At 41.1% G+C, this 281006-nt stretch overlaps 3 protein-coding genes across 4 annotated transcripts; 1 reads left to right on the top strand and 2 right to left on the bottom strand.

Annotated features, from left to right (window-relative positions):
* Positions 1-14315: 14315 nt before the first annotated feature.
* On the top strand, positions 14316-38874 carry LOC110470697 (MARVEL domain-containing protein 3). Its single transcript, XM_021530551.3, is given in 7 exon segments — positions 14316-14325; positions 14374-14424; positions 20249-20354; positions 21218-21373; positions 22059-22067; positions 24724-24884; positions 38174-38874. Coding segments are annotated over 7 exon segments (1194 nt in total).
* A 12661-nt stretch (positions 38875-51535) lies between these two features.
* PHLPP1 (PH domain and leucine rich repeat protein phosphatase 1) lies at positions 51536-186935 on the bottom strand. The gene is made up of 17 exons (XM_021530550.2): positions 185591-186935; positions 114331-114527; positions 112213-112338; positions 97121-97287; positions 87147-87293; positions 86397-86627; positions 84216-84418; positions 82550-82610; positions 80605-80700; positions 76643-76798; positions 68287-68487; positions 67105-67267; positions 62712-62842; positions 58972-59076; positions 57863-58057; positions 55517-55745; positions 51536-53610 (listed from the first exon to the last, which is right to left on the bottom strand). Exons 1-17 carry the CDS (start codon positions 186933-186935, stop codon positions 52483-52485), a joined length of 4881 nt encoding a protein of 1626 aa, XP_021386225.2. The 3' UTR covers positions 51536-52482.
* Positions 186936-223850: 36915 nt separating this feature from the next.
* Positions 223851-266075, bottom strand: ZCCHC2 (zinc finger CCHC-type containing 2). 2 transcript variants are annotated; one of them, XM_021530549.3, is made up of 15 exons: positions 265116-266075; positions 252462-252573; positions 249108-249184; positions 246903-246974; positions 243526-243638; positions 241423-241517; positions 237995-238078; positions 236035-236092; positions 234430-234568; positions 232899-232963; positions 231973-232067; positions 229033-229161; positions 226831-228339; positions 225775-225847; positions 223851-224582 (listed from the first exon to the last, which is right to left on the bottom strand). In XM_021530549.3, exons 1-14 carry the CDS (start codon positions 266052-266054, stop codon positions 225780-225782), a joined length of 3555 nt encoding a protein of 1184 aa, XP_021386224.2. In that variant the 5' UTR covers positions 266055-266075; the 3' UTR covers positions 223851-224582; positions 225775-225779. The 2 variants fall into 2 exon arrangements, with proteins under 2 accessions (XP_021386224.2, XP_077642203.1); XM_077786077.1 differs by having other exon boundaries at positions 234430-234565; positions 265116-265784.
* Positions 266076-281006: the final 14931 nt, after the last annotated feature.

The following is a 281006-nucleotide window of genomic DNA, read 5'->3' on the forward strand; positions in this document are numbered from 1 at the left end:
GGTGAAGGAAGTCAGCCTGAAACTGAAAGAAGAAGCAACACAACAGAATGCAATGCTGGGCTCTGGGATTTAACTGTCCAGCAGCAAGAGAGCAAGGTTACTAAACCTTTGCAAGGCAAAAGATAAACCATATTGCAGTAAGGCATTTCTCTCTGCCATTAGTTTGTGAAATAAAAAGACAAGGTCTTGGAGGACAGCAGCCCCAGAACTGCATTTTTTCTAGCTAAAACCTAATGAAGAGGGGATTAAGTTTCCACAGGGAGTTCAGCAAAACCAGGTAAATTAGTTCAGGAATTCTTCTCTTTCTGCCCAGTCAGATAACTCCATTTTTTCTTAAAAGCTAACAGATCAGCACCTGGGATTAAATGCTTGCCTTACCACTCGGACCAAGCAAGTGAGCAGATGAGGAGAACAGAAGAGGTCAAGATAAAGACAAAATGAACCCTTAGACCTGAAAACTAACGTGGGTTTTGGCTGTCTGAAAATTAAGGAGCAGCACCCTAAAAAAAAAGTTTGGCAGGGCCAAAACCAGAAAGCTCCCTCCTCAAAACATTCCTGAGTGGTTTCAGGCACCGTAGGTTTCCACTGAAGCTGCACAAGCAGCAGTGTACAGTTGTCTCTCTGCAGCAGTAGGCTCTCCATCCCATAATACCTATAGCTTCTGCTTTTGTCCTCCTCAATTATTAAATATTTAATTGGTGTCTACAAGTGGTAGAATGAATGGCTGGGTACCAGCTGCATGGCATTTAAGTTTTATGTAACAACAGACCCTAGGAGGAGCTAGCCTTCTGCTTGGAACTAACTTTTTGGTATCCAGAACTGCCTCTAAGAACATGTTACCCTGGGCAAAAGACAATGGAGTCAGGATTTGTGCACTGCAAGAAACTGATTTGCACAGGTGGGTAAACAACAAAGCAGCTCTTGAAGCATCCCATCATAGGCTGTAGTTCACTGTTCCCCACGACAACTGAGCACAAGTACTAATAATGTTCAGAATGGATCTCTAAAATCTTATGGGGATAAATACACATCAGTAATAAACATATATATCTAATTTTTTTAAAGACTTCTAAAGATGCCGACACACTCCTTGCTATTCTGCAATGAACTGAGGAGTGTTTCTGGATTAGTTCACCTGGAAGATGCCTCTTCCTCTCCAATGGGAGTACCTATTCTGGTACTGACCTATGCAACTCGTATTAACTGTACTGAGTTGCCTCTTGAATATCCTGGAGAAACACATCAGCTTGTCCTCTTCTGCGTGTACAAGTACAACCACAATAATGAGAATGCAATGCCTTGATTGTGGTGAAAATTTGGACTCAGAAAAGGTCCTGGTCATACAGCTGAAAGTGTTCATTTGGAACAGACAGTGCTGATGCAAAATTTTATAAAGCCACAGGTGACAAAGACAGAAGCCAGCCAATCAGTTTATTTGGGAATGAGATGGGAAAAGAGCCTCCTTCCCTTTCTTTATCCACATTATAAGCTACAGGCACTTCTCTTCCTATGTGATCAGAGATGCTGTTCAATGCCCTAGTTAATCATATCCTTGAGGTTTGTGCCTTTTTAAATTTCTCCCTATCTGTACACTCCCACTTGAAAAAATCTGCTGATCCTTAATATATTTGGTAAGTAAACTTTTCCCTTTTCTACCTGTGACTTCTAGATCATTACTCTTCTTATTCCTCTGGTAACACAAAAGACCCTTTGGGAGGTAAGGTGCAATATATGTGGATGACACTGCTCACGGATTATTAACAGTAACATCCAAAGTGCGTGTTCCAAGCTGTGCTACTGTGAGGACAAGCACCATGGAGGTCTCTGCATTGGCAGACCACCAGGATGGAGAGACACATTTCTGTCAAAGAGCCACGGACCATGCCACGGGGCTGTGGGAGGATGAATGACACCTGATCCAGCACCATCTAGTTAGAATAGCACAGCTGTATCCCATTGTATCATGTTTGCATGGTAAGGTTTTGGTAGCTGTGGGGATACAGGGGTGCCAGAAGCTTCCCCCATGTCCATTACAGCCAATGTCACTGGCTCCAGGATGGACCCACTGCTGGCCAAGGCTGAGCCCATCAGCAACGATGGCACCACCTTTGGGATAACTTATTTAAGAAGGAGAGGGAGGACAACCACACAATTGCAGCTGGAGAGAGGAGTGAGAATATGTGAGAAAAACACCAAGGTCTACAAAGAAGGAAGGGAAGGAGGTGCTCCAGGCACCCCTGCAGCCCCTGGTGCAGACCATGGTGAAGCAGCTATGCTCCTGTAGACCCTGGAGGTTCATGGTGGAACAGAGATTCACCAGCAAACCATGGAGAATTCACCCACAGACCATCAGAGCAGATGGAAGCACAAAGGAGTCTGTGACCCCATGGGAATTCCATGCTGGGGCAGGCTCCTGACAGAACCTGCAGACCCATGGAGAGAGAAGCCTGTTCCTGAAGGACTGCACCCTATGGAAGGGACCCACACTGGAGCAGTTTGTGAAGAACTGCAGCCCTTGGGAAGGACACACATTGGAGAAGTTTCTGGAGGAGTCTCCTGTTGGAGGAACTTCACACTGCAACAGGGGAAGAGTGTGAGAAGTCTTCCACCTGAAGAGGAACAAGTGAAAGAGACGTGATGAACTGACTACAATTCTTAACAGCAGTTCCTTTACACTGCTAAGGGTAAAGAAGGTAGAGAAAATCAGGAGTGAAGTTGAGCCCAGGAAGAAGGGAGGGACTGGGGGGAAAATGTTTTTAAGGTTTAGTTTTATTATTCATTATCCTAACCTGATTTGATTGGCGATAAATTAAGCTAATTTCCCCAAGTCAGGTCTGTTTTGCATGACGGTAATCGGTAAGTGATCTCTACCTGCCCTTAATCTCAAGCCAAGAACCTTTCATGATACTTTCTTTTTGCTGCCTAGCTGAGGAGAGTGGTAGAGCAGCTTTGGTGGGCACCTGGCATCCAGCCAGGGTCAATCCACCATATCCATTCACCAAAAAACCCCGTTGCAGGAAGTTTTCTTGCAGTAGTGGAGAAAACATTTGGTCAACTTGACCCAGCAGGGGAAAGCTTACACAGGAGAAGCACTTTGTGTAATGAAATTACATAAATGCATGCCATAGAACTAGTTCATAATCTTTCAAAAAACACTCTTTTAGTCAATTATCATTAATCCCAAAATTGGATTTATTATTCCACTGACCCACAATAATCAGTCTTATGAACTGATGAGCATATCTGATACAAACACATAAAATGTCAATGCATGCAGTCTACATGCTAGTGTGGCAACAACTTTGATAGACCCTTTGTTGGGGCAACTACATCAGAAACTGTGAAAGGAGAAAATGCTTTGTTAAGGAAAAAAAAACAGACAAAAAACTAGACCTTAGATTACTGCTGCAGTGGAAGTAATCACCCCTGATTTACTAGAAGTTTACTCAAAAAAACCCTGAAAACAAATCACTTGACAAAAGGTCTCTTGCTCTCTTCAGGGTTCAACCCTCCAAGTCACTAGAGTGACAACACACACCTCCAGTTGCCAAAGCATGAATGCTTAGCATTCAAACTGTACAGCCTTTCACAAAATCATTGAATTATTTGGATAGGGAGGAGCCTTCAAAGATAATCTAGTCCACCACCCTGCCACAGGCAAGGACACCCTTCACTAGATGAGATTCCACATAGACTTTGGCCTCAAACACTTCCAGGGATGGTATATCCACATATGACCAGATAGTTTGAAAAGAAAGCAAAAGAAAACAGCAAAAGATTGGAAAGTGAATCCATGAGTCACATAAAACACCCTAACAAGCATAAAGGCACTTTGGAAATGCACTCCTTTAAAGACAGGATTGCTGGAAAAAGCTGAGAGGCATCACACCTCCCTACCTCTCCCTGTGTCATCCCACAGCACTGCCAATGGCAAACCAAAAAGATTTTGGCTAAACAGCTCCTCTTTCTGGTCTGCACCGCCTCCACTGCCCTCCTCCCAGCAAACAACCAAGGAACCCACTGGCAGGGCCCAGCGGTGCCAAATACATCAGCCAGCCTCAGACATAATTTTTGGCAAGCCCGCTTCCACAGCATAAAGATGCCAGCACGCTGTAAGGCAGCAGAGGCACGGAGCTGCTGCAGGGTAATGAATGCTGCCTGTCAGCGGGGAGCTGGGCACTGTCGTGCCCTGCAGCGCTTGCATCGGAGCCCGGCCAGCAGCCCGGGCTGGCTGCTCCAGTGCCCAGATGCCGCGGCCTGAAAGGGACCGCTGCCTGCACTGCTCTGTCCTCTGCTTGAAGTCAAAACTGGCAGCAAGCCAAAGTGCTCTCTCACGAGACTGTAAATTAATGTTGCTGAAGGAAGCTGGCTAGTAGTTCATGTAGCACTGGGTTTGCTTTACATCTGGTGTCAAACTTTGAATTCCCTCTGCAGCTAGGAATAAAACAGGTGAGGTGCCTGGGCAACTCAGCACTCCCTACACATTACTAATTTCCTTTCATCCAAACCTTTAAAAAAAATTCCCTGATCATGCTACAGTTTTGAAATGTTGTAGTGTTGGGGTGGGTTTTTTTTGGTGGTTTCTTTTTTTTTTTTTTTTTTTTACTCAAAAAAGCAGCTGTTGTTTCTTTCCAGGCTTCACAAACATTCTTCCCATTAAGTAACTCATTTACTGCTAGTGGCGGGCACAGCTTCCGCCAACTCACAACTCTAAAATAAGCTGATATACCTTTTATACTTGAAAAATGTGGCCATGGAAAAGAAATATACTTATTTTAAACAAAGATGCTAATTTTCAGCTCCTCCCCACTCCTTCACCTCACAGACTAGCTACCTAATTGTGGGAACTCAAAATGTCTCTCAGACATTTTTAGAGGTTCCAGGCCTTGGTCAGAAGTATTCTAGACCCTGGCAGACAGCTGAAAAACAACTGTGATTTTGAGTTTGAGCCATGGAATGAATTACCAACTTTGGAGATGGAACAAGCAATCACAAAAGGTTAGATAGTATAGTATAAGTAGTTATGAAGTAGAAGAGAAATTTTTTCAATACTATACAGGGGGGTTTTAACACATGTAGAGGGGGGTTTTCACTTTGTACATAGGGGTCAGAAGTTCTAAAATAAAAGAAAGTGGGCTGAACCCATCCTTCTTCCTTCTTCTTCCTTACCTCCATGTTCTTGGTGATGTTAGCACTCACAGATTGGTTTAGAGTAAAAAAACACTTGACAACGTAGGTAGTAGGTATTGGGGAATAATTGTAAACATGTTATACGTAATATATCTTATAAAAGATAACAACAACCCTGGGCGGGGAGAGAGACAAAAAAAACAGCAGATAGAGAGGATGTCAGGGTGTGTGTGTGCCTCTACCCAGGCCACTGATCAAATAGCTGCAGTCCAAGAACATAATCTATTAAATAACTAGCAATAAACTGCCTTGAGACCAAACAGCTAAGCCTGCGGAGTTTTTCTTTAGAAGCACGGGTTAGAAGAAGAATTTCACCACCACATGTGGCCCCAAAACAAAGCTAGAGTTCTCACACCTAATATGCCCTTCACTCCAGCTGCCTACCACCTAAATAAGCATGATTCCTTATCCCTATGTTTTCATTAGGGACACAGAATCAATCTTTAACCAAGGACAAATAGCACTGCTTCCACTTACATCCAAATAACAAATTCCAGTTCTGGAATTAGATGTCAGTGCTGTTACTTTATAGCTGCTTTCTTGCTTTCTGCCAAGATGGAGGGGGAAAGGCAGGGCGGTCCAGAGGTCATAAAATATATTTAAGAAGTATAAAAAGAAAAATTTATAAAATCAGCTACCTCCAACAAGAGATGAGACAGCATCCAAGGTTCAGATAGGCCTAAACTCCTCGTCACAGCACATGCTTTTCAAAGCATGCTACCCACTTGAGAACTACTCCAACCATCACCTACTGGGAAACTCCCATCAATATTAACTGGAGCTAGGAAGAGAAATTTTGTTCTTGCACTGAAAATGGAGTCACTGATAGCTGCAGAACAGCTTTAACTGATACACAAGGCTATTCAACTCCCTGAGAAAAGCCTGTATCCTTCCTCGAATACCTTTACTTTTCTTAAGTTCAGGTTGATTGCAATAGGAATCTTTATGACAGGGGAAAAATCAGCCAGCCACCCCAAATATTGCTCATCCCTTATGAGGAGAAACCCCAGCTGTCCCTTTCAAGCTTCTTTGAAAGCAACATCAGAATCCATAGTACAGTGAGAAAGGTATTAGGAAAATGGACCATGACACACAGCTACAACATGTGTTACAAGTGAGCATGGCACAGGCAAGCAGAGATGTGCCCTGGACTAAGCACTATACTTTGCTTTGCTTATTTTGAATGCTTGACAAGTGGTGTTTTACCTCATGCTTTCCCAAGTCTTTCTGGAAGTAATTTCTCTATCTCCAGAATGCCACCAACAAAGATATGTCCAAAAAGTCTCTATTTGCTTGCCTTAAAATGTTCATGTTGTCTCCTCCTGCAAAAACTGTATTTAAAAATAAAAAAAAAATTAAGACAAATAATATTTTGTTTTAGGAGATACTTGGAAAGAATTAGCTAGTAAAAAAGATATGTCTCTTTTGGCAAACAAAAGTTTACACACCCACATAAAAAATAATCATTCTGTCCTTCATTTTCAACTGTATGTCCACTGCTGAATCATCCTTTAATTACAGCTGACAATTGCACAGATGTCTCCAATGCAGTTTGCTTATAAAGACACATTCATTGCAATGAAATACATGACAGACTTCACACTTAGCAGTTGTCAACATAACTTCATTAATGTGTCTTGATTATCCACTTACCCACCCCCACCCACTTCAAAACCAAAATTAAAACCCGCTTTTCTTCTGTCATCACATCTTCCAACAACTATCACCACTCACTCAAGTGTTAGGAAAATAAGTCACCGCTTTTTCCATAATCCCCATCAAAAATTGCTACTTCCAACAAAAGCAATGTACAAACAAACTCAGTCACAAATGAAAGAAGCCATTTTCATTTCCCAAAGACCACATCTATTTATCTTCTTGACCCATCCAATTAAGTGGTATGATTCACCGATGACTAGTAGCACAAACATACATTCATGTGTTAAGTTCTGTCAAAACATTACAAAATTAGCAGAGAGCAACTACTGTTGTAAATTTAATGGTGTACCTACGATGACTGTAGCTGGCAAAACAAATGTTCCAGCATTATAAGAGCCCTTTTAATACATAAATATTTCCTCTAAAAATAAGCTTACACACTTAGAAGACATCGTCTTTATTGGGTAGAAAAGACCTAAACGTTCTCACTCACGAATGTCAGACAAGCTTATCTTAGGTATGTGTAGGGCAGCAGGCCCAGTGGAGACAACAAATGGGATTCTAAACAAGAATGCCCATGTTTTGTATTTGTCTACACAGGAATTGAGACCAGGATGGAACATGTCTACAGATGGAGCCAATTATCTGAAAACAAGAGATGTTCACAGATTTCAGTTTTTGATTAGAGACATTTATCAGTCAAAAAACTGCTCGTGACTGATGCTAAGATTAGTCTTATATTATAACAATTATTATATTTATTATAGAATAATATTATATAATATAATTATATTATATTACTGAGAAGATTGATATTCAACCTGCACTCCTGAATTTTGCCAACTTTGCCATGAAGATCTTTTGACTAGGACTTGGTTACAACACTACTCAGTTTTCATACACTCACAGGAATAGAAACAAAATGTTCAACTCTGGTATCTCTTTATGAGGACTTGAACTGAGGGAAGACTCTAAGGTAGAGGAAATAGGGTTCAGTAGGTCCTCCCTATTCATACTGGCCTTTGGATTTTGCCAGATGTTTGCATCTTTAAATGCTAGACAGAGCTAAGGGTGTTGTGAACCTTGTAAGGGTCAAGCCTTTGGTGACCTTCAGAGCCAGGAGAGCACTACACCTGAAGGGAGTATCAATGCTAGGAGCTGGAGCACCAGCAGAGGGAAATTTCCCTTCTTATTCCATTTAGGCTTAGTTTGAATCCCTCCACTGATGTCTCACTGTACTTCTTTGCTGTTTCCCCTCTTTTGCCCTGCAGACATGTGTACATACACAGCTGTAACTTCAGACCCCAAAGAATGTCCTCCTCATTGTCACCCATGTCTCCATATCATCAGCTATCTGAGCAAGAGCAATTATCATCACACATGTCCTCATGAAGCAATCAGTGCTGTGAGAAAACTTCTCTGAGTTTCCCTCTCTCCTACAGCCTTTGTTTGGTGAGAAAATGGAACACAGTAAGGAAAGGAAATTATGCAGCTGGAAGTTCCCAAGTAAACCTTGGAATAGTTCTTCAGTGGAAAAAAAAAAATCCATAGAAGTCATAAAATCCCTCTAATAGTAGATATACTAATGACATATTTGTATTGCTGGAAGTGTGTGGTAAACATTTCTTTGTAAATGTGATTTGAATGTATGTAGGCAGTACTGTAAGACAAATTTGAATTCTGGTGAATGAAGACTTTCTATTACACTGTATACTCGGCTAAGTAGAAATTCAAAATTACACAGAGCAACATGCAAAAAAAACCCGACTGACAAAAGGGGGGGTGGTTTAAAATGTATTTATTTTGCCAAAAATTCCACCTAATGAAAAACCTTAATATGTTAACTATGTTGCTGCTATTCTATCTGTATAATCAGTTTAATGTCCCTGAAGATTTAAAGAATAGTTTAGTGATTGTGTGATTTCATCTTAATGCCAGCTTCAAAATGAAGGGGGAAAATCCCTTCTGTATGCCTTACAGAAACATATAACTACTGTAAATCCATTTTCCTTGAAAGCAAGCTGTAAACTCTCTGGTTTCAAAACAGACAGGTCAATCTTATGCAATTTGTCTGGTTTCTAATTATTAATATAATTCATAATAAAAAGCCAGAGGGGGTAGAATTAGGTGCTAGGAAAAGATGTTTGGGCACACATCAACCACCAAAATGGATTAAGATCAGATGAAAAAGAGAGAACAGAACAGCTATTAAACTTCTGCCTTGTATTCACTGGGACTGTTGTTAGAAACTTGGAGTACAGCTGCACTTAATGAGTTTGTGTAAAAGCAGACATTATGGGAGAAAGTAGGAACTTCATCCAATTAGATAAGAGAATTGGCCAGCAGCCTCCAATGAACTGAAAAGCTCTTCCAACTTTAGGGATGAGAGCTAATTATAACTCTTTTTGTGTGTGTACAATGCTACTAAATTATTAAGAAATATTGTTCTGTCAAAAAACTATGACATATATACTGACTTGATTATTACAGATAGAGGATTTGCCAGAGACAGGGCTGGAAAGTGATTAGTCTTGATAAAAAGAGAAGTCATTTTGCTGTCAGACTTCGGGGTGCAAACAGCTTCTTTTCTTGAGGTTCTCCCAAAATTTGGGCAATGGGGTGGAATGGCAAGAACTTCTATTTCTTCTTCTTGGTACTTAGGATGCAAAGAAGAGAGATTGACATAGGTAATTACGTGCCTGTAAGGAAATGTAGCCCAAGAGATGTTCACTGTTGAAGCTAACACCCAACTTGGGGTATTGTTTCCTTTTTTTCCTTTTTCTTTCAAACACACAATAAGATGAAGAATCAGAAATAAGCTAGATATGAGTGGGCACAAAGGTTCTCACATTTTCTTGATAACAAATACCTTGTTCAGAGAGTAGAGTGAGGTACAGAGAAAACAAAGAAATTACGTTCCATCTCCTCCTCCTTCATCACTCCCAAACATACCTCCTTAACACACGATATAACAACTACTAAGGGTGTGCAACTCCCAGTAGCCATGGCCCAAACACCGTTTTGGGCTTCATGGCCAAGTAAGTCCTGCAGCCAGCTGCAGTGTCCATCAAGTTGGGCAATTTTCAGGAAAGAAATTACATTTAATATAAGGGGGAAAATGTGTGAGAGGGCATGTGCTCACTCCTCCCTGCATGTTGAGGGCAGCAGGGAGGGGAAGTGAAATTAGAGAATTTATTAACTCAGAAAACAGGTTCAAACTCTGGACCCCATTATTTCACTTCACTCATGTGTCCTTTGAAATAAGGACTAAAAACAACTGCCAAACAATGTCACTACTTATAGCCAAACACCCAAGTTCTGTGCTTACTGACAATCTATGCACACTGTCCTTATGAGCATGAAATGTAGTTTGGTTTCTTTTCAGGACAAGGTAGAGCCACTGGCACTCCTTGAAAGAAGCCAGAAAAACAAGACAGAAAAATCCCAGAGCAGACAGAGAGCACCGGAAGGGCTGAGTCTGCTAATGGGACAGCTGTAAACAAGGATGAAAGACTCAAATTCAGGATTAAAAAGGGGATTGGGAAGAGTCCAGAAGAGCACTGTGTTTAAATTTAGCCAAGCCATACTTCCAAACTAATATATTTTACTTCAATCATCCTAGAAGCAAATAAATAAATTAACTTAGATTTAAATTATCAGTAAGACAACCTCTCAGGAGCCTTTCCACAATATTTCGAACTTCGGAGGAAGACTACCAGTGCTGGTCCTAAAACTAACAGATGCAAGAGAGAGGTTTAAGGCTCCTAAACATAGAGTCAGCATGTCAATTCTGAAATGCTAAATAAAAGCATTGATGTCTTATTAAACTAAAAACAAATCACCAAGAAATCAGCTTTCAGGGATCTACTAAACCACCACATTGTACTTGCTCAGAAAATTACCCAGCATTTTTTTTCTGAATGAAGAAATACAAATCAGTTTTGCTTAGCAAATGCAGGAGCCAAATTGTTCTATTGTGAGGGTTTCAATAGACACTCAAATAACTTTGACAGCAGCATGGAGGGGGAAGGGTGTCTCTGACCCAGTTTCTGTATTACAGCATCACTTGGGTGATGGTGGTACAAGTGTTCACAGCAGAACCGCTTTTCTTCCATTTTCCCCTCCTCCTTGCCCACCATCACTTTGTTTAAATAATCTACAGATGCATCATGGGCACAAGAATACGGTTAATTGAGCTTAATGATTACTAGCAGCTTCTTATATGCATTCAGCTGGTGACTGTTCAGCAGAGAGCCCTTTACACAGTGTGAGAGGAAAATTTGTTTTTTAATTTGTCTTTCTCATTCTATGGCCATTTTGAAAGCAGAGTTTTCATTTTTTCCTGAGATTTTTAACCAAATCCTCTTAACATGCTGTGGGAAATTTTGAAGGTCAGGCCTTCTTCACCCAGTGGAACCTAAAAGATTTTTTCCTAGGCTCTTCATCAAGAAGTTTCTTTCTACTTCTCACACCACTGATCCAGGAGAAGTTTCAACTGCTCCTTTTTGTAGAGCAACAAAAGCCTAGAGAGGCAGGGAAGTGAACTACTGAACAAGTGCATAAATGCATGAAAGAAAGGTTTCACATACCCAGGCAGCAGGGAAATGGGGACTCCAGTTGTGCAGACACCTAAAGGCAGTATCCCTGCCAGAAAGCCAGGTAAGAGATGTGACAGATGAACTGGGATGAAAAGACTGAAAATCTGAGCAAGAGAGGCAAAATCCAAAGGATGCCCATAAAGCTAAAGTCACAAGCTTTTTCCCACAGTAGGGGGTGAAATACACTTCTGAGTCTGAATATGCATCTGTCTCATTACATGGTTATGACAATGGGAAGATGCCAGCAGCTCACATCCCAGGCAGTAGACAAAGAACTTAATGTTACAACTTGCTTTAGAAGCTTTTTGACCACTCACATAAAGCAAAAGCATATTGATAGTAGTTCTATCTAACCACTAGTAAGAACACGTACCTTTGGTTAAAACAATGCTCACTTATTTCAAATACAATACCTGCTTGTAAGCCTTAAGATACAATGCACAAAGCTCTATTATTAAGTTTAGAACTTCTTAATATTTTGCTAGATATACTTTTTTGTAACTTAGAGAGTTATTTTCTGATTTTAAGGATTCCCATATCTTCCCAGCTCTCTCCCTCTCATTTTCCTTGGCTAATGAGTGCTGCTCAAAGTGCTAGTGCATGTTTATTAGGGTTAAGGAGATTGGTCACATTTGCAATAGTCAGTTAAAGGACAAAAAGAAAATACTAAGAATCAAGAGAGAAAAGCCTGAAAAAATATGTAGTTTTATTTTTCCACATAGCATTCTCATTTCATTGGAGAAACCAGGTCACTTTTTTGCTTTCTTTCCAGCTTTTGTTTGTTTGTTTGTTCTTGTTTTGGATTTTTGTTGGGTTTTGTTGTTGTTGTTAGTTTGGGGTTTTTGGGTTTTTTGTTTCATTTACACTAGGGAAAAAGACCAATTGGAACATTTACATTATAAACTTTATAAACCTAACTCATTTTTGTTCAAGGCCAATAAATTTTACTTCACTTTCTCAAAATAAGTACATTTTCTGCAAACATCTTGTATCATTTGAAAACTCATATTTGTTAAGAAAATAGTGGTGATAAAAACTTTTGAGCATTTCTAGTGATTCCTTGTTTATGAGAATTGTGGCACTTCCCTGGAAAACATTAGCAAGGACATTAATTTCAGTACTGTTAAGTTCCCTCAGGTGATACAACCATAATTTCCTCTGCTGCCAGGGATTTCCCTCTTGACTGGACTTTGCACTTTGCCTTTGTGTTTCTCAAATCCAGCTATAAAATGGTTATAAAACTTGCACTCTACAGAAGCACCATGGGCATGAAACCACTCATTATTTTAAGCTTTTGCATACTGTGGGGGAAGAAGATATAGAATACATAAAAACCCACTTGAATTAGGCTTTAGAAAGATGCTGGGAGGATGATGGACCTGACTGAATTACTATGCTCAACTGAGCAAAGAAGTGTTGCTTCCTGAATGACTAAAGCCTTAAGATGCTCTTAAGCTTGCAAACAGCACTACAAAATCTCTAATGGGTTACAGATAGGCAGGACTGCTGTTTCATATCTCAGCCAGAAGACAAGAATTCTTCTGCTGCTCAAAAGGCTACAAACATGCAGCAGCTGAAGCAGACCAATAGGAAAAGCAGCCAGTACCACAGAGTAAAAACTGACGAAATAAACACCATCATTCCCACAGCACTTTAATTTTATCTCCAGTGGAAAAGCCAGGCACTGCTTTGCTTTGCCAATAGTATATGAAGAATTTGCTGCCTGATTCAGTGTCTGTGATGTCATTTCAACACTGCACATTGTAGCTCTACTCCTGCAACTTAAAACATGTTTTCTGAGCATAGCCTTAGCTAAAAAACCCTTTTCTGGCTAGAATTGGTCCCCTTTACTTGCTGGTCTTTGACATCCCTCATTTAGGTTCAGAGTGGTCTGTTTGCCTTTCTCTGAAGCTAGAAACACAGGCCAGAGCTGAGCTCCATATGGCAAGGTCGTAGCATCCCATACAGACACACGTTAACAGGGAACAGCAGAGAGCCCGGTGCCCTCCTCCTCTGCCAATTATCAGCAGTACCTGGTATCAGAGCTAGCTGTGCAGGGGGAAAAGGGGAAAAACTGAGAAAAAGCGAAGCCGATGATTAAGGAGTAAAGAATGGCAGATGAAACTAAAAATAGTCCCCTCGGCAGTTGTAAAGGAAATTCGTTTGACAGGAGGCTGCTTCTTTTGTCGAGAGCGGTTTGTTATGCAAGAGACGATACCAACACCGGCTCCTCTTATCTGGCTTGTCAGTTTAACTGACAAAAGGAGCAGGGTTAACATCTCTGGAGCCACTGCCAGGCTCAACATTTGTTTGTTTTCATGCACGTCCGTGTTTTAAGAGGCAGCCCAGGGATTAATACCGTCCAGAAAGTGTGGTGCAAGCTCAGTTAGGCAATTCCACAAAAATCTTCAGAGTACTTACTCGTCATTAAAGGCAACAATTGAGCCCCTGCCTGCTGCTGGTTTTGTTCCCTTGCCTCCTGCTTCAGCCATCACATGGTGACTTTCCTGCAGAACAGAAAACTGAATGCCCACAGGTTTTTCTATGCACAGGCAGCAGAGGAGAACTGCCCCTAATCTGCTTTTCCAGTTCTCAAGATAGATGACTCAAAACGTGCAGAGCCTCCTGGATACAAGAAAATGAAAAACTAAACCAAAGAAAGTTGTTTCATTTTCCCCCCACTCCTTCCTGATGTTGAGCTTTCAACAGCACTTACACTTCTATATGCAAAGGTAAGAAGTAGGAAGGAAGAGGCTTTAAAATAAACCACCTTAACGCCTCCTTTCTTACAGAAGAGAAGCCACCATAAAGCCAGGGGGAGAAGAAGTAAAAGTGAGGCTATCAGCAGCTTGCTGGCCAATTGCCCACATGACTGCAGGTGAGTCTGTATATTTCTTGTTAAGGTGACTTCTGGCATGCCTGACAGCTTTTGGAAAGAGCCTGGTGGTCACAGGTGCCAATATCTGCTGGCGAGAAGGTAAGCAAATCACAGCCTGTCCAAGTTAAACAGGTTAAAGGACTTCCAAAAACTCAAGTTGAGTTTCAAGTGAGCAGTTGGGTATGATATAGGTGCAAGGGAAAACAACTCTTATTTGTCTTCTTTTCATTGGACATCCCTGAAGCATTCATTTTTAGACCCAGTATGCTGCACTAAACCGTGGGTTAATTAGAAACAGGAGTCTCTCCTCTATTCCTATTTTTGGAGGAAATGTTCATCAGCACAAAGACAGCAGTGCAGAAGTCCTGTCTCCTTGGTGAGTAACTGAGATCATGGTCTCTGTCCCAAACATCAAGGTGTTTGGTATAAAAATAAGCAGAATAAGATAAAGCGGTGGGAAGTCCTGGTTGAAAAGTATATAGCAGCTTTTTACTTCAGCTTTTAAATGTGCACTGTGTTGAACTATTGTGGGCTTCTTCTGAAAACTAACTTGGAAACAATTCAATCCATTTCCAACTCAGTGAAGGAAGACCTTAGTGGCAGATTCTGCCCTAAACCAAACCCACCTGCCATGAGCTGCTCGGGCCACAGGATGCCACTGTTGCATTTCTTTTTCATGAGGTCGAAAAAAGAATGACAAATTGTTTGCATGAACAGGACACCTAAATTTAATACCTCTTTTCCTTCTTAAACATACAATTGCTGATGTTTAGAGCCCCAGACAGACTATCCAGATGTAAACAGCTCAGAGCTGCAAAGGAATATGTGTTTTCTTCAGGAACAAAATGTTTGAAAATACCTTTTAAGGCTCGATTACTGAACCCAGCACCTCTGTACCTTCATAAATTTTCTATGCACGAGAAATCTTTCCAATGAATGCCTCAAGTGTTGACTCAAACTCTGATCATTTTGTCCACAAGATAAATACCCTGTTATTGGATTTTATCTGTGTCCAGATGAGAAAATAAAAACATTAGATGGGAGAGTAGATTAAATCAGAGAGAAGGCAGGCTGCTTATAATTGCTACCTCTTGTGAAAGAGCAAGAGCCCCTACCATGTTAATAAAACTTCATAAATATTTTACTAATGCAAAATGGAATGCAATGTATTCATGCCAAGAGACAGGGAAGTGCCTGTGCTCCCAGATACCTGCTCTTGCTGCGATTTTGTGCAATTTGCAAACTGGCACACAGAATCAGAAGCCCAGGACTGCTGAGATCTCTGGGATGGTCAAGACAAAAGCACTGCACAAATGTTCACCAGTTGGTGAATTTTAGAGCAGTCCAGATTGCATAGATCTACACAGGGTCTACAAATCCTCTGAAAGCAAATTTCAGTCCTGACACATTTTCATATTGAAGTGGCAAATTATTACAGAAAACTAAGTATGAGGTTGCAGACAGTCTCCAAGATCTACACAGACAAGGGTTCCCCCAAGTTCAGCACAACACAGATGGAATTTGTGAGAATGGGTTGTTAAGAAACGAGGGAGAAATTTTAATGCTAACAGTTTCTCAGATTTCAAAAGCCATTTTCTTTTTGCTCAACATTTTGGAAGGGAAAAAAACAGCTTTAGCCTACTACATCTCCATTTAGGAACAGGGAAAAAGAAAATTAATGATAAGGGTTCAGATACATCTTGGGTGGCCAGCAACAGAAGAACTTGAGGAAAGCCAGCATGAAACTGACAACTGTGGTGATGCAGAGCACTACCAAGGCTGGTGTTACAGCTCTGTACTTCAAGCTGATGTAAATATGGAGGGGCCCACAGATAACAGCATTTTAGGATTCAAGGCTTCAAAAGAAACATCCTCACTACCTCCAGCCTGTTTTGGATGTGTCCCAGAAACTGGCTATTCCCCAGTCAAGGTCTAGATTCAGTGAAATAAAATCCCTCTCTTCAAAAAGCCATGTTGTAAGATCTCTAAATCAGAACTAGACAATTACTCAGAAGATGCTGGGAAGTACTCAGCCTTGTAAGAGAAACAGCTACCGACCAAACAATTCACACATTTCCAAAGACAAAAATAAAGAAGACAAAAATAAAAGAAGCCCATGGTTCCAGTGCTTTTAAAATTAAGTGTTTGCAGCAGCACACACCAAGGATATACTATTAATATTAAGTCAGTCATGACTGTTTACATTTCTTTTGCTGAAAAAATTTTAGTGCTGTGATTTTTTTTTTTACATTAGCACAGAAAAAATTTGACCACACATAACCAATTACTTAGTTCGCAAACTGAATTTACATCCCATTCCAAAGACCAGGGATTTCAAAATCTCCTTAAGAAAGGGGGGGGGGGGGGGGGGGAAAGCCTTCAATCCAAAATCTTTATTGTTGCTTATAACAATAAACAACAGATTTCATATAAAAGCAGCAGCATAAGGGTAGACAATAGTGTTCCAAAGCTAATTTTAGTCCTGCTGATCTCAGGAGCTTAGTGTTCCTGTCAGACTGAACAGACTCCAGTGGTGCCCTGCCTGCCTGGCTGGAGAAATCTGTCCCTGGAGATCTATTTATAGCACCTTGTACCCTGTACATAGATTAGGTTTTAGGTTTTTTGTTTTGTTTCATTGTGTTTTGTTTTGTTTTGTTAGGTGGGAGCATGTATCCAGGACTACATAGGTCCAAGACACAGATGTGACCTACTCGAGTAAATTACCGGGGGGGGGGGGGGGGAGAATCAAAACAGTTCACACTTCATTTTCTGCACATCAGTCCTTCTGGACTTCATCAGCTAGCCAAAATTCAGTCTCAAACATTATTTCTATTACAAAGAGAAATTGATGACAGAATCGAGTGCATATTTGATATAAACCTATCTGCTTACATACAACACAGCATCCTTTCACCTGCAATAATGTAAGAACAAATGATCTGATCATTTTCCTTGGTGGTTGTCATTTAAATTTAGCCAGTACAATATCTAATCCCTTCATGATTTTCTCCTTAGAAACACACTCCTACTCCTACATTTGGATGTTTCTCCCTAGTCAGCATGATTTTCTGTGGCTTGCTTCACTGGTTCTTATGTCATATATAGGAAACTCCAGCAGTTGCTATCTTGTATTTTCTTTATTAGTTCACTGGGAAAAACCCTTATGTCATAGAGTTAAGGGTTTTTTTAATGTAGATCTCACCTTGTAATTCTGTGTTGGTTGTGACCCTCATTTCAACTACCTGGTTCCATAATCACTTTAAACTCTTCTAAATGCTTATTTTGCCCACCGGCTTCACTGAATTTTACCCAGGCCATAATAGCATCCCTTCAGTTCTACCCAGTCTTCCAGACCAAGATGGCCACACCTGAACCCTTTCAGTCCAGAATGAGAAATGCTTTAACAAAACTACTAGTTATACTGCAAACAGTGGCTGTCAAGGACACTCTTATATTTCAGCCCCTCCAAAAAAGTATATTTCCAGCCATGACTCCTTGTGATTTTTCAACTGTTTGTATGAAACCTGCCCACCAGAAGGGAGATGCAATTCCTCATGCCCTCCATCAGGAGTAGATATCTTCTGCTGGATGCAAATGATTAACTGATTTCCCAAATATTTGTTGTCTAGATAAGAGAAGGGAGTTCATGCATGCACCCTAATCTTTGGGGTAAAATCTGCCAAACTAGCTTAAACAACCTTTAAATAGAAACATGAATTAGAAACACCCTTTAAATAGAAACAGGAATTAGAAACAAACAAAGCTACAAAACGCTCCTGTGTTAGGCTGCCTTTGCTAGCCAGATGACAGCCCCAAACTGAGAAGGCATAGCAACTGATGGGTTGTGGTGTCTTAAACTGCAACTTCTCATCAGGGCTTCAGTTACAGTCACCACTGACTGCTGCCAAGAGAGGTAGCCCTCTTCCCCCATCCCTCCCCCAGTTTCTTCCCTGTGGGACATGTGCTTTTGCCAAGTCCTTGCTCCAGTGCACATTTGATTGCAGCACAAAGCCAATTCAACTCACTAAAACAGCAGAAAGTAAATTGGTTTTGGCTGGAAAGCAAGCAGAACTGGATTATGTGATCAAGCAAGCACTAGAGTTGGTGCAAGACAGTGAGAAGAAGATGAAGTGTACAGCTGAAGGCAGGAACTGCAGAAGAGGTCTAGGCAAGGTGAGAATGGTAAACAGCAAAAAAAGCTGTTAACACAGCTCAACCAGAGCAGGGAATCACACTCCTACCACACTTCAAAACATGTGCTTTGAGCATTCAGTTCCTGTAGCTATCTCCTCATTTCAGGGACAGCAGCTCCTCTGTTACCTGCATGTTACTTAAAGGGGATTTTGGATTTACCTCTGCCATGGGACTGCACTAACAGCTACTTATCTTAGCCCAAACTCACAAAGCTCTGGTACCCCAAGCAGGCTGCTGTGAAAGCCCTGGGAAGGAAAGGGATTTCCTGCTCCCAGCTTTTGTGCAGGACAGTGCCACAGCATAGGAAAGCTTTCCAAAGCTCAATATTAGCTGGGCACGGTGTCATATTAACACCATCACACTGTTTCCCAGGCACAGACTGCTTTTGTGTACAGGACTGCACAACCAACAAGCCATTTGCTACAATTCCAGTTCAAGAGCCTGTCCAGACCCGCTCCAAAAAGAGATCATAAACGCCAACAGAAGGCATCCTGAGGAGACCAGCACATTGTTCACCGTAAGAGAAACATCACGGGTTGGCAGCGTGGTGACAAAGCCCCTGCAGATACACCACAGGGAGGGCTTTCAGCAGAGCACCACGGAAGGAGACTGCATGCATTCAAATGGCTGTTTATCCAAAACATGGCTCTGCAGCAGAGGAGAATCTATCTGCTTACCTCCCTGTGCAACCTGTCTAGTGTTACACTGGCCATTCCTACACACCTGCTCCTGGACACAAGGCCAACCATGATCTTTTACCTCCTTCCCTTCACCCTGCCCGCACCCCCCATTCTGTGAGGCTTCCTGCCCTGAACTCTGCCAATCAATGGAGGTGGCTTTAGAAAAACAGTAAGGCAGCCTGTGAGGACTTTGAATTTCAACTTCATTAACCTTCAGGTTTTATATCCTCTCACGGTTACCAAGTTCTTCCTCAGCACTGTAGGGCACAGAGGCATCATTTTATTAAATTAAACAAAGCCCGTGTTGTCCTGTGCTCCCTGACGCCAGCCCATTCTCACAGTCCTCATTTCTCTTCACTGAGGCAGAGGAAAGGGCAAGGAAGCTGGTGAAGGGTCTGGGGTGCACATCCCATAAGGAGTGGCTGAAGGAGCTGGGGGCGTTTAGCCTGGAGAAAGGAGGCTCAGGGGTGACCTTATCACTCTCTACAGCTGCCTGGAATGGGGCTGTAGCCAGGTGTGGGACGGCCCCTTCTCCCAGGGAACCAGCGGCAGAACAAAAGGACACAGCCTCAGGCTGTGCCAGGTGCGGCTCGGGCTGGACATCAGGAGGAGTTTCTTCATATGAACAGTGATCAGACATTGGAATGAGGTGCCGGTCCCACCATCCGTGGCGGTATTAAAGGGAAGCCTGGAGGCGGCACTCAGTGCCATGGTGTGGTTGACACGGCGGTGTTGGATCACAGCCTGGACTCGATGATCCCAGAGATCCTTAGCTCATTTCCAGCCGAACTGGCGCTGTGCTTCCGAGCCTCCGCGCACCTTTCCCGCGCGCCGAGGCGGGCGCGGCCGGGGCCGGGGCCGGGCGGGCGGCGGCCGCGCCGGGAGGGCGGCGCCGGGAGCTGCTGCGGCCGGACGGAGCTCGGCGGCCCGCAGGTGAGGGCCGGGGCCCCGGGGAGCCGGCGGCGGGGGAAGCCGAGGGGCCGGCCGGCAGCGCCCGCCGGCAGCGCCCGGGTGTCCCGGGGCAGCGCCCGCCGGGTGTCCCGGGGCAGCGCCCTCGGCAGAGCGACCCGCGGCGTGCCACGGGGGCCTCGGGTCGCTGCGGCGGCACCAGGAACCTTCCCTGCGGAATGGCTCCTGCCCTCGGGACAAGGCGATGTAAACAAACATTAGTTCATTCCTTTATATTACATTTTAATGTTTATATTGAAGTACTTTATAACACCCAAAGGAGATGGAGGAAGGTTACCAGGCCTTGATCAGTGCAAATTAAACCGACTGTAGACACTTCTGCAGGGATGTTGAAGGGCTGCGATGAAGGCATATGAGTCTAAAGATTGCTCAGGTGTTTGAAGTCTGTTTCCTCATTTTACAGGTTTGGGCTTAATCGTATTGCACTTGAAAAGATAGACACTTTCAGCAAACAACAAACTGGTAGTATTTAATACGGAATTATCAGGGTGTAGCTTCTTGCCATCTTACTTTCAGCCCAGCACAGTTTTGCCTGTACCTAATGCTTATGTAAACCATAGGCAATGTTTGGTAGTGATTGTTTACACCCACGGGTGCCCTCCTCTTAGAAACTCCCAGGACAAAGGTCACAGCCTGCTCTTCCAGACTTCCCTGTCCCAGTGGCAGCTGTGTGCATACTCATGCAGTGCACTGGCACTTGCTGGGCTTAATCCTTTACCTGAGACACAGCATTGCAAAACACAAGATTTAGTTGTTGGTGGACACGATCCTTTGCCTGAAAGCAAAGACAGGAGAATCAGAGCAGACCTAGTAAATAACATAAATGCAATAAATGTCAGGTACAGAAATATTGCATTTACTTGATGAAAAAGAAAGGAAAAAATTCCTGCCTTAATGAAGTTACCTAGTAGTTTAAAGGGTTTTACTTCCTTCACTTCTTAAAGAATCTGTGCTTATTTTGAATCAGCATTTAATGGAAGTGAGTGCTGGTCAATGAATAACTTTTAAGTGGAGCAATAAAATGAACTGGTTTTGTTTCTCTGGCTCAGGAAGTTGTTTTAGAAGGAGAGAATACATCTGAGAAACAAGATGTCTCATGCTGGGAGTCGATACCAAGATAAGCAATACCGGCACCATGAGAACCATAGATCTGATAGATACAAGGAAGACAGAAGAGCAAGAAAAGCATACCCATACAATGGAAGGTATGTCTTTATCTCCTCAGAGAAATAGATCACAGCAGGTCTATAATGTCTGCCTCTCTCTGCTCTTAAATAGGCTTAATTTACAATAGTAAAGAAAGCTTTTACTCAGCTGTGAAAGCATGAGCATACTGCATTTGGAAGAGAGCTATTTTACACTTAGAAATTTAACCTTTTTTCTTTGTTTTGAGCTGGAGACAGGACAGAAAGATAGGCTGTGTAACACAGGCAGAGTTACACAGGCAGAGATGTGAATTTCCTGGGATGATCTGAATCAGGTTGGGTGACAAGTAGGTGAAATGTGGCTATGAGTCTTAGTACAGTTCCTGAAGACACTGGTCAGTAGGTGATGGCAAGCTGCGGCTTGCCAAATATGCATTGCTTAAAGAAAAATGTTACATGACTGAGACCAGCATGGGGACTTTGTGAGCTCTCAAGTTGCTGTGAACATGTTCCTGTTAATCTGAAATAAAATTACTTCCAGTAGTCGCTGTCAATAGACGAGTGCTTGTTGAAGTGTCTAAGGCTGTTGGCAGCACTTGAGAGTGGGTCAACCCCTACCACCACAATGAGCAGATCAACTAATGAGTTTCCAGTGCCAAATAAACTCTTAGGATATTGCTCTTCTCCTTCCAGCCTGGCCTGGCTGCAGCACGCTAGATGTGAGCTTAGGCTGTTTTCCTTTTAGGTCATGCCAGTGCATGGCTGCACTGTAGGAGAGAGGTCTGTAGATCTAAACATGGGCAAATTTGCCATGGCAGCAGAGTGTTCATCTCTGCCATTCAGTCTCTGGAATTGTAGGGGAATTTAAGAATAAAGGCAAATGGGGAGAGGAGATAAATATAATAGAAAAGCTGAAATACTGAAGTACTCTTTGATAATATGCATTTTAGTAAGGGAAACCGGATAACAATAAAAGGAGCAGAGAAGAGCACTGCGTGGATTACAAGTAATACTTATGGCTAAGTATAAAACACTGGGATAGTACTAAAACTATTGCATTGTGAAAATAGCTAATGATTTTTTTTTTTTTTAGTGTCTCTCCTAAATTATGAAAAACTGAAGAAAAATGGGAACAAAGACCAGCCTAAGAATCACCCTCAGAGGCTGAATGCCTGTCTTTAACAAAAGCAGAGATTGGCAGGCAATATAGTTAAATTATCTTGAACATATTAGAAGTGAGAGCAGCTAATGCCAGTAAACACATTAATAGCACAGTGGAGAGAAAAATAAAAAAACAAAAGGGTTGGAGGTTTGATGTGGGCTTTTTTTTCTTTCATAATATAAGCAATATGTGAAAGGCTAGCAATAAATTAAGCCACTACTTTTTAATAAAGCACTTTCCTGGATTTCTTGGTTTTTCTGTTAGTTTTATGTTGAAAACTACATGGATGGACTGTAAAGGTTGGAAATTGATGGATGGACTGTAAAGGTTCACAGACATCCCTGTATCCACCAGGGATTTGAGGAAGGGAAGCTGCAGTTGCAGATTTGTAAAAGCCATGAAGATAATTCTTAAGAGTCAAATCAAGCATTTGGGGGCCATCAGACCCCCACCAAAACTGATTGAAAAACTTTTCTGTCAGTTGTTTTGGAGGAGTTTGGCTTAACCTTACAGCATTTCCTCTGTTTGGTTCTCATGGAGTCCTCATGGGTTTTGGTGAAAACTTTGTCTGATTGCCCAGAAGACCACCAGACCCTGTAATGAAATACATGAGAAGAATTTTGTGGAAGCTGTACTTTGGGTGCCTAATACTTTCATCCCCGATGAACTAGACTTTCTAGACCGTGTATTTCTTTTTCCAAATGCATTTCTGTCTGAAACTCCTACAGCAACCTTCCTCCCAGTGCTGAGGAGAATTACGTAGAATGGTAAAATCCTCAAGGTAAACAGCAGCAAAGGTGGCCAGAACAGGCCATAGTGAGAAAAAAAGGCATCTAAAAAAAGGATATTTTTTTTCCTAAATGTACTCTGCTGCAGAACACTGGGGGGATTTGGTTTGATTTTTTGTCTTGTTTGTTTTCTGGCAAGTAACAGGAAACAATAGAGAGAAGCAGCTGCATCAGAAGTACCAAAGGGATTGCTTTCAAGTTACTGGAAGTCTTATAAATCACACAGCTTATTTAATTTATGTGACACAGCTGCACAGGATGCTTTGGTAGTTGCACAAGACACAGGACAGAGGTCAGAAAAATCAGAAATGTTTTAGCCAAATAGAGCTGTTGGCAGCTAAACACGGAGAAGTTAGCATTGGTCTTGTTATTGAATGTCTTAATTAAAATGTAAGAACTACAAAGAACATGATTTAATGTGGATGAACGAGATAATATTGAGTCTGGAATTGGATGAAGATAAACCTTAGTGAAGTGCAGTGATATAGGAAACAAAACTACATTTGAAAATGCTGATCTGTGGATACAAAATTCAAGATAAAAAAGGAATACAAAGACGACTTTTAAAAATAATAATGCTGAATGAGACTTAAAATACCCTTTAATAACAAACTCATCCAGCTGTACCTTGAAAAAGGCAAGGTCTAATTCTTCTTCAAACCAGGGAGAAAATTTCTATTAAACCAAACACAAAAAATTTGCTGCCAGTGTTTCTTTTAACTTGAGTGTTAGCTCATTTTAAAGGGAAAGTTGCACTTTTCCTATAAAATAACTGAAATCTCACAAACTTTAAAAATCAGCAGGTTTAAGATTTGTATGTCGTTGCAGAAAACTGGACCATTGTATCAATGAAGAGACTAGTTGGAGACAGGAAAAACTGATCTTTTAGGGGAGGAGGTTTGATTTTAGATTCCTCTTCAAATATCTTTGAGGACTTCAAAAATATGAATAGGCTGTTTTTCCCTAGTTTAAAATCTTTATCTGTTTATTTTAATAGCTATTATTCTTTTAAAAGACATCTTTGTAAGAGACACTAGTTGGAAGTACAAACACCTATTAAATAGTTGTGCTACTCTGCACATTTATTATGCCAAAATCTCTCTCATTTCTTTTATCCAGCGTGCTGTGGACTAGCTAAATTGTTTAGTTTTCATGAAAAAGCTGTTATTTCTTCTTTCTACCTTTTGCCAGTAAGCTAAACAGTTCAGCCAGCCTACCCTGTGATATGCTATTTTCCAAAAAAAGGACAATTGAATGCAAATATCCTTGTGAGCATGGATTTATGCAAGTTTTTGGATTATTTGCTTTCAAAACAGGCAAGCAAAAAAGGTCAAGCAAGCTAATTTGTGAAGCAAGCTAATTGCTTCCACTAAGAGGAGCATCTGATAATTTCTCATGTTCTAGTGTTCAGGAGACAGTATGACCTAATGATTAACCATCAGTCGTTTACTCCATTGTAGAGACATCCGAGGTGGCCAGCACTCAAGGACTTCTCCTGTTTGCTCAGGCCCTTACTCTAAAACCTCAGGAGCAGCACAGGAATATTTTGGCCCACCACCAGAGTTTTATCCTCCCAAGGAAAGCTTCTCAATGAAGTGTTCAAAGGTATGCACAACAAGAGGTATGTGATGCTCTTATTGCCTGCCATCCACCCTTCTCCTTCCAAGGACTTTTCTTGGATTTGGTTTCTGTGTTTAGAAGCACAACAAAGTAAAGCTAGAGGAATATTTTTAAAAAATGAAAAAAAGAAACCCTACCAAAAAAAAAAAAAAAAGACTACAAGGGCTGAGAGAGTTAATGAATGAATTTTAGACATCTAAAGGCAATACTTATACAGATATTTAGATACTTGAAAGTACATCTCTGGAATATGCATCCAGAGCATCAGAGTGGGTCATGTGTGTAGTCAGTCACTCTATGCAAGAAGAGTTAGTCTTTAGGATTTAGGAATAAAATAGACATTTCCATCTGTGAGCAATTTAGAGATGGCTGTTGAAGGTTTGATGCTAGTTTATTTCCCAATCATTCTTCTCACACTTTTTATCAATTCTGGATTTACTCCAGTTATCACTCATACATGTTTATAAAGCATCACTGCGGGAGACAAAATTTTTTTCTGGCATGAATCCAATAAAACAGTTTTAAAGAAATAACTTGGGTTTTTCTTAGGTAGAAAGCAACTGCAACAAGGACAGAAATGAGCCTTAATGTGGGAGGAAAACAGCCTTAGTAAACTCATCCCTGTAAACTGAAAAAAAGAAGTAATTAAAATATTCATTACCCTTGAAAGTTTTCCTTCTTTCAGGGCACTGATCATTCTCACCTTGTCTGTAGGAAGGCTTCACTGCAGTCTGAGTTGAACTTGCAGACAGGTGCAAAGTCTTTGGCTGATGTCTATAAATAGACTTTCAGTGGCCTCCAGTAGAGAGAAAAGTGAAGAGATTAGCTGTTGGAAGCAAATTAAAGCACATAATGTTAGATTATTTCTTCACTGCATGTAGGAAATTAAGTAGCACAATCAATTTGCTCTTAGTATTTCTCTATGTGAATATGTGAACAATTTTAGTAGTGCGATGAACTATTATGTCTTAAAAATATGTTCTGTGTATTAGTATGTGGTTTGTTTTTCCATCTTCAGGTGTAACTGCAACCATTAGTAAAGGTTTAATGACATGGAGCCATATGATACTTTATCCATTATAAAACTGTATCATCAGTTTCTTCTTTAAGTATATTGAATTATTTTAACTTGTCTGAAAAGGTGCAGAAAACTCCATACCCTATTTTATCAGAGCTTTAGAAAAATGGAGTGGGATGTTAGTTTTAGTTTCCAGTTTCACTGGTTGCTTAGACTTGTGGATAGCTTAATGTGAATATCTGGGTTTTTTTCCCCCTGCATTAGCTTTTCATTATTTCAGTGCATTAAATATTATTAAGATCTTTAAAATGTCCTAGTTTTGGATACATCAGTTGACAATGATGATTTTACTCCCACCCCTCCCCCAGATATTGCTCAGTGTTGTCCAGAAATTTCATGTCTGAGCTTGCAGTGGAAGAGGGGAAAAAAGAGATCATGCAGAAAATAAACCCTTTTATTAGCAACCTTATTTCAAAAATGAAAATATATTGGAGGTTGATAAGATTATGAGAAAGTTAGCATCCTGTTTAGTTTTTGGAAGTACCAAGATGTAGCAGACATTACTAGAATTGACTTGTGGAATTCTGTATTCCCTGCAGTTATGGTAGATGTAAATAAACTACATCAATTGTGTACTAAGAAGTCAGTACATGGGAGCTGCAACACTTTAGAGCATGAAAAGTTCCTGAAAATACTGATTAACCATCTCCTTCTTTTGCCAATGATTTATCAGTACTCTGGTGAAATTCCCCCTTCCTAATCATTATAATTTTAAAATAAACTAGACTCAAACAAGGTTGGGAAATCAAGTGATGAAAAGTCTTTTCCAAAGCAGCAACTGAAATGTGAACCTTAGTTTCTGATGGTCCACTAAGTAGTTGAGCTTTGGGGATTTTATCTTTTGCCTAGCACACCTAGGTTATGTTCTTTACACACCTTGAGCAGTTTAGCAAACTGCTAAAGCAGTTTAGCAAACTAGAGAGGAATTCTATAAAACCAGAGCTCTGAATAGTATTTGCTTCACCCAAATAGTTCCCCTTCATCCATGTTTTTTGTCATCTATATCCCAAAAAACTGAAGCTGAATTTGAGAAATAAGCAGCTGGATTTTTTAGGGATCCTTCAAATAGCTTAGGGCCTCATTTTCCTGTCTTTGTTATTCCCCCCATACCTCCTTATTCCCTGCCTGTTTTTTTTTCCTCCTACTACCACATTAGGACAATAAACCCAGCCCAAGTATAGTGGAAGAAAAACCTGATACTGACCCGTTTTGCTGATAGGAACATTTGATACCATCTAAGAAACTTCAAAACATTCTGCTCTTTTTTAATCCTTTCATCTTGAAAACAGAAGGGAAAAAAAGTCCATTAAAACATTATATGAGGGATACCTATTCAAAGCCATTCAGGTGGGATCATATGGATAGCAGTGCTGGATCATATGAGGCACTTCATCACTCTTCCTCCCAAAATTGGACTAAATTGGACAAACTTAAGAGGACCATCAAAGTTTGGACCAGTAGAGAGTAAGCTGTCTTCTGGAATAGACTCCAGACTTCGGATTGGTGGAATTTCCTGAATTGGAAGACTGCACTCACATCTGTTGTGTTTAATACCTCTTTACAGACCTGTGAAGTTTGTTTAATTCTCTGCTGAATCACTTTTTTAAATGTTTGACCTTCACATTACCTTAAGATAAGGAGTTCCAGAATTTCACTTGAAGTACTACTGTTTCATTCTTTAAAATGTTTTAAAGAAAGTGTTTCTGATTCTGATGGTATTCTAAATATATAGTGATAATCTCATATATTCAGCTTCTCTATGAGATTTATGGTTTTAGAGTGAAGTCTTCCCTTTTTCCCTGTGCCCCTATTGCTTCTTCACAGATTGAACAATAGCCAGTTTTGGTCAGTTTTCCAGTCTTTTACCTTTTCCAGGTCTACCACACTTTTTTGAGATAGGCTGACCAGAAATGCAGTAAAAATTCCAGATAAATTCCCAAAAGAATCAAACATCTGCCTAAAGGCTCTGGTTCTGTAACCCTATTCTAATGCTTCCTACCTGTTGTGTGGTGTTTGACTATCAGTGAACACGGAGCTGACGTCTTCAAAGAACACTACCTGAAATGGGAATGTTTGGCTTAGAAACCATCTGTGTGCTCTGTCCACAGGGGCATCAGTGTTTGTGGGTTTTTCTGTACAGCCATGAGGTGGAGTTGCTTATTGAACACTGATTTAATTAATTTCTCATTCAAAGCTTGAGCTCTTAGCAGCCTACCAATTTTACTGTTGGCAAGCATGAAGAAATTCCTATGTTTATTATTATTAAAGCAGACTTCACCATCTCAGTTTTCAATCTTTTCAGTTGATTAGTCTGTGCATCTACCATAGTATTTTGGTATGTAGTTTTGAGCAGAATATGCTTGGAACCTCCGCTTACAGGTTTTTGGGCCATATTGCAGAGCAGACCCAGGGTGCACAAACTATATTTTCTTTGGATAAAATGAAATGAAAGGGTGAGCTGTAACTACTAGCAGGCACTCTGTCCTCTGGACCAAATTAGAGCCAAAATGAAGTACTTCTCTCTCCCCAGAAAATGCCTGTCCTGTAGCCCTGTGTCTTCAATTTCACCTAACTCTGCAAATCCCTTATTACTCCCTTGACTCTAGTTGCCTGAAAACTGGCTGTTTCCTTTTTATAATCCTTTAACCACTGCTAACCAGTAAAATGATCATTTATCTCACAAGAGCTTGTGTCATTTAAGAGCACTACCTTGCTTCATATATCTGTTGATTCTTTTAAGTGACTTCCCCATAACAAACTCTTGGCTATTCCCTGCCATGCTGTCTTTATGTCTAGTTTCTATATGTTAGGTAATTTTACATAGGAAAGCTATACTTGTGGGCCTGCAGATTACAGATCAAAAAGCAGTAGAAACAGAAGTGTGCTACCTTCTGTCTCTACACTAGTGAAGGAGATTTGAGGGAACAGTTTATAGACTGGTATCAAACTGCCTAGATGCACTATATAATTTTTGGGAATTTGAAATAAATTATTCTTGGTAAAGGCAAACCTTTCATTAACTAAGGACCTGCTGCTTGCAATAGCCATTTCTTACCATTTACACACAATATATTACACATGCCATGTAAAGCAGCACATGTTGAAAACAAGTGTTTTTTGGCCTCAGGATTCTCAAGGCTGAAATTCTGTCAGAAGGAAGCATTCAATTTGCTTTTCACAGTGCAGGTAAAATTTTTGTAGTTCTCTCCTCTATGTAGAAAACCTAAATTAGTAATAATTTTGCCTTTCAAATAACCCCCCTAGATATATTTAAAATAAACCAGATTAAATGCTTTTGTTTAGCAGATAGAATGAGAAAAGTGTTCAAGGCTGGCTGCCATCCTTCACCTCAGTGGGAGGAAAATCTGAGTTGAACCCAAGAGTGAATTGCTGATCATAAATTGGTCACAGATATTTGGTCACTTGACCTTCAAAACTTTTAATTTTCTTTTTATTATGTATATTGGTGTGAAAGAGGTGCAATTCTTGCATAATGCCTCCTGTAGTTTTGCTTAAATAGTGAAGGTAAACTTAAGTTTCTGCAATCATTGGTCAGTATATGACTCAGAAAATTATTAGTGCTTTTGCCTTCTGTAGAATTGCTCATGATTCCTGAGCAAATAATCTTTTTTTTTTTTAATTTTTCTACCCATTTGGCCTTTAAGGGAGACAACACTGAAAAGGTTATGAAACAGTTTGTGAGGGAGCAAGTATAATTGAATCGCTGTTCTTTGCTGCTATGAATACAGCTTTGCTCCTTGAATAGTGTTAGATTTCTTAAGCATATTGTAGGCACTTCCAAACAATCATGGCTTTAGCCTACATTCTAACATCCACAATTGTTAAAACCTTCAGACCAATTTCCTCTCATAAAAGACAGCATTACGGTTTGTAACAACATGAAAAGTCTCCAATTTCAAGCGTAGCCAGGAGGAAATATCAAACTGAATTTATTTGGAGGAGGAAGTAGAATTAGGGAGTAACAATGACTTTCTCCAGGATACATTCATGCTCTAAAAAGCCAGCATTAATTTGAATGTAAACATCTGTAAGCTTTTGTTTTTACAAAACACAGTCATATTTTCCCCCTATATCTATGCATGCTGGGAAATACTCCTGGAGTAGAAAAAAAACACTGAGATGAAAAGTTAGCCAAGACACAGAGTTCATACTAATAGAAACTTGCTTTGAGTTCTGCCATTGTTCTCAGCCATAATGCTGCTGTTGTTTCTTTGCTGTGTTATGTTGTGATACTGTTCCTCTTGGAGTCAGACATGGGAGCAGGAGGGAAAATACATTTTGCAGAGGACCTGTATCCATTTCAGTGCTGCAGAGATGCTGGGGGAGAACAGCGGTCTGCAAGAGGCACTGGACTGAAGTAAAAAAAAATCTCCTGTAGCTTCAGGTATGCACATTCAAAAACACTGAAGGGTAATCAAATGTGCATAGTGCATACAAGCATTCAACAAGTACATTCAGCAGCACGTTGCATCTTTTTGGCAGTGCAGGACGCCTGCATTCTGTGGGGGCACCCAACAGGATTAGATGAGAAACTGTTGTGTTTTGTCACATTTTGCCCCCACAGCGTGCCGTGCTTAGTTCTTTTAGATTGTCCCCAAAGCTGCTGTACACTGTTCCTGTGGCAGTTAATTTCCATGTATTTCTGCCAAAGAAGGGAGCACTAGGTTCCCTATAGTCTCATTGTAATTAGACAGCTTCCCCTTCTATCTGTTACAAACTATATTTTAACTATAGTGTGACTAACATTGCTAAACATTGCAATCAAGTTTTTTAATCTTGTAATTGTGAAGACAGATGATATTAATAATGGGAATTGGATGGAGCTATGCAGATTAAAATAATCCCAGTTATTCTAAATGCTTAATTAAAGTAGCAGAGTAACTAGATAGAGCAGCAGAGCTGCAGGTAACCTTCCTTCCTATTCTGATGTTAAAGTATTTCATTTGGAGCTCAGTCCTCTTTACTGTGAAATACAAACAGCCTTGAGCAGTTGGCTCTATAAAAACACTCAGGGGAGCCACACTACTTGCAGATGCCAAATCCTACCTTTAGCAAACTGTTGCCTTGCCAACACACGGGACTTCACTCTGCCCACGTTTTCATATTAAATTATTTTCATCCACCTTTTTGGCATTGTGCTAACACATACACAATTGTTTTTAGAGAAGGGAGAACTGTAATAAGACTCACTGAAGTTGGCAGGGGAAGATACTGGCAAAGTTGCAGTTAGCTGTGTGTTGGACTCCAGTCCATGTTTCTCATACTGGCAAATCTTAGTTAGGTTTGCACACTGCCATTACAGAAGAAGAGTTACACCATCTTTCTTTTAAGATAACCAGGTTTGTCTTCCCTACATCTGACCCAAATTAAGGGAACAAAGCGAAACTCTTCTCTTTTAAAAGTGTCTCTCAAAGCCAATTGATACAGCAGACAGATTATCTATTCAATGTAGCTCTATTTCTTGAGCAAGTGATCCTAGCTCTCTTAAAGGAGAAAAATCCACCCAGACAGGAATGTTGTTCACCAAGTGTGACAACGTACAATTAGTAAAGTGAATGAGAAGCTCGAGTTCACAGGTGTCTCCAACCTGATCCACCTTTAGCCACACTATGATTACTTAAAAAGCAGTAACACCCCAATCTTTGTACTTTCTAAAGGTAGCCCAGTTTCAGTTCAAACAGAGGGAGTGGCCATGGAAAGTTGGCTTACGGAACAACAGCATTTCATTGTTTCCTGAACTCCTTTTAAAAAAAAACCTGAGAGCTGGTTTCAATACCAAGACACTTGTTTACTACTTGAAAGAACTATTGGTACATTAAGAAAAAGAGGATAAAAAAGGCCATTTCCTGAAATGTAGAATGCAAGGCGACCATACAGAGACCTACCAGTGCTACAAATAGAATACAGCTTTTTATAGTTGTTATATTTAAGCAGTACTGTTAAATGCTACAGTTTAATGCAAGGTCTTTTGTTTCCCACCCTCTCCAAAATTAGGAAAGATGACTCATGCTCAATTAGCAAGAGAGAAATCAAGAACATTCTGGAAGTGAGACTTTAAAGAACTACTGGGTACAAGTAAACCATGGCTGTTTTTCCCAGACAAGGGCTGGGTTGTATTGAAACTGTCTTACAGTGGTGGGAAAACATGGGGATAGAGGATGATGCAGTAATCCTACAATTTAAATCCACCCTTTCCTGTGAAAATTGGACAGCACTTTTTAGAGGATGGGAAGTTATTAAGCAGAAAGAATAGAGCAGGTGGGATAGTTGTTCTTTAAGTGAGGAGGATACACAGGAAAAACAGGATAATACATTTGGATCTGAGCACGCTGTGAATGCAAGACTTCTCTGAGTCATTAAAACCAAGGCTGGTCATCCTTTGAGATTTCCTAACAGAGTGATTATCTTGACTAAAGAGACACAGCTTATTAAAAGGTAATAATAAAGTTGTTGTTGTTGTTTTTTTTTTTTTTCCTAGAGAACATAAATAATTTAATTTTCCCAGTTTTAAACTATTTTTTCAGTGATTTCCAGTAAGATGGATATCTCAAATGAGCATAAGTGTGTTGGGCACATCCGTGCAATTTAAATGCAGTTGGCTCTGAGTATGTGCATCTCTTGGGTCCTCTGAAAAGCCAAGATTTTGTTGGTGTTACATTGCCTAATTCTTGTGTTTTAGGGTTGGGTTGTATTTTTTTTCCTGCCTCTGATTTTAGCATGACTAAGTGAAAGCTAAATCCCAACACTGGCTGAAGAACACAGAGACCTGCAAAAATAATAGTGGTGTGGGGGCTTGGGGGGCATTTCTTTATTTATGAAAAAGCTGTGTATTGCCCTTATTCTGCTTTAGTGGAGCTGGTTGAATTCTTGTTCCTGGTTTCAGTTAGATCTTTCTCTCTACATAAAGGGAATAATACTGTTAGAAAGGTATTAAAACATCTTTGCATGCAGATTTTATATTTTTGATCTCTTGCAACTATTGTCTTCATTTCTTTTACCTTGTTCAGTTCTCCTCTGTTTGGTTTCTCCCCATTTCTGTTATATTTTGTCACCTTCCAAAAGCAGAGTCAAACCCTGCTTTACCTTGAAATTTTTTTCCCTTCTCCTTATCTTTTTCCTCTTGTTACCGACTAAGTTTAGCAGAGAGGTGACCAAAGCTGCATTGAGCTGTGCCTTCAGTCTCTGGAGAATGTCAAACCTGCACTGGCAAGAAATGTTCTCCATTAGAGATCCTTTTCAGGACTGACTGCTGCTTTTATAAGTCACTATGTATGTTCAAAATACTTGTCTTCTCCTTTTTGATGGGTAAAAAAAAATACAGGAAAGATTACCTCTGAAAAGCAGAAAGCTACCCAAATGGGGGTGGGAGATAAGAAACAAAAAACAATTGCAGTGAAAAAGGCTTTGAGAAAGACTTTTCTTGTGTGTTGTAGCTTCTAAGTTCTCTTTTCCCTTCTCCTGGAGTGACCCCTAATGGGATGTGACATGGCTGGTGACACACATGACCTGTGTGTCACCAGCCCTGCCACTGGGATCCAGGTATCCAAGGGTGGCAGCCACATACCCCCAGGGTTGCCCCTGGGTCCTGCTGGTCCCAGTGGTACGTGGTCTGCAAAGGAAGCAGAGGAAGAAGGCAAGCCAAAATGGAGAGTGGTAGGCATAGAATATTCTGGAAGTATGCAGTGGTGTTCACTGAAGAGGAAGGACTGATGCAAAAAGAGACAGAAGGAGGAGTCCTTGTGCATTCAGCAGAGGAAGAAGGTGACTCCTGTCCCAGATACAGTGGACGGAGACACTATGAAAGCCTTTTCCATTAGTATGGCCCTCATGGGATCAGGGGAGTTCAGTTGAAAGAGCCAGAACTGTCTGTCCTGCAAATTCATTTACGGCAGCTGCAGAAACAAAGGAACAAACAGGAATTGACCATTCTGCTTTATGCACACATGTATCCACACACCAGGGCCCCTACACCTGAACATCAGAGCTGTCCTGCCACAGTGCCTGGGGGGACATTCCTCTTTAGGGCTTCTGACGCGAGACTTGAGTGCACAGCTGAGTTGCTGGGTACCACACATTCAGCCACAGTGGGTCTTATGAGACAGAGCACGTGGATTTAACAGCTCACCTCATCTGAGAAGGAGTTTCTGGTCCTTTTCTGGTCCTGGCTGTTACTGCCCTTGCTAAATTGATGCCAACATAATTGCTCATCAGATCTGCTATGAGTCACCTCAAGATGCTAAAGTTGCAGAACAAAACCAGCAGCACAAAAGAAAAGAGTTTAATAGTTTCCTGGTATTTTAATTTATTTGAACAACTCTTAGAGGTAAGGGAGAAAAGTAGTGACTGCCCAGCCAAGGGTGGGAGCTGTTAAAGTCAGCTGCCTGTGTGTGTGTACCCTTAACCAGCCTACCTGTCAGCTTTGCTGGATGGACAAGCCTACCATTTGACAGAAGATAAAACCATTGTTCAGTGAGTTGGTGCCATGGAAATATCCCAGCAAGGAAAAGAAAGGGAAAGAAAAAGTGAACAGTACATAAATAGTGTAAATTGGAAGGCTGTAATATTGTATATAACAGGAAGTGTACTCCCAGCAAAAGACAACTGCATTCAAGCAAAACTAACAAGTAGGATACATTGAAGTTACTATCCACTGTAGATTCAGATTTTATGGAACAAATGAAATAATTCTCTGGAAATCTCTGGCAACACCCACTTCTAGATTGCAGCCATTATCCTCACCTTCAGTGCTGAAAAGCAGTGCAGGAAAGAAACACAGGAAATGAAATAGCAATGCAGGACCCCTGACAGGACTCCTGTAATTTACTCAGTAAGGGAGGGTTAGTTCCTAAAGCCAGCTGTTGACTATGCTGATTTTAATACAAATGAGTAACATTTTAGGTAAATCCAAAGATGTTGAACCTAAGAAAGGAATAAAATAACTAAACCAATAGAATTCTGAGCTGTTTAGACCTTTGGTTATTTTACACTTAGAATCTTGCAATGCATTCATTGTTGCATGGGATTAGGGAATTACTGTAGAGATAAGCAACTTCCCTATAGGAGGACCTTTTGGTTTCTGCAGGTATAACTCCAAGGTGACATGGCTAACTGGCCTATGACAGCAGAAATGGCAGCACAGACTCGGAAGCGTGGCTTGTAACTCAATCCTTTCCACCAGGAGCACACTGCTTGACACAGGTCACTGCTAGGATGTGTGTGACCATAACTTGGCAGAGCTAAGATTCAAAACTTACCTATCCTTTTATTCCTTACTTCTGAAATCTGTCTCTACCCTGTTTATACTAGTAGGATTTTGTATCAGCTCGTAACTATCACAGATTAAAGCTGCAAAAGGGTTTTGGGGTTCCTGGGTTGGAACACATGTCAAGGCTTAGTATTTCCATCAAAGCCAGGTCTTAGGCATTTCCACTAATTGTCTGCTACGTTCATAAACCTAGCTGGCTGTCATTATAAACCTGTAATTCATTCTACATACTGCTTATCATTTTAAAATTGTCTTTAATGCAGAAGGCTTTGTTCTTGCACTTCCTTTTAAAAAATCCAAGTTAATCCAAATGATACAAGTGATTGGTGAAGTAGCTGCTGCTGAACCTCTCTCCATTGTTTAGTCACTCTAATCAATTCTGCAACAGGCATGTGTCACAACTGTGCAGGTACATACAAAAAACCTGTCCAACCTGAAAGCCCTGTCTAAGGAAATTTTTCAGGCATGCCTTTAAAGCATCTACTGCTGTGGTTAAAAGAAGTACAGTAGATCTACACTGATCACATTTGTCATCTTATTATCAGTCAGCTCAGCAAAGTTAAGAGGTGGCATACAGAATGTGTGTGAGCACATAGAAAGTTTTGGAGCAGCATCATTGAGGATTGGGGTCAGTTATAAATGTGGGGAGGTTAGCAGCAGGCAGTGACTACTTTGAGAACAGAAAATTGCCTTTTCCAAAGCTCAGCAAGGTGATATAGAGGAAAAGTTGATGCTAGGAAGGTCAGGGGGCCTCAGTACACACAGATGAAAAGGAAATTCTGAAGTCAGCAGCTGACTGATCATGAATTCCCAACTACCAAGTAGCCAAACATACTTAAAATTTATGTTTCCCTTAATCAAATGGTCTTTCCTCCGTGTAGACTTGTAAGAACTGTTTCCTGCTTGAGCATCTATTAAATCAACAGTCAGCCTTTAAAAGGGGAAGTGCCCTTCTGCATCCAACACTGTCACACTGTCTAAGGACCCTGGGGATCTACATTGACTCCCAGTATTTGCAATGTATAATGTACAACTCAACTGAGCAGCCAAAAAATAACCACCTGATTGAGTTCCAGTTAATGTTCTGCACAGCTACTATTCTTTCAAAATACTATAACAGTCCTAGTAAAGTGATGACTCTTTACCTATTAAAAATGATGAGTCTTTTGGCTGCATTATTTGAATTTGGTACAAGTTCCAAATCCTAACTCCAGGGCCAAAAATTAAATTTCTCTCTACGTTTAGCTCCACAAATACCTCCTTTGAAGTATTTGAAGCCTCCTGAAGAGATTTGGTAACTAGCACAGTTATTGCCCTGCTTCACAGAAATGGTTGTGCAGAAGGGTCAAAGAAAAGGCACGCTGTCATGCAGAAATCAGTATCGCCTCTGAAGAACACATACACAGAACTGCTCACTTGGTTCCTCTTGAACAAGGGGAACAATTTTGTCTGCTCTAACACTACCTTCCTATGCAGAGAAAGTGGCAGCAGGAAAGGACTCACTAACTTAGCCCTCTGTAGACAGAATAAGAAGGGGCAGAATGGGAATATCTGATAATCCTTCATTGTGTCTGTCACTAGCTTTCTTTGGTTAGAAGCATCTGGCAGCACAAGAGAGGAATTTGTTTAATTCCCTTGTGTTCCTGCTTCAGCCCTTCCTTTTCAAGCCCATACAGCCTTGACAACAACTGAGCCATTGCTCAAGAGGGAAATGCCATGTGGATCAGTGCTAGCAGCATAAAATGAAAGTCTATGTGCAAATCACAGATCCAGCCCCAGTTTAAAGACAAATATAGGACCACTGTGTCAAGCATCTTACATTTTTGGCTGTCAGACAGCAATGGAATAATAAGATTTACAATTCTGTAATTAACTTCAGAACTCTGGAGCAACACGCCTGACACGCTAAGGGTTTTCATTTCCCCAATAGGCAACTCTAGCTGTGCTATGCTGCAAACATCCGTCATGTTTACCAATCTTAGTCTGACCCCTAGTGAGCTGTCACAGAATAATCAGATTTATCAAACATAAGGCAGCTTCCTGAGAGGCAGCTACCATAAAAACAAAGTAATTTCTCCCCTTTTCGGTTCTGGGTGTTGTTTGTACTGTTTCCCTTAAAAATACTTGGTTACTATTACTAGTAGCATAACATAACAAAAAGTGAAGAGTCAACTCAGAAGTTTAAGGCTGTCTTCTGAAAGTCAGGATGTGAAAGAGTGCATATGACCTAGTATCAAATTCACTTAATTTATTTCTGCATACAAGGTGGGTTTTGCATCCTTCCCCTCCTTTTTTGTTGGGTTTTTTTTTATTATTTTTTGGCAATCAGAAACTCCTTCTTCAGAGTTACAAGGGATTTTTGTTGCTGAAGGAAATAAAGTGCAAGTTGCATCTGGTTAGATGGTAAATTTAAATTAACAAATACCTTCACAGAAAAAAAAAAAAAAGTTGCAAGTTAAAGTAGTAAATGTGTTTTGGAGGACCGAAATAGCTTGCACAATTTTTCAAGCTCTTAGAAGCTTCTAGGTTTTTGTCAGCTTCAACCTCAGCATTTTGTTCATACTGGATATTTCTTGCTCAGTGTGTTTATGCCAAGTAGTTACAGGCCAAAATATAATCAGTGTGCGCTTGCCTTGGCAGTTACACAAGCACTGTAAAATTTTTATGGATTTTTTTCACTGCATGAAGATCCATCTATCAAGTACACTGACAAATTAAAAAAAGTAATTTGCCCAGCCTCCAAAATGTACCCACGAGAGTTCAAGCTTCTCTTTTTTTTTTTTTCCAAGTGTTTTTCTGTAGCTGTAGCCAAGAGGAGTATCTCAGTATTAGTACTCTCTATCTATGGTTTTGGTGTATTTCTGTCACCCACAGTTTGCACAAGATGTGGTTTTGACACCTATTCCCATCTTTCTGCTCCTTCCAGGCATTTTGAAATTTGTGGAAATCATGGTCAACCTCCTGGTGCTGATTTGTGTGGGCGCTTCCCAAGCCTCCGTTGCAGGCTTCACGTCCCTTGGAGGCTTTGGATCCTTTAACCTGAATTCAGCCTACAGCCCCTTTGAGGGCACGGAGCTGCAGGAGGTGAGGGAGCTGGACATGCAGTTCACCCAGATGAGAGCCCCTTGCGTGTACAGCGGAGTGGCCTTCAGCTTAACAGTGGCCACGCTCACCCTCGTCTTCCTCGTCGTGGGGGCAAAGCCCATCCAGCAGCTCCGGACAGGGCTCCTGGTAGGCGAATGTGCCTTCAGCCTGCTGGCTGGCCTGGCGTACCTGGCGGCCGTGGGGCTGTACCTGCACTTGGTCAGGCAGGTGAACGCCACCGAGGTGTGCAGGAGGCGCGAGCGGCTCTACGCGCGCCGCGGCTACACCTCCATGAACTGCGACGTCCAGGGCGGCGACGCGGCCGTCGGCCTCTTCGGGGTCGTCGCTTCCTGCCTGTATTTTGCCAGCTTTGTGCTCTGCATCCTTGCTGTCCGCACCGTGCGGGCCTTCCGGAGCCACGCAGCCAAGGCTCAGCACAGCCCCAAGGGCAGCGCTAGAGACAGAAGTGTCAGAAACCACCACGCCGTGCACAGGCCCTCTGAAAGCTCCCACAACGTCCAGGCTCTCGCCACGTTAGTGTGAAATCAGCTCTGGGACTGGGCCAGAGAGTTGAAGATTCAGCAAAAGATGGACACTTGCAAACAGGCAGCCAGCCCACACTGTATTTTCCTTCAAGTGCTGAAGTGCGTATTGAATCACTGGTTATAACCATACTTCTACATCATGTAATAAAATCGACATTGAGTGACTGTTTTAACAAGGATTTTTGCACCGATCTCTCAAGCTGGACTCCTGCATTTAAAATGTGTTTCATTGTAATGTTTTCATCCTGCAAAGAGCAAATCCAAAGAGCAGTGGGCTTTTAACAGGTTACAACTGCATTGCTGCCAAAATGACAAAGGGAATTGAATACACAGCTAGGATGGGCAAATTTCAACAGATCCTGTGTCTGTCGTGTGCCCTGTTCCTTTATCAACTACAGTGCTTCCAAAGCAAAGAACACCCGAGTGCTTCTCTGAATCCTGTCCGAAGTGACACTTGTAACCTGGGCTAGTGAAGCGTTTTTTTGCCTGGGCTAGTGAAGCGTTTTAGCTTTTGAGTCACGGGGGTTTACACATGCCGATCATGTGCTCCCTGAGGAATGCCGCTGGGGGAACTAGCTGCAATGTCAAAGGCAGCATTCAGGGTCCTTACCCAGTTTCCTACTACATTTTTCCATCTCACTGAGCACAGATCAGAACCTAAGAGGCATCACTGTGGCCAGTTATCAGCTTAGTAAAGATACCATTTGCTTCTGTAAGCATCTACACAAAGTTTGGCTTGATGACTCCACGGCCAGTGGTGGGTAGAACCTGAATCGGGAACATGGGAACATGCTGCCTGTCTTGGGAATGCTGTAACAATGACAAAATGTACATATCTAAACAGGCAAAGCATGAGTGAACAGCAGTAATTGTATGCCCCAGGGTTGAGAAAATAAATTTAAGAGAACATCCTTTAAGAGTCCTTTGTTTGAGTTAGATGAAATAGATCGCTGATCTTCAAAGATGAGGAAAAAGAAAAGGCTGTTCTTCAAGTGCATAAGATTTGTCAGCTTGAGAGGAGGGAAAGCTCTGGCCATTTTCATTCTTTTCAGTTTTGTCTGGCTCACAGTCATTGCCCAGATGAGGCTTTTTTGAACCACAGTAGAGCTTATTTACTATGTACTTCATACATACACATATGTATACACACACATTTAAAGGATTGTGTTTGAGGCCAAACAAGAAAACATTATGATTCTGATTGGAAGTGATTAGGAGCCTTTATATAAGTACTATTTATATAATTCCTTAAACATATCTTTAACACTTTGAACACCAACGAGTTCCATTATTATGCTTATGGAGAGGCAGGAATAGAGTTTTTCCAAACTTGCTATGACTCACAGTCATCACAGAGTTAGGAAATTAGGACTTTGATTTCTAGCTCTTTGCCAAAGCCCAGACCTTCTCTGGTATGCTGTAATTGGCTGCATAGTCTGTTCCAGGGATGTCTGGCATGCAGCTAAAGCTGCAGCTGACCACTTGTTGGGCATCTCTGCCTGCACTCCTGTGCTACCTTGCACAGTTTGAAAGCAGGTTTAGTTACACAATGACATACTGTTATTAACTTATACAAACAACAAAAAAACTGCATGTTGTATTGTTTTTATGTTTCTGTAACTGTTCTGTAATAGTTTACCCCTTCACCCCCCATTTTCTCCCAATGGTTCTACCCCGAGTTTTCCCTCAATGTCAATCTTCCTAAAACTGCTTAGGCATTCCCCTGTCCCCTCCCTGGTACATTGTCCATCACTTGGCTCTCCATCCCACTCATCCAGAATCTTCTACCCCAGGCATCGAGTGATTGGGTGAGGGCCAGGGGTCCCTCCGTTAAGTTTCCCCTATTGGTTTTGTATCCGTCTATCCCTCCACCTTCCACTCCCCCAAATCCCTCCATTGGTTAATGGGCGTCCCCTTCCCCTTGTTACCACCCCAGTATTTAAGATGTTGAGAGAGTCTGGAGAGGGCTCTTGGCTGTTGGATTCTCTGGAGTTGAGAGCTTCTCCTCGGAGCCTGGATTAAACCTAAAACTGTTTCCCCAGCCTTGAGTCAGCCCCTTTATTACCTCCTTGGACACCACCTCTCCTCCAAATGAGGCAGACAGCACAGCGCTCTGCCTTAGCCACTCCCCGACTCTCCTCGAGATCCAGGGGAGTGACCCCCGCAGCTGACCCTCCCCCTGCCAGGCAGGTGAAGCCAGGGGGCTTCAGGGTGGCATGGCAGCAGCAGCACCTTGAAATGTCAAATCCAAAAGCTTAGAAAATGTTGCAAGTAAGAGTTCATAAATTTAAATCAGTCCTTAAATACATGTACAATATGAATTATAATCTCAGGGCTTCTTATTCTGTCCCATTCATTTTTGGATGCTTGTTTGGCATTGCTGTGTAAAAGCAATAATCTTCTTGGGAGCATATTTTTTTTTTTTCTTTTTGCTTATCTCTTTATTTACTGTGTCTGTGGTAAAGGCCTCACTTGCTGGAAGGTATTTCAGTCTTTGGAAGATGGTGCACAGAGCTCCACTGTGGACTGTTGCTGTAGTGTTCCTCTCTTGGACACCTGGGTCCCTCACAGTCCAAACATTTTGGGTCCCTTTCCTGTTAGCAGGAGCAATTTTAATGTGTTTTACATGGAGAGTCAAAAAGTAGGTGCTGAATACAGATTAGTCACAGTCACCTTCTTTCAGCTCCTCACCCAGTTGCTTCCCTCCACTCGTCATCTCCACTAGTTTCTAACTTTTACAGCCTCAGCTTTATTCCTTATATCAAAAGGATATAAAGAATAAAGCTCTTTTACCAAAATGGTTCCCCCTTGTCCTGTCACAACATAATCTCTCTCCACATTTTTCAGCTCTCTTTTATATATTGAAAGACAAAAGGGTCTTCCCAGAGCCTTCTTTTCTTCAGGCTGAACAACCCCAGCTCTCTCAGTCTGTCTTGATAGCCAGCCCTCTGATCATTGTCCTGGCCCTCCTGTGGACTCATCCCAAAAGGTCCATGTCCTTTCTGTGCTGGTGACCCCTAAGAGGATGCAGCAGTGTGGATGGGGTCTCACCAGAGCAGAGCCAAGGGACAGAATGCCCCCCTTCACCCTGCTGGCCATGCTGCTTTTGATGCAGCCCAGGATATGATTTGCTTTCTGGGCTGGAAGAATACACTGCCAGTTCAAATCCATTTTTTATTCCCCCTGTCCTTCTCCACAGGGCTGCTCTCGATCCCTTCAGCACCCAGTCTGTACTGATCCTGCTGATTGTCCCAACTCAAATGCAGGACCTCACCCTTGGCCTTGTGTGAACTTTGTGAGGTTCACATTGGCCCGCTCCTTAGGCCTGGAGACCCTGGCAGGTGGCTGTAGATGGCATCCCTTACCTCAAGCATTCCAGCTGTCAGCTTGGTGTCATCAACAAACATGCCGAGGTCCTGAAACACTGCAAGCAAAGGGACCCCAGAGAAAGCCACGGCCCAGTGAATGACAGTTTCCTGAAAGTTTTGTGTCTTGAATTTGTCTCCTTCCTTGACACTGTGAAGAAAGATTATTAGGAAACAATTGTGAAGAGGTAATAAATAGTGCTGTTTCCTCCATTCACCGTCACAGAAGGAAGTGGAGGAGAGGAGAAAATCCCAGAAATACTTCTCAGAGGACTAAGGCAGGAAAGAAGCAGCTTTCCTACCTGTTTGGGTGAAGGACAAGCCAAATGCCATCAGAACAATCCAAACCACCCTGCTTTCCAACTATAAAATCATACTTAAAGTCCTCTAGAAGTCACGAAAATCTCGACTGTGTGAGCCAGGAAGGTGTAATACAAGAGCAGAAATTTTCTAGCAAACACACATGACTAAGGCCACAACAGGCTGTCTCCAGCTGCCATTGCAGGTGGTCCTTCTTCCAGGGCAGATTAGCCTTCCCCCTTTCTGCTGGAGATGCTGTGCCTGACCATTACCTCTGAGCAGCGACTGCCAGTTAGTATGGGACAGTAATGCACATTTGGACCAGTAAACAAAGGCAGGGCAAATGGCTCCTGTCAGCCCTGCCATTCCTTTGAGCCTTTTCCTGCTGCTTTCCCTGTGCATACACGTGTCTGCATTGCCTGCATGCAGCCTTCAAGGTCAGCACTGAAAACAAGCTCAGCTGTTTCTCTGACACAGCCCCTGACAGCCTAATTCACCTGCAGCCAAAGGATGCACACAGCCATCACCCTCAGTCCCACTTTGGTAAGGGCAATCCTCAGGCTATATCCAGCTTGCCCTCTGTGACCACCACAGCTACTCACCTGCTGTGAAGGAAATAGGGATAGCAAAGGCCAAACCTGCCCTTCTCCAAAAGGCTGTCCTGGGGGTAAACAGCACACAATCTCTCAACCTCAAAGCCTTGGGTACAGCAAGTTCTGAGACACCAAGCCTTTTCTGAACCTTCACAAAGAGGATTTAAATGGCCACCATCCCTGGAGATGTGAGGAAATGGATGGATGCAGGTTGCAGGGTGAACTGGAGCTGCCTGGCAGGAGGAAAGCCCCACTGCAGATGACAGGTCACTAGTGAAAGGAGCTGGGCTGAGTAGCTCATTCATCTCAGAGTTAGCTGTGAGACTCCTGGCCAGCCCCTTTGGATTTAAACTATCAATTTGCACCACTCTGCTTCAGTGTAAGCAAACAGCTTTAGTCAGTCAGAGAGAAAAGCCTCCAGCTGAGACCCCAGCATTAGCTACCCACAGAGGGACCCCCTCCCCACAGAATATTCGCAGAGAAAAATAATCTGTCTTTACAAAAGTGTCTCTATGCCCTAATCTTGAGGAGGAAACAAAGGGCATAAGATATTTACACTGAGAAGGATAGAAAGATAGAAAAAAAGAAAGTAGAGAGGAGGAAGGAGGGGAGGGAATCCTCTCCCCTGATCCTGCATCCTAACACTGAGTATACTGCCATGGAAATTTCATCATGCTGGGCTGTGCACCTTTGAGTACCCATTTTCCTAGAGGTGTCCTTCATTCAAACAAATTGAGAAAATAGATCAGTCTGGGGTAAATCTTGTCCAAAAGAGAGCAAATCAACATCCAAGGACACAGGTCTCTTGTTTCAGTGTGAAAGACAAAACTGGGGGAGGGGGGAGTGGAGGACAAAAAGGAGAGAGGATGTTTACTCTTCCAAATAAGCTTAACATAACCTTTACATTTCCCAAATAACTCATGTATCTGGAACTGGAAATCTGGTGCTGCTAGAAGGTCTGCTTGTATTAGGGCATTGCCATCCTGCTGCAGAGAAGCTGTAAGAGGAAAGGACCTTTGTTCCCATCCACAGAAAGGAAATTCTCAGGTAAGCAGAAACAAGAAGCTCTCCCCATTTTCTTAATGACAAAAGATAATTAAAAGAAAACATTCCCAAACTATAATACATTTTATACCAATTTAAGCTCTCTCCATGAGCCCTCCAGAGAAGAGCTTCAGTGTATCCAATGCAACTAGGAATACTAACCGGTTGTGCAACAGCAGACACTGAATTCAAGGCTTAGCATTAAGAAAAGTCGGGATCTCAGTTTACATGGGAAACTGCTTTAAATTGATGAGAATATATACAGGGATTAGAGCACTAAAGAACAGTTTGAATTGAATTTTCCTTTCATAATCCATGTATTTTACTCTTAGTGCAGACTTGGGTTCATTAAAGTTACTCTTGTGGTAATTTTCCACCACAACTTACATTCACCATAGAGTAATGCAAAGCTAAGATGCACATCAGGCCTTCAGTAGCTCAAATCTCTCAATCACAATTGTGAAACTTGGACGACTCTTTTTCTTTTTTAAGACTCAGGTAAATTACTGAAGGGCACTATGAGTGCAGTATTTGTGACAGCTGTGACATTCATCGTTATTCTTCTCCTTCAAATCATTCATCTCCCAGGAGTGGTGGCGCTCAGGGTATTGCAGCAGCTTAACGCCAACACAGCATAAAAACTGTCACAGATGCTCAATATCACCTGTCATAAATAAAAATGAGACCCCTCATAAGGTCTACCAGTTGTCAAGGCATTTGATGTAATTGGTTCAGGCGTGTGACAGTGCAAAAAAGGCAAGTCACAGGATGCCCTTCATTACTACAAATGGTCTAGTGATTTCCAGGGATGCCTTTCACACACAGAGCTGCACCTGCTACTGCGCTCCCCAAAACTCTCAGGCCTTGTTTTGCTTGAACAAAGGGGCTCAAGTCTGAGAAATGCCTGCACATGTTTTACAGGTAGTTTTTCAGAAGGTTGTAGAAAGGCTCGTAAGACAGATGCACACAGGTGCAAATAGGGTGTTTTCCTTGCTTCAGAGTCCAAAAATAATTCCCCAACAAGATGGCACCATCACAGAGTCATTAAGATTGGAAAAAGACTTCTAAGATTATCAAGTCCAGCTGTTAACCCCGCACTGCTGTGTTCACCACTAAACCATGTCCTCAAGCACCCACAACCACATCTTTTGAACATTTCCAGGGATGGTGATGCCACCACTTCCCTGGGCAGCCTGTTTCAATGCCTGAACACATTTCAATGCCCGAAGAAATTTTTTTAAAATTCCCTCGGTTCAACCCGAGGCCATTACGTCTCATTTTGTTACTTAGGAGGAGAGGCCGACCCTCACCAGGCTACACCCTCCTTTCATGCAGTTGTAGAGAGTGGTAACATCTCCTGAGCCTCCTTTTCTCCTGAACTACCTAAACAAAGCAGCTCCCTCGGCTGCTGCTAGTCACACTTGTGGTACAGACCTTCACCAGCTCCACTGCCTTCCTCTGGACATGCTTCAGCACTTGTGCAACTTAAAGGGGATTCAGATTTTTAGACTGAATCAGCTCTGACAGTGAAGATTTGGCAGTTTATTGGTCCAAATAAGACATGCTGGGATCAAACTCTCATTGCACATAATTTGCTAAGACTACGTGAGATCTTGCTAAGGCCTTGTTTTACCTGGCAGCGCTGCAGGTGCTCTCCTGAGCAGTTAGCAGATGTGGCTTCCCTGGCTGCTTCAGCCCTCACATCCTTGTTCGGACTCACAGCAAATGTGTTACAAACACTCAGGAGGCTTCCGAGAGCCCTCCGTCTGTGCGAAGCAGACGCCTGCTCTGTCTGTGTTGCTGCCTTCCTTGGTGAAGAAAGGCTTTTCCGAGCCTCTGGTGCTCCTGCACGGCTCGCACGATGGGTGGGAGCAGAGGTGCGGGATCGCCGCCGCCACGGGGAAGGTGCAGCAGCGCCGGTCCTGTCCGCGGCAACACGAGGGGGAGCCCTCGCAGCTCCCAGATAACACGGACAGCAGGAATACGCCTCTCCCCGCCCCAAATATAAACGCTCAGCTAGCTCCTCGTCGGAAAAAAACCAAAACAAAACAGGAGGCCTGAAAGCCATCTCTGATCATCTTCACAAGGACACTGCTCCTGGTTCAAACAAGTGCAAGCCACAGACCACTGGGAGTGGGGAGGGTCTCTTGCTATGGATCCCCCTTCCTAGACATTCCTATTTCTGATGGTGCAGGATGGTCTGGGGACATCCTTTCCCATGTTCTTATCTCCAAAGCATTCAAAAAATGCCAGGGAACGACTCTGTTGATATCTGAGCTGATACTGAACAGCAAAGCAACAAATTCAGAAAAAATGTGGTCAAATTTTGCCCAACAGAAATGAGAAAGCAGAAAAATCTCTTTACTCATTGTTAAATGAAACTACCTGGCAAAGCTTGCTTTCAGAGAGATTTGCTCCTTTCAGGGGGACAGCTTTGGCCACTTTAAAAAGATACAACAATTTTTGCTCTTTTTTGCCACCCAATTTTAAAGACATTTGAGCAGAGCACTTCACTATGTATTCTATGCACTATTCTATGCACTGGATGTCACTATATATTCTGTAATTTCAGGACGAAGGTAAGTACTAACTGCAAGGGCACCTACTGGAAGATTTTTTTTTCCCCCACAAAATGCTGGTGTCTCTCTCCTTAAGAGGAATTAAAATGAAAAAGCATCTTACAAGTCACAGACTTCTGCTACACCAGTCTTTCTTCATAGTTCTGCATCCCAATTTCCTTTAAAGCATTCAACAGCATACATTTAATTAGCAAAACAATCCCATCTGTTCCACGAGTCAATACTGACAACTTTATGGTTAAAACACATTTATTTCTCTTGGTGCAGCTGTGCTGAATCTAACAAGGGGAGAAGAGCCTGCTGTGCTCAGAGCATTGTGTCTGGTGCCCAGGCTCTTGTCACAAGGGCTGCTGGCACGGGAGCTCCTGAAGGCCTCCAGAGTCCCATCCCTGCCCACTGATGGCCCCTTGGACACCCCTAAGTTACCTACATGCTCTAAACACAAACCTCCAGAGAGAATTCTATAGAACCATTGGTAAAAGATCCCTTTTCTGTCCGTTTCCTTGATTTTAATGAGACACACAGAAGAACAAGCTCCAACAAAACCACCAAATGCACCAGAGGCTGTGATGAGCAGCAGGACATTGGAGCTGAGACCCTAATGGGCAACAGGGCAAGAGCCAGCTGAACTCCATCCAACAGCAGGAACTACTTCCCCAGCCTTGGGACTGCATACTTCATCCTCTCCCCCAAAGCCAGACGTGCAGGAATCCACACTCTGATTGTAAATCAGGCACCCTCAATCCCTTACAGCAGAAAGCCTCGGGATCACCGGCTCCTGGCTTTCCCTATGAGGGAGCAGACCAGTCCTGCCTGTCCCAGGTCTCTGTCACACTGCACTTATTATGCAACAGCTTCCTCATGCCGTCACGTTTCTGATGAACTCTTGCAGTTTAAGTGTCTCTCTTTAGCTTATAATATTAAAAAAATATGGAAAAGATGAGATAGTGTCTGCCTTGTTCAGATCCTGTCTCAGTCTCAACCTAGAGGGCAAGCTTAGCTCATGGCATGAGATAAAAGGTAGGACGAGGTATCCAAGTCAACCGTAGGTGAATCCAAACTTGTCAGCCGGAGAAAGGATGAGCTAAAGGATGAACTGTTGACCTCAACAGGAATGGAAATACAAATAAAACAGTCTGGATAAAAGCAGGGACCAAGCATTTAAACCAGGGACTTGAAGCAAACAAGGAACATTTTCCACACTGATGTCCTAGATAAGTGGTATACCGACTGTGCCCTGGGGCTGCAGTTAGTCTGTCTAATATCTGGGGGGTTTCCACCCTCACCTTTTGATTGAAATGGCTGCGAGGAGTTACTTGCTCTCAGGCAGGAGACAAATTTTAACTTTCAGCCTTCCACAGAAGCAGGAGTCTTCTTAGGCTTGTTAAGCATTCAAATACTTACAGCATCAGTCTGAGGCACAGCAAAATGCAAGCAACCAAGAGGAAACAGATTGGTTCACGTAGTATGCCATGAAACCCTCAGTGCAAGCACACAAGTAACAGATCTGTAAGACAAAGCAACTACTGCAACAATAGCAGGCATTAGCCCCAGACAAGTCAAGGGAACTAACAAAACAGGGCAGTAAAGCAGGTTAACAGAGAACAGTAAACTTTTAACAGACACCAAGACTGTCCTGGTTCCAGCTGAGCCCTAAAGATATTTTTACCATCTTCTGGTCATGTAGCTCGCCCCTGCAGCCAAAGCTCTGAGGGACCTGACCCAACAGCACTGCTGAGAACTGTCTGGCTTGAGTGCCTTCTCCTCTTCGAAAAAGCACACCTCTCCACTAAGGGGCCGGCAGTGTCCAGGGAAATCAGGCAGATCAAGCTGAAGTTGCTATTCTGTTCACTCCTTTGAATCCTACTGCTCTGCTTAAATTGATTCAAAGCCCTCCTGCCCTCCAGACCAGCAACACCCTTCACAGGGTTATCCCAACCAACCCACTCAAGCACATATTTGCAAGCCCAGACCTGCAAGGCTGCACCCAAGAGGCACCATCCATGACTAGTGCAGGGATGCAGAAATTACTTTCAGAGCCAAGTGTGACATTTCATTAACACCCAGCACTTCCAAAGTAGCAAAGTTATGCTTAAGAAGTAAATATGTACAATTTGCTGGAAAATTACATGCATGAACTGTAAACAAACATGAGGGCTGGTGATGAAGCCGAGCTTTCTACAAAGAGATTACTTGAAGCAAGACTTAAGGGGCACTATAGTAGCAACACATTCTGTAGCCATGAGAGACACAACCCACATGGATGCAGCGGCACACTCCAAGGCCAGTAAGCCATGCCAGTACGGCGATGCCACCATGGTGGTTGCCATCATGGAAATGGTGGTGCCACACACTGAATGCACAGGCAGGATGCCAACAGGCTATTCTGACACAACAAAATGTGTTACATTAGAAGAAGAAAAAAGCTTTTATGCCTTTTAAGAAAAGGCTCACATTTACAAGCACAGAAGTCACTCAGTTACTTCTCAATATTACCACAACTTTGTGTTTAAAATTATGTTCCAGGAAATAATGTAAATATGTTCATTTCTCTGAAATCAGCCATCTACCTCCTCTTATTTATACATTTTTGCTTGTCTCAGATACAACTATCAGCAAATTGCAAAGGACATGCAAGGTTTGATTATAAAAGTAATGGGGTTTTACATTTTTCATGGCTGAAAGGCTTCTTTTTAGCTCCCAACCATCATCCCCGCTACAGCTGTCAAGTTCTGCAAATAAATCCACATCTCTTTGAGTCAGATAGTCCAGTAGGTCAAAACTGTGCAAAATACACTGTGAGCATAATCCAAAAATCATGTGCAGATTAGTGCATGTAGATGCAATCGGTGACCTTAGCTTCATCCCTCATGAGGTGAGAACACACTAACCCCCCATTTTGTGAAAGAGAATTGTAACATCCAGAAAAAATCATGAGTTGCAAACACTGTACGTTGTTTTTCAAGTCCCAGTTTAAAGCCAGGACAAAATACCTTTTACCCCTGTTTAAAACTAAATGCTATTTACAAACATGCAGCAAGCCATCCAACCTAGCAATCTAGCCCAATACGTGACACAAAGCCCAGCAGAGGGATGAAGTCACCCCTATGAATGCATCAAACCTTCACATTATGACTTGCTAAGACAGGCTACTATCACAGCCATCTTTTTCAAAGCAGAGCAAATAATCCAAAGGTACAATTCCTCCACCAAAATCCTGTCACTCTGCTGCCACAGAAGCCATGACCCCAGGATGCTGTTAACTTTACAGAAGGCACTAGGCTAAAAGGGGCAGCCTTCAGTGGGCTGTCAGTTTTTGCCATCTACTTTTCAAAGGGCGTAAGTAGGGAAACCAGTGTTGGCTGTAGGGAGTGAATGCCACAGGGCCTGGCAAGTTCTTGGGAGTCTGTTCTTCAAATGGAGAGAAGGGAAAGTCCTTACAGAGCCTATGTGCATACCCTTCTATTCACATGAGAGAAGGGGAGTATCAGTCGTCAGCACTGAGCCAAAGTTTAGCTCACGTGAAATGGTTCCCCTTCCACTCTTGCTCTGCCCTCTGCTCCTCTCTCTGAATTACCCCATGTACAGCACAGCAGACACCTGAGCCCAGAGACAGCGACAGCAAGGTTATTCCTCCACCAGCAACAGGAAAATAAAGGTAGTGTCCTTGCTAGTTATCACCCTCAGCCTCAAGCAGCATTGGAACAGAAGGAAAAAAAAAAACCAACAAAACGTTTTCCAAAGACAATGAATCAATTCAGCAAAATCTGAAATATACAAACTGTTTACCAAAGAACACCTGAGAGTTACTGACCAATAAACCATAAACCCTGTTTGTTTAAATACATTATTTAATGAGTTTTCTTTAAGAAAGGGATATTTTGAAGCTCAAATTACAATGAAATACAATTTTCTAGATCTACAGTACACAGTGCTATAAACATTTATCAAACCAGGTATTTTAGTGTTTTGCTCCTCTGCTGTTATTGTTATTAAGGAAAAGTAACTAAAAATCTTCTGTTAACAGCAATCCTGTTCTAACTTGGCTATTTCAGCCTAGAACAGAATAAGGACAACAGCCTGTCACCACAGTCCTCTTCCCAATACAAGCCAAATGCCAAGAAGGAACAAGACACTGTCATGACTGCACATTACTTCAGCTTTTAAAGAGTGAGAAGTACAATGGAGCAGTTGGCTGAGAGCAATACTGAGAAAAGACATTTCTTCTTTCCCACAGGAATGACAAAAAGATGCCCCTTTGCTATCAAAGTCTGATTGCCATCAAATTCGTGTTCCTGCAGCACATTGGAGCAAATTTACATAGGTAGTTTTAAATTCATTTTTCTGCTTTCTCCTCATATTTTCTCTCTTCTCTCAGTATCCACAGCTTTCCTTCTACCTTTCATTGTCTCTTCATAATTTCTATCTTCAGTCATTCAGTCCCAGTGGGACAGAGCCAGAGCACACCGCTCTCCTCTTCAGTCTTCTGGCATTGTCAATACTGTGGCAAAGGGCAAATCAATAGTGCTGCATTAGTACCAAGAAGGAAAAAAATGGAAGAGGTCAATTCCTCAGAGAGTTGGTTTGTATCTTTTAAAGGCCACTTTACACAACCTTTGAATTCTGAAAGTACAAGTGAGCTTCTGCAGTTAGTGTAAAAATGTGATCAAGCTGAAAAAGTTTCAACACTTCTTGGTTAACTGAGCAGCATACTGAGGAACCACAGCAAGCTGCTGTTTGAGAGCTGTTGCTCAGCTAGTCAGACATAAAAGCAGACATCAGGTGTAAATTTCGTATTTATTATAACAAAAAATTATGACATGTTCATTTGTGCATTCGGCTTTAATATAACTCTTGGTATGTAAATGTTCTACAGCAAATGAGCTCTATACAATCATGCTGGTTGTGGCAGCAGTAAGGAACACAAACAAAACGTGTCTGTAAAAGTAAGGAAAGAAAGAGACCAGAGGAAAAAGTGAGTTTCTTTGAACAGTCTACACCACCTGGGCTCTAGCTAACTTGTACACAGCCACACAGTCCATTACGTTTAATGACCATGGCCCAAAGAGTCACTTAAGAAAAAAGGTCAGTTTTTCAGGTTGTGTCCTTAATGCCAAGGCTACAAAACATGTAAGCATCACTATACAACACTGAGCTATTTACAGGAATTTCCCAATCAACTGTTCTCTCAGAGAAAATTAGTGAATCTCAGTGACTTAAGTCACCTGAAAGAGTAAAGCAACTCCTAGGAGTTAGTCTCCATATTCTACAAATGTCTATCATTTTCAAGACCAAAAAAAGCCTTTTCTCTCAAAGAAATACAGTATTACAATATTACTTAAATCATTTAGCACTGGCTACTGCCCTGCTTTTCAAACAAAACAAACAAGCCATTTTAAAAAATATTACATCATCATCTGTTTCTCAGCAATATATTAAACCTTTTTATTTTTTTATTATTTTTTGTTTTGTTTTCCTGTTTTTACACTTGATATGTTAAGGGAGGGTTAACTATTTTAAACTTTACCAGTCAAGCGTCTCTAGAAGAAAGTCAATGAATATTAAACCTAACAAACTGAAAAGCTGCAGTTATCTGTAGTGGCAGGATAAGGAAAAGGATAAAGGAAAAGGATAAGGAAAACCCCTGCTGTATTGCAAGCCCACTGGGTCTCACAGTCAAGTCTCCTTTTTTGTTAGTTTATTTTTGAGCAGTAAATAGAGTGGGTCATAGTGGTGTGTCATAATAGTCTGCCAGGTGGTCCATCGGATACTGCTTCTGCTGTTGCTGCTGCTGCTGCTGTTGTTGTTGTTCCTGGTGCTGCTTCATAATCTCCTTGACTTCTTCTTCGAGCTCTGGTGGGATGATGAACTGGTCATCGGGATCAGGTTGTGCTGGAGCAGCAAAGTAGCCCCCGGTTTTTCTGAGTGGCGCATCTGTTGCAACTTCAATTAAGTTATGGCTCCTCTCGTGTGGTGCCACAGAGCCGTTGCCCCGCCGGCGCCCTATTGTGCCTGTGGCAGAATATTCAGCTTTCCTGGGAAGGCCGGGCTCATCTTCATTGGCACTGATGACGATCCCTTCATCACTGGCTTCCACTGGCACTTGGAGAAGCTGTTTCTCCTTCGCTCGGCTGCAGTGGATGTCCACCTCCACCTCCACGCGGCTGCCGTTGGTGAAGACCCCCTCGATGGGCTCCTCGTCGTCGCTGTCAAGGCCGTTGTCGGAGAAGGCGCTGGAGAAGGTGGCACTGGAGAGCTGCCGCTGGAAAGAGTTGGACAGGCAGACGGGGTGCAGCATGCAGCGCTGCTCTCCCGGGTACGCCGGGCTGCTCTCGTTCATGGTCACCTGGGGAGGCTCGTCTGAGGCTGTGGACCCCACCTCGCTGCTCATTTCCGAGGTGGAGATCTCGCTGCTGATTTCGGAAGCCATGCCGCTGCTCGAAGATGGCATCCCGAGCGCGTCTGCGGGCCTGTCCTTGATGACCACGTTGACAGACTGGGGGAAGATGCCGGGGCTGGGGGGCGGGACCCCATTGAGCTCACAGCAGCAGAAACTGTCCTCCGTCACGTTGAGCTGAACCACGACAGCGCTGATGCTGTCGTTGCAGCCGTAACTCTGGGCCAAAGTGCAAAGCTTCTTGGCGGCTGCCAGCGCATCAGGCACGTTTCTGACGGCCTCAACTGCTTCATCCATGGAGAGGCTGTCCCACAGCCCCTTGCTCCCCAAAATGAAGAACTCATCTTGTGGAGTTAAGGTGATGGACTGGACGTGAGGACGCGGCACAACACTTGGGTGAAGGAAGGTGTACCCCAAGATTCTTGTTGAATCTGTCACACCATTCACTTTGCCATCCTGAAATGAGAAAGGACAGGAAATTGGCAACAAGATAGACAAGGATATACAGTACCTGCCTCTCCTTGTATTCGACTGATGGCTGTTTTTGCAGTGCCCCCAACACTGCCATTCACAGACAAGGAGAGTGACAAGCAAAGTGACCTGAAAGGAGGTGACAGAGCTGGGATTAGAGCACAGCAAGGGCTGGTTTGCAATTCTGTGCTGCGCCTCCTACACCCAACTGATTTGTCATCAGCACCACCTATGCACAGACCAACAAAGCAGAAGGCTGCAACAAAGAGCCATCTATTCTGCTCCTGCAGCTGCAACAGCCAACTGGACAAATCTTTTACCAGTGAGTCAGACTTATCCCTCCTCCACCCACGTATCTGGCTTTAGACAGAGCAAAGCAACACACGTTTGATATATGGGCAGCTCATTCGGTTACAAGTCTTCTCTTGCAGCTGTAACAATTGTAGGTTTCATCTTGGCTCATCACTTTATAAAGGTTCATTTTAAAAAACCCTTTAAATTTAGCATGCAAGTCAAATGTAGCGGAGAGCAAGTCTGCATTTCTCAGTCAGCTGAGTTGTAGTGAAATGTTTTACACGCCCCAATTACTTACTACATTTCCACTTAGATATGACATTTGCAAAGGGAGGAGGAGTAGTATCTGAAGGGATAACATCAGTAAAAATGGACGCATTTGAGAAAAGAATCCTATGCACGTCCAAATCCCAGAATCCTGCCCTGGTTAGAATCCAAGCTGCCAGAATAAGCAGAGCAAGTGTCTGAAGCAGCAAGTCTGGCTATCTGTCAGCCTGCTGGGGATAGCTGCACCCTGTTAATTGCGTATTCAAGAAGAATAGCAAAAGTGAGGATTTACACCTTTTGGGTCCAGCTAATAATTGAAGGCATTATTATAAAGCAGATAACCACAAAAAAGTGAACCAAGACTAAAAAAGCTTCCTCTTTAAAATCACTCAGAAAAAAAAAAACCCGCATGTCGGCTTGTTAACTTTCCCATTAGAAGGCTGACAGCAGTGATAAGCCATCAGTGTACATGAAATCAGTGAGTCATCTGAAGATTCAGCCTAGAAATTTCCCCTTTCCTCTACAGAGCCACAGAATGAGCATGCCTTCCTGATGCATACTATGTTGGAGTAATTCCCTTTCAATTTGTCACATTTGAGATGCCAGCCCTCACCTTTCCCAGGCAAGATCAACAGGCACACGACTTACTCCACACACACATGCCCACTCTGCTCTCAGGCACACAGGGAGGTTTCTGCCCTTTCCCCCACCATTAGGAGGATTCAATATTTGTCTATTCCTGCGCATGTGTCACACAAGGCAAAGCAAAACTGACAGCAGTGGCTTCAAGCATCTAAGAAAGGAACAAATAGCTTTCTCCTCTCTCATGGTTTAGCTGAGCACAGGATGAGTTTTCCTCTTGGGCAAGTGCTCTCTTCAAGAGCAGCCTGTCAAAGGGCAGTTCTGGGAACACAACTCAGACAGCAAAGTCAGCCTGCCAGGAGCAAGGAGTCTCCTAAGGGCAGGACGGCATTGTTCCAAGTGCTCTGCCCTCTCATCCTTTTTAATTGGAAAAGCTCTCCATGACAGTTTCAACACAGCAATTCCTCTCCCATTAGAAGGAAGAGAGACTATCTGCTTTCCTGTTTCAATGCAACATGCTCACAGCTGCTCACTCTTGAAAGCTAATTGAAGTCCAGCATGGTAATGGGATGAAAAAGCAGCTTGGCTGCACGGTACGAATCACCTTGAAAGGAGATGTGCAACTGAGGAACCCACACCATGCACACCACCTCCTAGAGGTTACCGATATCATGTCATTTCATGCACTGCTGTGCAAATGCTCTCCAAAGAAGCCGCAAGTTGCAACATTCCCCAGCTGCTCTCTAACCTCTGTGATAATGGCCTTATGTTGCTTAATCCTCTTCAGCTCTTCTTCACAGCTCATCGCATAACACCTGGACAAAGGCAGAGGTTTCCCATTCCGGCAGAGAACAGTTTGGCACTTCCCCACGTTTGCTGAGGTTAGCGTGAAACATCCACCAGGGTCCATGGGATCATGTTTTATGTGGCAAAGGACAGCAGAGCCTCCAAGTTTCTGTCCAGCCGTTCCAAGTTTCCTGGAATTTAAACAAAACAGTGATTGTTCTTTAATTGGAAAACAAGTATTAGAGCACTGCGGAGAAACAGCCACTGTTCCACAACCAAAAGCATTCAGGGCACTGACTCTATTGGATCACTGGGACAGAAACAAAAGTCTTCACTGAAGACTGTGACACTACAGCAGCAGCACTGCAGGGATCCCACGTGCAACTCTCTCAGGCAGGGTGTTATTTTTACATATGCAGATACTCAAATAGGCTCAATTTAAGAAAAAAAAAATCTCTTCACTTCTAAGAGTTTCACAGTTGTCTTTTCCTTTACATCTAATAGATACTTGTTTTAAAGATAGAGCTTTGGCTTCTGAAGCTATGGATGTTATTATAAAAATAATACTTCTGACTGTAAAAACTCTCTACTTTTGAGCAAAAGCAGAAGGCAGAGATTCACTGTTTTGCAGTATCTTCAGGATAATGCTCATAGAAGTTATCAATTATCACCAAAAAATCACAATGGCTGTGAATTCAACTGTAAAAAAGTAAATTTATGCAGTCAGGTACTAACCTGTTAAAAAAGTTCTTAGATATGTTTAAGCCTGCTTTTTCAATAGAAGCCACAGTAGGGAAAAAAAATGTCTATGGATAAAATGGAAGTTTTCAGAATCATGCCATTAAAATGTAAATTAATTTCAATATTAAGACTATGAAAAAACACCCATCCTTCCTAGCAGCTTGTTTATCAGGATCTTATTTCTATAGTAATTAGAAAGCTAATTACTAGTATTTATATGAAGGCTAGGTATAGTTAATAAAAACTTTAGATTCAAAATCTTGGGGACAGAATGGACAACTAAATTTGCAACCAAGCCTAAATGTTCTTTCTTCATTATTGTTTACAAATTTAAACCTCTAAACTCTAGGAGTGCTGCATATCACCTGTAAGCATCAGTGAATGGCTAAATGCAACTGGAATGAATACTATTTCTGGTTCTCCAAAGAATTGGTTAGCTGATTTTAATTTGAGACAAAAACAAAATAAAACAAAAACAAACAAAAACCAAAACAACAAAACAAAACACCAAAAAAACCACCAAAACAAAACAAAAAAAACCCACCAGCCCCCCCCAAACAAAAAGAGCTTTGTAAATTGAATTAGTAGCAAACAAAACCACTTAATAAGTACTCAAATTTGTTATTATTTTTGAATATTTTAAGTATATGGCAACCACCTTCTCAGTTAGCAGTCTGAGGCACTCTTGTAAGCAATTATGGGAAGGAAGTGTTTTCTCCCTTGTGTTTGTAAGATACAATGCCACCCTACTGCTTCCCTATCTTTCCCAATACAACAACTTCAAGTATTTTTCCTTTCCAAGGGTGCAGAAATTCAACTAGAAGCAATGCTACTTTTAATTTGATCCATTTACTCAGTCTCTAAGCTACTGATTTGCTTTCCCCTCTGTTTCCCTGACCTTGTCACTCTCCTCTGTTCAATTCCCTTCATACTCCTTCACCCAGTGTCTCCCTAGCACAATTTCTTTTTCTGTCCAGAACAGCACACATGGTTTCCAAACCACTACACAGAACTACTATTACACTCACAGCTATTGTATCACAAGCTCTACAGATGGGTCCTGCTCAAATAATATTCAAAGGCCAAAGGGATTTCTATAAAGTCAGAGTCTGTCTTTTAAATATTTGCATAACCTTAAATAACCTGAATTGGTATGCAGAAACAGAAAGAATGAGTTCAGGCTTTGCAGGCAATTGTAGCAAGGAAGTTTAAAAAGATGATCAAGACATTGATATCACTGACTTGGTTATGGCCAATTGTAAACCTTAATACTCGTAGATGATACCAAAAAGGAATAAACCCTCACCCACCACTTAGTCATGAGTATTTTAATAACTTCGCAGGTGGGCTGGGATTTTTTTGCTTGGTTGGAGAGGTGTTGGGATTTTTCTCCCCACACCTCAAAGGAACTGAGGCAATATTCACAAAACAAGCAATAAAAGGAAACACTGTAGCCACATACCAAGGCTTTTTCCCCCCCTCTAACATTTCTTCGAAGCAAGAGCAGGTGCCTGACCTGCACTGTAAGCACAGACAAGGTAAAAAAAGCTTCAGATCCAAGACTCACCTCTGCATCACAATGAAAGTGTTGATCATGTATTCCTCCTCATTCTTTGTTTTCTGCAGCTCTTCTGCCAGGATGTCACTCATTGTGCACTGCAGCAGATAGGGCACTTCCACATTGCGGTCCCCATCAAACACACCATAAAGGGCCTCCCGGTTGTCGCAGAAGTTGTTGGCCGAAAGCGCTGCCACACACAGCCTAGGGAAAAAACAAAGCAGGAAAACATCAGGGGTTCTGTGCCACTACTGGTTTCTCAAGTTGTCATTTTGACCGGAGAGATGCAGCCTGCTCTGAGCGCCAGCTTTAACCACCTCTGGTCACAGGAGTTTTAGGACTGCTTTCTGAGCTGTGGGGATGAGTCAGGCTCATCAACAGTGCTAACACATGGAAAGAACTATACTGGAGGTTCAAGCTAAGCCCTAAGGGTTCTGCCTTCTTTTCAGCATGTGAATTTTTTATTATAAAAATGGGAGGGAAAGTATCTCTGAAACAACACCAATTTAAACTGCGCTTGCTTCTCCAGAAGCCATCCTTGGTATTTAGCGTGCTGATAACCAAGTTGTGTGTTAAATCAGTTAAGAGTTAGGAAAGGCTTGCTGGCACTTGCTATGGAAACCTAGGTAGCAAAAGATTTCTAAAAAGGTATTTGAGGAACAAAGAAAGATTCATCACATTGCCAGCAACACAGAGACTAGCAGACTCTTGGTACATTTTTGTCAAGTGCTGCCTTTAGTCCCAGGAACGCCACACACTATGAATATTCAGAGTTTTGGCCATTCTGTCTTGTCTTTAGTATCTCTGATTTTCTTGGTAAACATCCTTTGGTTGAAGATAAAGAAGCTTTGCAAAGAGGAAAATGCTTTTAAACACTCAGATCTTTTGCAAGTAGCAGAGTCTTGCATAGACCAAATGTGTCAGCTACCCTTGTATCTTAGCAACTTCCCTAACAAAGACCCAAAGGGAGAGCCAGGCAGGAGAGCTCGGTACACAAATGGAGAGACGTGGCTTGGCCTCTGCAAACCCCAGAACGTCCCCAAAACTTCCACTGAGGAAAGGATCTCTTTGTCCCGGCACAGAGGCGCTTGCACAACAGAAGCCGTGCCAGGCCGTACTTGTTCTTGACGCCGGACGCCTCCGTGTAGCCGTGACTCCACACCGCCGGCGCTCCCGACGCGTCGCCGGCCGACGGCTGGTCGATCTTGAAGCACCGGATATTGCTGCAAGGAGAAAGGAAAGGAGAGAGATGCAATGGATGGACTTGCTAAGGTGATCCAACTTCAAACGTGAAAAGAACAGCCTTTTTACTCTCCCGGTTTTTAGTAAGACATTTAATAGTAGAAAACTGAGCAGGACATCCAAAGTGGTTATCTTTATGTGTATGTATACAACCAACAGTAACTAAGCATCTATGAGGGTGTCAGCTACACTACTTTGCTTAGCTGGCCTGTGTTTCCCCCTGCCTTCACCCCTGAGCTATTTGGTTCAAACCAGGCCCTGTACAAATACAAAGCTAATTTGCCACTCGTTTGCTGAAAGCTAGTACAGCAAAGTGACTTTTAGAACTTATACATCTCTCCCAGCCATTTAAACAAGTTTCTGTGCTCTTTTCATTGTACTCAAATGAAATCTCCTGTACGACCTGCAGCATCACCTAAATTGGAAAAAAAATATTTAAAATAGTTATTTAGCAACAACAATATGCAGCAACAGCTTTTCATGAAAACACCCACAAAACAGAAATCAGCTCCATCCTGATCCTGCACCAACCTGCGAGAGCCAGCTGTGGTCCTCACAGCAGGCATAGCCCTTCTGCATTCCCCAATTGTGCAGTCCAATTTTCAAGTAAGTCCTTGATCCTCTACCCTCCAATTTACTACCAACATAGCCTTTAGCCTGAATTTCAAGTATCTCCCAGAGCATAGTAAAGACTTAAAAAGGACCCAGCCCTCTCTGTTTATACTCTTCTCCTGACAGCCCTGCATTGCTGGGAGAGATGACCTACCCCCTGCTCCCTACTGCTCTCTTCCAAAGGCAGGAAAAGCAAGCTCCCCACATGCTGCAGGCACTTCAAAGACACCCAAACCTTTCATGAACCAAATGAAACATAAAAGGACACAAGCAGAAAGGTCTAACTGTTCACTCTGAGCATTCATTTTTCCTCTAAATCCCCACCTGACCTGTACACACAGGAAAGTCTTTTCTGCATTGCAAAGCCTTCCTCAAATAACCTAAAGTACTGTCACATCCAGTTTGATTTCTTTTTACATTAATAACCAGGATGTACATCAGTGAGGGCAGACTAATTTAAGTTCTTGGTTTTGCAGCCCTCTGCGTGACAAATAGGAGGCAAATGTCTTGCCTTGACTATTAAAAAAGGTTACCTAACCCCAAATCAAACTGGAAACCTGGATCTCTTCTAAAGTAGAAGAGATTTTAATTCTGTTGCACCTGTAAAGCAAGACACACATCAGCAAACACATCTGCATTGCAGACTTCTCAGACATGGCATTTATCTCTAGGGCAGATGAACCTGGGTCACAAAAGTTTCTTTTTGTCTCTTTTTTAACTGGGTTGAGTGACCTCTGGCTCCTGGGCAGGTCAAGGACCTAGAGCTGTCTCAAGGCTTCCCAGCAGTGGTGGAAAAAAAAAGCTACCTCAACAAACTGGTTCCAGCCTCCTCAGGGTCACCAGTACAAACAGACCATGTGCCCTGAAGGGAATGATACCCAGCAGAACATCCTATGCAGACAATACAGGCTAAAGCTTCTGGACAACCTGGCTTATTTTCCCCTTAATTTAAAATGACTGTTACAATTGAACTAGAGGCTCTCTTAAAAATCACAGTAACAGCATCTTGGTTTTTTTCTTCTTTTTCATTTTAATTGCGAATGAAAATTCTTACATCCAATAAATCACTTGGCAACATTCTACCAAGTTTGTAAGCTTCCTTTAAGATCTCCATACATACTAAAAAAGCAAGCATGCATGACAAGACTCTTCTCACCAGCAATGAGAATACATATTAGCCTACTACCTGCTTGAATTCTGCCAGGGCACAGATGGAGAGCTGCCTTGCACATGCAGAAGGAGGATATAAAAAGTACCAAGTGCACAAGTATTTTTGTGCCTGCCACAAAAATCAAGTGAAAGAAGCACCTCCTCCCTCACAGTCAATTATACTAGTGTACCATAAAAGTAAGGGTAGTGTATCAGACACTGAGAAACCCCTCAGGAGGCCTGAAACACCTCATTGTGCCTAATGAACACAAGTGAACAGAATGGACCTGTGGTTTTAAGAATATTTAATTAAAAAAAAACCCCAAAACTAAAAAAAAAAAATCAAAAACCAACAAGCCCTACAACAACAAAAAACGTAAAAAAATCCCCAAACAAATCACACACATACACTCCCAAAAAATGCAACAAAAAAGCCCCCAACAAACAAACAAAAAACCCCCACCCATACTGCCAGTGCCAAAACAAATAGCAAGGAAAATGCACATGCAAGAGGGAAAAGTTTCCTGTGAATTAAGGACCACACAAAACCCAATGAAAATACGGCATTTAACTGGGCCACACTGCTCTTCAACTACTTAGAATTTAAATTTGTACAAGAATGCTACCATGCACGATGCCTGAATACTAAAGTGGTAAGGGAATGTGTGATCCTCTTGTCTTCTGGGTTATACATAAGAAAAAGCTGTTATTTCACAAAGTTTTGACACCATTCATTAACTCTATAAACATATATAGCTTTTCCCCTATGAACCAGAGCAATATTACACACTGCTTCTTCAGGAAGATCTCCTGTATGCAAAAAGCAACTCTTAAAATAGAGGCATGCCCCCTTTTTGACTGCCTGCTGCAGAATATGGACTCTTATTTTTATCTCTGAGGAATCATCATTACTCAAATTTCCACCTATATTTTGAAAATCGGCGGATTTAAACTAAAAGTAAACTCACACTGTAAATTTCCCTTGCTTGCACAATAGATGAGGGTTACTACTCCAGTGTCTGATCTATCTTAACTATTTAAAAGCAAACAACATGAAGTAACTGCTCAACCCCTAAAAAGTAAATCAATCCTTCTCGTTTAAGAATAAAAGAGATTTAGAAGGAAACTTGGAGCTGGTGCGGTTTCCAACAAGACATAAGAAACAGCTGCATTGCTGTTTTCAAGGCAGCTCCACTGTCCACAGATTATCTGGTTTACTGCAAAGCTCCTCATCACACTGCAGAAGAAGGGCCAAAGCACTTAGGAAATTTCAGTTATGATGACACTTAAATCCCAGAGCAGCAAACAAACAGGTAGACAGGAAGGAAACTGAGGGTCCCAAAGCAAAGGAACCCATCTGTCTGCAAACAGACCAAGTCTTTAGCAGTTTCAATATAAAAAAGCATATAGTTTCTAGCACAGAAGCAGACAGATATGAAGGGGAACAAGAAACAGTATGTGAAGAGGTAAAAAGCAGCACAATGGCAAAGACAGACTCAAGCAGGGTGGATGCAACAAAAAGATATAGCAAGCAGCTACTGGCATCTCGTCTGTGATATAAACTACATCTTTTGGCTGGATCTAGTGTCAGAAAAAAAATGCAATCAAACTGGCACAACAGGGGTTAGACCAGACTAGCAGACCCCTCCAGGAGTTACAGCTGAACACAATTGCACCAAAATGGGTAAAGTCATCCTCTTCAATGAAGCATCAACTTCAGACCTATCCGCACTGTTAGTTTCTGATCCACTGGCAACAGGAAACCATATTCCTTAAATGACACTCCATTTCTGTGTATTGTGGTTTTCACATCTAGAATGGTTCTGCTCCTTCCCCACTCAGTAATGTAACTTACTTCAGAAGCTCTAGGGTTTTGTGATCCAGGGCTAATCTGGGATTTCCAGTCAGGTCCAGCTCCTGCAGTTTTGGAGGCAGATTTTCAGGCAATGTGACTTCACTCAGTTCATTGCAGCTTAGGTCCACACACTGCAAAAGGAAAGCAGCCAAAAATGCATGAGAATTCAGCTGTCATCAAGATCATACAAATTTTGATTAAATGTGGTAATGCACGTTTCATGAACAATAAAAGCTGCAATCAAGACCTAAGACCATTCATTTAAGTAAGTGATTCTTACAAAAGAAATTCTTACATGGCATTTAGCCACCTTGCCAGATGTCTGGGACACCTAGAAATATGTTCCTTCCATTTCCATCTCTAGTCAGGTGTCATCTTGTTATAAAACCGGAAAGTTTGGCTGCTCTTCACAGAGATAGTGGATTTTCAAAGTAATTAAGAAAAAATGCTATTAATGAAAACAGTCTCTTAATAGACAAAGGAAATGGAGGTAAGTACAGCTGGGGCTTCTAAGCCACTGGCATCAGGCTCCCAGGAATTCAGTATTTACTGAGGGATATTAAAATAAGCAGTGTTATTAATGTTTGCAGAAGGGAGGAGTAGAAAGAGGGAAGAAAATATTCGAGTGTCATCTTAGATGGATTTGTATTTAAATATGAAATCAATGAAAAAAAGAGTGAAAAATATAAAGTTTAAATATTTCAAAAATACAAAACAGCAAAGAAACTTGCAGGCTAGATAAGCATAAATTAGCTAGAACAAGTGCACTATAATGATAAAGTCCCCAAACCTTGCTTAAAGCTGCATATTCAAATGAAAGTCAATACACAGGGAAAAATAGGGCATATAATAACAAATCTCCAAAGTACTAGAAGGATGACTAGTGTAGTATGCCCCAAAAACTGATGAAAATAAAAAAAAAGTAATTCTGAGATGACAGAGCAGATTGATATTTAGCAGAAGAACTACCTGCATCTTTCTGAAAGGCCATTTTCTACTTTCAAGTTGCAAAAGTGAAAGACTTCAGAAACTTTAATGAAAGACCTGAAAGGGGCAGAGGGAGACTTTTTCTAGCTGCACATTTTGACCATTATGTAATTTCCATCAATACAAGATAGGCACTTTCATTTTCGTAGGTATATTCAAAGACATCAGCTCCTGAGCTGTAAGCAGATATAAGATAACCTACTAAATCCTAGAAAAGAACAGTGTCCAAACATTTCATTAAATAAGTGCAATGAAAATAAAAATTTCTGACCTAAATCTGGAATCCTGAGATTGTCTAATATGGAAGCTTTATTATCTATGAAGAACAAACTGCTGACGCTATCTAAGCCTGATAAGGAAATCGAAGTTTAAATTGGTCATGCAAACAAAACAGTAGACAGCTTAGCAGCAGTCAATCCAGTGAGTTTTTCCCTCTGCACAACTGCTTGCTGCTTCCAGAGAGTCATAATTACTTTGCAGATTAAGGAAGCTGCCAGCAGGCCTTGCTGTGTTCAACACCTCCATGCTATTATATATTTGATGGAAGAGTATGCTGGAATGAAAAGTACAAATACCAGTAATTTCATTGTGCTCCTTAAATGCCCAGTGTGCCAAAGACAGCAACACTCTACAGCAGATCCCTTGGCTCCTAGGCATTAGTGAAGATGGTTTATTTATCAGGTTGGAATTTCTTAGGTTTTGCTTGTACTTGTTGAAGAATGGGCTAGGAAGGACTTGCTATGTTAAATTTAGTCTTTGTTCTACTCCACAGGCAAGCAGGAAAGTTTATTTCCTAACTTATCCCAATTTCCTCCTGTGTTATTTTAATGCAAGCTGGTTTTGCCCCTCCCATGCAGCACCAGAAGAACAACTGCAACTGCACACAGGATTCTGCACTGGATGGGCCAGCTGGAAGACAGGCTGAACAGGGAGCATCTGCTTAGGCTGCTGCTTTCACAGCTTTGTTACTATTGTGTTCAAGGCTGGAAGAGACTTGGGTTGTTTCTATTTATTGCTGAAGGTGATCACACCATATTATCATTTGACTTTTTTTTTTTTTTTTGTAAAGCAAGGAAATTGAAGTCACACAAAAGATGCAGGGAAGAGTCTGGGGCACTGACTCAGGTGTGAGGGCTTCCAGCTGCTTAGCTGTTTGCAGAAGACATTTCAGCATGCACAGGGCAAACCTAACTCTGACAGTAAAGATACCTGTCATAAAAGAGAATAAAACCTCTAAAAATGTATTCTGCAAGGTACTTCTGAGGTCTCTCTTTACTGCGGTCTGTAAAAGAGAACAATGCACAACTTCTGTAGCCCTGACTGTAGTGTGTAAAAAAGGCTTAGAGACAATTATATCTTTAAAATTACCTTGTGTCTGAAGTCCTGGAGTTATTGCAATTGTAAAAGCATCATTATTTACACTATTCTTTCTTCTGAAATCATTTCAGACAGCATAGTAACTGCTGCTACTAACTGTTCCAGTGACACTGACACCAAAAACATAATACGTCAGCCTCTAAGGCTAATTAAATACAAAAGCAAAACAGCCATTACCTCAAGTAACAGTTTCCCCAGGAGTTTAGAATGAATGTCACTTCAGTTAAGGTTAATCATCAAATATGATACAATCACAGAGGTGACATTAGACTGGATGACTTAGTACTTTGCTACAAACAAGCTTATTTCACCAAGTGACCAAATCCATAGTTAAATAAATAAATTCTGCACGTCAGCATATTTTCAGTTATACCCCGTATCTAAGAAGGAGTTCGGGTAGAGGCAAGAAATGGATACAAGCAGGCAGCACATGCTTAATCTCCAGACTGATAAACACCAACCCTGACCTAGAGAAATCACCAAAGGGCCAGAACTCCTAGGTCTAACAAGGACCTTCCCATCTAGCAACTGTATGAACTCATCTCATCAAGTCAAAACTAGGCTTGAGTACTGACCAGGCATTTTCCTTCCACAAAGGTGGAGTCAAAGAACACTTTGCCCTCTTAGATTAAGCCACACATTATCCCTGCATTCCCAAAACACTTAGTGACGTCCATGTCTCTTTCCTCTGCTGAAGAGAACTAAACCATAGGGACCCAACAGGCAAAAACTGCCAGCTCTTCCAAGAGCACTTTGCTGCTCAACATGGCCAAGCAGCACTTTAAATATGACACTTCTATAAGGCATTCTGTTTTCCCCAAGATGCACAAACAAAAGGAAAAAGGTGACTGTGCCCTATCAGTACTTTTACATTATCTTTTTTTTTTTTTTTTGTTAACACCACCCTCACATTTTTAAAGAAATGTTTACCATGCAAAGCCTCACTTCCCCCACCCCAATTCTTCCTCTGAGAAAAAAGGCTTTACTTCTGATTGATTCTAAATGGCCCTCTGCTTCCTCTGGCCATTGTTCCAAAGAGGGAGGAGTATTCAAACCCACGAGTTTGTTTGAGATTTCCTGGCTGAAACCACAAAGCTCATCTTTACATATACTCGCTTGTCCAACAGAATTATTGCTCCTGCTGCTTTCCATGACCCCAGACACGGAGGCACACACAACAGGCTGAGAACTTAGCCTTTTGACTTCACAAAGCGCCAGAAGGACACTTAAGTTGTTTTGCATCCCTGAATAGGTAATCAGTTCTCAGCCTCAGAGAAGGACAGATTTTTCTGCTGTATCACAAGATTTGTATGCTGCGAGACAACAGTCTCCCAACTCTGTCCAGCAGAAAGGGCACACAGTGCAAACTATTCTGCACCAGAGCCAGGCGAGAAGCAGGAACTCAGTTCACAAAAGGTAAGGAATAGCGTTCATACTGTGGCTAAGTGAAGAACACCTCCTTCAAAAAGAAGTGTCGGGAAAAGTACAGAATTACTTGTGGAAACACAAACAGGAGACAGATTAGCTAATCTTCCTGTTGTGCAAAATACAACAGCAATTAGGAAAATGAAAGTTGATTGCCTAAATACTCAAATCCTGTGCTCCCTGAATTTATCTCTGTCCCTGAGGTCTATCCTGTAGCTTCTGCGGTTTTTAAGACACACTCCAAACAAAGTCCTTTTCTACAGAATCAACCAATTGCAGCAAGAGTTAATTACACACAGCTCTTGCCAAATGTTTAAGCCATATCGAAAAAGACTGTCACAGGAGCCAATTAACACTTATCTGTCAGAAAAGATACAGTGTAACCAAGGTAAGCAAAAAATCAGATTTTGAGGCTCCTCTTCGTTCTACTCTGAGGCTGCACAGAGGCAAATATTTTGCATATGACTTCAGAGGACAAAACAGCTGTCAGATCCCCATACTCTCTGAGAATATACTATCCCATAGCAATGAGAGACCTGAGGGCAAAAAAGAATTGGTAAAATTGCATTACACTTGCTTCTTCCAAAGCACATTCATTCCATACCTTTATTTCAGAAAGCTGCATGACTTCTGGGAAGACTTCAATGCAGTTGGAGTGAGCAATTACAGTATGCATACGTCTGCAGTTCATGATGGTTGTTGGAATGGCTTTCAGTTTGTTCCCACTAATATCAATTTCCTCCAACTCCTCCAGCTTGGCCATTTTGCTATGAAAACAAGAATTTGAGAATTTTTCTTCTAACAGATGCATATTTTATTTTGAAGCAGTGATAAGAGCAATGGTTTTGTTACTTTAAGAGGACAAAATCACAGATTTTGATTCTTGTTCACAGCAGTGTCTGTCATCTCTCCTCATGTCAGATGCTAACACAGTTGTGAAACAAAATGTGTACTTCTTCTGTCAGTGTTTGTTAATGCTACCTTTCAAATTACTTATTTTGCTTACATGCCTGCTACTCACCAGCTCACTTTCACTCTTTCCTCCTTTCTTCCTCCCCTTTCTATCAACCCTAGTTTCTCAAAAAATCTCTCCACCCCAAATTTTCCCCTCCTGCTTCTAGCACCCAACTCAGCCCTTCCCCCTAAATTCATCTCCTTCTCTGTGCTGCTGAAGCCCAGCTGCTCAGAATATCACACAAGGACAGAGATGTCTCTTCCATTATTTATTGGCATCGCCTTTTCAAGGTTGTACCCCATCAGTTTTACAGCACATCTTACACTTGAAAAATTTCTGATTAAAACAGAGTGAACCGAAAGCACAGAAATTGCTGCCAAAGCAGAATCTCCTTCTGGAATTGAGAGGACTTTTCCCTAGTGGAGTTTAGTCCACTTCCAGAGGACATTTCCAGATGGCTGTGCTCTCAAATCTCTTGTGAGGAGAAGCTCACCAGGTGTAAGCAAGGTTACCAAGCCAGGGGAAGAGAGATCTCCTTCCTTGGCTTCCAAAAGCATAGAGTGACCATGCTGAATTAGAATAGCCAGCTAAGAAGAGTTTCAAATACCACGAAAATTCACCAGTAACAAGCATCACTCACTTCTCTGTACTGCAAGAGAGGGTAGCAATGCACAGGAGGGCATAAGCAGGGGAAATCCACCCACTGAGGTACCACTACACCCAAAATGCAGCTTCTGCCACCACATTATTGTGCAATTTGGTTCTTACTGTGAAAACACTTTATGAGGCCCACCCACCCTTGGGCCAGAGGCAGTGAAATTAGCTCCTTACCTTGCAGGGAAGCTCTGCAGGCGATTGTAAGCCATGTGCAAGATTTTCAGGTGTGGGTGGCCTGTTAACAAGGGTACACATTTATCTGTGAGGTTGTTATTGGTCAAATACAACTCCTGCAAGATGCTATGGGTTTCTTCAGAAAGGGTGGCCGGAGGAAGCATTTCCAGTTTGTTGGCAGAGGCATTAAGAAATCTCAGGCTGCAAAGAGAAGTTACATAATGGAGTTCAGTCAAACATCCTGCAGGTTTTGCCTAGAATTATAAATAAAAATCTCTATTTTTAAGAGTTAACTTAAGACATTCATAATGTAAAGGTCAAAAGCAACAAGTTTATGACAGATCAAAATCCTAGCATTACATGAGCAAAACTTCTGATCATGTTTTTAATGACCACATTTTTAAGAACAAAACATCAGCAAAAGGAGTACATCAAAGTGCCTCTATCCTGTTATCAAGAGCTCGGTATCTCCAATATTACTACAGCTGTAGCTACAGGAAAGAGCAATAACAAACCACATAATTTCCATATTCATTACACATAAAAATGAGTTCTGTATTCATCATCAATGAACCATGAGAACTGCCTTTCAAGTGACTAAACAAGTCAATGGTAAAAAAGCCAGCCAATTTTTCAGTTCTGGTCTAAGGTGCAGACAGTATTTTGTTTAAACATGCAGACCTGAGAGCAACTACAAAATATAAAAAGTACTATTAGAATATTTGGATGAAAAAGATACATGAATCACAACAAAAACTAAAACCCGAGACCAAACAGTAATTTATGCTTTCAATTTTAAAGAGAGTTCCCTTTACCTGCTCCCCAACACAGCAGAAGCCCATGTTTTTGCAGTCGACAACAACTAAAGGAACACAGAAATTAAGCCATTTTTTCTCCCCCAAAGGCCTTCAACAGGATGGGACAAGACCTGCTGGGGTATAGGTACTGCCCATTCTTGCCAGCAAAGTTCTGTGGGCAGAGGATTCATGTTTGTTAGGGGAGTATGGTGATCACAGCAGCACTTGTAGGTATCTTGATGGCTAGAACTCACACCAGCAATTCCAAACAAATAGAAATGTAAGACTATTTATCCTTTAGTAACTAACTCTGGCATGACTATGCCTTTTCAACAGATATGGGACCTCTCTTCTTTCCATTTCCAGAAAAGACTGCCTTGGAGCAATGCAGAAGGAAGTGTGGGCTTGCCAGTCTGCAACGACTGCGTTCAGACCAGGCTGTCCTGCTCCTACCAACTAATGGGAACAGGCAGCTGCAGAGAGCAAAGCTGCATTCAGGAAAAAAGACTCATAAGTGTGTTGTCTCAAGCCTGTAAAGCCCACTGACCAGGACACAAAAGGTAGGTACATTCCTGTCATCGACCCTAAGAGAAAGTGATAAAATATTGATGGCTGCTACCATGCACGCAGGAGTCCACACTGACCTTTAAGGTCTATTAATGAATGAAGTGGATTTGCAGGAATAGCAGCTGGTTCAAACTTGTTCAGCAGTAAATAAGGGTCAGGCATGCTACAGGAGTCACATGGAATGCCAAAGGATTAAAGAAAACCCACTATTTCCATCAGAAGCAAAAACCCCCAGCACTGCACAGAACTGAAACCAGGTTAGGTGTTTTACACAGACAGAGGAGTCCACTTCAGAGAAACACAGTTTAAACCTCAGGGTCACTCATTATTCACAAGGGTGATAAAAATCCAGAGGAGGAAGGGAGGAGAGGAAGGATTAGCACAGAGAAGGAAACAAGAAGCTGAAAGGGGTTTTTAATTTATTTATTTATTCTAAAAAGATGCTCACTTTCACCACTTTAGCTACAAACTAAAAATACACTAAGCTCATTCAAGACTGGATCATTAAATCAAAGCATACTGCATCAACAGATCCTGTGCTCAATTAAACAGCAGCAAGTACAGCTATTACTAAAGTACAGACAGTTACTACTTTGGCAACTTCAATCAAATGTACATGGGGTAGTCTTCCCGCTCCACAAGATGAAGGCACTTTGATTAACATTAAAGTCACAGTGTTTTTTGTACCATTCATAGTACAAAATGGTCATCTTCAGCTCAAGCTGGAAAGGCTTAAGGCTGGTGGAAAAAGTGAGTTGCCACAGGAAAAATGGGGATAAGAGGTGACAGCAAAACACACCTTGAGAAAGATCATGCTCTTCTGAAGAAGGACCTGTATCTTATGATTTTTTCTTGCAAGCTGCATGAGAATAACTTGCAGTGTTTCACAGGTACCAGCAGCCAAAGAGGTGATTTAGAGAGCATCACAGCCCATGGCTGTGAAGTCTGATCAAGACCTGCTAGCCCAAAGTACAACTAAAAGCTTCAATTAAGAAAAGGAACATTACTCTGATACAGCTGAAATTCTGATACAGTGTACTATACTGTAGCCATTTTAAATTCAAAAGAAAAAATTAATAATTCTTCTGTTTTTAATAAGCTTTCAGCATTGGTGAAATGTAACAAGATACTTCAATTTGTTCCCTCACTGGTAATAAAACTGAGTGGAATCTGTGTGCTCCTGTCGGAAATAAGTTTTGATGCATGTATTTTCTAATGGGGAAGGGAGAGAGGAAAGTTTATGCTCTGCACACACATACCATTCCCCTCACTCTGATCTTTTGCTAAATCTTCCAGGGAGTGAGTGATACAATGACAATGGAAATAAATCCCCATCATCCTAACCTACAGGTTGTGCACAATGTTTAGGTGACTAGCAAAAGTCTTGCCAACAGCTTAGAACAGGAACCCTGTGGCAGCAGAGTGTCTCACCTTAAACAACTGACAATCTGAGTCAGAACAGATACATACTCATCTCTGTCTCCAGATGACATAATTAGAATTAAATCAGCTTTTGGAAATGAGTGTGTTGCTTGCTTACATGTTTTTGGACCAGCTGTTACATTAAAATGGCAAAAAAAATTCTGACATAATAATTCTCTCAAGATATTGTCTAGATTTAAAAATAAACATGAAATAAAATAGGGACACTGTTCTTTGGGTACAGAACAGAATGAACCATCAGACTGCAAGTACCAAAGATTTGTCAATTCTGTACTATAATTTTATGTTAAAAAGAACCCACAAAAACAAACCACCAACAACTCAAAGAAACCCCAGAACAAAAACCCAACACCAAAAAAAACCCAGCAAAACCTAAAACTGTAGTTGCCCGTCAGGTTTTCCCTCACACTGATTTAACACAGAAGTCCTCCTCCAGGTTATTTCCACTCTCCTATTTCTTCATCCTTGTGCAATGTGCCAGCTGCTACCTTAGAAGGCACATCTTACAAATGCCCTCCAGAGGAGTGGAGATTTACTTGGGCACTACTCTTCCCATCTCTCTTGTGCATGGACTTAAACTGATTCATGTTCCTTGAAGATTTCCCACTCATTCTGCTTATCAGATGGAAACAGAATGGCAAGTATTAAAGCCCAGTCCAAAATTAATTGTTTCCCCTTTCCAATTCCACCCACACACTACACCACAAACTCATGAAAAAAAACTACAGCATCACTACAAAGACATGAATTCAGCAGCCTGTGCACATACCAGAGAACAATACAGCCAGGAAAGCATGAATTAACAAGCACTAAAAGAGCACAGCAGATAAAGAAATTAATGAAGGTGCTGGCAGGGAGATGTCTGAATTCTGCAGCTTAGACAGGGTGAATATTCTCCTCTGGCTGGAATAAGTTACCTTTGGTTTTTTGGGGTATTAAGTCCATTGATGGATTTAACTTCTCCGAAACACAAAAATAAGAAAAAGAACTGTCCCAAAGAATAGGCTAGAAACAAGGGCATGGATTTAATTCAACTAAAATCACCTAATATGCAGTTATATCCATTCCCTCTTCATACCCAGAAGATTCCATCTCAGTTTGAACTTCTAAAAGCAGAAGAAGAATATCTTCAATATAAAGCTGCAAAAAGTTTGAACTTTGCCTACCAATGCCTACATCTAGCATACCCAAAAGCTGAATAGAGACAATTGAGAGAACACAGCACCTCTGAATTCCTCACTATTTTCTGAAGCAGTTTAATAAACTTGCCTTGCTGGGTAAGACACACTGAAAAAATTAAGTTCTCCAAAAGGCTTAGGAATGTTTGACTCTAAAAAGAGGAACAGAGACAACGGCATTCTTTGGTGAAGCAGCAACAAATCAAAACCACTGTGTTTAGCTTGAAAGTACTGATAAGAGTTGGAAAGAACACTGCAGTTGCAAAATGAGAATATGCAGAGAAATCAAGATCTCCAGTTTGGCCTATGCCCCAAGATCTCCATCAGTACAGAGCAATCAAAATACAAAATTTGTTCTTCAGTGCCTTCTGCAGAGACATGCCCTCAATTTCTGATTGCCTAAGACTGAAATAATTTATGAATGTGGTAGCAGGTGTGTGAGGAAGAATCCTGTAAGCTAAGCATGTCTAGGGGGAAAAAGAGAGGAGGGGGGGGAAAATAAAATCTGTTCTGCCAGCCTGTGCAGAAGAGAGTATTTCTTCTTTAAAAAATGAATAAAATAAATTAAAAGACGGAAACATTCAAGCGAATCCTCTTCCTGCTGATGGACTGCCAGAAAAAACACTTAACTGCTGCTCTCTCCTCAGCTCTTACTTTCTAACCTATCTTTAGCTATTTTATAAACTGGGATTTCCCCAGTTTCTAAAGTACCTGCTTGCAATCTTTAACCTAGCAACAAGGAGACAAAGGTGGCAAAACATTTCTGTAACACAAGCATGTGCATCAAACACTCAAACAGCACTTGGCATTCATTTGACTTGGTTTCCTCCCTCACACTTCCCCTGAATCCAGGATAGGACTGAATCCTTGCATCACAAAGATGCAGCCACAGTGGGTGGAAATGGCAAATATCAAACGAGAGAAAATCTAACTGGGTCACCTTCCAAAACTCCAGCAAAAGCCAAACCCGCCAAAACAAATAAAATAAATTCAAAACAAACAGAAAATCAAATGAGGTAAGAACAGCTGAACAAAGCTGAAAACAAAAATCACGCAGAGTCTAGACAAGCTCTGAATAGCTGACATTGGCTTAACCACCACAGCTGGCCACTACCAGACACCACAAAACAAAGCCCAAGGTTTAAGCTGTGCACATCACAGCTACAAATCTTCACCACACAAATGCTTTAAGAAGTCTGATGGCTGTTTTAAGGGTTGACACTGAAAGCATTCCTTCTAACTGGAAAGGATTAGGCAAGAGACAAACCCTTGCCCATCTTACACTGTGCTTCCTCATTTTTATCTCTGCCTGACCACGGTCACTGCTTTTCTACTGTGCCCAGCTAAAGCTCTTGAAGACTCATTCGTCTCATCTGGAGAGCACTTGGTGTAACAGTTTCCATGCCATTAAATGGTAGTTTGCTTGCAAGCTGCTCAAGGAAGGCAGTAAATGTCTGTACAAGAATCCGACAACGGAAAAGGCATCACAACAGATGCAGCAGAGGATAGAAACAAAAGGCTTAAGGAATGTAGGTGCACAAAAAAAGGTTCAGGATTCGGTTTGAGAGTTTTCTCCATCAGCTGCAGCACTTGCAAGAATTCTCTGTTTTTTCAGCATATGGTAATGAGAAATGAAGAGATTATCTGGTTGCCTCTATAGCACTGATCTTGCCAAGAAAATCCCCACCCCACAAGAGAAATCCTTGCTAACATGATCAAGATGTGCATACTTGCAGTGCAATAAACAGAACTAAGTTCTGTCTTGGTCAGAGCGGTGTGTCACAGGCTAGTCCTCAATTTCTCCTTGACTAACAGTTTAAAATAGAAAATTAATTAAAAAGCAGATCAACAAAATATCCCTAATTATACTCTTCAGCAGAAAATTACACCTTTTCATTGTTTTTTTTAAGGAATAAGGCAGAAAGTCAATGTTTATAGATTCTTCTATGAAGAGAACTGAGATTTTTCAGTATTTGGGGCTTGGCTGGCGTTTGTTTTTTTTTTTTTTTAGTGAAAGTGATATTCTCTCTTTGTGCACCAGTGCACTGATTTCCTTTCTTTCCTCAGATTTCTAGATGTCAAAGCCCACCAATGCTTGTGCTGAAGTTTGCCCAAGGCACTTCACACCCACTTTGTCAAATATTCAGGATTGAGAAAGAGAAAGTGTTTATTATTCACAGCATGAAATTTCATATCGAGACAAGATATCATCTGTCAGTTGCACAGACCTGAGTACCTTTCAAAAAAAAACCAAACCAAAACAAACCCAAATCTTTTCAAGGCTGTAAAAGGCAAGTCATTTTATGCAGAGATAAAGGTACTGTAAGGTAAGATGATTTGTCCAATATTGCACGCTGGGTAGAGACCATGGCACACCACTCAGGAGAGCCAGTTCTCTTGGCACGTCTGGCAGCACAGATTGTGCTTCCCAGGGAATGCTTGGAGAAGAGAAGCGTTTTACCTTTTTAAAAGCAAAACAATCTCCTGAATGCCTTTCCAGACACATTTCTGTTGACACTTAGCTGCTGATAGATTCAACCATTTGAAAAGGAAAGAAGTTATATGGAAGAAATTCCAAACTTAAAACTCTGACCTTGTACACTAATATATTAACCTGTACTGCTGTTTTCCTTCAGCGTTCTAACTTCTGCAGCAGTCATAGGAGAACCAGCATGGATAAGCCACACCATATTAAACCAAGTTAAAAGGTAGGGATCAACAGGGAAAACAACTACCCAAACCATCCTGGGCTGGGTATCTACTTCTACTATCATCACAGTAAAGGGAGGCTGCATTGGTGATGAGATGTCAGAATGTGTAAGCTCTGTTTATCTCCTGTGATGGTGCATGACTTTAAGACCTGTAAAAGACTTTGAAAACATCAGCCCTATACTGCTCAAAAGCTGCAGAGGGGAAAAAATTCCCCAAGCCTGTATTAGCCACTTAATACTGTTATTCAAAGTATTCTTTAATTCTATCTCTTCTCAGCATATTCCTAGCAAACTTCTGGAAATCTATCCCCAATCCTGTTTTTAGCCTTGTGTTTTTCATTCTGGCATCATAAAAACCAAACAAACAAAAACAAAAGGCATATACAAAAACAAGCAAACAAACAAAAAAAACACACCCAGAAAAAACCCAACTGCACCTAGAGATGAGCTGTAGTACAAAAAAGGATCTCTCTCTGCCAAAATTGTGGTACACTACATCCCAGACCTAGAACCTGTTTTTAATACAAATTTTGCAAAATTATTTCTCTCATTGCTTTCAAAATACCAGGAGCTCTCTGAAAATTACTTAAAAGGTTTCTTTTCCTTCCAAGTTAACACATTCAATAGTTAAAGAGCTTATTTAGAAAATATCTCAACCACCAGTCTAATTCTCCAAGTCAATTCCAGGAAATTTAACCAGATGCTCAAGACAGAATTAACAACAGTATAAAAGGAGGGGTTTTGCAATACTCTTAATTGGGAAAGGAACTCTGCCAGCGAGATCACCACCTCTTTGCTTCTGCACCTCTCAAGAAAGCCAGGAGCTTTGCATTCCTTTTGTCACAGCTAGGATCAGAAATAAAATCCCACAGCACACAGTCTCACTGTCTGTTAAATTATGCATGCATTGAGCACTCAGAAATCCCATGACTAAATGTGGAAGTGAAGAAGTGCAAGGAATGCTGACACCAAGTGGGGCCAGCCCATCCACCATCCCCAGATGATGCTACCAACCTCCTATATTCTCAATCACAGTCACTTGAAGGATATGTTCATATTCATAAAAAAACCCAAAACCTTGAAGACCCTGATACTAAAGAAATAGCAGCATAAAAATATAAATCCAGAAAGCAGATCAAGTGGTGACACCAGCTAAATTAGTGACAAACATTTAAAAAGCATAGAAAAAAAAAAAAAAAAACTTGGGACAGGGGAATAACTGAATTATTCTGACAGCCTTATGGATAGATTTTGTTCTGTTTGACAGGTATAAATAAGTTCTAGCCTCTGACTGAAGGGGGGGAAAAAAAGCTTTCACACTCCATCAAATAAGCCCGAGAAATATGTATTTAAAGAAACTGCCACTAAACCATTTCAGTATATGTAGTAGAAAATAGCATGTTAATTCTACAGCTAGATTTCAAGCAGTAGGTGTTCAGCAGGAGCTTGGTGGGAAAAAAGAAGCAACCATATAAGGAAACAAAACCAGAATAAAAAGAATGTGCTTTGGTGAGTTGGGCAGACATCTGTTCTTACCACACAAGGCTTGGCAACTTTCAAATAAGGGGAACCTCAGATTACCATTTGAACCCGGAAGTAACAGGCCAAGCGAGGTCCATCACATGCAAGTCAAAAGGATCTAATTCCTCTATAATTTTACCTGTCTGCTTTCAGAAGCAGGTTAGATGGCAGTTCCAGAAGCTGGTTGTGCTGCACGTCCAGGACCTCCACCTGCGTTCGCTCGAGCCGATCTGGGAGCCTTCCTAACATATTATGTCCCGCCAGCAGCTTCCGCAAGCTGCTATTGTAAAACAACCTTAAGAGAAATAAAAAAAAACAAAAATTAGAAAAATTTAAACTGAAAAGTTCCTTTGATTATTTAAATATGGTGTCATGGCTCATTACAAGAAAGTGATTCAGCCAAGTGATTAGCAGACATGGTATTAATTACGCACAGATCCAAAAATGTCTTCCCACGCTACACCAACTTCTTCAAAAGGTTTTCAGAGACAGGGAAGGAGGTTCACAGATGACTCAGGAGTGAAAGTAGTGACAAAGGGTTATTTTATGGCACCGCATAAAACATTAACATAGAAGCACGACAGTGAAGGAGGTAATTGCTAACAAAGGCTGCAGAAATCTGCACATGTGGGATCCCCTTAGCTAATGCAAGCACTTCAGAAGTGGGGGTGAAATCACCAGTCACCCCACAAGCTTTATAGTGCTGTACTCATCATCTGCTGACTCATAATCCAATGCAATTCCCCACCCCCACAATTTTTCTTTTCTGTTAATACCAGACTTACATAAAGCCTCGTTTCCAGTTCTACAGCAAATGAAATTTATCTAATCGGCTTTACTTTCTTGAGTTTTTACAACCAATAGACGACCTGGAGTCCCAACCCCCTGCTCCATTTTTTGTGGGGCTGGGGAGAAGGGGAGGGCAGAAGAGGGCAACATAAAGAGAAAAATAGCTGTTTTGTTCAAACAGTATAGCTTAAATTCATGGAATAAACAAAGGAATGAGGTTATGCACCTAAAGAAATCAAAAATAGAGCAATACTCAATTTTGAACAGAAACCACATTCAGCAAATTAAGAAAAAAAGATTATTCTTCATCTGCCACATGTCTTATATCTGTCTTACATGCCTATTACTGTACTGTTTAATCTGGCGAGCCCATGCAACATGCTGACCTGCTTCAATCACTCTTGAATTATTCAGCATTAAAGCAAAAATCTTCTTCCCTCTGTCACAATGACCCAAATACACATAACGAGCCTCCCAGCCCCTTCCCTACAATGCACCAGGTCATGGGATTATTGCGCCAAAATCATCAATCAAGTATGCCAAGTATTTTCCCCTTGACAGATACCGTCACTCTCAGTATCTGCGTGCCAGTGTTAGCAGTTATCTCATTTGGCCGGATTGTCTGAGTTATGACCAAGCATACAAGTCAACAGCCAGCCCTATCATTCCAGAAGGCTCAACACAGGGTGAAAAGACTTACCAAAGTGATAACCCTATCTATTATGTATTCATTATTTAACCATTTTTGGTTTGCTCTATTTTTACTCGAAAAATCTCTCAGTTATAGATTTGCCTTTGTATTCTATTTTTTGAGACTGGCTAATACTGTAAACACCAAATATCAGGGTAGAAAACAGAACTGATTGACAGAAAAAAATATTCCCTTGGAGTTTTTTTTGGGATGGGTGGGGGCAGCACCATTTTAAAATTAAAAAAAAAAAAAAGTTGAAATTGTGCTAAAATCCTCAGATATTTTCTCTTTCGGTAATTCAGAAGACCTTAGTACATCTTTGGGAGATTTTGGTTGGTTTTTTTTTTTTTTTTTTAATTTGCTTTCCCTTATTTTTCAAGTCACTAAAGCATTGAAGCACTGAAGGATTTGGGGTAGCTGAAAAAAGGTTGAAGAGCATTTAACTAAAAAAGCTCCTGATGAGCCTGGCATGCCTAGCTCTCAAGCTGGGTGGGGAACCAGGATGCTTCCATACAGGAAGCTTCCCACTTGCCCAATTCCCACTGGAAGTTTTGGTGAAATCAATAAATTCCAAGGACAAGCACATCATTCATCATCCACATCTTCTCAGAAAACATGGTTTGATGTAAGCATTCTATCAATTCCTTTACTAAACAACTCTTTGAGAGAACACAATGTTGAATACAGATAGATCTTTAAAAAAAAACAGACAAAAAGGAACAAACATCTATTCACTGATGGCAACAAAATAATTTTGGCAACTCCTAATTGAAGCATTTCCTTTCTCTTTGGCACCATGATTTTTATGAATTTGTCCTGCATAGCTAAGACCCACTACCTTTTTTGTTATTTTTCAGTACTTCTAAAGCTAAAACAGTTGCATTACAGTCCAGGGGATATTTTCCCATTTTCCTTAATTGAGACAAATGCTAGTACAGAAACCTCTATCTCAACTGCTTCAACTCTTTGTCTTCAAGGACTATTTTTCTGTTTCAAGAGGCAAACACACAGCATCAAGTGTAGTTTGTTTAGATCAGATGCAATCTTCATCCTACCAGGAATATGGTGGTCACTCAAGGCTTGAACATTTGTGTTTAGCTTGAACATTTGTGTTTAAGTGTCACAAGCAGCCTCCTAGGAGAGCCCTGCTGATTCACTTCACAGGTTTTCTATATATAAAAAAAAGCACAGAGCAGTGTACCTGAACATACTCATTGAGCTTTTACTTGCATTTACTTGATACTTAGGCATGTTGAGCCATTCGCATTTGAGTCCAGACACAAACTACCCCGAAAATTTAACAGATATTAAAAGCCTGCCTCTTGAATGGAACAGGACCTGAAAACTAAACTGACTTATTAGGAGCTAAGCTATCTAGACATATATTACAAAGAAGAACTTTCAAAGATAAGCTATTTCCTGGGGTTAATGATAAGATGGCAGGAGAGACAAGTGGGATGTTGACTGTACCTAATTTCAGCTAATCATTAATCTCCCAGAGATATCCGGTGTGACTTGAAAGCCCTGGCTGTTATGAAGTGCAAATGAAAGAAAAATGAACTTTTGCACCCCCACCTTCTGAGTAGGCACAGCATCATTTATTTTTCTCTCTCTCTGTGTGTGTGTGTGTGTGCATGAAAAAACAGAGGGATTAATAGTCTGCACATAAACCTGCTAGTTTGCTTGGTAAATCTCCTCACATCCTCTTCGGCCCATATATTTGAAATCTATTATCTTCTCAATTCTGACACTAAAATGGACAAGTTTGCACCATTTTACACATTCACCTGACCCAGAAAAAAAATATCATTCTTGGTTTCTGATGCTTTTCTGTGTTGTACAGCTCCTTAAGGAAAATATTTGTACTTGATGATCCTTGTGAGTCCCTTCCAACTCAGCTTATTATGTGATTTAGTAGCTCATGATACATCATCATCTTTTGCAACATCTCCTTCAAACTGTACAGAACAACTTCCAGTGAAGGCAGGAATTTAAAAATCCCCACGTAATCAGTATAACTCACCTGAAACAGACAGCTCTCTCTAGAACAAATAATAGCAAGACTCATTTATTATTTAAACTCAACTCCTATTTTGCTTCCTTCTCAACTTCTTTTCTATCATTTATATTTATCTATTTTAAGTTTAGACTTCTAGAAAAGAGATCATCTTGGTAGTGAAGGCAACTGGTCTTCTTGCAGGAGTTTACTTGCTTGATGAGGCTTTCCCTTCTTTTAAACCCTTTTTCCCTCAAACAGCGCTGTGAACTGGAGTCCCCAAGCATCACTGAAACTAAATTACAAGTGCTGGATTTCCAAATTGTCATGTAAAATTATGGCTGTAAATATGTAATATTCAGTATTAAAAATGAAGGGCTTTCCTGCCTGAAGAGCCACATGAACAGCTTCAAAGTTCAAAGGCACTACTTTCTCCGCATGAAAGTAAAAGAAGAAAGGCTGGGTGGAAGCTCGAGGCATGACAACACCCCACAAGGTAAAAATAATATCAAACAAAAGATAAAATGGCCCTGACAGTCCCTGGAACAAGCTAAACACTGACTCAGCAATTATTTTTGAATTGTTTAGCCTATTCCCCATTGTGGAACTGGTCTGCATGACTTACCGGGCAGGCAGCTCACGTATCTGATTGTGGCCAACATCCAACACTTCCAGTTTCCTGCTGTCACACACCCACTCAGGCAGGTTCTCCAGGTGATTTCTAAGAATAAAGAACACAAAGAGATGGAACTAAATTATAATTGAGATGTAAAGGCTATTAAGAATACAGCCTCAAGAGAGATACAGATACCTGCAGGAAACAAATCTGCTACATAGCATGATGCCTGTGAGATTGTATCATTCGTCCTTCTGCAAGGGCAAAACCAGTGCAGTCAGATCCTGAGTGAAGGGGCAAGAAAGCTAACAGCATTGTTATCTCCCTACATGTGCACTCACTAAGAAAATAGGAAAAAAAAAAAAAAGCTTCTAAATTACCAGGGGAGTATTAAGAATATCAGAGTACCTAAGATGAAATCTCTCCATGCAGAAAAAATTTCTGAGATGTTCCTTAGAAGATATTCACACCTTACACAGTTGAAATATCTCTTCAATCTCTCAAATACAACGAAATTCACTCTACCAATCTTTGCTATCTCACTGAACAGAGCAAAATTTTTTTTTGTATATCTTTCAAGCCAACCGTTTTGCTTTTTTTTGCATTTATCTTTACAGAAACTAACCCTTCTGGAAACTAATGTCTTGAAGGCAAGATTTTCCAAATACTGCACCAAAAACATGCAAATAGGCACTGTGGGGCACTCCTGTATCCTGTCTTAAAGACAAAAATTAGAAGCACAAGATAGATGGAGGAGATTGTGTGCAAATGCATTCACATAACGACTACTTCTGTCAGAATACATGGATGCAAACTGGGCATCAAAGCACTCGCAGACCTGAAGTTCAGGAATAGGATGCTCATGAAGCATGAATATAAATCAACCATGTACTCGTATCCTTTGGTTTATTCCTGCAATAGTCCTCAATCAAAATATGCAATGGTAACCTAACCCCTCTTCTCAGACAGCTTCCTTTCTGATCTCAAACGGATTTCCCAAAATCCAAAAAGCTAAGGATACCCTACCCATTTAGTTACAAATGCCATCACTGCAATGAAGCACAAAAAGGGCTTTTTGATCAAAATAATGCATTCTGCACCAATTTCATTAACAAAAAAATGGAAGAAACAGCTTTTCAAAGAGTGCTTTTCAATAAATTACTCATTTAGTCACACAAGTGTGTTACATTTAGGACAATGTGAGTAACTGAGGGCTGATGAAACTTCCAAGTTGAAGGCCACTAGCCCAGGTGGCTCACTAATTGTTATGATCACCCTCAACAGCATGAGTGCTTTACACAGGATTTTTAATGAATGAGATTATCACTTTAAATGCAGATGAGTAATTTCTTAAATAAGACAGCCATTAAGCACATGTATAAATGTTTTCCTGAATCATTCCTGGAACTCTAAAACAAACTAAAACACCCCCTTTTCCATTTCTTCCCTTATCCCGCCTCTCTCATTAAGGTGAAATTTATATATACATTCAAATGGCAACTGCAGACATCCATGCAGCAGCCAGGGCTGCAGAGAACTATGAGGAGCTGCCAAACTGATGAGTAAACTATCAAACCATCACCTATGCTGGGCTTACGATGCAGACATATCCAGAAAGTTACTTCTGAACAAGTCTCAGATTGGTGTGCATTTGAATCATCATGTTCTAACTCCGTAAGACAGGAAATCTTCAAATCATGGAAACTCTAACTATAAAGAAATACAAATTTTGATTTGGGCAGTAATTTCAAAAAGAGCAAATCTATTAAAAGGAAACTGGAAAGAAATGACCAGCAGGAAAAAAGCATCCTCTAACTCTGAAAATTTGTCTTTTCTTATCCCAAGGTCCAATTTCTACCCCCATTCCCACTTAGTGAGATGACAGTGAAATTCATTGTTCCATAAGTCTCTTTGATTTATATTTCACAGGTCCAAGAAAAAAACATACTCTTACCTAGAAATATCCATATAAGCCAGGCAATTAGGAACTGGATACACATCAAGGTGAACAAGTTCTAGGGGAAAAAATATATGTAACAAGAAAAGTGATGATAAAGATTTGCATTTAAATGACTGTGCCATAAGAACTATTTTAAGACCTAACACCCAGAGATTTCAGACCACATCAGTAACCTAAAAAAATTTCTGAAGATCTGGACCTTTGTGAACCCCTTGTGAGTCCTGTTTCTTTATTATGTCTTAGTACATTTGCTATGTTACCTTGTACTTGCTATGACTGACACTGTATAATTGAACAGGGACAAGAAACTGGAGAATTTTTAAAGTTTCATGGCAAATTCTCATTTTTAACATTTCTGTCACAAGAGCTGTAATTTCACCTCCACCGTCCTCTGTCACAAAACTGCTCTACTTTTCTCTCACTGGTTACTTGAGATATAAGCATGGGAAGGGAACCTCCCCACTCTGGAACAGCAAGTTACAGAATACCAGAGTCCTTTAGGGAATGGCAAGATCCAGAGTATTTGTCAACACATTACATAAGCCTTGGCATGCATGTGGAGCTCCCAGTTGCAGGCAGCCTTACAGATCTTTCATAACACAACTACAGATAGTAATGTTATTACTGAAGCAATCAAAATATAGTTCATATCCTAAGGTTTCAGGTAGCTAGTGCTTAGTGCTAAGTTTAAAAAAAAACCCATAACCCAAACAGACATTTATTTAAACCTACAGAAAAATCAACTAAAGTGCAACTCTAACAAGTAGTTTCTTTGGAAAATGAGATGAAAACAAGGTGGCCAAGGGTAATAAGAGGACAAGCCAGGAGGAACAGGAAGACCAAATAGGCAGTTGGTTGCAAGACATGGGTTGTCTTGGATTCTCAGCCCACATTGAACAGCACATGCTCAGATTATGTTAACTTTTCTCAGCTACAAAGATCCTGGCATGAATACTTAATGAAGGTGCAAGCTTAGATATTGCCAAGATGACAGCCTTTTAAAGGTAGTTCAGACTGCTCATCAAATGTTCTCCTACTTTGCATTTTCTTTATTCCACAATGAACTACTCCAAATGATAAAAATCATGGTGCAAACTGAGTATTTTAAGTAATACAGTTTCCAGAGACAGATCAAACAGATTCTGTTCATGAAACACAGAGACACAGTTATGCAGCTGAAGAAGGCTGCATTATTTTTATTATCAAATACGAGCAAATGAAGTTACCATTATGAATTTCACAGCCTTCTGGACAGGGTAAGCAGCTAAAGGGAGGAGCAAAAGTTTATAGTTTTGGTTTGTCTCCCAAATGGCTACTTGTTCAAACTTTCTCAGTGCTTGAAAAGTACTAAATTCCTTACTGGCTTTAGAAGAACAACACGTCAATACAACCAAGTGACAAATTCAAGAACTCTCCCTTCCTACTGACATAGAGAAGGAATTTCTAAGATTTTTACAGTCCATAGACCTCCAAATTGTGTTATTATTTGGAAGACAGTTCCAAAGCTCAGAACTGCCAGCAGCATTACACAGCACATGTGAAAGCCTTTTATCTAGGACTGTGTCAAGAACCTCCTGATTATGTGCACTACACTCCATAAGCATCTCACAGAGAACCAGGTACAATGACAATACCACAGCTGCCCTGAAAATGCACTCACCATTGCAGGAAGCATACAGAGCTTTGAGAAAATAGCCACTGATTTTGAGGGTCACCAGCTGATTCCGTTCACAGTGTAACACTTCCACATTGTTAAAAACTGTTGCATCCAGCTCCCCGAGTTTGTTGTCTCGCAGATCCAGTTGGGTCACATGATGCAGAAAATCTATTTCATCAGCCTCCAATCTTCTAATTGAATTCAATCTTGCAAACAAAAAAAGGAGATTAGGTGTAGTTATATGGCAGGCTCCTGCTGGCAAACCATTGCTCACTCTACAATCAATCAGCTGCACTGGATTAAACTAGCATGCTTTCAGATTCTGATCAAGGTTGATTTTTAGTATTTTTCCCTTTGTTCTGTTATGGTTTTAATCCTTTGAAAAGCACGATAGCTATGTTCTGTAGCTTTATCCATCATGACAAAGGAATGATGACACCAAGCTCCTTTCTAAAACTACTTTGAAAGCTACTGATGAAAAGCCCTGCAAGAAGCTAAGTATTATTGTTACTGTGCCTATAGAAATAAAATATGTTATTTGTGCCCAATAGTTTGGAAAAGAACAAAACCTCTACAGTTCTTGCTGGCCTATCATCTGCTGGACAAATCCAGCACACATACAAGTAACCAGCATGTACTGGAGACCCTTGCCTTATTGAAAGGCCAAACTGAGACTTCTGAATTCCCATATATTTGCTTCTCGTCTCTCCATGTTTTACAGCAAGCAAATTCAGAGACCTAAAAACGCGTGTTGAAAGAAAACAAAGCAAAAATCCAAGATGATTGGGTCTGACAGATAAAGAGGACGGGTTTTACACATCTTCACTGCAGTGCATTGATACTGCTAATACTCAGCAACTTCCCCAGAAGTTGTAACTGAATGAGATTATCTATAACCCCATACAGTTTAAGACTGCAGAGCACTCCAAAGAGATCAGTTTCAAATTCCCAGCTCTGAGCAGAACACTAAAATCAGTACAGTAACTTCTGCTGACCCCTAAGCCAGCTGAGCCCTGTCTACAGCAAATGACAATACTTGCAGTTCTCCTGTTGCTCCTGCTATCCAAGCATTGCTCTCTGTGTAACAGTTGTGGTTTTAGAGTAGCCACATCTTCCAGTTAAAAGAATAAGGGTAATATGTCCCTTCCAACACCACTGTACCTTTTCTATTTTCAATTTTCAAGCAGAATGCTTCCTTGTGATTTCACTGAAGCAAAGCACTTCATTGCAAGTACAGTATTTACTATTTCAGTTAGCACCACAAAGAACCACTGTTCACTGCTAGGTGCAGAAAGGATGCAGCAGACAATTAGGGGGCTGGAACTGAACCACTGGAACTCATGGCCAGGTCAGCCATAAGATCCCTTCTCTGAGGCAAATTTATTTGCTTTTAAATACAGACATATTTTAACCCTACCAGAAACACTTCAGAATTCACCTACCTATTTCAGCTAAACTTATGCTGGCCCTTCCTAGACTGACAGCTACATGACAGTACAGTAAAATGAGTTTTATCTTACTTTAGATTTAACTGCATGGTTCCAAAATTCAAAGTTATATGGACCTCATGGTCCAGGCTCTAAATTGAGCCTTGACCAGCTGATTGCAGAATCTGTCTTCCCCAAAGACCATTACAACAGAGAACCACCTCATACCAGAGCCATTTGTAATAAGCATCGTTTTGGACTCCTCTGAGGGTATCAATAAAAATCAATTACTCATGGTGGACAAGGCCTTTTAACACACCAAGAAATAGTAAAATATCTATTTTTGCCCTTTCTTCTTCAATGCCCTTTTCTTCACCTCACAAATCTGTAACATTTCAGATAGAAGGTTTTTGGATCAGGGACAATCATGTCTATTGCATTAACACTACAGCAACACAAATTGCAGGAATCACAAGCATCCCAGGCTCTGTTTTGTTTGATCCTTTGCTGCAAACATTCATTTCCCCAAAAACTAATTTTTCTACCTACTGATCCCCCTAAGTGCTCCGACTTCCTCAAAGAAGAGTCACAGCTAAGTCATGGCAAGTGCTGGCAGTTACATAACACCACCAAAAACATGGTTCAGTGGACAGACACAAGAGATTTATACCCAGAGGCAATTCTGACAGCCAAGGAGCAGCCATTTTAACACAAATAATTTAGACTCACTTATTCTTCCCTTTTTCTGAACACCTACCTTAGATCCACATGCTTAATATGAGGCATCCTTTTTAACACCTGTAGGTTCAGGGTATCTATGCAGTTTCCTGACATACACAGCTTATCCATGGCAGTCAGCTTCTCCAGCACTCCAGGAATGTCAGTGAACTCATTGAAGGACAGACTCACATAGCTGAGTTGATGAATATGCTCCAATTCATCAGGAAGGGACTGGAGAAAGTTGCCATCCAGCAAAAATGTCTGCAAGCTATTAGAAGAGGGGAAGGGAGAGTGAAGAAAGTGAGTGACCTGTTAAATCACATTTCCTTCCTTCAAACACACAAATCTGCAGTTACAGTGACATACAATATACAAAAGGGCAGCAGAAAGAAAAATGTTAATGAATAATGCTGTAACGTGCTACAGAAGATATCCACCAAATAATTAAAAGCTTTGGCAACTATGAAGTGTAGGCTGTTAGACAGCTCTATCTCCAGAACTGCAATTTGTATGACAGCTGAAGAACATAAGCAAGAAGGGTTAAAATATTTTCTTCACCGTGAAGGTGACCTTTGTGTCAAATGCTGGAGACTGGAAGAGCTCTGAGGCACAAAGCATGCTTTCCCCTCCATCCACAATTGCTTCCATATGGATCTACAAGCCAGTCTGCTCTGACAGAACCCAGTAAGTTTAAATTGTTTCTCATAGCACTATGCAGTGTCATGAAACTGCTTGTTCCCTTTGTTATTGTCAGGCTGTGTATGTGAAGTTTTAAGAAAGTACTTACTTGTGCATTTCACCTACAACTGCTGGAATGCTTCTGAGGGCATTGCAGGACACGTTGAGTTCAGTCAGGGTTGGGATACCGCAGACTGCCAGTGGGAAGTCTCCTAAATTATTATTTGAAAGGTTAAGGCTCTTCAATTTGGTGAATCTAAAATGAGATAAGAAAAAAATAAAGTAAATAAAGAAGTAATTCACACTAATTGCAATGATTAATATAAGGCAAGTTTGATTATGTAAATACAAATCACATGCATTTTTATGTATATGATCAGAATAACCTGGGAAACTACCAGACACTCAAATTCAAAACCACTTATAAGAGTTCACTCATGTTAAGCTGACAGAGAGGAACAAACCCTCCTGAACAACATATTAAATGCATTTTCCAATGAGTGTAACAAAGAACAAATCCCTTGTCATCCTTGTTATATATTTCACTTCTGTGGCATCTCACCCTGTACTAAAGCATTGCTATTTTCCCAAACCCACTTTTTGGGAGTAAAACTACTCTTGTGACCCAGGTTACAAGGTGCAGGAAATTCTCAGACTATTTGAACACTAATTTTTTGTGGTGCTGGTGACCTGTGTACTCAGGACCATTCATGTTTGCCTTCCAAACAAAAATTCTCATTAGAATAGACTGTTTGGAATACAAGTGGGAAATGTGTTGAATTAAAACAGAATTTAGCACAGCTTCAGTAGTGACAGAGGCAAAATTTTGTCCTTGACATGTCACAGAACTCTTAAAGCCCCTTGGTTTATGCCATCAGCCAAAAAAAAACCAACTTGCATGTGTTTGCTTTACTAAAAACTACCAAAACTGCTTAAACAGAAAAAACCAAGAAGGGGACAATCCAATTAGCCAGCCTGCATGTTCAGCAACATTATTATGGTTGCCTGACAACCACTGGGAGGTGTGCCTAAAGCCAAGTAAAAGGATGAATGGAAAGATCTGTGTCAGATTCCGATAGATGGGAGGAAGTTTCTTTTCTGGCATGGTTTATACCAGGACATTTTATCTGGACTTAATTTTCCCTTCATTAAGGATCAAGTCCTTTATATCTGTGAGCAGACTTTTATATAACTTGGCAATGTAAGCAAAACTGCACCCATGAGTGCTGCTATTCCACATAAAAGTAATCTTCAGCAGCATGTGCCAGTGTATCCATAGGCTTTGCATCAACCCATTCCTACCTCAGACAACTTTGTCCTTCTACAACCAGGAAACATGGAAAGCAAATGCGTCAAGCATTAAAAGGCTGAAGAGTTTTAATAACAAAATGGAAAAATCCCTAGCAGCTACTGCAATCAACTGGCACACACCTTCAGTATTGCCTAAATCAAACTCATGTCACTGACTAAAATTCAGCTGAAACATAAGCAGTGCCTTTGTGAGAGCTGTGAGTACTTCAGTGAGGGCTGCTGACCTCCAAAGGCAGGTTGCAAACACATATAGCATTTACACTGGCTTGCAGCAAGCAAGGGAATGCTGTACTCTCTAGTGGTATTTTGGTGCTATGATGGCAGGAGAAAAAAAAATAGAAAAATCATTGCCAGAGTTATAACAAATTTTGAATGCCCTGTGCCATCCTGGAGGCAGAAGTTTGGAACAGTTAGGTGAAGACTAAAGGAAATCTTGCAATCAAATTAGTGCTGCAGGGGAAAAAATGCTTCTCTGCAGAAACAATGACTAGTCTTATCTCTAAAGGGAGAACTGTAACTTAAAAAGGAGGCAAGAGTAAGTTAATAAGGGCTGCTAGCCAGAAAAATAAGTATGCACCTTTTAAAACACTATACTGTCATACTCCTCTATTTTGAGAGAAAAGACTTAAAAATACTGAACCTAGAACTGAGACACACTGCATTTATCTTGATGATAACTGTAGATTTAGGGCACAGATATACCTTGAAATTTGGGGTGTTTCTGGGGTGGAACAGCTGTCCCACATAATCCTCACAGTTAGCTGCAAATACAAACAAGAATGCTCCAAGCACTGGACTCTGAGCCTTTAGAATATTTTTTCCCATTTAGGCAAGTACAAAAAAAGTAAAAATGGGAAGATTAGGTCAAAATAACTCAGCTGCTGGAGAAACATCAAAATGTAACCTTTCCAATTTTCAAGTCAACCATGAAAGAAGAATTAACACATTTAACAACCACACCAAGGCTACAGCCTTTACCTGTACCGCTCTGTAGTCTCAAAAGGACAGTCTCAGAGCTTTTGTCCCCTAGACAATCTACTAGAGAATCCCAAACACAATCTTGAGATAAAATTACAGAAGATCAAACCAACAAAGGAAAGAAGACTGGAGCAGCAGGTAGCAAAGGAAGCTAAGAAATACAGTAACTCCAGTGTCATATTCAGCTTCAAGGTTTCTTGCACACATTCTTGTGCATAACTGCCCTAGGTCAAAGAGGAGGAGGGGGGGAAAAAAGCTTCCTCTACCCAACATATCTGGATTACATCTCTACTACTCTAATATATGTTGTAATGGGTGCTAATTAAAGGTCTTTGGTGAGTAATGTAACTATTCAGGACACAAACTGAACTGGTTAACAGATCTATGTAGTGTGTAAGTGAGGATGAATAGTACATCCAGTACTGGACAAACGCATACAAAATGCACATGGAAGTGTACATCAAAAAAACCACAAATGAAAGTTCATTGCTGAATCACATTTACAGAAATGCTGAAGATAGACACCATAGCTTAGTTGAAGTTAAGAGACTAACTTAATACAGCTGGCTAGAAAGGGGTATATTCTTCCCCCATTGCAAACATGTTCATTTAGAAAATGGTAAAGTAATATTTCTTCTCATGGAGCACTGTGAAGTGCAGAACATTACTGAGCCAAACTAGCAGGCATTTGCTCAAAGTTAAGATCTAAGTCTACCTCTCATCTTTGGCTACTCACTTCATACTATCCATATCACAAACATGCCGGTGCACTTCCGTTGTGGACCACTGCCACACTGTACATTTAAAATGCTGAATTGTTCACTGCACTTCTTATATCTACACAGATTTACAGTCAATCACACCAGTATCACTTGTATAACACATCAATATAAATAAGGTAGAAGTATTTTACAGACTCAATTTCTGTTGCGGCTGAGTTTGCAAAGCATCGGGCTTTCCAACAGATTTTACAGAGCAATATCTTTGCTGTTTTCTCACATCCAAATCTTTACTCTTATCAGAAGCAGGCACACACAACAATGCTGCCCACATGGCACAGCTAGAAAGAAAAAAAGGCACAACATTGCTCATTTGATGCATGACAGTATAATAACCTCATATCAAGTCCATACATATGCTTTTCGTCCTTCTTCCACAGTTCCAGACTTTGTTATCTCTTCGTAAAAGTCAACCTGAATGAAGAACAGCATCTCTCAATACACTAAGCTCAGTTAGCTTACTAAGCTTTCTACTGTAATGGCCAATACATAAACACTCACTTTGCTGAACAAAAATAGCCCTACTTTAAGCTAGAGCAAAATGCTGACATGTCAACCCTTGGATTTAAACATGCAATATGACTGAACACTAATTGCCCTAATTGAGCCAAAAACTGCCCACTTATTTAATCCTGAAGCTGCCACTTCAGGAAGGGTTTTAGTTTGACATATGAAAAATAAGGAGAGGGACTAACAAGAAGAGTTTGTATCACAGCAAAGCAATGAACTGACTGACAGGCTAATTTCAAATTCAGATCTACCCAGTGTGAACAGCAGAGGAATTTCCATTAAGCAGTACAGCATTTGTGTTCCACTATAGATGGGGCAAGGGGAATAGTGTATTCCAACTGGTGGTTGTACACCATCACTGAAATCCAGCCATAACAGGGTCATCTGACAAAACTAGTCTTGCCCTACTCTTACGGAAAACAATTAAAAAGCAGTATTTTACTACACCTGCAAGGGAAGGCATGGCTTAATAAAGAACTCAGTTTAAGGAAAGCAGTCACTTTTCCAAACCTATCTCCAGAATCTGGGCTCTCATGACTGCTGTGGTTAAAGCTCTGTATTGTTTTCAAGCATCAATGTAAGTGTTCCTCAGTTTCAGCACCATTTCTGAGCAGAACAATGGTGTTTTGCCTTGCAGTGCTGTGACAAGACTTAGAACCAAACTAAAACTTGCCACACCATCTTGAACACCTGCTACTCTGGCCACAAAATAACAAAGAGAATTTCCCTAAAATTCTGCCATGGCAATTTCCTCCTTGGAAATAAAAGGTTCAATTTACTCCCTTTCTGCAGTTGTGTTGAATTACCCTCCATGGCCTTACTGCCTAAGGGAGCTGCTAGCCTAGTGCCAGAAATATTGTCATAGCGTTCCCTTTCCAGAAAGGTGTCATTGCAAAAGCCTTAAAATAGTAAGACAATTCAAATGGACAAATAATCAGATGTTAAGTCAAATTCAGACTACGTCCAAACTTAACAACAATAAACCTTTTCTTATATTACATGGTAGGTAAGAGTAAAGACAAGAGAACCAAGTGAATGTTTTGTTAGCTGAAATAACTTGAACCTACACTACTACACAATGCAGTTCTCAGTTTCTACACATGCCTGCCACAAACTGCTTCATATGGGGACAAAGACTGGCCTCAGAGGAAGGACAAAATTTTTAGGAAAAAATAGTGAAAATATATTCACTTATTCTCTACAGGAAATTTATAATGGAAATACAAAAGCATTAACTAGGGGTAGACTTCCAAAATGAAACATGTTTAACTACTTCAGAAGAAAACTCTTACTTTGGAAGCCATATCCAAAAAAACTAGACAAGCAAATTGGAGACTGATACACAATAACTGGATTCCATAAATATGTTAACTTATTGAAATATTACTTGGAAGAGAGACTGCTGTACTTAGCTTACAGTTCGCTAAAGTGAATCCAATTAATCCAAGTGCAATTTCTACTTTTAGACTACACTATTTTAACATTTTTATAGCATATATCTTACTGCCATTTATTTTTCTCATACCACTATTAAGTTCACTGTTCCAATTTAAAAAATAAAAAAATTCATTGTGTTTCAGGCATTAAATCACCAATTTTGTAATTGTCCTCATTTAGTTGTTTGCAGAGACCTAATTTTATAATTTAATTTTTCTTTAATTAAATATCACTGATTTTTACTGGGTGTTCACAAGGGGACTTTCTTGAGATCACAAAAATATGCAGGAGTTAAGGAGAACACAGTCATGAAGGTTTGGAAAGATGCACTAACAAAAGCAAACACTTTCTTTAACATCTTTATAAGGTGGATAAAACAAGAGCAGTGAAATTATGTAAACAACAAACTCTTAAGTGCCATCTTTAGCATTACAAATATTTTTAAAAAATCTGAAGCTACAGAGATGAGAAAGTAAGTGTAGCAATAAAATACAGCGAGCACTGCCTGGGGTTTGTTACTAGTAGACCTTTGGTTGTCAATACCATGCCAACCTTTCCTCTTGCCCTGCTGCTTAGATAGCTGCACTTCACTGTTTGACTTCAAGTGAAAGAGAAGAAACTATATAAAAGTAAGGTTTCATCTTCTCCGAGACCAACAGAGTCGTGAGAAGAAACTCCCCACATCTTCACACACCATGGAACAAGCAAAGTTAGCATGCTCCACATATTAGGATTCACTTGAGTATCAAAAAAACCCACCCAAAACCCAAACCACTAACCACCCTCCCAAAAAAAGAAACCAAAATAACCAAGCCCTGTAACAACAATAAGAAAAGAAAGAAAAGAAAAAAATGACCAACTCAAAACCCAAAAATACACCCCCCAAAATAAAGTGGCAGGGGAAAGGAGAAAGTTCAAATATTTTCCTGTGCATCTACTGGCAGTGCCCCTGTGGGGCAGATATATAATTGACATTCATCAAAACATCCAACTTTCTCCACTAACCTCAGTTTCAGACTCTAATAGCAATAATCACACGCAGTACCTCAATGCACTTTGAGGCCAACCAAGTGGCAGGCTGGAAACCTACCTCCGGCTCCTCAATCTCTAGGTACAAGCCAAGATCAAGCTGCATCTCACACTGACTTCCAGCAACCTTGCCTGCTTGGGGTTCATACCAGTTAGGTTGGCAATACTAGGTCCCCCTTGCTTCCAAGTATTTTCTGAACAAAGACTACATTTTAAATTATGTCCTTATTGCACAGTGAATTTGTAAGGGGGGTTTAGCTTGCGGTTGCCTGAAATCCTGGGTTAAAGATTGGAAGTTGCAAGGCATTTCAGAAACACTTGCATCAGTAATTCAGAGTTCTCTGGCCTTCTCATAATCTAGAGATGCATCTTCAAATTTCTGCCAATAGCCCCAAAGAGATTCACCTGAGATTCCACAGAAGGCAGTGCATTTCTATAAGGGCTCTGGGAGAGAAACTATTCCAACTCATCTCAAGATAAAAATCTATATAATCACAGTTAACAATCATGATCAGAATGCTAATTCATTCTTTAGCTAAAACTGGCAAGCATAATTTTATTTCTTTTTAAAACAACTTTGTGTCTTACTACATCTCCCTTTTCTTGTTCTTATTTTTCTTTTAATTCTGCAACAGTCTTATTTTAAAAATCAACATACTCGTAACTTACTTTTCAACATTAACAAAAAAATAATATTCTTGATGCCAACCACTTTTTCCAACAACACCAATTCAAACAATTACTTATAAATATAAAGTGTTCTCAGGCCAGTGAAACAGAGCAACAGTAAATAAAGACTATGATCTATTCTTTTTCTTTTGCCTCAAACTCAGAGCAACAGTACTCTGCAAAATTAGCAGGCCTGAACTCTTCTTAGCATTTCAACCAGGGAATCTCTTCTCCAAAAGAGAAACATTCTTTACTGTAGTTTTAGAAAGGATTCTGTGAGGGAGAACATGTAGCATAATTTGCTACTTTTTTTAGTAGAGATGAATTTTCAGATGGCTTACTTGTAAACAAACCATGAAATATGTATTCCCTGATGAGCAGGAAAAAAAGTAGAGGTTGCTGTTTTTACCTTCCAATATTCAGAGTGTTCATTCATGGAAGTTCACAGCTACAGATCATCTACAGCAACAAAAGGTGGTTGAGTGGACAGTAAAGCAAGTAGAAGTGCAGCTACTGGGAAAAAAGTACATCTACACCTCTTTACACCTTCAGATGCCATGTAGTGATCAGGACTAAACATTTTATTCATAAATAGAACGAATTATATTACTTTAACAACTGAAAGAAGCAACTGCATAAACAAAAATAGAAATTCCTTTTTTCCCCAATACATTCCTGACTGTACCTGCCATGACAGTGCATTAGTCAGCATATCATTACTATGACACAGCTGCTTCTGCTTGCAAGTCTTCTCAGTGGGTGGCTGAAAAGTTGGTATTTTATTGTGTCTTTGACACACTTGTCCTGAAATCCAGCTTTCATTACATTACCACCCAAAGTGATTTATTAAGAGGAACTGCAATACTAAGAGCTGCTTATAGCAATACAAAACTTCCCTGACTGCCTTGCTAATCAGGTTTTACTTTAAAATTATACCAGGAAGGGTAGGTATATAAATGCCAATTTTTTTGTTCGAAACATCCAAGCACATGGCTATTTTAGAGCTTTAAATACCTGTAGGCTTGATTCAGTGGTGCTGTGCCTCATGTGCAGCTCCAATTTAGGAATTGAGAATTTTGTAGAAAAGCCAACAGCACCAAATCAGAAAAGCAGAGATTCTGTACTTGCTTTTCTGTGATTTGAAAGAACACAGTGTACAAAAAAAGACTTTTGGTTTATTCAGTGAAGCTTTACCTTGTGCAGCCCCTATAGATCTGAAAATGGTTTTATGGAATTGTTTTAAAAAGAAAAAAATAAAAAGAAAAAATAAATCAATCAGATGTGTGTTCACAGGAACTATGAGCTTCACCTTACACATGTTTTGATACTGGGCTTCATTAATGATTTCAAAACATACAGTGCTCTCCTCTTTCTAGATATTTGTGCATTTACTCACTCAAGAAAAGCAGCCTTACTAGCAGTCAAGCTGGTTCAAAGCTTTTTGGGAACACAAGTACGCCTCAAGTTTTCCCACCCAAAGGAGAAGCCAGTTCTGTATTTCTTAGGAAGGAGAATGGCCAGGAATACACCCCAGGGTCAGGCTCATGCTTTTGCCGCAGCATGGAGGCAAAAGACAACCAATGGGGCATGGCTTTTCCCAACCCTCAGCAGGAACTACAGCTACTTCACAGAGCCCTTCCCACTGGCACAGCAATGGAAACAGTGGCAAAAGCTTCCTCCAGCTGCTCACTGTCTGGGTGATGGCACCTGTTCTGGGTGAAGATAAGGCTGGAGGACATCAAGCAGACAAAGGGAAACATCAAGGGCAGGAGTTTCTGGATGCACCAACTCAGATACGCCAAAAAAGTGCTGTGTAACCTAATTTTTTTTTCTTTCTGCAGAAGTTCCCAATCTGCCTCGTGCCCTTTTGCCAAGCTCAAACCAATGGATGCAGAGCAGAATATTACTTGCTTACAGAATAGGGCCAGCTCATAGAAGAATGAGAGACAATCAGTTTTACACCACCTCATGTATATGCCACTTCTCTAGATTCTCCTCATCTCAGAAGAATCTCAGAAAACAGGAGAGTTATATTTTGAATTCTTTCACTCTTTTATGTTCAGCCTCATCTTAGTAAGAAAAAAATTTAACGGTTTGTTAACTATCAGGAAGACTCATCGGCTGTTCCTACAACTGCAATACCAAGACAACATTAAACAGAGAATTAACACTGCCCAACACATTAATTATCAATTCTTTCTATTCCCAAACAGAATTAGTTGCAGGTACACGGACAAATCCAAACCTATTCCAAACAGAAATTTGCTGTAGGTACATAGACAAAGCATAACCAAATATCTCCTTTACACTTTCTGATATTTAAAAAGCAAAAGTTAAGAAGTCGTTAAAATAAGAGACATTTGTTATTTGTCCATGTTCATTGCTAGCTTATGCTAAAATTCCACTTGCTATCTGGAGACCTATGCTGACATTCACAGTCCAGTCAGAATTCCTCTCCAGACTGTGCTCATAACGTCTTGCAATAGCTGCCTGCTTTGTTTGTGAAGCAGACTTGCCGGGTTCATTCATTTTTCATTATACCAGATTTTTTGTTTTGCCAAAATGAAATTGGAATGATATAAAAATACAACAGCCTGCATAATCCATCTTGTACTTTTCAGTTGTTTTTCAAAGAGGAATGGATTTAGAAATGTGGTTTAAAACATTTTGTTTGAACAGGACCATCCACAAATACAATCCTGAGGTACTTTGCAATTCACTTACCACTGAAATTAAAATCACAGCTTTATATTCAGTATGGGAACATTCATCTTTGTGAACACAGAAAGGCTGCTGATTCCACAGAACACATATATTAAATCATTCAGAGCACCAATCATGCTGCTGTCTACCATTTGTTACACTCTTGGATGAGCTGCAGTGGGAAGAACTGGAAGTCACAGATACTAAGAAAGAAGAATTAGGATTGAGCAAAGTAGAAGGAGGACAGGAACTAGACTGAATTTATGAAATCAGGGCTTCCTTTGCTTGGGGGGGCTAACAAAAAACTTCTTCACTTGGTCACATCAAGTACTGCTCCTACCTAGGATGGCTGCCTTTGATGGGCAGCTCGCCAACTCACACTCACTCACATGACTCAAAGGCTGAAGAACTACAGTCTGGCCTCAGTAGGCAGATAAAAAACACATTATGGAAATTGCTTTTTGGGCTGAAAATATCCTTCTATTTACAAGAAAAACATGAAATTTCTTGTGAAAGCCAATCTGTTTCTAACATACAAAATTAACAAATTTTTGAAGCATTATAGTGAGGCCGGTGCTCCACAAGAGGAGATAGTAATTTCTAGGGAAGTTCCTGCAGATCACGGCTCCAAGGATAGAGGAAGAGTAGTAGAACCATACTGCTTTACCTTTGTAATTCACTAAGCGCTCTACTTGTGGATGGGCTGGGGTTTAGCCTCAGGAAGTTCTGTTTTAAATTGAGATGAGTGAGGTCTTGGCTATAAAACAGGTTGGCAGGCAGGTGCTCCAGGCTGCAGCATGAAAGATCCACTGAACTGATGCGTTGTGATGCAACCTGAAAGTCAAGTACAACACCAATATATTAATACAGTAATAAAACAAAGAACATGTCCTTCACCCCTACCAGCCCAAGATAAACTGTTTTTTAAGCACAGCAGAAGCCAGCGTTAGCATATATAGCTGATCTAACATCATTTATATAACTGCTGCAAGTTATGCCATGATTTCTTTCTTTGTCTCAGTGCTTAAATCAGGTCCACAGATGACAAGCAGGAAGAAAGAGCAAAGGTTTGTCAAATTAATATGTGATATGAATCTATTTTCATCTATGAAGTTATGTGATACCTTATAACCAGGAAAAAAAATAATATATTTGACATGAGCTTTAGTTGAGTCCTTTGTGTAGCATTGCCTCCTCAAAATGAATGGAAGTGAGGAGTTAGCAGTCATCACCATTGTATTGGTTTCATATGTCCAAGATGGGTATAAAATGACAGAAGAAGACTTATCCCATTTACACCTTACTGAAGAGAAAAAATAACCCAGCAGCAAAGCACCAAGCACTCATACCTTCTCAATGAATTAGAAGACTGTCCAAAAGTGATAACAAATATGACAAAAACAAAACTGAGATTTAACAGGAGGCTTAGCACTGTTTTTTAGAAAGAGGAAAGGTAAAACAAACACAATCCATTGAGGCTACAAAAATCATATAACCTAGCACTATATATATATATATATATATATATATATATGCACACAACTAGCATAATTCAAGAGACCTATATGCAACTACTTCAAGTAACAGCAATACTGCCCCTTTCCATATCTCTAGATACACCTCAGTGAACTACATCTTCCTGTTTTACTTATTTACTAAACTTTACTACAAATAAATAATCACCAGCAAAATCAAAACCAAGGCTGCTTATATTTTTTGTCTTACGCTACTAAAAATGTTCTTTCACAAAGTAGTGCCACAGACCTACTACATGGCAAAGCACCATCACACAGTAATGCAAGGCAGTGGGGACAGTGGGCAAGGAAGAGGAGCCAAATGCTAGAAGAAAGATGCATTTTTGGAGTAAGCATGGCTGAATCAAAGGAAGAGATGGAGACAACTTCACCTCCATTTTAGGTTTCTGAGACCACACTAACAGTGCTCAAATAGTTATGGTGTTCTGTCAGCTGCTTACACCAAAAGCAAGCAGCTATTGTTTCACTGGCCTTTTATGCTGGGATTCTGGTGGTACAACCACCACATCTAAGAGGCAAAAAGAGGAAAAGACCCAACAACTCCTCATCAGTGCCCAGTGACATAAGAGCTTCTCAACTCTGATGAAGGCCACATCCTCAACCTTCTGGGCAGAGATAAGAGTCCCTGCCACAAGGTACTCTGAAACTAAAGGCATCAGGTTTTGAGGAGGTAGCTTGCCACTAAAAGGAAGGGTACAGAATTATTTTTCCTCTCCAACACAGGTCTCAGGATAAGTGGTTGCTATTATAAACACACAGCCATAAGCTTCAAGGGGAACAGACACTGCAGTGTTTTGCTCCAACGCAACCATTAATAATCCAGTCCTCCCACATCTATTAAAATGCGTGAAGTTTTGTTACTCAATTAGTTCAGTCCTTTTGTTACTGTAGCTAGTATTTTTCTTCCCCTTGTAGTATGAGACAAGAATTATTCATAGGCTATACAGAGCAGTCATTGCTGAATGCTGGGTATTCAGTCTGTTTATGCCCAGTACTGTACAGCTCTGATCACACTGCTGACACATGTTAAATTAAAAAGGAGGAATATTTAATTTCAGGTGTAACACTTGTATACACTGTTGCTCCAACTACTTGTTTGGGATGTGATATGAACAGCAATAAGCAATCCAGAAGTGCTTAGTGCTCATTACTCTAAAAATATCTCAAGAACCAGAAATGGTAACTCTGAGGGGGAATCATGATAATGCAGCCAAACAAAGTCAAATATACAAATTCTACTGTTGCCTCAAAAAAGGGTGAAAATCCTTTCTTACAACTGTAAAACCCTGAGAAATAAATCTAGTTAAAAGTAATTTGGTTTTTACAGGTTGTATGTACTGGTTATTTTTTGTTTGACTTTTTTATTTAAAGGAACACTTTCTTATAGAAAGCACTTAATTAATATTTTCATGCAATGGACAAATATTGAATGATGCTTCTACCAGAGAGATAACTGTAGAAGTTAAAACCATTATTTTAAAATGCCACGGTTCTGGAATCAACTGTAATTTTATCAAAGTCTTTCTGTTACTAAACAGTACTCCAAGGATTAACTCCCAAATTGTTACAAAGGAAGGCTCATAAACACACAGTTACTCTCACAGGCAGGGATAAAACTTTGCTCTTTCCATGGCTCAATACTGTTCTATAACAAATCCTAAAGGACGGAACAAGAAGATAAAAAACAAAGAGTAACAAAGGAGAACATCCTTTTAATACTTTCCTTTGTTGACCAGAAATTTTCACCAGTAATATGAAGCTGAATATCAAAATTCTGCAATCACGTTGTCCTGAAATCAATCTTGCAATTGTCTAAAATTGACTTGAACATAGCAAGACTGCACATGCTTGAGTTTACTATTATTTATTAAAAGAAAAGACTTCTTTTTCTAAAAAATGATGCAGTTCTTTATTAAAGTGCTGACTTTCCCTGACTCACTGTGGAGAGTCACTGCAGAGATAAGCTGATAAAAGGTGGGAAAATGCTGAGTAGGATATCCTTCACATTCAAAGAATAAAATGCATCTGGAGAAAAGGAAATTATCTGCAGAAAGTCATGCATCCACTGGAAGAAAACAAAATCCAAACATTCCACTGTAAATAAATATCCCAACAAGTTATTTGGGCTGTGTTCAACACATCCATGTTCCTACAAAAATCGTGAAGAGAACTGGTGTTGTAGTACTGCTGGAGGGAAAGGCTTTCTGGATACACAGGGAATCGGCATTAAGTGCCTGCTATGGTTTGTTTGGTGGTTTCTTGTGGAAAACACTTAAGTACAGCTATTTGATATGCTATATGTACATATATAAAAATAAAACCACAAGCAGCACAGTTCAAAACTCCACAGGCAGAAGCCACCACGGCCCAAACCAATCCCTCTCAAATGTCTTTTCATCATATCCCAAACTGCACAGACCCCTCATATTTGTGTCATATGAAACCACTGCCACATTTCCAGTCCAAATAACACTGAGGAAATGGCTGGGGCAATGACATTCTTGGGAGATGGTACATGACAAGCTCTCAATGACAGGAGCTACAGCAGGAGCTGTAAAGTCAATGCTTGTCTCTGCAATATGTGCAACATTTGACACCCAAGCAGCTCAAAAACAAAGCAAGATCTCACACTTCTTTGAAGTTTGTTTTTCAGTTGGGATATTTAATCATCAAAAAATATAAATAAACAATATGAAATATGCTGCTTTCTCCATTCCCTGGATATGATTTTTAAATACTTTACAGTCTGTCATTGTGTTGCAATGTCCCCCACTGTAATACCAGAGGAGTAATAATGGGATAAGGCCACACTGAATTTTGTACATCAAACCACAAAGTCCAAGAGAATCCAGTTCCTGTTGCAACCTCAGTAATTCATCCTATGTCTACACTGTTCTTTTTTCAGTCTTCAGATGAATATGGCAAACTAACTGTAGTTTTGAAGTGATACAAAATGTAGCACATGTACTACAAAAAGCCCTGAAAACACCAAAAACCTGTAATTGTGCTTTTAATTTTCCCACAGCAGCAACAAAATGCCGATTTAGTCTACAAATACCACCACAAATAATGCTGTTGCAGAGTGCTCTCCCCGCCTTGGGCCGTATGCCTTCTGCTCCTCCCCACCTGAGAGTTACCCACATGCTAAAGAAACAGGAGTCTCCTTAATATGAAAACTCACTTTTACACATGTGTTACTTGTGCCACAATACCCCTACAAATATAAACAACTATTCCAAAAAGCCAGCAGTACTTCTGATGCCTAGATGCCAGGCAACACTTCAAATAAAAGAGAAAAAAGGAAACAGTATTCTAAGACCTGTGAAAATACAGTATAGGTTCACTGTAAATCTTTATCAGCTGGCAACAAAAAACAGAACAACACTTGCATCAACCCATATTCTTGTTGCTTTTTGCTACGCAAAAAAACCCACTTTGCTTTGTCCATCAGTATAATGACACCTCTGTCACTGAGTATGTAACCAGACTGATTATGGTCTTTGTTTTAAATCCTTGGCTCTACTACAAAAATGATCTGTTGCTGAGAATGGATGTCAGCAATGGGCACAGCTGAACCCAGCTGTATGGACAAACACAAGTCTTGTTTATACAAAGACATCTTTTGGTGTGACCTGGGGTGTGAATTTAAGCCAACATAATTATGTCTTTTTCCTGTTTACCCTCATCCCATTACCTATAGTTCTATTCAGATAAGAAATTACTGCTTAGGACTTCAACAGAAGACAAAATGGCAAAACAGCCCACACTATAGAGGCAGCCAAATTCCCAGTCTGTTTGAACTGAGTTGACAGTGTTAAATTATACCTGCTGTAGACATGCAATACAAAGGCAGTTTAATTTTTCTCCTTTAGGATTTGTTTTTAAACAGTTTGATAATTATCACATCCCACCAAGGCCTGCATAAGCCTTAACTAAACAGTGATACATTATCTTGAAACACCTAAACTAATTTTGAGCAAACAGGTTCTCCTCACCTCAGAATTAACCTTGCTTCAAATCCTAACCCTCCTTTCTATTCCAACATCAAAGCCCTGCTCAGCAGAGAGGCCTCCCTCCACTGAGCTGAAGTCCACAGCCAGGAAAGCTCATCGGTGCCCTCGCACACAGCCAAGAGCTGAGGAACTCTTTAGCCTGGTAAACAACCTAATAATGCCAGAGAACTTAATGAAGGGGAGGGAGGAAAAAAACATTTGCTTTTTCTTTAAAGCAATGTATTTTCATTTTTAAATGACAACTGTAAAAATGGGTGCAGCCCAAGGGTAAAAGGGTACTGGCTTTTCTGGCACGTCCTTTTTGTTTTCTTTCAAATGTTAAATTAGATACACGCCAACTCAAGCTAAGGAGGTGAAAATATAAAAACCCAGTAAAGGTTTTTTTGAAAGCCTGTCATTCAGATCCACAAACCCAACAGGCACTACCACAGGTCAGAGCAGTAATTCCCTACTAAGAACAGGGCAGTGTGGCAGCACTCACAGGGCACTCTTGCTCCATCGCTCCCCTGCAGGTGAAGCAGCCAAAACCTCTGGTACAAATACCTAATGCCAGCAAGACTCAGGAGAACAGAAATAATTTAAACTTGTCACTTCTCTGCTCTCCTTATGTACCAAATTTTATAAACAAACAGGTCACTTTTGCTTTTGGCCCTTGTGCAAACCTCTAACAACTGAAAACAGCATTAGAAAATGTGTGTGGGGAGGAGGAAATGTGAAAGGGATTAACCAGCAGTTGAGCTCCCTTACTTTTCATGATAGGAGACCAGAAAAAAATTCACAGATGTGAAAGCCAGCCAGTGTCCCAAGTTTACCACAGAGATCTTGAGACCAAAAATTTGACAAAAAATATGGCATTCATTATCATCTGTCATTTGGAAATGCTGGGTAGTATCTGAAGTCATTACCAGAATATGAGTACTTCTGTTCCTCCTGGAGGAAAAGTAGTCTTCTTTTAGAGATAATGTACTGGTATCGATATTACCCAGGGAATGATATCAATTCTGTACCTTGGTGGTAGTCACACTGGGATACTTACACTAAGATCCCTGCAAGGACAAGGTTTAATATGTAACTTAGAGTTAAGTGACAGTAATTAGCTGTTGCATTAAGCTACTTACAATTCAGACATGTGAATCTCTATTTGGTGGAGCAAAGAATACTAACATCCTTAGAACAGCTTGACTGAAAATAATTCACTTGTAAATACTGCCAAAGAGGTGACAGTCTAATAAAAATTAAGAAAAATGCCTTTTTCTTTTTACTATTCCTGTTAGATTTATTTTTTTTACTAAGACAAGTTGCTGTACACTGCCAAGCACACAGACTTTGCAACGAGCAGCCCTCCAACAAGGACTTTCTTTCAGTATTATTTCATTTCAGCATGGGAAAATCATGCAGCAGATCCTTAAGGAAGCAATACTAAAGCACTAAGTTCAAACCATGCCTGACCAATCTGGTGGCTTTTCTATGACAGAGTGACTGCAGCAGTCAGCTTGGGAAGACCAGCCAATGTCATCCACCTGGACTTCTCTAAGGCCTTTGACACAGTCCCACACAACACCCTTATCTCCAAACCATGAAGACATGGATTTGAAGGGTGGAGACTATTTTGCAGATAAGGAAATGCTGGATGGATGCAGCCAAAGTTGTGGTTAATGGTTCTCTGTGAGATGGAGGGTAATGGCTCTCAGGATCACAGGTCTTGCAACTGATGCTCTTCAATGTCTTTATCAATGACATATTGAGATCAAGTGCACCCTCAGCAAGCTTACAGATGACACAGTAGAAGGAAGAGAAGCCATCCAGAGGGACCTGGACAAACTTGAAAAGTGGGCCTGCAAGAGCTCATGAAGTTTAGGAAGTCCAGGTCCCAGGAGCTGCACCAAGGTTAGAAGGCAAACCCAGATATAAGTACGGACTGGTAGAAATTGTCACTGAGAGCAGCTTGGGGTTCTGGTTGATGAAAACCCAGACATGAGCCAACAATGTGCACTCACAGCCAGGAAGGCAAAGTACAGGCTGAGCTGCATGAAAAGAGATGTGGCCAGGAGGGCAAGGGACATGATTCTCCCCTTCTATTCAGCCCTTGTGAGACCCCACCTGGAGTGCTGCATCCAGGTCTAAGGTCTCAAACACAATAAAGGCATAAACTTTTTAAAGTATGTCCAGAGGACGGCCACAAAGATAATCCAAGGTTGCTCAGAGACACTGTAGATGGCTCATCCCTGGAAGTGTTCAAAGTCAGATTGTATGGGGCTTTGAGTAATGTGGTGTACTGGAAGGCGTCCCTGCCCATGGTGGGAATTTTGGAATTAGATACTCTTGAAGGTCTCTGCCAGCTCAAACTGTTCTATGATATACTGTAGATTTCAGACTCTTGCCAGTAAGACTTCTACTGGAAGGTCGCTTGTCTGAGTCTCCCCAGTCCCACATGGAGAGGGTGGTAGGGTTTTTTTGTTTGTGTTAAGCAAGAGATTATGCTAGGCCCTCAATTGCTGACCTAGGTTCTTTGACACAGATGTATCACGTATTAATTCCACAATGAGATGAACTCTTTTGATGCCATTATGCCACTGTAACTCAAAAGGCCTTCTGACCCAAGTGTTTTGCAATACAAATAATCATGGATATAGCTCTACTGGCATGTGGCCAAAAACTGGTCTCCAGCACTCATTCCCTCTTCTCCTTGGAGACTTTAATCCTTCTCCACTGACTACAGAAGAGGCCTAAGGAGAGTAAATGTCCCTAAAGTTAGGTTTTGCTAAAAACTCTTCTCCTTTCTTCCTTGCTGTTAGATTTTGCTTGGAAATGCTTTCAGTGTTACAGCCATTCAGTTTCAAGACCAACTCCATTATCACACCTTAGACACACCACAACACTGTGCAATATGTCAGTCCCTACAATCCCCTCCTGTCTTACAAGATGTGGTCACTGCAGACACTTGGTTCCCCTGAGCTTCATTAAGAGCAACATTAAAATTCATTCTCCCACTTTTTTCTGCTCTTCCACTTCCAGAGATTACTGAAAACACTTTAGGATCCTTCTGGATTAAAACACACCTTAAAAGATAACATATGCAATACCTCACTGAGCTTCCAGGTGATGCTTTCCTGTATTTATGCAAGAGCTGCACAAATTCAGCTTCAATAATACCAGAACCTGATTTAGAGGCTTCAAAAGACAGTAAGTGAATGCTATTCCAGATGTGCAGGAGATACCTAGTTTTCTGTTCTCACTCTTGGCTGCAATATTTCAATAATCATTATTAACTGAAGGCAGCAAACTCAAAACAAGAACCACAGACTCTGTAAATTCCAGCAAAAGAAGGGAAAAAAAAAAAAAAACAGTGAAACTGTAATTTCTCTAAAACACAAATGAAGAGCCTGAAGTCACCATTACACTTTAAAATCAGCTGAACTGCTTAGACATGCAAAATTAATCAGCTGAGACACAGTATCAGGCTTCCCTTCTGAACCATTAAGAGAGGCTGACTACACTGAAACACACCCAGAAGTTAAATTTCCAAAATGTCAACTAACCTCTAATAACAAAAGGCACAAAAGAATAAGTTTTGCAGGGAAAGAGGAGGAGGAAAACTTTTAAGTGTTATCATCAAAAGAGCAAGAAAACTGGCTTCAAGTTTGCTTTGCCCAATCTTTTGCTTTCACACTTGAGATTATAACAAGCCAACAACAGCAAGAATGACCAGATATGACTTCAGAGCAAAGGTCCCAAACACTGAAGATTTCACACACACTGAGAAAAGGAAGTCGAATTCCACACAGAAAGCAGCGGTTTGTTTATGTTTGAGTACTTGTAATCACCACCAAAAGGAAGCTATGGGTTTATTTTTAGGGATCTATTTTTAGCAAAAGCATTATCTCAGCATTGTCATTTTATGGTATTAAGGGAAAAAATTGTTTCCTTGTACTAAACTTAGAGTCATCGTATTTCCTGTAAGTAAGGATCAGCTCAAAAAAAGACCCACTGAAAAACAAGAAAATCTTTCTGGGTTCTCTTTCCTTGACCAGATGTTGAATCAACTTTTCCAACAGGCTATCAAGTGTGAAGAAATACAAATTGTTATTCACAAAGAAAACAAACTTTGTTTAAAGGCTATTCTCAAAACATGCCCACTGATGCTGGCAGTACACAAAACTAATTTTTAGGTCATAGTAGAATAAAGACTCATTTTTCAGCCTCCAAGCTCAACTGGCATAAGAAACAAACCAAGTACTTCATGGTCACCTTCACATTGACCAACCGGCAGGTTCCTGACTTCCAACCTGTTCCCAACACACACAAAACCAGGTAGCCCCAAATCACAATGGTACATTCAAACACAGACTAAGACTATAAAGCTAAAAGGAAATGTCAGAAACTAACTCCAACACAAATAGTCTGTTTGTTATTCACAATTCCCTGTAGAATGACCACAGGTGATAACCAAGAGCAAGAGGTAGAAGCAAAAATGCTAATCTAGAAATTCAAATTGCATGGAAAGTAAAATTCTCCACAGTATTCCTCCAGAAGAAGGTTATTCATTGCTTAGGGAGCTTAACTGACACTTGGAGAGGAGACAGTGCATCCAGTGACATAAAAGTCGTCAGCACTGTAACAAGTAACACCCCAAATAACTTAAAATAAACTACTTTATCCTTGCATATGATTTTTCTCTACACTCACCATTGGTGCTGATTTGTGATCAAAGCTCTGCAAAAATGTATTCTGAGCCCATTTTGACCAGTAAGCATTAGAAAAGCCTGTCCCTCATGTCTCCAGGAACAACTGAAGCTTGGTAATAAAAATTACTGCAGTGATGAACTCTGTGAAGACAGCTCATTATAGTATCCAGAAATACATATGAAATAGGTCAATCACCTAGAGGGTAAGCCAAGACAAATACAATGTAGGGCTAACTTAACAATGAGACTAGTGCCTTCAAGCCTTCTTTACAGACTCAAAGCTGTATTTTGTATTAAAAAGCTCTGCAAAGTCTGTGTTCCACAATGAAGCTGGTGTGGAAGTTTCTCACAAAACTTTTCCTGGTTGACCATGGCTGACAGAAGACAAATGCTAACATCTGAACTCAAGATGAAGCTATATGCACAAGTGGATATACCTTATACCCCATCACTTCAATTAATTAGCAGAATCTTATGTACTGAAGGAAAAAGCAGTCCCACAGCTGATGATCTATTCCTGTCTCAAAGGTGGAAGAAGCACAGCTGAAAAGCAGGTACATCTTTAGCAGTAATGCTCAATTGTTACTTACTGCATTTCTTCAGCAGTTTCTGTAAAACACACCCAAAATGTTATCATCTTGGTCTCCCATTTTGGAAATATTTTTGCAGAACTGCAGTCAAGGTCAGGAATTATTTTCTAAATTATGTAGAATTTATATATATAAATGTGATCTGTAGCACCAAGTATGAACTCAAACCTTTTCTCCTCATCAGAAATAAATATCATATCACTATAGTTTTAGATCAGCTTTGTCCACTTAACAGGGCTCATACTCCCCTTTTACAACAGCCTCGGTCAAATTTGTACTGAAAAAGCAATCAGAAAACTGAGGCAGATGGTCAGAACTAGATAACTTTGGAGAAAAAAAGCAAAACCATTCATTTTGTACTGCTGCTTCAGGTAGATATCTACGCAAGTTGAGGGAAGATGGAGACTACAACTGTAGAGGCTCCTGCATGACTTACTTGTATAGTATAAGCTAATTTCTAATCTGCTCTTATTTTCTGCTAGCTTCACAGTGCAAATAAACATATGAAGAGAGCATTCTGCACTGACGTGAAAGGAGTAAGGCCAACATGGCAGCACACCCTTCTCAGTTAATTTGCTATTCTTGCTATTTTTGCCATGTTTTAAACATAATGTACACTGACATCATCTCTACTTTTTCACAGGCTATGATTGTTTGGAACACCACACACTTCCACTAGAGACATTAACACAGAGGTGACTGAAACAGGAAAAGGAAAATATAAAAGCACACAAGAGAAAACTCTTAAATTTCATAGGTTTTAAATCTTATTTTTGGACATTCCTTGTATTTTCAACAGCAGGCCTCTTTTATGTGAAGGCATCTAAGCTCCACATGACAACTTATTCCCAGGCACAGCTGTCCAGCTCTGGTTCACTGGTGTGCAGACACCCAAGGCTCTGTGCCCGTACATCTCTCCCTACCTACACAGATATGCACTGTTCACAGCCCTTGTCCCTCACCGCCTCTCTTTCTTCCACCTGTCCCACTGAACCAAGCACTAAAGCAGGAAATAATTGTCACATGAAGCTGTTGACACACTTCCTGCTCTCCTGCAGCCAGGAGGGGAGAGAAGTTTTGTGGGGTCACATAACTCATCCTGGCATGCTCATTAGTAGGGCACACTACTTCCAAGAAGATAAAAATCTGTAATGTATCTGCAATACTGAATTTCCAAGGCAGACCTTGACATCCCATTTTAACTGCATGCCTTGGAACATAGAGGACTGCTAATCCTTTGATATTCCATCCAAACCATCCATGTCATGAACTGTGTCATAGGCAATGCTCAAAACAGAAATTTCACAAATTTAAATTGTTAGGTTTAGCTGTTAGAAGCATCCAATAGCAAACCACATCCCAAAAACAAAGCCTCACAACAGCAAGTCCCACCACTCCCTAACACTGTATGCATAACACCCCTCTCTCTTCTACATTAAGGGTGTAGCTTTTCAGCTTTTGGAAGTGGCAAATGAAGAACACCCTCATCACGTCATCCTCACTGTTAAAACACATGCTCTTTGCCCTGTCCTTCTGCATTTGACATTCAAGTAGCAAGCAGTGGCAGATTTGCTGTGCAAGTAATTGTGCCAGTTCCAGAACCATCATGACAACTTTATGCAGAGAAAATTCTTTAAAGCTGTGAAGATGTTCCTTTCTTTCCCCTCTGCTCCCCCTTCCCAGTTGCATAAGCTTATTTTTCAACATTTGGCAAGAGAACGAATGCATTAGATCACAAAGGACCAAATCTGTTGCTGTTGTTTTCCTTTTAAGCTTCCTTAATTAGCCCTCCAGTTTTTGGAAAGTAAAAGGAAAGAAATGCACTGTGGTATAGAACTATCAATATTAATGAACAAGACATCTCCAGCTTTTAAAAATATTCTGAATCAGGCTAAATCAGTGTATCTAAAGTTGGCCTATTTGGAATAAGTATGTCACCAAGTTCAATATTTAGGTCAGTATTTGTGCAATAATTCTAGTCAGTCCTGAAAACAGAAGTTCTGTTCACCTCAGGACACATCCATATAGGAAAACCAATCCTAACACCTATTCACCTTCCAAGAATTTACAGAGGCAGAGCATGAGAGTGGTCTTGGCTATGCTAGATTTCACCATTAGAATGAATCTGATTATACAGCAGCAATGCTTATTTTTAATTAAATTAAACCCCAGTCTCCACAAACACAAATTCAAATCTTTTCTAGCATACACATATTTATTGTAGGAGTGATGCGATGGGATTTGTCTCATTCTGAAACACCACGAAAAAGTCAACATTGCCAATATTCTGTGGGGAGAAAGACTGCAGAGCAAGCATTCTTTGCAAGTCTCCTTTCAAGATTGAGCTTGTTATTTAAAAGTTAAAACAACATCATCTTCTAGCTCTTCTGAAGTATACCAAAGACAGACATGAAATTTTTTTTCATCATTAAAAACTAAACTGAGCAATTTTAACAAAATATTTTACCAGGGATTTCCTTATGCATTAAAATTTATAATTAAAGCTTTCATTACACTAAGTAAGAATCAGAAGCCTCAGTTTTCAGCAGCATGTATCAGGAGCATAAAGGAGAAGTACTACTCTGAAGAACTACCACTGAATATAAGTTAACACAAATGTCACTTTGAAAACAGATGTCATTAAACAACATCTACATTTAAAATACAGTCAAATATTATTCATAATAACTCACAAAAGTGCAGGTACTATATACAACACCAAATATTAGGGAAGAATCTGTAGGCACTGTGTGACCTAGCCCATAGTGAGCAACTAGAAACTAAGTTTCAGAGCCATAATATCTCCCTTCCTGAATTTGCTTGCTTCTAGAAATACAGTACTTTACACAGTATTTTCTTGGTTAGCATGATTATTTCAGCAGCTTTGAACTTGATTAGTTTCCAAACACCTGAGGCAGAATTCCTCGTATAAATGTTGGGGGTTGTTCCCAGCCTAAGAATGCTAGTTTGCCTGAACTACAGAGCTGAAGATTCAACTTTTGTCATTTCTTTATACATGTAAATCAGGTGTGGTGCACCTCACAATTAAGCACTTTGACACAAACAGCACCAGCTGGAGGAAATCTGATTTACCTTAGCAGGATTACTAGTTTCCCTGTTTCTGTTCTTCAGAAACAATGTTACTGTGCAGCACTTCCCACACGACTGCCTTGCATACAGTCATGCTTGTTTCTGTTTTTCAGTCTCAGGACAGGAACCCCAAACATCAACAAAACAACTTGAAGTGGCACAGTACTGTTTGAAAATCCACGAATGCAGAATGCAAACTTTCAGGTTTGGGGGCTGAGGAGTTGGGGTTTAAAATGCTTTTATTTTTCCTGGAAGCATATTTTACCAACTAAAAGAATAGCATAGAAGTTTCTTCACTTCTGACAGTCTGAAATGACACTTGAAACTATGTATTTTCTTTCTACACTTACATAAGAATGGGAGGTTATCGTGAGTGCACGGGGATATGTTCTCATGCTGGCTATCATCCCAATGCTGTTAGTCATTTGGGTGAACCAGGGAGAGAAGCACAGCATGGCACAGAACAAGCTTATGCTGCCAGTAATTCAGAGGGGCTTTCTGGCCATTTATCTCTAGCTCTGAAGTTCATTGTTTTCCACTGTTTTCCTCACTCATTAGATTTGCCTTTCATTTATCTGATGTCAAACCCTCTGGAGATGAAAGGACACTACTGTCCTAGAGACAGCCCCAAAGCAGCAAGGACTCAAAAACCTGACAGACTGTGTCTCACTATCTCATAAAACATGCCTTGGGGATTTTTACCTTGAGGCTTAACAAACCTAAGCAGATATGCCAGAACAGCTTCTTTAAAAAAAATTTTAAAACTTACTTTAAAAAAAACCCCTAAAATACGTTTTAAATTATGCATGTGCTAGTTACTGTTTGAAGAAAGTTTGACATCCAATCAAGCCTCTTTAAAAAGCCCACAACCTAGGATATATCCTTGGCAATCAGCTGGAAAATTCATTATTGCAATCTAAAGACAAAACAGATCAAGTGCTACATGAGGATCTCTAAGTACTGCTACATAAAACTAAGTTGATTTTACATAGTAAAGAGCATGGAGAGTCCTATCAAGTACAAAAGTAATGAACTAGTTTAGGGCCAGTTAGAAAAGCAAATAGAGCATGCTGACAGCACGGTAAAAAATCTTCAGTTGTAGTAAGTATGAAAAATATAATGGTTCAAGATATATAAAGCTTTAGCAAAAAAGTGGCAAGGATTAAGAGATAAAACAGACAACTGCAAAAATACCTTTCAACAACAGAAAGTGGAACTGAAGAGTTGAATGAAATAATGAAGGTCCTAAATTCCTATAATTAATTGTGTTCTAAGCCTAGTATAAAATTTACTTTATAAAGGTTTTCGTTAGTAACCTTTTTTCACTGACAAAAAATGATTTGCTTATTACAAATAACCCAAAATCAAATAGTTATTTAACTAAAGAGAGGTTCAGCAAAACTTCAAAGCAGGAAAAAAATCCTTTATCCTAGCAATTTAATATTTAGGTTCTATGTGAGGAATTTAAGAAACACTGACATTACTTCAGGTTTTAATAACATTGAAAAAACTGTCAACTGGAATGTTGACAGTTATATTTGTCATCCTTGTTGTTACAATGATCTCAGAACATCCAGCCAGCTGGTAAGAAAATGGAAGAAGTTCAGTACAGCACTTTGTTTAAACAACCTCAGTAGAAAGAAGTGTTGGTATAAATGCAGAAAAATTCACCTTCCTATTGCCTGTTACCAAGAGCTCTCAAATTTAGTATTTCCACACAACACAAACAGCAGCAACAGCAGTTCTTGCCAATCCAGAAGAGGAACAGTATTGCTGCAGGGAGAAATGTGAACTGGAGGAAACTCTCCGAACATCCCATTCACACTAGAGTTAGCAGCATTCTCACCTTTGATGCTTGTCGCAGCCATCGCAGATATTCAGTGAAGTTATCAAAACAAATGTAGTAGGTCTGGCTTTGAGGTCCAGAGGAACTAAATGCTAAACAGTGCTGGTGCTTTTTCACTTCTTCCACCTACGGCAGAGACACAAAAACTGTGAGTCAACAAGAATCAAAACTCTTTGCAGAACTCAACCAAGGCAAAGTTAAAAGTGTGCCCAAGAGCAGATCATCAAGTAGAGCGGGACTAACCATCTCAAACACCCAAGCTGGATCTCAGGTGTCAAATATTCATGAAATCCATACAAGCAGGAATGAGAACAGAAGGAGGACAGAACTAACGGAGAAAACCGCCAAGGACATAAACATTTTAATAGAAAGTGAACACCATAAATGGTTTGCCAATGAAACGCATTTAAGGCTGTTTTTATGCAACCTAAAAAAAAATACAATTTATACTCCCTGGTTATTAAAAACAGGCTTACAAAATGCTTCTCTTACAGCCCAATTAAATTCTTTGGCATTTCTCAACTTGTTAAAAAACACCCAGAGTACATCATTCTGCTACCATACACGAGAAGTCCCACACAACTTATGGTCTCAGTGTCTCAGTACAGCATTTTGGAAAGCCTTTGCAAACCAGGAAGTGCAGAGTATTTATGGGGATGAGGAAGAATATTTTTTGAGCAATAATTTAAAAAACACTTAGTTCTGTGCCAAGCACCCTCCTCCCAAGCTTTGTCAGCAGAAGCCCTCAGTACATTTTTCTGGGCTTAGTTATCCTTTTCTTTTAGAATTTGTTGTCAACTTTCTGCTTAACACAGTCTGAATGTTTTATATCACATAAGGCATTTCTGTGCAAAAGCTGCTTAAAAATACCACGTTAAGCAACTAAAATGGCACATAATCTTTTCTGTTTTAAAATTAAAAGAAATATATTGAAATGAAAAGAATATTCATCTCAAAGAGAAAGCTGATGGGAACCTTAATCCTGTCCTTTCCAGCAACCTACAGCCAGGAATACAATTCATTCTCCAAAGTTCACACACTGTTGCCAAAAGAGAACAATGTTTTTACTTCAAGAAGAGTTGGAGAATCGTGAAGAATCATAGAAGAAGCAGGAAAAATAGAAGGCAGCTCTGCTTTTCACACTGCTAGTATAGAATATTAATGAATCAACTCTAGTCTGCATATATAATATTGTGAAGCTTATTTCTCTCCAAATAACTATTCAGAATTCAATTTACCAGTATGTAAAGTAAAGGAAGATTACTTAAGGTGTAAATTCAACCTCAAGATGATGATTCTCTTCCCATTACCTCAGTTAAAAAGTCAGCAATAGTTTCCTGAAACACTGCTTAGGTTAAAACAGTGATACTGTAATTTTACTGTCTTCACTACAGTTTCACAGAAGAGTTAAGGTTGGAAGGGACCTGTAGAGATCATCTGGTTCAACCCCCTGCTCAAGTAGATCCATCTAAAGCCAGTTGCCCAGGACCATGTACAGATGGTTTTTAAGTATCTCCAGGGGTGATAGATATGCCATCACCCATCTGGGTAACCTATGCCAGTGCTCAGTCACCATTCCAGTGGGAAAAAATAAATTTCCCTATGTTCAGTCTGGAACTCCTGGGTTTTAGATGTAACCTACCAGAAAAAAGTCCATTTTTAGCTTTTCACAAGGAAAAACGTTTGTTGCTGTTAGCTTACAATACTCAAAACTCCCACAATGTTCAGAATAAGCCCATGACCTTATTTGTTAATTTTCAGAACTTAAGAATAACCCAGCATGGATAAAATGTGCATGAGGAGGAACAGCAGAGATCATAACACAATGCACCTGCATGTATCCTTTGGCTGTATGCTACTGCATATATAAACAACTTAACACTGCACACAAGAAAAAGACACAGATTGTGCATCAATTGTTTTTATTTGTAGTATTAATTCAAACATTCTAAATTGTTAAATATGACCAACTATAATCAAAAGTCATTTATATACTTTGAAAATCCCATTTATAGAAACAAGCCTTTGGAGGGTCATAATCACCCTAATTAAATGCAATCTTCTCTTCATAAACAGACACGGGTTAACCAAGAAAATAAATATAATAGAATATCTTACTTTTCCACCAATTAAAGGGAGGACATGCATCTTTCCAGTCTGGCTTTCTTTTACTGATGAGACAATTAGGCATGTTCCACAAAGGATAGCTTGGCGTCTTGTCCATCTGTTGACTGGCAAATGTATTTTCCCTTTTCGAACATTGTACATTCCTGAGAGCTGAATCCGTTCGGAGCTGCCAGTGCTGTGGGGCTTTCCTGAAATAGAAACAAAAGAATCTACTTAATCACAGAAAATCTTTGTTTCTTTCACTCAAGTCATCCTGAGACTTGATCAGGAATTTTCAAGCTATAAACTGCAACATGGCAAATGAAGTACAACTTCAAAACCATGCAAGCGGGAAATTTAATATTAGCTTCAGTACAGCCTTCTTCCAGGTAGAAGGATATGACAGGTTGGTATCAGAAGGAGCAGGTCACATTAAATAACCTGCAATAATCATAGAAGCACCAATTAATGGTATCAGCTTTCTCTCTGGAACCTGGAAACCAAATGTTCATCCGCAAAAATAAGTAATTGGCTCCTGTTGAGTTCACAAGGTGTGTGGTAATTGCAGAAGGGGGTGATGTAGTGCATGCTGACCTGTATCTTTGTATTTCCATGTCTCTTCTGGCTATCCTTCAGGTTGTGGTTCAAACAGCTTTAAAAGTTTCCCAAAGAACACGGGTCCTACTTCCCCCAGCCCACACTGCTTTGTCCAAACCCCACAGCAGAGGCAACACACACAGCCATTATGTTAGAAGGTGCAACCTAGGTGAAATCCCTCAAAGACCCTGCTTTGGTCTGAGTAAAGATTTGGAAAGAGTGAAGTTATTTTGTCTGTATTAGAATTAATTCACTATTTTAAGTAGTTCAGATTATTAGCGTAACTACTAATTAGACCAAATCTGTTAAATGACTTTAAATGTCTCAGATTCTACTAATCTTATCTATTAATAAGATTCTACTCTGCAGAAAATATCAACGCAAAGACAAGCACTTCTCATCTCTGCTCTTTCAGCATGTAAATGAGAGGCACCATTTACTCATTCTAATCTGATTTATCTACACCACGTTACCCTATCAAACCCTAAACAGTCCAGCCCAGATCTGAGTCATCCAAATACATCTAAGTATTTCGCAAACAGAGACAAGAGCTAAGCATGTTCAGGTTAAACCAGATCAAATTTATGTAAGACCAGGGTCGGTGAACCTTGGGAGGGAGCTCCCCTGGATAAACAAACCAAAGAGTATGTTAATTTCAAGTAGCTTCCCCATCACAATAAAAGATAAATCATTCATTTCCCTGCATTAATGTTTACCAAAATTCTTAAAAACAAGGAATTAATAACTTACTAGGACTCTGGAAAAGCAACACTAATATTTCAGAGCTGTGTCTACTGATTTCCAGCAGTGACAAGTGCTGCACACTATTACTTCAACTTGCTATTATTCCTGCTTGCATGACAGCTCATTTGTCTCAATAAATCTACTCTTGCCTTCAAATTACCTACGGAAAGATAGAAGACATCTACCACATGCCCTATCCACTGCCATTCTCTCATCCCACCTAGCCCACACCAATTCTTGTCCTTATCTTTAAAAGCAGCCTTTTTAAATCTTCCTGCCAATTTAATGAGCCAACACTTGGCACAGTTATCCTCAAGCCTTGCTCTGCTCTAATAATCATTAGCATTTAGGCTACCAATGTCTGCCAGTTTGGATCTGCAGGAACATCACTGTTGCTTGAAGCTGAAACACTGAAACTTTAATGCCCACAAGGTATTGGCATCAAATTCAAAAATAGGTGCTCCAGGAAAGCAGTAGTTACACTGCCAAGGAATTTCATATCCAACCAGAGAAGCTGTGGATTAACTCTTTGCCTAACAGAGGGAAATATTAGGCATTTCCCTCTGTTATGTTGATGGGTGCAAAGCCACAAGACAACTGATAGAGAATACAAGTGAGTAAGAGCAACTCAGCCTTAACAAATACAAAAGCTGAACCAAACATTACATTTGGAATATGAAACATTTCGTTCTTAAAAGTAACTGAGAATCTATCTAGCTTGTGCAGAATGCCACAAAGCACTGATTAAAGAATACACACAAACAACCACATCTCTGTAATGGAGTAAAAAGTGCTTGGTAAATACTAGTAACACAACTGTATAAGGAATAGCTGTCAGGGATGTGTGCAGTTGTACCTCTAGAAATTTATTTTATGATCATCTTCTCAGGTCTGTTTACTAACTGTGTGCTCTGTAACTTCCCAGGAAAAGCGGAACATGCTGCTGATAGAAACCCCTTAAGACTTTAAGGCATAAGCTCAATCTCTTGGGAAGACAAGCTCATTTAGCATTTCAACATAACCAAATGCAACTTTCACAAACATTCAGGAACAAAGGGCATAATATGCACTTAATCTGGGCAGACCTTTGTCCTGGAAAACACCAAACCTCAGAAATTTTTCAGGAATATCGTGGATAGCAAAGAGTACAAGTCCTGGCTACAGTGCTGCAGCCAAGAGGCTTGGTAGGAAAACACAGCAGCACTCTGGGACAATCAAGTATCCTGCCTAGTCCAGTGGTAAAAAGACTACCACACTAGGTACTCACTCTTCACAAGGGGTACTGAAAAGCTAATCTTGGAAAAAGGTACAGGTGAAAATAAATGCAAATGCCTGAGAAATCTGCTTTCTAGGACCAGACCCTCTTGGACTAAGTACATTATGTTAGGCACAGCTGGACCTGTAAACTACACAGAAGCCTCTAAAAAGTAGTTCATAAAATTTCATGTAAATTCTCAGAGTTTGTAAGTCACAAGATACAGGAACAATTAGTATCATTAGTAAAGGTTTACTAAAAATCCTGGAAGAGTGCTATCCATAGAGGTGTTCCTGCTAGATATGAACTGTATTTTCTCTCAAAATTCATATTTGACTAAAAAAATTACTGGAATAAGAACCTTCAGTTACACCTACAAATAAAAAAAAAAAACCAAACCAAACCAAAAAAAACCAAAACATAACAACAACCAAAAATCCCCTTTAAACTCAAAGGAACCCTTCAAAGGACTTAAGGTGCTTTTTCCCAGCAAGTACTGTCCTTTGCTAAGTGAAAGCCAGAAGGTTCTTGAAAAGAATATACAGAAATAAACACTGGACCTACTTCATTAAAGCAAATGGCTTCTCTCTTCCATTTCTCGTCTACTTCACTACATAACCAACCATCTGGTTGCACCAGATGATCTTTCAAGGTTCCTTCCAACCTGGGCTCTTCCATGATTCTCTAACTTGAAAAGCTCATGTTTTATATTGGATCACATGTTGTTGCCTGAGATGCAATCTGCTCACATATTCAGTTTTCTTCCTGCTTAAGGACTGTCATCGTTGATATTTGATAAAACACTATGATACTATTATCATGGAAGTGAGGGGGAAAAAAAAAAAGAGTCAAAAGCCACTAGCTTATTTTGATTTTAAATGGAGTTTAATCAAGGACATACCAACTAGTTGTGGAACTAAATTCCTAGATTCGTAAATTTGCCAAAGTATTTTTTGAAGGTAACTGTGAGAAAAAGCTGCTTGAAAAGTTGCAGCCTTGCCTACTAAAAAATAGGCTTGGACAGGCAGAGCTTTAAAGAGCTCTGGTATTAGCTGCCAAGAGAGCATAAAAGCAGGAAAAGTTTAAATGACAGTGAGCTCTGCCACAGCAGAAGTGGGATGGGGTTTAGAAAGACAGTGAAGCTATCTAAGGCTGGCTTAGATTCCTCACTTCAGGGAGGAAAGCAGCAGGTGGCAGAGCCTCCTGCAAGAGGGCTCATCCCTGACAGGCTGGGGAGTGGAGAACCAGGGAAAGGCTCAGAACTGCACCTGCCTTTCCTATGGCCCAGAAAATAATCAAATCAGAAGGCAAATGACATTTTTTCTTTCAAGTGTACAGAAAGATGGGGAGCAATTTGGAGTACACCAGAATACTTTTAGGCCACGAACCAAACATCACAAATTATGGCACAACTACAGCATCACCACCAAAAACCTGTTGGTTTTGAGGTATCCTGCCTCTAACAGTGCCAGTGGAAGCACAGTTTTCAGTAAAAGCATCAGTAGTTCTGAAATTATGTTTCTCAATCTGCCTCACAGACCACCCATCCAAGATTTAGAAGGCTGCATGAGATTCACATACAGATGATTCTTCGGTTTTAACCAACTGTGAAGGAAGCAAATGAGTTTTCACAGGGGCCTGTGATAATATACCAAAGCCAGATAAAATGGTAATGATGATCCTTTGTGACTTGAAACATAAATTTGAATCCTGCCAAAAACTTAAAATATAATTATTGTTGCACTGATCAGAGTGAAGGCAAATAAGCCAGAATATCCAGAAGAGTCACATACCAAAAAAATGTTTTTCAAATGCTAAGCCCAACCAAAGCTCTTTTGAGTGTTTTAGCAAGAAACCATAAAAAGATTATTTTTCATTCCTGTCAAGTCTCCAAGACCACAGCAACTCCTAAGCACCCCCACAACAGGACTTTTGTTCTGTGCAAGGCATTAGAAGAGATGCCTCAAGGAATTATAAGCAGACCACTCATTTGGCTATCTTGATATTCATGGCCAAATTCCTCTCAGTTTTAACTCCTCCAGAGTCCTGGAGGGAACCTATCGAAATTCACAAGGATGAAGAAAAGCAAGGAATTTCACTGAAACAGCAGGACTGTCTTTAGAATCACAGAATCTACCCTGCTTCATATGAAGCAGGATGGAACAGGAGTAATCTTTTCACGATGTTAAAGAACTAAGATCTCACCACAAGCAGCCTGAGGAAGCTCTGGGTACACAACACACTGACATCCTGCTTGGGGCAGACTTCAAACCTTATTAAATAAATACCCACAGCCACTTGCTTTGGATTCTGGAGTAAAGCTCTTTATCCCAGCAATGGAAAGCATATGGAATACATTACCATCAGAAGTTATAAAATACCAGCTCATTATGGGACATAAAAGTACTTGGGGAGAAAAAAAACCCTCTCTTCAGCAGTACGGCTGATTAAGTTGCAAGTACTTAGTATTCCCCCCTGTTTGAAAAGTACAGCCAATAATGTCTGTCTCTAAAGAGCGACTTAAGACATTACCAAAATAAGAGCAGGGAAAAGTGTTGACATAAAAAACACATTCACTTCTGTGCAGCAGGTCTTATTTTTATTACTAATATTGGTTTGATGGAATGAAAACTAAAAATTCCTCGTGACCTGCATGGTGCAGGCAGCCCAGCCAGCTGGAGAGACTGCCCGCCCCAAGCCATCTCGGGTATTTGCCAGTAGTAAGAGAGGCTTAAGTTATTATTCAGTAGGAATAGTGTCAAAGTTTGAGATTTCTCAGAAGTGACTGAATTAACTCTGAGTGCCTAATTTAGGGATGTACTTTTCCTGCTAGAGCTGGCCAGCTACAAAGGTTGTCTTCCTCTGCACAGTGTTGGGCCCCGACCAGAAGCCAGCATTGCATCAGCCCTACCACATCAGCTGCTCCTCGCAAGGTGTCCCCCAGCCCTTTCAGACAAAACAGGCTGCTGCTTTCATTTCATGCTTCTCCTTTTGACTGAGAGGCCTTAGGGACAGCTCATGGTGAGTCGTTCAGCATGGAGAGCAGAGGAATGGCACGTAGGGGCCAGATCTGTGACACAGTGGCTGCTGCTGGAGAGGATATGTAATCAAACCCACCCACGGCTTTCAGCAAGTCATTGCAGAAACAAGATATTACACACACAAATATTCTGTGAATATCAATTCTTGTACTTATTGGAGAAAAAGAACACAAAAAAAAAAAAAAAAACACCATTCAGTTTTGAAGATTTTGATCTGAATCTACCTGGGAAAGGAGGGCTATTCCCTGGCTGGTCAGGGGGAGCCAGCAGGGTGGGTGGCAGCCTCCGAGTTCTCACCTGGAGCACTATCCCCACTGAACCAAAACCAGAACACCTCACCTCACTTTGCCTGCAAACCTGCAAATCAAAGCTCAACGCTGGTCCTGCCTAAATATAAATGCAAAGAGGCTTCAATTAGCTCAAAACACAGAAAGCCCTTTAGTGTCTTTGCCCACGTTTTGGGAAACTACGCCGCAACTGCTGTTGCTGAAACCTTACTGCCAGACCATTCTGCAGATTTCTCCTTTTTCTCAAACCCTTTCATTAAATACAGATGAAGCTGCTGCCTGCAATGTTTTTGAAGCTTTTCAGTCATGTAAGGCTGCTTCCCCTTTCATTCTCATCAAACTAAGGACAGCAGTGATGACTTCAGGCAAGCCCCAGTGCAATGAGATGTATAAAAATAAAGCAGCAAGTTGGATTTAAAAAAGAAAAAAGAGGGTGGTAAAGGAAGGGAGAAAAAAAAGAACCAAGTAAAACCTCAAACTATTGTACTGCCATTTTTTAAATTTGAAACTTACAAAGGAAACCTACATACAGACAAATGCTTATTAGAAGTATTTCTTCTTGTCCACACTGTCATAATTTAGGAACAAAGGCACAGAATTAACAGGTTTTATATTTAACTAAGACCAAGAATTCACCTGACAGTCTCTACCAGCAGGCTGCTTCTGCAAAGGTAACAGACCAAGAATATGTATCAAAGCTTCACCTGTCAAATCATTCCAAGATCAGCAATTGAATTTTTGCCCTCAAATCTACTTAGACTCTTAAAGATTGCTGCAAGATTTAACACAAGGCTGCAGACCAATTCTGTAGTGCTCAAAGAGGGCCTTGGTCCCCATTACACTGTTCTTAAGGGCATGTAACTATCAGCACAGTTCCATAGTTCACTCATTATACTCCTCATTTTGCTGCACTCTGTATTGTATGGGTGCTGGGGGAAACTCTGAATAGTTCGGTTTCCTTTAGGAATTAGCAGTTCAAGCTCTACTACTTGAAGGCTGTTGCCTTTCCACCTGAGCAAGAAAAGCAGACTCCAAATGATGAATTTTACTGAACTGTGTTAAACTCAATTCTTTTCTTTAAGGAAACTTTCTGAGACAAAACTGGCAGACTAGAACACACACAAGAACACAACACTATTTTTTGCAAAACATGTTCCTCCTACTTTACAGGAAGATCACTCTTAAAAGGAAGCATTACCACTGCATGGTATGATACAATAAAACATAATTAATAGCTTTATAGCCATAATCCTGCCTTCCACTTCAGAGTAAATCCTCACTGGAGGGAAGGTTTGTATGTATTTCACAACTCGGAAAATATCGCTCTTTCTCCACTGAGACAAGAGTTCAGTCCTTGTTCACTTGATCATTCCTTTTATCTTGTTCTCAACAAGACTCACCATCTTGACACAGGAGCCCTAAAACCATGATATCAACACTTCAAACGGTATCACAGGCAAAACGTAACAAAAATTACTTCTCTGAAAAGCTTTTCTATCAAGTATCATGTAGATCTATGGAGGCTGGCTGTAATACCTCTAGTGTCAAAAACTAAGTATCAAAGAGTATAAGCAGAAGCTTCTGAAGGGAAATCTAACAGTGATTCAGCAGAATTCATTGAAAAGTCATTGTTAACCAGCACAACTCCTACACTACAATGACTGAATAAAGGCAACAAGCTAAAGCAGGATATGTAGCCATGGACAGGACACTATTTGCAATCAAAAGCACACAAGCACAATGGAAATTCATCTGGATGACTATGTAGAGACAGCAAACACAAAGCCTAGGAATGCAATTGTTCTGATTGTAGCAAGTGAACTCAAGATCTAGCTGCTTCAATGTTATTTTGACAGACTTTGAAGTTCAGTTTGTACAAGGAAACATCCATAAACACAGACTCACCCCCAACAAACTTAAAATCCACCTGGCTCTTAAACTCTTCACCCCATCTATCCCTGCAGACTACTCCTGCAGCTGAAATATGGGGCCTTAACATTCAAACCCTCAGATCTACACACCCCCATTCACTTCATTTGTCTGCAGGAAATCCAGATAAGTTACATGCAGTCAGGGTTGTTTACTTAAGCAAAATAAAGACGCACTTGATGTCCAAACTTCTGCTAGCATTAAAAATACAATGAAGATGCAGGCTCAATTCTGTTGTTTTGTTCAAATACCTCATTCTTTTTAAGAAAGCTTATAAAAGTGAGAGTCACCTGCTTTCCAGTAGCAAAACTCAATACCAACTCTTTTGGGAAAGAGCCATATGCCACCTCTCCAAGGAGAAATAACTGAAATATCCTGAATATATACCATCAAGAAAAAAATGTCATCTTCCTCCTGTGCTTTAACAAAGTTGCAAAAAGCTGCAATATTGGTCCAGAGGCTTCCAGGAAGTCTTATCTAAAACAACTTTCCCATCTTGAACTTGGATTGATTTAAGGAAGCTACTGACTAAATTCTTCAGTGCCATAATCTGCCAAGTATTTTTGGTCAAAGTAAATTTAAAACAGAATGAGTCTTACACTGGGATGACTTGTGCTAAATTCTGGTCAAATTCCTTACATGCATTTCTTTAGAAGAATACTTTAGTAATACACTTCAAGTTGTCCCTTATTGAGATGGCCGCAAAAAACTCCACTTTCAAGTTATACAGTCTACACACTGATATTAAAGAGGTGAAAATTTAATAGATGGGACAAAAAAAAATACTTACGAACTCACCAGTACTTGCCATGACTTTTATGACAGCATGTACAGCTTCTGTAGGTTGGGACCCGATGAATGCTCAACTGACCTTTCCCCTTTCATCCCAATTCAGCCCCTATAAAGCACAGCTGAACAAATTGCTGAAAATGCACTTTTTTTCTGGTGAAGTAATGCAAAAATTGAATTCCACTTGTTATACTCCCAACGCACAATAAAGCCACAAGCACAGTAAAATCCCAGGCTTCCCAAAGGATACTTATCCTGTCGAAAGCAATTGCTGTATTGGCAAAAGCTCTGAGCCAACCAACTGTTCTAGGCAAAGCTTGAGTCTTGATGGAATTGAAGAGCAAAATTACACTGAAGTTAGCAGCAGCTTTCAGGTTTTATCAATGTTAGATGCTCAACATGAGGCATGGCAATGTAAGCTCAAAATAACCACTTGAACGCAAACTCCTCTGAAAAGGAAGAATGACAAGCCCCTGGCAGAAGCTCATCTGTATGCCTTAGTACTACAACAGAAATGTAGGAATCTATGCTCCTCACCAGCAAAAGTTTAACAAATCACCACATGCCCTTGGAACATACCTGCCTTGCCCCAAGGAGGGAATATGTGGGTAATCAAGCATTTTTAAAAAGCTACAGAGGAACACATGTGCATGCTAGGTCAAGAATTGTTTTGTATGAACTTCTTTCATAGCAGAAATGTCATCTTTCAAAGTATTCTAGACGAAAATTCTACCAACTGCAAGATGATTAAGTTATTTTGTGTGTTAAATGTATTCAAGTTCCAAGTACAGTGATTTTTCTCATTGTTCTTTCATCAGAAGAAACAAGTCAGGCATCCTACATATCTAAAACCATGTAGTAATCTAAATCCTTGTTAAGGGAAAACATTTTAAGTATGACACTTCCTACCACTGTACCAGCATTGTTGCAAAGATCAAAATCTAAACTCAAGATTTATCATAGGACCCAACTGATAAACAGCTTACATCAAAACAATTCTGCGGAGTATTGCACAGCTATTACGAGCACATCTCAACTATGTCTAGTTTAAAAAATCACAAATAACTGTGATATGAAATGATACTGAAAAATGTGTAACTTGTCCAGTCAAGTCCCTCCAACATTTAGCCCTGCAAAGAGAAGCCCAGAATTCTAAACTTCGAATTGGCAACATCTACATTCAAAAGCCACAATACCTAATAAATAAAAAGAGAGGAACTAATAGGTAAAGACTGAGTGACTGGTTTAAATTGCACAAGGACAGAGAAATACAAAAGCCAGAAGAAACAGCACAAGCAATTAGTCAGACTTATCCGTCATTGAAAATTCAGCTTCATTAACATGAGATTTCAAGCTATTGCTAGAAGGAATTCTGGCTGACCTTATAATCCAATCTTACTCCATCGTATCAGCTAATGTGCTCACAACATGCTAGATAAGCTTAGTTCATACATGTTATGTTTATACCCTGGCTGCTTTTCCCATGTACTGGTCATCAATATTTATACATGCATGTGATTTTATGTAGTATGCTCATACAAATCTTCTAAGGAGCTAGTCAGAGCAATAATGGTTTTGGTTCTGACTTCAGTAAACAGGCATGGAGTACATAGTCAGCTGAAAGTGAGAGCTGCAACAAGCCACAAGGACATTCTCGGCTGCCTCTTTCTCCCTCTCCTACAACACTGTAGAGACTGTTCCTCACACCACCCTTAACAGCCCTTCTTTTTCACTTCTCTCTTATCAGCAAAAGCAGCTTCAAAGAATCACACAGAAGCCTGGATGATGAAAAGGGAGAGGCCAGGATTTGCAGATACCCTTGGAAAGCTTCACTACCTGGATTTCTGCCTGCTTCTAGCCATCCACCTTGTTTCCTTGCTAAAGAACACAGACCCTTTGATTAGCGCTAACTTGACTTCAATCTTTCAAGTGTTTTTCTTTTTTCAAATTTACATGACAAACGCTGGATTATGCTGATATACATTAAACGTGTGTCAGCAGCAAAATTCTGTACCTCAGACCACATTCCTGAGCAAAAAAAGAAAAAACACATGACAGAAGGAAAGCTGATTTTATAAAGTGCAAAGAAGGAAACTGTGGGGAGAGATAGGCATCATGAAGAAACATGAAAGAGAATGTTTTCTCAATGCTTTTCTACCCCTGGAAACAGGCAGAGAAGATTTATCACATGCCCACAGATATCAGGTTTGACAGAGTTTCTTCTGTTTCCTACCTCAGAGACTAGGAGTAACTGGATAGCATATGGGAATTGTCTAGGAGTGCACATCATACGGTTTTATTACAAAGGAGAGGAAAAAAACAGAAGACTTTGGCTTTTTCCATTCCCTTTACAAATTAAATCAACTATCACACATCTGAGTCATCTCCAAACCCATCAGTTTTCTGTCCAAAGCACTCCATGGCTCTGTGAAAGGATAAACACAAGTACTAGCTCATAAGCCTGACTACAGTCTGAAGTTTCTTCTTGGATGCTATACATCCCTGGAAGAAAAATGTTGAAAATTCCCACACCCATAGCAAGAGCAGGAAAAAGCCTGTACAAAGGTCCAGTTTCCCAAGTACACAGTCTGATTTGGAGCCCCTGAAGCCTCAGGAAGTTATCTAGGAGGAAATCAAAACAAATTCATAAATTTCAGCTTTGACAGGAAAGTGAGTGTGCTAAAAACAACCTCAGGAATTTAAATTCATCAGAGCACCACTGTAACTCTGGTTCCTGATAATTTTAGAAAAGGATCCATAAAAAGGATCCATGAGTCCTTTGTGCCATACTAGTAGGATCAACTGGAAGTTAAGGCTATTTGTCAAAGTTTTCTCCTTTCAGTGGAAATACCGAGATGAGTCTGAAAAGCCCAACTCCATATGGGAAGACCTCATCCTGAAAGTCAAACATCATCTCTACTGGCATTTGAATCCAAGACCTCGCAATACCACAAGAGCAGTCCAGCTGAACAATGTTCAGTGTAATACACAGCACAAGTAAGTCCATTTAAGTATATTGATTGTGGTCAGACTGTAATAATATTTCATTTTTCTGCCCTAGAAATGAATACTTTCTCTACCATTGGAAAAAATATTGTGGCTACATAGAGACACAGTAGTTAAACTGTTTACTTTGAAAAAAGCTGAGCAACTGAAACTGTTCTACCATCCATCCTGGCCCAATGCTAGCATCTAAAAACAAACAAAAATACCCCAACAAAACCAAAGCCACTCCCCTCTAAAGCACACCCTTTCAAAGTTCAGCACATCTTAATCTTATTAAAACTGTATTGAACCCTCCACCCTGTAATCAGGGGTAAAACCCAAAAAATGCAAGATCTCATTTAAGCAGGCTCTCCACTTTGACCCGCCCACTCTCGCTGACCAGTTGTCCTAAGTGCCTGGCTCCTTACAGCGGAAGGGATCACATTACATTTGTCTTTCTGAAAGCCTTTTCACAGATCACTCCATGCAGAGGAATGCAAATGACCAGGACTTTATGAACACATATCCTAATGGCAGAAATCTTCTCCTGAGCCATCTCTCCCGAATAGAGAGGAGGAACAAGAGACATTGGATTAAAACCACCTCATTTGCCTCCCCTTTCCAGAGATCTACTCTGCGGGTGGATACAGACACACATCCACAAAACAAGGAACAGTATTAAAGCTCTTCTCTCTAAAACACACATGAAGCTTCACTGTCAGAAAAACCATAGGAAAGGTCTGTGATCCTCTCATTCACAAACATTTGCAGGATTAAATCTGAAAAGCATTTAGACAGATTTTGAAAAGAATCCTTCCCAAAATACTATCATTTTGATTCCTCTGCCCACTCACCCTCCTTTGAGGGAGAACTGAGACTCCTGAAGACTTTTTTTTTGACACTTTCTATTTATGTTCCAGATATCTTCATCTCCACCTCAGCAAGAAAGGAAAGAAAGAAGTCAAGGATACATTATAGTTGCAGTATTTTAATTTCTAGTATCACAGCAAAAAGAATTTATTCAGTGACATTTATTATTAGGGGCAAAACTAATTTTAATTAAAAGTGTTTACTTTGCACATGGGAAGCATGTTGGGTACAAAATTCCAAGTACTGCCAACCTCCAAAAGAACATTATTCTATTATACTTCAGATCTGTAGAACTCACGTTTTGAATTTTTTTAATGGAAAATTCATATACAGTATTGGTCCATTAACAGATTTAATGAGACACTTTAATTTCTAGGCAGTTTAACTAGTAGATGATTTCTAGATAGACAGATCACGTTCAGCTACATAAGGAACAATGAGACTAAACTGAAACACCATAAAATTATTCACTGTAGTATTTTTAATGAAAAATTATCAAATCACAGAATCACAGAACATGCTGAGTTGGAAGGGACCAATTACAATCCTCGAGTCCAGCTCCTGGTCCTGGTACAAGACCATCCCCAGACCCACACCATGTGCCTGAGAGCACCGTCCAAACACTTCTTGAACTCTGCCAGGCTTGGTGCTCTGACCACTTCCCTGAGGCACCTGTTCCAGTGCCCCAGCTCTCAGGGGAAGAACATTTTCCCAAAATCCAGCCCTGCCCTGAGAGAAGGCTTTCCCTGGCTGGAACACCAAGCAGGGAAACTACCACCAGCAGAAGCACCTTCCCAAAACTTGAGGAATCAACTGCTTGGCAACATAAGAAAAAGGCAGCCAGTAATTGGGATCTGCTTTCAGCTTCAAGGAACATTGGCATCTCTAGTTTAGTTTTTCTGTCAAATCTGGATGAGGAGAAGAAGGCTTGAGAACAGTCTTACACCATGGGAACATCTGCAAAGGTGTAATGGGAAGTAGGAAGGAGAGGGAGAATTGCCCCTCCAGTGCAGGAAAACGTATCCCCTTATTGGCCCAGTTTGTCTTGCTCAACATTCTACTCCGAGTTCTTATAGTGGCCTCCTGCTGGTTTTTGAAGCAAATAAGCCAGTGACCCAGAATGTAATCAAGGGAAAGGAACTGTGTAGTTTACCTCATCCAATTTGCATTTTGCATATTAACTCATAGTATGAAAAGCTGTTTAGACATATTTTCTTTCACTGCTCTACTGAACTATTTGCTATTAGAATTGTTAATATAATGCGAGAACTCACTAGGTGAGTTTAAAAACACTTTTATTCACATTTCCTTTAATTGTCTTTTTCCTAAAAAAGCATACAGTTGTTTAGACTGCTCACAAGCAGAAAGGATTTGAGCAAGCATAGCAACTGTACTCAAACTTTTATACAACTTGGCATTTCAGCAATTCTTGGCCAGTTGTTTTACCCTATAATCCACTTTCTTTCCATCTCCTTGAAATGCTTTTGCTAATCCGTTGCCTCAGGTTTTGCTTCTTCCAGAGCAGAACTCGCCACTGTCTCCACAAGCTGGCTTCCACAGTGGTTCGTGTGCTCCTCCCCAGCAATGACACAAACAGCCCAAAGTTCTGTTAGGAAGGCTTATCCCATAGACCACTACCACAGTTACTTAATATGGCAGAGATCACTTCCCTGAAGCTGCCTTAAAAAATTAATAGTAAAAATTATACAAAGCACATTACCAGACCAATGCCCAACCTGGAACCAAGAGTGCCATATCGCTGACTAATTTCAGAGGCCTGACAAATTTCTACATTTGAAATAAACTATGGGAAGCTTGTCCTAATAATCTGTAGGGAAAAGGCCCTCAAATTTGTAGGACAGCACTAAGGACTGCTGGCCAGCATATTATAGCATGCCATAATATACACAGCAAGCCAACCAAAATTTGCTACAAACAAAAAAGCATAAGGAAACAAAACTGGCCAATTTTCTCCAAAAAATAGGCTTTGCTTGAATTTGAACTTGGGAGAGTTGGAGATTTCAGCTCCAAGGATGCAATGATTTAGCAGCTGTCACAGAGGTCTTGTCTTACTGAATCATGAAGTTCAGTCTGAGGATTTCATGTAGTTTCAAAGTCCTTTGAGGATCTTTGGAAAATAAACTCATCAATCTACCAGAACCTAATCACTATAGGAAACAACATTTTAACAACTTCGCTTTTTAAGTGAGAAACTGGCTGAAAGAGATAGTGGTCTTAACAGCTTAACTTGAAATATTCAAATCTATAAAACTTAGTATTTTTAAACCTAGCATATATATCACCTCTGAAGAAGACTGTACTACTGTACTGGATTTTTAGTTTGGTTTTTGTGGTGGTTTTTTTTGTACTAGAAGCAGTTAATTCATAATGAACATGAAGATGATCCCTTCAAAGACATTTAAAGCTAATGCAAAAAAGACATTCTGAACTCACATGTGGTATTAAGTTTTCACCATATAGAATCCAATGCATGGAAAGAAAATTCTCATGTTCCCTCAGTAAAGTTTGCATGTGGAGAGTGTGGAATTATCTGAGAGCACTGTGCTAGGCCTCAGGATATGGGATTGAAACCCAAACTTCTATACCTTACTTTTCTTGACTTCTAAATTTTATGCATTGTTTACCATTTCAGAGAGGGGGAAAAAAGAGGAAAAGGAAAGAAAGCAAAAAATTACTTCTAAATCTTTCTATGCAAGCTGCAAGAAGAGTAGCTGTGTTCATCCAACACTCATTAGGGGGGAAAAAATTTGGTTTTGGAACAAAGTAAATACAATTCAATACCTGAAGTAAGACTTCAAAATCTACTTGCAAAGTTCACGAGTCTTACCGAGGTACTGTCACAATGATAACCTCAGTACAATAGCTCAGGACTACATTTATATTTCTTGGAAATAGTTGCAACAGTGAATTTCCCTGTGACTAAATATAATCTCCCCAGAGATGCATCAGACAGGCTCATAACTCTTCTGTAAAGGAAACCTGCCGAAAGGTAAAAATGTGACAGCAGCAGTTTTAGAGAGGGATCTGGCCGGAAAGATCACAATAATGGAAAAAGCACCTTCAAGAAATCTGTCCTTTCAAAGCACAGGACTCTTTATCAAGTCACCGTCAGCTTTATCTACACAATCCAAATAAAAAGAGTCTGGTTGAATAAGGACATTATTTGGTCTATTCTTCTAAATTTCTCCTTAAGCTAAAGGACAGCAATGCTCCAAGGCAATGCTAAATCTATTATTTAATGAAAACAAAAGAGGAACAGAACACGGTTCTCTGAAGTATATTACTGAAAGATAAAAGATGCTATCTAAGACTTATCCAGCATGGCATAGATAGTTTCTTCCTGCAGATGTACCTTTGACAAAAACAAAGAACATACCAGGCTGGAAAACAAGGAATGCTGCAAGTTCCAAGGCTGCTGCACGCTTTTCACCTAACCAGAATGTCTGTCTATGGTATATTGTCTCGTTGCGAGGTTCAAAAAACTTACCCAGCTTCTACAGGAGCAGCATAAAGCCACAATACCGCTAGTTCACAAAAGACACCTTCAGTTTATTAAAATTACATAGCTACAACAAACTCACATACTTATATAAGTTGAGTTGCTGTCTCCTCTCCTTGAGAGTTAGCCAGCATTGCAGGGTAGCAGACCAGAAGTAACATTTTAAAGAGGGCAAGCCAACAGGATTACACTGATCCGCAGAAAAAAGTACATTCAGTCTTTATCATGAGAGATTCAATCTTCTGGTAGTGTTTCTCAAGTACAGCACATAACATACAAATACAGAGCCACAAAAGTAAAAGAAACCAGTGCATCTACCAAACACAAAAATACTCTGTGACCAGATCCCTCGACCTGGAACTAATGCAAATTTCTCTAGATTCTGTAAAAATCCAAGCAAGTTGAAACGTAGGGCTTTTTTTGTTATAAATTCCTTAGTTTAGGAGTAAAATACAAAATACTTAAACTATATTCAAGCAAAAGGTGAAAACTTTCCATGGGCAGCCACTAGCAGCTTTAGCTATCCCTCAACAGACATCCTACATCACTATGCATCCACAGTCCCATTCCCCTCTCTCCTCTGTATCCACAGATAATGATCCAAATAACATTTTTCAGTCTGCTATTATAATGCAGTTTGGCTGATTTTCTTCTCTTTTTATTAATGCATTACCCCAAGACTTGTCATCCCACTGCTCTGAAACAAAAATAGTACACTTCTGAAGAGAACTAAGTCACTTGTTCTTACAAAAAGATTATCATGCCAGTACAAAGGTTGTTGTTTCTAACCGAGTTACTCAAGCATCCTGCAATAAGCCATTCAGAAGTTCATCGTTACTTGTCCAAACAGATTAGTCATATTAGTGCTGAAGCAATGGCATTATGTAAAACTCTGATCTGCTTCATTAGCTCCAAATCATATTTACAAAATGCAGCATGCTACTTCAGCATGTCTGTGGCAATCAGCAGTTAAAACACTTTATTTTACCATCACCCATGATATATGCCAAAGCATAGCCCACGGGTGCTGGGCTCACAACTGCCTGCTCACTTAGAGCACAAAAGGTAGAGCCCATGGAGAGCAGGAGCTGTAGCTCTCATCACTTCATCTCAGTTTTAGTGGGTTTGAGCAGAGGGGTAGCCCACAGACAGACAAAGGCAGCAACAATGTGCTGCTCCATTTTCGAGACCTTGTGCACATTTATAGCTGCTGATGAAACTGAGCCATTCTCCAATGGACAGAATTTAGATATTTATTCAACTTGACAGAATCAAGCTATTTAACAATGGGAGGAGAGCAGGGATGAAATAATGGGACTAGGATGTTATGAAGTAGAGCAGAGGTAGAATAAATACTGACATATCCCATTGTAAGTCTCAAGCTTACATTACCAAGTTGGCTTTGGAAACTAGGACAAGTGATCTGAATCATGACAAAAAAGCTTTCAAATATACACTGTCTGCTCTTTGTTTGGATTTGAAGAAAGCAAGCAGCTTCCCTGAACTGGTGGATACATCCTCAGAGCTCTCCTCTTGAGAGTCATTTTCAATTTACCTATTTAAGATGGAAAATTTTCCACAGAAAACAATCAAGCAAGTTAGCCTTTGGATTTGTTCGCTGTGAGAAACCACATAGGTTGTGGATGTGCAGTTAGCAAGGTGCAAAACGTAGACCAGACAGAAATTACTGGAAAAAAATTTGCATTATTGTTTATAGGGCGATAGTATCATATCTGGTACCCTAAACCTGAGTCCCATAGCTCATTACTTGGTGAGGAGCAGTAGAGGGGGGAAGATGTGTGTATCTCCCACAAGAACTAAATGGAAAGTTTTGTGGTTGTTTCACTACCTGATACTGTAAAGAGAAAAATACTTTCCTTCAACTGGTTAAGAAAATTCATGGCTCTGGGCCAGATAACACTGACAAACTTAACCACATCACTAACCTCCCCTTGATACTGGCACAAGCCATTTGACAGCAGCAGAGCTTCGACATCTGCCCCTGCTGCTCTGCATGCCCCACACACCAGTTCAACTCAGTCTCTTCCACCATGAGATTCTCAAAGACTACCAGAGCCCCGAACCTGTCCCTAGCCTGCTTTCTCACATATAAATTTGTGCATATTTAAGTTCAAAGAAGGTGTTGTTACACCACACAAGTTACCACATAAGCAGGAATACATACTCCTTATCTCAAACTCTGAAGTCTACCGCATCAGCTGCACAGGAATTATCCCTACCAAGTCCCTCTATCAAGACCATGATGTTCTTTTTGGCAGATGTAGAGACAGACAAGTCTACGCTGTGAATAAAGACATACTTTCCTCCAAGAATCCTTGATGGCAGTGGAGGAGTTAGTTCCACTCTTCTTCAGTGTTCAAGAAAGTAATTCTTTGCGCTTCAGTTTCTATTGAAGAAAGGAAACGCTGCTCAAGAGACAAGGCTAGCGAATAGCTAATAGTAAAATGGCATTTTTAAAGAAAACAATGCTCTAGTAGAGGGTACCTATCCCTTGAAGCAACAAATGCTGTTTCCACCATCATCTATATACACAAGAGGATTAGTGTGCCTAAATGTGCAAGTCATTGGTCCTCAAATCCTCAAAAAAAAAAAAAAAAAGGAAAAAGAGTCTACCTAAAATTCTGTGATTCCATTTCACATCCCTGAGTTTCTTTTATAAAAAGGACCAAATCCATAAACGGCAAGCCATGAAGTTTCATGAATTCCTACCTGTGATATTAAAACCAGAAATGAGACTCCATATTTGGTGCTTTTTATTTTCATTTAGGATTAAGAATTTGGAGAGAGAAGATTTGCTGGACAGTGGTTCAGTTTTACATGGGCGAGTACTACTATTTAATTTCACAACTTTTCCATCCTTTGATTAAAGTGTAAGAAACCCCAGTTTAAGCACTCGCATATACAAACCCTGATTAATCCAGCAAGATTGCTGTACATAGCAAAAAGTAAACCAACTCTCAAAAACCCCCATTCCAAGCCCAAAACCAAACAAAACTCCATAACACTCCCCACCTTTTAAAAAAAATCATTTCTAAAAGGGACAGACATACACCAGACAGGCATCTTGAATACCATTCTCTGACCAGACTGGCTATTTCCAGATCAGTCTTTCTGGTATGTTCTGTTCTCACAGACACATGAAACTATTTTCCTCATGCCACAGTACACATCCCAGCACCTGAAATACCAATGCTGTGCCAATTCACGTGATAGCAAGGGGGGGAAAAAGTAGTATTACACCAAAACTAATAGTGTCATAGACCCCTCTTCACTATGGTCTCCCACTGTGGCCTTTCTTTTTTTCCATCTTCCCACAAATAACATGTATTTTCAAGGTCAGTCACCTCTGTGCAAAGCACCAGAGGGCTCTCAGGGTTTTATGATGCTCAAGGCAAATCTAATCTAAGAATATTGCTTCAGATTTGCAAGTAGTGTTTTTTGCTTCTTACCCCATCTGCTGTAGAGCACAAATTTTGCCATGCAAGATTATCCTGCAGAGATCACCAGGAGGGCACAAAGCTCTTTCTCAGGAGCAGAGGAGCCAGCATACCTCCACCATGCACAGTGGGGGATGCACACCACAATGAGAAATGGCACTCAGAGACAACAAGTAATGACAGCAAAGCACATACATGAAAGACCCCTCTGCTCTACATGGTGTGCTAAAGTGTTACTCTAGTCTTCGAGTGCAGAAGTCACCTGTTTCAATATAAAGTTCTCTTTGAGACTGACTTACCTTCATCTCTTCCAAAGCCTACAGGAAAAGACAGAATAACACAAAGCTAGAAAGCTTAAAGTGAGTTTGCCCATGTTCATTTCTCAACCAGAAAACAGCTCTTAAGTCTTACTTGCACATGTACTTTTCTACTTGCTCTAGAAATGCCAGTGGCAAACAGAAGCATTAAACAAAACAGCTCCATGCTCAGATGAAAGATATCTTTACTTCAAACAGAGATGAGATTCCACAGCACATGTTGTGGTTTTCAGGAAGAGAAAGCAAATCTGTCACATAGAGACAGATAAGCCCATCTTCTGAAGGGCCTTGATGACAAACTTCTGCAGCTAAAAAGTCCAGCTCAGATAAAGTCTCTTTTCCTGAGCTAAGCTACCTTAAATTTTAGGATGAAGTATGCTTGCAACATAACTTCAAAGCAGCTGTATACAAAATGGAAATAAATCACATTTCCTAAGCAAAAATGCAATGCTAATGAAATGTAAGCACATTTCCTAAGCCTATGTGTAATGCTTAGTTTTTGATGAAAAGGGGGGGATGGCCCATCTCATCCACAAGTTTATCGATTATGGAAGAGCAGAGTCTTAAAGTTTAGAGCACACTATTTTATTAAGAACTAGATAAAGCTATTTTCATTCCAAAATAAAACTAAACTTACTCAGTAAGGCACAAGAGAAAGGAACCACCTGTGAATTTGAAGTGTTCCAAATAAAAATCTTTATCTATGGTTTCCTGGAGACAACATTCTTCTCTAGCATTCATAAACCATCATTTTTTCCCCAAATCCCTGTGCATTCTTAAGCCAGAAAAAGAGTAATGAGTCACAGCCATAACTTAAAACAAGATTCCTAAAACCACACTGGCAACTTCGAAGTGGTAGATCAACTTCACCACCTTAAAAGGAAAAAAAACCCAAAAGCTGAAGGCTGCCGATGTTCAGTATTTTCAGAGCCACCTCAAATGTGGCATCAGCAAACACTGCCCACACAGAAATAGCTGATCCTCTCTGCAGCAGAGGAAGCAGAACTCTCAGCTGAGCAGAAATGACAATATTGCTCTTCAAATATCTCACTTGAGTTAACACCTATTGCAGCCAGAGACTACACAATTTCAAATACATACAATCCCTATTTATGTCACAGCTGAATGGGAAATAGGCTACTCTGAAGCAAATGCAACTAAAATTTTGTTGGTTTGAGCTGGTCCTGCCCATATACCTTTCATTTGAAATCCTTCTTCAGAAACTTGGGTATTTCAAATCAACTTCAGCTTAACTTTACTATTGGTGTTCATGACAAAGAGATTATTATTCCTACAGACTGAAAATACTTAGGTCCTGTTTTTAAACTACATGAAATCCACTCGAGTCCCGTAACTTGTGGTTCCCTTTTTACAGCTTAAATCCAGCAGTGAAACTCCACAATCAGAGGACAGCTGGAAGATGCTTAATCTCTTCGATTTCTCAGGCTTTGTTATTAAAGTAACAAAAGGACATTAAAGTTGACACCCACACCATACAAGGGGTACATGACAACAGGACCAACTTAGCAGGGAGGGGAAAAAGCCACAAGTGCTTCTCAGCTGCAACTCACAACGTTGTCTAAAACTAAAGTGGGGACTAAAACACAAGTCTGCTCTCCTCTCTCAGCCTTCCTACCAAAGACCTGCCATGGGACAAATTATAGATGTCTTTCTTCACTCAACTTCCACAGCTATTAGTGAGGAACGCAGACATAAGTAACCCTACAGAAGCCACATTAACATACCCAGAATCAGTGCCATGACATACAGGAAAAGAGCAGAAACAACAGTACCAATCATAAGGTGAGAAAGTTAGGTATGCTTTGTGAACAACTGTCAAGGCACCAGAAGACTTAACAAGGGTTAGCCTTGTTACATAGGAGGAAGAAAAAAAACAAACAATCAAAAGAAACGAAAAAAAAAAATTGAATTTTTTCATCAGTAGTCTCACAACAATAAAAAGAGAACTGCAACACTACATTTTTTAAAGGAAAAACTTTATCTTGTCAGATAAACAGAAAGCTTAGAAAAAATATAGTAAAACTGACAATAGGATAAATTATTCGGTGTAATAAATGAAAATGTTAAATAACCTTTCAAAATTAATTTTAAAAATTAAATTTTAAAAATTAGTAACATAGAAATTAGACTTCTATTCTCTACTTACCAAACAATAAAAATATCTGGTCAACAGCTAGTGTTTAACAGTTATCCATCCTTTGACACTTGCAACAACTAAACATTTTCAGCCTCTCAAAAAAATACAAATTTACTGCTTCTTGTACTCTGCTATTGAGTTTGCCCATTTAATTTGTAAGGGCTGTCAACTTTCCCAAGTCTCAGTTTTTCTAATTAAAACTGCAATAGATCATGTATGCTTAGGATTATTTCAGCATTTCTCCACATCCATACAAGAGCTTGCAGCATAAATCACAATTCCATTTGCCTTGAACTGAAAGTCACTTTCACTGTGGGGGAAGAAGGATTAAAAACTCCTTGTGTGATAATGACTTCTCAATGTAGCAGCCTGATATTTTTTTTTAATACACAGTAAGTAAACCTTATTAATCTTTTAAAGTAAGGGAAGAAGTTACTTTACAGCTGACATGCTCATAACACTTTTGAAGACAACTTTTGAAGCCATCAACTAATACTTTGAGTAGTTTCACAATAACGCAATATACAGAGAAGCCACTCTTAAAACTTCTAGCACAGATAAGCATTTGGTACATCCAACATCAGCCAGAGCAGAGAAAACAACAGGTATGCTAGTTACTCAGAACAACACACTTTTCACATTGTGGAAGAAACAGCATATATTATTAGGCAGTCTAAGTTGCTCTGCTGCTGCTAGGGGACTGTTTTGTCAGCACTGAATACTATCTTTTAATAGTATTTCAACAGTAAAGCATGTAAGCTAGGTCTCAGTAGAGTACCATCAACATTGTTAACATGGGTTTTGCAAATTGCTGCAGCCACTTGTCTTTACATTCAGGCAAGCAGGGAGGCGACTTATTTCTGGCTCTTTCTCTTAAATACAAGCAGTTCAAATTGCTTCACCACAAGGCTGCTAATTCCCCCTCCCTCTCTCACAACCCAAAGGATTGCTCCCTGAGTTGCTTCCCTTTGCTGACTGAAATCTCCATTAAATGCCCAGCGACCAGCTGCACATTGTTCCTCAACCATCTAATTTTAGCAATACTGTAACAGAACAAACACTGTCCCCCGCCAAAATAATATTTAAAAATCTGTCCATTCACTCCTTATACACCACCTTGCATACTGCCTCTGCACTTGGAATACAAGAGTGCACATTCCCTTAGGGTTCTTCCTCAGACCCTGGTTTCTTAACACCACTTCACCAGTTCAGCAGCAGGACCATTCCAAAGGTATTCTCATCCCTCCTGCCCCCACATATGCAGTTAATTTCCAGTGTTTATTTCTCTTACCACCCACAGCCATGACAGTACACTTGTTTGTGGTAACACCCCATTTGTCAGACCATGAAATTACCCTGCTACAAAACAGCTTTTTCTTTTTAGTTTTTCTAAGCTACTGTTGCTCATTGAGTCCTCTCAGAATCCAATACCTTGCCCATCTCCTTCTCACCTTTTAACTTCCACACCTGCTAAGTGCCAGTGACTTCCCTCACATGCTAAATTCAGAGAGATAACAGTAGGTCAGGTAGCAGGCTCATGAAACAAATACTTTTGACCTTAACTCCCAAACTAACCATAATCACAACAAAAAATTTAATTCCATCCTTCCCACTATATAAAATTATACCACTTCAATCAGTCTTCAGAAGTTATGGCAATGTGTGGTTTTCAGTGGGTACACAGAAGACAAAAAGAACTTTCCACTAACTGAACATGTAGCAGGAAAACACTCGGGCAAGGCGTTCTACAGCTATATGTGATTAGTCAGGTGTTCATTTGCATGTCAACATCCAAATCAGAGACCAACAGCTGAAGTAATCTTTAAGATCTGGGAACAAACTCAGAAAACATAAAGAGTAACAGACAGTTGAATGTAACATATCCAAACCATGTGGGCTAAATCTGAACCTTTCCCATGCCAAAACACCACTTAGGGCATGTACAAAGTGCACACTGGTCTCCAAACTACAGTTAGGGAAACCCCCAAGCACTTACACAAAATCAGTTTAGATTATAAAAGAGGAACACAAAACCTACTTCAGATGGTGTTTCAAAAAGGAAGAAATTGACCACAAGTCTCCCTTATCTTTTAAGTTGTATTTATTTGGGAAAACTTGTTCAACAAGTCGCTTGCCTGTCAAAAAAGGCATCACCAAATGTTGCAGCACTAAAGCTAGCACGTTGCAGACCTTGATGTCAATGCAGGTCTCTTATTCCTTGGCAACAAAAGTCTCAGTATTATTCGTTTCAAACAAACAAGCCTCCCAGCTGATACACCAAAGAAGAGCATGCTGTTTTAAATATGTGTCAAATCTTTCTCTAAAGTAGAAAGGCCACTGTGATGAAATGAACAGTAATGCAGAAAGTTACATTACATGAATGTGCTAAAAGGGGCTCATGTCCTGCTTTTTTGAATGCTCTACAGGCTCCCTGCCCATAGGTTTAGTGCCTTGAAAATGCTATGCCAGAAAAGTGGGCTATTGTATTAACTAACCAGCAGGAAAAACAGCAACAGCCAGGAATGCCACTGAAAAGCAAGGTCATGGAAACTGAGTGTTACAGTCTCCATCAGATAGTCTGACACTTCTCACAGAAGTCTGACACCATTTGTCTCTTTCAAGTAAATATCAGATATTTCAACTTCAGTTTTAAGTGGATTAATAAATGCATAGATTAACAGAGTGAGTTGGTATTGTTCATGTAAGAATTATATAAACTAAGACAAGAGTATCGCATGGCTACTCCTGCCTAGGCAACATGTCCTGGTGGGGTTATTTTTATGCTGCTATAAACAGACACATTCCATTCCACCTGTAAGGTCAGCAGCAGCACCTCTGTGCTCCCTCATCCATTTGTTCTTCTTAAATTTGCTCCAAGTTGGCTTTCCTTTTAAATAACTTGCAAAGAGTTTTAAGCCTTTCAGGAGGAAGGGAAAAAAGCAGCAGTTGGGTTTTACTGTGTAGCAGCCCCCAAAACAATAGATATCTTGCAAGCTAAACAGTCTGCAATTCTGTTCCGCTAACTAACATTGGTTTTGGCCCCAGGTGCAAGAGAAAAAAAAGGAACAAAACAAATTTGCTAGTGTTTTCAGTTTTCACATTCTGGACATCTATTATGCTAGGTGTCTGTGATATTGTGCAATCCTCTCACAAGGGAAAAAGACTAAGAGCAGAAAGAAATACTAAATTTCTTATTTTTCCTGTAACCCCAAAATAGTTTTCTTATTCTCATCAGAGCAGCTGTAGTATTTGCAAGAAATAGTAACAGAAAAGGCAGTAAACTCATGAATTGGAATAATGCTTGCATTCCCTTGTTCGTATGTAACTTTCTGAATTCCAAAAACTTTGGAAACTTACATCTATTAAAAGGTTATATAAATTGATTGACAAAAATGGTGAACACAAAGTAAGGTGAGTATACTAAGAGAGGAATTCCTCAAAGCTTCATTAGTATTTAATTTCCATGACAACATTTACCACCTACTTCTAAATCAATCAGTTTATAAAACCTTCTAAGAGATGCAAGATAAATTTCCAGAGTTACATACAAATAAGTGAATGCAAGCATTACTCCAATTCATCATGTTTGCTGCCTTTTCTGTCACTATTTATTGCAAATTCTTGTTCCAGCATCTGGACAAGTGCTCTTTAGTTCCACAACGCTACAAAACCCATGAACTATGACAAGGTATCCTCAAACTTTCGAAGGTTTGCTCTTTCACTTAAATAAGTACTTTAACCAAATGACTGAGATTATGCAGAAAATTCACCGAATTCAGATAAAAATTTTAATTTGTCTCAAAATCAAGTGACAAGGTGTGACAAAGTTTTAAACAAATCCAACAACACCTTAAAACTACTGTCCACAGAAAAACTAGACTTTCATCCATACTAGCATGCCTTAAGCACATTAATCCCTCACCCCCTACACTCACAAAATTCTTAAAATATGACTTCTTGATTTGCTACTTATTGTTTGAGCCCCCAGGCTGCTTGCTCTCAAACTTCATATATGAGCTCTAGAGTTAATTCAAAGAGTCAGATGGAACAGCCACATCTCCCTGGTGGAATATCCCACTCTTGGTTAAGCTCCCTTTATAATATTTAGCTTAGTGCCAGTAGCGCAACACACCAGAGAGTGCTTTACAGTTGCAGTTAGTCTTGGGCCAATTACACTCCTGGTAGCTTCTGCCAAGGGACATAGGCTTTTTACAGAAAATAGAGTAAAGAAAAGCAAAACTACTGTTACCAGGCTTAGCAGTGTTTTCCCTGCTGGAGGCTCAGGTATCCTCCTACATTGGAGTCCTACAGCATTTACTTCAACACCCTTTCTACCCTGCAGCAATCCTGCTTCAGCAGAGCCACAGCTACACTTCTCTGCTGCAAGAAAGAGGTGAATGCAATTTTGTATTTTCTCCAAAGCCACTATCCATCCACAAAATCCTCCCATGTGATGATGTATTTGTTCACTGTTCATATCTCCTGCCCTCCCAACCTGAAGTATGAGCATGAGAAATAAAAGAAAATCCCAAAACTACCATGGGTCCGAGATTCACAGCTTTGATAGTTAAGACCCCCTCTTCTCAGTGCTAAGATGCTACCTAGAGCATTATTTTGACAACTACAGAGTGTTTGAAAGAGCCTTCTTCCACCACTGAAGAAGGAGAGACAATGCAACAAAAACAGAATTCAAGATACAGGAATCACAGGACTGTGTGGTTACTCATAGCAGCCTGCTCCATCCGCTACACTAAACAAGAAAAGACATTCCTCTCTGAAGCAACAGAGCATGGACCAGGTATTTACTCAGCCATTTCAGAGATGAAAGCATTTAATTACCTCACTGTAATTACCTACACTAAAATCAACCCAGGACCTTTGAAGAAAGCTCCTCTTTGGAGACAAGATAATCACCTTTGCCCTCAAACACCAGGGAAATCTGTCCTCTGAAATTCACACCATCTGCATCTACAGGAAGGGATGCTGTAGACCTAGACATATTGTAAGTAACAGATAATGAATACAAGCATCACTTTTAAAATAAATAACATAAATAAGAAAATTACCTTAAGACATTTCAATAGCGATTAAACAACATTTCAGTGACTCATCTTATTATAGCAGACCACAGGAGACCAGTGTTCCATCATTAGGAAAGCTATAATGATTCACAGGCACCACATGAGGGACAACTGTGATTCAGCTTTAGTAAGCCCCTTAAAAGAGGAGAGACCTCAGGGGAATCTCCGTGTCCTACAGAGCACTAGTACTTCCAGGTTCACTGCTAGCTATGTGGGAGCTAGATGTCAAGAGAGGAGTGACCTAAAATTCAATTTCACAGCCTTCTACATGGCATATTGATCAACTCTTCTCAGTTAAAGCAAGATTTTCAGGTACATCCTTGTCACTAAGCAGCCATTTGTAAAAGAGGCAGGGGAGAAAATATTTGTTTTTCAAATACCAAAGAACAAGGGAACAAAGAAAGGGTGAGGAAGAACCACAAAGATAAACAATTGCTTCTCATCACACCAGGAAGTGCATAAGGACAACTTGTAATTGGTATAATCACTGCCTCTGCTTCTCATAAAGGACTAGTTTTTCTAATTACTGTAAATATTTTTATTGCCACAGTTCACACTGAAGAGTAAACAAAGCTGGGGAAGCAGCTCTCACAGTCCAAAGGACAGAAGGAATGTATCTCCTGGTGCAGTCATTTCAACTGCAAGGAAGCCGCTGGCCTTGTGAACCAGCCTCATCCTCACTCCTCTTCCTCCTCCAGCCCTCCCACTAACAGACTGAGAGGCAACGGTTTGATTCTTAATGCCAGACGTGATTTCTCCCCCACTGCTTCTAAATCCAGCTTCTCCATAGCTGACTGCAACACTACTCCCACCTTTCCCTCCTGCTCCCCTGCAACTCGCCTTCACTTCCTTCCATTAAGTTAATCCACACTTAATCAAGACCAGAAAGCAACACAGCTGCCTAACAAACACACCTGCCCCACTATGCCTGTCACTCTGCTTGTTTACACTTGCTTGTACTGCCTTGTTTTGTCTTGCCTATAGAACAGATCTCAAGGGCAGGAATTAGTACTTTGTACAATGCCTAGCATTGCAGGAACCCAATCCAATTATTCACAAGCGCTCCTGCACAATATGGTATTAAATGTCAGCTTGCCTATGTACCAATTTTATTGTTTTTAACAGGCAAAGCTAAATTCCTAACTCTGGTTATTGAAAAAGTCAGCTTACACTTCGAACTTAAAAAAAGCAACCAAACAAAACATGTAAGGTAAAAAAAAAAAAATCACGACCACCATGTCAACTCCAAAAAGAAAAAATCTTTGCTCTGAAGATTTCTCCACCTCACTCCCATCCTCACTCCCATATTCGTTCTATCAGTGCTACTGAATTAGAAGAAATGAAAAAAAAAATAAAAAAGAAAATAAAAAAACAGCACTGGAGGAACACCATGCCTTTTTCTTAAGTGAACTAGGTACTTAAGGCCTTCTAGGCTGAAAAACAGTCTTTCAACATACTCTTCTATGAGATGGTAAAATAAGTCCATTCATACCAAATCAATTTGTTTTTAACCAAAACAGATGTAAACTAATCCCTCCAGAAACACAGATCTTTTGCAAGCATTTGAAAATGATAATTCTGCTAAAGACTTCTGGCAAGCTTTTGATAGCTTCTTCATACTGTGCAGTGAAATATTATGAACTAAAGTGGTCAGCAGGCCATAAAAGATGCAGAATGCCCAAGGTGAGCCAAGTCTCCTGAGAACCAGTAGGGATGCTTTCAGTGGCAAGTGTAACAGAAATCAGAGGGAGCAGCAAATAACTGAAGGCCTGGTCATCAATACACAGCCAATGAGATGAGCTGCAGAGGATGAAACCATACACCAGTGCATGTGTAAAAAGCCATGAACAAGCATGCAGCTTCAGGTAGCAAAACCAGCTGACACCTCTGACAGGCATCAGAGAAGTGTGTAGCAAGGACAGCTGTAACTGCATCTCGTTAACTCTTAAGTGATTTCTTTTCCCACAACTACTGCCACTACCTTGATTGGTGACTCTCAGTTTTGTGGGTGGTGTTTTAAGTGGAACATCACTGTAAATCCATAAAGAGGTGTAAGGAATGTGATCCTATAAAGAGAATTCAGCCAACTCATTAAGAGAGTTCAGCCAAAGAAAGCCATGTGGTGCCAATGGAATAGCTAATCCAGTGGCAGCTATGAATGGAGGAGAGGAGAAAAAAATTAAAATTACTTCTCACAGGATAAGTTTGCAAGTACTTGAAAAACACAATTCTGCAAAAGTAACAGACTCTGCTTTTCAGAAAACTATTAACAGGCCTAGATGAAATTCAGATCTCTTCGGCCAAGTAGCAATGGCTAGCCATCAGCCAATATGTGAAATATTTTAAAGCCATTTAATTTAGAAAGACCTTTTACTTCTATGCAGCTGGGAAAACAAACAAATAAAAAACCCCTACAACAACTAAAAATACATTCAGCACGTACTTGCAGTTGCTAACCCAAGACACATAATATGGTGGTCTTGACAACAGGTCAGATTTGACATTTCTGTATAGCAATTTTAAACATATGAGTCTAATCTGTTTTCCCACCTGAATCAGAAAAGCTCCATGCTGCTAGGTCAAAAGAATATAGGTCCTTGAGAATATAAATAGACAATAGTAAATAGGATTAATAATGTTGTAGCACTGGTACAACTCCTCTGAAAGTCAGCTCCAAAATCCATAGTTTAAAGACTAAAATGAGATCTGATAAAAGGAAAAGAAATAAACAAAAAGACTGAAGATCAATCTTTAAGTGGAATCTATGAACAGTGATCTATTTAGTCAATTAAAAGGAAAAGGAGCAATTCAGTATTCAAGTCTTCTCTCTCCTAGATGAAAAATTCAAGAACTCCGTCCTGAGAAATATGTAACAACAGACAATGAAGAAAGCTGAAATTAAACATGTTAGACTACAAGACAAAGCAAAATAAAAGCTTTCTTAATGGTGAAATAGCTTAAAATTCTCTCACCCCCCCACCCCCAAGAATCCTGCAGGACACTGGGGCACATTTTACACACACACTGCAGTTTTGATATGGTGCTAGAAACTTTTCTAAAACAGAAAGTCTTTGCAAACAAAACTTCATGTAAAGGACTTGCAAAGCTTAATCAAGAAGCTGGACTAGCACATATGAAGTTTCTTTCACCATGCAATTGATCATTCTTGCAGGCTCGTGGCAGAAAACCTCGCTGATCAGTAGAGAGCTAAAAATATATGTAGTTTTGTTACATCAAATCTGGTGTCAAGTCCAGACACTCTGCACTCTTCAAAGGCTGGGGTCTCAAAAAAAAAAATAATCTCAACCTAAGCCATTATCAATCAAAGTAACAGTTGAAATTGTTACAATGATTTCCACAGATGCTAAAAAGATTCACTTCTGGAGGAGTGCATCCTTGCAGCTGTGTAATGCCTCAACACCAAAGCTTCCAGCTCTTTTAAAAACCTCGGAACAAGAAACCAGATGTGCTTTGCTAACAAACATTTCCTTTCAGGAATCTATACCATTAATGGAAACTGTAGACAGATATCACTTGGGGCCATTCTGAAATTTGGAAACTTGGGGTATCTGTCCCACCTGCATGGCTGATTTTGATTTTGCAGTTGAAGATCTTTTTCCCCAAAACTCAGATTTAAAATTAATACTCCACCTGAAGAAAAAGTTGATACCCATTCTTAATGTTTCCCACTTTTTCCTTTTTCTTTAAAAAAAAAAAAAAAAAAGTATGATGAAAATCTTTTTGGACAAGGTAACATACACAGGTATGTTGCTAGAATTTAAAAGACTTAACCTTCTTATCAATGTTATTATCTAAGCAACAGCAACATACCTTTCTGTTTCTTGCTCCAGGAAGCAAAACATAGCAGTATCCCCTCTCCCTTTGCTCTCATACCACACTGGACTTCTGCAAGAACAAATCCAGTCCCTTCCAGATATAAGCAAAGTAGTGTCTTATTTTTTTCAAATTAAGGACATCTTAAGGGAGCAGGGCCCCAAAAAGACTTTATTTTCTTTTAATCTGAACTGGAAAACAAACAAACCAGTCTTAGCAGAGGAAAACACAGCAACAGAGCCAGGTAACCCAGACAATGCACAATTAGTGCTGAAGGTGTCTTCAGCCATCACAGATCATTCCATGTAACATTAATTCATAATTAATATATTGTCTTCCCTTACCATCACGGAACTTATGCTCAGTCTCCTCTTCTTATATGAAGTACTTTGCAAGTTAAGAGTATGCAAGAATGCCAGGAACATAAAAAGAAACACAAAACAGCTCAAGGGTAGTCTCACACCTTTGCACTGCATTTTGTGAACCTACCAAACAACACTTTCTGCCACAGGGAATAAACTTCATTGATTTTCTTCACATTAAAAGGCCATTCCTGAAAATTGCTGTGACTGTAAGAGGAAGGCCAACAGAGTTCAGAAGGAGGAACTTTCTACATACAGAATCCCAGAGAACTGAGTGGCTGCAGTGAGTCACTGCAGACCAGCTCAGAACCCTTCTGATCTCTCTAGAGAAGCAAAAAAAAAAAAAAAAAAAAAAAAAGGAAAAAGCCACGTGCCAGCAAGGTATGATTAAAGATATTTCATTACTCTTCTCCACCATGTTGTCACCACATTGTTAATGTCTCCTTTGTTCTCAACAGCTCTCATCTAAGGCATCTGCTTTAACTGTCTCTGAGTATTTACTTCACTTTGTAGCACCTAGGAGTTAGGAGTCCTTATCACAGCACAGCAATCCACCAAGCCAGGTGATATCTAAATACAAGCAGCAAACGTACACCCACCCCCCCCCCCCAAAAAAAAAAAAGAAAAAAAGAAAAAAGAAAAAAAGAAAAAAAGAAAAAAAGAAAAAAAGAAAAAAAAAGAAAAAAAAGAAAAAAAGAAAAAAAGAAAAAAAGAAAAAAAGAAAAAAAGAAAAAAAGAAAAAAGCAAGCTTTTTTCAAAGACATCATTCCTCTGAATGCCTCCACACTCACATGAAGAACAGGCCTTGAATCTTCATGTATAACACAGCTAACAAATAAACTCTCAGACAAAGCGTTCCTACTTCGTAGTCACTGTTTTTACCTCCTCTCAGTCACACTCCAAATGCACTCTTCTCAGAAAACAAGACTTTTACCCAACAACTACAACTTTCTCAATTTGCTAAGGAAGAGACCTTAGCAAAAATAAACTGATTTTTTTTTAGGCTCTGGAAGTTGAATTCATGTTAGGAATATATTATAAAACTGGTGTGGACAACTGTCTGTCATCAGTTACTTGTTCCCTGAAAAAAAAGTTTTGAAAACATAAATTTTCATTTTCAGTCAGAGCATTATAATGAAAATTGTCAAAGCTGCACCCACTCAATGATATTCTAGATCAACTTTGTCAATACTAAGAGCAACAACAAGGAAAGAGTTTGCTACTTCCCAGATGTCAAGAGGACATGAAGAAATAGTAAAGTTCTCACCAGGCCTCACAAGTGGCATATGGTTCCTTCCTTTCACACACATTATAGCTGTCATCTCCTGTTATACAACCATCTTCCTGTATTCAATGAGAGCTCATGAGCTCGAGCTTGCTCACAAGCTCTGCTAAGTATCAACAGAAGTTACAGGACTTGCAAATATTACCGTCATATTAAAAAAATCCTACGCTGCATGGAGTAATAGTTAAGATGTTGAGGCTACATCAGTTAGGCCTTCTAAGTTTTTGAAATTATCAGCTATAACTTAACATGAGTACACAAATGAGAGATTTAAAAAAGAAAGACTGAAAGAATCTTCCACTCTGCAAGAGAACATTCATGCTGAAAAATGGAGTTTACCTGGGTGAAGCACAAACCTCAGAACACAGGGAGTCTTTCTCTGGAAATTAGACAAAATTATTTTATCTTCTAGTTAGCAGCCTCTGCCTTACTCTTTAGATGTAAGGAACACTTCATTTCTCCAATCTCACGTTCACAGTCTCACATGCTACCAATTACCACCACAAGCCAAGTATCATCATCATTCTGCAGACAGTTAAGGGAGACAGCTTTGCTCCAGGCCACAGTGAGTCAGTGGTAGAAGCAGGATCTAATCATCTCTCATTCCTCAGCTCCTTCCTTCAGACAGTGACTACTACTCCCACTGTCTTAAGAAATGGTATCTTGATTTGCCAAACTACAATTAAGAAGAAATATCTAGAAACCAAGAAACAAATAACTGCTAAAAACCTGCTGTTTAAGTAACTCAGTAAGTGCTTTGATAAAAAATAATGGTATAAACCACTCTGTTTCTATGAAGCTAACTACAAAGATACTCTCTTGCCTGCAGTCACTGCATCTCTATCACAAATAAAGCATAAACTCAACAAACTCTTTGCTTGTCACTACAAGCCTGAGATGCAAGCAGAAGGTCTTCTACGCAGCCTGCAAAAGGTGGACAATCACAATGCACACGTTTCAAAGAAAAAAAAAAAATCTTCCCTCTCAGTTTTCCAAGTCTGACTACAACTGTGGTATTTTTAGTACAACTTATGTCATAATTGGATGAAACTTGGGCAATTTGGTACTCAATGACAGCCATGGTTTCTTTCTGGTGACAATTTAAATACAAGTCTGTTTTTGCAGTTCTTGCACCTGTATAATTCATTTGCAGGGGAGAAACAGGAAACTGGAAAAAGCAGCAAAGCCTAGTTCTGGGCAACACTGCACATTTAAAATGAAATTTTCTTTTTAAAAATGTAAAATATGCTGTTATAGAAAAAATGCTTTCAAGTCTTTGAAGATGACATTCCAACACACATTAATATGGCAATTCCTTTGCATATGACTGAGTTGACAAGGCTCTGGCAATACTGATGTAGCACTAGAGCTTTTACCAACTGATTTAAAGCTTTGATGTGGCTCAGGCTTTATAAGATACCCTGACAGTGCAAAGTCTCTGCTGACAGAAATAGCAAAAGTTCCTTCAGCAGCAGACTTCGGCTGGTCCGTTTTAAACTGCAGTCTCCATGGTAGAATTTCCTCATCTGCATCAGACTGTTCTGCTAGTAGCTAGTGCCAGAGAGCTTAGAGGGGTATCGGACACAGTGTTTAAAGCACTGCACACCAGACTACTCCCCTAGAGAGCTGACAGAATTGAAAATAAGTAACACTTACTTTCATTGTCTCCAGAACAAAGAAGAAAGCCTTTATCTGCTTTACTCATCAAGTAAAATACTGCAACTTAGATGAGACAAATAACAAGCTAAATTAAAACAGTTTCAATAAATACTGCCTTGAAATAGTAACAGTTGCTTTCACAGCCTGTGTTGTTCCCGTGCTATGGAAATTGTGTACTTTTAGTGCGAGTAGAGGAAAAGAAAAAAAAAAAAAAAAGAAAAAAAAAAAAAACAGGAAAAAAAACGTGGCAACTCTCAGCAATTTGTATGCTTAGGCATATTTTCCCTTTCATCTTTTCTGTCTGTTTCACTCCATTCCCTTCATTGCAGTGTTCCTGCTTTCTAGAGTCCCAGATGCTATGAGAGAAACACCAGAAGTTATCCTTGTCTTCCAGCTATGACTGTCGACCTTTGTTTCCCCCATCTGCTACCAGTACAGCACCCTTGCACCCATAGATCATCTTACAGAACAAAGTTTGACTCAAGACTTGAGCTACTTCTCTAACATAGTTTATTATTTATAACAGATAAAGTTAACTTATATGTATTAAGCAAGTTAGACACACAGTCAGCTGCAGTGCTCCAATACCGACCTGTCTTTATTAAGCTTGTCCTTCAATAAAAGCTTGTTCTACAAGACAAAATGTACATACCAGCGACAGTTTCCCAGAGGGCTGATGGCATTATAAAGTAAAAGTTTGTTTCTTCCCCTCAGCACTGCCCATTATTGTGGGACTCGGATTCCGTCAAAGAAAAAAACTGAGAGTTTCTAGCCAGGCAAACACCTGGGAAAGAGCTAAATAAGAATGTAAATAATTCTTTATCTCTCTTGTTTTTCACATTGTTTATAATTAAATTCTATCACTGTGCGTCAAGCACTTTGCACCAATGCTGTAAGTTGTTTTCACTTCAAAACCAATAATTTAGGCCTCACAAAACTCTATATAAAATAACAGTATATTTTAAATAAATCAAAGTCTTACTTTCACAGCCTTCTAAGTCAAGTCTCTTCATTCCCGTCCTGCCTCAACAGCAACACATCTCAACTCAAAAGTGTGAACACACACACTCACAAACCCATACACAGAGAATCTCCTCCTATTTGCCAAAAAGCCAACCAAGCCCTGAAGAGAAAGCCAGGGGCATATAGGTAATCAGCCTACTGCTGCTCACTAAGAGGGGTTTCTGTACAAGTCACTGAAGCTTTGCTACTCCAGGATCCCAGAGAGAAACTGCCCTAGGAGGGGTGTGGGTCAATGAAGATTCTCTCTGGTCAGTAAATACCATTAGTAGTTATTTCATACTGTCCCCTTAAAAGGCTGATGACCATTCAAAGAGTGCCTGCCATGTACTAGTGGCCAGTTTGACAAAAGTCTATGTGCTATCTTACCTTCCAGAGCAAGTAGGTGATATTCAGACTGAAGCCTTTTTACAGAAGGATGCACAGGGTTTCCTACTAAATTATTCCATTACTTCCATAAAAAAATACTGTCTACTAATCAAGCAATACAGACAGATTACCAGGGGACAGAAGCTTCTAAGAAAGCTTAATATTAGAAATGTCAACTAGAAGCCCACTACTGAATAATTCAAAGCAAGAAAAGGTCTCTCTCGCCGCTTGTCATCTGCTTTGAGCTACTCTTTGGCAACATGTAACAATCAGTTTCAGCAAAAGTGGCTGGGCTGAACACAGAATGAAGAGGCACAAAGGAAAAACAAAACCCCATGAAATGAGAAGAGACAATCTCACCTGCACAAACTCATGTATGATCTCTATGGCTTGAATGAGAAGAAATCATCTTTAGACATGTCTGAAAAATTCCATGTACAATTGGAAGAGGATTCTCAATGCTCTTCTGCCCTACCAAAGTAGTTCAAAGTTTCAGAAATTAAATCATATTGATGTACTTTTTCAGACAAAAGCATAGTTTGACTAGAACAACAAGCAAGCTCTAACATATTTTCATATTCTGTAAGTGAAATATAATTGCAAAGTGTAAGAGTAATATCAAGTCTATATCTTTATGTTCCAACATTTTCAGGCTTGAAAAAAAATTATTCTTTCATCTTTCCAATGCTGGTCAGATCGCTAAAGCTTTGTCTTTCTCAGTATCAGAGTGGTCTCCCAGTAAGCAACAGAAAACAAACTAAGAAGCAGCTTGAGAATTTGACCAATATTGGCTTAGTTATGTTGGCAAGTTCAGCAAAATCTGCTCTTCATATTGTGTCATAACAAAAGCTGAAGCAACTATTTGGTATGGAAGGAAAACCGATCTTAAATCTAACAACAGGAAGAAAATTAGGAGGAATTCTCTCAGATATTCTCCACTCCCAGCTGAAGATTTTGCTGAGATTTATCCAAGTTTCTCTCACCCTCCTCATAAAACAAAATCTTAAGTACTCTCTGCATAGTACTCAGGACGTCATTGTTGGCAAAACTTCACCTTTATGAGAGAAACCAGTATTCCAGCAGCTCGTGGCACTAACGAGTTCTTTAAGAACATTCAGACATGGGTTTGCAATTTAATTTAAAAACCTGTCACCAGTCTTTGTAAGCCTAAATAGGAAAGGTACCAATTACAAGAATTCCCCATTATTCTTTGACTGCTAACTTAGCAAGAGCATACACTAGTAAGAATTCCCAGGGACATGGAAAACCATTCTTTCTCACTGAAGAGCTGCAGAGAAGCTGAAAGGAGTGGTTTTTCACTGCATTCCTTCTCTTTTTCATTATTTCATTACTGAATTTCTCAAAGCAATCCCATTCTGTTTTTTAATTTAAGCAGCTATATTTGGAGAGAAACCACACAATTATTTAACAAGGCCAGAACCATACAATCTATTCATTTTGTGTATCAGAGCGAGTGCAGTTACATTCTGAAGTGTAATCCACTCTCACTCTGGTTAAGACATCAGTACTTTCCCAAGTTTGTGTAAAAAGAAAATTACTTCTGGAAGTTCTGCTGAGTACTACACTATACACAACACAAAAAAACCCCACAATGTATGTTCATCAGGCTCCCCTGCCTTATAGAGGGCTGGAATCAACTGCTCCATGCCTGAATTTTTCCATTGGCCTGAAAGATTTGAGACAGCAAGGCAAATCCTCTTCTTCCAAATCTCAAACACTTTCAACAGTCTAAAAATCCCTACAATGGATTCTTCAGCTACAAATGAAAGGTCTCAATTTGAAACACCAGAAGCAATAAAAACCCAAGAATAGCATGAAACAGCCTAGCTTAGAAAAAAAATCTTGTTCAAAAAAAATAATTCAGCTGAAGCCTACAAGTGACTTTCCATTTTTGCAGTAATGAAAACTAGACTTAAATTCCTGTCTTTAATAATAAATACCAAGGGACCCTCTTCCACAATAAACGCACATCAAGCTCACTCATTTTGTAAGTGCATTAATTATTCAGCCAGAAATCATGCAGCAACTCCTCCTCTTGTTTTAGGATGAAATATCCCTTAGTCTACACGAAGTCCAACAGCTGCAGCATGAGAAAGTTTATCAGTGGCACCTGAAGCCTTCATGAAGCATAAGTAATTTCCCAAACCTGCATGAAAGTTAATGAGATTCCACTATGGGCAAAACACGGCACTGGAGACATACCATGCAAGAAAGCTGGTTACACCTCAAAGCCTTTGCTGAATGCTCAAGTAAAGATGGAAATACAGGGATAGGACATACACATTTGAGAAATCAAGATCTACAATCTGCCAAACAACTCTGCCAATGGAACATCATCAATTAAATGGATATCTAAGAAGGCTCAAATTCAGGGAAAATGCCAAGATGGTTTCTCATTCCCTTCTCCCAGCAACTCAAGACTTGAAACCCCAAATATTGCCTTTCAAAAGCTAAAAAAATAATAAAGGAAAAGGATATCCTTGTTTTCACTGGCATATATAAAAATATAGTATAATTGTATCCTATATGCAGGACCCAGGAGCTCAATGTTTGATACAGCTGCTATCTTCCAAGAATACAGTTTCCAAACTACATTTCCACCAATTATATATACAGTAATATTATCAGTTGCTAGCAAAGTGATACAGAAGTTTTAGATTTTCACTGAAAGAGTAAAATACACACTGTCTCACAAAATTTTTATTTCAGCAGAATAGCAAAGTGCTAAAGCTGTTAACATTCCTCCCCTCACCAAAAATACATACAGCCCAACCTCTTCCACAGGAAGACAATTTAATTGCTTTTATCTTTCCTGAAAGTAGTTTAAACATTTTTATTGAGGTTTTCTAAAAATAATGCAGAATAAAGCAGATACTCTGTATGGAAAATATAAGCCCATACAGTTTAGCCATCTTAGCAGCAACTGCATTGCTATCTCTTAAAGAGGAAAGTTGTCTGACAAAGCAAACAAATGCAGGATCACTACCAGTTTTGACTTCACTGTACAAGCCATAAAATGGAAAAATTTTAGTCCTTTAATTGCTTCAAAGATCCCACCTTCTTTCTTGCCATACTAGCTATTTGCTGCAGAGGATGTAAATCCAGATATCATGGTCTGTGTTTTATTAAAAAGCGTTCTCCATTTCTTTTTTTAACTTACAGGACAAAATCAAAACAGAAAAAAAGTATGTATGAATCATACACCTTAAAAGAGACAGTCAGCCTTTGACTACCTAAAATAAAAGCAGAAGCCTCTTCAGAGACAAAAACTGCAGCTCATATACACCACTATGACACCTCAGCTGCCTCCAAGACTGATCACAAAAAGCTGTGTAGCATAGTCTCTACAGGAGGCATCAGAACTACCTTAATATTATACCTGAGCCTCTTCTCAGAAGGGACTTCAAACAACTCCACAGTGCCAGCCCATGGAAAGGGAATAGACCTTGTCCAGCACAACATCTCCATCACCATCACAGCTCTTTCACAGTGTCCAGTGCCATGGAGAACACCCTACAGTGCCTGCTCCTGCCAGCAATGATGCTTCCCTGCACTTGGATGTCTGGAAAAAGAAGAGATGCAAGTACAAAAAATCAGCCATTGTTCATGTCAAACCTTGTATTTCCCCTCTTGGAGAAGTAAGGCAGAAGCAAATACACTAGTGAACACCAAATGTTCTTTCAATCCTCCTTTGCTGAAACCGCATCCATTTCTCAAAGAACAAGATTTCCAGCCCTATGGTCAGTAACTTCTCAGGATAACTGATCAGCACTTCAGTGCTGCTGCAATTAAGAGACCACAGCCAGGGACTGCACTCTCAGTGTTCTCTCACCCTGTCACAAAGCAGTCTGACGAGGAAGATTCTATTTCCAGGAGCATTCCAGGACAGGAAGAAAAAGAAACAAACAAAACCAAAAGAACCCCACACTTCCTAACAACCAAGCAAACTAACAAAAAAAAAAAAAATCCCATTCAGCAGTCCATCACAAGGTATCTTTTACCTCTAAGCTAGCTGCTAGATTGCCAAAGCCCGCAAATAACTACCATCAAAAACATAAGAAGTACAGTTAGATAACCCTAGTAACTAAGCATCATTATAAAATCAGACCTACAGCTTACCTTTGACCTCCCAGGTTGGTGAGCAAGAACTAGATTACACCACTTTCTCCACTTCAGTCTGAAGGTCAAGCCCTCTCTTCTTCAAAGAGACAAATACTTGGAAGCTGTGATATTTTCAGGAAGCTGAGCTGCTTCCTGTAAAAAAAGATGCTTAGCAGACTACACATTATCTTTTGGGAGGTGTGATGAAATACTCATTTTGGTCTGTGTAAGGCATCCATCATACCATGTGCATGTTCATTAGTTCTTGCACAGAGTAACAACTCAGGAAGAAAACCACAGAAGCAAAGCAGAGAAACCCAAATTCCCACCTATTACATTGCTGTTGCAAATGCCATCAAGAACTGTTCTCCCCTTTTCCCCATACCACACTCTCTCTTGCAGCTCTAAGTACTACACAAATGAATGGCTAAGATTTAAGGTACCAAAGAAATGTATGGACTGAACATCCCAGCTGTTTCTGGGAAGACAGATTCATCATGATGATGCCTGGTTACTGAGCAAAAAAGTGACTAGCAACATCAATTCATGATTGGGAGCCTGAAGTCTGGATGCTCGACTGTCCCAGTACAAAACTTTTCCACATGAAACTACACATCAGGGACACAGGGACAGAATCATTCAGACAGAAACACATATTCGGTCAGTCCCAACCACAGAAGGAGTTAAAATATAGCTTCCTTATCGGCAGTGCTACACACTATTTTTCACCTCACACATCTTCTCAAAATCAACAATAAAATAAACTTATATGAGCTCCCATTATTTGAAGGACTAGACAAAGTCTAGTCCTGCTAGACAAAGGGGGAAGAGTAGACTGGAATAAACCAGTATGAAACTCTTCTGCATGGAGTGACAGCACAAGCACTCTCTACAGCCTAGATGACTGCTGCTACCCAGGAAAGCAGCAGAAAATAGCTTACTTTAAGAACTCAAGTGTCTTCTTTTACCCCAGAGTAATTACGGAACATAGCAGACATTCATTCTGGAGAGGAGAGTACAATAGCTGTTTGTTACCATCAGCACTACAATTTAGCATTTATCTAAGCCTATCACACACAGAACAGACAGCAGAAAAAAGCTCAAGATAGAACTTGAAAGTACTAACTGTAAGAAATTACAGATGAAAATCCAAGCAAACACTAGGACTAAGGCTTGGCCCACAACTCACAATTTAACCACTCAGTAATCTATTAATTGAGCACATTTTTATGCAAGCTTCATCTAAGAACCATTAGGTGTAGCTGTCAGTGAATATACAACAGAAAAAAAAATTAAATCATTGTAGTTTGCTGCTAGTAAGGAAAGCTGCATCTTATACAGCAGAGGCACAGGCTTTGTGAAGAGGAAGGGCACCAATGTGTTTAACATGAGAAACAATGTCATGAACTCACAAAGTCCATAACCAACATCATTAAGGTGCCTATGCCTGCATTTAATTTTTTTATGCTGGGGGGGCAGGTCTCACAAGTTTCTCCACACTGAAGCTCAACCTCTAATTTTAAGAAGAACAAGCAATTAACTTTCCACATCTTACACAGGTAAGAAGCCCAGATTCCTTTCCTTCCCATACATCCTATAGCAGTGCTGATAACCTCAGTAACCTCCCACTGAGAGACAGTAAGAATTTCAAATAACTAATTCAAATAACATCAGTACATACTTCACACTTTCCTCTATTACATTCTATATAAAATGCGTAAAACATTTATAAACATTATTTCTAAATATATTCTGTTCCAAATGAGGAGACTAACTGTGCTACTTAATTTACTGTGGTAAGTATATTTAAGCCTCTAATTTTTAAAGACTGCACATTGGCTGAAGGAATGCAGATAGCTGAATACAAATACTTGTTTGGACTCGTGCAGAACAGCAACACATACCTTTCCAGAAGGGCACACTGGATTGAACATGTAATTAAAATCTCAACCCTAGCAGCACAAATAGACTAAACAAGCACTGTTCAAGTTACTCATGCTCAGTTTCGCAACTTTGACCCCTGAAGCCAGAAGTACATTCACAAAGACAAACCAATTTTTCCAAACTGCCAGAAATACAAACACAAGTTTAAGCAAGCTTACGAACCCTGAATAATCACAGTACCCCCTCAGTCAAGGCTAATTTCTCCATCTCAGTTTCAAGTTTCAGCTCAGGCATAGAAGGAAGAATTCTATTTCCACTTCCAGTGATTATACTTTTCAACAGATGGCCATAACAATGGCACCAATGACAGATAATTATTTCATTTTAATGCTAGAAACATATTTTATGCAAAATTCAGATTTTCCCAGCCAAACTTTTCCTTCCACCAAAAATTCGAAAGCAACTTCCTGCCAGAGAAGACTCATACCCTTCAGGAGACAATTTTGACTGTATTTTGGCTATTCCTATGAAGAAATACACTTAGAGCCAAATGACCTGCAGCTACAGCTCTTACTAAAACCTCCTAAAAACAGGTAAATTTTTCATTTTGTATTTCTAATAGAAGTTAGCACTTGCAGCAGTATATAGATAGATAAGACCTTTAATCAAATGCACTCCTTATGCTTTACTGCAGGTCCAAAACAAACTACTTCTGTACTTAATAATTCAGATCCCAAAGTTTTACAAGTGAACTGTGGCTCCCTATTAAATCCATACAAGGCTTACGTCCTCAGTGAACCAAAACACCATTAAAATGAAATGCTCAAGACAAGACTGCTGCTGCTCTGAAGTAATTTCTTAGAGAAAAAACTGAGACTAAAAAGAGTCTGAATAAGGAACCACACATGTGAAATAATGCTCAGATCTGCAGGCTAGAAAGTACAGATTTTAAGAAATTCCAGGTGCCAGCAGCATGAACTGCAAGAGCCAGTCCCAGGTTCACTGGCAATTGCACTGAACTAAGATCACAGACACCCTGGTTGGAGCAGAGGTCTGGAGGTCATTAGCCCCACCCCATCCTCTCTGGGCAGCAAAACAGCATGACCCTCTGTAAGAAACAAGATCTGGGGGCTATCAGCACAACCAACATCACAACAGCCTGTCCTCCTGGAAGCCATTTCTAGGCACCTGAACAACAAGGATGAGCTTAGACTGCACTCAACCAACCTGACTGTATTCAAGGGACACAAGTAGGCACATGTACAGGCAAAGGAAAAGCAGTGGATATTTCTCACTGCCGTTTTTGCAACACCCTTTGCTTGGTCTCCTGTAGCATCCTCAGCAAGTGATATGAACTAAGTGGACAATAACACCAGGTTCACAGCTTGAAATCAGTAGTACAAAACTCAACTGCTTGCTATCCCATTTCCATGGAAACAATTCCAAACTTCATCAGGTAAAACCTTGAATAACCTAATCTAACCAGACCTGTTCTGAGTTGATAGTGACAGCAGCTGAGACCCAGATACCTTCTCACCTAAGTTATAACTTGATCGCTGCTTTGTGTTTTTAATTAAAGAAATCCCAACATGTCTGTTGCAGCCTTTATTTGATTTATGTTATGCTTCTGCTGCCCTGCTGGTTTCAGCAGATAAAATGGACTAAGAGCCACAATAGAGGTACTGTGGAAAAGGACAGTAACTGTTCTGCTTAAAATATTCACAAGTCTTTCTGAAACAAGACTCAACACTTAACTTGTATTCTTCAGTCAAGAATATCAAACTTGGTTCCTACTGGGAATTAACAACAACAAAACACCCAAACAAAACCCTCACAGATCTGCAACTGAAGTGCTAAGACAAGAGAGAATACCACATTCATTACTGGGCTCTTGCAACAAATGCACTCTGTCAAATATATCAAATACATTTAGACCAGGAATAGTATAGAAAAATATCCCAAAACAGAGCTCATGCAGAAAACCAAAACAGAAACCAAACAAAAAGTCACCACAAAAAAAAAAAAAAATACCCTTAACTCTCTGCTTACTCAACAGAAGTAAGCTAGCATCCTGAAAGAGCACAAATAAAAACAAGTTTCCATCTTGCTTTTAAATTGACAGCAATGCCTTATTGAGGTATCTAAAACTGAATAGACAACTTTAGTTCACCCTCTGTTTTGTTTGCATTAATTCCCACAGAGAGACTCTGGTATAAGATTTTAAGCACCAGAAGAAAGAGAAGTAATGGCATCATTTGCTGGATGGAGGCCAGGATCTCATATATCCACTCAAGCTTGCATCTTTGGAGACAATGTTTGTTCTTACCATAATTGAGTAATGTTCTGTGCAATGAGAAGGTGAATCAATTATGTTCAGCACTAAACAGAAAAGCTTAAGTATTCTCTCAAGAGCTTAAAAATTTGCGCAATGGCACCTTCAAAATACTATTTATTCTTCTCTTTTAAATAAGTAACACCACTTTGATTCAACTTCTGCTCTTCCTGTAAACTTCTCAGCTTACAAACCCATGAAATGCACTCAGGTTTTAACCCAGCAGGGCCTGGCAGCCAGGACTCTCTATTTTTATGTTTACACTTCAGTTCCTGATGGAGTTATTTATGTTAAGGGTAGCATCAGATAAAACTGCCATCTAAGCCTTTGATAAAGTATTAAGGAAATTAACAGGGAACAATCATCATCTCAGACATCAGAGTCACTTTTAAAAGGAAAACTTTAATCATATGTATGAAGAAAAGTATAAATTCTCTAAGGTCAATGGATTTATAACATTTTAGAGGTTAATCCTCAATTTTGGCTGTATAATTGGCTCATTACTTTGGAATGCAGATACAAATTGAACAAAACCACTGCAACAGGCCGTTGATAAGGTGCCATCTTCTGTACTTCTTACTACAGGATACATAGGTTACCTTACTCAGAAAATAAAGAAGACAAACTGAAGACAGATTTCTGCACTCAGTAATACATCCCAATTAAAATCTATTTTTGTTTAGTCACAGAAGTCAGTGAGTACCAATCTTAGAGTGTTTTCTGGCACCATTCCACAGATATGAATTAAGCCTCACATACTGCAAATGGATACAGGTAGGCTTATTTTTGGACAATTTTATAGCTAGAAAAAACAACAAGGCACACAAGTACTTCAACCTATGCATATTCAAATGTTTGGTATGTTTTGAGCTTTTCCATAAATAAAGACTGATTTCACCTGTAATTAAATTAATTATCATTACAATCAAAACTATCAAATAAAGCCAGTGTAATTTCTATCACAGTGAATACCCAATTCTGCAAACTAATGAACACAACTTGTTTACCTATTTACTACGCCTTACTGAAGACATTGTGCTTACTCATGCTATCCAAGGTAAGATAAATCTCAAACATGGCTTTAGAAAGATTAAAGAACCTCTTAATAATAAAACCTGTGTAAGCTTAAAGTGTTTTAAAGAATATAGATAACATTTGTAAGATAAAACAAAGAGTAACTACTTGGAAGTAAATCCCAAGCCACATGGATTTAGCCTCCATTTCTGACAATTATATTATTTACATAATTGAAAATCAAAATAAAAGGCAATCCCCTACTAATCTTATTAAAATTAAAAACTACCTGGACAGGGTCCTCCAGAGAAGTCATATAATATGTAGTGCTTTTTGTAAGAATGCAAAGTTACTTTATTTTAGATCATACAGTTGACAATTCTGCTATTAAACTCCATCTCCTGTTTATATTTTTAAGCAGTAAAAATGAAGAAAAATAACTCTATGGGAGATGCTGCAACAGAAAATGGACTTTATTAGGAATGACTCACAGCACACCTCTCAACTCCCTTACTTCAATAAAACAACTGCAGAATAGGAGAGGACCTACAAGAGCCATAAGCAGGAGAATGATCCTTGCAGTTCAAATTATTGCTGCCAAAGCAGGAGAATGCTTTTACAAGGTTTGCCAATGTTCCATAAAGTTATTTCAGATCTCCTTGGGATACTTGTTCTTCAACACTGAAATAGTTAATATCTTTTAAAGGCAAAACACCGTATTCTAAAAATACCAAGAAATTAATCCACTGACATAGAAAGTTTTATTTAAAACAGCTTGAAAGCAACTTTGCACACAAATGTATTAATTTGGACACGAAATATATTTCCATACAGAGCTGCTAATGAATCTTAACTTCCAATTCACAAGTGACCTAATTTGCAATTCAGCAATACAAACATTAGAAACCTGGAAAGATACTTTTCTCACTAACATGCAGCTTTCACAGTCTAAATTATGAGCTTAGATTATTATATTATTATGAGTTTATTATTAGATAGCCTTTACATATATAAATCTGGGCAAAAGACCCACCACTGACAAGTTCTTAGAACTCTTAACAACACCTCTGAACTAGATTTGCTTAATCCAGTATCCCATTTTCCCCCAGCTCCACACAGACAAATGGTACTCTACTTGCTTTTATTCTTTGAAAAGCCTCAACAGTCTGGTCTAATTCTGCTTCCAATTCTTCCTGCACTATACTCAACCAACTTCCATACAAACATAGCTCATCTGTGAGAAGTCTGTCTTCAGAAATCCAAGTACCATACCCTTGGCCTTTTCTGTGCAGCGCCTCCACCTCCTATGCAACCTTTGATTTACAACAATTTACTTCTTTCCAACTCTTGAGTTTTTCATGCAGTCTCATGAGTGGACTCATCCCTTCAGCTGACAAAGTCATCACTCACCCACCAAATAGTTTTGTCCCACTTAATGTTTCATTAATGTAACAGAAATTTAGAACCCAGTTGGAAACCTTTCTCATGGCTATGGGCTCCTCCTGAGCCCATAGCCTCAAAGAGGCATCTGCTCTGTCACACTGGTAGAAAAGGATAACATTTTAAGCTCCAAGTGAATCCAGCAGAAAAAGACAGTAAAATATATTTCACTTCATTGGACCTTTGAACAAAAATTCAAGATCCTCATTAGAGACAGGTTTACTGTGAAATACCTGCCATTACCCTCTACAGACAGAAGATACCTAGATAAAAAGGATAAGCCAAACTAGACAAACCATGGAATAAAGCAAAATCCTGAAACTACAAAGTCTTATTATTACCTATAGCAGTATTTATGAAACTGAACCTTCTCCCTGTTTGCCTATAGAAGAGGACTCTAGGTACCCTACGTGAAATTCAACATCCAAAGTATTCCAAACTTCCTATTATCTACATAACTTACTTATCATTAAAAGCTGTCTCTGCAGCAACAGAATAATTATGTGTTCCCAGGTGACTCAGAAAGGTCAGAGACCTAAACATGAGTAAGGCAACCAAAGTTACCTGATTTTAACATTGTAGTTTTACACCTGTATTTTTGCTCCTCCATAAATACAAATATATACACACATTATTTTACCTATTCTAAGATAGATATAGTGGCAGGGTGCTACAAATTTTCCCCATCCATTACTACATTTCAGGAAGTAATTTCAATTTTCCCTCCTAGCACTGTTCTGGTACACTTCAATGCCCTCAGACACTGTACAAGAAACCAAAACTACACTGGAGGAACAAGGGAGTGAAGAGTAAGTAAAACACAAAATTAGTCATCAATTACTTCCTGTAATTATGGCAAAAAGACACAGCAGAAGTGAACTATAAATACAGGTGGTAAATATATGACATATCTATTAGTTAAAGAGAGCAAATCTGATATTTAAACGCTTTCAGATATGTTTCTTCTAGCAGGGATATCAGAAACACCCACAAAAGAATTCAGATATAAAATCTGACTTTCCAGGTTCACTCACTTCAGGGAAGTTTTAATACACATTTTCCTATCTTTTACAGCTTGATCTGTTATTGACTAAAGAACAGCTGACTGGGCTTACAGCAGTCAAAAGCAACTGTGCTTGTGGTGACCATGAGACACTGGAGCTGAAGATCCTGATGGGAGTGAGGAAGCAAAGCAGCAGGGTAGGTACTCAAATACATGAAAGCAGACTGGCTTATTCAAGAAGGCTGTAGGAGGAACACCCTGGCAGACACTGCTGAAGCTATGTTTAATAGGGTAGAACTCATCCCACTGCCAGCAGAAAAACGTCACATTCATTTCTTCTCTAGGAGAAAAAGCTTCAAAACCATGGTCTTAAATAGGAAAGAACTGCTAAGAAATGGTGCAGCACTGAAAGATGATGCCAAGCATCTATGAAAGAGTATAATATGCACAAACTAATGTTTCCTTTTCTCCCTACACAATTCATTTGTCTCCAAGGCAGATTCTGAAAATCTCATTACAGGAAGTAGTTGAGAAACTTTGAGATAGACATACCCTTAAAAAATGCTCATTTACAGAGTAAAATCACATTTATTTTCCTTACATTGCAGTTCTCAGTTCAGAGATGACTGAAACAACCTTGTATTAGATAGGATGAAAGCACCGAGTTTTGGATTGTATTCAACCTCAAGCATTTAGGCGTAGATCAAATCCTCCGCAAACTCCATTTTGCTGGCATCTAACGTCACTTCAACTTTGTAAATTCCATTCTCAATTACTTGAAGCAGTCCTTTCCTATGATAGGCACCTACATTCAAGGAAAAGAACATTGATCTCCAGTAAATGCTATACTTTTGAGGGGATCAATAAAACACGTTTCGTTTCCCATTATATACGAACACTTTAATATAGCCTTAGGAGAGCACTTCCTTCTAAAAATAGAGCTCATCATGGAGATCGGTGAGGAAAAAGGGACAAGGTAGCACAGACATCCCTTTTTCTTTCGCCCTCCCCAACTTATATTTATGCTTAAATATGTTTCTCTCTTAGCATTAGAATCTTAGCATAAGAACAGGTAACAGCCACCAATTTGTTTTGGCTATAGCCTGAAGGTGAATTTCAAGGAAGGCAATAAAGCATTGTTCTAGAATTTTGAACAAACCAACCCAGCTTCTTCCAAAACTGTGTCTGAACACACACTGTCCTATTAAAAAACAGCTGCCCAAGCTACCCTCTTAGCCAAGTAGGCTGTTCTCTAGCCATGATTCTAGGAGAACACATAAGCCCAGAACAAACCCAGCACTGCTTGTGTGAGTACCACTACACTGCAGACAGAGAAACCTTCTTGAATATCTCATATTGCATTTGTCCTACATATAAGCAAGCATATCTAATCAGTATAACAACCACCCATTTTTAATTTGTGTTTTAAAATACATATTTTACAGCCAGTATGTTCTACTCTGAAGTCAACTCTCTGTGTGAACATTTTACACGCATGTCAACAGAATTGCTGCAAAAGGGGTTACATAGCTATTTCATATGGCAACACCAGCTGGTAACTGGACAGCTTACTCAGTAACTGGTCAGCTTACACAAGCTGATTAATTTTAGACAAACCTCAGCAAGGCAATATTGCCCAAAATAAGGCTCTTTTAATCCCTCCCTGAAAAGCCCCCATGCCACAAATACCACCCAGACACCTAGAAGAAATATGGAACTCCAAAAGATCTAAGAGACTCCTTCTTCCCACTAGTGTTTTCTATATGGTGGTCTACATGCTTTGTCAGCAAGGCAGGCCACCAGGACCTTTTGCCTCAAGAACAAACACACTCCACAAAGCAAAAGGATTTCTCTCCAAACATTTTGGCCACCTGCACAGTGGAGGAACTTAGTGGGGAAAAAAGTACCAGTAAAAAACACTCAGTTTTAATCAACCTCCTAAAATCATACCATTTTCATGGTGTCATGCCACTAATTTCTCCTACTTTTGAATACTTCCTACTGACCTCTGGATTCAGGGGATGCCAGTGACATGTCAACATGATACTACCACTACAGTGCAAGTTACCCTCAAGCAATTTTCTAATCTGCACCAAGTGCTACTTTGGATGGATTGTTTTGTTTATGCCTGGAGCTTAAGTCTTTAAAAGTTATGCAAGTTAGGGCATCCAGGCTTAACCTTCAATTTTTGTGTTCAAAAGTGCAGTCTTCTTGATTTCAAATTCTTCCACATCACTGGTGGACAATTTTTATCAGTCATGTGTAAGTTATGAAAATGTTTTCTTTAGCTGTAACACATCATATAATACTCTACAGTAAGAAAGCTTCCTGCAGAGTTAAGCATAATTCAAAACACCAATTACACAATTAGCAAATCTCTGCAGGCTGACAGCCCAGCATCAGGTAGGGAAACAAAAAAATTAACCTTCCCCTTGTAAGTTTCTTAAAAATAAGAAGGTAAGTTTCTTTTACCTATCATACTGATGCAGTTCCCTTTGTTTTGGACAAGAAGTTTTATATGTGCAGCCTTTACACACATTTTATGATTCCTATACAAAAAAGCCTAATTGACAGAAATGTCTCTGATTTTAAATAACAAGATACTGTGGAATTTGTCTTCCAGCTTTGTCTCTTTGTATCCTCACTAAAGTTGGTCAGTGAACTGCACACAACTTGTGTTTTTTCTTCCATCCAGACATTAAAATAAACAAAGGTGAAAGAGACTAGAGTTTCAAGTTTTTTATTTATTAGTGCTAAAGTTACTTTATTATCATACTTAATACAGAATAACAGCAGAGGTTCAACATATTACTAACTGTATCCTGTAATAGGTGGATTGGATGGTATGTAGCAGGAGTCATGGGAGGACCCTCACTGAATAAGGTCTCGTGTAAATATTTGCACATTTATTTTTAAGAAGGCTTAAGTTAGATGTCTGTGAGAATTCAACAAATGTTAGAGATACAGGCAAACACCTTATTTTAGATACTTCAAAAAAAAAGGTTTTAAAGATGTTATTAAAAACAATGTCACATCAGTACCTTCCGATTTTGCAGGAACCATTATACCAAACCCTTTTAAAAACAAAATGCCCACACACAGAGAGTGCACAGCTTGACAGCACTACTCCTTGGTCAGATGTACAAAAGACGTCCAGAGACACATTCATTTATCTTAAGACTTTTCTGTAGCCCTCAAGTGCCAATAAGGCAAAAAGGAGATGCTAAGAAGCACTGCCTCCTGAAAACTACAGAACTGATCCGCAAAACCATGTTTTTCACACTCATGTCTTACAGAAATTAGGATGAAAGAACTTGCCTATGGAAGGCAGCCCTGACAGTGCATATCCTGGTGAGCAGCATTAGGCCCATGCAAACTGCACCAAGTTCAAAAGGCATCACTTCTGTGTGATGTCAAAGCAAGGCCTTATTACTGCAACTGAAGGTAGGAAATTAAAAAACTAATAAACAAAAAATTTAAAAACTAATTAAAAAAAGAAGTAATCAAAACAAAATTCATCCATTATAAAGATTAACCAATCTTGAAAAAAAAAAGTACTGCATATTACTCCACAGGGAGGAGTAAAAGAGCTAACAGAGTGCAGAAGTGTTACACATACCACAGTGAAAACCAAACTAGCATGGCTAAATACACCCACCCATTCAGCCAAAGCAAGATCCCGCCTTTCAAAAGTTTTATCCCATTCCCACTCATTTCTACAGGCTTGAAGACATAGCAAGGAATAACTATCCTCTCAAGACACAGACAACATATACTTCACTTAGCCATGCCCAGCAGCCTAGCAAGAACAAGACAGAGTGTTCTTTCAATGCAGATTCAGAAAAGTTGAGCACAAAGCCCCCCCTAAACCCAGAACTTCCAACAGTGCCTGCTTCAGGAAGCTTTCTAGAAGAAATGTAATAGAGCGCTCTCTTCAGTACAGAAATCCCTTGAAAGAAAACAGATTTCATTTTCATTCAGCCCAGACCAGCCCTTTGGCACTCAAGGGTCAGAGGTGCTTGAAGCTCTGCAAGCAGTGACTGACTCCCCAGAGCCACCAAGAACACTGGTTCAGGACAGCACATTATAAACCATCAATCGAGAACCCTTCCCTTGCTGCAAACAAATCTGCTTTATTTTAAGAAAGGCATATCCGTTCTTCCACACTAATTAATAATTAGTAATTTTTAACAGGCAATAGGGTAATGGAGTTGGCAGAGCACTATGTACTGCCTCCCCCCTCAGGAAATTCTGTATTTGTTCTCTGCATGTCCCCCTGCCTGTGCCTAAAACCACGACAACAATGACCTTGCCCATGACCACTTTTTTTTTTCCTGCAGTAGAAAGTATACACAGCCCAAACAAAAGCTAAAATTCCAAAAATCACCAATATTTAATCTCAGTCACCTAGATAACATCATCTGAACTTGAAAGCAACACTATAAAGTATGATTAAGGTTTAAACAAAAATTAAAGCCAACACACTTGATTGGTAGTATTTACCTACCTTGTTATGAAGCCAGGTAGAAATAAAGTTTAAAAATTAAAGATGTTAAAAGACAACTTGTTTTCTTTATGTTTTATTAAGGACCAGAAATCATTTCTACCTTTCAAACCCTACCGAGCCCCTCCATTTTTTCTTCTAGAATTTATATTTAGAATCTTCAAATTCTGTATTTTTTTTTCCCATGGAAAAGTGAAGAAAATGGAAGAGCTGAGTCCTTGAAACAACAACTTGATTCCCCAGCAAATCAGGTTTCTGGAAAAGCGCTCCAATGATTTCTTGCAACTAGATTATGAGTTAACAGGAAAACAAGGGATTTGTGGCTACTGAACTTTTGGATTATTTAGCCAGTAATTTATTTGCTAATGCAAGCTATTATAAGTTCCAACATCAGGGCCACATGAAACATCTGTTTTGGTACTTACAACCCACATGCAGCTCATGTCCAGTCACTTAAAATGGAAGACTGCTTGACTGCTTTAGATAATGGTGTGACAGCCCAGCATCATGTCCAGACAATTTGTTGGAAGGTTTCCTTGGAAGAAAGCGCCCACCCACACAGTGCAGAAACCAAAAGGCTGCTGCTCTTGTTACTCTCCATAATGTTAGAGTCATACCACAGAATAAAGATCTCTACCTTGCAAGAATCATGCTTCCAACAGAGAACTCCCAATAGAAGGGCAAAAATCCAGGGGTTTCTAAGTGTACTATAAAAATGAAAGGGAAGAGGAAAAAAGTAATTCAGTATTTTCCCCTGTAGTTTTAAGATCAAAACTATGGAAGAAATGTGTATGCTAAAATGTTTCTCACTATTATTAGGAATGCAGAGGGGAAAAGATCAGGTGCCACAGTTTGCCATCTTGTCCAAAGCCCTTCTAAATGATTTTTCATCTCAAAATACTTAAGAAAAAGTTAAACATAATTAAAAAAAAAAAAAAAAAAAAAGCTGACAACATGGTGTATCCACTAGAGTTGTCTTCACAGTTTTTTCATCACAAAAATATGTGAGCCAGAAGAAGAACATGGAACTGTTGCATCAGTAAGATTATACCGTTTTATCTTGTATGGACATGAGACTCCAAGAGGAATTTCGGGTCTCAAGTAAATCAGTGTCTTTTACAGTCATCACATAAAATGCAAACTCTGAAGACCTGTGAATGAATATATGCCTGTACTTTCCAATTTCAAGGGTTTAAAGTAGAAATATTAAAGTATTTTCAAGAAATGTGCTACACAGTGACTGTAACAGTTTTAAAACTCACAAGGAAACTGAAAGAAAGGACAGAAGTTTGCCAGGTGACAGAACATAAAAACATAACTTCGATCTGACTGTCCTAATTTGCCCCAGGTTTGCTATTAGTTTGCATGTTATGTCCTTGCAAAAGACAGTACAATGTTGACATTAAAAGTGAAACAATCACAGATAACTATTATCACCATAATAAAATGTTTAAGTGGTGGCTAAGTTGAACAGGACCAGAGGGAAATTCCAAAGCCTAATTTTATCCTCCTAAGTATCTAGATATATAGACATGTTTGCAGAAATATTTTCCATTCACATGATGGCTACAGTATTAATTACTATCTTACAACATTCTGCTAAACACACACACACAAAGGCATATGTTTCAGAGTAAATTCTACACCACTGACTGCGGGGAAACGAGACACACAAGAAGTGGCTTTTACTGTTAAACGCCCACACAGGAATAAGCCTTTGACTCCTAGTTTACCTGTGTGATAGGTCCCTAATACCAGATTGTAAAGGAAGAGGGAACAAGACAATCCTATGGAGACTGGTACTTTCAGGTGATAGTATATTGCATAAAGCATCTTGTGGCAAGTGCTCGATTTGCTTATGTAAGCCAGAAGCTAAACAAAAAAACTTAGCATTACAATACATCAGTCAGCTCTTGAGTATTCATCTACTCACAATGCTAACAGCTAGGAGGAGCAATAGCATAAGCACAACGTTCCAACACCCCTTTTTGTAGTAGCAATCACCAACTCAACAGAACATGCTATCATAACTAAGATAGGAATTACACTTGCTGTGTGACCCTGCCCTCCTCTTACAGTACTGTCAGACTTTCAAAGATAGTTACCTTAACTTTAATATCCTGTATTCTGTAAGGTGAAACAAGCTAATTTCAAAACAGTCAAGTTCCTCTTAATGCTCTTTTTATCTCCATTGTCCACTCTGCTTCAACAGCAACCCATAATTTGCACTCATTTCCAAGTGATGCCAACGCACTTCTTGGGCTGCCTGGCAACAGGAGTTTTACTTGTAAATCTCCCCTCCACTGACACACTCCCCTCCTCCAGTACTCAAGAATGTGTGGAATAGCTGAAGCTATTTATCTTCATTTTGCTGAAGACTTTCACAAGGTGTTGAAAAAATACCAGAAAACCAACCTTGAAGCAAATCTGTGCTTGCATGCACTTTTTAGTCTTGTTATGAAATTAGGTTCACAAAGTAAGTTTAAGTAGTGACCTTCTAACTTTGAAGAGATTAAAACCTTACACATAATGTGCAACTTTATACATACAGGCAAGCAGAAGGTTTTTAATATAAATCTGTAAAAAGTAAAGCTGCCACAGTACTTTTAGAGCTTAAAATGGTAAGCTGTTCTAAAAGGAAAGCTGCCATGGATATTCAGCATCAGTATTTATAATAGAACAGAGAATTCAAAACACATAGTTTGAAAGTTGGGGAGGAAAAAGCAATATGAAGAGGCTATCTACCAGCAACAATTTTTCACTCATTGCTTCCTTGTTTTTCCTAGAACAATCCAGACACTTGGCACTACTTTCTCAGTTGCATGTGTGGTAACCAGCGCCATAATCCATATGTTTATGTTCCTAACTGACCATGATCCAGAACCAATTACACCTTGGGAAAGTTCACAAGACTTGTAATCTCATGAAAAGTAATTCAGACTGATCTCTAAAACTTGCAAGCTAGGGCATGGAAAGAGAAAAGGACAAAAGCAGCCAAAATATTCACTGACGGAGCAATAAGCACAATGCTTTTCCTTATAGAAACTACAAAGGAACAGAATGAAACTCAAAAATATACTGCAGTTTTCAGGAGAACAGGAGACTGTTCTACAAAAACATCGGAGTTTCAAATTATATCTCACACCTGGGTAATGCTTAAGTCCTACACATACCAGGACCCCAATAAAGGTGGAACCTTATAAAGATGATTACTTATCTTTAAGGTAATCCAAGTTTAAAACATTATTTTTAAGGGTACATTGGCTTGCAGGTTTTATACCACAGCACAAAAACACGTACTTTGCCACATGCTATGAGCTAGACACAAACTTTGGGTTCCCCACCTCCAATTCAGTTTCCAGATGAAACATGTTAGATGTAGCCCACCCTGCCTACATAAAAAGCTTTTTATCTATGGACTTTCTTGCCATTCAGGTACCAAATAGCATATATCCAATGTTCTGTCAAGCACTTCTCTCTCCATTTTGCAACAGACAATCCAGAGACTTGTTAACAAGCAAATACCAAGAGGATCTGTACCACCCCAAATCTGTTTGTCTTGGTGAAAATGGCAACTTGCCCAAATCCTGCTACTCATCCTAAAGAGCTGTCTGCTTTCCTCAGTGCCTCAGCTGTACCAGCAGAAAACCCACACCAATATGCCACTTTCCCTTTTCCAATGCCTTTTACACACGTCAGTAATGCCTATCACTGTGGTATCTAGCTATAAAGATTAGATACCACAGATCAGTGATGTGAGACAATTCCTGAGAAGTGAAATGAGTGCTTAAGTTTGCAGAGCATTTGATCGTTTTGACTAGTAGCTTTCATTTAGTAATTGTTTTCTCAGTTTTCTTTCACCTTCTTGTCCCCCTCTCTCTCCCCTTCCCCAACCGAAGGAAAGCCACTGCTAGCAGCTTTCTTCTCACCAGGCAGCAAATACACTTCCTCATCCTCTCCTTGAGAGACCATTAGCAACATTCTATGGACAACAAACATATTGGCTAGAGCATTAAAACTCAAATAGAAAAAGAATTATTTTAACTTGAGCAAGTTAAATGTAAGTAGCCAGCTACCACATGCCAGCATAGAGTTTTCCTCACCAAACTCAGCACTTCAGAATATCTAAGATTACACGTGCTGGCAAAAAAGTACTAATCTATCCCTGTTCAGACAAATCCAAACATACCAAAGGATTCAGCTATCTTGGGGCTGTGGACTGTGAACTTCTCATGATTCTTTGCTCTTTCTCAAGAGCTGCCAAGTGTATAAACTGTTCCCATTATTTACTCACAGATTAACAGTTGGTAAATTGGTCCCAGGGAATTGCTGAAGAATTTTCCTTATAACCATTTCCCCTGCTTACAAAAAAAAAAAAAAAAAAAAAAGCCAACCACACAGCCTTCCATTCCACCCCCAACCCCCAACCCTGAATGAATGTGAGAACTTCCTGCACTCAGAACAGCATGAATAGACCTGGCAAGTAGTCAGGGAGATAGTACAGGCCCATGAATACTCTGAATTCAGCTTCTGTGCTGCCGCTAAATTAAAGGAATTCAGGAGCCTCACAAAGGCTTGGTTATTTAATTATATTATAAAATAAAAGGCTGAATCTATTAGACAGCATACGAAAGAAACCCTTTCCCCGAGTGCCTGCGCAGAACAAGCAGCCCCAGTGACTCTGCCTAACCTTCTCCCTCTCCTCAGGGTGATGTCACCACCACACTGCTGCCAGATCCAGCAGAGCTGCTGATAGTTGCAGAGCACTGCTCTACCTGCAGGCAAGAGTCCCCACCAGCTAGCCTGAGACAAGCCGTGCTTCTCTACCATATGGGGTTTTTACCTTTGCTCTTCACTCACCATGAGACTCAAGATGCTTGCAAGCAAGCTACAACTGTATTTATCTCTGTTAACTGGATGAACTCGCACGTCAGCATTCAAACCCTTTTTTCACTTCAAGTGCCTTCAGTAAAAACCAAAGCACGCACATTAATAAGAGCAACAACTACCAATAACCAGCAAGACGCAAAAACTCTTATTTCCCCCATCATGTACATCACCTTCCCCCGCTTTATAAACACCGAGGAACAAATGCACTCAGCAATTTGCCTTACAGGTCATTAGGAAACAAAGTCAGAGCAGCTTCCTCTAACTGAGGACTCTGATGCTCATCAAATCTCTCAACAGCCTCACATACACACAGGAAAATGGATAGGGCAAGAATAGTACACAGAAGGAAAGACCAAATAGACCCCCAGAGCACCGTGCACTCATTTTTACAGTTCAGCTGGCCATGCTTGCGATCTGGGAACCCAGGCTGGTACACGTGAGACAGCAGCACTGCACCCTTATGCCTTGCCAGAAAGGTGACAGCCCTACATCTCATCAAACCACAGTGAAATGCCCAGGGTAGTGGCCATGCTGGCACAGCCTAATGAGACCTGCAACCAGCTACCACCACGCATTTCACCACCAAGGGAAGCAAATATTCCCACCCAGAGCAAAACCGCCAGGTGTGCCTGCCTGCAGACAGTCCCACAGGGCTGCATTCTCCTCAGCATCAGCTGCCAAAAGGACAACTGTAACTCCAGTGTGGAGAAGTAAATGCACAAGAGAATCCAAAAAGATGGAACAGGATGTTTATACATGAATGATAAGACAAGGTTTGTCTAGTATTTCATTAGGAAAGTAAGGGTATTGCACTATTTCCCTGCTATGGATGAAGACATCATTACAGTCAGACATTTCTGCTCCAAAAAGGTTGGTGGGATTATAAAAATAAAAAGTGGACATGAAAGACTTTAGGCCACAGCATTGGTTTTAGTATGGACATCTACATTAAGTATGAAAGTTAGATATTAGTCCCCAGCCATCTTCAGAAAACTATGTATTTTGCAGCAGAATAGTCACATCTACAGAGAACAGTCCAAAGGACTTTCAACTGCTGTACGTGAAAATTAGTGGATACAAGCTAAAGTAAAACCTGAATGTGAAAAATGCAAAGAAAATGTGAAAAGAAAGACCAGTGCAGCCAGAAATCCATAGTGCCAAGGTATAATTGCCAAAGAACCTACTGAAGAGCATGTTAAATACCATCTCTAATTAAGGATTACCTACGCACAGAGTAACAGAACAATACCACTTGTGGAAAGGAAATTCCACAATTCCAACTGCAACATGGTTAAGAATATCACAAAAACACAGAGATGCAAGAACAGCTCACCTCTATAAAAATTACAGTTGTTCTTGTTTCACCAGGGACAAGGACATAGAGAATTATAGAATATTTTGAGTTGTAAGGGACCCACAAGGGTCACTGAAGTCCAACTCCTGACCCAGCACATGACAGCCCCAAGAATCACATCATGTCTCTCAAAATATTCTCCAAACACTTCCTGAGCTCTGGCAGGCCTGGTGCCATGACCACTTCTCCAGGGAGCCTGTTCGAGTGTCCAACCACATTCTAGTGATTTCCTAACATCCAGCCTAAACCTCCCCTGACACAGCTTCATGACATTCCCTTGGGTCCTGTCACTGGTCACCACAGAGGAGATCAGTCCCTGCCCTTCAACTTCTCCTTGGGAGGAAGCTGTAGGCTGCAATGAGGTTTCCCCCTCAATCTCCTCTTCTCCAGGCTGAACAAACTAAGTTGACCTCAGCTGCTCCTCCTAAGGTTTCCCCTCTAGATCCTTCACCATCTTTTGAATTCTTTTCAATGGCTTGTAGTATTTCTTATACTGTGGTGCCCAAAACTGCACACAATATTCAAGGTGAGGCTGCACCAGTGCAGAGCAGAGCAGGCCAATCCCTCCCTCAGCTGGCTGGTGGTGATGTGCCTTGCACACCTCAGGATGTTGTTAAGCCCTTCTGGCTGCAAAGGCACACTGCTGACTCATATTCTACCTGTCATTGACCAGGATCCCCAGATCTCTTTCTGTGAGGCTTCTTTTCAACTTCTTATTCCCCAGGTAGGGTGTGCATCCAGGGTTCCCACATTCCAGGTGCAGAATCTGGCATTTGCCCCATAGAAATTTATATGGTTGGCATGCAATCCTCTTCTGGACAGAAGTCTGAACACTGAGATCCCTGCCTACCAGGAATCCTACTTTTTTCAAGTCTATGAAAAGAGACTAGACTTTCCCTGTACAACACTCCTAGCAGCACTTTCGTTCACAATTTAGAAAGGACAATGATTGTTAACTGCATGTTTTATTTACCTTGTCTAGCTGATCATGCCTAGCTTAGCTGGTGACAGCAAACATGAGAACACAGTGCCAAATGCTGAATCTCCTCCATGTCTGCTGTACATATTCCTAAAAAAGCAGAAGCTTTAAGGATGTGCTGCATGAAATACAACTGTTTACATGTCAGTCTAAAGCTAAAGATTCAGTACATCCAATTCTAGGTTCAAAGGCTATAACAGCATGAACTCTTCTACCATTAGCCATAATTCTTACTATGCAAAATCAGAATTTTTTTCCTTTATTTCATAATCAGTTTACAAATTCTTGTAACAGACAACCCAAGCCACATCCTTTGCCTTTTAAAACACTACATTTGCTAGAGATGCTCTGCTGGATGAAGAACAGGACAAGTGACACAGGAGTTTTTATTTAAAAAAAAAAAAAAAAAAAAAAACCACAACAACAACTAAAAACTTTTCAAATGCTTATTCCTGTAATATGAAGGTATAGTACACCTTAAATTGCTTTAAGGCTCTGTTCTTTTTATCACTTTTGACTACACTGTTGCCTGATCCTACATTGTTGGCATATACAGACAGCAATTTGTTAGAGCCATGTGCTGTGATTCTCTGGAGAGAATTTTACTCACTTATTTTTGCAGCCCTGTGTTAGCCATGCTAGAAAAAATGCTCTTCTCCACAAGTAATGCAGTGGAACTGTTTAATACACAGCCTTAAGAGATCCAAGCACAGGAGAATAAGGAACACACAAAGAGGCCTGCTGATACATGAGTATTGAAAAGAAACCCTTTAAAATCTTCAATAAGAAGACTCAAAATGTACAAAATGGCTGAGTTGGTAAATGCAGCCAAGAATGTCCAAAAACTTCCAGTAAAAAAAGGAGAAGAAAAAAAAAAGGAAAACAGAAAAGAAGGTGGGGAGAAAACAAAAAGACAAAAAGGAAAAAGAAAAAGAAGAAAAATAAAAGCACTGCAAAAAAGACAAATAGGAAAAAAAGGAAAAAAATAAGGCAAAAGTGGGGAGAAGCATCTAGCTGCCTGTTCTAGGCTGAAAAGATCTACAATTGATCTCTGCTTTGCAATCTGCTGACACTCTCAAGACAGTGCTGTTCACAACTAAGGTGACAAATCTGCATTCCCTGTTTCCACAGAGGTGCTGAAACTGCTCACACTCCAGTAGAGCATTGCACAAAGGATCACATCCCACCCCGTGCTGCAAATTAAACATCAAATATACCTCAGGTTCCAGCAGACCATTTTATCCAGAGAAACACTTACTCAGACACTCACAGAACAACATGGCCTAGTCCCCTGCAGGCTACAAGATGTCTTAATCTCTGTACTACAGTATCTAGTGATACTGATCAATATATATTCATTCTAGATTTCAATTACAAGAAGCTGCAAGTTTTAAAATAAACTAGGTTCTTTTATCACAAAGATTCAGAAAAGAAGCATTCTGAAGCATTTTTCTTACAAGAGACACATCCATTATGTAACCCGTAAAGCAAAATAAGTAAAATAATTTAATGTACTCTTCTCGTATTAGCAAGAATTAACATTGTCATTTGATTAAGGAGATTAAAGAGACACACACCGAGCAGTTCTCAGTGCTATAGTCTAATCTTAGCAGGGATGAATATGCTTATACAGATGATACCAGTGTTCTGGAAGTCCTGAAATGGAAACACTTTCTGTATTTGATAGTCTAAAATACAGACTACTAATAGTACTACATTAACCTGTTTATTCACCAGGAATATACAGACTATAGGTTATTTAATTTATACAGAGAAGGAACATGTTTTTCATGCCATCAAACAAACACACCCACCTCACCCAAAAAACAAAAACAGAACAAACAAGCAAAAAGGAAAAAATATTTTAAAATAAAATTTAAAAATAAGACACATTCCATCAACTTCCCAGAGCATGGACATTTCAATTTTTTCCAGTCAGTGTTTTTTTTTTATTAGTTAGGACACCCAAGACAAAAATGTTAACTGCTTGCTCTGAAAGGATATAAACTCAGGTCTACTTCTAAATAATCTATTTTTAATCCACATAACCATGCTTCTAACAAGACAGGAATAATTTTGTATAATTACCTACTGTGCAGCTTTGAACAAACTTCTGTTTGTATTTTTGAAATGTTAAATTGCATCTCCCACACATATATGATTAACTTCTCTTTGAGACACGTCCTGTTTGCAACCTGCAAACTATCACGCTTTAGTGTTTGTGACCACAAAATACTGGTACCAGAAGAAACCAAGCACTCCTAGACTGTTAACTTCAGCTCATTAGACATGCTAGCCATCTTCCAGATGTTCTACCACTTCATTCTTAACACTTTGTCATTAACATCTTTATTTCATCAGACAAGCTTCATAGCATGAAAGCAGACAGACTCAGATGCAGAAAGTCAACTGTGGCACACAGTAATTATGCCTGACACAACCTAAAAAGTTTCATAAATAAAATGATTGCTCACTGATGTCCCCTAGAGGTTTGTCTGTCCCACGAAGTAACACACAACAAAGAAAAATACCTTCCTCCATCACTTACTAGTCCTACACTTCAGTCACAACAACCCCATGAAGGCTGTGGGCACAGGCTGGAAAGCTGCCAGCTGGAAAAGGACCTGCAGGTGCTGGTTGACAGCAGCTGAACATGAGCCAGTGTATGCCCAGGTGGCCAAAAAGGCCAAGGGCATCCTGGCCTGTATCAGCTATAGTGTGGCCAGCAGGAGCAAGGCAGGGATTGTCTCCCTGTACCCAGTACTGGTGAGGTTGCACCTTGAATCCTGTGTCCAGCTCTGGGCCCCTCACAGCAAGAGGGACATTGAGGTGCTGGAGCAGGTCCAGAGACAAGCAACAGAGCTGGTGAAAGGTCTGCAGCACGAGTCTGTTGAGAAGTACCTGAGGGAGCTGGGGGTGTTAAGGCTGGAAGAAAAGAAAGTTCAGTGTGGACGGTATCACCCTCTAAAACTGCCTGAAAGGAGGGTGTAGCCAGGTGGATGGTGGCCTCTCTTCCAGGCAACAAGTGACAGGACAAGAGGAAATGGCCTCAAGCTGCACCAGGTGAGACTCAAGTTGGAATCAGGAAGAATTTCTTCACTGAAAGGATGGTCAGGGATTGCAATAGCCCGCCCCGGAAGGTGAAGTCACCATCCCTGGAAGCGTTCAATAAACAACAGGACATGGCACTTAGTGTTTAGTTGGCATGGAGGTGTTCAATCAAAGGTTGGATTCAATGACCTTGGAGGTCTTTTACAACCTCTGCAATTCTATGAATTTGAGTCAATAGTCATAAAAGAGCTCACAATAAGGAGTCACTGGTTCAGCTGACCAATCAACTAATAAGTGAGTAGATTGCACACATAGTTTTACTGCTTCTAGGACTCTAAGCACAAATGCAGTGCTCCTACTTACTATCTGCTGTAAGAAAAATGTTAGAGAGGATCTGGCAGTAAGACAAAGCAAGTGATTGAATGAGAGCAACAACATGGCACTGTACACAAATCTGATCAGAAAACTCACTGTCCACTTAGATACTTAAAATTTTCAAGGCAGTTCTAAAACTGATGAGAGCTGCTTAGATAGAGCCCCTCCATGATGTATATAAAAGCAAAATTGCTGCTGGTAAGGACTTACAAACTTTTCTGTACCATTTATAGTAGAGCCAATAAGTTTGAACTAGGCATAGTTACTCTTTATAGAAGCATGCAGCTTTTTCAAAGGAAAAGAGTCAGAATTATTTTCATCAACCGAAGGTGCCTGAATCACAGGTTTTGTTCTACCCTTAATGCTGCATCTACATTCTCTCCTCCCCAGAGCACACATTCAGAAAAAGAGTGGTCTGCTACTTATCTTAATTACAGGTCTTACTATCTCTTTCTCTTTGGACACAAAGCTTCATAAATCAAACAAACAGGAAGAGAAATTGCATTCAGATTACATAATTAGGTTATGTAAATTACACCTACAGCCCAGGGTCCTGAACTTCAAAGGCATTCCAGCTCCTCATTACCCCCTGGACCAAGACCCATTGTTTTGTCTTTATTTAAATAAGCTGGCACTGGCATTTGGAGCACTGGAAGATGAGAAGAACCGGTTCAAGTAGCTATTACGGGCTTTTGAGAATTATGACTACAATCCAGAGCCTAGTAAAGTTGAAGACGCCTGTTGCCACCGCACAAGACCAAGAACAATTAATACCCTGCAGAGGAACAAATTTACCTCTGGCCCACAAAAATACCTCGAGTTAAACTCTAAAACTCTTGCCCACTTACACAATTTTCATTTTCCTTCTACCTAGAACTAACCTAGATAAAACTGGAGAGAAAAATTCCCTGAAACTCAGTATTTTGCATCAATATGTAAATAGTTATTCTTAGCTGTCAAATCGAGGAACACACAGCTAGTTAAGCAATGAGTATTTTCAGCATCCCTCCAAATAAGTCAAAGCCAGCTGGAAGAAATTTTACTTCTCTATCGACAGAAAAAGCTTCAAAGAACAGTATGCTGTGTTGTGAAATTAAATGACTTTACTCCAGGAGGTCTTTCTTCCTGATTTTACAGTTGTCATTTTTAAATGCAATGTCCTCCAAAGAACAATTTTTGCCCCCTAAATAATGGAGAAATGGAGCAGGAAAGAGGGGGGGAGGGGGAGGTACAAAATCCCCAAGAGATTACATACCACTCCCATTCTTTCACATATTTAACCCCATTCATGGGAGCAGAAAGTCTCAACCATCAGACCCCAAGATCAGGACTAGCTAGCTAGCTAATCAGGGAAGCAAAAGAAATCCTGGTTGGGACAACTGGCATAAAGAACTTGGACTATGTACTTACATAACTAAATGATTTTATGTGGCAGGGAGTACAGAGGGCCCTGGTGACCACATCCATGGTGAATAACAGACAAGAAAGAACCCAAAGGGCGATTACTGACAGTGCCTTCTTTAAAAAAAAAAAAAACACCACAGTGGCTGTGCCAGCACTGACACCACAGAAAACCAGTTCTGCCATTCATTTTGCCAACCTGAAATCCTGAATGGAATTTCAGCAAAATGCAGTATTGTTATTCATTTAAAACCCACATACATCCCTCCATGATGATAGAACAGTTGCTGTGTTCCAAACAGCAAGTAATGTTTTTTCTTTACATTCACAGTTTATCATACAGCAACATATGATAAAAAGTAGACAGAGTCATATAAAATATACCATAAACAACAATACTTAAGTTTAAAATTCTCAGATACCTAAGGCGACTTCAGTATGTAACAGCAATCAGTGGGAAAATGTTCAATTCAAATTTGCCACGAGTTATTTTTAGGAAGTGGTATCTATGTTAGGATACCACGGTGGATAAATGCCAGACTAATCGAAAAAAAAAACTAATCTACAATGAATACAGGTTATTTGCTAGTTAAAAACATACTAATTATTCTCACAAAAAAAGCTAATTCAACTGTTATTGAATAACAGCTAATTCAATAGCTGTTATTCAATAATAATACAGCTATTTCAACTGTTCAGAAAAGCTATTTAAGGACAAAAGTTACACAAATAATAAAACTTAGCACTTTGGAATGAAGCACAAAACTGAAAAATCTAGAATTTTCACAGAAATTTTCTGCCATAAACTTTATAGACCTTAACTACCTCAAATCTATACACAACTCTGACACTACCATGCAGTTGTAATTTTAACAGCTTTCCAATCTCTCAGATGATTTTCATAAGAAAGATATCATTGGGGTTTTTTTAATGAGGTCTATTGTTCTCCTGTGATGTTTCTTAAATGTCCTGTGAAGGTCTTAGTGTTTCAGAATGCCTATCTTAGAGACAAATATAGAAAAGGTTAAGAAGCATTAATTTTTCAATGAGTTTAAAACTTTTTAGATGTTTATGAAGGTCGGTTGCATTTGTCTTAAACATCTTGGAGAAGTAAAAACTAAGCTGGAAATACATGGCCAAGACAGTGAAGTTTACAAACATTAAGATATGTTGGTACACCACACCCCACTCTTTCTACTTGGGTTAAGTTTCCCCACACAAACTTAAAGCATCAAAATCAATTCCATTGGAATACACACACACACAAAACATTTTACCAAAATACCCTCAAAGGTAACTACAGCATTCAGTGCTCTGGTTTAAAGAGTACACTTATTACAGAGCTACTCCAAACAAACAGCTTCCCAGAGTGCAAATGCTCATTTTGAGCAAAAGTTCTAAAATACAGCAATGAAACTGACTCCAGGGAAGCTGAAAACAAGTACACGAGCACTTTGATCTGAACTAAAACACCAGTGTGCCCCATTCCACAAGCAGTGGAATGAAACACTGCAGACTAAGTAAAACTATCTTTGCTTCTGTCAAAGGCAAATAGATGGTCAGTCTTCAGTTTCTTTTTCTTTCCCTCCCCCTAAATTAATAAACTAATAGCTTAAATAGTTATTTGAAATTATCACCCCTTAAATGAAGAGGGAAATTAAGCTGTAAGCATGTGAAGCACAGGTTCCCTCCAAATTAGAAAGCTGAGTATAAGAAGTAGCAGTCTCCAGGACTTCCATCTCTAAATATCTATTCTATGGAATTCTGCATGCATATATTTTTCAAATTGACCTGCTCAGAGAGGTTATCTTACACATGCCTGCTCTCTACAGGACCACTTAAATAACAAATAAGTATCTCTTTATATTGTTTTATAAAGAGATTTTTTTTAACTATTAAAGTAGGTTTTGATAGTTAACAAGCACACACCAATTGCTAACACTGAATCAAATTAATGCTTTTTTTTCACAATATTAAGTAGCACCTTCCCAAGAACCATGTAGTGCTTTAGATGCATAGCAGTCTGTCAGTGTGCTAATAGAACAGATGGATGCTTTAATTAGAGAAGGGCTCTTAGGTATATCAGAAATTCCATCATCAAGAAGATGTTTAAATCATTAAAAAAAAAAAAAAAAAAAAAGAGGGGGAATAATTGGTAAAAACTACAAGAGGGACAGTACCAAAATACATTAAGAGAAAAGAAAGGAAAAAGAATGCCATATTCTGTGCTGCAGCAGTGAAGAAATTCAGCTCCTGGATATACCAAATTAGGTACTACATATTCAGTATATATAGTAACTGCTATGTACATCACACTAAAATCTCCCGTGTCGGTACTTAACACATACTTAACTTATGGATGCTAGCCAGGAGTACAACAGAATTTAAAAGTTGCAAAGACCATTGTACTTAACAGCTGTCACATACCAAAGCTCAGCCGCGGCTGCACCAGCATTCCAGCATTATCTGCATGGTTCCTCCTGCTAGGAGCCCGAGAGCCCCCCTGAAGGAACGCTGCCTACCTCAGAAAAACCCCATTCTAACAGAAGAGAAGCAAAGGCGATGCAGCGAACAGGTGGAGCCAGCCAAAAGCAACGCAACCAACTCTCCTGCAGAGGACTAGAAATGTCATTAACTTGGGACCGACATGGACCAAGCCCAGATTTAAACTCCTATGTAGCTGAAAAGTGAGAATTTCCCAAAGGGGAAAATTTTAGGTATTACTTCTCTCCGCAAGAGATGCCAACTCATAAATGGTTACAAGGTAAAGAATGTTCATCCGAGTCATGTTAGGAAGAAAAAAAAAAAAATCAGGATAATAGCAGCCTTAGGCAGAGGTTGTTTTTCCTTTCGGTTTCAGACTAGTTCACAGAGACCTCTCCCGTCCAATCACACCTGCAAAAAGATATCCATTCACATTAATGTGAACTAATTCCTTTCATGTTAAAGATATGAGATGTCAGAACGATTCAAGTGCTCCAAAAGCAGCTCTTTAGGGCACAGTGGCTCTCCCACACTCAGTAATAAAAAGAGTGTCTCTGGCATGTTCCCCCCCATAATGGCACTTAGTCACCTTAAATCGAGTTTATCAACATATTAAATAGCTGAACTGAGTTATTCACCAAGTAGCACAAACAGCAGCCAGCAATTCAATACATTCCACAAAGTTCTGCACTGCCTAGCGTCTGGCACCTTCTAAACTAAGCATCTAAAACTGTGTTTCCATCCATATAGCTGTAAGTCTTAGTATGACCCCAACTACAAAGTCTATTTTTCTTTAAGGCAAGCAAATGCAATTGATCAGAGCACTGCAACTGATCCTGACGCAAAATCTTCTCCTCCCTTTTTCTTTACTTGACATCACTTATAACATACTTCAAGACCAAGCTAGATTCGTTTTTCTTCAGCTTTTTAAAAGGTCACGTGAGCCAAAAGGATCTCTTCCCAAATAACATCTGACAGCCAGATGCAAAATTAACACCCTTAATTACATCTGGCATTTCTTAGTGTTCTGCCTATAGACAGTCACTTACTGAAAAAGTAGTGATACACTTGATGACACAGGCAGGTGCAGAAGCCCCATGTTTCATCAGGGGGCAGAGAATTTAATGGTGGCCAAGTGCCAGAATCAGAAACAACATTACCTTTCAGCACTAAAACAAAAAAGCCTCAAACATCCATTGTACTGAACCAGTCTCCAAGACCAGGATACTGAACCAGTCACCAACACCAGGATCATATTACTCACACTTCTTGCCATGCAGAAGCTCCAGAACACAGCACTGCATAAAATTCCTTGCTTATCTTTGATCTAAAACAATAAGCAGTTTTGCAGCTTTTAATGAGATTGTTGTGTTAGTCTGTTTTTCCTTCTACATGCAAATTATCAGGATATCAAGGCCACTGCAACAATTATTTTTACAAAGCAATAAGGAATATTATAACTTGCTTGCAAGAAGTCTTCTGGATCATAGCCACTCTTGAGGTTTTAGGAATAGTTTAAGATGTCTGACCTTATTGGTCTACCAGCAACAATATCATGACTGTAATTCCACTATGGATTCTTACACAATTCCATAACTCAGTCACACAGTATCTCAGCAGAAAGCTATTTAACCATGTCCTTTTAAATAGAGATTATGTATTTCAAACGTTGAGGACATAACCTTTTGTTGAGATAGATTTCAACAGAGAGAAAAATTGACATGCCTGACCAATCACTTATGCCCGGTTTTGCTCAAATTGATGTTACAGGAAGTAGGATCAGCCCCTTAAAGCTGTAGGGGATTTTGTATTAGCAGTGGTGTTATTGTTTAGTGCTTAAGAGTCAAGACACTGACAAAATCAACCACATTCATACTCTTAAGGAAGAAAATGAGAGGAGACACCAGAATAAACATGCACTAACCACATGCTGCAACAAACCAAGGCAATGTAGAGGAAGCACTTTTACCTTCTTAGTGTCCCATTTTGGTTTTGAGGATTTTTAAATTATCAGGTATTTCATTTACAGAATATTTGTGGATTGCTATTTATTAAGAAAACTGTTTTGTCATAGCAGAAAAATCTGAATCTCTGCAGTTTTCCTACCAATAATTTTTTAATCTCTGTTTTCCAGATCCCACAACAGGAAAAATTACCAGCCTACAGCAATCACTAAAACTATTTGCTATATTGTCTTATGTGGAATTTGTAATGGCAAGTTTCAATACAGTCGTCTTCCAGTCTTAAAACTGTCTCTCCTCAAAAATAAAAAAAAAAACAAAAACCAAAGTCATCACTTTGCTCTCTTCTCCTCTCCCTACTCCAGGGGGATTAGGTGAAAGAATTCCTTTTAGAAGCAATGCAATAGATCCAACCTAGGTTTGTATAATTTCACATCAGCAAAAGACAAGTATCACCAAATCCTACTGAGATAGCTTGCAGGAAATTACAGGCATAGAGATGCTAGTGGTTCTCTATCCACTGGGACAAGCCAGGCCACTTAAATCAACAAAGTCTTAGGCAAACAGGAAATCACTGTTTTAAAGCTTTCCTTAGGGTATGATGCTAGAGGATCATTTATTAAAAAGGTATTTCTCCAAAGCAAAACACTTAACTTTGAGGCCAAAAAAAATCGCTCCCCTTTCCAGTGTAATTTGATGTGTATTCTTTTTAAGTGTCTCTCCTTCCCTCTCTTTCATCTTTGGGTTGTGTTTGTATAAAATAAGGAAGCAGAGATAACTTGCCAAGACAGTTACATAAAATCAGTATAATTACGTGTCAGTAATATTTTCTTAGCTGTTTTTGGCTGGCCTGGTACATTAGGTGCTGCAACCTTTCTGTTACAAGCACCTGATCACAGGTGTTTTAGATGTTGATCACAGATTCCCTCAAAGAGATAAGGATTTCAAAAAGCGCTGCACTTTTGAAGTAGAGGCATACTTGTTAGCATATGAACTTGCATAAGAAATTTGCATTAATTTAATCCTATGTATGTTCACAGAAATATCCTTCTATCCAGTAGTTTTGTACAAGGAAGCCTAAAATGTACAAGCTACATTAGCAGTCAAGTTGAGACACTGAAATAAAACAAAGTTGGAACATCCTCATTTAGCATGTATAATTAATCACTTAATGCATTAAAACTACATGCAAACAGGTTTAACTGTGTGTAAGACTTCACTATGCTTCCTGATTGTGTTTTCTTTAGAACACATCCTGTTAAAAAAGGAGGCACACAGCTGTCCCAATTTAAAACACGTGTGTGCATCCCCATTTAATGGTGGGGTGGGAAATAAAGGAAGCAATCCCTCCCAGCATCACCTGCTGACTTCCATCCTCAAGAGCAGGCAAAGAAACACAAAAGACCACAATCATGTCTGAAAAAAAAAGTAAGAAAGCTACTTTCTAACCCACATGCATCTAACCTATTTCTGTCAACTCCCTTAACAAATACTACTTATGCCAGGGTCATTGTACAATCAGAAAAATCTGAAGAAAAGCTGAATTGACCACTTGCCACCACTCCCACATTCTCTTCAGAATAAAAAAGGGCACTTATCCAGCTTACTGTTCTCCTTCCCACCCCACCATTACCAACTCCATTTGACATTCAGTGGAATTCACTCGAGAAAAGAATCTCTGTATCTTTCAGCGTTAAAGCACTGAATTCTCACGGTTCATTGAAGGACCATCCTGCTCAGCCAAACCAGCAAGGGGACGGAAGGCATGTGCTACTTTGCTAGCATGACCTCATCTCGGGATATCACATTTACCTGTTTCACAGGAAAACTTAAAAGGTAGCTGAATGCATATTTGGACATTAAAGAATGTTTTCTTTTTGAGGAGATGTATAAGACAGCTAAAATCCAAGAAGTTCTGAGATTACAGTAAGTCTTTGACACAAACCAACTCAACTGACACACAAGGTATTTTTAAACCTCCCTAAAACTGCAGAAGGTTGCATAATTACAACGTGGGAGCTAACTTTTCCACCCAACATTCTCCAAATTCTGTATTGTATGTTGTAGCAGCAAAGCTGCATTACGAAGCTTCTCCCTTTTCATTACAAAGGTTTTGACCACCCCGCTTCCAAAGACCACGACCTGTGCTTCCCTACTTCTCTCGCTCACTGCCCTCAGTCTCTCAGTGAAGTCCCATCACTCTAACGGGAAAAACTGATGCCAACAACGCAGAAAGCCAAGCGCAGGATTTTGTTTGCAGGAATGCACCGCGGTAACCTATTTCAGGAGCAAGAACTGCGGGGCTTCCCTCTTGGGAGCGAGCCGGCCGTGCCCTCGGCTCCGCGATGGGGCGGGCTGGGTGTTCCCCGGAGCGAGCACACAGCTCCACTAAACCGTGAGCCAGCTGCCGGCATCCCGCAAACACTTGGAACGAACCTTCGACCTCCCGCGCCCGGCAGCGGCACCGATACAATTCCTCGTCACTAAGGAAAGCAGTAGTAGATCAAGGCTGATTTAACCTCGAACGCCCAGTGCCGCTGCTAGGAACGGGAAAACAACATCAGCGCGACCTCCATTACCGAAGCGCTGAAGGAAGGGGAGGCTGCCCCGGGCACAGCACTGGAGCAGCGTGAGCGCCGCTGACACCGCGGCTTCTCCCGGCGGCCGGCTCGGGGCAGCGCTTCCCGCCGCCGCCGGGGACCTCCCGGCACGGCCCCTCCCAGGCGCGGCGCGGAGACACCCGCGGGCCGCCTTCCCCGCGACAGGGGACGGCCCCGGGCCGCCTTCCCCGCGACAGCCCGGCGGAGGAGCAGCGCCCAGCCGCCCGCACGCCCTCCGCTCACCGCGGCGCCCCACCAGCTGGGGCGGTGGGCGCGGCTCCCGCCCCTTCCCCACGCTCGCCCCCCGGCCCCGCTCACCGGCGTAGAAGCGGATGAGGCAGCCGGTCTCCGAGTCCATGCCCTCCTCCTGCACCCGCCACAGGTCCCGGAAGCCCAGCTGGGAGAGGTAGTCGTTCTGGATCTGCAGCGGCTTCTCGTGGGCCTCCAGCCGCCGGCTGGTCTCCCCGTGCAGCTGTACATACAGGGCGGGCGGCCCCGCTGGCTGCTCCCGCCCGCCGGCCGCGCCCGCCGGCACCCCCCCTGCCCGCCCCGGGGACAGCTCCCCCGGGCAGGGGGGGCCCCGGCCCGGCTCCGCACCTGCTTCTTCCACCCCGTCGGGGGGCGCCGGCTCCACCTCCAGCTCGTCCGAAGAGGACGAGCCACCGCCGCCGCCGCTGCTGTAGGGGTCCAGCCGGTCGGAGACGCTCTCGGCGCTGGGGCTGAAGCTCTCGGTGTCGGAGCCGGTCGGCCCCAGCTCCCCCAGCAGGGAGGGGCAGGAAAGCGGCGGCCCGGCAAGGTACAGTTCGGCCGGGAGCGCCCCGGGGCTAAAGTCGGAGGGCGCCGGGCTCGGCCGGCCGCCGGCCAAGTCGTTCTCCTCGGCGCCGCTGCACAGCGGCAGGCGGTCGGGCCGCGCCGCTTCCCCGCAGCCGCCTCCGGACAGCCCGCTCCGCGTCCCCCGCCGGCTCCTGGGCTTCTCGTCCGGCTGCGGCCGCAGCCCCTCGGCCGCGGGCTCGGGCGGCGCCTCGGCGGGGCCCGCCGGCGGCTCGGGCTGCGGCGGCGGCGCGCCCGCCTTGCCCAGCACTCGCACCACGCTGCTGCCGCCCCGGTGGCCGAGCTGCTGCAGCCGGGCGGCCACCTCGGCCGCCGTGGTCTCCAGGGTGCAGAGCACCGGGCGCAGGTAGCAGTTCATGTGCCGCTCGTAGACGTGGACGCAGCCCCGCTGCAGGTCCCGCCGCACCCAGTCCCGCTCCGGGGGCTGCAGGGGCTGCAGCTGCCGGGGCGGCTTCAGCAGCAGCAGCGCCTTCCTGTCCAAGCTGCGGGTGCCCAGCGAGGGGGCCGGAGCGCCGCCGGCAGAGGGGGAGGCGGCGGAGAGGTTCCTCTTCAACCTCCCCCGCCGCAGGAGCAGGGAGTTAGCGCTGCCGGCCCCGCCGGGGGCCGCCGGAGTCCCGCTGGCCGCCAGTGCCGCGGGAGGAGCGAAGCCGCCGGCTCCCCCTCGCCTCCGCCGCGGGCCGCCGGCTGCTTTGCCGTCCAGCTGCCCGCCACCGCCCGACGGCTCCGCGCCGCTGTCCGCCTGACTCCTCCTGCCCGGGGAGCCGCTCTCCGGCTCCCCCCGCCCGCTTCCCGCCGCCGGGGCTTCTGCCGCTCGCTGCTGCGCGGGCTCCATCGCCGCGGGGCCGGGGATGCCGCCGCCGCCGCCCTGCTGGGAGCGCCGCTCGGCGCGGCGCGGGGGGGCCGAACGGAGCGCGGCGCCGCGTCCCGGGGGTGGGGGGGGATTACGTAGCAGCCGCGGGAAGCATTCCGCCGGTGCCTGGCTCAGTCCCGCTGCCCGGCTGTCGCCAGCGCCATTAAGGAGGGGGGCCGGCAGGCGAGGAGCGAGCGATCCCGCCGCCGTCCGCCGCTCCCCGCGCGCGCGCGGCTCATGAATATTAACCAGCCCACGGGGAGCGAAGGAGGCTCGCGAGGGTGACGCCACCGCTCGCGCGGCGGGGCGGGGCCTCGCCCATAAACACAGCGTGACTCCCAGCCGGCCCGGGCGGCGCGCGGGGGCCGCTGGGAGCTGTAGTCCCGCGGCGGCCGCGAGTCCCGGCAGCCCCGCGGCTCCCGCCGGCCCCGGGGCCGCGCAGGCTCCGGGCGGGGGGCCGGAGCTCCCTCACGGCACGGCGCGGGGCTGAATCCGTGTTAAAATTATTCCAGGACTGTGTCCCGCGCTCCGTGTTCGTGTTCCCTAGGTCCGGTCGGAGGGTCTGGCGGGCCCGGTGACCGCGCTCGCCGCGCTCTGCCCAGTCGGAGGCGTTCTCCCCGCTGGCTGCCGCGGCGCAGAACCCGAGCTCTGAGCCCTGGCAGCCTTCCCCTCTGAGGAGGGAGATGGTGTTTCCAGATCCAAGATGGAGAGGGACATGGAAATGTGGGTGGAAACATGTATGTGTATATACGCGCACATACCGCAAGAAGAGCTGTTTTGTGAATAGGCGCAGAGAAGGTTTCAGTACCTTTAGCCTGTCACTGCATTTCAGGGACCAAACTTACCTAAGATGCCTACTTGTAGAAGATCGCTGAGAAGTAGCAATTAAATAGAAACATTTTTTTCAAAAAAACATGTCCCATGATTTAAAACAAATTACTGAAAAGGAAAATCTGATGCATTCGATTAGCATTGTAAACGTGTGAGTTTTTATACTGCAAGGACACCATACTGTGGAATTCAGAGAAATCTCTTACGGTCGTGGAGATGTTTTAGCTGAGTAATGCAGGCTGGATAGGGTTGTAACTGCCTGAGATCTCTCCTTTTTAATACATTTTGTAAAATCACAGCGAAGCATTGTGCCAGATACTCATGAAAAACGCAGTAGACTGCAATAAACTGGGAGTTCCGGGCAATTGACCAGTTATGTCAATATTAGGGGAGATAAATCATCACTAAGAATCCTGAGATAAACTCTTAGTGAAACATTATTTTTAGCTGGTCAGTCTTTTTAGTGCACTCGTGTAACATATGAACCCCAAAATAAACCACAGCCATAATAAAATTAAGGTTTACTTCTCCTAATAAAACATTTCTCCACAGTTCCACATTACTGTGTTCATACCACATAGAAGCAGATGAAACAGGGCACAGCAAAAAAACTTACAATGCAACCATGTAGCTGCCTTTTTAAAGTTTTTTTTAATAACAAAGCTGAGTTTACTGTGTGTGAAAACCACCCACTTTCTGAACAGAACAATCTGAAAATTAACTGTTCCGATTGTGGAGTTTGTGTCGAGCTGTATCTAGAGTTGCAATCACCAGTAGGATCTTCTTTGGAATTCAAGAACACAAGCTGACAGAAGATGACAGCAGCACTTGGCCATTAAAGACTTTAAAGGTCAGAACTGAGCAGATGAGCTTTGGTTCTGGCTGTTTGTTGTATTCTGATTTGTTTCTGCTGCTTTGCTACCTACTTCACAGAGTCCCCCCCCAATTTAAATGTGTTAGGGAAATGTTCAACATGCAAACACACACACACACACACAAAGACACACACACTCAGAAGGAGACAGCAAGCTCTAGGGACATTATTGTTAATGATGGTACTTGAAATGTTTTTAGCAAACAGTTTCCAGGCCTTCTCTTCTTTGCTAGGAGTGGCAGGAGAGATCTGCCTTTCTCGAAGTGTTCAAATACCTGAATGTTCATCCACACACAGAAAAAGTCCAGAACACAGAACCAAAAGATATCTCTTGGGGCTTCCAGTGTTGTCCCTTGTGGGTGGAGATGCCACATCCTACATGTTAGTGAGGTCCCCCTAACGCAGCAGATAAACAAGCTGAACATCAGTTTGAACTGAGCTCAGCTGATTTGTCCTCTGCCCTAACTGAAGACTGCCCCAGGGTCATCCTGGTCCTCCCTGTTGGGACATCCCTTCCAATTTTCGGCCTGAATTTTACACCTGGGTAGCCTATGCACATTTGCTCATATGCCAGCTTTGCACTGCCCTTTGACTCAAATAGCTGTGGGTTTTTTGTTTTTTTTAGCTCCAGAGCCTCTACCCCGAGGTGCTTAGAAGCAGCAACAGTATTCCCTGGCAGGCTTTGTTTTCTCTCTTGGGTAGACATAAACACACTCTTGTTGTGTCCTCTGAGGAGATAAATCCCACAGTGTAGGAACACACAGTTAAGGTCATTTGGACAGCTTTGGAGCAGATCCTCCATGGGTTGGACTGGTATGGCCCCAGCTCTGGATTTTCTCTGCGAGTCCACACGGAGCAGCCGCCGTCTGCGATACAACTCAGAGAAGTGGCTGGGGACTGAGCTGACCTCACTCTCCCTCTTGCCAGCAGCTCTGGCAATTCACCTCTGCCAGCAGCCCCACTCATAAATGGTTTATGCAATTAAAAACAAAGTAGCTGTACTAAAGTCCAGAGGGAGTGGGGAAGTTGTTGGATTTATCTCTGCCCCATGGAATTTGTTCAGGAGCAGAAGTTTGCAATGAGCTCCTGGCATCCTATGAGCCCTGAGTTGAGCTGTGAGAAGAAAAAGGAGCGTGTGGTCGATTTTCATGCTTTGCTGAATATGAAGGTGCAGTAGCTGTAGCGGCCTAGCACCTCCAAATGTTAGCAGTACCCAGCCTGATTATTTTTGCATTGTGCAGGGAAGTGTGCCTGAAATCTTTAAATTTCATATGTAAATTGAACTCTCCAGCTTATAAGAAAGCTCTGCTATTTTCCATTTCCCGGTATCTCATATATACTCTTAAACTCTCTTGAAATTTTGAATTTTGATAGGGATTAACTGGTGTTCTCAGACATGGGAATGGGGTTTGTGAAATTGATGTTTGACAGGAGGAAGTGGAAGGGTGAAACACACATTTCCCTTTTCCAAAGTTGGATTGATGACAGCTGTTTGGGAGACAGGTAAAATGAAACAGGGTGGTTTGCAGTCTGCAGTTTTCTGACTGGACTCAGATGATCTTGAGGAGGAGTATTCTGATTACAGGAGCTGGCAACAAAAAATGAGGGAATAAAAAGTAATTTATCTGAGATTACTAGAAATTACTCCATACCAACACTTTTTATACTGAATGAACAAATTATACACTCTCACACATAAGTGCAGGGAAATGCTGGAAGGTCTTGAAACCACAAGAAGACTTTTGAGCACAGTGTTACATCCAGAGTTACCAGACCTTATCTGAAATCCTCACAGAGGCTGGAGCTGTTGTGATCTTCACTGTCTACATTTGTGCTGGCAGCTGCTACAGCTACAGCAGGAGGCATGAGACTGCATACACATTCCTGGAGCTGACTGAGTAACTGCAGAGGTACTTGGAGTGTGTTAATTCTTGCTCAGCCTCTTCTGAAATCTGCCTTCCCCAATTCGCACAGATTCCTTTAAAGCCCTCGGGGATACACTGTGCTGTTATTAGATGTTTCTGCAAGGGAAGGGACAGATTATGGGCATCAGCTAGTGTCTGTGGTTTTCCTTACTCTTTCATTATGAATACAGAAAAAAGGAGAAGGTCCATCTTATATTGCTGCTGGTTCTGTTCTTTGTAAGCATTATACCCCTTCATTTCTGATAACATCTTGGTTTAGCTACAGTTAATATTTTGCCAGACAATTCTTATTTGTTCTGTCTAATTTTTCAGAAATGTCTTCTGCAGGGGGATAGTAAGCAGCTTTTGTAGACTCAGTTTTACCATGATCTATACTCAAAAGGATTGTTTTTAGTTAAATCAAATACACAGTGAATACCGACTTTCAGTTTTGTTTTCAAAGATATCATTGCAAAATAATATGTCATCATTAAATAGGAATTGCTTAATCCCCAGTCCCTGACTACAGAAAAATTGACTGACAAGTCAGTTCTGGATCAAAAGCTGAGTGCTGAGAAATGCTAGTGTGGGAAAGATTATATTTATACTTTCTCTGCTATAAGTCATCTTCAATGATGCTGCTAAATGTTCATCTGTGTTTCAAAAAGGTGTGAATCACTTTAGTGATTCCAGTTAACAAGTGAAGGTGGAAAGAGAGCTTAGAAAGAAAGAATTTAATGTCCTTCAACCCTGAAAAGTGTTAGGGAGCTTACTCAGCTCTCTTCTTTAGTAGCCTGTTTTTGTACAGATAACAAAGCAAGAGACTTATTTCAATGTCAAAATGCTGAAACAAAAGACGTTTGCCACTGTATGTGTAATTCATAGACCAGGAGATGGATAAGCGAAGGGACCATTTCAAATTAAACAATGTAGTAAGAATACCCTTTTTTCTAAAGAGAAATTGAATGTTATCATATGGAAACTGTTCTCAAAATAATATTTTATCATTATTTCGATTAATTTCATTTTCCAAAATACTAGGTGTGCACTTGTGCCCCTCATTCATATTTGCAATTGCCACAGCTATAGGTACAAATTGTATATACAGATAACAAGGAACTGAAATTTCCAGCTGTGAACATGAGCACGATAGTGTGTGTATGTTCCATAGCAGTTGTGCTCATCTTGGCATGTAAGGCTTTCAGTGTAGTAAAGCATTTAAAATGGTGCTTATTTAGAGAAATGTTTACTTTTTAAAGTGTTCTTATATCGAGGATATGATTAAGAACTATTCTTGAACAGGTGAGTTTGCATTACTCAATGCTTGAAATAAAAGTTAGAGGCTGTAAGTGATCTTAGAGTTGCCCTTTTGTTTAAATATTCAGTAACACTGGATTCTTATGACCCAGGAGGTTATTTGTACCTACAGCTCCCTAAATAATTTTCAGCAAGGTTTGATCTGTGTTTCTGGTTCCAAAACCACTTCCATACAAGTAATATCAACACTACTACATGTTCTTCAGCAGTGCACTTCAAAGTGTATTACAAACGAGAGTAAGTATAAATATTTTCATAATACAAAGAGAGAAGAAAAGAGGCAAGAACCTTCTTGGCTGCACATTAGACTCCTCTAAAGGTGATAGACACAAGTCAGGTCCTCATGTTCTGAAAGTGAAGTACCAGGCTGTGAAACTTCCTTCTTGGTAAGCTGCAGTCATGTCCCAGCTCCCTCTGGGCGGGTGCAGAATCCAGCTGTGAGGTTGTTCAAGTGACAGTGATTCTCACTTATAGTACTTGGCCACTTGAACTTCAGTTTCTTGTAGAGCTAACCTGTATTGCTTTCAGCTAGGCGGGGTTTTCCTAAGCCAGCGGCAGCGGCGTGGTGTGGAGATCCTTTGATTACACAAATGTTTCCCGTTGTGACATGCACAGGCTGGGCTCTGTTAACATTGCAGTTAAACAGTCGGGAAGTGCAGCTTCCTTAACAAATTTTGGAATTTCTTCTGCAGCACAAACTTCTTGCTTCTATCAAATGAAGAGAGAAAGGAAACAGCAACACCTCTACTGTAGTTCAAGGCAATGAGCAGCTATCATGAGTTAACTGTACAGCTAAAAACCACGCTCAGAGGAAACAAATTTGAGGAAAAAGAATTCAGCTTTGTTATATCTGGATTGATTACAGGTCTATGTTATACATTCTAGTGTTACATTAAATACTGTGTTAAAATTAAACCAGTATTTCACAAAATTTGCATTCAATTTCCGTTGATACTATTTGCAAAGCCAGACCTTGTAATTGCCAGTAGACTCAGCAACACCATACACTAATCCTCTTACTGTGTCTTCAACTCTTCCATTTTAAGCTATTTGTTTTGTTTGTTGCTTTCTTGAAGAAAAAGAGCTTTCCTGCCTGTTAGATATTAATGCACTAAAAGATTCTCTTCCAGAACTTTATAAATCCTTCCTTGTAATTATTGCTTTTTATCTTTCTTCCTCATATGGCGTCTTAAGCCCTTTTTGTTTCAGAGCTCTACAATTCCTCAAGGTACAGTATTCATCACTACTGATAGAGATGGATTAATGTGGGTTCATTAAGCTGCAGCCAACATAGTGACTTGAATGCGATGGTTTTACATAATGCCCTAAATAGCATGACTGGTGCATTTGAAGTGACCCAAGAGATTCCAACATTTTTGGTATCAGCTTTTCACGGGGTTAGTCATCTCCCATTAATTCCCTTGTAAATATCTCAGAGGAAGGTTACTGTCTGTTGTTTAAAGGCTGTGCATAAAGGCCTTTCATGTGAGACTGGGGATATGTTTCTGCCATACAGCAGGTTTGGCAACAAAGTTGGCTTAGAAAGGTCATGCCCCCACTCACTTATATTTGCTTCTTCTGCGTGGTGTGTTGCCACTCCGGTATGCCAGGATGATGGGAGCAGCACTGCCAGCAGGATAATGGGAATGTTCTGCATTAAAACAAATCATGCCTGAAGAATCTTAGGTATCCCTTTAATGCAGTAAGAATCTATCACGTAAATGCAAGTTATTTATTTGTGAATGTCATAAGCACTGAAGTAAGATTAGCACAGGGGAAGCTAAACCCTCAAAATATGTGTTAGTGATGATTTATCCTAGTACAGAGTGCTATCAACAGCTGCATCTACAGTACTTTACTTGAAGTATAAACAAAGATGCACATTATGCCCTTTGAAGCAGCCTTTTAAAATTTATTTCTTCAACACCAAAGGTGACTCTTGTTAAGAGTAAACACAGAAATCCTCCAAGGAAATTTACAAAATAAAGCCTTATACAATTAAAATATTGGCAGGATCAACTTAGAAGTTAATACTAAGATAGCTCACTGTCACTTCTGTGGCACTCCCCAGGCACCTCTCTCAGAATTTCAGGAAAGCTGTGGGGAACATATTTGAGCTTTGATTAAAATAACCGTAAGGAGTTAAATCCAGGAGAGTAGGGTTGTTTTTTTTTTTTTTTTTTTCCTTCCTTAGCTATTCTAGTAACAAAATGCCCCTTGACTTGTAGGCTGGCAGCCATGAACTTGTGTGCAGAGTCGCTTTCATGCGCCGCTGTCAGCAGCACATGAATGCGGCTACCAAAGGTGCCTCGGCTTCGGAGCTGCGCCCCTCCCTTGCGCCCGGGCTCAGCCATTCCAGCGAGGACTGCGCAGTCACCCGGCTGTGACATGCTGCCGCGTGAGAGCGAGCCCTCTTTGTCATACACTGGAACGATGGGAATGGGCTCGGTATTCAGGGGTGAGGCTAAACAAAACTTCCAGGAAAATGAGTCTCTCATTTCGCCGACAGATCATGCGGCTCCCCATGCAGTAACCCAGAGTGGGGGTCACTGTGATGCCCTGCTCCGTGCTCCCTGTCAGTCTGTGCAGAGGCTGGCCTGGGACAGTCAGAAAGGGAAACCATAGGAAAGGGAGAACAGCTAATATTTTAGGATCCAGGTTTGACTGAGGTGAAAGCATACATTGTTACCTTTGCAGATGTTGGTCAGGATACACCAAACTACAATCATGTGTATATAATTGGCATCCAAACTCTTTCAGAGGCAGCATCTTCCTGCCTTTGGCTTTCTAAAGGTGTCCTTTGTTGCTTTCTAAGTGCCAAGAACAGATCTGAACGCTCTGTGAGACTCCACCTGTTCTGGTCAGAGCAAGGATAAAGAACAGGTTCTCCAAACTGATATGAATTCTCATTACTAGAGTAGAATAAGCTCTTAGTTTTCCCATATGCATACATGCCCAGGCACTGTCACTGATAGCGTGCTCTCCAAAGTATTCAGTGCCTGTGACCTAAGCACTCCACAGATCAAGACATGCCTTGAGTTTCAATTTTCATCAGCCTCTTCATAAGACAGGCAGTGAATCCATTGTGAAAACCTATTGGTGGCCCCCACACAGTTGGGAAATGCTGTGTTTGAAAGTCAGCCGGATTTTTAGGAACGTAGTTTCTGCCAACAGGTACTGATAACCTGATTTCATTACAATAGCACAAACTTCACCTTCTAGCAACCTGGCACACTTCTTTGGCACACCAAACAAATTAATCCTGCACCACTAGTGGATCTGAAATGCCATACTGCCAGGAACCAAAGTTTTCCAGCATCTACTTTCTGACCAAAAAAAAAAAAAAAAAAAAAAAAAATTGGTGGTGCACTCGGTGAAGTGTTTTCCTGCAGAGTTGAAGAGACCAAGGGAGGGAGCTGCCTTGGTACCTGTGACTGTGAGCAGTCAGACTTTTGAAAGAAGCCCAGGTGGTGGGGTTTTCCATGAGACTGGCCCATAGTCCAGCACAGAAGAGCCGGCCAGAGAGCTCTTCTCCACAGCGATTGCAGCCAGGCTGCTGGCCAGGGTTCACATCCGCCATGGCTTAGCACAGCTGGGCTGCGGGCGTTTCTGGGTGTTAGCCAAGTATTTTGTGTCCTACCATTCTTGGCTGCCCTTTTATGTTTTCTTCATATCAGATCCCAGCACACAAGGAACTTGCAGCAGATTTTTAGGTGACTGCTGGAAACCCATTTAACACATCATTCCCCCACATGGTGGCATTGCTTGCGAAAAGTATCTGCTGTTTCCTAATGTGTGATGTTTTGTTCTCAGGTGCTTTAGCCAGAATTCTGCTGCCACAAGGGAGAATTTGCCACCAGGCATGCCTGCTCCTTTTCACTTACTCTGAGAATGAATGCCCTTCCAGATCAGATGGACCATGGAGGTCTCCACGACTCAGGAGCTCTCAGGGAAACTGTGTAGGAACATGCAGAAAGCAGCTACTAGCAAGGCTCTAGTGGCTCCCCTTCTGTCATCAGTGGTGCAGACCAGCTGTCAGTGGTCACACTGCTCTGGAGTCACCACAGAGTGACAGAGGTCAGGCAGGCAAAAATGCAGGCTGCTCCACAACCATCCCGGAAGGGATGTACTGACTGAAGAAAGCCAGGAAATTTGGAAAGCCTCTACATGAGACGTCCAATGAACACACCTCACTACGGAGAGGAAGTATTGGTAAGTAATGTGCATTATGGTGGTGACCTCTGGGCCTCCTCAGGAGCTCCTTCCAGGAGCAGGATGAACGTCAAAGCAAGGTCACATCACCCAGGGCCTCACAGTGCACAAAACCTCAGTGAAGTTCTGGCAGGCTGGAAGTAGCAGGCTGAGTCACTCAGCCAGGCATCAGTTGTCAATGTGGTCGCTGCTGAACGAGTGTAACGACAGATTGTCAAATACCTAAACAAGGGCTGCTTTTTGGCAAGAGTCGAGGTATTGAAATGATTTGTAAATCACTTGCAGGATTTCCTTCCTACATCTTTTCAGTATCATAAGTGGATTAGACTACTGGTCCTTCTAGATAGCATTCTGCTGCAAAGGGGTTGTTACCCCACACTTCAAGGAAAGATGAAAGGACAGTGATGGTAGATGGTGTGGGATAGCTGATCTTAGAAACCTATTCCCAAAACTGCAGTGACTGGAAGCTGGCTTTACTCCAGAAGCATGAGTGTAAATCCCTACCAAGGCTCTTGTTTATTTTTATGCATATATTAGCAGTCCTCTTTTTACTCCTGCTAAGGTTTTGTTGTGATGATACTAGGTAGGAAGGGATTTGGACGAGTAACTGCACGCTGTGCAAAAAAACTTGTTTCCTTTTTAGCAGTTTTAAATGTGTCCTTTTTCGATTTAATTGAATATTCCTTTGTGTTTATACTGTGGAAGGGAAACCAGCAGCATGTATTTGTGAGTGGATATGCTGGACAGGGGCTGGGATTGCTTTCCCACTGCCTCAAACCAGTGGAAATCACAACAAAGTGGAATATGCAAATTAAGGGTTCTGGTTAATCAAACTCAATAGTAATTTGGAACAAAGAGAAAGTCTTAGGGGAGTTAGTCCTTACAACACACCAATATTTTTTTCTCTGCCTCTCTTCCCCTTTTTCTTTCAGGAATCATTCAATACAATATGAGAATCTTACCAATTTCTAATTGAGCAAGCTAGTGGAAGGTATCCCTGCTCATGGCAGGGAGGTTGAAAATAGATGATCTTTAAGGTCCCTTCCAACCCAAACCATTCTGTGCTTCTATGACTAAAAATCAAGGCAAAAATCAAGGTAAAATCAATCAACCTTAACCCTAATGCTTTCTTCCAGTTTTAAAACAGTCACCAGAGCATCCCTGATTAAAGGGGCTAATTAAGTATGATCCCTTTTTCTTTCTTGTAAAGATTATTGGAAAACAAACCATTGTTATATTTTTGCTGAGAAAGTTCCTTCTTTGGCAGGGGAAGGGTAATTGTGATAGCAAGCTGCTTCTGTTCCCAAATTCCCTGATGTGCTGGGGTCATGTTGCATATTTGCACTCTGCTTTAACAAGGAACAACAACACAGACAGAAGGGCTTATTTTTGGTGTCACTACATTTAGAGCAGATGTTATAGGCTCAATTATCCTGGTACTTCAGCTGTAACATTGCATTATTCTCCAAGCTCCATATCTTTAGCTGAAATTATTTTGTTGGAAGACACTGTTTTCTGAAAGCTGGTGCTTCTGCTCCTCCACTTAGTATAGCCTGACAGCTACCTTCAGTAAGCAAATTTATCATTTTGGATTGCTTCTGCACCATAGCTACAAATCACATTGAATGTACTGCTGAACAAAACACGTTTTTATAATGTGGAGCATCTGCCCATTATAAGAATATCCAGCATTTTTAGGTAGGATCATTAGTCACCAAGAATAAATTGATAGGTTATCAAGTTCTGCACATTTCAGTCAGTGTTCAAAAATTCCCTACTTGTGTAATGCAGCCTCACAGTTTAGTTGAGTATCTCCATATATAACGATGTTGTGAAACAGAAAGACACGTCCCGCAGCTCCTGAATCACAGCCTTGAAATGCAGCATGACAATTATTTCATTTTGAGGCCAATGGTGATGAGCTCTGTCAACATGGTGAGTAATTAGAAGAAATAGGGATCACTTGACTCATCTTTTCTTCCTGCCTTTGCCAGGTCTTTAAAGATACCATTTTCACCATCTAAAGATTATTCCATTCCATTATTCCATTCATTTACTGCATCATATTCTGAAGTTATGTTTATGAAAAAGGACTCTACATTTTTAATTTGAAGGTTTTTTGTTTTATTTTGAAGCAATAAAATAATTTCAAATGCTTTCTGTAAAGGTGATGTTTTTTAGAATGCATAAACTGAGATGAAAATAACTGAAAATAATGAGTCAAGCCAATAAAACTAGCAGACAGATCAGCCAAATGCTAGCTCAGAGAAGCAGATCACATATTAAAAAACAGTTGAATCATTTTCTTTTAAAAATTCAGCTAGACGTGCAATTCCTTGTCTCTGTCACCTAACATTTGCCACATCTTCTACTTTATGAACATGTACACATTGCTTGGTAAAAAGGTACACTTTTCACTACAATGTATAGCAAGATCAGGCAGTTTTACACTATTTCTGTTATTAAGTAGTGTTATAACAAGAGGGGGGCTTGTTAAAATCTCATTATTTTAGTAGCAGCATTCTCCAGAATATATACTCATATATTTCCCACATTTGGACTGTATGAACAGATTATCCAACAATTACATATTAATTATTAATCGCCCAGTGCTTCAGAAGCCACCCTGTGGCTCTCTTCTGCAGGAACTCTCCTGCTTTTGCAACCTAATGATATGATTTTCCCAGCTTCAGTGTTGCACTGCACAGCCAGACGGAAGGCTAATGACAGAAGGAGACATAAAGTTATGGGGATGCCTAAGATTGTATCTCACCTTGCTTGGATGTGGTTATGAAACAGTAACCTAAACAAATTCAGCAGAACACTAGTTAGATGACAAATTATGGTTAGAATTGGAGTGGGCATGTATTTTAAGTGATGTGTATAGGGATAAATGGAAATATCTGAAAAGAAGCAGATAGGGAAGAAGATATTTTCCTCCTGCGTTCCCCAAGAACACTTTTTCTGTCTCCACATTTAAGTGGAAAGCCTGAGAACTGTGATTTGCATTATTTGTACACATTCTTGGCTGTACATGGCTACCACTCAGGAAAACAAGATTGATTTCTCATTCTCAAGCACATTTATAATGTCTGTGCAAATGAATGTAGGGCATATCCCGGCTAGATCAATATTTATGCAGCCTACTTTAGAAAGCAAGGGAGTTGCTTTGAGCAGCAGGGGATCTTGTAATTTCTTTTCCTATGGTTTCCTCTTTTCCTCATTTCCAGTGAAATTTGTTTGCACAATGCTCCATGCTCACTGACAATTAAAGGGAGTTTTCATTAAGGCCCCTCCAAAAGGCTGAGCTGCTGCTGGCACCGGGGCAGCGCTGGCACCTGGGGACTCCCTGGGGTGGAAGGAGGTGTGGATGAGCCCCTGGAGCTGCAGGTTGGCCCCGGGAATGTGTGCTTGTGCAAGGTGTGCAAGGGCAGGGAGGGAGCATAACGCTGCTCCCCGGAGGGACAGGGGCTTTCCTCGCCAGCTGGCGGCAGAGCTGGTGGCTTCTGCCGCCTCCCTCCAGCTCTGTCTTTAGCTCTGCACACTTCATTCCACTTGTGAAAGAGCGACAATTAATTACCCTAATTAAACCCAACTGCAGACTATCGAATACTGCGGTTTGTTTCATTCTTCTAGGCTCACCTCTTTCATGCACATGTTCCCCATGCCGTTGTCACAGCTAATCTCTTTCATTCATTTTGAAATGGTGGGCAGGGGGCCAGGGGAGAACGGAACACATAATAAATCAAAAGTCAGTAGCAAAACATTAAAAAGAGCCAAGATCCCAGCAGTATGCCAGCATCTATGTTTAAAAGGATCTTCCTAAACAGCTGTTTTCTCACAGCAGAGCTTTCATTTTCTTGATGCTTAGGAGGAGGCAACTTCACTGACCCACAGACAGAAGGCAGCGTTTGTGAATACCCTTTACTTTTCCTTCTGCCATATTTACCATAATTTTATTTTCTTAACCTGACTCTAATAAACTCAAGGGCCTTCAAATGCCCCTAGTAATGCAAGTTCCTGCACAGTGATGCATGCATTTGGAAATTAATTGGGAGATTATAACAAGTAACTTTACAGTATTGGTATCTTCTGGTTGAGTGTCAATTTAATTTGCCATCAAATAAAATATACTTTATGTATACAAAGTATTCCCTTTTTTTTACTAAAGAAGCTCTTCCATGATGCAAACATGACAAGCTCTAGGCTATTAAATCATCTTGATTTCCATGGCCATAGCACTGAAATGCAACATTAGCAAATACAATATATTGAATGCTTCTGTAGTAAATAATTCTATTTTTTTCAAGTAAGTAACTAGCAATAAGAGCCCCGTCACTTCTGTGTTGACAAAGTATCTTAGTTACTGAGTAACTATAGAGATGTTTTGCTTATGCTTGATGTAATTATCAAAATGCCTACCAATAGATGGTGAAAATGTTAAGGCTGAAAGAGTAATTCCTAGAGTGTGGTTCTCCGTTCGCAGGGACATACAAGTCAGCTCTGCACAGGCCAGTTGTACACCCGCAACTAAAAAGATCTTCAATGTATTTCTTCTTGCCATCAGTCCTTTTGGAGCAAACTGGGACATCTGGTGCTGCCCACCTAATCAAGTTTCAGATTTGGTCAGGCTCAGGCATAGGGCCAGGAGAAGAGAACCATAGACATCCTAGGGCAGAAGTCAGAAATTACTTTGTTTTTCTTAAAGCTCCAGCTTAGGTAAGGACTTAAACTCTGTGTTGGCTTGGGGGACATTTCCTACTTGACATTCATGCTGAGCTCTGCATGGGTGATTTTGCTCCTACAAGTGAGGTGGAACATGTAGAATTTCAGTCTCAGCTGTGCTCAATGAAGTATGAAGGCTGGAAGGGATCCCAGTAGGATATTTACTGTCTCTTACTGACTTAGAGTATTATAGATACCATACAAAAATATTACTTATAGTATAATGTCAACAGTAATATATAAACTATACCCATGTTGTTCCAACAGGTTGTCTTTTAGATATGCAGTGACAGAGGCTCCATGCCTGGCTGCTGTCTGTCCTCTGCCCTGCTGCCCTGACCAGCTATAATTATTTCCCAGTGACTAACCCGAAACTGCCTTGCTGCCCCACAGGCAGAGAGCAGAACAATTGCCTTCCGTTTTGCAGCCCCACATGTTGAAATACCCTTCTTTCCTTCTTCAGGCAGAACAAGGGCAGTGCCTTTGGACTTTCCTCATAGGTGCTGTTTTCCAGGCCTCCTGTCAGCCACATGGCTGCCCCTATGTCCAGCTCTCGTTCTGGGAGAGCCATACCCCAAAACCAACCTGACTTGCAGCAGGGTAGAGGAAAAGGGCTTGTGCCTGCACCTGGCAAGCCATACCCTTGTTGGTACATCCCAGTGTGGTGTTTGCCTCTGTCCCAGAAACATGGTGCTCCCAGGCTTTAGCTCACAAGCCAGGCTCCCGCCCAGCAATCTGGGCTGTGGTCTGATTGGATTTGTCCATTGCTCCTGCCTGATAGCGCCATCTCATATGAGCTTGTCTCCGTTCTGAGCTGCATCCTGTGTTTCCCCCCACGCCAGCACAGCATCCCCTTAGTGACACCAGTGCTAATGCTAGCCTTGGCACCAGCCTGCCCTGCTGTTCCTGGTACAGCCACTGCGCCTGCTGTCACTCACCTTCTTGCTACAATTTGACAAACCTCGTGTCAGCCTCTTGTAAATTTCCCTTTGGAGCTTACTTGTGATGAGAATGGCATGAGAGACACAGCCAAAAGCACTTGGAAGGCAAGATACGTGACATGTACGGCATCGCCTTTCTGCAAGACTGATGGCTGCCATAAAAGGAAATAAATTTGCTTTAGCTCATTAAGTGCTCATTCCTTTTATCACTGAGTGTGAAATAGTACACATTTGATTACTTACTCCAGTATTTCCAGGCCATTGACATGAAGTTGCCCAGTTTTCTCCTTTACTCTCTGTTTTAAGGGAGCCACCCTATTTGTCCATCTCTGTACAAAGTCACAGTTTGACTCATCCTCCATCAAGTTCTTACAGACAACTAACTCCTCATGGCCCAGAGGTGCCATTAGCCAGGTCTTCAAGTATCTGAGGTCAAAGTATTGCTGCCAATCTGCAAATAATTAACTTCTGCATGAACTCTTTCCTTGTTAGAGTCACCTATCTTTCCCACTGGTGCTGCTGGTGTTTGTGTTACCTACCCACATGTGTGGTATTTTGGGGAAGAAAAGTAGAAACTAAAGGCACTAAACGCCTCTCCTACAGAAAGGAACACGATGAAAGCATTCCTGTTTCAGGAATTAGTGACTACAGAATCAGAGAATGGGATTCCTGATGTGATTCACATTAGAATGTGGTTCCTGGTGTCCCTTGATAATCCCCTCTTGGCCCTTACTTGCCCCTGCACGCTGGGGCAATGCTTTGTACGTGCTTGGCTTGCCAGGTGTCCTTTTCCTGGGCATTTCCCTCCTGTGCTGAGGATGGAAGACTGCAACAATTAAAGAATAAAATGTTTTAGAGAGCAAATAAGTGAGTCATGCCCTGGTACATGTCACTGTAAGTAAAATAAAACAGTAAATCAGCAGATTTCATGGAAAGCATGGTCCAGGCCTTGCTCATGGAGCCAGCACAAGGGATCTGTGCAATCCCAGATCCGCATGGACATGGCCATCCCTGGCACACCATGTCCCACCCCTGCCTGCAGGAGTGATGAGGCCAATTTCTCACAGTGCCATTGAAAGGAGTTGATTCAGAGTGAAAAACACTTTCCTGCAGCATAAATCAGCCCTGCAGGAACTCGGTGCTCAGCCATGCCATTAATGCCAGAGCTGTTGTGCTGTTTTCAGCTGGGGAGCAGGGAAGAATCCCCAAGGCAGCCCAGGGAGAGACAAGGAATGCCAGGTTGCAGGTATTTGACATCATCTTTGAAAAAGGCCAGTGGCTACTCTCTGACACTCTACCCACTATTTCTTACTCCACTTTGGCTGACCAAAAAGCACAAGCCAACCATGTTTTGTTAACCATGAAGAAAAACGGCTCTTTTTTGATGGAGCTGCCACTACACATCCCCAGAAGTCCCATGAGGAAAGCTATGCTTGATTAAACTGAACCGTGGCTTCCAAAATACTGGGGCAAGGGCTGTTATGGGACTTCATCCAATAAAACTGTGTTTTATTTTTATTGCTCCTCATCTGTTTTCCCTGATTTTGATAAAGCCAGAGAGCACCTTGGCTCAGCAATCTCTGCTCCTAGCAGGAGGAGAATCATGCACTGAGTCACCTTACTGAGGTGCCTGTCACGTAAAAACCCTTCTGCAACCTGGAGTGCTGCCTGCACCCACTTTTCTCTCTCCTTCATGAATATTTATGGTGGCAAAACTAGATATTTCATGAACTAGCAGAGAACTTTAAAATTACGCAATGAACAATTTCATATAGAATGAAGTTCCTTGGCAATTCTTAATTCTTCCATATAGTTATATCAGTAAGATTCGTGCCTGTGCAGTTCCCAGAGTGAAATTAATTTTGCTTTTTTTTTTTTTTTTTTTAGGAAGGGATGGATGATTAATGTGATTCTCCACACACTTTCATCACCAGACTTTGCTGGTTTCCATTCTACGGTAAAATTATGATATTGCCCTGCCTCTAAATTTATATTTTCCTTTGCCAGCATATTGCTTTCATCTTCCTGGGGTTGTCTGTTGTACCTTCCCTTTTTGTGTTTCCTTTTTTATCTCACATCTAAGATCACTGTTTTGTCGTGAGACAGGGTCTTCCTCAAAAATGCATCAATAACAGAGAAAAAATGGAGGAGACAGTCAACGCTGCAGTAGGCGAGAAGAGTAAAGTAGGTTAGGCAGTTAGCATTCATCAAATATTTAGTGACTGATACAAGCTGAGGCCAGCTGTACGGGATCTTGATATGTTTTCTCTTTGTACGACTTGGTTAGTCCATCACACAGGTCCCTGCAGAGCACCCCAGCACTTACCCATGGCCCTGACCTACATTTTAGACAGCGTGTATGCCCGTCTTTCCCCAAATGGCAAAGCCTGCTTTGGAAGAGGGTTTTGCTCCCATTTCAAGGCACCTGCAGCCATGCACAAACAGAAACCCAGCATCTGGCCTTTGCTCACTCTGGCCATGACATGAGCTGCTGTTGTAGGTAAATATTCCTAAGCCCTTACTGTAAAATGGTTTCTGTGTTTCCCTTTTTCTTATTCAACCCTTTTTTCATCCTTCTTTTTTCCTTCTTATAGCAAACACTGCTCTGGGAGAAGCCAGCATTTCCCACTGGTAAGATCAGCTGAGCTCACATAATTTCTCTAAGCCACAGCACTGGAAGTTTGGGCTTGTCTTGTGCTGGGGTGGTTTTTTCCCCCAAAACACTAAGGATTAAAGACATTATCCTGTTATGTCATGGGAACGGTTTATCAGTTCAAAAAGACTTTAAGATTCCCAGGGAGATGAAGCCACTGTGCCACATCAGGCTTTGTCACGGCACCCCCAGTGTGCCAGGGGCTTGCTGTACCTCTGGGTCCGCACAGTGCCCACGACCCGTGGGGGCAGGTCGCTCCTTGTGCTGGGCTGCATTACAATGCAGGGGCTTGTGCTTGTTCAGAACCCGTAGACTCAAACTGGGACAAACTGCCTTGCCTCATCCCTTAAATCCCACAGTGCCTTCCCCACTGCCAGGCTCTTTCCCCGCAGCATCCCAGTGCAGGTGTGCTGCTTTACTCAACAGCTGTTTGCCGGTACGTGGATTTCTCTTTCTTGCCGGCGAGGCTGGGGCTCCGGACAGCTCCTGCAGTTTCCCTGCGTGCCCCTATCCCCCCTCACTGAGCCGGGAACACTCACACCTTTTCGGCTGCCGCAGCCCAGGCACCTGCCGAGCGCATCCCTTTGCTTTGGTGTTTGTTCCTCAGGGTCCCTCTGTGCTGCAGCTCTGTGCCAGGCCGCTCCCTGTGCACAGGGCAGCTCACGGAAACTGAGGCTGCGGGATAAGCAGCGAGGGCTCAGGAGCGTGCCACGATTTGCTAAAATTGCCTAATGGAGCTTAGAGCAGCGACTTCAGGCACTTGCAAAGCATGTAACAAAAGCAGCACCCTTAGGCAAATATAACCCTAATTTCTTCACATAATAATTAAAAGGGCAAATTTAGGAGGAAAATATTAATCTCTGCCCATAGAAGGCTTGCTTTTCTATTTTACTCCAGGCTAGAAATATCAATGGAGTTAAACATTTGTTGACGCTTGCACAAGCACAGCCAGAGCAAGAGAGCTGAGTAAAGGCAAATCTTTCCAGAAGAGAAGCCAGAGCCTGCTGTCGCTGGCAAGATGCATGGTTCGAAGGAAATGAAGATGAGTGAGATTGCAAAACTGAGATGCCTGCACTTGCAAATTACCTGTAATGGCTCCAGAAACGACTTGTCTAGTGCTGTTGTTTTACCTTTTACCTACCACTAGGTATGCACCTCAGCTCATTTAAAGGGCTGTATCGAGACATATAATTTGTTTACAGCTCGTTAATTGCCATTATAATAACAATAGCATGATACATGCAAAAGCACGCTGGCATTTTGGTGGTAGCATGCAGCAGAGCCTCCCGACGGCAGCTCATTGCTTGCCCAGAGCCCGGTTGCAAAACGCTATTTAGTCCTATTAGGAATAATTTCGGGGGCAGATTGGGAAGCACGAGTCTTGCCTTTGCCACAGACAGAACACACACCGTTTAAACCTGTTTCCTTCCTAATTGTGGGTGAGCAAAGCACAGGCACTGTTCTTTCCATCTGGGTCGTCTAGGGTTTGAAAAGGAGCTAATGAGGAAGCCAAGGAATTATAACATGAGAGTGGTTCTCTAACTTCTTCTATCCCATTTGTAACACATTAAATTGTAGAACCTCTCTTGCAGCAGGAGCAATGCCTCCTGCTCCCAGCAGATGATCCTAAGCCATTCCTCTAGGTACCAGCTCAGAGGTTACTGCTGACCGCATGTGCGGGGGTGAATCAGCTCAAAAAAAAAAAAGACAAAAAGGGGAACACGAATTGTATTGCTGGCTCAACCTCGGGTGCTAATGGGAATTTGGCTTGCCTGACACAGGGTGCAGATTTTGACTGGGGTGTCATCAATCCTGGTAACGTCCTCTGCTGGCATTTGGTGCTTCTTCTGGAAAAAAACCAACCCAGATCTCTGAATTTGGAAAGGGCTTTGCACTTATTTTCTCTTAAAGAAGAGTTTAAAAACTGCAGATAAGTAAAAAGGATGCAAAGCTTTTACAAAATATACAGACAACTATTTCTTTTGACCACCTTTAGTAAGTACAGCCAGGTTCTGACTGAGTGGTATAAATGCTCTTTTTTGGAATGGAAACATTTTTCCTAATAGTTTACTATTCTCTGGACTTGTCACGAAGCATAGAGCAATTGTCAGCAATGTGCCCCATGAACACAAAAATATCTTGGATAAACTCCATCACAAGATTTTGCCTTTCAAACATTTTTCATTGCAGGGATCACTGTTTGCCAAGAAATAACAGATAAAAAGAGAAGAGGTTCTGCTTGGTTCAGTAGTAGATCTAGAATAATTATTTTGTGGTTACAGAAAAAGCCTTGCTGTTTTCACTGTGTATCTTGAGACAAAATCTTTCTTGCCAAGAGATTTTATGAGAAGCACAGGCTGTGTTATAAAATCATGCTGTATTCTTCATTTAATCACAGGGAGCTGATATAAAATGCAGACACTGAAAGCAAGAGATGAAATCTCACGACTCTTGTGGTGGAGAACAACTCCTGACTTTGGGTTTTACTGCAGTGATGTGTAAGTCCTGACAAACACCTTCAATTCATAGCATCTACACAAGTTTCATGCTACAGCTCCAGAGCCAAGTAAACATCATATCACAGCAGTGGATTTCCCCATCCTCACGCCATCAGCTGCTTAGCAGGGCATTTACTGAATGCTTCAGTCATGAGCGTGGCCTCTTTCTTGGTCAATTTTCCAAACCTGACTTCAGTACCAGGCTCTTTCTGGCTTCCTGTGTAGAGCAGAAATCCATTTCTGTTTTCCCTGGAGCCATTACCAGATCTGTGCTTGTGGCCAGGGCTGCCTGCAGGGGGTTTCTGCAGCAAGGGGAAAGGCTACTGACACTGTGTCAGCCACAGCACATTTGCCAAAAGCCTTGCAATGTGTGTTATGCAGAGAAAGGTTTTCAGCCCTCCTAATCTGGTCTTGTGAGGCTCCTAGGTGTTTCTGCCTGGAGGTCATTGTCCTCTAGAAGAGTCTATGGGCAGATGGCAGAAGATGGCAACTTCATCTGCCTTCCAGGACTACCCAAGGTGCTGCAACTGCAAGTGATTTACAGCAGGATTTTTCTAGAAGCAACGGGAAAAGAATTCTAGGACAGAGCTCACCAGGGCTCTTCTAGATCATCCCCCTCTCTATAAGCCAGATTAACATATCTTTTTTTTCTTTCTTTCTTTTTTCTTTTTTTCCCTAGAGTGTGCTCCTGTGGTAGCATGAGTGGCCCTGGATACATCTGGTATACCTTGAGAAAGCCAGGTTTTATAAGGATTGCTTTCCCTGGCTTTTCAAAGTGGGAAATTTAGATTTTATAGTAACCACATGTAGAAGTGTGCTTTTTAGAGCTGTCACCATTATCCAATGCACTTGGATTTTGCTGCCACTCACTTTTTTCCCTGCCCTCACAAATGGTGTCTCAGTGGAATGCTATTAGGCACCTTGCATCTTCCACTGGAGCAGACACCACATATGTTCAGAAGGGTTATCAATCCTCCCTCACTTATGCCAAGCCCATTAATCTTGATGCAAAACAAATTAAAATGTTGTCATCCATACTGGGACAGTTGCGGGGCAGGGGGAGTCTGTGTAATGTACCAAGCATCCATTGTTGAGGGTGTGCTTTGTTACCTGGAATAAATTAGTTACAGTTTCTTGATCTACAGTACTGGATCCAGTTGTTGTGTAATTCTGGAAAAACCTTCTGTTGTTACACAACATTGTTGGTATCACCCCCATCTACAATCCAGCTGTGCAATAAAAGCTGTGTTGCGAGCACAAGTGCCTGTGTACTCCACACATCCCTGTTCCTGCCCGACTGTGTGCAGAGGCACATCAAACACCGCCTGCTTGTCTGGGCAAACGGGGAACAATCATCTTTTTCCCACAGACTGTGAAGGAATTGAGCTCAGAAGCTGAAGCAACTTCATGACAATGATTTCGGTTTGAACTTAATGGGTGGATGCTGTTCTACTCACAGGAAAAGCTACCAGCCCTTGCCCCAAAGTACCAAATGGCTGCATGTCCCCTGCCCAAAATGAGTCTTGCAAATGGAAACGTGGCTTCTGGACCAGCTCTGCTTTCCACTCCTGACGTTTTCCATCTGGGATTCATAAACCCTAGGTCATTCCCATTTATGTCACGTGAAAAGAGGAGGAGAAAGCCTGCTCCTGCTGGCCACATACAAGCACTGGCCAACCTTTGTACCCGGGTCAGCAGAGGTATCGCCACGCAAGAGGTTTTTCTCCACCCAGAGGAGGAAGCGACTCAGGTGCCGCTGTCCATGAGCACATGGGGTCACTGGTGCTTGCCCAGCAGAGAGAGTGCAGCCTTCACTGGGAGGGGAAATGTGCAATCTGATAGTAGGAGGGCTTTTTACTCTCGTCAAGCTCAAAAAAAAAAAAAGGATGAAACACCTAATTGATGTACCTGCTTCTGCACATGCTGCAGATGCCCATGCAAGGATGAGGAGCCATGCACGGAGTGGGGCTGTGTGCACCCTGCTGCCAGAGGCTCCCAGCAGCTCGGGGCTCTGGCACCAGTCACACAGCCTGACAAGGCATTTCACCTTCGTTGGAGCCCTTGGCTGCACAACACCAGATCCCTCCCTGGGTCACTGACATTGCTGTCTCTCTTTACTGCCGCAGACTTCAAGCTGTGATCAGTATCTCCAGACACAGACAAAGTGTGGACACCACCAGCATGTAGCAACACAACTCCTTATAAGGACCCTCAGAGAAGAGCAATAAAGATCAGAGCTCATCATTTCACAAACATGTAGGGACCAGTCCTCATCCCAGAGCTCTTGCAATGCCTCACAGGCAGCAGTGGAGGAGAGAAACACCAGCAAACCTCTCCTGACAGTGCTTAAGTCCTCAGCTCCCAGGTTAACTTATGCCTTCTGATTTCAGTGGAAGATCTGGCTTGAATGAAGCAGGACACAGTCACACTCCAAGTCTCACAGTTGCAGAGAAGACAGCAGTCCTAAATCTCCTGAATCCAAGCCTTGTGCTCTTTCTTCCCAAGTTCATGAGTGATTAATCTTTGAGAAGCTTACACCAAGATTTTAATGTTTGTTTGAAATTTTAAAACAAAACCTAATCACCTGCAGGCAATCCTACGTGGCATTTTTTTTTTACAGTCCCAGATGCAAAACAACCCTAAACCTGCTCTGCAGATCTGCTGACACAGAGGAGATTAAATGCTATTTTGCTGGTCTTTTTAAACCCCTTATTGATTTTTTTCCTGGGTTCACAAGAGAGAGTTTTGGTCTCCTGAGTATGACTGTCCATTTTAAGTGCCACTTTATCCATTAAAGGACAGGCTGCAAAAAGGGCAATATGGGCAGTAATTCTGAAGGGCTTGCTCATGGCCTAGAGCCCCAGCAGCTTCATTTGAGATATGTTTTTCACCTGATATAGTTAAAGCATCATCGAGGATGGTGTGGAGGTCGCAGCCATTTTAACCAAGCATGGCACTGTTGGCTTGAGAGAGCAATGAATCCAGAGCATCTGGCCTTCTGTGAGTGGCAGAGGGGAAGGACCAAATTCCTTTTAGATCTGCTGCCCCACCTTGGTTTGTAATTGCCTGATTGGCCTTGACACCAAGAGCTCAGGCTCTGTCCCCAGAAAGCCACTGGATGAGCCACAGGCACCCTCTGGCCACCAAACCCTTGGGGACAGGGGCCATGTTTTGGAGATGTGAGAGCAAGGCTCCCACCAACCCCAGCTGTGCTCAGAGACACCTACATGTGGCTGTCTGTGTCACTGTCTGGGAAAAAGGACCACCACAGAAAGGGGGCTCAGGAGCTGAGCTCAAGTGTGAACCTTGATCATCTGCACAGCTGGAGCATCAACCCTGATAACCCTGTCAGCCACATCTGCTGGAGGTGCTGTCCGGCTCCCAAGCCATCACCTGGCTCTTAGTCATGGCTTTGTCAGAAATCTTGTTCTTTGAAATACAGCACAGAAACTGGAACAGCAAAGGGAAAGAGATTAACATACTAAAAGAAAAGACACTGCGCAAAGGGCTTCATTGGCAATTTCAGCATAAATGGGTGGCATCTGGTAGTACCACAAGGAAGAGAAAATGGGGTACAGGAAGTGTTGGACGAGGGTGCTTACACCTACAGTTGCCTGGGCTACACGTATACATATAAATGAAACAAAAAAATCAGGTACACCAATAACAATATGTAGAATCACAAAATAAATAAGGTCAGAAGGGACTGTCTGGCCCAATCCCTACCCAAAGCACACGTAGCTTTAAAGTCAGAGTAAGCCTTTGTTGGGAGAGCTTTGCACATCCCTGCAGGAGACAGTTTGACCACCAACCCTGTGAAAATTGTTTGCTAATGTTTAATTGGGATTTTCTTGTACATAACTTCTGTTCGGCACCTCTCACCCTTTCCCTGTGCTCTTCTGAGGCGAGTCTGGCTCTGTATTTCCTGCAAGGTAGTGTCAGACAGCACTGAGGTCTCCTTTCAGCCTTCTCTTCTTTAGGCTGGACAAACCCAGCCCTCTTGACCTCTCCTTGTATGCCACATCCCTCTGTGGGACCTGCTCTGGTACCAAGGGCCCTACAACTGGACGCAGCACATTCAGATGTAGCCTCCCAAATACTTCATGTTTTCTTCCAGAGAGGCTGAAGATTGGTTTGGTTATAATCTAGGTTTTCTAAATTTAAGAGTTCTTGCTTTTCCAGCTAAAATACCTTCTGACTAATGCTGGGCAAGTGACACTCAGAAAGATCCTCCAGCTAACCCTACGTGGCTGGTTCCTTCTTCTTAGCTGGTTTCTAAATTTTCAGAGCAGAGAGGCTCCCGAACAACCTTTTATTGAGAGAAGTAGGACAAAATTCAGCCCAATTACCACTCTAGCAGAGCTAGGGCAGTCTGAAGAAGAAGTCTACAGTGAGCTGTGGGTGATGGAAGAGATAGCAAGCCTTGCACAGGAGTCTTATGATGTCTCTTAAGGCCCTGCGTTCCTCTTCACTATTTTAAAATGCAATATCTGTAAAGATTTTGCCCTTACCTCTGTGCCTGCAAAGCAGAGCACAGCCTGTGGCAGCAATCTTGGGCCGCTCCGCTTCGGTGCCGCTCCTCTTTTCCTCCAAATACGCGGAGCCACGCCAGGCGAGCCTGGCGGCTTCTCGCATCCCGCTTTCCTCAGCCTCCAGGCACGGGCGCTGCTCCCACATGCATCCTTTCTTCCACGTGGTTTATTTCCCCCCCACGTCTGACTTACACTTCCTTTTTTCTGCTTTGGCTTTTGTAGCAAGCTCCAGCTTGGCTCTGAGAGAGTGACACCAGCTTCAGCCCAGCAGGGTGCATGGTCCTTTTCCTTTGCTCATTCCCTTCAGGGCAGCCTCCATGCGCTGGGAGAACATGGCAGTAAAAGCTGACTGGGACCAAAGGCTGAGCTGGCTTTTATTCTGATAAGTAATCAGGTCGCATAAACGCTATTAAACATGATCAGTTGCATGGTCTCTCCCAGTAAGTTCTTCAGCAAGGAGGGCAAACCCTTCGGTGCTGCTCTTCACGGCAGAGCCAGAGCTTCGTGCATTCCTTGGCCAAGTCCCATCGCATTGGGGGAAAACGCATTTGCCCCTGGGCAGGGAGGCGGGGTGAGCAGGGCAGGGGCTCTGCAGCCAGCTTTGCAAAGCCTGGCTTGTTACCCTGTACCTTTCCCCCAGGACTCTGCCTCCATCCATCCATCCATCCATCCTTCGCTCCCTGTGGGTCTGAGGCAAGCCGAGGCACGTGGCCAGCCTCTGGAGCAGGAGCCAGTGCTCACCAGCAGTTTTCAGCCTCAGGATGTTTCCCTTTGAACAGCTTGACAGCAAAAGCTTTCATCCTGGAAAAGACTGACTTGCATCTGCAGCTCGTCTGCCCATCTTCCTAGGATTTGCACACCAGTGGCTAAAACCTGGCTTTGGCGTTAAGGCCGAGTGCTTGAGTGGGGTGGATCTACTGAGGTGGCCTCACCCTGGCTTCAATCCCCTGCTTGAAAGGTCCCACAGAACAGCCTAGGATATGTGGAATGCCTTATGGCTGAATTGCAACTTGGCAAAATATGTTATTATTCATCCTTCAGGGCCAATTGCTGGCTAGCAGAGGCAATTAATGAGGAAGAAAAGGTATCTTTTTGAAAAATAAAGTGGTTTGGGTTTTTTCCCCCCTCCAAGAAGCCTGCAAGGCAGAATGGCAGCATGCGTGAGGAGAACATTTATGCAGATGAGCAGCATGGCCTATTTAAGAGCAGAGTGAAAGAGCAATTATTCTGCAGCTCCATTCTGATGTTAACCAAAAATAAAAATGTCGGGACTCTGCAAAAGGACCACACACAGCCAAGGAAGCAGCACTGGCAGTGGGGGCATTTCACTGGCAAAGGGATCCTGAGTGGGAAGCAAATAAATGCTGAGGCTCCCACTCACAAAATCACTGATCCAGGGTTTGCAGGAGCAATTGCCATGAGTAAGAGCATTAAAACCCCTCTGCGAGGCAGGCTGGAGGCAGTAGGGAATGAAGCCAATTGCTGTTGTGCTCATTTCCCCATCCAGGAAGTCAGGGTGAACTCTGCTCTCTGTTTCTGGCCAGCTGAGCCTGCACTGCCAAGGCTGCACCTCAGACAAGGCACGTGGCAAAGCTGTCCGTAAGTCCTATAGGCACAACCCAGCACCTCTTAGGGAAAGACTTTGGAAGCCTTTGCAGAAGCCACCATCAATTTCTGGTAAGAGAGAGCTGTCAGTTTTGCTTACAAAACAGCTGTTTTCTCATTTTTTATTTTGACCCTTAAAGCAGCTTTTATTTATCCAGGTTTCAGAGAGGGCAAGAGGACACTAAGCTAAAGGGACAAAGGCACCTGATCTGTTACACAGGTTTCTGAGCAGAAACCTCACCAAGATGAGCAAGAGAGCTCACAGTAGCAAAATACCTGCAAGTTTCAGCACAGGTGGCCCCCCATCCCCACTTACACCCTCCACTCTCTGCAGTGGTGATGTACAGTGGAATCCCTGTGTACCTGAAAAGTGATTCTTAAAAATTGACCTGCACTTGTGAACTCCAAGGCCCTCAGAAGCAGATTCCAGGGTCGCAACTCTGCTCTCCTGTTTTCCCATTACACTGAGAAACAAAGTCAACCATTTCATGATCACTGTGGCCCATCACCACATCCCCCATGAGTCTCTCTCATCCTCCTCGGGGCAGAGGGATCAGCTGTGTGCGGCTGAGCTCTGTTATGAACCCCATCCAGCCATCAAACAGGCTGGATTCTGGAGCATGGATGCAACCCTGGGCTCCTGACACCAGCTGGACACATTTCTCCCAGAGCAAATGCCTTTTGGAGACAAGAGGATTTATGCTTTCAGCTTTACACTGCTGTTTAAAATCAGTGTGATGGAGGACAAAAGCATCTCTATGTCTCATGGAGCCATGGAAATCATTATAAAGAGAACTCTTCAATGCTCAGATAGTTTGAATCTTAAGACCTGTCTACATAGTGTAGCTACCTCCTTGAGTCATGGTCTGTAAACTCAGAAAGAGAAGGGAAAAAGCCCCCATGCCACAAACATCCCCACAGCTGGATACTGGGAGAATAGGACAGCTTTTCCTCTGAGCTGAACAGGGAATGATGCACATGGCTGCATTCAGCCTTTCTCCAGGAACATGTTTAGTGCAAAGGAACACGCGCTAGAAAGAGAAGGGGAGTGCACAGCAGTAGAGGCAGAGAGGAGCCCCATCAGAAGCAGTGGTGTGAAGCTCAGCTATCAGACTCCAGCAGATGTGCCTCCATTTGGATGCAATTCTATGTGTAGGCAGTGCAACTGAGGGAAAATCTGATAAAAATAGATAAAATTGGCGATTGGTGGATAGTCAATCATTTTGCCCAGTGGTGAAGGCAAGGAGGCAAGGGCCTCCTTCAGCTGCCTGCCCCTGGGTCCCTCACTGCCACCAGAGCCACCCACAGCTACTTGTGGCAGCAATGCAGAGATAGAAATAAGGATCAACACATACAGGAGACATCCACATGCCTGGAGAAGCAGCTGAAGGCCTGCTGGGGTGTACCAAGATTCCTCAAGTGATGTTAGATGTCTATGCCTGGACTACTGTAATCCAGCCCCCTGTCTACACCAGTAAAAGAGCATTAAGTAGGACGGGAGGAGACAGCAGCTCATCAAAGACTTGCAATGATAAATATCAAAGGGGCATGTCCTGTAGTTCTTGCTTTTCCTGCTTAAAGAGGGCATCTGTATCAGTGGTGGGAATGACAGGCTACCAGCTGGAGCACAGTCTGTGGGACCTCTAAGACCTGGTGGCACTAGCTAGGCGGGGGCAGGAGATGGATACATATTCCCACCTCACCAGCATTCACTGGGAGCTGCTGGAGACACAGAATCACAGAATATTCTGAGTTGGAAGGGACCCACAAGAACCATTGAGAAACAAAAGCCTTGAAGGCAGGGACAGAAAAGGAGTGAACCTCGTTGCTTGGCTTGTGATTTGTCTGTGTGCATTAATCTGGAAGCTTTTTGCTGCTGTTCCCTTTTCAGCTGTCACTTCAGCAAGAAGTGACCCTAACCCTTCCCTGTCAGGGAAGCACAGCCTCAACCCCTAACGCTGTGGTGGCTTCAGAGGTCTTTTGGCCCAAGCAGATGTCCCAGGTACCTCAGGGAGGACAAGAAGAGAGTTTCCATGCAGAGGAAGCAGGACAAGGGCACTGCTGAGCCACTGAGGTCCCCCTGTTGTGCTGGGTAAGATTTCCACCAGTGCTCGTGCTTCCCCTGGGTTGTAGCACGGCCAAGTTTAGCCCTGCTTTGGCCCTTGGGAGGCAGAAGGACCCAGAACACACACGTGCATTTCCACCATGTGTCACACCAGTCTCGGGCTCAGCCGCTCTCCTGCCACCCACTGAGCTCTGGTGACACTGAAGTGACCACCTTGCCTATGCCCGAGTTTCCACCTCAGTTCCACAAGGGACAGAAACCACAGCGATGCTCCTGTCCATCGCCCCGTGTCCTGGACACGGGCAGGCCTTGTCTCCCCACGGGTGTGAAGACCAGGGCAATCTGCTAGATGCTCAGAAGAAACCGAATCTGGAGAGAGAGTTTGTCCCCAGCTACATTTTCTGAGCTTTTAAAGCCCTTTGGGCTGGAACATGACATTATCCAAACAGAACAGGACACTATAATAAACAACACAGAACGAAAATACGCAAACTAATTAAAAGTGAAATAACTTACAGCCAGTGAAACTCAAAACAAAAGGATGGAGTGAGGTCATTGTGGCCACATCAAGGCAGACAAACAGCAGCATATGAGACTCCCAAGGAGATGAAATGGAGGGAAACCACAGAAAATGGCTTAACCAGGGAAGAGAAAGTATTGTCCAACTCACCCAGCAGCAGGCCTGGAAGCAGGGATTTTGTGGCTAATCCCATTGCCTCACTGTGAGAGAAGTGAGGCAAGAACATAGGAAGCAGTAGCACAGGATGGTTTGTGGCCAAAAATTAGATGAGACTCAACATAGGCAGCACAATGGAAGTGGAGATGAAGGGGGAAATGACCTTTTTTTCATTTGGATAAGTGTGCCCAGCTGAGCCCAGGTTGTTCCCCACAGGTGCTATTGCATACCCCTCTGGTGAGAGCCCAGCCAGAACCACTCTGCTCTCTACAGATAAAGCAAAGGACAGGCAAAGCCCCAGACTGGCAAGAAGGAGCTTGTAGGATTAGAACTCTCTGGAAATAAACAAACCACCATCAATGCATTTGCATTCACATTTGTGAGGCAGCATCACAGGTTTATTGCTGCTCCTTTTCTCAAGGAGGGAAAAGTGGCATTTTAGACACTGAGTTCTAACAAGCACAGGCAAGTGAGTTTTTAGCTGAAACTACAGTATCTGTAAATTAGAGAAATCTGTTTTGCTTCCTTTGATAAAATAACTGCAGCCTGATCCCAAATCTGCCCTCTTTCACCTGTCCCTGCTGCCTCAGGCACACGATTAAAATAAGGCACACCTTATTTTAATAGGTCTCAAGTGAGCAGTGAAATCTATAGCCACACTGCTCCTCAGGGCTTCTGCACTGCTGCAGCAACACTCATGTAAAGAGTTCTTGCTTTGATGGAGGGCTCAGGCCAGCTCAACCAGCACCAGGTTCCTTCGGTTCTCCCTTTGTTGCATGATTGAAATCAGTTCCAGAGTACCTGGGACTGACTTTGGACCTGAACCAGTCTTAAATAAACAACACTGAGTGACTCTATCAGCAACATTTTAGTCTGGGTTTTTCCATCTTTTCTTCCCTCTCCCCATTGTGCTCTGCCCTCTGCAAACCGGGTGACCTCTGCCTTTATTTGCCACCCACTGTTTTTCAGTCCCAGCTGATACAGAACCAGTAAGAAGGAAACCATGACTTACCTGGGAGGAGTTTCAACACAGCACCTTGCAGAAAGGACCTCACCCAAGATGAAGAGATGCTCGCCAGGGGGATGCAGGACAGCGAGGCTGTCCCATGAAGGAGAGGGACCCCAGCCTTCCCACAGCCTCCCAGAAGAGCCAGCAGCTGGACACAGGTCCATCGATAGTCCCAGATCAAGAGCAGCAATAGGGCAGGCCCAAGGACCACCCAGGGGTCTAGGCAGGAGCAGCAGGAGAGGGAAGCACCCAAAACATGGGCCTGAGACCCACGAGAGAAGACCTGGCCAGCATATGGACAGCACCAACCAAGCAGCACCTGGCTGAGCTAAGCTGGGGCTGCTGGGCCCGGGGGAGGCTGGGCAGGCTCCTTAAGGCCCATTAGTGCTCCCAAGGCCCAGCTGCTCATCTTGCACCAGCTGTGGCTTGTTTTCCCCTCGTGCTCTGCCGAGCAGCCACCCCGCTGGTGCTGCACTCAGCGGTCGGTGCAGCGCAGCTCCCATCAGGGACAGCGCAGGCAGCTGCGGTGGCTCCCCGCCATCCCTCCCTCCCTCCCTCTGCCGCCTTTAAACTCTCGCGTTTCCCTCTATCAAACGCACGGCCAGCTGTAAAAATAATATCCTGGCACGAATGGAACAACATGGCACAATATGCAAACACCTAAGCAGAGCAAAGAGAGGCTGTATGCAGCTCGAGAGGGCGAGCGTTTGAAGAAAAATTAATTTTGTTTAATTTTATTAAAGAACTAAGGGCGCTTCCCAGCTTTTAAGTGGCAACAGGAGGAACCTGGCATGTCCCTCCATCAGAGACAGTTGGGAAGAGCTCATGGCCCAAAGGGAAGAGAGCATATGGAATGTGTTACACGTCTGTCGTTGAAGTAAGGAGCTTTAAAGAGTTCAGAAGGAAACTAGATACATTTCCAAACAAAAAAAGGCTGAAAAATACAGGGTGAGTGACAACACCAGTGGGGAGGGGAAAAGGATGATCGCCTTCCCTTTGACTGAGAAAGCCTGAAGCACTAAAGTGTTTTGAATATGGAAGTTGTCTAAAACTGGTTAAAGATGTGCACTGAAAGATGAAACTTTAGGGCATTAATCAAGAAGGCATTTCTGGGGAACTAAAGAAGGGCCCAAATAAATGGTTAAACTTTCTTGGAGCCCACAATCTGGCTATACACACCATTGGAAATGTCAGGCTGACTTGACCTACTGCATCCCAACCCGGGCTCTACTCGCTTGCAAGAAGACCACTGACTAGGTGCTTTTAAAATACATCCAAAACCAGAAACAACTGAAGTTTGTAAACGAAGCTTCTGTAGCACAGACCACCAGCAAGCAGTCGTGGTGGCCTGTGGCTCCTGATCACTGCACCCACTCCTCTGCCAGCAGGATGCTCACCCCCACCCATGTGCAAATCAAAATCTGGTCTGAAGTGCTGTGCATGTCACCTGCCACTGGCCAGGAGGTGGCATTCCCCTGCCCAGGGGGATCCCAGGTACTCTGGAAAGAGCAGGAAAGTGAGGACAGGTCACCAGCTAAACGCAGGTTGAGATGTCCCTGCTGAAGTGAACTAAACACCTCCTGCTCCTGTTGTCTTTGCTGATGGGGCTGTTGGTGCAAAAGAGAACACGGCTCACACAGGTGCCTGAAAAAGCTTCAGAAATGGAACATCAGCATTCTCTTTCTTCAAGCTCCCATGCCAGGTTTTGGGCAGTGGTCCCTGCATCCTGAGCCCGAAGGCAGAGTGCTGGTCAGGGCATGAATGCCCTGCTCCTGCACTGGCCAGTGAAGCACAGCACCTTCCCACCAGCTGTCCCATGCAGGCATGAGCATTAGGAACCTGCTGGCAATAGATGGCAATAAAAGCATTGTAATAGTCCCTTCCACAGTGAAGAACAAAACTTAGGAAAATGCTGTTGTTAGTCTCCAGCAGCTTGGCTAGACATCTCTGGCTTGGACAAAGTGCCAGCTTTGTCACCTCAGGGCAGCTGCTCTCCCCAGTGGTGCTGGAGGCATGACAGCCTTTGGGAATCAAGCTTTAGTTGTAGAGTATCCAAGCACATTTGCTTTCCTGTTTAACTATGAATTAACATCCTGTTCTTTGCCTCCTCCAACTAAGAACATGCTAGAAATGAGATATCCTTCCTCAGAAAGGAAGAAAAATGTGTTTTCAGTGTGCAGTGCAAAGTCCCAGCTCCCATTTAGCTGCCTTTGCAATGGCAGGCGCTGGCACAGGCTCAGACTCTGATAGCTACCCCCTTGCAGGGGTTATTTTATTTTTAATTAGCAAGTCGTACTATCATTTGGGAGTTTCCCTGTCACAGATTAAAGCATTTCAAATGGCCCTCCACGTCCTTCATAACAATGTTTAGGCCATGAACCATAACATTACAATCTCTGTCACCTTCATCATGTGCATGGCTTTAGCACATGTGGAAAAGAGAAAGGCTAACCAGGGCAAAAGTGAGATGAAAAAAACCTCCAGCAAACAAATAAATGAGAAATGGAAAAAAAAATCAAAGGGAGACAACACTCAGAAGAGTGTCTTAGCTAGTTCTCTGTAGCCATAACAATTATGAACACATTATAAGGTTTTGAATGAATGATTCTAGTCTGTCCCAGGTCCACATAACTCAGCCCTGTGCAGATTGCTGGAAGGGCTCATCTCCTCTGTCATGTGTCTGATCCAGACAAGTGCACTGGGGTGACACGCAGAATTCAGCTGGTTTTGTACCAAATTGATGCAGCTGCTCTTTGAAGTTCTGTGCTATGAAATTGATCTGAGCTGTGGTAAGAAATCAAGTGATGTGTGGAAATTGTCTCTCCCCAATGCCTGTTCCTATTTTTTGGTGCTGCTGTTGCTTTCCTCTGCCCTCCTCCCCTCATGTTACTGCTCTCTTCATGTGTGATCTTTATTTTGTACACTGACATAGGCCAGGATTTACATGCCTGGTTTGAAATACCCAGGAGGCCTTGGCAAGATGGACCTCAGAGCCAATCTGGTCTTAAAGGAGCAATTGAAATAAGTCCCATGATGCTTTCATCCAGAAGTCTTGCAGCTACTAAGCTGTCTGCTCTTTTGCTGAGGCATGTACATATCCTGTAAAAAACATTTTACAGAAAGGAAAGGAGCATTCTGATAGCAACACAATTACTTTTATACATTATATTTACTCAGCCTAGACACGCCATCGGTTTCAAATCTTAGTTTTGGTCAAAACAAGAAAAAAATCTGAAGATGTTGAAATGGCATCAAACTACAAATTATGTAAAAGAATATTTTAATTTAATATTTGATTATATAAATTATATATTATTATGTATCCCATATTTTTAAAAGATGCTCCTAAGCAGTATTTTAACACCAAAGCTAAGTGACAAGTAAGCTTTTAATGCAACAATCCCCATATTTCTGTAGTCACACTAATGAGCATTGGTAGGAGTTAATTTTTATCTTTGTATCCATCTCCAAAATCCTCTGCCTCAGGAAAAAAGCATACTTTAAAAGTCAATAAAAAATGGACATTTTAGATCAGAGGAAAGTTCTAAGATGAATGTACAAGTGGTTAAGATACAGCTTTCCTTTTCCAAGTTCAGCACTTCTCAGCCTCTGCTTTTGTACCTTGTGCTATTGACTCATTCGTGTAACAATGACCCTGTACACCAGTCAGGGAACACATATCAACATTAAAAATAATAGTTTTATTATGTTCTGTCTCTTGGGCAAAATGTTCCCGAGCATGAGATATTCCAGATAAATGTCTGATCTGTGGACCTTCAGGCTAAGTAGAGAGAGGTAAGTAAGACATTATCCTCAAAGATAACCTCAGACTGCCTCAGGAATTACTCCCAGGGGGGAAAAAAAAAAAAGCTTCACAGTGCTCAGAAAGCAATTCTCATTGTATGAATGCAAGCATCTAGAACCATTTTAATCCTCAATAGTTCTTAAGACACAGCTTCCACATCCGGCTGCAATTCTCTGTGTCTTCAATATTTGCTATGACACCTTGGCTGTTCTAGCTCTGGTTGGGGTTGGCAGGGACCTTTAAAGGTCGTCTATTCCAACCTCCATGCAATGGGTAGGAATATCTTCCACTAGATCAGGTTGCTCAGAGCCCTACCCAGCCTGAATGTTTGAATGGGATAGGGCACCTACCTCCTCTCTGGGCATCCCATGCCAGTGTTTTACCACCCACAGAGTAAAGAATTTCTTCCTAATATCTAATCTAAACCATCCTTCTTTTAGTTTAAAACCACCTTCCTGGTAGGCACCCTTGAAGTATCAGAGGCCACGATAAGGCCTCCCCTGAGCCTTCTTTTCTCCAGGCTGAGCACCCCCACCTTTTCCAGCCTTTCCTCACAGGAGAGGCGCTCCAGCCCTCTGAACATCTTTCATGGCCCTTCTCTGGACTTAAGATCCACATCCTTTTTAAGTTAGTGAGCTGTCCCCAAGCTGGACACAGTACTCCAGCTGGGATCTCACCACAGAGGAACAGAGGGGCAGAATCACCTCCCTCAATCTGCTGGCTACACAGTTACCATTCTTATTTTTTTGAGAGGTAACAAGTAGTATGCTCATCATGTGAAAAAATACATAAACATGAGAAAACTCAGCAAACTAGCATTACAAAATCAAAGTCAAAGCTTACTTAGATGGCATGAAGATGCTAAAACCAAGTTAAACTGAAGCATCTGAGATTACCTCAGCTGTCAAAGCATGGTGCCAATAACACCAAAGTCGTGGGTTTATTTATGTGGACTCGATGATCCTTGTGGGGCCCTTCCAACTCAGAAAATTCTGTGATTTCTGTCACCTTAAGTGGTTCTTACCACCATAACTGGTGGAGTTATGCTGCCACCTATTGTGAGGATGAACCTGGCACGTGTTATTTTGCTAGGCAACGTTTGCAATAATTACCACTTGTCTTTCTCTTCTTTGCATTAGAAGTACTTTATTCTGAAATATCTGCTACTGATCAATGGTTCAGACATTCTGATCTCTAACCAACCACATGTACAGTTTAATTTGGCTTTGTCTGCTGCTGTCAGCTCAAAAGCTGGTCCAAAATGATAACCCTGCTTCTCTACTCCGATTGGTGGTCGAGGAATTTGGCCATGGGCAGAAAGGCAATGTGCTCCCCCAGCATAATGCTCCTGTGTTTCTCCTTCCTCCCTCATGCGAGGAGCACAGGACTATAGGTCAGTTCCACAAAACTGAGACAGCTATAGTATGAACACATGACCGTGCCTTTAGGATCCCTCTTCTTCCCCACAAGCACAAGGGCAGTCCACGTGGCCTTTATATATATTTTGCCCTACGCCAGCAGCTGCAGTTACCAGCCCTGAGCAGGAAGCTCTGTTGCCCAAAGCTCATTTTTTCTGTGTGCAGAATTTATTTCAGCAAAGAGGCCTCAGGAGGCCCAGGCCAGCACATCTCCAGAGGCTCACACCATGACAAAAGCTGAAAAAACTACAATAGTAATTCCATCTCTCTAAAACTGTAGCTTGGCACTAGTCAAGTTCTGCAGTTCTCAATGTACCTTTCCACACCTTTTTGCTTCCCCTCTGCCTTGGCAGAACACAGAGATGCTCTGTTCCTTCACCTCTCTCCAGTAGTATCAGCTAAGCCAAGACCTAGACACTAGGCCATCCCTGCCATCCAAAGGTCACTTAAGCTGGGAAAACAAGGCCATCTGTTCAGCCACAGCAAGCAGCGTGCATCATCACACTCCCTTGTGCTCCCTCCTTCCAATTCTCTCCATGTCTGCCTCATTATTCATTTTTTCTTCCAGCTTTAGGAACCAAATGGTTCCAATCCAGAGCAGCACTGCAAACCAGGAGCAGTGCTGACTCAGGAGTCACTCCTGGACAGCCTGGATAGCTGCTCAGGCCAATCAGCTAGTGGGATTTTCTCATTTATCTTTTGGGCATTCAGCAGCTTCCAAGCCACTCTGCTGGAGAGAAGATCTCTGGAGCTGCAGCTGGAGTGAAACCTGACTGCACAGACAGCAGTGGTGCAGCCAGAGAGGACAGCCAGGTACCAGTGCTGTCAGCTCTCCACCAAATCAAGCGCCAGAAGTATGAGGTGTTTCTGCTGCTTGCTGTGCCACAGGGTATGTATTTTTACACTTCTGAATTGAGTCCAGGCAGCATCTGTCAAAGTCAGGACTGCTTGCAGCACAGAGGGAAATGAGTGTACCAGTGACTAAAGATGGCACTCTAAGTAGCAGACGGCACTTTCAGAGTAGTATCACCATTTACTCCTTGGACAGGTACTTGCACTCCCTTGAGTCCAGGGAAGGGACATGGGCCACTTGCAGTAATGGAAACTGTGTGATGGCATCTGTGTGACTCCTGGGTTCAACACCCCACCACGATTATGGGAACTGCCTGAAAGGTTGGGTTCATGGCAACTTTCAGGCTCCTCGTCACCTGAACTGGTTCCTCCAGAAGTAGGTTGTTCTGGGGAGTAATCTGGGATAAAAATCCAAGGTAGTCTGTGGCACTTGGCTCCATAGATAAACTGCAACTCGAGTACATCCAGACACTGCATTCCTAGCAGACCCTTCAATTGCCCTGATCAGGCAAATTTTTCTAAGCTTCTTTCCTACTCCCAGCAACTCCTAACTTCCTTTTATTTTAGAAATAGAAGATCTTGCTTTCTGGTCACTACAGGACTAGGACACACATTATTTGCATGGCAGTAAAAAACAGTACATTTAACCTGGATTTTAGCCCAAATCCAGGAGCCATGATGTTAGGATAGACTTACCTGTTCTGAAAGGGCTGAGGTCCAAGTCCTGGGCCTATCACACATGGGCAACCTGTTTCTACCAGATCTCCTACATCTTGGAGAAGTTTAAATCGAGATACAGTATCTTGACTTCAGACAAAAAGACTGACCTCAGTTTAAGTCAAATATTCTCGGCTTTGCTTCAAAAGTGATAAATTCCAACCAAAATGGCAGCTTGCCAAAACCCTCCATCATCCCAATCCCTATACCCAGCAGCAGCAATTCATCATTCTCAGTGATAAAAGACAGTACATGCACACAGGTACTTTTTTTCTTTTTTTTTATTGCTGTTAATTCAAGGAAAAAGGTTGCATAAAATCCAATCTCTTCTAGAAATATAAGTGACCTTTCCAGTACATTTCAAATATCAAAGTATATGGTAAACATACAAATAAAGAGAAGGTAACATACCTCCTATTTACAGTACAGTATTTTAAATCATAAAATAAGTTCCATAAAGTACAACTGGCAGGTAATTCACAATACAAGTCCATTGGTGGTTTAACACCCTCACTTCAACTCAAACGCAGTTCAGTCATCTCATGTGGTCCAAAAATACCCAGATCAAATAAAAATTTTAATCAAAATAATTTTCATTTACTACTTAAACTTTTTTTTTTTTTTTAAATTAAAGCTTTCATCTACCTCCCTCCCCTTCCCCCCTCCCCCAAGAAAAAAGTTTCAAAATGTACACTGGTGCTATAAATATAAATGCTATCTATGAAGAAATGTAGTAATCAAGCTTTTTTTTTCTTCAAGTTTTTTGTTTGTTTAGCAATTTATTAGACAGCTGAACCAAAGATTGATTTTTATTTCATCCCTCTACCGGACACCGGGTCTGATTTTAAGAAAAAACCATTTCTGCCATGAACTGTGAGGAATGCCAAACCTTATGGATATACAGTGGTAGTTGTTCATCGGTGTTGAATGCAGCAGTCAAAAAACACACTCGTCTTCCAGATAACCTCAGTGCACTTTAGGAAATCAAATATTACCTGGAAGCAATTTAGTACATATATTGGCTTTTAAAAATAAAATAAAAAATACAGCAGCATTAAACTTACTTACTCATGATACTGACATGTTTAATACCATCTTAACACTCATTTCAGTCTTTCACATTATACCGTAATTACGCATAGTGGTAAATTGTTATAAAATAGTGACTTTCCTATTTGGTAGACAGGTTCTAATACTAATACCTGACTATTTTGTAGAAAACCATAGCTTTTGTTCAGTTTGAAATAAAACATTTACATTCTAAGTACAATGCAACACTGTAATAGTTTAGGAAAAAAATATTCAATCAAGTAATGTTCATTCTGTGTTGACACGATGAAGAATAGCTTTAAAAATGAAAAAATGCTGTCAACTTTCATTACAAATGCAAACACACTGAGTACAACATTCATACCATTTTTTTCACCTTTGTTGCTGAACATACAGGCTAAAAAGCTACAAGGGAAGAAAAACCTGTCAAATTAAGCTCATTCATTTTTCTAAATCTGTTCCAGTCCACACAGTTTCAGCCCCTTCCTGCTCTGTGTATTTGTTTGGCCCTCTCGAGAGCTGCATATCTGTATTATTATCAGGTATAGTACACATACGCTATCGTGTTTTCCTTTGGACTCTGCTAACAGGATGTTTGAACATCTCCCCTCAATTAATAAGCATTAAATTTAGAATACAGGTAGGGTCTGTATGAACTGCTAAACACTCATGCAAATCCAACGAATCCACGTGAACAACTGGGGAAAGTAAAGAAAACAGCAGCATTAAGGAGAACAGGGAGGGAGGGAAGAAGATTGTGGTGGGGAACATGACCAAGTTTCTTCTTTCACTATATGACTGCTCCACCAGTGATGTCAGAGGTCAGAGGATTTTTTTTTTAACTGCAGTAAACATTGCACATGTCTCAAGTCTTCAGTGCAAAAGCATGGTTCAAATGCTCTGTCTGATTGTTTGGCTGTGTGTGTGAATTACATGCATTACGCAAGCCTCTTGTAGAACCAGGAGGAGACCAGGGACTCAGCCTTCTTCTTTTGTACGGAACAGAGGTGCAAAAGCAATGAAAAATTCCAAAATAATATAAAACCGGGAATGTCCCAAAACACAAGACCAACCTCCCCCTCCCACACACACCTTCCCCCAAATTCCCAAGCTTCAGTTTAAGTAGGCAATGTTTACTTGTTTCAGTCTGCAGAATCCAAGGTATCATTGGAAGGGGGAGGGGGAGGTGCGTATCTCAGTCTGTAAGTGCCTAAAACAGGAAAGAGAACTACTAAGTCACTGCTCACAATTAAAATGGATTACAAAACCACTACAAGGTATCAAAATGGACATGCTCTTCAAAAGGCACTATCATCCTCCAGTCCTTTTAAAGTAGGTCCTCAGACTTTATCCTATTTTCTTTCATCCTCTTGCTAGAACTGTAAGTTTAAAAAAAAAGTTATAGAGTGTAGATACAGGACTTGAGCTCTACTGGAAAAATGAAAAGATGGTCCCCACCAAGGTCCATCTTTCCTGTTCTGGTCCAAACAAACTACTCAAGTCAGAATGGGAACAAAAATAGATTGTGCTTGATGCAAACCCTGCATTTTCCCCATTCTTCTGGACGGAGAGAGAAATGGAAGCGATTCCTTTTATATTTAGCTCCAATTGGTTTCTGCCTTTTTGCTGCAACTTGTCTGAAAAGTTAAATGTATTGCATCATGAGGCACAGAAGGATGGCTGATTGTGCAAAGGTAAGTCCTAGAAAACATTAAATATCAAATGGCCAGTCTATTGTTTTTTCTTTCAATTCTTTCAATTTCTTTCAATTCAAGTTTAAGGAATCCAAGGTCATATCATAAACAATAACTGATTTCTTTTTGCCAATGAATTCTCTCAAAAAGCACTCCAATGAATGGGAAAATTAAAACAACATGCAAGTCTCAATATAATGCCAAAATCAAACCAGTGGAAAAAGAATGACAATTTAGGACTGGTATCATTTTACTTTCCAGCTCTGAACTCATTTTCAACTTCATGCTATGAACCCCGTTCCCTTGCACTGTTCTACAAGATTTTCAGGCAGAGATAGGATACTTTGCAGTTTTAGAGCAGGTCACTAGTGCACAACCATTTACACAAAACATACACACGCACGCACACCTTTCTGCAAGACCAGAAACAGCACATTCAGAAAGGTAAAGAGAAACTACCAAACTCAAAAGCAAGTCCGCTGGGAGTTATCGTGATTACCTTGTTGACTGGCCTCCATGGATGACTGCTTACAGTCCTGCGCATAGTGTCCACTTACACCACAATTGTAACATGAAATGTTCCCATTCTTCTTAGGTCCCGACCCATTTGTGTTGGCAACTACGTTAGGTGCTGGATATACAGGATAGAACCTCCCAAATCCTGCCATCTGCTGCATACCATAGTTGGCTTGGCTTCCCATCACTGGGTCATGCATAAGCCCATTTGCATACGGAGACTGAGGCAGGAAGAACGGAAGTTGTGTTCCATTGCTTTGATGTGCTTGATTGAGGTAGCTGCCATTGCAAAGTGATGGCAGAGTGAAGAAAGATGGAACTCTGTAGACTTGTCCATGAAGTGGGTTATGATAAAAATAGCTATTAATCTGAAGGCTGCCATTGGTCCCACAGCTACACCTACGTCCACATGAACCGCAAGGGCCAGATCCCAGCTGCTGTGGAGGTAACATTGTCCCATTAGTGTTATTATTCCCAACAGCGTTTATGTAGGATGTGCTGTCACTCTGTGCAGTGCTGTGTGTTAGAGCGGGGCTTGGGCTGGGGGCAGGGCCTGGCGTGTGCGTTGGGATTGCAGGAGGAACAGTGGACTGGACCTGACCAACACCGAGGCCAGCGGACTGAGGTGGTGAGGAAGTTGCTCCAGTGCTCAGCACGTTTGTATTCTGGTTGGGCAACACACTGGTAGCATGAGGGCTGCCTGGCAAAGCATACGAAGCTGGTGGAGGTGGTGGTGCTGCTGTGGAGAGACCAGCTGCTGGAAGAACTACCTTGAGATTGGTAGGCTGAGGGATTGCTCCTGGGTTTCCCTCAATGTGAGGCACCATTTGATTCAGTCCTACCACCTGGGATGCAGGTTTTGTGATGGGATCTGTAGTAGGAACTGGGGATCCTGGGAAACTACCTGGATTGTGGACTGGGATAAAGGCAGTATTTGGTGATCCAATACTTAAGTTTCCTGTCGGCTGCTGTGGTCCATTAACCGTGCAACTTTCCGATGATCCCTGTGGAGAGGGGATTTTCAACCTATGTATTGCCAAATGCAAAGCAGGGCTACCAGGCTGGACAGAATGTGGAAGGAAAGAGGATGGGACTGGCAAAGGCGAAGCCATGAGCTCAAGGCGTTTCTCAGGTTCACCAGAGGTCACTGGGCCCATTCCCGCAGGAGGGGAATTCGCAGCCTCTCTCACTGGTGACATAGCGACGGGCGTGGTAACCAGCATTCCCATGGTTTTACCATCTGCAGATATGGGTGGTGGGGCAACTGCTTCAGGCTTTTGGGCAGCGCTGTGCATCACACAGTGTAAGGCAGGCATGAAGGAAATATGCTGAAACTTTGCATTCAAAGGATCTTCTGAAAGGTTCCCATTTTCATTATTCACTGAAGAGATCTGAGCAGATGATTTGCTCATATTTGATGAGCTGACAGCACTGTAGCCTGTAAACCTGGTTGTATTTTGATTCCCAGAGTCCTCAGAATTGCTGTCTGTATCTGTGGGGACAAAAGCATTTGTAAGTCAGAAGAATGAATCTCAAGCAACAGATAATCATGCCCTGGACCCATTTACCCATATAAAACCTATTGAGTTTGATGACATGAATGATAGTTATGTGTTCCTAAACTGTGACAACTTCAAGATTCTTTTCATTCATCCAAATTAAGCTAGGTCCGTCTTAATGATTTGCCTATATCCACCTGCCTAATTAGCTACTGTGTCTTTGACTTGTCCATATCTGCAAATGTCAAGAGCAGGACACAAAGTGAATTAGGAATTTGGATCTGTCTAGAAAGATATTAACACACATTATTTAAATTTGGAGGGAGTGGCAAATTGTCAGTACAAAAAGAAGGAGCTCCCAGACATGCCACACATAATTTCATATAAACCCAGCACCTTTCAGGCCAAAGTTTTCCACGTTATTGTACTGTGGAAATTTCTCAAGAGAGCTGTATCACTGAGGCCAAAATATTATGACATAGGTTTAGTAACCTAAAACTCTGGTATTTAAACAATGCTAGAAGCCCTCAGACTGCCCAGTCATGAAATCCACAAAGAAAAATGTATTCTGTGGCTAGTTCAGAAAATAAAGTACCTAATCAAACTGAAAAACAAACTAAAATAAATGTAAGAAAGAGATTAGTCTAGGAATAAAGGCATTCATGTACATTCTCTGTAAATACAACCTCTGTCTTTTTCTTCTTCACTATCAAAGCTTTCCCGTCCATCGTGTCGTGGACTAGAAGGAGAGCTGTAACTTTCAGATGATGTTTCTCCACACGTATCATGACCAGATCCAGCATCCAAATTCAGATCTAAAAATAAAAGTTGTCAGTTTTATTTTTGATCTCAGTGCATGGAAGTGAGGTTATTTTGATTTTCTCACATTTCTCACTAGTTGAGATTTTCACCTGTCCCTACTTAATTGCATCTGTCCCCTGTATTCCTATTGCTTCCATTTCCAGCACTCAGGACTGGTCTCATCCCTAAATTTGTGATGAGTAAATCCTTGGTGTTAAAGAAGGTGATACTGAAAATTGATATTTATGCAAAGCAGTGAAAAGAATGATGATCTCAAATGATTCCTGTGATGTTTATACTGGATTGTACTACAACACTGGTTTCCTCTGAATGGCAGAGATCCAGCATTTCTGCTGGCAGAGCTGCAAGCGCTCCTCGGTGACACCAGCACAGGCAGGAAGCTAACTCAGCAGGACATGGCAAAACAATGCACCACTCCACAACTCACTCTCTAGAACAGGCTTTAACCAAACTCAACAAATCCTGTTTAAAGAAAAATAGGTGAACTGAAAAAGTGGTAAACTGTTTTCTAAATTCTGAATAGATCATGAGAAACCATCATGCTGGAAACCACCTTTCAGGGTGGATAGCTACTATGGTTTTGCTTTCAAGTTCAGCCTCAGAGGGGACGAAGAATGACAAACGCACCCTCTCTCAGAATCTATGACAGACACAAGATGGAAACCTCAGCCCACAAAACCTCAGTTAGCAAAACCTCAGGACAAAAATTAGAACTAATTATGATAATAATTTCTAAATTTTTCCCCAGTTTTTATTGCTACTGGAAGTTTAACAGGTTGGGATGGCTCACTAAAAAGTTGCCTCAATGCTTCAATTATTGAAATAATTTCCTGAATTAAACCTATAATTGCTTAAATTATTTTAACAAGTACTTTGAATGTCTAATATAAACTAGAGCCTTACTGAGAACCTGAGATCACTAAGACTCAGAGTCTAAAGCACTAATCACAAAGTATCCAGTCTTACAAGCTACCATTGTAACTAACTAATGCTTCAGACAAGTTCATAATAGGGAGGAAAAAATGAAAGAAAACATGATGAGGATAAGAATTACAGACTCAGAGCATTTCAGACAAAGCCTGGATATATAAACCTAGGCAGAGATTCAGACTGTTATTTTTCCCATAGACTATTTCTCCAATAAGTATCTCAAAAGACGTTTTGATATTTATACGTAGGTTGAAAGCTCGTGTCTGAGCAGGATTTAATGGCTTCCAGCCTGTGGGTTACAGCTGCTTTTTGAACCAGCCAACAGTTTCACAGGAGGCAGTTTCACACCTGTAGAATGGTGGGTAATGAGCTAACAGAACTCCTACGGAAAAGCATTCCCTACTAACTTTGCAGAATCAGACAATCAACTACGTTGGAAGAGACCTCTGAAATCAAGTCCAACCTATGCCTAACACCACCTAATCGATTAAACCATCGCACCAAGTGTCATATATCCAGTCTTTTTCAAAACACCTCCAAGGATGGTGACTCCACCACTTCCCTGGGCAGCCCATTCCAATGCCCAGTCATTCTTTCTGTGATTAATTTTTTTCTAATGTCTAGTTTTTTCTAATGTCTAGCCTAAACTACTCCTGGCACAGCTTAAGTCTGTGTCCTCTTGTCCTGTTGCTATTTGCTTGGGAGAAGAGACCGATCCCCACCAGGCTACACCCTCCTTTGAGGTGGCTGTAGAGAATGATAAGGTCTCCCCTTAAACACCACTGCATCACCTCCTGAAGTCATTGTCAGTTCATAAAACTCAGTGCGCTTTGCCTGACAACAAAAACATTAACCAATCAGAAATGCATGCAGCAGAACTCTGCTGTAGAGTATGTTTTCTGCTTAATGGCCCTTAACTACAGCTTTCCATCTTTTTTGCTAAGACTGTGAACAGTGAGTTCTTAAAAGTTTTACTCAAATGCTGTTTGTAGAAGGTAAAAACACCTGCCCATAAAACACGTCAATAATTCCAAACCAGATCCAGCTGGAACTCTCCAAGGTGAGAAGAAAGAATGAAAGCTTAATCAAGATTGTATGGAAGCAACAATGACAAGGCACTTTTAAAAGTCCTTTCAACACTTATGCCAAATAGATGATGTAAAAAAAGGCAAACTCTTTGTCAACCTTCTGTCACAAGAACTACATGTAAGGCAAGGTCACAACTGATAGTGGAAATTTAGAAAACATCAAGATGGTGTAGTCAGTGGGTAGCACAGACCTTCAGAAATTTGTATAAAGCTTGGAGACTCAGTTTACTAAAGGTACACAAATATAATTTTTTCTTACAACTGACTGATGTACATAAGTCTTGGCCTAGACACTACATTTAGGATTACCCTAAACTGAAAACCCTGCTAGGGCAGCATACACAGTTCTGCATTGTAGCTCAGTGGTCACTTGGTTTAAACACTACAGTTCATCAGTGGTTCACACCACAGGTTTTATACAGGTTTCTTGTGGGCCATTACAAAACAGATGAAGAAACTAGTAGGCTGCTAAGAGCACACTAATGGCAAGATGCTCCATGTCCACAGAAGTAGCCCAACAGCAGCTGTTTCTGCAATTACTCCACCCATAAGTCAACTCACGCAGACTTCACTAGTATTTTGCCACCTATGCACGAAGACACACACCCCAAGCAATTGGATACAGAAGACTGAGTCTAGCACATTCTATACAGCAAGACGAAGCATAGATTAGACTGCCAATACACCAACTTGCACCAGAACATTTTTCAGACTTGCGCCTTCCCCTTTACAGAAGACCCTGAACAAATCAACTGCAAGTCAACAGCTTTGGAAAAAGCACCTTACCTTTTGCTGTCCCAGTACGGATGTGCTGCGATGCTGCAACTCGAACTCCATTGCTCCTGTTAGTCAACCTGCAGTCAGTTTTCTTTGCTTTCTCCCTGTGTAAAAAATTTCATGGCTTCTTTGCAAATGCATGAGCACAAATAACCAACCATGAATGAACATGGAATGACACTGGAAACAAAGGCAGTGACACCAGGCCAAAAATGCAAATTTATAGCTATAACAACAAATAATAAACAATTAAATAGAGGCTGCTGGTGCAATATACCAGGAACTAAGCTACAAGCAGCATTACTAAATACTATGAATAAAGATCTATATAAGAAAGGACACCAAAAAGGAACAGGAGCAGCAAACAGTAAAGTCATTTTTGAAAGGTGATGTGTGTAATGCAGCCCTACACCAGTTTAGTGTAATAGCATCTGGAAACTTGGAAGTAGGCAGAGTATTAGGTAAGGGTGGAAGTGCTTTCACTTCTCACAGTAGAGTTGTGTAGCCTGCTGGAAGTTCTGAAGCCCTCTGATGTGCAAATTATCTTCAATAAGATGTTTCAGCCAGTTACCACTCACTTCATAATGTTAAAGGTTGCCATCAAGCCTCATTTGATTTTCAGTATATTCTGGACAGCTTTACATTTTTTAAGTTTCAAATAAATATAAAGGGGAAAAGGCAATTTAGTATTGGTTAAGAACATATTTCCATTTCTTCATCTTTTAATTAAATGCCAAGCGATATTTTGAGAAATTAATGCATTCACTTAAAATTCTATTTTTCAAGTTACTTCTTTACAGAAAATAAAATAAGGATTTTTATGCAGTCTTGTGCCAGCACAGCAAATGAAAGCACCTAACTGACTGCAGACTCTGTTTATCAGAGCGAATGCATTACACTTCATTTCTGGATTACCAGTTACATTAGAAACCTACTTTTCCAGCTGTGGCTTTCCTTTCTTCTTGCTTACTGTAGACAGACTTCGTTTTTCCACTGTGTGCTAGACAGAAAATACAAAGACACCGGTCAAACAACAGAAATTTTATGAAAGCCAAGACAACAGCCCTTCTAGACCCACAGGTCCTCAAGTCCAAGAGTAGTGGGCTAACAGGTGCTATAACCACCCAAACAACCACTTGTTCAGTACATCTGAGCCTGTAAAATAATGCACCATGTCTTGTGTTTACACGAGAATCAGAGAAACACGCAGCAAATTACTACTTGCAAGTATGCCAGAGATATCCATCAAATTATTGTTTGCATGCTGTTCTTCCTCCAGAGGATAAAAACAAATGCATTTCAGCACATACCTGCTGAAAAAGGCCAATCACCAAGCTTAAGGAGCTACAAAATTTGTTGTTAAAAATGGAATTATTTGATAGTTCGTGGTGAGAAATACATGTGACAAATTATTTCTGCATAGTGACAAGCAGGTACCTAGCTTTAAACTGGAGGTTTAAGCTGCTAAACTAAACTCTAGAATACAGCATATAAGAAAAAAACACAGGACTTAACACAATTTTTAAAGTATGCTATCAATAACTGTTATTAACAGCTCATATTTGGCAAGGAAGTAAAATTTATGAAAATTCTGAAATAATCTCTGTCTAAATCACTGTATCTGGGCTTCCTTTAAATAGCTTTTCCTGTGCTTTAGTAAATTAACGTTTTCTTGCTTCAAGCTGGCAGTATTTCAAGCTTTGATGCAGCCCACCATTTCATCTTTAAAAGCCAACCTCAATTCACTACCCTGCTTTATGGAATAAGGAAACTAATTTTGTTTGGCTTGGTATGCCAAATTCCAAACATAAATTAAAGTAATATTAAATAATTCTAACATTATGTGTTTTTCATGTATAAGCAGTGAGCAAGCTTCCTTCCCCCAATTTCAGTAGTAGATAATTTTATTTATAAACAATTGTTCTGTTTACCTATATTCACAATGAGATTGAGTGTTGAAGAGACACAAATCCCAGAAAAAGTGTATATGCATCTATCTATTAACTTTTTTCAAATATAATTATTTAAATAATGCAGGTAAGATAGAAAGAATATGTTTAACCTGTTGTACCTACTGTAGCATTAATACAGTTTAGCTATTAATACTGTTTCCAGTTTGTTCCATGCAATAACAGAAATTGCCCAAGCATTCTGGAATCCTCTCTGATGACAATGCTACAGTAACAGGAAAATGTCTGATTACAAATTAACATTAGACTTTTCTGATTACTTACATTCTGCTGGGAAATTTTATTTACAAATTTATAAACAAAATATTCAGCTTTCTCAGACAGTGGTAAGGAATTACGGAGGGTTTTCTAATCAAGGCAAGTCAGCAGCAACTTCAACACTTAGTTTGTACAATTTTAGGAGCACTTTTCATCTTTTAAAGCTAAATCTCATCACGTGTCATGGACAGTCTTATGTTTCTTGGAATACGGTTTTAAAGAATAAACAGCAACACACCTGGTCAAGTAGGTTAGTACAGTGCTCTGGGTGCTGCTGGACAATACAGCTTTTCCTTCTCCAGTCCATTACCCCATTCTGCTCTGAGTGCTGAATGTTAAGGCTATCCAGTGAAGAACATTTTGCACTGCTAGTGCTGCTGAAAAAAAAAAAAGAAGCCCCAAAAGTTATGCTGATGTGAAGAAATCTGCAGGCTTTTCTTAATAACATACATGTTTTGCATTATGAGAAATTTTGCTTTTAGAAAACCCTAGGAATTTTCAAGAGATTTAAAATATCTAAATTACAGCAGTTCTTGTGCTCTAAACTTATGATTGACCATAACTGGAGTTCCTTTTTCATTTGTCTACTACAGTTTGATGTAAAATTCAGAACAACAGAATTTCTAGAAAACAGTAATTGAGGGAAAAGTTTCCTTGGATATTGCTATACACATTTCCCCCTCTTAAATAAACAGAAGATAATAGTTAGCTAAAGAAGTTTCTTTCCCAGAACTTTGTGGAAATGTCTATCCCTCTCTTTCCTACCTGAAAGATAGACCCTAAACTATGGTCAACCTTAGTGTAATTCATTATACAATGAATAAAAAAAAGACAATTTCTTTATTAATAACCATAAGCTACTAAATTTGGATCTTGCTCTAATGACTTTATAGTAGACTATGTATCTATCATTGTAATCACAGATTTTGTCAAGTTTACACTTTCTTCTTGAGGAAATATAAGCTGAAAGTAGAACAGTTTAAAACCAAAACAGACACAAAGCACTAAGTTGTCTTGTGGTGAGTTCACAAGAATTTTGTCTGTTACCTCTGTACCTTAACCAACACTGTGCTATGTTTATATTCTAATTACTGGAATTCCAGGTAAATTTTCACCACAAGATAAATACCTTTTACAGATAGATAAATCAACACTGAACAAAATTGTAAATCACAATAAATTCTGTATCCATTTCTTTCCCTTAATTTAGTTGAATTATGCACAACTATGTGCAAACATACCTGAAGTTTTTCATCAAAATACATTAATGAGTGAATTCAGATTAGGTACTTCAGGGATCTGAAGGCATATATAAACTCCTTTAATATAGTTAGGAACTGTTTCCACTTAAAATGGACACAAACCAGCAACGTGTATGTGCATTTGCCAGTAAGCAAGGGCAAGAATGGACTACCCTGTCCTACAAGCTCCTCTTTGAGGTTACTTAGGCTTCAAATCAATAGCACTGGAAATTTTCAGTACAAGTATCGGGGTATGTGCACATAGAAAAGATACACGCCATACAGATTATGGCATGTAATATCTTATAAACACAAATCAAGACATCAATTCAAATAGTGAAGGGTCACAAAATTTGGGAAAGAAGAGCTATCCAAATGACCTAGACTGACAGATTTAGAAATAGGGTCTTCTGAACTATTTTTCTAATAGTTATGAAGTTAGTAACAACCTCCGAAATGACAAAAATAAGACCAGAACAGCCCACCACAAACAAACAAAAGCTCCACAAAGAAGATTTAATCTAGAAGGACACATACTCTCAAAGCACCAACAAATGGAAGTTCAGACATACAACATGGTCACATTACACCCTAGTACCTACTTGGCAACAGGACTTTTTCCATTATGTTTCTTGTGAACTGCTGTGTGTTGCATTACATCTGGAAAGAAAAAAAAAAACAAACCCAAAGCATTATTTCAACAGAAATTCCATTTAATATTTTAAATCAATCTAGCAAATTCATCTTTTCATCACTACCAGGCACATAGCAGAAGACATCTTCATTAAACAGGTCAGGCTTAATTTACAGTGTTGAAATTAGCAGGTATTGCATAGAAGACAAATCAGTTTGTATAGATTATATAAAGAAGACTCTTTACCTTCCATTTCACAGAAGAATGCAACAGAAAGAGAGGAACTATGACAATGCCAATGTTTGCTCACCTCTATATTTAATTCTAAGTACTGAATGCATGACTGAATATCACCCAGTATGAAAGAACAGAGAGAGAAGAAAGGAATGAGTCAGAAAAAAAGACAACATTTTGTAATTTCTTCTGAACACTGAAATTAATCTCAAAACTATGTCACATATTCTGACTAGCAAACAAAGACAAGTCCTACAGTAAAGTACTGCATTCTGAACCTGAAAATTCACCGGGCAAGTAAAGCTTTACAAATTACACCTGACAAAAAGAGATCTGGCCTCAAGGCCCAGCTGGGTGGGGCTCCAAGTAACCCGGTATGGTGGAAGGCTCCCTGCCTGAGGCAGGTGGTTTGGAACTTTAAGGTTGTTTCCAAACTAAATCATTCTAAGAGTCTATGAAGAAAAACTGAGATCTTTAGAGACATAGTCTACTGGTTTTTTTAAGACAACTGTTAAATTTTAACAAAAGCAACTTTCCTTAATTCCAACTATTGATAATCTTAGTATTCTTGGTACTTAGGATTTTGCCTGAACTCCTGTCAATGCTACACCTAAGTTTAAATTATGGTTTAAAAATTTGACAAAAAAAAAAAAAAAATTAAACTTCTGGTAAACACTTCACTAAAATGGCACAAAAAGTGTTCTTAAATGCATTTGTAATTTCACCAGATGACGAGATTTATATATTTTTAAGAGCAGTATATAAAAGACTATTTGAACAATTATTGAACAACTATATTGTAAATTTACTTGGTGAAAATTCTTGGTGTATTCTTAATAATATGGCAATGATTATTTTGATAAGAAAAAGCTGTTCAGACTGCATATGTAGATTACCGAATACACAGAAGTTCAACAGCAAACTTCTTATGAATTATTAATGTGAAAGAGCGTAAGACTGCTATCATTACTTGAAAGCCAGCAAAAGAGTTCAGTGGTCCGTGTTCACCCATCAGTCCCCTTTCCCATCCTTTCCACCTACCAGGAGTTTGTACTTGTTTCCTTCTAAAACCAATGCAAAACTGGCTTGCTGTTCCTTTCAGAGTGAAACCACTGACCAGTCACCAGGCTGCTGCTTCCATGTGTGAGCTGTTTTTGAGGCATTTGAAAAACACTAGCTTTCAGACTGTAATCAATACTCACTACAGTCCCAACCTTAGTAACAGTCCAGGGTATCAAAGCAGCATAGGTTAAGAATAAGAAGAGGAAAACTTGAAAATTTTTTCTGTGTAAAATTAGAAGCTAGAGAAATTCTGCATATTTAATGTAAAACAGTCTTGAAATACCCTTGAAATGCTGCACGTAACTCTGAATCCCAGTAACTGAAGAATAAATAGGTAAAGACATGAAAGTCTATAAATAATCTTGGCTTAAGTAAATTGTGAAGTATATATTCCTGGTTGTTCAACACAGCTGTGAACTTCTGCCTTCAAGCTGTCTAAGAATGCTGCCACTTCTTGAGATATAGAACAACCTCTTAACTGCTGAAAGTACACAAAAATCCTTCATTTGCATAGCAGATTTAATTCAATTTTTGTACCACTTTATACCAATGGAGAAATCAGTCAAGTGTATGATTTCCAGAACTGAGTGCGGTAAAATATCTCAAAGAACCACCTTTGAGTACACAACTACCTTCCTCCTGACTTGAAGCTTCTGAACTGTCCTCCTTGAAGTGTTCTGGTGTCTTAACCGTCTTCAAAGAGGGTTGTAAGTTACCTGCAGAGAATAAAGTTCACGTAGTAACTTTATAGATCTTGAACAACTGGACAGTTCCTGAATGTTTTCACCAAACTGGAAGCTAGGGAAATGGAAGACTGAACTTATTGGTTTGCATATGGCAGCTATTTGAACATTGCCTTCTTCAAAGTAGGCCATCTCCAAGAGTAAAGGCTCTTAAGAGATACTTTTATTTTTACGAAAATAGTGTCATAAATAATTTTAATGCTATGGTACAATTTCAAAAGGCTGTGATTGTGATAATAATTAGAGATATTCCTACTATGCTGCACTTCAGATTTTTCTTTGGAATCATTTTGTTTTACAACAGGAAATGGGAGGAGAGCAACCAGAGTTACTAGTATTCTTCTGCAACAAATTACACTCCTCCACTGTCAAATCATTCATCTGCCAAAAGAGATCTAATTTGGGCTAAAGTCTTCTAGTGCCCTTAGCACAGTCTTCACATATCATTTTTGCCTTTTTATGCCAGACAGGATGAAAAATAAGCAGGAACAATATTAACAGTTTTTTGGCAAAAAACCCGCTTCCATGCTCTGAAAAAGGACTTAATTTCTTAAATAATCTAACTCAAAGAGTCTACTCTTTCCCTCTCAAAAAGTTCCAAGCTAGTGCAGGTAAAACCATCTGAAAGCTTTTGCTTAGAGCTTGAAACATTGATAGGAAGTTCTTTCTGAATATCATCTGCACTGAAGACACTAAACTCCCAGAGATCATGCTGTCAAAATCAAAAATTGGAATGAGAAGTCTACTCCAACCTGAAAAATTGTCTAAACAACTGAATTTATGAACCAGGAGGGAACTAATTAATTTCCTCCTTAATGGAACCATAGCAACCTAATTAAGCTTACTGAATATTCAGTGTGAGATCCCCACTATTAATTAAGGTATGAAGACCGATCCCAAACAGAATTTACTTCCACATAGGTTTTGCTAAATAACTTTGTAGTTCTGTAAAAAGATATTTTTATCCCTGACTACTGTATGGCAACTGAAGACCAATTTAAGCCACAAATGCTTTGTCTGTTAATTAATTCTTCATTTTCTATTCAAGAATTAGATGAGATTTTACTTAAATATATGCTTCCTTTCCCAACACTGGCAGCACATGCAAAATGTGTGACTACAACTAACTTGCAGTAACAAGGAGCAGGATTACAGGAATCCCAAACAGAAAACCTAGAAAAACACAGAAACCAACCCCCTTCAAGGGCCACTTAACTGGGGTGATTTCAGCAACAGGTGGGGCGAGTATTTTTGTCTTAGTAAGGCTTCTATTAGCCTGCACCACAGGAAATGTGACTGTGAGATACCATGGACACATCATCCAGTCCCTCTTCTCAAAAGAAAAAACAACTATGCTTCAATTTATCACACTAATTCTCTTCAGCAAATGTTTTCTTAATATCTAACTCAATGTCAGGGCCTGAATCATGCCAATGGGCTTTGCAGCTCTTCCCTGCTCTCCCAAGGGCTTCACCTGTCGACAGTGAAGAATCAATCTAGTACACTGCAGTTTTGCAATTCAGGGTGTGACTACTGGGAAAAGAACTGGCAGATGCTTCACCCAGGGCCTCCATCCTTTGGCTCAGGAGCTGAATTTGAGCTCAGGCCTTTGCCTAGGGTGCACTGCTGGCACACCTGTGCCTGGACATGAATCTTGCTGATCCTGTTCTCAGCCCTGATCTACTGACTTGTTTTTCTGCCTTGACCTCAGACCTGCCTCACTACTCTGGACTTCTCTGGTAATCACCAGATTCTTGCCTGTCTCTGGTCCTAATCTTCTTCAAAAGAAGTTAAACCTAGTGCTTTCTGTCTTATCCAACAGAGAGAACAGATCATCCTCTTTACATTAGGACTCTGGTATCTGAAGACTTAAATCATCTCTTCCATTTGAGTCTTTCCTCCTCTCTGCTAAACAATTAAGTTCCTCATCCTGTCTCTCATATATTCTACATCTGACAAATCCTCATGAACTTTCATGTACTCAATAATTTATTACTATAAAATTATCTCACATTTAAGATCACTTTGTAATCTATAAGACTTCCAACAGAATTGACATTCGTCTATTCTCCTTCTGATCTACCCACTCTGCAGATCATTTCTGCCCAGTCAACTCTGTCTTGATAGATAGAACCTGGCACTGGTTCCTTTTTGAAAACATTTCAAACTACTACCATGTACAACAATGTATTTGCAAGTCCTTCCCAACCAGGTGTAGTCTACAGTCTAAAATATGCACACCCTGTCCAGTGTGCCCATCATTAACATGAATCTTTCTGGACTTTGGAAACTCTTTCCTCCCCATGCAGCCTTTCAGTATAACAGAAATGTCAATTTTTACAGCAGTAAATTCCAACCAGTTCCACAATTACCCTGATTGTTATTAGTTTAACATTTTCACAAAACTGCCATGTAAGGATGTACTAAGTGTTTCTGAAAAATGCTACAAAGTGACCTACAGCTTCTATCCTAGTAAAAGTGCTTCTACCTCACCATGGAAAAAATACACCCGTCACAGATCACACACAATTTCAAATTGAAGTCTGCTGTCATTCCTCTATTTTTTTCCAAATGAATATGAGCAATCTGTTTGGAACCTCCAATCGATTCAATTCCTTACTAAGATCTTTGGCAACTTCTGAGGCAGTGGCCTCACAGCTACTGCCTCAACTGTCATGGTGTATAATATGCATTGAAATAAGAAAAGATTGAATGGAAACAAAGATCACATCCTAAGGCATCCATACAGAGAAGCCAAGCTTTGCTCACACAAACAACTGTAATACACAAGTAGGTTAAGAGGGCCACCAAAGAAATCTCTGCAAAGCAAATACTGAAAAACAATTCTGTATGTTCTGAAATTAGGAACATCCCATCATTTATGTACTCAAAACAAATCTCAGTTTAAATATCAATACAGATGCTTAATCTACAAAAGAAAACAAACAAAAAGCAGATGTGATTTTTCGTGTCAGTTCAAACTTTTTGTTCCAAAATTTAAGACTTTGTGAAAGGAAGAAACGCCAAACTGTTGAACACAGTCAATTAATAACAGTCTATTTGAAGAGCATGATGGTACAGAGAAGAACGAAAGAATGAATGAAGAAAAAGAACAGAAGCTGATGCTACATAGCATGTTCCCACAGTCAAAAGTATAAGTATCTGCTCAAGAAACTGTTAACTGACCAGGAGTTCAAATACAACCAGTGGAATATTACACACAAACAAAAAATTGTAGAACTGTACTTAGGCACAACAGCAAGATTAGCTTTTTATAGACTTTTCATTATAGAAAACAGTATTAGGATATTTCTTACTGTGAGTGTGCAAAGATTCTGATGAAATTGATTGGAAGAAGTTGTATACTCTCTGATTCCGCAGAAAAGCTTGTGATGTATTTGAAAATAGCTGCCTGAAATTTAAGTGAGAGTTTGTTAAACTAAACAACAAAATCATAGGAAGAACACAAAAATTTACTACAGTACCATTTAAAAACAAAATAGGCAGTTCTTAAGAAGTCCAAATGCTTCAAACTGCACATTCAACAATGCTAAAAGCTCCTTTGAGCTTTGCTGTTAAGCGCTAGTGTAAGCTTGGAGTACAGTCAGTATCAGCAATCAATATGATGATTTTTTTTATTTTAAAAAGGTGGGTGCTTTTGAGTCATCCCAATTCAAACATTTTAGCAACTTGTAACATTTTATTAAAGAGGAGTTTGGATTGAGTCCAAAAGCACTGGACTCTCAGTTTTAACTTTTTTTTTTTAAACTGAGAACACATTTATTTTCCCAAAACAATTCTCTTTCTTAAATACATTTGTATGGTTAAATACAAAGTTGAATTCACCTATAAGGTCAGTATCTGAATTTCAGAATTATCTCCAAGATCTAAGGGCAAGATGTTCAATATTGCTCTGCACTGGTCTGAGTCAGTTACCAAGATGTCAGTGACAAATTTTATTAGCTTCAAATAAGAAAATAGGTCAACAATGAATGGTTTTAATTTCCCACACACAAAGGTTTCAGGTATTAGTTGCCAAGAGGTACTACCCAGCTCTATTTCTTTGGAGAAGCGGTAGGGGAGAGCAATTTTGGGCAAATGGGCATATACTGAAACCCCCAAATAAGTATTTATTTATGCTAAAACTGACACTGAAAGAAAAAGGAATTTGAATACAGTAATGCTATTCTCTTGAGATTATTAATGTAGCATTTGTGTTGTGTAGTATAGTCACAACACAACCTGCAAATTGTAATTACAGTTGCTTACTCTAGCACAGTTCGGTTTGTTCAAAGGTTATCTTTGAAATGAGTCTCTTGGGTTTGTAATTACTGTGCAGTGAATCTTCACAACCTTTCTGTATTACAATACATTCCCTTCAGTCAACCTCTGTTTAACAGGTTTATTGATTTAAAACCACTATGCTTATTAGCCAAAATTGTTCACAGAGATTAATTTTTGGCTTGACAATCAAGTCAATAAAGACAGACAAATACTATAGATCAAGATTTATTAAAAAAATTGGCAAGGGGGTAGTTGAGGCTCAGAATGGCTCCAAATCTTCTTTAACTAAAATATTAGAACAAAATGCTAGAACCAACAGAACATTATGAGTAGGAGTTTAAAAAGCAGTGCCTGATTCCTCAACTACCTCAAGAGACACTGCCTAACATGATGAATAATTTGTTTTCAACAAAGTTGAACAACCTTGACTGAAAAGGACAAATATAACAAGGTTATCTGTACCAAACAAAAAAAACCCCAACCAACCAAAAAAAACCCCAAAAAACACCAAAAAAAACCCAACAACCCCACAACAACAACAACAAAAACCAAACAAACAAACCAACCAAAACAAAAAACCCAAGTAGACAAACCCAAATTCACATTACTGTTCTGAATTATAGAATTTGACCACCAAGTTCTCTCATCACTAAATAGCAGGTAAATGAGATAGGGGCCATTTTCTTAGAAATACACAAGCTACTTTTAATTTTGTATACATACTTCACTATTACTGTTTATTCCTTTTGATTTCTGTTCTGTCTCTCACGCTATCCTGTCATAAAAAGTAGAACATATGTGCTCTGAGTTACTGTTTCTAGTATTTCTAAATATACCCTTGTGTAAGGAAGGAAGTATCCTTCCACAAATGCCAATCATTGCTATATAATGCTGCTTAGGACAAATATTTTCATAATTGTGCAATTACTCTGAAAGAAGTAATTCTATGAAGTTTAGAAAAAGTCATAATTTAAAGAAAATCTAAGAGTCAAGAGTATCTACTTCATCACTGCCTTCCCACTTTCTTTGCAAATTTGGTTTAGGTAGCAGAATTTTCACTGTCCATAGGAGTCTTCTAGCTTGACTTCAATCACTTTTCTGGTGATGAATTTCAGGCTATTTGCTAAAACATTTACCTGATTATGGGCTCAAGATCAGCATGCCTTCGTTCTTCCCTCTTCTGAAAACCCTGATTTAGAGCTCTTAAAATAGTCTTGTCAAATGCTTCAGAAGACAGTTCCTTTGGGAGCTGAGAAAAAGGTTAATGTGAAAAATGAGTAGTTGATATTTTAAAGACTATATTTGTTCACTATGAGTCTTTATACCTTTTGGTATCAACAAGAAACTCAATTGTTTCAGTTTGAGTGATGTATTTTAGAGACCAAAGGTACAATAAATCAACATCATCTAGTTCTGTAAGAGAAACACTTTGCCGTAAATCCTCACAGCAAATCCAGGCATAAAACTGTTTAAAGCTCTATTTGAAATAATTATATTCGGAAATCTACCAAATACTATGGTCTTTTCCAGGATAGTTCAGTCCTTTTTTTTTTTTTTCCAGGATAGTTTACAGCCGTTTTATTTTTCATTTATTTCTTTAAATCTTTCACATATAGAAATTAGTTCTGAAAATAACACAAAAAAAAATAACCAGGCATGACCGAATGCACTGTACTCACTATCATCACTTAGCTAGACTAAACTATTTTAAATAAACAGGAGTAGAAAGGAAACCATTTCAGTTATTTAATACATTAGGCCTCACCAGGCAACATTGAGATTAATCAAGTTCCGCCCCAGTCGCTATTAACACTGAAACTTCTTATCAAAATTCGTCATAACTTTCCAATGCCAATACTACAAAAAGAGGCCTTCTGATGTTCTGGTAGAGAAGGCAAAATTCTTGCTACTTTAGAGCATGTCTGTTTTAAATTAAGAACATTCCCCAGAACAAAGTTTTTTCACCCTTACGTCTTCCAAATATTGTATTTAAGTACATCAAAGCTGATCAAATTTGTTCCTCTACATTAAAAAAAAATATTTTAGTATGGTGAAATTAAGAGTAAACTGCCACTGAAAAACACTTTTTTTTTTTACTAAAGTTCAAAGCTATTGCTAATGTGGTTAACATCTGCCACCAGTTATGATCAACAACACTAAGTAATTTACACTAGAGCAGCATCTTCCTCTTGTATATCTGTAATACACCTGACCCAGAGAGCCAGCTGGATATTGCATCCAGCTACTGGAACAGCCCAGCACTCAGTAATTCTTCCACTGAATGAAGTGGTACTAACAGAGGGATGCTGTGTCTGTTGAAGATAATTGCTTGGTAATATATATAAGAGGAACTCCTGGAATCCAGACAGACAGGAGCTGTTAGTATTATGTTAGTAAAGTGCTACAGCACCTGAAATGTCTTAGATCAAAAACCAAATGGACTCAAAGCAGCTGTTCTTAACAGACACTTTGGCTTTAATACGTATTACAGAGAAACTGTGACTGAAGAATTAGTCAGTGTTCGCCAAAAGGTACCAGGAAGTTACTGCAGAAGTGTGGAATGAGCAAATCTCCTATCCTAGTATTTTGTAATGTAGATTTGTTTCTGGAAACAATTACCTTCTTGTCTTTAAAATTTCTGTTAAAAGGAATTCCTTCTGTAGTTAAAGATTCCGTTATACGAACCTAAGATTAGGTGCTTAGCTTAAGGTAATGGGACAGCCTTACTTACAAGCTTATTAGTCCTTCCACATACGTGGGTAATTTCCTACTTGCAAAGAATTTTTCATGCTTATCACCTAAGAGAAGCCAGTCTTTAATATAAAGCATCCAAGATATGCCATTTACTACCTTAGTTTTCCCATCAATGCTTCTAGTCTGAAAAAATTTTTACCATTATCTTATTTCTATCACATGCAGCATTGGAATCTTCCATCAAGTGTTTTGACCATTCTTTTCTGTCCCTCGGAACCTAAGCATACTATTTAACAATGCCATGTAGGTTGAAACAAGAACAACAAAAAGCCAAAATGCAAGGGCATATGAAGTGGACACTTGTACTTTATGTTTATTAAAGCAAGCAAGTTCTGTCCTGCTTTATTTAACAATCCTCTCTTACTTCTATGCCTACGGCTATCAAACCTGCAGAAACCAAACATATTTTTCAGCTGTGCACATTTTCCACAGAAGACCTCAGGAAGCTCATAGCACCTTTTGATTGTCTTCCTCTTGTTCTGCCATCTCCTAGACACTGCTGGAGCAGTCAAGCCAGCACATGGAACACCCTATATCAGTCAAACAGCATAACCCTTCAACACTCTGGATCATGTCTGTTTTCCTGGCTCCTCTAGGAAGCAAGTAGGTTCTAGGAGGTCCATTCCAGACACTGATGTTTGTCTTACACAAGTGGGAGAACAGGTGGCATGCATCTGAATGCTCATCCCAGAGCTGCACAGGACCCTGTATAAAATGCTGTTTTTAGGGTTCTCTTTAGGTGCAGATGCACGTACCCTAAGCTTTGGGATAACCTAATTGCATATAGACATGCCATCCATAATCAAATCCTCACAAACTAAGCTCTGGGAACTCTTAGAACCAGATATTCAACTAGATTAAAGCAGTTGTGAATATTCACTGCTTAATTTCTGGAATACCAGAAAACAATGTTGATAATTTAAACAGTGAACAAGACAATGACCTTTGTACAGTGACTGGCTTTCCACTCGCAATTAACACTGAAGTTAAGAACAACCAGATACCATCAAAAATGTCCGAAACAGATCTCTCATTACTGCCCTGAGTTGGGAAGAGTTTAAATATAGAATAACTTCCCAGAATAGGTGGAACCCAAAATATTAGACAGTGGCAATGAACATACAGTTCAAGATCATCACACTGATGTGGTCTGCATGTGGCCTATGCACAGAACTGTATTCTCTGATCAGAGCAGAGGGGAAAACAACTGAGAGAACTTTTAGTTTTTTTAAACATGGATACACATGCATATGTAGTTGCTAGATTTTCCTCAAGTCGAACTCCTTGTGATGATGAATAGGCCAGCCTTTGCTCTATTGAGGAACACAACAGATAAATTAAAAATTATTATGCTTATGGCTGTGTCTCACTAATTAAACATAACAAATTATACTCTTTAGGGCCTTCTAGCAGGAACACAAGCAAATGACCAGTGGTTGGACCTATACATGAGCTCTGTGGGGAATATTGAAAACTCATCTGGCAGTTTTATGGTAGTTCAATTAAAACTCTAAGCACCATTTTGGATGAGACAATCACCTCCTGGGAAACCCCCCGAACATTCTGCAGGGCTGCTTCTTCTGTCAAGATCCTTCACTCCAATATATATAATTGAATGGTTAATGTAATTGTGAACTACAAAACTCTGCTGGCATGCTTTTGTTTCTATAATTACACCCCAGAAATCACAGCTCTCCTAGACTACTTCTGAAGTTATAAACCTGATGTGCAAACACTACTTTACTATTTGAATACGTACTTTTAGCAGGAATTCCTGAAGCTCCTGATGTGTTTTTGTTACACATGTTACAGAAAAATCGGACCAAGTTACCTAGAATGAAGGAAAAAAGAATGAGGAAAGCTCCTTTTTCCGAATTTCATAGCAAATACCTTGTTAGAAATTTGACAATCTCAGAGTTAAGACTTGCAATTAAGCAAACACCAGGCAAAACAGGGATAAGGCTGTACTTTTTCAAAGACATACTAATTTTGAGTGTGTATTTTAAGATCACCTTCATAATATTTGTGGCTAAAGGGAGCATGGACAAATTCAAGGAAATACAATGAAGTCCCTGAAGACTCAGAAAGAAGCCAGCCAGAAGGCTCTGTAATTATGGGACTTGTATCAAACAGAAATAATTAACTACAAAAAATAGGTACCAGAGAAAAGGATTGTAGGTCAGATATATTGGTTTGAACTCTCACTGTCATTACCAGGAGTCAAACTGAAACAAAAAAAAAAATCTCAGTTTATATTACCTAAAAAATAATTTTATCTGCCTCAGACTCAAATCTTACACAGTCATATAGAAGTTGTTTTAGGCTACAAATCATAAAAAGTACTGCAAGTACTTAAAGAAGGCACTCAGACATAATTTTGGCATATGCCTATATAAAATTTCAGCAGCTTATTGCTCTGGCATGACATGCAAGTAGTAAAACAGCACCTTCACATGCATGTTTTGAGTAAAAAATAAGTGAGCTTGGTTAGATGACTGCTGCCTGGCTTTAAGCCCACTTCTCAGCCAAAGATTCCAATTAGTTACATGGGAAGATTCAGGGTAATGGGAGTGGACACAGCAATTATAAATATTCATTTACTCTCAAGAGTTGATAGAGTAATGTCACCCACCAACTGCCATCAACTTAGTCTGCAGAAATGCCAGCTACCCTTGTGTCCTCAGCTGGGTAGCCATGACTGCAATTGCTGTTACAACCTTACAAAAGCAGTGTCTGGGCAAGCACAAAATTATCTACAGTGAAGAGCACAGAATATACCTGCACTGATGAGGAAAGGAAACTCTTTCCTAAAATAACTGAGGTGGAGTTTCAAGATTACTGAAATACTTCCCAGAATATCTCCACATTTTCCCTTTAACAAAGAAATTCAAAACCATTATCAAATCTGTCTAGATGCTGAATCTTTAAAATAGTTTATTGACTTTAAATGTTGATAATTCATATAGGCATTCTGTACAAACTTTCCCCATCTCCTACTGTATTTTACTTTGTACTCACTTCACAGACTATTTGGAAAAAAATGTATGATGTAGTTGAAATATTTGGCCAGATAGCTTTGAAGGCTGTCTTCAACAAAATCTGAATTACTGTCCTCAACAAAAGAAGAGTGCATCCATTTAGAGAATACCATATCACAGAATACAATACCAAACTCTGGGATCAACACATCAACTTCCAGCTCATAATGGCTTTTTTAAAATTTGCTTCTTCAAAGACCTCCGCCATGTCAAATGACCAGTTAGAATGTTTGATGCGAACCATTCTTTTTTGGGTGAAAAACGGGAACATTTAACTTTATCTTCAAATCTGGTATAAGACCTGATTCACATCTATTGGCACAATGACTCATAGTGTTAGTCAGCCTTTGCCAAAAAAAATTGCTACTTCGATTCAACTAAAACATCACCACGAACAGCCTTAGTAACTATTATTTAATACATCCTCCCCTTTGCTACTACAATAAATGAAGACTATATTAGGTAGGCTGACTAGTTCATGACCATTTTGCCTTAAGAAACGAAGTCCAAAACAAAGGCACCAACCTCCAGTTTCTCAAAAAGCACAGGACCCACTCTCATATGGTAAACACTGAGAAATAAGATCCAAGATGACCATGTGACTCCAAGCAATCCACAGCTGCAGATACAACTGTGCTCCTGTGCCACGTGAGCAAATGACTGACTAGTTTTAGAATTCTTATGTATTAGAAAAAACAATGTTTCCTGAACCAGCTACGGCTGATGTTTTACACCTTCCCACTTTATGCCCTCATGCTTTACGTCCACAATTACATAAAACACCTGATTTGCACACAGAATTCAAAAGAATTACAAGATAATCCAAAGAATATCAATATTGCCTCCTTTGAAGGTTTTTGGAACAAGCTGTATGTATCTACAGTACATAAACAATAATTTTAACATCCTGGAGGTTATTTGCTTACTTTGAATGTGTACTCCAAATGTTTGTCAGCCCTTTTTCTCGATACGTCTTTCAGGGTTATCTTCTCAATGTGTACAGCTGAAAGAAAAACACCTTATTGTGCACTCCAAAACTGACAATTTGCAAACCATTCCTTACTTTCCCAGGCTCTCTGAGCATGCCTATAGGCTAAATCCTGATGCACACAGCACGACTCTTCCTTAGGAGCTGTTTTATTGCAACAAACTGCCAGGAGCAGGTAGAACCTTGCTCTCTCCAAGTATTTCTCTGGCCTAATGACAACCTCTTTGGCACAAATCATGAGAATCTATGCATTACCCAAAAGCTTATTTAGACCAAATGTCACATAACTACAACAATATAACCACTATAAGCGGAAAAGATAATAAAAGGAAGTAAAATTGTATCTTTAATCTTTACTCCAAGAAGTAACAAGTGCTGATAAAAAACAGACAGTGCCTTCTACACCTAGGTATCAGAACCATCAAGTAGTAAATGAGGGCAAACTAAGGCCAAATAACTACATTTCTGAAGGGTATTTAGGTGAAAGAAGACAGTTAGGGAAGGACTGAAGGAGACAGAAATGAGTATCAGCAAACAGAAGAAGAAGCAGAAAGCTTTGACAGCTGTGCTGTACAGAGTGTCATTGAACTGAGCTAAGAGGGGGGAAAAAAGGTACTATAAGTATGCACTACTTTCACATTCCCTCCCCACAGCCTACTGTAACACAACAATAGGTGAGTTCAGGCTGTGACCTGGCAAACTACAGCACCACATGGCTTTCAGGGCCTGGAGATTTTCTTGAGGGCTCACAGCATTGTTCAGTTAATACTCCATATAAAAACCTATATGTAGCTGAGATGGGCTTTCCACTTTCGCTGCTGTGCTGGCCTAAGAATTCAACAGAATTTTATTCTAGTGGAAGCCTGAACACATCTTTATATGTAAAAAAAAATAAATTATTTAGAAGCAGCTCGACCTGCCCTACATCACCAATGCTCCCTTTCAATGCTTTAGAAACTCCTTTTTTTGGAGGGAGGTGGGTGGTGTTAACAGTTAATGTTTTCCTTTCAATTTTTAACTGCATGTTTACATGGGATATATTGGGAACTACTCATAACAACAGTGTTTCTTCCTAAAAAAAAATTAAACCTCCTGCAATTGTATGTTGCAAAACTTATTAATGGATATTAGCTAATTATCATCTAATATACTGTAAACATTTTATAAATAATTTCATTACAGTTAAAATTCAAGTCTCACCCCCATCAAACATGCCATTTCTAAGATAATTAAGTATTAGCAATTTCCATAAAGGAACAATAAGCCAGCAAAAAAGCCCAGTAATAGGGCTACAGCTTCAAATTTTCTTAGTAGAGAGACAAATATTGAATGTGGTGGTGTACACTGTTTGTAATCCTCTAGCTGGGAGTTAGGAAGACAGACAAGCACTTCATTTTTACCAGTTAAGGATTATTTATTATGACAAAGGAAAGAAATCTGAGATGAGCTAAGGATGCCAGACAATATCAATATTTTATGAAAATATGAATGTTTAGTGACCTTAGTTTTTAGCTGTCTGGTATAGATTAAAGTGCTGTTAGAAGAAGGACCATGGCACAACAAGTTTTGTTGTAGTAAAATTTCTTAGTGGCTAACATTCAAATCGATACTGAAATTAATATTCATAAGTTAATTAAGAAGTTGATTCCCATGACTGGAACTGAGAATAGTGGTTTAAATTGCATTTCACTACATGCATATATTTAGCACACACAATTAGGAAACTAAGACCATTAACATTCACAGACAAGCTTTTTCTTCCTAATGAGACTGTGCTTATTTTAAACTATTGAATGTTCTCAATGCTAAAAATTTGTCTTCAGGTACAAAGAAATTGATTACACAATGCAGTACCTTCAACTTCCTTAACTTCTTTCCGCTGCATGCTTCATCGTAATACATAATATAACATAATTGCTGCACAGCTTTAGTTCTACAGTTTCAACAGACTCCCTTATAATTCTGTCTCCACAATGACATTTTAAATATTCTAAATGGCTGGGCCGGAAGAAAAGTTTGAATACACAAGCCAATGAGGCATGTTACATTTCCACCTCTATTCTGGACACAGCACATGCATCCAGGATGATTAAGTAAAGCATTTATACATGACACTGCTCCCATTCTAAGTCTAAGTTAAGATTTAAAAATTCATATTCATCACAGCTGAGAATAAAACCCAATTTTTACTATCAGTGGTATTTCTAACCAGTAAGGAGATTTCTGCAGCAGGGAATCTCTACCACATAACTCTGTGGCAAGTATCACAAAGGTATTCTGATCCTTCACTGTGGTTTCTCACTATGATAATACAAATGTGGAAAAATATTTAAGCTCTTTGCTAGATTGTTATTCAAATATTTTGTGCTTCTATTACTTAATTTGAGTGTTACTAAAGAGTTTCCCCCTTTTAGGTTTCTAATTCATGCATATGAACACTTTGAACTCCATAAAAGGATTTGAAACAGGTTTGTTGTCTGTAATCTGCCATTATCTTTCTCTTGTGGTTTTTTTCCAAGGAATCAAACTGCCTGCCTTCAAAGTGCAGTTAAATCTCCACACTAGAGACAAAAGGACATTTATGAGGACAAAATGAATAGAAATAATTTTTTCATATTGTTGCCTCCTTCCTATCTGCAGACTATCTGTTGACTAATTTTGATTAGACAAGTAACTTGCTAATCCTCTTGAAGAATAAAGGTTGAGAATAAATCTGTTTTCAGTAATGCTCATTTCTTCAAAGAGAAATTGCATATCAAGAGTTTTGATAATGCTCAGAAGCCTTGTTCTAATTCTCCCCAACAGAGCCAAAACACTTACTTCTATGAAGCCTTTCACTTTTCCAAACTGCCATTTCTGTAACACTGCTAATATGTGGGCTTTCTTTGCTTTATTTAATCAAATACAACCGAATCAAGCAGCAAAATCTGCTACTACTTCCCAATATTTTTGTGTTTATCTTTGTTTAAAAAAACCTAAACAATGTTAATACAAATGCATTATGTGTTCTGTTTTTCACCAAATTCTACCCTTTTTTTCAGTGGGAAGCCTATTTACAGCCAATTTTCATGCAGGCATTCACTAGCAGTTAGAAGCTAACACAAATGACAACTTGTTACAGCAAAGAAAAGACCAAGTAGGTGGCAGAGAAGCTATTTTACTTACCAATCACTGCAGCTTCTTGTTCAGATGAACAGCAAGAGAGATACAAGATGCCTACAACTCCAAGCAGAGTTTAATGTTCAAGGAAACCCTTAAAAGCCTTCCTCAAAAGAAAGCTCAGACAACATACCTTCTCGCTGAGGTCTATGGGAAGCCACTGGGAGCCCATCACGAGGTGCTGTGGTTCGTTCTAGCAAACTGGTCTCATTACTTGACATGCAGTCACCATGGGAAAAGTCATTCTAAATCAAGAAAAATAAAAAAAAAGCTTTAGTAAAAGATCTGTTACCAAAGCTTGCTCTAAACAGCAGGTATTGCAGAAAAACCCACAAACCCTTTATCTGGTATTCCACAGGACAAAAACCCAAAGCTCTTTACAGTGGCAAAAAGGTTCTCATTAGCCATTTCAGTTCTTACTTTATTTATGTGTTTATCAAATGTCACCTACATCCTTCAATGTTTCACTGACCTTGTGTTAAAAACAGAACACGGTAAGAAAAAGGGCTTCTCAAGCTGGACAATTCAAGATCTTCATTAGCACAGAACTTCAGTGATATTTACAATTAGCATGAACTCTTTCAACTACTGACATGTCAAATCATGTACTCACTAGATTCTAAATATATTCTCCTCAATTATATTCATGTCCTGTACCTTCAACCTGCCACCTCTTCTATAGAGAATCATGAGTAACTGCTTGGACAGTCTATGAGGACATATAGTCCGTACATCTCTAACCAACTAAATCCGTGCATCTCTTACCCACTAAACATTCAGAACACAAGCAGTTGCCACCAACACCCTCATTTTCATAGAGAAAAGGACAGACTGAAAGCTCATCTCCCCCCACATTTATATGCAGACTTCAAAATCGTATACGAAGACATATTACTAGTTTGATACAGTGCACAAGAAGGGACACAACAAGAAATCACAGGAGATAGATAACATGGACAGATAAGTAAGAGAATAAAGAACAATCTAGGCTAACAATGATAAATAAGAACAAAGTATTAGAAGAGCATGGACTACAAGTGGTTCCCCTAGGGTCACAAAAGCCTATATAATATTTTCCAAATTAAGATGAAACTTTAATGTATCAATCTCCACATTATTCAATGACCAGGTCTTGCTAAAACAAAAGCAAGCAAACAAACTGACCAACCAAGCTAAAACTCAGAAATATTTTAAAACATCCAGTGACATTAAATGCAACTGTTTAATTCCATGTTCAAGGAATTGAACATTGCCCTAGAAAGGTACATCCACAAAGAACTAGGAAATACTGCTTGGGCAGTCTATGAGGACATGTAGCCCATGCATCTCTAACCAACTTAACCCATGCATTTCTTACCAACTAAACATTCCAAACACAAGCAGTTGCCACCAACACTACAAGTGTTGGTGAATACTTACAAGTGTTTGGATTAATCTGTTTCAAGTAAAGCACCTTTGTTTATCTGTAACAAGTAGTATAACATATGAGCTGATGAAATATCAAGTTCGGGAAAACTGAATGCACCAGAAACATTTAGGGACTGGTCTGCATGAAAACTAGATTTATTCATTCAGGATGAAGAACACTGAAAGACCTTCATGGGTAGAGAAAAAATATAAACCTCCAGAGAGCACTCTTTATTTTTAAATGCAGGAAGCATAATCGTAAGTGCCAGAATATATGTGGTTTGTTGGGCTATTTTAAGGACTTGTGCAACATGATGAGACAAATCATCAGCCAAGATTAGTTACTTTATTTGTTGAAGAGGACCCCAAGACTGTCACAACAGAAAGACCAGAATGAGAAAGCACAGAGGCAGCAAAAGACATCTGAATCCCCTGCCAATTCTCCAACAAACTTCTTCAGATGTGACAGATATATCAGCTAAAGCTGGATTCATCTTACTAAACCAGCTTTACTCTTCATCTACAGCACAGGTACAAACTGTGGCAACCCTTAACAGTATATCCAACACATGCAGACCCAGGATGGGTCCAGGCATCAAGGCTGCCCTGGGCATGCTGGTAATCTAACTTTGGTCAGTGACACCAATAGCAGCACAGTTAGCAAGTGTCTTTAGACTGCACTGCAGGACATTTCAGGCTGTTTCATCAAACCGGTGTATGGTTCGTGCTCTGAGCTGAGCATTGGTAATTTCATGTTTCAAAGCAATCAGATTTAAAATATAAAGCCTGCTTTGTTTCTTCAAGATAAAACTCACACCAGTCCCCAGTCACTCAGTAGACAATCTAGCAAACATCTAATAAATTGCGAGCTCAATGTCAGATACAGGGTAAGAAAGGAAAACAGCTGTATGTCAATGAGACTGCAATTTTTAACAGCTTTAGCACATTTTCAAGTTTAGTTTACTAAAATAACCCCTCAAACAAGCCACCACACAAGCATACCCTGGAGAGAACTGCTTCCAGAACTCTTCAAAAAACCCACTGATACTGGTTCAGCAGACATTTCCTAACAACTGTGGACAGAAAACTGGAAGTACTTTGGTTTGGTTAAGTGTTAACTCCTGATCTAAAAACAATCAAATTTGAGGTCAGACCTTCTTTTGCATTCAAAGTCAGGATATTTGTTTTGATTAATGAAAAACAAATTACAGTTTATTCTAAAAAATAATTGCTAGTTTAAAAGTCAAATAAACTGTAAGCAGCTTTTAGGAGATGCATAGAAATAGGATTTACTTCAAAAAATATTCTGTTCGGCTCATGTCAAAGAAGCATTAAATGCTGCTACACCTTCTAATAGTAGAAAATTACTTCTTACCTAGCACATACATCATCTCTGTAACAGCATTCAAATATTTTTGCAGTGAATTACTCTAGAATGGTTATTTTTTTATCCATGGCAGCAGTCTGTAACAGACAAACTACAACTGCAGTTGAAGACCCCCTCTAAACTGCAAAATATTTTGTGTTTCAAACCTTGTTTAAATAATTATACTGATGATTATAAAATAACTATAATAAATTAATAATTTATTCACTTGAAGAATTCTTCACCTCCAAAGTTAATCACTAATATGCACTGTGTGTATTCTGTGACTCCTGGCTTTCACAATAGCTAGTGCAACGCAGGAGGTAGACAGTCTCAGGATAGACAGTCTCAGGTAGACAGTCGCAGGGAAATCCAGAGCAGTCACAGCTTTCTTTTACAGCTTGCAAAGCTCCAGATACTGTCTGAAGTTGCATTACAACTCTTCGCTTTTGGTGTTACCTGCTGTGACAGTTCTACATCAAACCCACAGGTAACTGAAATACAGGTGCCGCTGTCAGAGCAGACAACTCTAGGGTGCAAATGACTGCAAAGTCTGAAGAGCTAAAGAATATTAAGAGTGGCATCATGTGTTGCTACCTGGTGCCAGTCACCCCAGGAACACAAGTCCTTTAAAGCCTGGCACACTGCTAAGGAAGGTCATGCTGTACAGAACTAGCTGCACTCATCCTTTCCTGTCAGTGAATACAACATAGCCCATGTTCACACAACACACACAACCATAAGGCTAACCCTCACATAAGCCCTTGTCACTGTGAGACTTCACTGCAGCTCACAGTGCTGCTGCTAATGATTAAAATATAGTGAAGCAGGAAATGTGCTGCCAAACCAGCTGCCAGATAATTAATTTGATAATCACACAGATCTCAGTGATGGGCTGGAGGATTCTTCAACATGTTCTCCTACAGCTGGTGGTTCCTCACTCTCCCAGATCCTGCCTTTGCTGCCATGACTTCAATGGTGTGGGCTGGAGCACTTGGTGAAAAACAAGGCAAAAAAAGGTTATTGAGTACCTCAGCCTTCTCCATATCCCAAGTGACCAAATATGCCATTTACTTTGAGTCTTCCTTTTATCACCCATGTATCTACAGAAGATTTTGTTGCTGCCATTGACATTCCTGGCTACATTTAATTCTACCATGGCTTTAGCTTTCCTAACCTGTCTGCTCAAAGAGCTTGTCTATATATCTCCCAGGGTATCTGTCACTGCCTTCCACCCTTCATAGCCTTCCTTTTCATGTTTGAGCTTGTCCAGAAGAAACTTGCTTATCCACACAGGCCTTCTAGTATTTCTGCCTTCCTCCTCATTGGTATGCATCACTAATAAGCTCGGAGTAAGTGATTCAGTAGTATCAATCAATTTTTTGGGGCCCCTCTTCCCTCTGGGGCTTATTTCATGCTACTCTACCAATCAGCCTCCTAAGAGAGTCCAGAAGTGTTTATGTCCCAAGGTCCAGGGAAGCTTGTCTGTAACACAAGCACCAAATATCTAAAGTGGTGAGCCATCCTGCTGAGAAGGATGTTGCTCTGTCTAATGCCATGTGAGCTGAGCAGATCCCAGCTAACCTACACATGACAGATGTCCAAACTCTGCCTTCTATCGATGTAGATGACTGATAAACAATGTCATGTTGGCATTGCTTTGGCAATATGTAGTGAAATCTTTTATTGCATAGCCTATTAATCATCACAAGCAAGCAATTGATGCACATTAAGTTTTCTGATGCTTGCACTGCACTTTCATAAAAGAACTATTCATTCCTCAGCTCTGATAAGCTCTAACAAGGGAAACACTTGCAGCAGCTGGATAGCTTGATTAGTTCTACATGCCCAAATATGAAATATTATTTTTCTGCAAGACTACAGTAAATGTGCTATGAGGGACAGCACTACTCAGCCTTGCAGGCTATGCAGATGTAAACTGCCACAGATCATTCATTCATCTACAAATGGGAACTGACAAACAAAGCCAGATGAAAGAAGGTATTTTGGAAGAAACCAAGGTCTAACTCATGATTATGAGTTATCAACTACAGCATCTGCACCTTCAACAAAATTGAGTGATGTCAGAATAATTATTAACAGATGTGGTGCCAATTACAAGACCAAAGCCATGATTTGCTTATAACAAACCTTGCAGGCTCTTACCCTCATTGCTTCACAGCTGTGATACACAGATGTATCGCTACAAAGCTGTGGTAGCATAAAGGCTCAACATCAGCTCTCCAGAAGCCACAACCAGGTGTATCAGTTTCTCAAGGTTGGGATTGAAGGCATTTGAGACAGCATTTCATGTTAGGACTAACGTGTTTATTATTTCTTATCAGTGAAACAGTCTCACAACCATGAGTTCAGCAGCTTTCATTAGCAAGGTACAAAATGGCTAACTCTTGTTACAAGGTCTTTTAAAACTAAACTATCCAATTAAAAGACATCTAGATTATTTTCCCTTTTAACTCAAGAACTGATCCCCTGACACCCACAATGTGAAACTTTCTGTCCAATCACAAAACATCACCCAAACCCATGAAGAAGGGAGAAAATGATAAAGAAGAACAACCTGTCTCCACTATTAAACCTCCATCTTGCTTCATATTTATTTCTATATTCTAAAACCCCAAATTCTCAAGTTTTCCACCCTGTGATATTACACGCTTCTAACCAATTATACACCCAGTAATCCCAGTACTATCAATCAACTTTCAAAGTCTTCTCCATAGCCTCAGGTCAAATGCAGTGTTCTCTTACGGTTCTGTGCCTTTCAGCACAGAAAGTCTAAAATTCTCAGTACCCAGGATTCCGACCAGGTGAAACTGCCTGTGTGTTTGTGTGCTGCTGAACCCTCTCCTGACAACTACAGCATCAGAGATGAAGCCTTACTCAACACTCTGAGCAACTGTACCTGCACCCCACCACTGTGGCTGTGTGGCTTGGATATAGGGATAGAACATTCTTGCAATTTTAAAATGGAAATCCAGCATATGCACTTAATGCTCACAAATGCAAACATATAGAGCAGCAATGCTTCAAAACCTGTTTGATGCTTACCACTGTTGATATAACAGATTGTCTCCTAGCCAAAGACAAGCTGCTAGGCAAATTCAAGACCAAGAGTGCAGACAAATGTCCAACAGACAATGCTGCTAAGCCATGCTCCAATCTGCAAACTTTGAACTATGCAAAGGCACCATCCAATTGTTCTAAGATGCAGAAAAGCTGTTCTGTTCTACAAGATTAGAGGAGAATCAGCATCAAGACCTAGGACTGCAAAGAAGCACCAATTATCTTCTGGCCAAACCAACATAAAACTAAGAGGTTTCCATGTTAATTTATCTTTTAACATGTAGAATCAACCTCCAGAACATGCTTATTCCACATAGAACCACAGCTAGAGAAATGGGGCTGACAGAACTCTCAGAAAGTCCACCATGGAAAGTGCAAAAGCCTACACCTACAGGCACCACACATTCAGGGATCTAACAGACTATGGAGCAGCTTTGCAGGAGAAGATCTATACATATAAAAATGTATGTATATGTGTGTGTATACACACATCTGAAGGGAGAGTACAATGAGGATGGAGCCAGGCTCTTTTTAGCAGTGACCAATGACAGAAGCAACAGGCAGAAGCTGAAACATAGGAGATTCCCTCAGGACATCTGGAAACACTTTTTCATTGTCAGGGTGACTGAGCACAGGTTGCCCAGACAGGCCGTGTAGTCTGCATCCTTGGAAACACTTAAAAGTCATCTGGACATGGTCCTAGGGAATGAGCTGTAGGTGGCTCTGCTTAAGCAAGATGACCTCCAGAGGTCACAGCCAACCTCAGTCCTTTTATGGCTCTGTGACCAGACATAAAATCCCATAATGTGCAGTAAAAGCCTTACTAGCTGAACATATAGTTCAAATGGATTATGTATAACTGCTCTATTAACTCACATCTAGTAAGACAGACCGCATAGAGCACATGCATGGGTGCCTGAAAGTACTTTAAAGCATATTTGTTTCACTAAACTATGTTAAGAGCTCACCTGTAAGAGGCAGCAACAAAACACTATAATGGAGACAGAAACCTGATAAAACACCAGGTGATTCTGAGAAGAAAACACCATGTAACAGCTTCAGCAATCACATACTGACTAACATATAGCACTACCAAATCATAACAATTTTGAGACAAAGGGCATACCAACACTCTTACATCACATGAACAAATTCAGCCTGTGGCAATTGCATTTGAAGTACTGGACATGGCAGCTACACCTATGATTTACAGTGCTGGGGAAATAATGAATACAGCATGTTGTACGTCTCACCTCTACCTGAGTTTCTAACAGGACCCAAACCAGTTTCAGTCCAACCTGGCTAGTCCATGACACAGTAGAACTTGAAGCTAGAGGCCAGCCAAGCATCAGTTCGGGTGTTACTGTATCCCCAGGTGGTTGCTCATTCAACAACCATGCAACATCAGTACTCATGCTATTGTCAGCTGAGTGAATAAAAATAAAATTATTTAAATGTAGCAGTTCAGACTAATACAAAAATTTATTCTCATTACAGTCTAGAGTGATAGGAAGATTTAAAAAACATTTGTCCCTGAAGAGTAGTTCATTGAAGTACAGTCAGTACTGAGAAGGCATGATGCCTTCATTACTGTTTAATTACCATCAGAGGGCAACATGTCATTTTATCTTATCGTTGAACTCCAGCATAGTTTAAAAGATTCTTTTATGTACTGCATTTTTGAGTAACAGAAAATCTCTGTCTTGTGGTTATCTTGCTCCTAAGACACTTCCCAAGACACTACTTTTTTTTAGCTGTTCAAAGAATTTTTTTTAACTTTCTTCTCCCAAAAAGACAAGATTAAGAGGTCAAAAAAGGCAATAAACTCACAAACGAATGCAGCTTCTAGCAAGATCTCTGCCAGTTTTGGTCTCTAGAAACCCTTAGAAACCCATAGACTTGAAGGATACTACAGAAATTCACCAACTCTTGAAGGAAAAGTAGGTATTTTAATTACAGCAACGAAGAATCAGTTGTAGTGTTTTCTGGGACAGCTATGGCTAGAGACTGATAATGACAAACCACATGACAGTTTTAAGCAGGCAGAATCCTACAGACTTCAGAGCATTCACAGACATAACCATCCTACTGTTGCTGTCTGCACCCCTTTCTGCAGCTCTTCAGAATAAGCTGAGAGTCCTCTGCACTCCAAGCCCAGTGAGATCCTGCTACCTATAAATAAGTCAGCACTGGGCAACCCTGAAAACTGGACTCCAGCTCAACTACAGCAATCAAAGCACAAGCATTAGGAAGTCACAGGTATACCTTCAACACCCTCTGTACTCGTTTACTACACTGGAGAACAAACTGTCAGGGACAACAAAGAGGCTGATTAACTCTGGTATAATGGGACAGGGAAAGGCTACAAACTTGTACTAACGCCTCATGTTTAGAATTAAACAGCTAAAACAGCTCAAAGCACTGAAAGTTTTTACTCTGCCATTTCCTGGAACATCAGCATGCATATCTAGATAGAACTCCTTCATTTTAGGCATTGTTTTTATCTAGCTATGACTTCCTTTCCAGAAGACTTCCAGTAATGCTTCTGGAAATTCTTAACTCCTGTTTGGAGACAGAGAAATTCTCGTTCAGACACAAGGCTGTTAGGGTCTCTGAAGCAGCTGGAATACTTTTCATCTCAGTATGCAAAATTTGTAAAACACTGGTATTTCCGTAGAGTGCACCACCATTTAAAAGATCTTTGCCAAGAGCAAAATTACATTTTTTATCTTTATGTCTCTTATTTAAACCAGACTCTGAAGGTACTCTTTTCCTTATACTCAACTCTATGACACTAAAAACAGTGCACTGTGACAGAACTCTTAGATTCTAAAATTAAATTCTACTACCTTATTCTGCTGCAAGTGACTGAAGAGCAATTATAAAAGCACTCTTCTAATTTGTACACAAAATATCCTATAAATGGAAGTGTACTAAGAAAAATACTCTGCAAATAGAAACTTCCCCTTTGTTTGTAAGTACAGACTTTTTTCTGTGAAGAATCCTGCAGCCAGCTAATTATAATACTAGTCAACAAACCATTATCTCCAGGAGGCTGCTTATTTCAACAGAACCTTGGTTCTATTCCTGTCAAGTATGCCTGATTAAATATTCCAGTGCCTAATGCAAGCCACGTTTATTATGTTCGTAGATTAGTCAGTTTCTTCAGTATTTCAGCATTTTGATCCCAGACATCAGATGGGATGGAGAAAGATAATAAAGTCAAACTGCTTTGATAATAATGCCCTTATCAAACAAAAATAATCAATGCAAGAATTAAGCTATGTGCTCTGTTACTTAAACCAATATACAGTGGTATCAACAGGATTTTTGCACACTAACACTTATTTTATTCAGCAGCAAATGCTGATTTATTCTTATACTTCAACTTCAGATTCAAAGTTGCTACGCTGCAGTTTAACGCACCAATTACTTTTTTCCAAAAGATGTTGTTATAAACCACACCTTCAATTAAGAATTTGAAAATAGTATCTAGTGTTTCTACTTTAAGTATAAAAACTCCCTAACCTTAATTCAGAACACTTCACAAAGACACCGAATGTATCAACTGTAAGGTAATCCTAACTCTGCCTGTCCCACTCCAAGTCCTACCTCCTACCACTTTTGAATTCCTGTTTTGAGCTGAATTTGTTAAAATATCACAAAAAAATGTTACATTTTTCAAAATCATTGAAATAAGACATTAAAAGTAGCAACAATCTTTTCAACTCTTCGTCATGAAGCAACTTTATTGTGAGCTCAGTTTTATCAGATCATACTGATCCTAACTAGAAAACGTAACCCCAACAATGGGAAAAAGCAGACTGCTTTATGTTCTGGCAAATCACCCACAAATTCTTTGCAGGTGAACCTCTCAAGCCTTGGTGTTCACTAAAGCTAGGTGGTACAGCTCCTCGAAACCTCAAAAGAGCCATTTTGTTAGACACGCCACGTGCAACAGCACAGTCCTTTGCCTTAAAGAATCCAGAACTGGCAGACCACCTGATTGTACTCCAGCTCTGAACTCCCTCTCATTTGCAGGCTGATTTCACACGGCTGCTGCCAGCCATGGGAATATATCAGTAAGTATTTCACGGCCCACACGGCGAACAACAGCTCAGCGACCACCTTCCGGCGGGTGAGAAGCCCGCAGCCGAGAACGCCCGGGGGCGCTAAGCACGGAAGGCCAGGGCAGAGCCCCGGCGCACAGCAGCGCTACCGCGCCTCCTCTGCCCGGGCCGGGCCCCGTTATGCAACGGCCGCGCCGCCCCTGCCGCGGCCGGCACCGCCCCGGGGCACGTGACCGGGAGCCAGCGCCGCCATGTCGGACGGGGCGGGCAGCGAGGCCACCCCGTCACCGCGGCCCCGGCCGAGCGGCCCTCCGCCCCCGCGGCGGGGCGGCGGGGCTGTGCCCGCACGGGGCGGGGGCGATCCGTCACCCACCCGTCCTGCCCGCGAACAAAGAGCGGGGTCACCTCCTTTCCCCGGGCCGCCACGGTGCTCCGTGGGTTGCGGCGCCCCGCTCCCGCCGGTCCTTCTGCCCTTGCCGCGCTCGGCCGGGCGCGTCCAACGGGGGAGGAGAAAGCCCCGGTGCCCCTGCCGGGCACCGCCTGCCCGAGCACTTCCCATCCGGCCGCGATCACCGCGGGGCTCCCGAGCGGAGCTGCTTGGGCTGCCCGGCACGGAGCGGGTTATTCCCGGAGATGGAGCCCAGCCCTTCCGACACGAGCCCAGCCGAATAAAATCTCAGAGGGGTATTTATGAACCGTTCTAGTTCACAAACGCAGAGCCCTCGAGGCATTCAAATTTCAGAGATTAAAGAGCAGAAAAGGCCTGTGGTCACCCGACAGGATTTTAAATCAAGTTCAGCGTAATGCTACGGCAGCATTTTGCCAGGGAAGCCTTTAACCGTGCTACTGGCTTCATCTCCTCCAGCGTTTTATCTGCGAGGGTCCCCCCGTCCCCGTGCAACGCTGACTGAAAATACTCAGCAGAAACCCACTGATTCCTCTGTTCCCTGTCAGCCATTATTTCCCAGAAAGGCCGTGCTGTATTTACAATTAGCCATTAAGAGAGGGGGGAGGGGAAGGAAAGCCTACGGAAGCGTTTCACTGCTGTGTCGACTGCGGGGTATGTGATGTGCATGTTCAGCCAAGCTGACTCGGGTCTCTCAGTGTTCCCCGAGTAAACAAAACCACCACAACTTGGACAGCTGCTTTTATGCTGAAGCCAGAACACTGCACAAAACTGACTTCAATTCCAGTAGTTCACGGGAGCCTGCTCTCCCAACTGCATTTGGTGGGACACATTGAGCAGCTACAATTGCTGTGCCAGTTCCAGGCAGGAAGTACGTTTCCGGTTACTAGCACTTTAAACCCAGAAGGGACAGTGTCCAGTCTTACCACTTCCTGCAATTCAGCCTTTTCCCCAGAAAGACGAACTTTCAGGATTAGTTCTGGGATAGAACTAGACTTGATACCGGCCAATGAGCCAAAATAAACACTTTTTGGACTGATGTTCTGAATTCATTGTGATTTCAGTTCTGTAACATCTGCCCATTAGTTTATGATCTGCCAAATGCATTTTGGCCTTTAAATGATACAAGCATTTAGTTAATAAATATAATATCAGAAGACTTGGAAATCCTCTGAGTACTCCTCAAGAGCATAGCCCATCTTTAGAAAACAGAATGAGCCATTCCTTTCATACGGCAGGCAACGTCGAAGTTTTTTACAAGTGGCTGAAATGGATTGCACTGCAAGCAAACTTAGAAACAAAATCCCAAAACCTCAACCCTTACTGCTTTGTACTCTTTTCTGTCATGTAACTCATGAAAACCTGGTGGGTTCCTTGGAACAGTACTGTAAACACCCATCTTCCAGCCCTTCCTTCCCCTTTGCACAAAAGACCTTCTATAGACCAAAAACTGCAGAGCTCCAGGAGGACAGCTTGGCTGCATAAATATGGGGCAATTTTTAAAGCCCGTGCTCATCAAGAGGGCAGCAGTGAATGGGACTGCAGGAAAATCTCTGCTTAAACAGAGCTACTGCACAGGAGAATGTTTCCGTTGTCACTCACTGCAAGTCCTCATCCCTGGCGACAGCCACATCCTAGCAACAAGTGGCACATCTGCTTTCAGGATGAGCTTTGCTGTTTCCTGACAGCCACCCAAAAATCAGTTTTTCTTCTACAATTACAAGATTAAGCAGTGCTCTGAGTGGTCAGAAAAAAAAGCAGTTTTTCTCTGCACAGAAGCTCCAGTTGTAACATTTTGTTTCTTGAGTGGAATCATTACCACCCCTTTCCTAATGTGTCAACTATCTCACTGAACCTGGTGTTTCAGAGAACCAGCCTTAGAGCTGGTGACCCAACTGCTGCCCTGATTCTTGCCAAATTCAAGTCTGTGTCTCATTCTGCGGAGGGGCAAGGAATAGACTCCATAAAAAAATATTTCAACTTGTTCTATTAGTTTGAAGCCCCTAGAGAATGCTCTCTTCGGCAATTTGGTCTCTATCTAGCATTATTATAATTTCTATTCTTAAAAGTCTAGTCAAGTTGTTGCTTGTACTTCTGCTTCGTACAGTGACCTACAGGCAAACAAGGCAGCCAGCTCAGTACTGTGCACCCTGCACTCCAGCACGGCAGAGTTCCAGAAAAAAAAAAAAAAAAAAAAAAAAAAGCGTTCCAGAAAGCATGGCAGACTAGGAAAATCAGCCCTTCCCCCCGCCATGAAATTTGTAGTAGACACTCCGCAGGAGGTTGTGGGGGCTGACGCTGCCGTGGTAGGGGGAGGACGGAAGGGACTACATCCCAATGGGGGGGATTCGGGGAGAGCAAGCAGCCGCTCCTACGAAAGCGGGAGGGAGCGATGGAGGAAGGACGAAACCACCCGCTGAGATGGCGCAGCAGGAAGGGCGCAGGACGCGCCGTTACCTGGGCTGGGTGGCGGCCGAAGCCCTCCCCCTCCTCCTCCTGGTCCCCGCACAGGGCCCTCCGCAGGCGCTCCAGGTGTTCCCGCAGGGTGACCCGCTGGTGGAAGGAGAAGGCCGGGTGCAGCGAGGCCATGGTGAAGAGCAGGAGCAGCTCCTCCTGCGCGCCGCAGCCCAGGCCCTGGGCGGCGGGGAGCCCGGCCTGCCCGTTCTCCGCGGCTCCGTCCATCACCACCACCACGTCCCCCTCCTCCTCCTCCTCCTCCTCCTCATCTTCCTCCTCCTCGGCCGGGGCCCGCCGCGCCGCCGGGCAGCTCTGCAGGATGGAGTCCACCTGGGGCAGGAGGCGGTGCAGGCGGCCGGCGGCCTCGCGGTTCTCGGAGCCCAGCAGGGCCAGGTAGACGATGAGCTTGGAGCGCACGGCGGGGTCGCGGAAGTCGCCGAGCTGCCCGGGGTCGCTGAGCCCGTTGGCCTTGGCCTCCGAGTCGCGGAGGCAGTGGTAGTCCTTGCGGGCCAGGTCCTCCAGGCAGGAGCCCAGGAATCGCAGCTCCAGCGGGTTGCACAGGTCCAGCAGCCCCACCATGAACTCCAGGCGCTGCGCCGAGCCCAGCACCAACCCAAACCACTCGTACACCGTCTCCTTGTCGGTGCGGGCGGCCGCCGAGCCGGGACCGCCGCCGCCCAGAGCGCCCGGCGAGGCGGGGGGGGGCGGCGGGCCGGGCCCAGGCCCCGGCCCCAGGCCGTGCAGCCGGCTCGGCCTCTCCAGCCCGCACCCCCTCGCCGCCGCCGCGGAGGCGCCCCCGCGGGCCCGGGGCACCTGCTGCTGCAGCGGGAGGTGACAGTCCAGGGCACCGCCGGGCTCCTTCAACCCCGCCGTCGTCGCATCTTCCGCCGCCGCTGCCTTGTGGCTCGTCTGCTTCAGGGGCAGCTTCATCTTCAGCATCCTCGGCGGCGGCGCGGGGGGGACGCGGCGCCCGCCGGGACCCGGCGGCAGCGGGGAGGTGGCGGCGCTCAGGCGGAGCCGCTCATGCCGCTCATGCGGCCCGGCCGGCGCGGGAGCGGCGCGCGCGCACGCGGAGCGCGGGGAAAGGCGGCCGAAACGGTCCCGGCGGGCGGGGAGCGGAGAGTGGGCGGACGGGGCGGGGCTCGCCTCGCTCGCGGCGGCCGTTCCCCGTCTCCGCCTCTCCCCGGCGCGCTCTGGCGGCCGTTCCGCCTCTCCCCGCCTGTGCGCGGCGCCCGCGCAGAGCCGGTAGGCGCCGCCGCCGGAGCGCTCGTGGCCCCGGGCGGGCGCGGCGGGACGGGCTGAGGCCCGAGCTCCCGGCGGGGCGGGGGAGGGGGGGTGGCGGGCGGAGCGCGCGCGCTCCTCTCCGCCTATGGGCGCCGCCCGCGTCAGCGCGCGCGCCCGCCCGCGGCCGGGGGCCGGGGGCCGGGGGCCGCGAGGCGGGGCGGTGCGTTGCGCGCGGGGCTGCGCGCGCGGCGCGCCCCAGGCACGCGCGGCCGCCGCGGCCCCGCCCCGCGCGCGGCGGAGGGACCGGCGCCCGCTTGGAACGGGCGGGGGCCCCGCGCCGGCGGTCCCGGCGGGCGCGGCGATGGGAGCGCTCCGGCCGAGCCTCCCTGTCTCCTAGATAAACGGTTTCCCTGACGTGAGGCCGTGCGTTGGCTGGTGGCTCTGGTGTGCGGAGCCACGTGGGCTTGCCCGAAGCCGGCAGGAGCGGGCCCAGAGCTGTGCCGTGCCGGTGGTGGAACAATACTGAGTGTGGAAACACAGCTGCTACAGGCCTTCTAGTTTGTATTTCCTATTTTCTAAATTCTAAGGCAGTTGAAATTTCTGCTGTTGTAAGAGGTCTCCTTTTTAAAAATTACTATTGCTATAGTATCGTGTCTTTCCACCCTTTTTTTTTTTTTTTTTTTTTTTTTTTTTTTTACAATAGGAAAATAAAGGAAAAATTGCAGAAAAAATATAGTATAATGGCTTGGGGATATTCTGTTAGGAAATAGCAGGCTTGCTGTGCTCTCATTCCCCAACTCGTTCCCAACTGTGTTCCACGATGAAAAGCCTACAATTACAAGATTAAGCGATTAAGCAGTGCTCAGAAAGTTGTAATGTTCCTCACTTTGATTCCTCCACAGCTACATAAAGGAAGTGCATTGAAAAGGACAACCAAGCCTATTGCTTGCTTCAGAGTACAGTGAAGAATGAAATTAATTTTAATTACAGTTCTGCAGAGCAGCATCCCTGAACTGCTTACAGCCACAAAGTATAAACTGCCCAAGCTGACTGCCCCTTATCTGTGTGTGCAGAAGCCGATGGTGCTATGATGAAGAGCTTTACCAAACAACTAAGAAACTGTCATGCAGATTATAATAGTCTTCTATGCATCACTCAGATTTGCCACAGAGAAGTCTTGAGTGGTAGTTACAGACTATACAATATCTTGCATTTTTATGTATGTACAGCAAACATATGTATTCTATTTTTAAACATTAAATGACTAATTTGAAGGTAGCTTGTGTTGGGTTTATAGGTTCCTAGTGGCTGCTCAGTCCTCTTCTGGTGACACAAATGGACTTGAGCCTGACTCAGCACAGCTCTCCTCATTCACTGGCATCACAGGAGCACTGTCACTCTCCCCACTGAATCTTCAGGAGTTGAGAAGGGAGTGGGAAGTGGGTCGGACCTTACCCTTCCATCCCCGACTGCCAACAGTTCTTTGCTGGCCCCAGGACTAGGGAGGTGAAGAAAAGTCTCATAAACTTGTTTTATCCTCTTATTTGATTCTGTTTGCCAATTACACCTGGGCTGGACCTGTGAATCACTCCAGATCCCTGCAGTCATTTGTCAAAGCAGCTATCATAATGCCACAGTAGAATATTTTCTTATGTCACCATTGTGAAGCAGTAATTCTAGAATTACAGCAATTCTTGGCATATTATTGTTATTTTTTTTTCCCCAAAGAAAAATTACTGTGACTGTCTTGCAGGATGTGCCAGGCTGGAATTGTGGAAGCACAGAGATAAGGCTTGAGGTTTCTGCTTAGTAATTAAAACAGATATTTAGTCTGAATAGAATTCACAAGATCAGAATTGCAATGATCCAAATTTTAGAAATAGCATTTACTACTTTAACAATCTGTGATTCAAATAAAACGTGACATAGTTCCAAACAGATAACACCATGGAGAGTGAAAAATGAATTTATTTTTGTGGGAATGAGCGTAAGGGAGGGGGGCAGAAATAGAAGGTACACTGGTCCATTCAAAAATTCACAAATGTAAGGTAAATCACAAATTCAGAAGGGTAGTGGTTAAAAGTACTCCCTTCATCCAGAAAACGCTTGAAGCCCATCCCTATTTGTGACAGTTCCCAAGCTGATTCTTGCTTTCACAAATAAGCTTAAGAACCTAATTAACTCAGCTCTTCTTAGTTTTCCCTTCTTAATGGCTTACACTATGATACTTGAGGAAAACAGATGAGAAAGATGCGAAGTCAGGAAAGAAAAAAAAGGGATAAGGAATGTTATGAAAAAGCAAAAAGATGACAAAGATATTCCAAGTGGTTTACAAGTAATTCAGTAGCTGAGGGAGGTGTCAGCAAAGGAGAGGGCAGTTCCGAAAGGAACTGAAACTTAAGTGCCCAAGAGAAATGAAAGTGAAACTCCAGACTTTGAATGGAATGAGAACAAGGAAGGGAAGTGCTTAAACACTGACAAGTTAATACAATGGGAAAAGCTACTATAAAATTATCTTGCCAAGTGCAAGTACCCTGGAGGTTTTCTAACCTGGTTTTCTTTTAAAAAATGAATAGCTTGCATAGGTCTTTAATGACTTGGGCCCAGAGTCATGCTGACTTAGGGTGAGCAACTGTACAGAGCCTTAGAGGGAAAAATATGTGTGTAATCTGTCGGAGCTGAAAGCCAGAAGAACTCTGAGGCAACACAGAGCAGGCAGAGGAACAGCAGGACAGTGCTGCTGGTTCAGGAGCAGCCACTTTTCTAGGAAATGGCTTTCTTTAGAGTACAGCAGGGATCTGGTCTGACGCCCCAGGACAAAGGGCAAGAAGTCGTGTCCAAGTGAGCCGTGGTTGCCACTACTGGATTTGCAGCAAAAGGATCGGGGACTTTTCTGGGTCTTTCCCACTGCTCTCTTTTCATCTGTACATCATAACCCCAGTTTACCAAAGCCTTGGAGGTTCCTGAGTTCACAGAGGCTTCATTGCCAGTCTAGAGATGTCCTTACAGACAGCTCCTTTTGTGAGCCTTCTGGCTCAGCTTTTCCACCTGGCTGTGACCACCACTGTTGGATGCATGAGCTGTGCAGAGCACCAGAAGACACAAGCCCTGGAGGGGCGATTTCCTGTACTTTGTGTGCCATCACATGGAGTAGAGAGAGGCAGCCACTATATGTCTTTTGAGTGACACCTCCTTTCTCACTAAATTCTACCAAAGAGGTCATTGACATTGCAGGATTTTGTTCATCAGGCCTAAAACTTTCCTAGCAATGCTTTTAGATGGGAGGAAAATCATTAAGAAAAATGAAAACTAAAACACTGGGACACTGGACTGAGTGCTGAAGCCAAGGGAAGAACCAGCAAAGCAACCTTCAGCTCTATCAACATACATTTCTTTTTGTTTTGATTTTTGCTTTTATTTTTGTTTTTTTATTTGTTTTTTTAAATATTGACTTCTCTTTCAGCAACATATAAAATTAGTTTCACAATCTCTGTTTATTTATTGCTCTTTAAGGATCTGCTAAAATTGTTTTGTAAGAACAGGAATGAAGTTAATCTGTGGTCCATGTAAAAATCAGATAGGGACAGTAGGATATGTAGATATATATTTCATGTCAAGTATTATATATGTATTTCATATATATCAGGATATTTTTTTCATGTTGATACTGTTCCCCAGGTACTGTCTCTGCTACTAAGTATTCTCATTTTTAACAAAGGCTGTAACAAATCCTCAGTGAGGATCTTTGCACGGATGCCTATACTATGGGGTTGAAGATACATAAATAAGGTAACAAATCTTCCTATCCTCCTTTCCTCTTTTATTTCCTTTCTTCCCTTTCCCCCCTTTACTCCCTTTCTTCTCCTTTCCCAGACTGTACAATAATCAATTGCTTTCTTTATACAAAGTTTGCAGATGTGTTTAAGCCACTGTCAGTAATATTGTCAGGTCTCCCAGCCAGACTCCCAAGGTGTAAGGAAATAATTTCAGGCAATGTCAGACAAATGTCACACAAAAGAAAACAACCTGAAAGAAAAGATAAGTTCCTTGATAAAGCTCTGGAATGATTTTGCTGACTCATGATTTGTCCTTTATCTCATGACAGCTGGCATTTTTTGTGTAACTTACCTTTCGTTAAATACGAGGCTGTTACCTTTTAGCCCTAGGCTCTGGAAGAAAAAGCCTTGAGATTGTGACAACTCGAAATTCACTAAAAATAAAGCCTGTCAAATTGATAGGTTGTTATTACTTGTTTTTTAATTCTTATTGCTGTGGTGGATTTTGAATATTCAAACTGGTTTATTCTTTCAAACTTTTTCAGCAGGAGCTGAGCAAGCTTTTGTTTGAAAACTGAAGATACATTTAAAAAAACACTTTTTTTAATATGCATGTCTGCAGTGAAGACATGCATATTAAAGCTATTTAGGACTTTATAGTCAATATGAGTAGTTAAATGCAGAAGATGACCCATAGTCCTAATTATGTTAGCATTCAATGTAGGAATAAACATACAAATTTAAGCACATTTTAAAAGATTTAAACATAATTTTAGAATTAAAGTTACTGAAAAAAAAAAGTTCAATGTAGGCAGAGGGTGTTTTCCCAGGATCAGCTTCATTATGAAAGACTATTTCTAAAGTCAAAGTTGTTGGTTATTCATTTGCAAAGGTCACCCATCCCAGGCCTCTTTGGCAAGCCTGCCAATAAAGGTACTGTTATGAAACATGGTTGCAAGTTTCATCTCCCCATTCACGGGAAGCTGAACTGAGGCTGCAGTCTATCTTTTATGTAACTATCAAAGGTGAGTTATTACTATTTTCAGCTGGATCCAGCTCAGAAACCTGAGAAAGACAAGTTGGAAACATTACCAAGCTGCTAAAATAGGAGGGCCTATTTCAACTTCAGTGCAGTGCTCCAGTCTGTGAAACACATGGCCATTTGTATTGGTTTGTTTTTCTCCTTGTAAAGTTATCAAGAGAATTTGAGGAAAGTTAAATGTGCAGAAGCACTGGTTTATTCATATCTTTTGGATCTTCTTTCTGGCCAGTGGTTTCCTTGCACTGACTGTAATTTTCCATGGGATTTTACCACCACCGAGCACAGCCTGCACTGATTTGAGTCCCCCTGAGTTAAGGCTAGTATAAATTGTGCAGTACCAGGATACCTTGTACCTAGAACAGAGATTTGCACAGAAAGTTACTACCCAATCTAGATGACAATTCCATTTTGGACAAGAAAGCAATGGGCTTTTCAACACCATTCAGCTTCAGGCTTTCTAATTTTTCAGCAAGGACAGTGGTGAAATGCCTGTGATTCCAGGTTGTTACAGGTGAACCATCAGTGTGTGCTTTCACAAGGTATAGCACACTAACTCATGAACGTGAGCAGCCTGCACACACAGCTTAGTTAATGCCAGGGCTTTTCTGTCAGAGGAAATACCACCTAAATAAGACCAGTAGACAGAAGACCATTTAAGCGCATGCCCAAACCAGTCTCTGTTCTAGTTAGCAGTGAAGTACATCCTTAAGTATAAAGCACTGAAATACAAACACCTACACAAAGAAGAAAAGACTTAGGCCACCTTAAACATCTGATGAAAGTTAATTGAAATCTGTTCTGAAATGAGGGCTGGCAGAAGGAATGTGGGTGTGGCTCAGGCACCAGGCCTGCCTGATATTAGTCATGTACATGATAATTATGTATGCAGCGAGCACCCAGGAATCAAACTGAGAGGTTTATTGGCGAGATTATTTCATAATCTCTACGCTTGGGCCAGAAGGAGAAGAGCAACCTGCTGATCAAACCATATGGAAACCACCGTGTGCACTGGAGGTTCTTCAGAGCAAAACACTCACCTGTATGGATTCCAAGGTACTAGAGAGAAAGCACTGTCCTGACCTTTAAAATGTGCAGTAACAGTCACAAAGACCAAGGGATGCCAGTGTGAGCTGTAGAAGAGTCATGAGTCACTTGTGAGATTTGTGCTGCAGAAGGAACACGGTATCCCTTTGCTCTGCTGGTAGTGCCAGTCTCTTTCTGTCTTAAACGATCCATCTGCTGCTGCCCAAATTAGATACACAGCTCTTGCCGTCACTGTGCAAAGCCATCGCCGACAGTGCTCAGAGCGTGATGTTCTACACAGCTCAAACCTTGCTTGGTATCTCACCTGCAGATAGGGAACCCCCTCATGCCAAGAATGGCTTATGCCCACTGAAGCCCTCAGAAGAGGAATTGTAGCTGCAACTGCCAGAGACAAATATACAAAGCTGGGATCCTGTAAGTCTTTGCCAGGAAGCCCAGCTGAAGGGCAAAGGAGAGATTTTCTTCTGGGGTGGGAGTTGCTGTCATGAGCCTATGGATGAACCTGGGTCTGGTGGAAAAAATACCACCCCAGCTGCACACCCCAGTGCTACTGGAGGTGTGAGGTGGTTTTCTGCTACTTCTTGTTTGTCTTCAGCTCCACACCACTTTTTTTTTCCTCAGGGCACACATCATCACTATTAAAAAAATCCTCAAGCCTCAGCACACCTCGGCATGCTGTTGCTGTTTGTTTGTACCCACTGCATGCATTAACCTGAAAACAGTGCAGGAGTGCTCACCTGAGGAGGTGTTACACACTGACATTCAGATATGGTAAAGTAGGTTGTGAAAATAAGAAAAACCAAAGAAGCAACCTTCACTTTCCTCATGCTCTCTCCCACAATACATGTATTTATTTTGAGATGCCCATAGTTCAATTGTCCTTGAGAGTCTTCCTGTTTGCTCTTTGGGGATGTCCAGTATTCAGTTCCGCTGTGAATCCCTGCTTGTAAAGCAGTTCTCCATTTGGCAACATCTTGGGAATAAAAGAAGGAATTGGAAATCTCTCCAGTGTAGGTGTTTCTTTCTGGAGGTGTTTCTGTCTTTCCACTTCTGAAGAATGAGTAGGTTGCCTTGAAATAATGACATTTATGGAAGCTCTTTAAGTCTAATCTGTATTTATTAGGACTATAGCATATAAGCAGGATGTCTTACAATCTGAAAAAGAAAAGCATCACAAAATTTACTCTATATATCTGAGTGGATACCTCCTACAGAAGAAAAAAAAAAGGAACCTCCATAACCTCTGGTTCCTACTGAAATTAATAGTCCTGCTTTGGTGGTTTTTAATCCAAGGCATCAGGTTTGCTATTTAGTGTCAACATCTCAAATCCCAAGTAAAGCTGAAGTAGGGGACTGTGGCACAGAAAATATCTAAAGCATGTCTGGGCACTGAAGAGCAGCTTGGGTGCCTGCCATTACCAGTGCAGTGCCCTCAGCTCAGCCAGGCTTCAGCCTCAGCGCCTGGGGCATTGCAGACTCCCACCACAAAGCCCTCACCTGGCTGGGTGGTTTGGCTGTTTTGGTGGTGGTGCCCAGGCTCAGGAGCAGCTTGTTTCTGTTCCATAAGGAAGAAGAGTGATTTCTAAGTGGAGAATTCAGAGTATCTTCCATACTCATGAGGTGAGTGGGTGCTCACCTCATTCCCACTCTGGTTCAGCAAGGGCACTCCAGCACATGCTTACCTTGAATTTGAATGTAAAAGTGGTGATGCTTGTGATTTGTTTAGCAAGAGGTGTTTAATGTGGGTGAAACTCAAAGACTTATGCTTTTTTTTTTTTCTTCAGGCTGTCATCAGTAATTGAAGTTCAGGCTGTCATTAGTAGTTGAAGACAAAGGAAGGGTCACAAATTATCCTATTCCATCCCTACCTCAAGGGATGTTTTAAACAGGATGTAATTATGATCCACAATCAACTACAAACTCTTCAAATAATAGTTTAGTCATGCCTAGCTTTCTCTAGCATGTACTGAAAGAGCAATTAGATTTTAAATGAAGAATACCTTTTCCATCCCAGAAATCTGTGAAGTATTGCAGGCTCTGAAGAACAAAAAGCCTCCTTGAGGAATCACTGGCAATAGGCTGGGTTTTAATTATTAAATTTAGAAACTTTTCTGTCAAAAAACTTCTTAGCATCTTCATCTCAATTGAGCAATTTCAAGATTTTTTCTGCATTTGTCCCATGTTTTCTTCTCTCTGGGCCATTTTATACGCAACTGCTCTTCATTCTTAAATATTTGCCATTGGATATTAATGAGCTTCAAAAGTCTTTTGATGGGCTTTGAAATCCATTCCTTTAATAAATCTGTTCTTGACCCAAATGATGCTTTCTTGCTGTGACTTGTGCCAAATCTCTTGGTCCCTCCTGTTCCAGCCATCCCTTCTGCTCTTGCAACACTGACCAAATGAGGTTGCTCAGTGTCTTTCCTGCAGAGGTTCTGATATTGCCCAATGCAAGGGAAGACATCACATGTAGAAATCAGACTGCCTCCAGGACAATGTGGACTGCTGTGTTTGCCTCCAGTCCCCATTCAAGAACTTCCTTTTCTTCTATGCTATACTTCTGGATTCAATTTTTGTGATAAACTCACCTGGTCATGACAGAGACTTCCTCTGTGTTTGTGCAGTGGCCAAAGAATTGATCAAAGCCTCTAGAAAATAATAAGGTACATAATAAAATAGTAATTAAAAACTCATTTCTTCAGGACACATTGCTTTCTCTATCTTTAATATGCCTGATGCACTTTGAGACACTGAAAGAATTGCAATCTGTAATGCTTTGAGTTTGCCTAAAGATGAGAAAGCCCTGATGATAGAAAGCTCAAATTGGAAAATGTTGTGAGCACACAGTCCACAATGTGGACTCTTATCTGTCTTGACAAATCTGCTTTATCACCTCCCAGAGAAAAGGTGGCAAAATCAGTTAAATCAAATGAATTACCATTGCAGTCTTTTGCAGGATCCTTAAAAAGGCACTCCAGGTCCTTGAGAAAGAATGCTCTGTGCATGCATTTTAAATAATTTCAAGAGTTTAATGTTTTACCAATTTAATTACTAATCAGTGTGAGAAGTCAGTTGCAACATAATTCTCCCCAATTCTTTCTCTACATTTCCTGTTTTAAAGAGTCTATGGGGATTGCCCTTCCTCAGTCCTGAATGCTCTGTCTAAATATGTTAACAAATAATCTTTGAAATGTGAAAACCTATCTTGTTTAAATCTGACATCTAATGAATTCCAAGGAGTTCCCAGATCCCTCAATTCCTCTGAACATCACATTCTGACTAATTTAAAAATTCTACTGTCCTAGGAGCTCATATTTTTAAGCACTTAGAGAACATAGTAACGAGCACAAGAGAAAAGCTGAAAGAATATGGCAGAGGCATGAATTTCAAACAGCAAGTGCCAAAAAACCTGAACATTACTTTTGCTTTTAAATATGGTTGCAACCATAAGAGAGAAAAAAAAAGATAATTGTTGAAACTGATTTGAGACATGCAGCTTAACAAGATGTTTCCTCTCACTAGATCTCTGGAAATGCTTGGACTTCTTTTGCCATCTGCAAAAAGCTTTTCAAACATTGTTTACTTGATCTTAACCTTCTCCTGGGAGACCAGTGGGAAATTAGTGCATTCTTTTTCAAGGTATAGAAATTGAAACAAATATGGTTAAGCCTCATCATTTAGGAATTCAGTCCCAGTGGATGCAATCTCTTCAGCTATTCTGTCTTCAGAAGTGATGGCTGGAGGGAACAATTGGAGAGGACAAGAATGGGGAAATTAGGAAATTTCTAGCAGAAGGGATCTTTAATGGTGAACAGAGATTAAAGAAGAGTATGTGAACTGGAATTGTGCTGAGGAGTAAGAACAGTTACTTGGAAGTCCTTTAAAATGTTTGAGAGTTAAACTGAAATGCAAAGGCCTGGTTGGAGCAGTGGGAAGTGAAGCGATGCCTCAGGGGAGCCTGCATGCTCTGAAGGAAGCAAAGGGTGAGTTGCACAGCCTGCCTCGGGCTGTGGCACCAACCTTCCCTTGTCTCTTGTCTTCCTGTCTCCTGTCTGTGAAATGGACCCAACACTTGGGCAGATTTCCTCAGGCAGGAAAGCAGGAGGGCATTATGACAGAAATGAGAAATGAATCTCCACCTCATTGCCTCTGGTTAGCCAAACACTGACCCATCACCACACACCATTGCCACTGCCAGGGTGGCAGTGTTTTAACAGTGTTTAACCCAGTACATGTTTTAACACTGTCAGTGCTCTTGTTTTGTCCTGACCAAAAACATTGGCTTGCAGTAAAAAGACCTGCAGGTTGAAAAACCTTGATAGCCTATCTGAGGAACATATGCTTACCCTGCCATGCAACATCATCAGAATAGCAGTGGTTTACTTGTTGGCTCTAAAATCCAGAAGGCAACATCTAATAGCTTGCTTCCCACTGCCTTGTCTCTCCTGTGGCCACCTCAAAGCTTTAGCCTGAGAAGGTTGGCAGAATTGGTCCACAGTGTGCAGTTAATTGCAGATTAAAACTCCTGCAGATCAGGAACTTTGCCAATGAGCTAATGTGATACAACGAATTTAGGCACCCAAGTAGACTGATTTATCTCTAAGCAGTATTTGCCCTTTTAAATATCATCAGAACAGTCAGAACTTTTGACTTTAAGGCAAAACCAACACCCCCCTGCAAAAGAAACCAAACCAAACCAAACCAAACAAAACGCAACAAAAAAAAAAAAAAAAAAAAAAAAAAAAAAAAAAAGAAAGGAAGAAAAAAGCAAAACTTTAGAAAATTGTCCTGCATTTCATTCAGTGTGGATTAGTGAATGGTGTCATACTTGAAAAGTATTGTTTTTCATAAAGAATATTATTTGCAATAAATCCTATTTCAAACTGGGACACAGCAGATACAGGACAATTTGTTAGTAATTATTCCTAATACCTACTGCCCAGCCCTGTTGATACTCAACGTGAAGATCCATTTTACTGCACTGTAGCCATTTTAAAAGGATGGTAAAGTGGAAGTGAGATGATTGGAGCCAACAAGAACATCCAACAAAATGAATTTGCATTGAGAAATGTTGTCATGTCAAAGCTGAAATGATTTGTAGGGATGCATTGGTTGTGATGAAATTCTTGATGGTTTCTGAAAACTACAGCATTATCTTCTTACTGCTGACCAGGGCACAGACAGAAACAAACATTGGATTTTTTTTTGATCTTGCAATAAATGCCTCAACATAATTTTGTTCTGCTGCATAAAAATTGTTTTGAAACCTAATGCAGCTTGATAACACATTTCCAAATGGTGGGAGGGAATTCATGTCTTGAGGCTGGCTAGAAATTATACTTGTGTCTTCTTAAGAGCCCATTTATGTGTCTACAAGGGTGCAGATTTACTGTTGTATAAGTAAGACTTGGAACATGGGGAGTATAATCTCAAGCAGAGCTTGCATATACACCCACAGAATAAGTATTGGGCACTGTTTGCTTTTATCGATGTGGCTTTCTGTGCCAAGAATAGTATAAAGATGACCAGCATAGGTGTCATCAAGGAACAGCTAATAAAATAAGAACAGTTCAAATAAATAGTCCCTGCACCAATCTTTCTATGTGTCAGAATCCCTGCCCTTCTGCAAAGTCCATGAAACTAGCCAGTTCCAGATACTGTTTATTGTATAGGTATAATGGACACATCTGTTTTTTCGGGGAAATGCTGCCTTTTAGGCTCATGCTGTCTTTAGCATATGGAAAAGTCTTTCAAACTTCCAAATTCCAGACCTCACCAAAAGGAAAAGTAGCTGACAGGAAAGCAGGTCGCATCACTTATAGAAGGCAATTACAGAGAACAGCTGGAGAAAGAAAAATGCAAAACATCCAGGTGTTAGCCACACTGAGGAAGACAAAATGGAAAGGCTGTGAAGGAAAGTAAGGTCAAGAAGAAAGCACAGGACAAAAAAGGGTGCCAGTGATTTCCAGTGCTCAGGAGTGAAGCCTGAGCTCTGCTTCTGTATCTGACCTGTTCACGTACCTCAGCTGTGTAAAGCTGCAGGACAAAAGTGTCTCCTGCTGGCATTTTTCTCCATCTACTGCAAATTAGTTCAGGTAGTTGCATGAGGAAAAAGTTACAAGATTTTTTTTTTTCCCCCAAACTGGTAATTTCAGTTTTGTGTCTGTTGTTTTTCTGGTTTGCTCTTTGAATTGTTCTCATCATGACACAAACATTGTGCCAGGGCAAAGCAAGTGCTTGGCTGGAGCTGTGCTTGTTCCAGCTCTGACTTAGACCAGCTGAAGCTGTCATGGAAATATACCCAAGATGTTTCCTAAACCCAGAGTGAAATCTGATGGCTTGGTTCAGTGGTAGTTGCTTTAGAGCTATTGCTAGGTCTACACATGGAATCTCTTCAAGGTCAAAATTTGGTATTTGGCAGAGACCACCAGACATCCCAAGCATAATAGTATTTAGATATCACATCTGAGCTTACTTAAACTCACAATTGATTTGGCGGAGGTCTCATCCCTTATCACACATGCTTTAAACTATTCAATCTCTATTTTCAATATACTTTTTATTTTGAAGGGAGGTGGTACTTCAGCCACTTGTTCTATTGAAAAGAAGAATTTTTGTACAGTGCTCTGGTGGCAGCGGTGGTGGGTTTAATAATTTGCATGTCTAGTTTTGGTCAGCTCTTTGGGCACCTGGCCACGTGTGGTGGTGATGCTGAACTGAAGCACAGGGCCCTGGTGCCAATCCAGGATTCCAACAGAAGAGATGAGCAGTGCCCTCAGTAGCTGAGCCCAAGACACTTTTTTCCCCCATCGGGGGCTCTCCCCAGAGTGCTGGGAGGAGGAAGAGCAGGAAAAGATATTGGTGGTGGCACCATATGACACTGTATCATTCCTGTCTGATGGGGCACAGCACTGACAGATCTGTGGCATCTGATGCATGCACAGATCTGGGAGGAGTGTGACTGCTCAGCACAACAGATCATGGCCGTTCTTTGCAGAGTCTGGGGAGACTGAAGGGACCGGGCAGGGTTTCTGATTCCAGGAAGGAGAAGATGGGGGGAAGGCTGTGTGTGTGTGTTTGTATGTTATACCTGAAGGCTGATGGAAAGGCAATTGATACACTTTTTGGTTAGGTGATTTCTACTTTTTCAGACAGTTTTTCTTTATGCGCTGCTGGGTGGAGTAATATAAGAAAACCCTGAGTTGTGCTTTCTGCTACTCTTCTTTCTATTTAACTCTTCTTTAGTCTCTAAAGCTGAGAGAGCAGAAAGAAGCTTATCTTCTCAGTTGCAAGTGAAGGAAGGGAGGAGCTTATTTATTTCTCACTTTTGCTGGGGAGAGGGGAGAACTTCTTCCTATGCTAATTCTTTGAAGATAATTTGGTTGGTATCAAGCCACAAACTTGGTAAGGTGTCACTCACACTGTGGGACGACCTCCTGAATTTGTAACTACACAGCTTTCTAATAGCACGGGGTGTAGGTGTGGGTTTACTTGAAATCAATACTTGATTGATGGCAGCCAGGTTATGCACAGAGGGCATTTTATTCGGGCTCCCTTTTTGGAGACATTCACATAAGAATGTATGTGCTAATGTAGAGGTAAGTTATCCTGCTCTGTGAGAATTGTAAGACACAGATTTACTTGAATTGGATAAGTTATGAATGCTTATGAATTCCTAGGGGCATTCCTTTCCTTTGGACTAGCACAGTTCAACTTATTACATGTTGTCTGACTGACCATTTGTCTCTGCCAGCAGACAGGGAAGGGACTGCTTTGACAGAGCAGTGCTGCAGTGGGACTGAGAGGAATGCTCACCTATGTGGGGGGCTGGTAGGAGAAATAGTCAGGATGAAGTGACATGGATATGCATCAGAGTAAAGCATAAATTAACTGAACAACTGGGTAGAAGTAATGGATATATCCCACAGACATAAAAGGTAAAAAATTACATAGGACTGAGGGGTGGGATGCTATCACAAGGTGGCTTTGTCCCAGTCAGTAGTTTTCACTCACATTTCAGGCATGCAGTGTGAACACAAAAGGGCTCCCACCATTTCCCTTTGCTGTTTTTACACTGTTTACTGACTGGTATAAACATAAGTGGTACAAAAAATGCAGTGCTAATCCATTAGCAGCACCCAGAAAAAAAAAAAAAAAGCACTTCATGTCCCTGCAAACCTTCCAGCACAAGATCTTACAGCAAGTTCCCAAGAGCAATATAGTAAAGCTCAGAACAGATGGGCTTTTTTGCCATCTCACATTGCAGGTAGAAGGTTGAGGTGATGAGAGATGTTAAGTACCTGCTTTAAGCTGCAGAGGCTTGAGCACAACTCAGACTAATAACTCCCAACTCTGACTTAGCTCAGCAAAATGAGAGCCCTCCTTTGCTGACATAATGGCTTGAAAGAGGAAGTAAGAAAAGAAAGCTGCTTTGACCATCTTTTAATCTTAGTTTTAAATTAGCATGAGTAGATAATGGGAACATATGTGTATGGAGGGGAAGCAGTGAAACAAGGTAGGCTAAGAAGAGGTGGTGGGATTAAACTGATGAGATGATTTTCTACTAGCTGTGACAATAAACTGCCCAACAAAAGCATAAAGGAAGCACATAATGGTGTGACTGGAATAGATACACACACGGGCCATTTCTAATCCTGCTGCCCTAAGTAATGAGAGTAACAAAAACTCATCAGGGCAGATGTACAGAATTGTCAAGCTGGTGGGGACTCGTTGCCTCCCAAGGCATCTAACACCACTTGCTCCTTAGGGAATTCCACCAGGCAGCTCTGGGTTGCAGTGTCAGTG

This window comes from Lonchura striata, chromosome 1, assembly GCF_046129695.1.
Source record: "Lonchura striata isolate bLonStr1 chromosome 1, bLonStr1.mat, whole genome shotgun sequence".
Taxonomy (NCBI): Eukaryota; Metazoa; Chordata; class Aves; order Passeriformes; family Estrildidae; genus Lonchura; species Lonchura striata.

Excerpts from the sequence above, each read along its gene's own strand:
- ZCCHC2 (XM_021530549.3), bottom strand. The coding sequence starts at position 266,054 with ATGCTGAAGATGAAGCTGCCCCTGAAGCAGACGAGCCACAAGGCAGCG. Across the intron at positions 238,079-241,422 it reads AGAATCTTTGCACACTCACA|GTAACTTACAACCCTCTTTG; the intron begins GTAAGAAATATC and ends TATTCTCTGCAG. Across the intron at positions 229,162-231,972 it reads CCGTACTGGGACAGCAAAAG|ATCTGAATTTGGATGCTGGA; the intron begins GTAAGGTGCTTT and ends TTTTATTTTTAG.
- PHLPP1 (XM_021530550.2), bottom strand. The coding sequence starts at position 186,935 with ATGGAGCCCGCGCAGCAGCGAGCGGCAGAAGCCCCGGCGGCGGGAAGC. Across the intron at positions 84,419-86,396 it reads ATTAAGCATGTGGATCTAAG|ATTGAATTCAATTAGAAGAT; the intron begins GTAGGTGTTCAG and ends TTTGTTTGCAAG. Across the intron at positions 76,799-80,604 it reads ATACGTGAGCTGCCTGCCCG|GTTGTTTTACAATAGCAGCT; the intron begins GTAAGTCATGCA and ends ATTTCTCTTAAG.